The sequence below is a fragment of the Pelodiscus sinensis genome, chromosome 2, assembly GCF_049634645.1.
Source record: "Pelodiscus sinensis isolate JC-2024 chromosome 2, ASM4963464v1, whole genome shotgun sequence".
Classification (NCBI taxonomy): Eukaryota; Metazoa; Chordata; order Testudines; family Trionychidae; genus Pelodiscus; species Pelodiscus sinensis.
The window spans coordinates 25,320,067-25,608,424 of NC_134712.1; the positions used below are offsets into that span (position 1 = coordinate 25,320,067).

Here is a 288,358-nt window from a genome sequence, read left to right on the forward strand (position 1 = left end):
CTCATTGTCATTTGGTCACAGGGGTTAGTGATGATGCAGTGTACAGCTTCTGATGTTTGGCCAGGTTTTGTTGAAAACATGTCCTGGTTTTAGAGGATCATTTAGGTGTCTTCCTTTTTCTGGGATGGTGTTAGCTTAGGAGCTAACTTTACTTATATTGTGGAGTTTGGTTGAGGGGACTGGATCCCTCTGGGCATCCACACAAGCCTTCCACTCCTGCCAGAGCTTTAGAAGGTTCACGTGGTATATTTGTTCAGGTTTCCAGCACCCCGGTTGTAGTATCCTATAATTTACCTCTTCTGGTAAAGGATGGTGGACTCATGTCCCAACTCCACCTACTCAGGCAGTCAACCCAAGTTGTGCCAGGGATGGAGCTGGCTCCTGCATTAGGAAGGAGTGATAAGGGATGCCCAGGAGGTGGGATGGGTTCTGGGTGGCTTCAATTACTTCATAGGGGCCCTGCCATTGGGCCAACACTTTACACTAAGCAGTGGGTACGAGTACCATGACTCGATTCTCTGGCTGAATTGCTGAAATTTGGCCTGTTGATTGTAACATGCATGTTGGGCCTCCTGAGCTTCTTTCACATGATTCCTCATTTTTGGGGTGACTTATGCTATCTAGTCCCTCATCTGCAGTATGTACTCTACTATGTTTCTCCTGCCATTTGATTCTTCTCCCCAGCCCTCCTTGGTGATGTTCAAGATGACTTGAGGGTGGTGCCCATACAACAGTTCAAAAGGGGAAAACCCTGTGGATGCCTGGGGTATCTCATGAATGGCAAACATGAGATAAGGCAGAAGCATGTCCCAGTCTTTTCCATCCTTGCTTACTAGCTTTTTAATCATGTCCTTGAGAGTCCTATTAAATCTATCCATCAGACCATAGGTCTGGAGATGGTTGGCAGAGGTCCACAAATCCTTAATATGAAGCAAGGAACACATGTTCTTCATTAACTTGGACAGAAAGGGCATCCCCTGGTCTGTAAGGATTTCTTTTGGGAGTTCCACCAGGGAGAATAACACCACCAACTCTTTGGCGATGCTCTGGAAGGGAGTGTTTCAGAGCAGAACAGATTCCAGATATCTGGTGGCATAGTCAAGGACAATGAGTACATATTGGTGGCCTCGAGTCATCCTCTCTAGTGATCCCACTAAGTCCATGGTGATCCATTCAAAGGGGACGTTGATGATAGGTAGCATCACCAGGGGGGCCCTCATGTGGTGGCAAGGGCTATGTAATTGACACTCTGGGTAGGAGGTACAGTATCACCAGATGTCCTCATGTATCCCTGGCCAGAAGAACCAGTGCAGGATTTGTGTCTGGGTCTTCTCCACCTGCAAATGAGGAAAAAACAGTTCCTCCTAAAATTACATCTACAACAACCTTGCTCTAATAGCTTCCTCTTCTTCTGAAATAAAAAAAATTGCCTCCAATATATTCCAAGAGCTTTTTGGATAATCTGTGCCCTGCTGTGTTATTTTCCCAACAGATGCCTGGATAGTTAAAATTTCCCATCACCACCAAGTCCTTGCTTTTGATGATTTTGTTAGTTGTTTAGAAAAAGGCCTCATCCAACACATTTTCCTGGTGAGCTAGTCTATCGTAGACTCCTCTATTATGACATCACCCTCTCATTTTACTTTCTTTAACTTTAACTCAGACATCTTCTCAAATTGGTGTCCTATTTCTGTGGCTATATCTAGACTGTAGCTCTTTTCTGGGATACCTCTGGTATCCTGGATAAGCTATGCTGCGTCCAAGGAATGCATCTGCTTTTCTGAAAAAAAATTCTTTTACCAGCCCTGTAAACCTCATTTCATGAAGAAGAAAGGGTGGCTTGAAAGAGAATGTTTTTCCAAATTTTGGTGCCCTGTAGATGTGCCAAATTGTGGAAAAGCCTTTTTAAAAAGAAAAGCAGAAGGAGATACACAAATTGCGAACTGCAATTTGTGTATCTTTTCTCGACTTTTCTTTGTAGTGTAGATCTAGCCTATCTCAACTTCAGTCCATGTATATACATTTTAATATACAAGACAACAGAAGCTTGATTCTTCCCTCCCTGTTCTTCCCGGGCCCTTCTATACCAATAGTCTAGTTATGTATATTATCCCACCAAGTCTCTGAGATGCCAGCTGTGTCATAATTGTGTTTATTTACACTATTTTGATTTCTTCCTGCTTATTGTCCATAATTCTTGCTTTAGCATAAAGACAACTAAGATACGTATTTGATTTTGCTCCTCCTCCCAGTTCAGTCTTGTCTCTCCTTTATCCCTGCTATTACAGCCATTCTCCCTCTCCAATCTGTGATCCCTCTTCCATGTCCCCATGTTTTTGACCTGCCTCTGGGCTTTGGTCACCTGCTCCATTTGAACCTAGTTTAAAGCTGTCCTTACTAGGTTAACCAATCTGTAGTCAAATTCTCTCTTACCCTTCTTTGATAGGTAGACCCCCCATCTCTGCTTATCAATTCTTCTTCCTGTAACAGCATTACTGTCGTCAAGGAAGCCAAAGCTCTCCTGGCAACATCATCTTCTCAACCAGGTACTCACCTCCAGGACACATCTCTTTCTGGGCCCCTACATATGACCAGAAGGATAGAAGAGAACACTACCTGTGCTCCAAACTCCTTCATCCTTATTCCCAAGGCCCTGTAGTCACTTCTGATCTTCTTATGGTCATGTCTCACAGTATCATTTCTGCCCAGATGGATGAGTAGCTTCAGCTGAAACTAGCTTCTGCTGAAAAGTTGCTGCCATTCCCTTTTTGCCAACCAGAGCATGCTTCAGCACTAGAATTCAGTAGCCATTCCTGGTCAGCCCTAGCTACAACACAGAGAAGAAAGAATGTTCAGTGTCTTTTTCACAGCACTTCTTGGGCCAAGTCAGGAGAAAGGATCTATGGGGAGACAGACAGGGTGGGGTTGCTCAGTGTGCAGGGGAGTCACGGACAGGCTTATAAGGGCTAAAGGGGTAGACAGATTGGGGCTTGGGCTGAATGGGACTGTAGGCACAGGACCATGGTGGGGGAGGGAGGTCCAGGGCCACTTGGGCATAAGAGGAGGGGGTAGAAAGCTACAGGAGGATAGGGTATGGCTGACTGGAGGCTTGGAGACATGAGAGACAAGGGATGCATGGATATATGGGAATGGGGAACTGAATGAGGACATAAATACACGTGGGACAAGGACACATAGGGACAGGAGATAGCTAAATGGGGGGAGGGGCATAGGGCCACATGTGGAAAGGAGCAGATGTGTCTTTCTGAATGGGAGAGGCTAAAAAACAGCCCAAATCTTCATGGGGGATGCTTCCTAACAATTTCCCTCCACACTTCAAAACAACCTGTTCTATACTTTTCTTACTCATAATCAACAATACTTTAAGTTCATACCTCAGTCTCTTCCCAGAAATTAGTTATCTCTTCCTCAGCTACTCAGTTGCCCCTGATTCTCCCAAGTCTTGGCCATTCTGAGGGATGTGGGAAATACAGTTGTAACCATTCTGCCAGGTAGCGTTGGCAGCAGACAGGGCTGGGTTCAATAACTAGGGGCTCCTTTTCATCCATCTCACACGGAACCAGCTCAAGCCTCCACCCAGTAGCTTGGGAAATTCACACACCCCTGGGCACCTCTGAGAGGCAATGCTTCCACACTTGCAAGCACAGTGTCAGAGCATAGAAAAAAAACTTTTAATGAAAGATAGAGAGAGAAGTCACATGGCATTAACTTGGAAAAATACCACAACCAGAATTCATAACCAACCTTTGAGTAACCGTCCCAGCCGAAATGGATTGAGCAATGTCATTTGCCTCTCAGGCTCACTAGTCCAACAAGGTAAGGATCCCATTCACCTACCCAAACTTTCTCCATACCCCATTTCAAATGCCCCACTTACAGCTCTGTCCAGTCAGTGCGGGACTCCACTCATTGAGCCTGAGGCCATGCAACCTTTGTGCTGATCCTGTGGTCCACTTGCTCCTGCCAGCCACCCTGCTGGCCACCTGCTCTCGCCAGCCACCCTGCTGGCTGGCTGCTGCTGCTCCTACCAGCTGCCCACCAGTCAGTCCTGACAGCCACCCTATTGATTACTGGCTGCTGCTCCTACCAGCCATCTTGCTGGCTGCCTGCCACTGCTCCTACCAGCCATCCTGCTCCTGTCAGCCACCCGCTAGTCTCTCCTGCTAGCTGCCCTGCTGGATGCCTGCCCACTGCTCCTACCAGCTACCCACCAGTCTCTGTGGGTATGTCTACACTGCCACTCTAGTTCGAACTAGGGTGGCTAATGTAGGCTTTTCGAACTTGCAAATGAAGCCCAGGATTTAAATATCCTGGGTTTCATTTGCATGTTCCCACACACCACCATTTTTAAATGCCACGTAGTTCGAACTACCTGCCCATGGCTAAATGCGGCACGGACTAGGTATCTCGAATTAAAGCTCCTAATTCAAACTACCGTTAAACCTCCTTGCAGGAGGAATAAGGGCATTGTAGTTGCCCTTTTTTGAACCCTTTCCAAGGCCAAAATATCTTTTTTGAGGTGAGGAGACCACATCTGTACACAGTACTGAAGATATGGCATACCATAGTTTGATACTTCCTCTCCTCCTTCTTCCCCTAGCTTCCCCTTTCCAGCTCCCTCCTCCCAGGTTTCCCCCTCCCCTCTCCCACCTTCTCTCTTCCCCTCTCCCACCTCCTTTTCCCAGTCTCCCCAGAGGTTAATCCTCCCCCCCGCCCTGTTTTGTTAAATAAAGAGAGTTTCTATTTTTGAACACACGTGTCCTTTATTTTTAACATCAGGAAGGGGGACTAGGGAGGGGTAAGTGGAAGGAGGTGAGGGAGGAATGGGGTACAAGCCCCCGATGGGGAGGACTGGGGTGGCTTTGTGGGCTCCTCGGGGAGGAAGCTCTCCTGCAGGGCCTCCTGGATCCTAACAGCCCTCTGATTGACCCCCCCGGATGGCAGCCTGTGGCAAATGCAGCCGGGCTGATGGCCGATTGCTGTGATGTGCCGAGTGAGGGCACTCAGGGCACTCCAAGACAGGACTGCTTTGCTGTCCCTCATCGAGGTAGACAAGCAAGCGAGGAATCCTGAGAACTGTCTGTCCAGGGTGGGGGTCGGGTCCTTTTAAGCACAGCCCTCAGCTAGCCTGAGACAGCAGCTCCACGCTCTAAGCCCTAACCTGATGCCCTGCCGGCACTGCTTCCAGCCAGGCTTAACTTTGGTTCAGGGTCCACTCAAAGTGGACATGCTATTTCGAATTAGCAAAATGCTAATTCAAATTAGTTTTTAGGTCTAGATGCACTAATTCGAATTAGCTTAGTTCAAATTAACTAATTCGAATGAAGTTAGTTCGAATTAGTGCTGTAGTGTAGACATACCCACAGAGACTCCTTATGGAGTCTGCTTTTAGGTTTATCCTTAGAAAAGGGGGGAAAGGAGGCAGGTTGAACCAGTCTTATAGCTCATAGCTGGCAGGCATGGTGCAGGCTCAGGGCCCTGCCCCAGCCCCAACTTGTCCACTCCAATCTGGAAGGGGGAGGCTTGTTTATCTGAGACCCTGTACAATTGTGGGGTGTCTCCTATAAACAGTGTCATATTTTACAGTTCCTATATTTGGGGGTAGCATTATTTGTGACCCCACAACAGCCAAATTAGTTACAATACACCACATTCCATTCCAACAATTCACCCTCCATCAGCCCTGGCTGAATTGGATTTACATAACCACACCCCAGATTCCTTCCTCATTCCAGCATGAGCTGTATTTACATATCAAAGGTTGATTATCTTGCAGGGTTAAACAATTTGAGTGAGCATACCCACTCCCAGGGCTGCTCTCTCCTTTCAGCTGGCTGCATTGCAAGCAGTTATTCAGGCACTGCTTACACAGTTCTGTACAAGAATTTAAATGAATGATTACTCCAATTTCTATATTAATAGGCCTAGTAAATAATCAATTTGTCAAAAACATTTCTTGAATCATTTGTATTTTCTGTATCGTTACAGACATACTTGCTGATAGGTATATTGAAATAAATTACCAAAATAATTGAAACTAGTGTTATTATGTTGTGTTATTTTGACAAAATATGAAGAATTTTGCAAAATTTTAAAACATTGTGAGCAGAATTTTTAATTTTGAGTACAGAATTCCCCAATGCCTATCCTGGCAGAAATTCAGTTAATTCAGCTAAGGAATCAAGGTAGTAGTGGTGCAGTATATACAGAGGAAACAATTTCCTGTATGGCTTATGAAGTATTTGCATCATTAGAAAAGCCTGTAGAAAGTTTAAATTCTCACTTGGTAGCCCATTTGCCATTTAGATACATCATTTTGTTGCATTATACGTTGTGATGGTGAATTGGTTTTGTTACGAAGATCATTTCCTATTAGACAAATAATGAAAAATAGTTGAAACAACAGAACTGCATACTTGTTCTCTCTCTGGCTCTTAGGTGAGTATGGAGAGGTGCTGGTGACTGAAATTGGTAAAAATTAGTTTTCTATTGGTTGGTATATTTAAAAGCAAGGAGAGTACAACCTTCTTTGCTAATCTTTCTTACTTAAGGACAACTTTTGCTGGATGATCTTGCTGTAGTAGAATTTTGATTGGAGTGCTGATTTTTCCTGCAAAACGTATACTGTACAAATTCTTAGAACTGTGTAACCCACCAAACTGTCATTAGAAAAGTATCCATCACTCAGGAGTGGCCCGAGGCAGGCTGCTGGCAGCTGGTGCCCCAAGCTGAATGTGCAATCAGCACCCCTGCCTCCACAGCCCTTAATGGCGGGATGTCATCATTGGGTGCCCTGTTTAATGCGGCACCCTACGCGACGGCCGAGTCGGCCTATACGTATAGGCCGCCCCTACCATCACTGGAATCAGAGAAAGAGAGGGTTAAATTTGACCATGTGGGGAAGACTTAAGTATTGCCTATGCCTTGTGCTGGCCTTCTGCACAGGGGTGAAATCCACTGAAAGGATAATCTGTCAGGGATTGAAAAGAAATTGGATAAATGTACTTGAAAGGGATGACATAAAAGCTGTTAGCACAAGATAATCCTACAGTGGGTGTTTCTCAAACAGGTTATCAGTTTCACAAAGTCTTTTTGATTAGGCAACGTGCAAAAGAGATGAAAGGAGCCATGTGGGCCGTCCTCCTACGCACATCTGGAATGTGCAGGATTGTCTTTTAATGACACATACTGCAATTTACCCCAGAACATGGGAATTGCAATGTTTGCTCTCTGTGGTGGAAGTTTGAAACCCTTACTCCATTTATCAGCAAAAAATCAAAACCATTAAGTGTTTTGCATTTTAACTGGATTCCAGCTCATTCTGTGAGGTGCTTCTTCATAGAAATCTAATGTTGCAAACAAGGGATACTACAAGTGACCATCAATGTAAATAATAGACTATTGGTTCTGCCATCCTTTCTCACAATGTGGTTGAAATACAGGTACACATTATTTTCTCTATTTTCACAGATATGAAATACATTTTGATCCCATGCACTTTCTTTAACTTCAGTGGCCTTTCAACTAGACCCTTAGATTTCTCATGTCAACCTTAACATTAGGCTAGATTCTAAGTTGTACCAAACACCTGTGTAAGGGAATCACACACACACACACACCTTGAAAGCTGTTCAGACCCAGGGTCTGGATGCAGAGACATAAAGAAGGCTACTCACCCATTTAGTCTGTCCCTGGGGTTAGTAAGCAGGGAGTACATAGAGCCATGCCACATTATCTCAGTTACCTGGAGATGAATATAGTGCTGCTATAAGCCATCATTAATATGCTATGACTTGGGAATGAAGAGAAAGTCAGAGAGAAACAGTGAATAAAAACAGTACCTCTCGATGTATAAGACTCAGCTGCAGCTGTAGTGCTTCAGTGTAGATGTTCTCCCATTAGCATCGGTAATGTACCTCCCTAAGAGTTGGTAGTTAGGTTGATGGAAGAAGTTTTCCACTGACCTAGCACCCATCTATTCCAGGGGTTATGTCAGCATAGCTACATCTCTCAGGGGTGTGTTTTTTTCACACCTCTGAGAGATGTAGCTATGATGATGTAAATTCCCAGGGTGGACCAGCCATAAAACATAATGCCTCTCTTGTGCAGTATGTCTTGCTCAGAGCTGTATGTGAAGCCAAGGTTTAACCTCCAGTAATGTGCTGATGTTGTTGTTGTGATGCAGCGTCAACGCTAAAGATGTGCAGTATGACTAATGCTCATTTAACAAAATGACACAGGGTCTGACCTATGTGAAAAGCTTAATCAAGACTAACTTTGAATAAAAAGGAGCTAGAATTTAAGTCCCAAGCAAAGTAATGGAAAGACTCCCAACTTATTTCAACAATCTTTTGATCAAACCTTAAAAACAAGAAAGTGGAAGAAAAAAGAGAGTAAAAATAAAGGGAAAGCTGATACCTAAGGTGAAGGTAAGGAACAGGGGTGGAGGGGAAAAATTAATGACAGCAAAAAAACTGAATAGTAAACAGAGAAGTATCCACTGTGGGGAAATCAAGCTGCATTGCATATCTGGCAGACAGACAAAAATATTACATCAATGACATCTTTGTGTAGCTGTACTTTTTCCAAAGACCTTTTCAGTAGATGCATGAAAGACTATACATTTGCTCTGCTAAAAAGAAAATCAGCAGGGACACACACAAAAATGTTTGGGGAAAGCAAAAGCAATATTGAGAGAGCTGTCATCCTGCAGAATAGCAGCTGATCAGAAAAAGATTGCAAACAGCACTAGTAGTTGGCACTCGTTTATAGACATTGGCAACTCTTAGTGTTAAAGTGGCAGTATTATTATACTACCCTTGTCAGAAAAGATAACTTTATCCCACAGAGTGAACTGGATTTCAAAGTACTCCCCACCCTTTTTGCAATATTCACATTTTTCTAAAAGAAATGATAGACATATTGGCATTCCCCCATTGGCCTAATGGAAAAAAATAAGTTGTATTTCAAAATAGTAATACATATGACTTCAAGGGAAAATTCGACCATTTGCACAAGGCCTATGCACGACTCTAGTGAATGAAAATTTCACTATTAGTGAATGTCAGACACATGTGAACCCAAAAGAGACATTAGTATGTTACAAATCTTAAACATGCCTTGTCCAATTCATCTCAGTGTAACTGTTGATATCACTGGAATTAACACTAAGATGAAATGGATCCATTGCTGACAGTGCTGAGAATTGCTGTTTTCAGAAGACATGCTGGCTACGTCTAGACTGGCATGATTTTCCGAAAATGCTTTTAACGGAAAAGTTTTCCATTAAAAGCATTTTCGGAAAAGCTCATCTATATTGGCAGGATGCTTTTCCGCAAAAGCACTTTTTGCGGAAAAGTGTCTGTGGCCAATCTAGATGCAGTTTTCCGCAAAAAAGCCCCGATCGCCATTTTCGCAATCGGGGCTTTTTTGCGGAAAACAGTACTATGCTGTCTACACTGGCCCTTTCGCGCAAAAGTCTTTCGGAAAAAGACTTTTGCCCAAACGGGAGCAGCATTGTATTTCTGGAAAAGCACTGATGATTTTACAGGAGATCGTCAGTGCTTTTCTGGAAATTCAAGCGGCCAGTGTAGACAGCTGGCAAGTTTTTCCGCAAAATCAGATGATTTTGCAGAAAAACTTGCCAGTCTAGACACTGCCTATGTATCTAAGTCCTTGTCTATGCTACAGACATCAGTGATCCCTGACTAACATAGTATGCTGGCAGAAGCTCCTAGTATAGTCCTAGTTTTATGGACAAAATTGTGGATTTTGCTGGAGAGGGGAAAGGGCAGTACTGGAATAAGCTATACCAGCAAAAGCGGATTATTGCCAATAAAAATTGCTTCCACACTAGGAGCACTTTGCTGGTATAGAATATCAGTAAATCTAGTCAAACATTCCTAATGTAGATCTAGTATGGATCTGGCCTTATTCTAAGGGTAGTATATATTTGTAACAGGGAGTGTCCAAAATCTGGCAGACTGACACATGTTAGTTCTCAAGATAGAGGGCTGAAAATAGAAGTGTAGCCAGGGTAACGTGTAACCTTTCTGCTGGGTAGGGCAGGCAGCAGCCAGGGCCGGGTTCAATATTTGGGGGTCCCTTTTCATCCATCTCACACAGAACCAGCTCCAACCACCACTCAGTAGCCTGGGAAATTCACACACCCCTGGGCGCCACTGAGAGACAATGCTTCCACACTTGCAAGCAGAGTCTGAGTGTAGAAAAGAAACTTTTAATGAAAGAGAGAGAGAAGTTATATGGCATTAACTTGGGAAAATATCACAGAGTTCATAGCCCACCACAAGTAACTGACCCAGCTCAAATGGATTGAGCAATGTCCTTTGTCTCTTAGGCTCACTAGTCCAACAATGTAAGGGTTCCATTCATTTACCCATACTCTCTCTGTACCCCACTTCAAATGCCCCACTTACAGCTCTGTCCACTTACAGCGAACCCCAACTCATCACCCTGATGACTCTACTCATTGAGCCTGAGGCCATGTCACCTTTGTACTGCTTCTGTGGTCCGCTTGCTCCGCCAGCCGCTTCTCCTACCGGCCGCCCGCCGGTCACTCCCACCTGCCACTGCTCCTACCAGGTGCTCACCAGTCTCAATAGGTCTGACTCCAGGCCAAACCAGTGACTTCAGTTCTTAGGCTATGTCTATAATGGCAGGTTCTTGAGCAAGGGTTCTTGTACAAGAACTCTTGTGCAAGAACACGTTGACACGGCCATGTGCTTTTGCGCAAGAGCATCCATGGCAGTGTGGATGTTCTCTTGCTCTGATGGCCATTTTATCCCTAGGGCTTTCTTGCGCAAGAAACCCATGCTGCGCGTCCACATTGTCTTGTCGTGCAAGAGCTTGTGCAAAAGAGTTTACACTTGTTAGAAAAGAGCTTAACTCTTGCACAAGAAGCCCTGTCTTCCCACACTTTGCTATAAATCTTCTTGTGCAAGAGCTAGCGGGCCGTGTGGATGCTCTGCGGGTTCTTGCACAAGAACAGCCTTTCTTGAGCAAGAACCTGCCAGTGTAGACATAGCCTTAGCAATTTCAACTCTTAGCCACCACCTAGGCTGGCCAAAAGATTCCAGCTTCCAAGGAAATAACAAAAAGACTCCTGATAGAGTCTGCTTTAGGTCTATACTTAGAATGAGGGTGGGGTTGAACCAGTCTTACCACTTACACCCTGCACGCATAAAGCACACTGGCTCAAGCGCTTTCCCCCATCTCAGTTCACTCAACTCTAGAAGGGAGAGGCTTGTTTATCTGAGACCCCTTACAATGAATTGGATTTATATAACCACACCCCGGCTTCCTTCCCCATCCTAGCATGAGCTGTATTTACATATCAACAGTTAATTATATTTCAGGGCTAAACAACTTCAGCTAGCTGCATTGCAACAGTCCTTCAGTCCCTCCTTATGCATGGGCAGTGGCTATGACTGACTATCTGAGAATGAACCCAGGGGATCGGTGCAGGTTTATAGGAAGTTGAGCATCTGCCCAAACTATCCCTGGTTACAAGGATAGTTTTAGGTAAAACACCCCCTTTGCAGAAGACAAGTACAAGGCCTGTGCACCACTCAAATGTTCAAAATGGGCCTTAAGACATACATTTCATCCTAGTAGGGTAGCTGTAATGGTTTATTGGCCTTATATTTTAAATCCTTCAGGCTGTTTTGCCACTAAAATATTCCTTTATTAATAAGATTGAAATCTTTTTGCAGCTATTGGAATAACACAAGGATGTAGCATGAAAGGGATACAGAGATGGAAAATTTAAGATTTTTATACATATGTTACACTTAGAGCAACAATTCATCATATCATGAAATGTTTTTTAACATCTAAGTGCTACAAATGTATGGTCTTATTGATCATAAAATAGATAAATGTGCTAATATTTTAGAGCAGAAAGCTAATGTATCTTGCAAATGACACTTGGACAAGCTGTCAGCTACAGCTTTCCTGGCTGCAATAGAACATTTGGGTTCTCCTTTGGATCCTGCAGTTTGGATGATAAAGTGTTTCACAGGCATGCTCTGTAGCTGCTTTCAGAATATTATAGCTCATACTTAAGGCAATAATCTGGATAGAAATGCTCCTGGATGAAACCCACAATTTATATTTGATTGTTGTTGCCAATAGTTGAATGTTTTTGGAAAAATCTTTGTTCAAATATTTGTAAAGTTATCAAGTAAAAATTAAAAAAAATCCAAAAGATTTCACTCGCCAAGAGTACTGATCAGAATTTATAAAATGCACACATGACCATAATTTATAATGACATACAAAATCCCACTATAGAGAAAACTATAGATATCCTATATTTTACTATTTATTTTATAGTAAACATACAACAGAATGATATATACAGAGATTCATAATCCCTGGCTAAAAAAGTTCCATACTTTGGAAGGAAAATAAATTGGTAATTTATAAGGTCTCTGGGCTTTTGGAACCAGTGCCAGAGATGAAGACAGTGGCTGTGTTATAGTTGGGACTGAAAGTGCTGTAGGCCAAATTCTTCTCTGAGTTAAAAATCCCATAGACGTCCCATATAACTCAGGAATCTGATAATTGGAAATAAATGTATAGAATACTCAAAAATCTAAATAAAAGTCACAATGAAAATTGTTGTTTACAGTGTTGTTATGACTGCTTCAATACCAAGATATAAAAGCGACAAGATAGGTGAAGTAATATTTTGGGGGAAGCGATAGCTCAGTGGTTTGAGCATTAGCTTGTGAAACCCAGGGTTGTGAGTTCAATCTTTGTGGAGGCCATTTGGGGCAAAAATTTGTTTGGGATGGTACTTGGTCTTGCTATGAATGCAGAAAACTGGATTTGATCACCTTTCAAGGTCCTGTCTGGTTCTAGGAGCTAGGCAATCTCCATTAATTTTACTGGACTAATTTCTGTTGGAGAAAGAGACCTTCATGATGCTCTTTCGAAGACCAGAACAAGAGCTTTGTGTTGCTCAAATACTTGTCTATTTCACCAATGGAAAATAATCCAATAAAAGATGCTACCTCACTCATCTTGTCAATGTACACTGTGTAAGTGCAGGTCTGGGGCAAAATGAGAAAACAAATATCAAGCAAATAATTGATATTAACAATTTTTTATCAAAGCAGATGAACTAAATAGCTCATTGTTCTGAGTAAAATATTCAATCTTTTAGACATAATTCACTGGCAGGTGACAATTTCTTTTTAAAGCAAATGTATGTGTTTATCTGATTTACGTATCTTCCTGTCCAAGGAACTGTGAGACCACATTAGGAGAAGGGATCTATATGACTGTGGAGGAATGCGTTTTCCACTGAATGCAATTTCATCACTGATCAAATGATAGCAAGAGTTATCTGTGTCACACTTCAGGGTAACTGCACCTGCATTCCTCCTCTCTGGTATAGCAAGAGTCTTCTCTTTGGACTGCTATCTTTCTTGTGAGGACCTGTAAGTTCTCTGCTTCTGTGGAAGCAGATGAGGACTGCAGCAGGATGCAGGATGGAGACCTCCAGTTGTCTTGGACTTCTTTGATACTAGTCTAGGACTCCTTCCTGTCAGGTTTCATGATGTCGACATCTGCACACTGTCTCTCCCATTATAAAGATATGATGCACAGGTCTCCTGCCAGCCATCACACACTAACCGAGACCTGTGGCAATGAATGAGTGGTGGTGGGGACAGTACCAGAAGTCTTTACACACAAATCTGCTTGCAGGTGGTGGCTTTCTGTTGGTCATCTTGCGCTTGCACTTGTGAGACAGAAGCACAATTCAATAGCAGCCACAAATAAGCAGTTCTTTTCTGGATTCCCTTTGTTTATTCTGAATGAGGAAGGGTACAGAAAAGGCACCATAAACAAATTCTTTCAACTTCCGTCCCCATCCCATGCCTAGCAGGATCACTCTACTGATGAGAACAAATGAAGCAAAGTAATGAAATTCACTACTTGGAATGTTCATACTTTCATGGATTCCCTGAGCAGTGACTATCCTGAAATACCAAAATAGCTTCAGAATTTGAAAGGTATGAGATTGACGCTGCTGCCCTAAATGAGATCCCTCACGCAGATGAATGCCAACTGAAAGAAGATGGAGGTGGTCAGATCGCCTTCCTTCTGGAACTGTGATTCAATATATCAGCCAGCTCTTCAACATGGAATGTCTTTATTCTAAAACTAAGGTACACAAGAATGTTATTATTAACCTTTACTATTCTGATGACTGAGCTATCCTCACACACATTGAGACTGACTTGCCATACACCCTAGATCTTTTCTCAGTCACCTATTATAGTCCAGGACTTTCCTTCAACATTGGGAAGGCATCTCCCATCTCCTTAGGAAGTCTGATATCGGTAGCATAGGACCGATGTTAACACAAGGACCAAGAACAGGCAGCATTATTCCTCTGGGGGAGAAGAGGTCCTGGACCCTTCTCCCCACTTTCCTGCCCTCAGTCATTCTCCTTCTCCTAGTTCAGCACAGATGGACTCTTCCCCCAGCCTGGTGTCAGCCCCGCTTATCCTTTGTCTCCATTCTCTGGCAGGAGTTGTTATCTCCTATGTCTAGCCCTTAGATATCTGGGCCCAATATACTTATGCAGTGAGTCATCCTCCAGACAGGGTTGCAGTTCCCGAGACAGCAGGAACCACACACAACACACAAAGCAACACAGCAATACAATCCCCACTACATCACAGATGGAAACTAGGAGCTTGGTATACAATGAAGTAGTTGTTCCCACTCTTTATGCATGTGTGACATAGGTAACATGCTGAAGCCATTAGAAGCATCTGGAATAATATTATCATCACTGCTTTAGGAAGATTCTCCATATCAGATGGGATGATCAATGTACCAATGCCAACATTCTCTCTGCAACTAACATCCTCAATGTTGAACCACTGATTATGAAACATCAACTTTTCTGGACTGGCCATTCTGTGCACATAGCTGATACTCATCTTCCAAAACAAGTCTTCTTTTCACAACTTAATAGGCAAGAGGACTCAGGGAGAACAGAGGAAATACTGGCAGGACACTCTGAATAGTTTATATTAGGAAGGGAGGCATAGACCCCCACAAATGCAAATGATCCCATAGACTCAATGGTATCACATCATGCCTCAGCCATTTTGAAGAGACTTTCCTCAAAAGAATTTGCTGACAAGGCTTAAAAAGTGGCAAAGAAAGAAAGAAAGAGTAGTGCATCCAAGCTAGCAGTTGTGCTCTCTCCAAGCAACCACCTGTCATACATGTTCAAAAACTTGCAGAGCATGGATTGGACTCCTCACTCAGCCATCTTAACTCTCATTTAGGACATTTTCCCCTTTGGCAATCATCTCTGTATCGAGGGATAGCTATTTCCAACAATTAGCAAGGACACGGAGGCTCTAGCCCTTACCCCTCTTATGTGGAGACATGCATCTCAGTTCCTCTTGACTACAGTATCCTCAGGCTGCATAGTTACCTGTCTATATTATGATTATCTCAGGAAAAGACTGTCTAAACAGACAGGTTTCCTTCTCCCCTCAGAGTTGTTACTCAGTGTAGTTGCCAGCCGTTATAAGTTATTACATAGCTCTTTGTAAGAAAACCTATTTTATTCTTAAGTACAATGAACTACAGATAAAACATATTGAAAATAATGTACACACATTAATAAACTTCCTAGAGATCATCCCAACTGTTTCCAACACATGCTGTGGCAGTCAAGTCCTTCAGTCCCTGCACAGGGTTCTCTTCTGCGGTTATCATATATATAGTAGCCCAGTGTCTGAGAATCTGTAACGCTGAAATGCTGGCTGTTCCCTCTGGGCAGTGCTGTTGCCTGAAATGCTGGCTATTACTGCTGGGCGGCCTGTGCTGCATGGGGAGCGCGGGGCTCAAACGACCGCTTACACCGCTTGCTCCCCCACAGCGGCCCAGCTGAGCGGTGTAGAAGTCAGTCGAGCGCAATGGCGGGAGGGGAAGAGGGGCGGGGTGGTGATGTACATACCCAGGGGGTGGGGCCTGGCCTTGTACGTCACTGCCCCGCCCCCCTTTGCCTCCTACCATGGTGCTCAGCTGACTTCTGCGCCGCTCAGCTGGGCTGCTGCAGGGGAGCCCAACGGCCGCTTGCTCCGCTTGCTCCCCCACAGTGGCAGAAGTCAGACGAGCGCCACAGTGGGAGGGGAAGGGGGATGGAGCAGTGATGTGCAGCATGACAGCGGTTTCACGCCTCGCCCCCTGGCGGTGAATGTCACCGCCCCACCTCCTTTTCGCCTCCTGCCGTGGCGCTTGGCAGACTTCTTTGCCGCTCAGCCGGGCTGCTGCGTGGAAGCAAGTGGCGCAAGTGACCGTTTGGGCTCCGTGCTTCCCAGGCAGCACAGGGAGTGAAGAGCCCAAAAAGCCATTTGGGCTCCATGGTCCCCCGAGTGAGAGGCAGGAGGGGGAAGAGAAGAGATAGAAAGAGACAGAGAGAGAAGCAGGAGGCAGAGGAGAGAGAGAGAGAGAGAGAGACGGAGCGAGAGACAGGAGGCTCAGGAAAGAAGACCGACGTGGAGGAGAGACCTGAAAATCCTGTCTTACGACGGGCTAATTGTCTAGTAAGTTCATAATAGCCTCAGCAAAGAACAAACACACTCATGAAAGTTACTCCATCTTTTATACAGTTTGAGTATCCTTAATCAGGAGTTTCCAGGAGCAGGTAATTAGCAGACAATATAGCTCTCTTCCTAGGTTATAGCTTCAAAAGGCTGTCTTCAGAGGGAAGAATTTGCATTTCCCTACTCCCAAATATTTTCCAGAAAATCCACTTCACACATTTTGTCCCCCAAAGCCCTTTGAAGTTCCTGATTATTCCCAGAGATTGCATTAATCTGTCTGCTAGAGGAGGTACACACAATTCCACAATAACACAAGCACAATTGAATTTTTAATGCAATGGACCCCAAAGGTATTAAATTTAATTAAATAAACCAGAGACACAAGGTGACTGAGGTAATATCTTTTATTGGACAAACTTCTGTAAGTGAAAGAGATAAACTTTGAACTTCACTGAGGTAATAATGATAGCACAATACAGACATGCCAATGGGGAGATAAGTGGGTAAAAGGAAAATCTGCCCTGGGGCCCAATTATTCAAAAGGGTCCAGGGCTCCCAGCTACTGCCACTGCTACTGTTGTAGCAGCCGGATTCCTAGGCCCTTTAAATTGCCACCAGAGCCGTGGATGGTACTGAAGGGCTGGCTGGAGGAGCCTAGCTCTCTGGCCCACTGCTTCTGTCCCAATCCTTCTAGGAGCATGGATCTGGGACACCCCCCCCCCCTTCCTATCTTGCCTAAGGACCTGGCATTTCTGTTACCCCCCTTCCTGACACAATGTCATTCTTTATGTGAAGTATTTTCTATATTATATTTTCTATATTCTGGTTGCTTCTTCTAATTAGGAAAATAACACACACATGAAGGAGTATAGGAGATAATATTTCCAAGGTCACATTTTTGTGCTCATTTTGTATTGCTTCTTTGTTCAAAAAGGAGTGGGGGTAGGGGTAGAAAGCTGTCTCAAACCAATTTATGTGACCGCAGAATTCATGGAAATGATATTAAATTATATAATTGCTTCAGGCTTGAAAGAAGTAACTACACTCAATTCAAAACCAGTCTTTTGAAGTCAGTTTTGTTCAACTTTACATATTTGATTCAACTCCACATGATGTAGGGGTCCCAACTTTGACTTCTGAGAAAGGCAAAGGTGCCTTTGCATAATTGTTGGGGATTTTTTTTCTATTTTGATATATTAGATGAGTTGTCAAGAAATTGGCACACGTGTTGTGTAGAATTTCCTCTGAAGAAAGCAATTTTCAACAAAGATGTCTGCAAAATTTAGCAAATGGTATACATTTAAAGTTAGGTGTTAAATATAATTCTTCAAAGGAAGACACAAAAATAACCTTAAGAATTTAAATATTAAAAACAGAACAATTTTTTCTGTCTTTTTTTCCTATAGCCTACTTGTATCCTACTTTTGGCAATATATTGTTAAAACAGTTAAAGCCTTTTTATTCTTTTTTTAACGAGAACTGAATTTCATGTTTGTGAGAAGTCCCTGGTGGACAGCCATGCAGTCTCCATATCTTTAGCTACCTAACAAGAAGAGCACAGGTAGTAGCAGTGGAAGGTTCAGCAGAACTGTGTTAGCTTATATATGAGCTTCCATGATCTTCTGAATATACCATTTGAGGGGAGGCAACTTCAGACTGTGAAGGTTTCCCAGAGTTCAAGGAAATGCAAAGCTGCGTCCTTTGAGTTTCAGCTGTCTAGCACCACACAAAGAATATGTCTACACTGCACGCTTATTTCAAAATAAGCTATTCTGGAAGAAATACTCCAAAATAGCTTATTTCGAAATAGTACATTTACATTACAGGGAAACCTCAAAGTTAGTTTGAGGCAGGCTTCCCTAATGTGGATGCACTATCCATGTAGTTTCCTTTCATGGTTTCATTCAGAGCTTTGCTTCCTTCATCTATAATGAGGTTATCATTAGTAATTACTTTAATGCTGAGCAGTCCTTCCAGGGCTGTAATTTTGAGTATATGTCTATTGGCATGCACAGCCACCTGTAGCCACTAAATGATGTTGCAAATGTTGTCTGTTTGACGGACTTTGTCCATGCTTATGTATCATAATCCATTCCTCATGTTGTAGACCATAAAGACCCTGACTTTGGAGAGTTCTGCTAAGTTGCCAACAAGTGTGGATTGTGGCATCTTTTCAGCGTCTGAATCAGATCCTTAATATGCCAGATGGTTTATTTACTGCCCCCATGCTACTGTCTTGTACTGTACTGGTCATGATACCCCTGCTCTGCAGACTTTTAACTTCCTTGTATACTGGATTATGTAATGCCCCTGGAATTTTCCTTTGTGGGAAACAAATAGGTTCCAGTGAGGGGTATACATTTAATCACAGCTTTCCTTTGAGTCACTTGTCACCTTTGCTAGTCCTTTGAAACACCTTTGTTCCCATATAGTTTTTCAGTTGTCTGCAATGTCTACGAGGCTCTTCCTTTTGTTTCTTGCACTACAGCTATAAATCCTGATGCTTCAGCCTGAAAGGAACCATGGCTGTTATGGCTTCATTCTCCAGAAGGCTCTTTAGTGCTTACTATCAATTACCACAAATTTGAGTTTGGTAGCATCTGTCATTTTCAGGTAGCTCCTATGAGACCATGTCTTCCTATGGTCTGCATTATATTTTCATAATACATTATTAAGTTGGAACTGCTCTTTGTTATAGATGTGTGTGACCCCGATTCATTCCAAGGAATCATATTGGCGGAGGACCCACTATCCAGCTGACACTGAATAGAACATTTCCTCATTACTATTGTTGCATGCAGAGAGGATGGCATTGCTTTTTGTTGATGTCCTGTTATGAGTCTGAAACTGAGATGCTTTCAGACTGAAGGAGAACTCATGATACCATCATTCCTGTGTAGTGGGCCATCTCCCCTTTGTACAAGTCTGACAATCTTTTTGAGGGCTTCTTCTGTTCGTCCTAAAACGGTTCAATTAGTCACAAAATCATTGCAATAATGCCCTGGTATGGGGCCGATCACCTATATCAACTCATGCTGTTTCCCACACTATATGTACCTTACTGTGGGCATGAAACCATGGCCTCTTGCTCTCCATTGCTGTTTTTGTCCTGCTTGTACCCTGGGGCTACGTCTAGACTGGCATGATTTTCCGCAAATGTTTTCCATTAAAAGCATTTGCGGAAAAGAGCATCTAGATTGGCATGGACGCTTTTCCGCAAAAGCACTTTTTGCAGAAAAGCGTCCGTGCCAATCTAGATGCGCTTTTGCGCAAAAAAGCCCCGATCGCCATTTTCACAATCGGGGCTTTTTTGCACAAAACAAATCTGAGCTGTCTACACTGGCCCTTTTGCACAAAAGCTTTGCGCAAAAGGGACTTTTGCCCGAACGGGAGCAGCATAGTATTTCTGCGAGAAGCACTGATTTCTTACAGTAGGAAGACAGTGTTCTTGCAGAAATTCAAGCAGTGAGTGTAGACATCTGGCAAGCTTTTCCGCAAAAGCAGCTGCTTTTGTGGAAAAACTTGCCAGTCTAGACACAGCCTGGGTGTGTTTGACCTTCTAGGGCTTTCATCTTTTCTCTTGTGGCTTCCACTGAACAACCTATGACTAAGCTCTGTCTAATTTGGTGGTCCCACCATTGGTCCTGCAGACTACCCAGCCCTGAATCAGGAAGCCTATCAGGTCCCCAAAATTCCATGTAGTATCTAATCATGGGTGTAAAGCACCAGTGCAGGGGTTTATCCCTTCCCCTTATGATTTGTCTCTTCTGAAATCCAGTTTTGTTCTGCTTTGAGGGGTAACAAGTCCCTAGGACTAAAATGAGGCTTGAGGCAGTGTTGACCTCCAGAGTAGTTCCTGTAGTGCCTTGCTCCCCAATAAGGTACTGTTGCTTTTGTCCTTCTTCATGGCCAGGTCTACATACAGATTAAACTTTCCCTTTCACTGGGTTAATTAATGATCTGAGTTTGATTTGCAAAATCCAGGACTCTGGGAAGCTCCTGATCATGTTCAATGGCTCATGCTGCATACTGTGCAACTTCAGAGAATCAAGATACTGCCACCCAGTTTCATTTGCAAGGTGTCAGTGAATGCAAATTCACCTCAAAATGTAGAACTTTTGTAACCCCTGTAAGCTGTTGTTGTTTCCAGCCCAACTCTTTAATTTCCTAGAATTCTTATGAATCACTTTAGAGGGCTGGGAATGAGAACCTGGACCTGCAGAACCTGAGACAGCTAATGATGCTACAAACACTGTGGTGAGTACTGTGCAGAAAGCACCACCTAAAGGAGCCAACGTGACAGTACTCTGCAGTCCTCTTATTGGCCAAGTGCCCTATTTAAACTTGGTGGGATGTCTCAAGAAGCTGTTGTGGCAACCACATGGACTTTGACCTGCTTGCTACGGACTTTGCCTTGTTTCTTGATCTCCAGACTCAGCTGGATCTTGATACTTGCCTCCTAAATCATACTATCTCTGATCTTTGGTTTCTGACTCTGATTCCTGTCTCTTGATTACAGTCTCTGATCTCAGCCAGATACTAACCTTGTCTCTTTCTTACTGAACCTGGCTCTTGTGACTTCTCTGACTCTTGCTCAGTGACTACTGTCCCTGATGTGCAGACCCCAGCTCAGCTATAACCACTAGGCAGGACTGTCTAAAACCTGATCCTTCACATTAACTATCCCTCCAGGGAACATGGGCCCTCTAATTCCAGTGCCACTGAAAATAATATTGCTCCAGGGATTGTTACAGATGCAGGTCCTAATGCAGCCTCAGAGCTGAAGCTATGGTAGTGGGGCAACTGAAGAGTCACCAGAAAGCTTGGAGGGAAAGATTCCTTTCTCCTTCTGAATTTCCTGAGTCCTAGAGCCCACTCCAACTTAAGAGACTGGCTGCTCAGCTGAGGATTTACCCCAAAGAGATTTACTGCTATTGACCATTCTCCAAATGTTAAATATGAACATAACTTTTTACTACTTCAGGCCTGCACTACTTCTTGTTACATTAAATTATATTCTAGTTCTTTTTCTTCTTTATTCACTGTACTCATGCTGTGCTGGCATGCATCAGATATTGTTCCTAAGTCTTTTATTTACCCTTCTTCCAAGGGGTTAGTTCTAACCTTTGTAAGAAGACTTGAAGAAATTATTTATTATGGGGCGGTAGGCAAGTCATTTTTCACTCACAATTTAAAAGAAAAAGTGAGTGTTAGTGCCTAGTGACCTTCTACTCCAATTGTTTGAAGTTTCTGTTAAAACAAGACTTGATTTTATTCATCTTATCTTGTGATGATTTTAAGTGTTGCCCTTGACCCATTGTCCGAGTGTGAACAGTAAGAGTGGAAGAGGGTGTGATCACACCAGACTTCAGAACAATGAAAGTGGCAGGTCATACAAATTTAGCATTGTCAGAACATATTCTTGTATTTCTCCATAATTTTAATGCCATTATATAAATTGAAGGTATATCCTCTGCATGAGTGATGTGTACAGTCCTGGTAATTCAGCCTCCTAGAAAATATACAAGAAATAGACTAGATTTGGAGATGGGGTGGCAATTAAAAATTATTAGAGACAAGGGATAATTGTGAAATTTAGAGGTGATATGGTTAACAAGGGATATGCTAGAGGTATATAAAATGAGAAATAAGACATAGAAAAGTTAGTCTGTATTTTGTTTACCCTTTTGCATAATATAAACCTCAGAGATACCCAATAGAATTAAAAGGCAGTACATTAAAATTGATAGAAAGAAATATATTTTACACCCTATATAATAAACTTGTGGAATTCACTGCCATAAAGTATTATTGAGGCCAAGAGCTGTAAGAAAGTATTAGATAGCTATATAGATTAGATGGAATAAAAAAATTAGGGATATAGACTCTCCAAATATAAGTTTTATGCATTGATGGTTCTTCCAAGTTGTGGATCTTATTGTCTAAATGTTGCTATGAATTTTATATATCTATTATCTATATTCATTTCTGCATTAAAAGAATATACCTTGCATTAGACATTTTTATTGCTTTGCAATGTTGCCTATTACATTCTGACTGCCATAAACTTCATAAGCATTTATAACTTTGGATAGTTTCCATCACTGGAACACCATTCCTTTATTTCTTAATATAAGTTGTTTCAAATTTGTCCATATAATAAGAAATGCTGTATGGAACTAATCATACACTATTGAAGTCTCTGGAAAATTTGCCACTGACTAGTGTAAGCAGGACTATGTTCTACTTATACAATGATAGCACATGTAAGGATTTAGAAGCATTCTAAAAATGTATTGTGGTAAAATAAATGGCTATATCTTTGTTTTCCTGACATGAAAGGTGATCTGCAAACACTGTCAAAAGCCTGTAGCTTTTATAAACTCATTTTCAGGCTAGCATTGTTGAAATAGAAACACTACAGTTTATTTTATGAATTAAAGGATATGAGTAAAAATTAAATACAACAATCTTTAGGCTAATTAAAAATGAGTTGCTTTCAAAGAAGTGATTAAACATTTTTATTGTGAGCCACAAATATATACCAAGCAACTAAATTTCTTTGGACTATCAAATGTATGAATTGAACAATATGCAATGATAACATAAAATATCTTTTTAAAAATAGTTATCCAGAGAAATTGCATTTCAGATCTTATGCTTTTTAATTCCGATTAAAAATAAGATATACCAGCTTATTTTCATCTTGTTTCACATGCATTAAATAAAATGAATGTTAGTTACACCCGTATGATTTGTTCTTTAACAAAAAGACAAGCTGTAACATGTAATTTAAAAATTACTTGTTCCTAACACACTGATTAACTTTAAAAATAATGTTATTAAAAAGAAGTTTGTAGTTCTTTAGCAAAGTACCACAGATTACCAAAAAACTTCACTTTCTCTAGAGTTGACAGTTTTTAAGCAGATCTCCCCACTGAGTTATTACATTTGTGAGTTCTGTTAAATATTATGTCCCTATATACAGCTCTGAAGTGAGTTAATATAAGTGATAGCTAGCATCCATTTCAATTTGCAGAGAATTCATTTGAATTTTTAATAAATCAAATTAAATCACTGCTTCCTCTATAATATCAAAATATAGTTCTGTTATAATTAAAGTTGCAAGCTGCGCTGTAAACAGTTTAGCTACAGTTCTTTACTATTAGCTGTTTTTTAAAAACTAAATTGACTACTCTGCAGATCGATCAGCTATTTTATTTTTCAGAGCTAATGATCGACTACCTTTCAGGAGCTCCTTCTCCAAATCCAGAGCCTTCCTATGAATTTGTTTTTCTTCAATGTTTTCTTTCACCGTCTCATTAACAGATTCCGAGTCTTTATCATGCTTTCCCCTCTTGACTGTTCTCTGATCCACCACAGTGGAGTGATCTTAGGAAGTCATTTGACTGTCTTTCTTCTTTCCTTTATCTGTAAAACAGAGATAAAAGCACTTCTCTTACTTCTCTACTGATGAGGTGTGGTGGATGATAAGTACATTAAAGATTTTGAAGTGCTTTAAGATCTACTAATTAAATATACCATGTAAGAGTTAGGTATTATTATTAATTCCTCTTCTACACAAATCCCACTTTCATAGATGGAGAATATGCTGCAGCTGAAATATTTTTCTCCAGGAAGCAAGATTATCTCACTTCCATATCCTGTAATTTTCCTGATAGTCTAATTTCCATTTCTGGAGCTGCATCCTTGATAGACTAAGGTGTTGCTGGTGCAGAAAAGAGAACACTTGGATGAATTTGCAACTCTGTATCATCACTGTTCATCAACAAGGCATTTACTCTCAGATTATTAAATGACTCTGCAACATCAACATCCGTATGGATGCCTCATTGCTTCTGGATACCAAAATAATTTCTACTGCAAAAATCCATTGTTTATCTGTGTTGGGCAACATAACTGAATTCCCATCAGCTGGAAGCAGAGTTAGTTTTGAACAATCTATACATCTGTTATGTCCAGCCTTGTCTCTGAGATTCTACTAGATTGAACTAGCTAGGGACAAATAGGATCACAACACAATATTTTACAAATACCTGAGCCCTGGTCAGCACTAGGGCATTATTTAAATATAACCCCCCTGTCAAGGCTGGCATGACAAATGCAAGAGCACTCCAAAACCTTGCCTCTACAGGTTCTTGTATAAAAACTCCCCCCCCCCCCATCCTAATACCCAGATTTTGGGGAATCCGCTGCCACCACCCAAGTAATTCCAAGAAAAAACAGGAAAGAGATCACTTGGGAAAATCTCCTCCCTAAGGTAAAACTCTCCCCCTGCCCCAACCTCTGTTTTAGTTGGAGTTGGGAAAAAACAGAGGGAATTCACAGACAACAATGGACTCTGCCCTTGTAACTAGGCGCTGAGTCCTAAGGACGCAACAATCAACCAATCTCAGTTAATTAGAAAACAATTCTTTATTATTAAAACAAACCTACAGTTTCAAGCAAAGTGAAGTGGCTAGATGGAAAGACCCATCAATTGATATAGATACTCAGGGAAACCGCCTAGTCTAAAACTTAGTTACAAAGAAAAAAAAAACACAATTAACAGCTCAGGCATTATTTCCAAAATCCCAAACAGGGAAAACAATAAATCCTAATGGATTAGCTAAACTTTTCCCTACTTACACATAGTAAGAAATCTATTCTTGGAGAGAGAAGTGTCTCCCATCTCCCTTAATACTTGGAAGAAACTGTTCTGCCTCTCAAACACAGAAGAAGAGAAAAAAGCCCTCTTTTCCAGTTTGAAATTCCTATCTGAATTGTTATTGGCTGACCACCTGATACCTGCTAGGTACAGTCACCGACTGCTGGTCAGCACTCCTGATTATGACACCTCCTTAGGTCAAATTTATAAGTGGAGTGGCCACACTACTAAGCTTGTTATTTTGAAATAATGGGCTGCTTATTTCAAAATCTATACTCCTTCTTTCCATGAGGAATAATGATAATTTTGAAATAGTTATTTTGAAATAGGATTAGTGTGGACACTCTGGTACCGCTATTTCAAAATAATTATTCCCCAGAGTAATTCAGACTAATTACTCCCTACTGCTTCCTGGGGGTCTAAGTTAAGGTAGTGTATCCACATTAATGGAGCCTGCCTTGGACTAATTTCAAGGCTTCCCCATAGTGGGGACATTCTATTTCGATTTTGTAAAATTGGGAATTAATAAGTTGAATTTAGTTATTTAAAAATAATTTCCTAGTGTAGACATGCCCTTACAAACAAGATCAAGAACAAGAATAGGGTGAGACTATTACTGATTAATGAGGGGGAAACAATAATAGAAAATGCAACAATTGGTAAAGTGTTAAATCCTTTTTTAATTTGTTTTCATAAAAAAAATTAGCAGGAATCATTTGGCTGTCCTAATGAACATAAGGAGAAGAAGGATAGGATATGAAGCTAAATAGGGAAATAACATGTTAAGAATGACTTAGACAAGTGAGATGTCTTCATGTTTGCAGGGCCTGATGAGATACATTCTAGAATACTCTTCAGTTGGCTGAAGAGGTGAAGTCAGCAGCAGGGGAAACAGGGAAATCTGTGCCCATGTACTACACTGGCTCTAGCCCAAGGGCCTAACAGTGGTGGTGGGTTATCCTGTTGGGTGAGCAGATATCCCACTGTGACATGCTGACTAATGCCCTGACCACATGACCAGACTAATGTCTGGTTTCCCTGAGCTACTACTTACCCCTATCTGTCCATAGGGCTCCATTGCTCACTGATCCTTGGTCTCTTTGTGGTACTCAGAAAATGGCTATACTTGTCTGGCAGCAGTCCTAGGAGTGTTATGGGTGCTTATCTGGCAGCAATCTTAGCAGCTCCCCTTCCTCACCTCCAATGGCAGGGTTGGCCTACCTCAGTTTCTGATTTGGGAACCAGCAGTGAGGCAGAAACATCTGACTTCTTTCCTGGGTCTCTTCTAACCGAGCTAGAGGCCCTGCTTCTAATACTTTCTTTTCTACCTCTCTGCTTCTGGCATGAGGGGCAGGGCTTGCTTCAGTCCACTCACCATCATGACATGGCTTGGAGGGAAGCCACTCTGCCTCACTAAATACATTTATAAATTGTTCAGACAATGCTAAGTTGGGAGGGATGGCAAGTGCTTTGGGGGAAAGGGCTAGAATTCAAAATGATCTTGGCAAACTGGAGAAATAGTCTGAAATAAATAGGATGAAATTTTAACAAGAACAAATGAATGGTGCCACACCAAGGAAAGATGCACGAATACAAAGTGGGAAATGACTACCTAAGAGCTGGTACTGAAGAAAGGATTTAGTGATTGTAGTGAATCACAGACTAAATTAGAATCAACTATAAAACACCATTGTTGCTGATGCTAGCCCATTGGGGGCCCTAAGCAAAAATACTAATAATTAATAGGGGGCCCCTTTCGCTGCTTGGGGCCCTAAACAAATGTTTAGTCTGCTCATGCAAGGAAGAAATGAGAAACAACATGGGTGAGGTAATATCTTTTATTGGACCAACTGCCGTTCGTGAGAAAGCTTTAGATTAGGGTTCCTCAACAAGTGGCCCTTGGATTGCATGCAGCCCATGGACAGTTTGTTTGCAGACCATGGCCTGGTTGGGGTAGTGGGTCTCAAAGTGCGGGGGCCACAGCAGGAGCTCACCCTCCCTCTTCCATGCAGCGGGGGGTTTGGGGTTTGGACTACTGCGTCTATATGCGGCGACTTAATTCGGGCTACTGGCTTTTTTAAATGGTGACTGGCCGCGAATATGATAATCATGCACGGGATATTTAAATCTTGCACTTCATTAGCAACTTCAGTATGCTTCATTTGCCTCCCTAGTTCAAACTAAGGGGTAAGTGTAGACATACCCTAACTGAAAAAACAGTGAAAAGTCCCACAGCACCTTAGAACTAATTTGCAAGCTCTTTGAAACATGCCAATGTCTATAAATCCTGAAGCCATGTGTTAATTTGTTTTGGGGCTTCTACTTTCCTCCAGTGGAAGAAAGCTAATGCACTACCTTTTTACAGCACCTTTGTAGTCAGGAAGGATTCCTCACAGCAACTAGTCACAGGTGTCTTGTTTTAATATATTTTATTTCCCACATATGGACTGCTTAAAATATATGTATATATTGTATGAGGGTTTTTTTTTTGTATTCATAGTGTATATTGACACATTACCTCAATATTGGTGATGCACATAAGACAATTCAATCCACTCAAAAGAAAATTCAGCCCGCTCAAGGATAGAAAATGTTAGAGGGAACACTACTTTACACCCATGGGAACTCTGTCTGGTGGGAGGAGCTGAGCAGAAGCTCAGCCCCCAAGGGTGCCATGGACTGGACCCCGTGGTATCGTATCCCCTGAAGAGTTGGACACCCTGGGGTCACCTACCTGCCCACCCCTGCCTTGCCGCACCAAGCCTCCATGCCCTCTACCCCTCCATTTCCCTGAATCCCCCTGCGCCACCTTGACCCCAGCCCTGTTTCAAGGTGCACCCTTTCCCCCATCTTCCTGAACCCCCTCAGCCACTCTGCCCCCTAGCTTTAGCCCCAGGCACTCCTTGTCCCCATCTCCCTGCCGGTGGCCAGACACACTACCACCAGTCTGCTCCTGCTTCCAATGTTGCTCCTTGAACCCTCCCTTGCTCCTGCTCATTACCCCTGGCCAGACACCCTACTCCCAGCCTGCTTCTGCACCTTACCTCCCACCCAGTCCTTAGAATCATAGGACTGCAGGAGACCTCAGGGGGGTTGAGTCCAGCCCCCTATCTAAAGCAGGACCAATCCCAACTAAGTCATCCCAGCCAGGGCTTTGTCAAATTGAGACTTAAGAACATCTAAGGATGGAGATTCCACCACCTCCCTAGGTAACCCATTCCAGTACTTCACCACCCTCCTGGTGAAATAGATTTTCCTAATATCCAACCTAGACCTCCCCCACTGTAATTTGAGACCATTGCTCCTTGATCTGCCATCCGTCACTACTGAAACCTTGCACCCTCATCTCCTTCTGCATCCCACCTCCCTCCCAGATCCTGAACCCCATTCCTATCCCAATCACTGGCAGCCCTGTCCTGCACACTGAACCCCTCATTTTGTCCCCACCGCAGAGCCAAAGGGGGTCCATAAAATCCACTAACTCCAGAACCCCAGAAAAGTAAATGTGGCCTATGTGAAGCCCTTCAGTCCTCCCTGTTTCTTCCTCTTCTGAATCTCCTTACAATGTCTAAGTAAATTCTAGGTTTCAGTCCTCATCTTCAATTTCCTCCAAGGAACTGACTCAAAGTTACATTAAGGGACTTCCCCCCTCACCCCAAATGATCATCACCCCTCCATGACAACAATTGCAACAAAACAGTTAAACTGTCAGTCTCAAGCATGAGATGGAGCTTTCTAGGGAACTGGCCCATGAACTTGGAGCTCACTCTTGATTGGGTTCAAGATGATTGTAATCTTCAGCGTGACAAGCACAAAATGCAAAACTCCATTCCCCAGCATTCCCACAATAATGGCACATTAAAAATACAGTACAAACTAAACAACATACAGTCCCTGCATACTAGAGGGAAATGAGACTATGAAAGAAGTTCCATATTATTGTATTTTGGGAGGCATTGAACACCAAGAGGATGTAAGCCACAAAGGAAATAGATTCTCTCCATCCCACTTGCTCTGTTATGTCATAACACTTTATTTACCTATTCTCTTCCACTTATCTTCCCCGTCCTCATTGCCCTCCATACCTGGGGAATTGTGTTTGCCCTAATGAAACTCGCACTTCCCTTTGAGTCACTGGTTCATTTATCTTATTTAAGCCTCACCGTAAAAACTTCCCTTTCTCTTTTGCTGATGATGGACTTCCTCCTTAAAATATTTGGCAAAATAGTGTAAAGGACACTGTATAAAAATAAATTGTATTATACCATGGAAATGTAATTTAGATGAGGTCTAGGTGATAATTACATTCTTTCTCTTTTAAGACTGGTTTTATTTGTTGTAAATAAGTCACTTACAACATAAAAGAAAATTAGTTTTAGCCAGAAAAAATACTGGTGATGAAAGAAATATAAAATATCTGAGGAATTACGTTACATTTCAAAAGTATTCCAGTAAAAAGGGATGACCAGAATCTTTATATTACAGAACTATACAAAAGTAAAGCCATCTACAAAATCTCATAATAGATTTAGACAGACTTTGCTGACCAGAAACATTTATTTTGAAGTTCCAAAAAGTGAATCTTTTTTACAATCCCCATATCCAAACAAAAGGAAGTGACTGATGTAAACAGATTAAACTCCACTTATTTAACACCTTTCATCTGAGGCTATCACAGCTCTTTACTAGCACCATGTAGGTATCAGCAGGTGGCATTGTTACATATAACCTGTGTCTAGACTACACCTCTCTGTCGACAGAGAGATGTAGATTAGGCACGTTGAAATTGCTAATGAAGCAGGGATTTAAATATCCCATGCTTCATTAGCATAAACATGGCCTCAGCTTTTTTTCGACACGGAGCTTTTTCGAAAAAAATGGCAGTCTAGATGGGGATCTGTCGAAAAATAAACCCTTTTTCGACAGATCCTATAAACCTCATTTTTTGACGTGCCTAATCTACATTTTGACATGCCTAATCTACATCTCTCTGTCGACAGAGAAGTGTAGTCTAGACGTACCCATAGATTACTTAGCATGAGAGGAAATGCTCAGAGTTTGGAAGATGCTGCAGAGTGTTTATTCTTCTGAAACAAAGTTCTGCTAGAGGTAATGATCTCTGAAGATGAAGATACGTAAACAGCAGAAAAGTTTGATCTTTGCCAGCATCTCAGATTACACTTAAATCCTGAGGCAGATTTGCTCTCTGAGCCAAGATTCCTGACAGAAGGGATTATTTGCTTGCTATTTAGCTACATGTGGATGAAACAAGATATACAGATTTTGTGTCACTGCTTGTCCACTCTGTAGCTATCCTTCAGGACATCTACTAGCACTCAGCAGATGATGGTGTCAGATTGGGACAATGATGATGAAAGAAGGGGCAGAACTAGATTTCATTAATTAAGGCTCACCTTTTCACAGTGGGTATCATTAGACCGATTTTACAGACTAAGTGAATTGTCCAAAGTCACAGAGAAACTCTGTGTGACAGAGGGGAATATTTATTATAGCTATTACTTAAAAAGTGTAACAGGTGGTAAAACAAACAAACATGAAAACAGAAGAGACAGATTTTGATCTCACTTATGGTGTAAATCTTCAGAACCCCGTATTGAGTGCTGTTCTTACACTGCAGCTCCACCTTTAGGTTTGTATGGAGCTAAATATCTTCAAAGATGTGGGTGTCCTGGTGTACCCTGTGACACAAAAGACCTGAGTCTCAGCACCTCTCAAAGGGTCAAGGGCTCTGGAAAGAACTTGATAAGAATTTAAACTCTGCTGTTATCCCTCCATCCCAAATGATGTTAGCCATTTTTGCAACTATACTGCATTGTTGACTCATATTCAATTTATCAGAGAGGTAGGCGTGTTAGTCTGAATCTGCAAAAGCAGCGAGGAGTCCTGTGGCACCTTATAGACTAACTGACGAAGTGGGTCTTTGCCCACAAAAGCTTATGCTCCAACACTTCAGTTAGTCTATAAGGTGCCACAGGACTCCTCACCGCTTTTGCAGATTCAATTTGTGATCCACTATAACCCCAAGTATTCAGCAATACCACCACTTACCTAATACCTAACCAGTTATTCCTCAAGTTGTAGATGTCCTTTTAGATTTACCTTTCTAGGGCTGCATCTAGATTGCAGAGTTAAATTGGAAAATGATACCCAATTTGTGGTATGCAAATTGCGTATCTTTTTCTGATTTACTTTCAAAAGAGGCTTTTTCAAAATCTGGCACATCTAAACAGTGTCAAATTTTGGAAAAAAAAGTGCTCTTTCAACACATCCCTTATTCTTCATAGAACAAGGTTTACAGGGATGATAAAAAAGCATGTCCGCTTTTTCAAAAAAAATTTCTGAGGTACCCCAGAGAAGCAATGCAGTCTAGACATAGCCTAAGTGTAGAACTTAGACTTATATTTGCTAAATTTAATCTTGTTGATTATTGAATAGTTCTCTAATTTTTCAAGATAATTTTGAACACTAATCCTGTCCTCCATTCGCAAATTTTAAGAGTGTATTCTCCAAGTCATGAATGTAAATATTGAATGGTACCAGACCCATGACTGCTCCCTGTGAGACCTTACTTGAGCCATGCTCCAGACTATCAGGAATCTATTGATAACTAGACTTTGAGCATGGTCTTTCAATCAGTTGTTCACACTGTAATATTAATGCCATGTAGACCACATTTCCCTTGTTTGCTTATGAGAATGTCACATAGGACTATGTCAGAAGTCTTACTAAAATAAAGATATACCACATCTACTGCTTTTCCCTATTCACTACACTAGTAAGCCTATGAAAGAAGGATGTTAGGTTAATTTGACATGATTTGTTTTAAACCAATCCATGCTGGCTATTCCTTGTAACGTATTATCACCTCAGTGCTCATAGACTGATGGTTTAATAATTTGTGCCAATATCATGCAAAATATGAAAGTTAAGCTAACTGTTCTATAAGTAGCTGCAGAGTCGGAGACTTCAAATGTTACATGATTATTATTAATGAAGAAAGCCATTTGTTCAGTGGCCTGCCTAAATAAATAGTATCTCAGAGCTTGAGAAAAGGATAAGTATGTAAAGCCAAATGTAAAACTGAATGAGATTTGAACATTAAAATGAATCTCAAAGCAAGCTAAAGAATGTCTCTCTACTACCAACTATAAACGGGGACAGTGATACAAGGTGCCAAACTGAATCAATTTCAAACCAAATGAAGTCATTTTCTTTGCTTCCTAGCTTTCTCATCATGAATTCTCTCATCCTGCTGCAGCCACTTAGTCTTAAGCAATGAAAGCTGACTAAAGTACCCTTAAGCTGCTGTTCTAATCATGTTTTCCAAGTCATTTCCTGTTTTCCTGCTGATATCATAAACAGCCTTGCCAAAAACCGTTTTCATCTAGAGGAGGAGAGATTCAACCTGTAGTTAATTAAGTTCTTATAGCTGATACTCAATCTGATAGCTGCTGCAGGTATTAGCAGGTTGAATATTTACAAGATTAATTAAAATACACAAAATTACAACCTTTCTCTCTTCATTTAAATAATGTTAAGGTTAACTTGTGACACCATGGAATACATTTTCATAAAGATTCACACTTTAAACTGGCAATTGCATGCCTAATTGGGCACAAAGTAATAATTGCATATGCTTAGGCACATTCAACAGGTGCCACTTCAGAGAATTAGAAACTAGCAAATGCCACAATGAGAGTTTACAAACTACTACATGCATAAAGAGAGAAAGACTATTCCGATGATCTGCAGTACTGTTTATGTCATTTTGATATATTTATTAGTGGTCCTAAGAGTGAATAATTTGGTGGCAAAATTTGCAGATGATATAGAAGTTGAGTCAGTCAAGAAAAGAAGTATGTGTGGCATTCCTGAAAGACCCAGCAAAACAGGACAATTGGCAGCATGATAGCAAATTGAATTAATGGTTGACAAATTCAAGGTATGCAATAAATTGGACTGTTTATACACATTGCTGGGTTTTATATTTATTCATGAAAGAGCCCTAGGATAGACATTTCAAAAGTGTATGCATTATGTAGGACCTAATTCTCAATGATATTCACTATGATTTAGATTTCTAACAATAGATGTTTTAGAAAATATTACCGATAGGCATCACTGTGGACAGCTCAAGTAAAAACACAATAGGGGTACAGAAAGAAACAAAAAATGTGTGATGGTGGAAAATACTGAAAATACTACATTGCCATCAAAACTGATGGTTAGTGTTCATCAAGATCATTGGGGAAAATTCCAAAGTGACACAGCATTCTGATAGATCAAGTACCATCCAAATTAATGTCTAAATAAGTTCTTAAAATGGTCTCTCAGGTTGTTCAGTGTCTATCATTGATGATCTTATTGTGCCACCAAAGATTTTGGTGACAATGTGATCACTGACCATGTAACAACATTCCTTAGTAAATATGCTTCATAATATTTTGGTCTTCAATCCTTATAATATGGACATACTGTATCATGACCAGTGGAATTGGAAGGAGAAAGCAAGTGTTCCCTGGGGTGGACTGATATTCATGGTACAGCAATAGAACAGAGAATGTAATACATTCCATTGGAAGCAACTCATCCACATGAGCAGAGTCACCCTCACATTTTAATAAATTGCCACTTGTTCAACATTTACTTGCATTCTTTCTGAATGAAACATTGACCTAGAAAGCTGCAGGAAATTTAATTTTGGTCACCTCTAAGATTTAAAAAAAGATACTGTGCAAATGGAAGGATTCTAAAGATATGTGCCAAAATAATTAGCAACTTGAATGCAAAGGTTTCCACATGACAAAACAGTAAAATCTTAGGAGTGTTGCTTTGTTTGGACAGGGGCAAATAAAATGGATCAGAGTACTGGATATATAAAAGGCTAAATTATATGGTACAGGTTAAATTGGACAGTTTCCATTTCTTCTATCTTTATGCAACAGAAGGTGATACTCAATTAATTTGAAAGGCAACAATTTTTAAGATGATACAAAAATAATTTTATAGGACACATTTAATTTGTGGAACTCGTTGCTGCAAGCCATCTTTGAAGTTAAGAGCTGAGTAAGATTGTAGTAAGAACTGGACATTTATATGGCTAATGAGGTCTTTCACCATTACCTGACCAGAAAAACAGTTTACAAAATATTGAAGCTCTTGAATCAGGGCACAAAACAGTCATTAGTTGCCCAGCATTCGGAAGACAATTCCCTTGGGCAAGCTTTTATGAGATTATACATTCTTGGATTTCTTGCCCTCTTCTCTGAATGACCAAATGCTGGTCAATGTCCAAAACAAGATACTGGAATAAATGTATAACTAGTTTTTTCTAGGCAGGCAGACAAATTTTAAAAACTCTCTAAATTGTTCTAAATTGTTCAGTGTGAATTCGTCACAGCACAGTCATCAAATATACTATTATCTGGTACCATTCCCTTCTTGAATGTGGGGAGATACAATGGTAGTATTGTTGTTAGCTTCATGCAATCCTCAGATATCTTTTCTTGGCTCTAGCAGTTTTCCATACATAGAAGCTGGGGGAACCTTGCCCTGCATCAGTTCACAATATTTCCACAGCTACTATTCCTTCCTGCCCAGAGAGATGGACTAAATGTGAGGAAGTCAGGGTGGGTAAAGGGTTGTTGCTTACATCCAAGTGTGCTAGAGACAGTGGGGAAGCCACCAGGAAGACATGGGTTGGATTTGGTGGGCATTTGGGGCCAGATTTTTGGAAGTTAGTTTCCAGATTTAGACTTACAGGAGTGAGGCATGTTTACAAAAGGGTCCAATTTGTGTTTCTCACATAGTTTCCCTGATTATTGCCTGGCTCAGTTAACACCCCTTGCATAACTAAGCACTTGACTGGGATCACAGATCAGAGATGTAGATATACAAACAACTAGAGATGTAAAAGTGATTGCAATCATTGGTGGGTGCAAAAATGGAGGAGGCCTGGTTAAATCTGCACTAAACTATCCAGCTTCCAATCCCTCTCACATGTATCTTGCTGTAGTTTTTTTCTTAGGGAGAGACAGCAACAAAACCTGTATTTTTAATTTGGGATTCAGCCAAGGGATTTTCTGTTTCCAGTGGGTTTTTGTCTTATACATACAGGCATTCTAATAAACTGTAAACATGCATTATTGGTAACTCAGGCTACGTCTAGACTGCAAGCCTCTTTCGAAAGAGGCTTTTTCGAAAGATACTTTCAAAAAAGCCTCTTTCAAAAAAGAGCATCTAGACTGCAAGCAGTTCTTTCGAAAAAGCAAGCCACTTTTTCGAAAGAAAGCACCCAGGCAGTCTGGATGCTCTCTTTCGAAAAAGCCCTGTTTGCATTCAAGAATGCCTTTTTTCGAAAGAGCACTTTCGAAAAAAGGCGTTCTTCCTCGTGAAATGAGGTTTTCCGCCGTCGAAAGAAAAGCCGCGTTCTTTCGATTTAATTTCGAAAGAACGCGGCTGTAGTCTAGACGCAGGAGAAGTTTTTTCGAAAAAAGGCTACTTTTTTCGAAAAAACCCTTGAGTCTGGACACAGCCTCAGAGTCTTTCTGACTGTTAATGTCTGTAACAAGTTTACAGCCATGTTTTTGCTACTCTAAAATCATATTGGTTTTTACTAATGGTTAAAAACATTTATGTAACTAAAAGGAACAGAACAATAAAATAACTTGAAAAACAGTATGGAAAACGTGACCCTGAATATATACATATGTGGTAGTATTGTTGTTTGCTATCACCACTTTGTTGACCTTATATTGGGTATGTACTGAAATGTAATCAGACATGACTGGATTGAAATTTGTAAAATCTTTTGTTTAATGGTTATCAAAGTTTAACAGAATACTTCTTATAACACTCTTTATGAGTGTCAAACCCTGAAGGTAGGGATTACAGATAAGCTTCTGTCTGCTATACTGTATTTGGTACATTAAGGAGCATGGATATGAATCCAAGAAAAATGTGATGGGAAATTCAGGCTTTGGGATTAGTTATGCATTTGTTAAATGCTTGTTATTTGAATGCTAAATTATATTTGCACAACAGACTGCATGTTTTATTTATTAGCTCATGAAACAGAGTTGACCCATCGGTTTATTTCAGAGGCTGGTTTAATGTGCAATGATTACAGAATTATGGATATAAAATGTATGTGTTATACTCTGAAAGTGAAGTCTTTGGATTTGCTTGTCTCTTATGAATGTATGCCAGAGCTTAATTGTGGAGGAAAAGAAGGGTTATTAAACAATAGAACTCTTTATAAAAGGTTAAGATTTTTCCCTGGGTTTGCAAAAGAGCTAGGCAGTGAAACTAGTCAAGTATATTAAATCTCCTTAAAGACAGAGTGTAGGATTTCCTCATGTAAATATTTTAGGAAACATTGGAAAACTGGAACATAGCACATACTTATTGTTATTAACATACGTTGTTTGCTAGAGTCAAATTATAGTTGTTTTTAATTTTAAGAAGAAAACTGGACTATAATTCCAGTTAATGACACTAGGATAAGCTAAACAAAAGAGACACAATAGAACTGGGCATGTTAGCAAAGCTAAGAGTATTGAAATTTGAGTATAACTCTTTACTAAAAGGAGATGTGGCACTACAGGCAATGAATTTGTGCATGCCATTAGTTTGCAGCATATTGTTTAGGTGATTTCACAGCTCACAAGTCAAATGAAGTCTCACAAATGAATTGCCATAACAGCTTGCTATTCCTGCTGTTGCCACCACCCTCAGATAAGACAGCTCCTAAATCAATTCATGACTGTTCAGCCATTTCACACAGACTGTCTCAAATACTTAAAAACCACATCGCCCAAAGGGGAGTTTCTGGAATTAAATAGCTCTGAGCCTTCTTTTGTATTTCAATGTAACCAAATTACAAAAATGTGTCTCATTCTTCTGGAAAGTAGCATAATACTGATCTCCTCTAAGGATTTTTACCCTCACAAAAAGATCAATTTCCTAAAGTGTAAAATGTATAACCCTTTTGCAAGCTGCCAATGACAGCAACAAAGTCCAAGTTTCATCTGTCAAGGGACCCTCTTCTTACTGTAATAAAGTATCGGCTCAAGGCCCACTGAAAGCCATGCTAGCATCTCTGTCTGGGAAAATAAAATAAATGTTCTGGTCACCTTTGCAGGCTGTTTAATTTCAATGGTTCTTGGAAACCAAGATGTAAAGGGGGGAGGGGGAATTAACAGAATTGACAGGTCCTGGGCAAGGTGTGGGGGAGGGGTAAGGCTGGGGGCAGCTAGCCCTCAGTGACACTTGGACCACACTGGGCCCCACCAGCCAGCTCTTCAGTGGCCCTTTTAAGTCTCCAGGCCCTGGGTCAGTTGTTAATTTTGCCTCCTTCATCGCTTTTGAAAATTCCACTACATAGCTAAATACATTTGAAAATCTGCCCTACACTCCTTTGGGACCATAGAACCTTATTTATCCTCTTTTTAGGAAGGGATGAAGGGAAACGCAGTCAAAAGTATATTAAAAAAAAGAATTAAGGACAAGAAACTGAAGAGAGAAAATGAATGCATCAAGAGCTGAGTCCACTCAAATAGTTATTATCCATCTCAATTAGTTGGATAGGTTTTAAAACTCTTATTCCCACCACACCAATTTAATAGTCCATTCCTGTGTCCTCTTAAAATCAGGGGTAATCAAGTTGTAGCAAGGGGTTGATTTCCTTTGTCTCTTTGCTCTAGTCCAGAAAAAAAATTGCCAAGTCCTGCACCAGGGAGTTCAGTTTTGTAATATTAAGCTCTGTTTCTTCCTGCCTGGTGGGCTAGGGCATATGAGTGGTCGATGAACCATGGGCTTAGGAAAGAGTGCACCTTCATGTCTTTCCTCTTTCTGCTTGGGGCTGTACCCTTCCCGCCCTTGCCAGAGCCCAGAGGCCCTGCCATTCCTGCCGTTCTTTGAGCCCGGAGCCCCCACTCCAACCCCTCCAGTTCTGGGTAGACAATCCCAGCTTCCTATAGCTGCTCAGTCTCCATGGCTGAGTGCCACACAGGGCTGACTGCAGTGGGTCTTTGGGGAGAGAAGTAGAAGGGCAGAGTTGGGAGGGCCATCATTCTCTGGCAACCCTGGCTCTTGCGCCTGTGGTTCAGAGCCCCAGGCATAAGGGTAGGAAAATCCGCAGCAAACGACAGCATGAGCCTAGGGTTGGAGTGTGGGTGGAGCCATGCAGGCAGTTTGGGGAGGCACAGCCTTCCTCTGCCTTTCATACCCACCACCCATGCTGGGGCAGCATGAAGTCATCTCCATTCTGCTGCTGGCTGGTCAGGCTTCAAAGTAAGATCAGTTCTCTACCCCACTGCCTCTGTAGTTCTGGTCATAACCAGATCTACACAGTTTCTGCTGCTGGCTTAATCAGAGTCTACTCCACGCTTCTCTAAAACTCGACTGCTGCTGTTACAGTGCCGGAGATTCACCCTGCACAGGGCACAGAATCTTCAAGTAGGGAATTGACTCTCTAATGTTCTTATGCTCTTTCACATACACCACAATAGTAATAATCACTTAGCATTTACAAAATCAAAATGTAAAAAATACTAATCAAAGCAAGCAAAATTAAGTGCAGGTTGGACCTCCCTGATCCAGCACCTTTGGAACCTGAGCTTTCCCGGACCAGGGAGTTTGCTGGATGAGGAGAGGTCAGTGCTCCTTTGCTGCCTTACTTCCAGGCTCCTTTCCTTCGGGCTCCCGGCCCTGTCACTGGCCCCCTTAACACTGGCCTGGCACAGGTCCCCACCCTGCTGCCTGCCTGCTCCCTCAGGGTCTGCTGGGCTTCCTGGTGGGGACTGCTTGGCCACTGACGTCCCCGCTGCTGCAGGGTCTTCCCCAGGATTCCAAGTTGGGCCACCCAGCACTGCTTGCCCAGCTGCTGCCCAGGGGTCTCTAGCCAGGGTACCCAGCTGCCCCACCCCACTGCTAGGGCTGGCCCCTCTGCTGCTGGGGATTCTGGCCTCCCACCTCCACCAGCTCTGCTTCATCCAGGGGGTTCCCCAGCAGAAGCTGCCTCGTCACCCTGACCCTGCTGCCACTGGGAGTTTGCCATGATTCCTGGCTGAGGCTGCCCGGCTGCAGGTGACTCCACTGCAGCGAGGGGTTCCCCAGCTGGGGCCGGGATTCCCTGGTTACCTGGCCCCACTAACACCGGTGGTTCCTCAGCTGGGGTGGGACAGGGGCTTCCCAAATGCTGCCTCTCCCGCTGATGCTGGGGTTCCCTGTAGGACCACAGATGTTGCTGGAGCAGAGAGTCTTGGATTTGGGAGGTTCAGCTTATTAGAAAGAATCATAAGTAAGTCATTATTGTTCATGGAAATGAAGCTGACAGTCCTAGCTTTTCCCCATCTCCCCAAAAGAGTGAGCAGAATGTTTTGTTAAAAACAGATGGGCCTTTTAGACACAGATCAAAGTAGTGGCAATGTGAGCAGGGGGAAAGAATCAACCACAGTCCGTGGGTAAATGCCAGACAGAGTCTGGAGCCCTTAGATGGGAGTTTGACTGCAGCAGAGGAAAAAGGGTCAAACTGAATTCCTGCATCAAGGAACTATTGATAGCAATTGTTATTGCTTCTGGTAAGCACAGAAGAATCTTCCAGATTGAACCTTCTGAGCTTCAGAATGGATGCCAGTACTCTAACCCTAAATGCTCACTCAGCAAAATAGAACTTACATCATAATGTCACAATTCTCAAGAATATTGATCATTCTACACGCTGATAACAGAAATAATAGGACTATTCAGATTTTGTGTTACATTCTGGGAGCAATGTTACTAGAAAGATAAACTCATTAGAGAGATTCCAGACATGAGGTACCAAAATGTTACACAGCTAAGAGAGCGCAGTAAAGAAAAATTAAAAGTGAATAAAGTGGTCAGCATCAAAATGCTCACATATACTGCTTGCAAACAATATTATTTTCAGTAGCAGAGCACTTAAATAGTGACCTCTGTAGCATGGCTAAATTGCAGCTTCAAGGGATGTGATAATAATATATATGTATTTGAAGGGCATAATAAAAGTAATGAAGGGGAACAATTATTTAGCATAATAAAAAGGAATGTAACTAGGAATGATCGAGTTGAATTAAGAAGCAGGAAATTGAGGCCGAATAGCAGAAAAGAATTCCTGACAGACATATATCAGCCTGTACTCATTAGTAGAAACTTCAGAGCTTAGCTCAGTTAAAACCATGCAGAAGAGCGCTCTAGTAAGTGTACAATGAGGACAAGTCTAATTTGGCAGAATGTCCTTACAGTTTTATGTTGATGTGTTACACCTTTTCTTCCTTACAATGCAAGTGATTTCAGGCAATGCAATTGGGAAATCACCAAAGCTGGGACACATGATTCACTGCCCACAGGATGTATGCAACCCCCTGCTTATTCAGTCCTGTCTCCATATAGTGGTGGTTAGGCCACCTAGAGATTGATGTGCTTGTGAAACCCCAGTTTGGAATTCTGGCTATAATACATTTGGGGTTGTTTTAACCTAGATGCCAGCAACCATGAATTCTGATTAGATGACAAGACTACTTCACCTTTTCTCAGACAACCCCTTAAAGTCTCTTTGCTGTCCTCCTTCTGTTGCAAGCACTTTCCCACATAAAGGTGATGACTACGAATGGGGCCTTCACTGCAGGCCCATTTCAATCAGCTTTGAGCAGAGCATTGGGACTTGGCCCAGGATCCAGTGAAGGTCTGAGGCTCCATGCATTATCAAAGCTCCCCACCAGACTCTCAGCAGAAACTTCTGGCTTTCTAGCAGCAATCTAGTACAAGTGCCTAATCTGGACAGAACGCCATAAAACAATCTCAGCTTCTTTCCTAAGGCTACATTTAGACTACAGGCTTCTTTTGGAAAAAGCTTTTTTCAAAAGAGATCTTCTGAAAAAACTTCTTCCGAAAATGAGTGTCCACACTGCCAAAGTGCATCAAAAAAGTGATCTGCATTTTTTAAAGTGAGCATCCAGATTGAATGGATGCTCTCTCACATGTAAGAACTCTCTCGCAAAAAGGCTTCTACCTTGTAGAATGAGGATTACCAATGCTGGAAAAAACCCTCTATTTTTTCAATTTTCTTGCGGAAGAATACAATTGCAGTGTGGACGTTCCTCAAGTTTTGCTGGAAAAATGGCCGTTTTTCCAACAAAACTCTATAGTGTAGACATGCCCCAAATGAAACTTGTCCCATGCTTTCGTTGTATTCCATGCTAGTGGAAGTCTCTCTCCCTTCCTCAAGGCATGATGGGAGTTATGGTTTCTCAAAGCCTGAATTGCAGCACTCAGAAACTTCCCAACTGCAACATTCCCAATAAGTTCAGAGGCCACTCTAGTGAAGGGTACCTTCATATGTTTCTATGATGTGCCAAGAGGTATTGATAACCTCCTGTGTCACTCAAAGTTATGAGAGAAGGACTCTGGACCCTGTCTTTTCAGGAGAATCCCTTTATTACAGAAATAAGAATAATACTTACTTGAGACTATGGAGAAAATGATCGCTCAGATTAAGTGATCTAAGAAATCGAAAGGTGACTTCAACATTGTCTCATTAATGCTTTACTCAAGATCGCACATGACTCTTTATGCTCCAAAATCCTTAGTTAAACACCTGTTTGATTTTCAAAATTTACCTTACTGAAAGACATTGGGCAGTGACCACTTTTGAAATATATGCCTAAATGGAGATTAACAACCTTATTTTAGCCTCTGATATTATTTTAAGAGGGGAAGAAAAGTAATGCTTTTGTATTTGATACTTAAAATTTATTTTGCCTACTGGATAACTGCATTTATTTTTAATGTTTTCCTCTGAAAATATTAATAGTATTATACATGTGGAAACATGGAATTTGTTAGTTGGCTCAAAAACAGGAGGAAAAGGTAAAACTTGATAAGTAAATGTGCGATAAGCAGTGATTCCTTACAGGAGATCACCTTAAAAACTAATAAGAACACCTCAAAAGTAGGAAAGATTAATTTTAAATAAATTTGAATCAGTTATAATTTACATGTATGTGCATGTATACATATATTAGCAGACTTATCCTACCCAGATCTTTCAGGGCAGGAGTCTGGCATTATGGGGGGATGCAGGAGTCAGAGTAGGGCCTTGGGGAATTGGGGAGGGGTCCAAGGAGAAAGGTCTCAAGGCAGGGGACTGGGGATGTCTGTGGAGGGGTGCGAATGAGAGTTGGGGATGAGGAGGGGTTTAGGGTGGGAGATTCCATCTGATGGGGCTTTCTCTTTCCTCTAGCTGACAGGGCATTTTCTTCTCTCCCAGCCCTAGCAAAGGTCTTTTCTTCCACTCCAGCCCCCACCCTCAGCCAGGAGGGGCCTTCTCTGCACTCCTAGATTTCTGTGGCTGGCAGGGGTCTTCTCTTTCCCCCCAGTCCTCCCAGCTAGCAGGATCCTTCTCTTTCCCTGTGATGGGTAGGATGAGTGCTGGCCTTTTGTGAACATCCCAGCATTCAGTGACAAAAGGGTTAAACTCAGATAGCTAAGGAGTGTTGGCAGGGAGCCAGAAGATCCAATGGAAGAGGTGTTTAAATTTGAATTGGAAGATATATCTACCGGCTGTTTTTTTCTTGGGTGTTTCAACCTAGGAGCTTGGGGAACAAGATGAACTAAACCAGGCAGAACAACCATGCCTACAAAGAATACTGGGCATGGTAATAGACTAGACCTTGAAGCACAATTGCGTGAGTAGATAGAAATGTCTATTTAAGTTATTTTCTTTGTTGTGTTGTTAGGTTAAACTCTCTGGCTGTGTCTACACTGGGCCACTTATTCTGGAAAAGCAGCCGCTTTTCCGGAATAAGCTGTGAGCTGTCTACACTGGCTGCTTGCTTTTCCGGAAAAGCAATGATGATCTAATGTAAAATCGTCATTGTTTTTCCGGAAAAACTATGCTGCTCCCGTTCGGGCAAAAGTCCTTTTCCGGAAAAACTGTTCTGGAAAAGGGCCAGTGTAGACAGCACAGTAATCTTTTCCGCAAAAAAGCCCTGATCGCAAAAATGACGATCGGGGCTTTTTTTGCGGAAAAGCGCATCTACATTGGCACAGACGCTTTTCCGGAAAAAGTGCTTTTCCGGAAAAGCATCCTGCCAATGTAGACGCGCTTTTCTGGAAATACTTATAATGGAAAAACTGTTCCGTTTTAAGCATTTCCGGAAAAGGGTGCCCGTGTAGACGTAGCTTCTGTGCTGAGTCCATGTGTTCCCCCCCATCCCATACACTGTAATTAAGCTGAATTCCAGAAAAACAATTTTCTTTGTTTTAATCTGTTTTATTCTCAGTTGTTATATAACATTTAGCAACTTAGTATGCTTTACCAAGTATATCTTTTTGTTTTATTAATAAAATCACTTTTTTAAGGCTATGATTTGATTCTTGTCCTGGAAAGCGATAGGAGGTCTATGTATGAATTCCTAAGACTGAAAGTTTAGCTATCAGAGATTGCAGGGTCTTTTTTTCTTTTTTATTCAAGCTCTCTTGTGTTAGAAGAGGTTAAGATACCCCTCTGGAAGAGGTTCCAAGTGCTTTTTCCTGGGTTCAAGAAGAAAGGGGTTTTCACTTGGTAGAGGCAGTTACCTCCCAAAGCCAAGGAATCTCTGACCTTGGGGAGCTTTTAAGCATAAGTCTATAGAAGCAAGGTATTTTTAAGGTCTCTTGTTGGCCCCCACCTTTAGCACTTGGAGTGCCAGATGGGGGCACAGCCTTGACACCCCCCAGTTCTCCTCAGCCAGCAGAAGCCTTTTATATAGACACACATGCACGGACACACACATTGCACATATTTATATAATGAATGATTTCAAGGGAAAAGAATTTGTGGATAGGGGAACAAAAATCTTTTTTAATGTTTAAAGAGTATAATCAGGGCTCTATGTACTCTGTGAACATGGAGTTTGCTACAGAATTCTCCCAGCTACAGAATTCTGCTCCAGAATCTCACCTTTCATTGTTTTAAAGTTTAGTTTCTGTCCTCAAAACTGTGAACTGAGTGTGAACCGATGCCTGAGTCTGTAAAGAACTTAAAATAATGTCTTTGAGAGACACGGACTATCTACAGGGCCTTATGGATTCCATGAATGTGCAGCTGAAGAATCTGGCATTTTTCCAAGTTGCCACAAAATTCAGCATTTTGCTGAAGAAGTCCATATTTTGTTGTAACCAGAGATACCCACCATTTTTTTTCTCTCTCCTGTTGGGATTTACCTATAGCGACTTCTTATCTAGCAACTTTTCCCACAAGGGGGAATTATCTGGATTACAGTGCATGTCCCTTGGATTGCTCTATAGAACCAGGCATTTATGGGATCTGGGAACCAGAAGAACTAGATTTCACCTCACAACCAGGGTGAAATGGATTCAGAAGTGCAGTCTGGGCAGCTAGCCTGCATAGGGAATACAGCAACATGAAGGCCTTGGGAGCTGAAAAATTGAAACGACCAAGGTTGACTACATACTATTGTCCTGGTACACTGAGGTACCTTCAGACAACACTGTAACTGCTGAAGCCTGTAGCGCCAAGACATCTGGAAAACACTATGAAAAAATACATCAAAATAGTCATTGCTAGAAATAATCACTGATGAACTGTTTATCATTAAGTATTTTCAATGATCCATAGTCATGTGTATTTGGGTGAGTGGGATGAGAATAAGGATACTTCATGGAGGTAGATTTGATGGAGACTGCAACACCTTGACCAGAACCCTGGTGAGGCTGTTGGCTCCATTGTAGTACAATGAGTATTGCACCATTAGAGGAATGAAGATTTGAGATATGACCTATTAGAATCCTTATTTTCCACTAGCCACATATAGGATAAAATGAACTGGAGGGGGGCAGTGAGCTGAATTTTAGCACTCCAAGGTTAGTCCTAGGACTGAATTTTGGCACAGGCCTTTGAAGATTGTTGTAACCGTCACATGGAAAGTTTCCATCTTATCACAGTATGTAAATCCAAATTATTGGCTGTATTTTGAGTAAAATGATGTTCTTTGAACATTGTGGTCTGTCTATATTTCGTACGCTTTGATTGCCTACCAATACCGGGGCCACAACAACATGTTGATAGTTGCAAAATATTGTTGCTAGGAGAAAAGGATTGCCCCACTCTAAGGAATCACTAAAGAGTACAAGACCCACCAAAGGCTGCATCAGCTGAAGACTTGGTAACTTCCTTATAAAATGCTGTAGATGTATACAAGGTTGACCAAATTGCAGCTTTATAGACTTCATTATAAGAGGGCTGCTTTTTCTCCTCCTATGATGCTATCACCACTAGTACCGAACAAGCTCTGGTGCCTACTGAAGAAGTGTGTCCATTTGCTTTATATGCTTCAGCAATGCACCAGTATATCCACCAGGCACAACTCAGATATTATATAAAAAATATAAGAATCTCATAAAACCAGCAGTGGTTTTAAGAATTAAGGGCTCATGACCATCAAAGGCTTTTTTTGCTTTACGAAATAGTGTGTTAAATTACCTCACAAAATGTCTGCTTTATCCAGTCAATTTTTACGATTTCCATGCAATGCAGATTTTACCACTTTCACTGGGAGACTGTTTCTCAGTCTAAAAACCTGATAGGAATATCTTCTTGACCATTTGCCTGCCAAAATCTGGCTTTTCTTTTCCTATGTAATAACTACTTCCACAGCCGAAATCTATCTGCAAGAACACTGGCTACTTTGCCAAATATAAGTTGATCCATTTATTTATTTAAAATATTTGAGGTGGCTTACAATTTTTTAAAAAACACATTATATATATATATATATATAATCTTCATTTTCATATTGTCAGGTAACAGATTCTTTGCTTAGGCTCTGATCCCATATCTGGACCCTACATGGATCTAATTGCAGGATTTAGGCCTTAGTTTGAATTGGACCTTAGTCTAAATTAGTTTGAATTTGAATTTTTACCAGCAGCCCTCCTATCACAGTACAATGTATAAAATTAAAGTTGATGGCACTGGTTATATTCACATGCGCATGCTTCACACCCTAATTATCCTTTCTCATTAATAAATTCCCATTATTTTCTTCAGCTGTAACTAATTATAGTTAGTCTGAAAACTATAATATATTAGCCTATTAGTGGGTGGCACCCTACTTAAGCCTTTCAAGGTATAAATAACTGAAAAGATGTACTCACCAACACAGAGATCCAGAACATACCACTGTCAATCTCCTCCTCTCTTTCAATTAAGAAACATTGACACACAATATTTTTGCATTATGATTGTCATCAGTTCAAAGTGTCCCCAAACAATTTAAAAACACAGAATTGCATGCATGCGCAAAATGGATGTTCTTTAAGCGATCTGTGACATTTCAATGACTTCCCCAGAAAAAAACTTAAAAAACAACAAATAGTCTAGAAGCATTTTAAAGACTAACAAAACATGTAGATGGTATCATGAGCTTTCGTGGACAAACCTGCCAGAAAAGCCACTTTTCCTGCCATAGCATCTCTTTGACTTGTGTTTTGATATGGGTAGAGAAAGCATGTCTTCTGCAGGTGAGCAGAACTAACTACTGACTTATCAAATCTGATACAATCCCAAGCAGTCAATATTCTGCATTGTGTTTTCTCATACAAACCAATATTACTTAGCTCATTCATTTCTTGCCTCTTTGTGCCACTATGGGAGAATACCTAGGAGGAAGCAAATGAGACCATTGTATCTCAACTCCACAGCCTCTCACTCAGCTGTTTTCCAGTGAGTTTGCTAAGAAAATGAAATGAGGGAGGTAAGCAAACAGATGAGAACTCATCAGTCAGATATTTTCATGGCTTGATAGATAATGAAGGGTTCCATTTGGCTCTGAAGACACAGCCCATAGTAAAGGGATGGGGTGGAGGCCCGCTGCTTCAGAGTAAACTTTGGGAAGCAGAATATCTGTGGTGGCCTTAGATGCATAGATGTGACTACCTGCCTTTTGTGGTTACTCTTTGTGGCCAGCTCACAGTCATGTCCAATAAAATATAGGTAATTTAAAATATAATAAATAATAATCCAAATTGCTAAGTATTTATTAAATAAGTTAAAACATCATATATAAAAGGACAGGTGAAAATACAACCATGGATATAGAGGTACTGACAACCAATCCATTTAAAAAAAATATGGAGAAATATGTATAATATCAATATATTAGGAAACACAGAATGGAGCACTGGAATCGTTATTTGTCACTGAACATAGCCATCATGTTGGTAGAGGCATACAACACAAGTCTGCATACATTTTCCTTAAAATTCTGTCCTCTCTCAATTCAATGGAGCCTCAATAATTTTTCATCATTACCTTGGTTCCATTTGCCTCAAGCCCCAGTTGCAAGGCCAAACAAATGGACATCTCTATTCCCAGTTAGTTCTTTTATATCTTCCTCCAAATTTGGAGTAATAGGTTGCCTTTTCCTTGTGGGCCTTCTCAAAAAATCAGAATTGTCTTCCCATCTAATGTCAACATCTACCACCACTGCAGTTTCTCCACTGAAAAAACCAACAATATCAGGCATAGGCAAATACCCATCTTTATTCCTTAAATTTGGTTCTAATATTGCTTTCCATCCTAACTTACCTATTTTACTAATAGCCACAGCTACTACCTATTAAGTCTTTTTATCTGAGTATCTTCATTTTAAAGCATTGCCAGGATACATGCAGGATTGTTTCCCAAACCTTCCCACACCATTTACACATAGCCTGAATTTCATTTCTCCCTCTAGCTAGTGTCTCTCTGGTAAGTAAAACATTAGCTTTTAATTGTAATGCAGCAACAAAGGAAAAGGATATAGCCATATTCCGTCTTTAAAAAAAATACTAATCAGGTCATTTACAAATACTTAGTCCCAACTCCCTGGCATCTTAAAGTATACCATCTTTCAAATTCCACCTCCATCCACTTCTTTGAGTTTGAGGTAACTGCTTTGCACGTTATAATCTTATTAACTAAAAAGATCAAGAAACAATATGTCTTCTTCACTTCTGAATTAGCATATTTGGGATTTGAATACTAAATTTAGTGAGGGCAAGTCCCACATATCTTCTTCTAGCATAAAATAGCCTGTCAGGTATGCCCTGAGAGAGATGTAAACTCTTTTTAACAACATTCCTCACTAAAACACCCAAATTATCTAAAACATAAAAAGGAGGCTCAGCTAAAAGCAAAGTATAAAACAGCCTGGGTAAAATATACATCCATTAAACTATCAGTTTTGGGGCATGTTTCAAAGGTGCTTCACATAATTTATTATACCATTGAGTCAATTTCTTCTTAAGCAATGGACTATCTGTTCAAAGGTTTATATTTCCACACAAATATTTTTAGACTGTCTTGTTTGCACATAGTCTTCTCTTTACCTAATTTCCATTTATCATGAGGATTAATCATAAAAGTCTTAAATTTAGCTAATATATGAAGTTCCTTTTTTTCCCTAACATTTATCTTCCAACTAATACTTTTGTAGAAACCATTTAAAATCTCAAGTTTCCTAATCATCCCTTGGTATCTCCCACTTAAAATGGCCACCTCATTGACAAAAGCTAAGGCCGTAATACTTTTCCCTTGAACAGTGAACTCCAACTTAGCCAGAAAAGAATCAATAGCTATATTAAATAATATTTGAGATAAGGGGTCTCCTTTCTAGACCCAACTGCTTATGTTGTTAAACTCAGCACACTTATCATACATCCATACCCTAGTGATTCAAGTAATATAAAGATCCCTAACAAAATCTATAAATCCCTCATTAATCCTAATCCTTTTAAGGCCACCATAATAAATCTGTGCCCAATTGAGTTAAATGCTTTGGCCAAATCTATAAAAACAATAGCTAACTCCTGTCCATTTCATTTAGCCCCTTTAGTTAAATTGTCTAAAATCACTATATTTTCCTCACAACCCAGAGCAGAAATAAAACCTTTTGTCTCCTACAAATCTTAATTGTAGACATCAATTTTTTCACTACATTTTTTGGCTATAACCTCACCTAACAGAACCAATTGGCAATGGCCTCAAGAAAGATAATATAGCTAATTCCTCCTCCTCCTGTACCTTTGGGATTAAAATAGTCTTATTCTATTTGTAACTGTCTGGAATCTGTTCAGTTTAAAACCATATATTAAAAATTATAATAAGTATACGAGAGTCCAAATTAAAAATTTCCTATCGATCCTTAACAGTAACCTTATTATGGCCTTGGCACTATCTTTCTTAATCTCTCTCAATATATATCTCACCTTCCACACTGAGATCAGACTCAGTAATATATCATTATCCACCACTTTAGTGTCCTGAGGCCACCCTATCATATTTCCATGTCAAACCTTCCCTAATATTTCCACATAATATCCTCAATCTAATTCAGAGACATATGACACCTAACTCTGTCTGATTCTCCATAATAATATGTGCTAACCATCTTTTCTCATTTCCAAAGAGTTGCTGATAAAATGTTTACCAAGCTTTCATAGTGGCATAATGTCAAACTGAAGATTGTTTCTTGCTACCCACCTTTCCTACCATTCTACACCCATTCTTAATCTCCTGATCTTCACCCTCCTTACCTACCTCAGCTTCTACCAATGTACAATGGACTTTCTCCATCATTGCTCATCCAACTGAAGCCATATTCATATGTTACATCATTACTTCAGTCTTACCCACCCTATTTAAAATTAGTCCAGCTCTTTTCTTCCACTTACTTTTCTATATAACACTCTCACCTCAACAAAAAATTGTGCTTTTTTAATGGTTTAATATTCTTCCTAAGAGAGAGAATCTCTAAAATATAGTCTATACCTATTGCTTCATCCCCCAATTCATCAACCACATCCTCTTTCCTAATCCTCTTCCTAGTCAATTTGTGTCTCTTATCCACAGTTTGTTTATTGGTCTTCATCCTTAGCTCACTTTCAATATACTTATTTATATTCCTTTTCCCTGCATGTATATCTTCTAACTGAATGAGCAAATCAGCTTCCTGCTCTGTTCAAATCCAGGTCCTCTTAGAGTCTTTATTCCCTACTCTAACCCTCTGACCTTCGTTTCTCTGTTCATTGGGTATCTGTGTTTGATATAGTAACTCTATTCTGATTTTGAATGGAAAGGTCAAACAAGCCCATCCCTTTGCCGACCGATCCCTTATGCCTCGTGAAACGAGGTTTACAGGATCGGTTAGCAAACGCTTCCCCAGCCAACAGATCTGTGTCTAGACTGCCACGCTGTGCTGGATCAGCTGATTGTCGGCACAGCTGGGCAGCCATATTTATTTTAATGAAGCGGGAATTATTTAAATCCCCGCTTCTTTGCTTATGCCGGGTAAACTAGTTTATATGGCTCCGTTGATGGAGCCATGTAGTCTAGATATACCCTGTCAGGAAACATAGAACAGGATTCCAGTCCAGAAGCCTCCTCTCTCCTTGCCTCATGCTCTGAAATTCAGTCAGTGCTGAAACTTCCTGCTGGGAGGGGCAGAGGGAATTTCCAGGCAGAAAACAGCATCTTCTCCCAACATGCAACAGTTTGTAATGAACAATTTATAGCTCCTACTGCTGCTGCTGAAGCATAAGGGATCTTGGGATATACATGGATAAAACTATACTATCACTTTGCTAAGTGAGAAGTCACATTGATTTGACTTAAGAATGACAGAATAAGAGTGAGCAGGGATGAGAAGAATGCTGGTATCACAGCATACTTGTGCTTCTTTCTAATCTGGGGCATAGAAGGGTATGAACTGCTATGTGAACCTATAAGTCATGTTTATGGGTGCAAGTATAATGGAATTAATCTGCTCCTGCAGAAAGGATAGCTGGTCCTTCTGAAAATCTAGCCCTTGTGAAAGATGGAAAATGATTGACCAGAAATAGTGTTGGCCAAATCCTCAGACTATTGCAAGCGCATTTGGGGATGGACTTTAGCACCAGTCCTACCTCCATGTGTCAAATCCCACACCTTGAAGTTTCAGAGGACCCCAAATTCACATATACCTTTGCAATATCACTGTGACAGTGAGAGGGAGTAGAATTCAGGGAGCCTGAAGAGCAGTGTTGCATCCCTTGATGCTGAAAATCCCAACTCAGCCATAGCTTTGTGTGTGTATGTACAGTGAAATTTCAAGGTGGTTTAGGGAGGAGAGGGGCAGAAGGAGTGGATCCACTTTTCTATTGATCATCAGAGACTAATGCAGATTCAGGACCACGCAACAATGCATAAATCCACATTCCTTCCGATCTTCTCTCTTAGAATTCCATGACCAGTTATTTAAGCTTATTTAGCTCTTAGAAACATCACACAACAGGTAATTCAAGGATTAAAAAAAGACATCATGAATAAATTCACTGCTATATTCTTCTGTCTCCCTTCTTCATTGTTCTTCTCTTTCCCCAGCCTCTGTGGGTTCATATCATATGCATATATATTTCCTTCTCTGTCTCACGATGTTTTGTTACTTACAACTCTGCATGACTTCACTAAATTCTTCATGATGGATAATTCAGGCTGTGTGCATTTATTCCAATTAGACAATAGCTGCACAATTTCATTACAGCAGTGCATGGTTTGTTGGCCTTAAAATAAAATTATCATCCAAGGCATCACGGATAGCATTCTTAGTACCATTGAATCTTGTGGTTTTCCTTCCATGAAATTGTATTTCATGGACTTGTTCTTGATGTCTAAGAGTCACTGTGTATAAAACTTTGTTTTATGTAATCCTGAGCACTGACCCAACATTAATTTCTATAGCACAGAGTGCATGAATATGTCAGAAAAGTTAAACAAGAACACAAGCCTGTCATCATTGCTACTCATAGTCACAACAAATCCTTTGTGCAGCATCAGGAACTACAGATTAGACCTTTCAAAATGTGGTGGCTGAAATCGTGACCTGTAAAGAGAAGTTTTCAACAAAAAAACAAGAAACCCTTTAAACTGAAAGGCTGAATCTCTCTTTCATTTCTAGATGGGATTAGGAATGGAAACTTTCAGTCCATCCAGCTGCAAGCGGATATGTGCTGAGGCCTAAGGGCTATCTCTAGTCTCCCAACTGGATGCAGTCTGTATTGTAGTTAGCAGCATGGAACGTGTCACAAGCTCATGCAGTTGGGTAGTTCAACAAGTAGCATCTCCAAACTCAATGCTACTGGGTGGAATCCTGTCATTCCGTTACATGGTTGGTCTTATGCCATATGCTAGCTGGCTCTACCCTGAACCACCTCCTCATCACTGTCCCAAAGTGCCGTCTCCTAATGTTAGTATTTTGTTCATATTACTACATGTAAAATAAATGAAAATGTGCCAGAAATATACTCTGTGTTGACTTTGGAATAGTATTTGGCTATTTCCTTACACTCTGGTGGGGTGAAGACAGAATATGACAGTTTTATTCTAAATACATTTTCCATAGTGCTTATTTGGTTCTATTCCAGGAAACTAGTGGAGACAACAAATCTCATTTCTGAATCACATTTGAAATAGTAGATCTATAGCTAGCCTAAAATTGTTTCTGAAGATACATAGGAAACAAAAAACATAGTCTGATTTCTAAGTTGGTGTTTTCAGATGCAATTATGCATTGTGTGTGCTATATTTACAATGCTGCAAAAATTTGCTTTTATTGTAGGGCTGTAGATGCAGCCACCACACTCACAATTAGCTCTGAAACTGCCAGCTATAAAAGTGTTTTTTCTTCTTGTAAATGCATTCTGAATTCAAGACCTTCACCGTCAGCCTTATCTTGACAAATATCTGTGTGAAGGCATGTTCAGTCTATAAAGGGTCCAAACTTATAACTGGGAGATCAAAAGGCCTTCGTTTGGTAGTCCCTGTGGCATGGACTCACTATTTCTTGGCATTTGTATCAATTCTCTGCCACTTTCAAATGAAATCTCAAAACTTACATGCTCACAACTCTGTTTCATGACCAGAATTGACTCCTTGTTTATTTCCTTTTTTCTGACTGAAAACTTCCTCAGGTCTCAGTTACACAAGAAAGTTGTAATAAATAGCAAACCTGCCCCTTTCTGAGCCAGCCTGCTAGAATTATTTCTAATGCAGGGGTGAGTAATAATTTCTGATGGGAGGCCACTCCAAGATTTTGGTATGTGGTCAAGGGCCACACTTTTCTATATGGGAGGTGTGGGTTCTGCGATCGGGGTTGGTTTCAGAAGGGAGTTCAGGGTAAAGGACTGGAGTGCAGGAGAGGATGTTGGATCTGAAAAACAGTTTGGGTGAAGAAGGGGGTTGTGATCTGGTGTACAGGATCCATAAAGGGGTATGGGTTCAGGAGAGGATTCTGGCCTGGGGGAGGGTGTAGGAGCTGGTGCAAGGTCTAAGTGGATGTTATGATCTAGAGGCAGGTGGTAAACAGGATTTGAACAGGTGGGAGTGGTGTCCTGTAGCAAGGAGTTGGGGAGAGGAGGGCTGGGGTGCCAGATGCAGGCTCTGGCCAAGAGGTGCTTACCTAGGAGGCTTCTGGCCAGCAGTCTCCTTGCCTGCCAGAGTCCCAGGCTGCTCAAAATGGCTGGCTGCTGCATGCAGCTCTGCTCCATGTGTGGGGGAGTGGGAGAGGCTTCATACACTGCCCTCATCTCTGAGCAAAATCTCTCAGCTCCCATTGTCCAATAGGAGCTGAGAGATTTTGCTGGGGGAAGGGGGCACATGGGCAGCACATGAAGCTTCCCCTTCCCCCTGATTTCTGGAGCAAGGAGCCACAGGGAGCAGCCAGCCATTTAGAGTGGTGTAGGGCTGCCTTAAAGCAACATGCTGCTCAGTTTCTAAGGATGTGCCTGTTATTCTGAAATAACTATGCGAGCGTCTACACAGCAATTCTGTTATTTAGAAATAATTTCGAAATAATGGACGGCTTATTCTGACTTCTGTAAACCTTATTCTATTCTGAAATAATTATTTCAGAATAGGGGCTGCGTAGATGCTCCACCTCTACTATTTCAAAATAGCCCCTCACCAGGGCCATTCCAAGTTATTCCTCCTGGGGCTCTAAATTGACCCTATATTAGGGAAACCTGCCTCGGGCTAATTTTGAGGCTTCCCTGCAGCATAGATGTGCTATTTCAAAATAAACTATTTGGCTGTGTCTAGACTGCACCCCTTTTGCAGAAAAGGGATGCAGATTAGACACAGCGCAATTGCAAATGAAGCAGGGATTTAAATCTCCCCCGCTTCATTCGCATGAACATGGCTGTCGCTTTTTTCCGGCTCGGGGCTTTGCCGGCAAAAAGCGCCAGTCTAGACGGGGATCTTTCGGAAAATAAAGCCTTTTCCAAAATATCCCTTATTCCTGATTTTAAGAGGAATAAGGGATCTTTCGGAAAAGGCTTTATTTTCCGAAAGATCCCCGTCTAGACTGGCGCTTTTTGCCGGCAAAGCCCCGAGCTGGAAAAAAGCGGCAGCCATGTTCATGCGAATGAAGCGGGGGAGATTTAAATCCCTGCTTCATTTGCAATTGCGCTGTGTCTAATCTGCATCCCTTTTCCGCAAAAGGGGTGCAGTCTAGACACAGCCTTTCGGAATAACTATTCCGGAATAGCTTATTCCAAAATAACTGCAGTGTAGACATAGCCTAAGGGTCCTGGCTGGGCAGCTCGCAGGCTGGATCCAGCAGCTTGCCCGCTCCTGCTCTAAAGTCTAGTGCACTTGAGTAAAAAATCAGATATGTTATCCTCTAGAAATGCTAGTGTAGACAGGGCTCAAGAGTTTCACAGTGTCATCTCACCCTGGTTTATGATTAAAAAATATGAAGGCAGGATGTCAACACTGCTATTTCCACCACTGCTAGCATAGGAGGAAAACACGCATCTGAATTCTGCTAGAGTAGGTGGACACCTTTCTTGTTATTTGAAATCAGTTCATTTACCAAAGTCAATTTCCTTCTTTTCCTTTGCAAGTTGTATTGACATAATTGTGTTGCATTTCCCATGATATTTTCCCCCAATCTATACCATTATCTTGATCATTTCAAATGGATTTTTCAGTTGTGCTCTCTTCATCTGGACACTGAAACTCCGTGGGTACATTTCAATTACCAATACTTTCTTCTTTATAGTACCTTTAATACAACTTCATCAATATGTAAATTAACACACTACACTTACAACATAATTGCTATGAATTAAAGAAGGCCTATTCCTTATGTTAAATAAAAGACAACTGTAATTATAATGCAAAAACAAATTATCCAGACAGAAAAAGTTAGTTGTTACAACTCTACAGTTACTAAAGGATCTATTTCCTTTTCTCTCTATGTGAGTGAATCACTCATTATGTTAATGTGTGGCAGGCACAGTACTGATGGAAAATTCCAGTCAAACAGTAGTGTGGGAGCAGCTTTGCCAATTTTAAATAGAGTTCATAAAGAAGTAATAAATGAATCAGTTTGGAATAAAGTTCATAAAGTGATTGCTAAGATGAACTATTTTTATTATAGAAGGTTTTGAATGAAGTATAAACAATTTCCAGTAGGTATTTTGTCTATAAGCAGTATACAGGATCTGTATATGTAGAATATTCAGTGTATACATGTGGGGAAGCCACATGTTCAGCCATTAATAAATACATAATTGAATTAATTTCCAGAGATGTGCATTGTGGATTCTGTTTCTAATATATTGAGTTAAATATTCCATAATAGCTATTTGTTCATTGTAATTATAATATGATTTCTACATTTTCTTTTTTGATCTCCTTCTGTAAGGGGAAAGTAAACCAAATAAAATAGAGATAACATAATTCTTCTCCACTAAATATGTATAGGTCATATCAGGTTGAATTTAATTCTTATCTAGGAAGCCAGTTTCTTTCCTTTATAAAATTAACAAATATATATTTTCCTCTTATTTCTTATTTCCTTATTTAGCAACAAGCATTGCCATTCTTTAGATGGCAATCCTTTAATAGAAGGAAATTACACAGGAATCAGAATATAAATTAAACTTTTCTACTCAATATTTCCGTTTGTCGTAGCAAAAGGAAATTGCAAGACATCAAGGGGGAAAAAAAGAAATAAAAAGTCTTTGCTTGTGCTTCCTGACAAATTTTTCAATTTGGAGTTAAGATATGATTGCCATATTTGGAATCAAGTAAAGAGTAAGGAATGAAATAGACAATTAGTTTAATAAATACACCTTTAAAAGACACAAGCAAAGGGGGCCATCTTGCTTGTCTTCCTCCTTCTTTGGGTATGTCTAAACTACATTCCTCTTTCGAAAGAGGGATGTATATTAGACATATCAAAATTGCAAATGAAGCCAGGATTTGAATTTCCCATCCTCCATTTGCATAATGGCATCACAGCTATTTCAAAAATGAAAATGCAGTCTAGAAATGGTTCTTTCGAAAAGAAAAGCCTTTTTCGAAAGATCCTGTACTCAAAATATGAGGTTATAAGATCTTTCAAAAAAGGTTTTTCTTTTCAAAAGAACCATGTCTGGACTGCGGTTTCACTTTCTCAACAGTGTTTTTCGAAAAAATGCCGTGACAGGATTATGCAAATGAAGCACAGGAAATTCAAATCCTGGCTTCATTTGCAATTTAGATATATCTAATTTACATCCCTCTTTCGAAAGAGGGATGTAGTTTAGACATAGCCCTTATTTGTTTCCTCTCTAACTCCCTCTAGTGTAACCATTGACATTTTCTAAACACTTCAGTTACCTTCAGCATATTCTTAGAAAAGATCATTTAAATTTAAATGTAGAGACCTATTTTTCAGTTCCTAATGATGCAATCTTGTATTTAATATAGCATTTCTAATAATAGAATCATAGAGCTGGAAAAGACCTCACAAGATCAACCAGTCCAGCCCCCTGCCCAAGGCAGGACCAATCCCAACTAAATCAATCCAGCCAGGGCTTTGTCAAGCTGATACTTAAAAACCTCTATGGATGGAGATTCCACCACATCCCTAGGTAACTCCTTTCAGTACTTCACCACCCTCCTAGTGAAATAGTATTTCCTAATATCCAACCTAGACCTCCCTCGCTATACCTTGAGACCATTGTTCCTTGTTCTGCCATCCATCACTACCGTGAGCAGCCTCTCTCCATCATCTTTGGAACCTCCCTTCAGGAAATTGAAGGCTGCTAATCAAATATAACCTTCCAATAATATGAAATATTTATTGGTATTTTGCAGTACTTGAGCAAAATCTCTAAATTATTTAGACCATGGGTATATTTCCAATGAAGCCAACAGGAGGTATGCCATTGATTTTAATGGGGCTAGTATTTCACCCATGATTTCTATGTGATTCCTGTATGTATTTTTTTATAAACTGATATGAATTGCATTTATCCAATGTCCTTCAGAGTTTTGTTTAGAAGATATAAGACTAAAATTTGGTCTTTCATCAAATCTAATAATTTAGTTATTACTCTCAAAGGGTTGATAATTTTTATTTCCAAATTTTAGATGTTATTTTTGTCAAGTATAGCACAGTTTCATCTATTATTTATTTCAACATCTAAAATAAAACACGTGATTCCATAAAATTGTAACATCTTAAAAGACAGTAGATCTGAGCTATTTTGCACCAAGTTCTAATAAGATGTTAACCTTGGAATACTGCAAATTGCAAATATCTATTGCCATTAGACTTCAGTTTGACTTTATTGATTAAAATACTTTTAATCTATATCGGGTGTCCATTATATGCACAACTCAAAATGGGTTTCATTTTTATGTCATACGTCATTTAAGATCATCTTGAGAGAGAATACTAGGGAACTGTGATTCAGAGAAACAGCGGATGGCACTGTTGGTTTGCTGCTATGAGGCGGTAAGGAATGTAAGTTTTGAGTTACAATATTTTCTAAAAATACATTAAAACTAGCCTTTTCTTAAAAAGCAAGCATAGAATCTGTTTGTTTATTGTTGAAGAGGTTATAATCTGATGGAGAGATTAATTCATATGCTTGGGATGTTTCATGCATAGTTTTCAGACTAGGAAGAAAAAGGGGCTTAAATGTAATATGTCACTTTTTACTGATTTTAAATAATGCTTCTGGTTAGACTCAGAAAAACAGCACAAAACAAATACTTTTTCAAGTTTCTTTTTACTTTGTTTGCACAATATTAATGTTCACTATCAACTAAGCTTACTGTGAGAAACGTTAACAAAAATGATGATGTTAAGGAAATATGACGGAAAACTGAGTTCAGAGTGATAATCGTAAATATTTACCTTAGTAGTTCCATAATGAATAATCAAGCAATCAGGGAAAAGAAGAAAATTTTGTTTCCAATCAAATTAGCTCAAATTTTAAATATTGAGAACTTACAGAAAACTGATCATAAACTAAAAGATCAATATTTATTTGCTCATATTATTTAACTTATTTGCTTTATGATAATACTTTGGGGCCCTGTTAAGCTATAGTCTGTAAAAACACATTGTAGGTGAAATGCCCTGATCCTCAGAGCTCAAAATCTAAATAAAATACGAAAAGTGTGAGTAATATACATAGCTGAGAAAAATCACTAACGATTCTCAAATAGAAAATGTGATAAATTAATCAAATACATGAATAGTTACAAGTTATGAGTCCAGAGCTATGTACTGATAATGGGAAATTGGTTACAAAAAACTTGGTTGATAACTGATTTAATGACAATCAATGAACACATTTTATGCCACTAGAAGATATAGTTACATAAGGCCTGATTCAAAGATGCTTGGACTCAGTAGGAGGACTCCTATTCATTTCAATTGTCTTTGGATCAGATCCTCTTTACAAGTGAATTATTTACAGTATATATGGAAAGTTCAGACAATGCATCTGAGGCTGTCTCTAGACTACACCTCTCTGTTGACACCTCTGTTTTAAATATGGCTGCCATTTTTTTTGTAAACTGAGCTTTTTAAAAAACTATGGCAGTCTAGATGCAGATCTTTTGAAATATAAACCCTTTTTCAAAAGATTCTGTAAACCTCTTTTTTTGAGGAATACAGGATCTTTCAAAAAAGGGTTTATTTTTCAAAAGATCCACGTCTAGACTACCGTTTTGTTTTTGTTTCTTTCAAAAAAGCTCAGTTTCGAAAAGAAAGTGGTGGCCATGTTCATGCTAATGAAGTACGGGATATTTAAATCCCTGCCTCATTAGCAATTTTGACATGCCTAATCTACATCTCTCTGTTGACAGAGAGGTGTAGTCTAGACGTACCCAGAGGAATTAAGGAATTGCCAGTACCAGAAGCTTCAGAGCAATACATCTTACTCCTCCCTTCCCCCCTCCCTCATCCCATTTTGCAGATCTACACTTCAATGGATGTAGGATTTTGGCTCTGTTCTCAGTTTCTCACCTCATTCTCATACTGAAGATTTAAGTTTAAAATGACAAATACTTTACTGATATTTAGGGGGAATTGTTAGCATTTCCCTGCGTTAAATAAAACAGAAGGGTTATGAATACAATGGGATAACATTTTTTTATTAAACTTTGAAAAAAATGCAGATTTAGGTTGACTGATATTTGTATCAATATTTGTATCAAAGTGTTTTGGTTGAACATCTATTTTTTCCACTTTTTTGAAATGAAACTTTTTTATTTTTCTATATTAGCTCAAATTTTACATTTTTGTTAAAGATTAACTAAAAATGTAAATTAAAATCTTTCATTTTGGGTAAAATAAAATGTTTCATCCAACCTAAAATGATGTATTGAGATTTTTTTCAGTTCACCAAAAATTCACTAATTTTCATTTTTTTCCCCACGCCAACCAGTGAAATAAAGCTATTTTCACAGCTTTGTTTTAAACCATTCTCAGGAATATAAGGGGAATAGATACATTTCTTAAGCAGAGACCATTTGTTTTTATTTCTAGACTTACAATAAATCCTTTTGTTTTGAAACTCTATTGATATTTTTCAGGCAATAATAAAATGGTGAGGAGGAACTACTGCACAGATCTAACATTTTTCTTGCAAAATCACACCGGTGTCAGAAGAAACCCTCTGGTTATAAAACAGGTGTGCAGTTGGGTCAATAAAATTAATAATTGCTGAAAACTGTGGCACCATTTTTTTCTTTTCATTGTTCCATTCAATTACGTCTAGTTCAAAGGCCTGTCTCTGTCTGTGGAATGTGCATATTGTCACAGGGAATGTCTACACTACAGAGAAGATTGAGGCTGCAGCTGTCAATCTTCCAGGGTTCAGAATAGCGGATCTAGTGAAGACATGATAATTTGAACTGAGAGGGGTACTTGGTGGTCCTGCTTCCATGAGGAGTAAGGGAAGTCAAAGGGAGAGTGTTTTCCCTTTGACTACCTGCAGTGTGGACAGTGCCATAAGTTGAGTTAAGGTACTTCAACTTCAGCTATGCAATTAATGTAGCTGAAGTTGCATATCTTAATTAGACCTTATCCTGTAATATAAGACATACCCTCAGAAAGCCATTTTCTTGCACTGTTCAAAAGAATGATCATTTGTGGGAGAGCTTCCACATACTTGTACAGAGAGGGTTTTCCACTGGCTGCTTCTGCCTCAATTCAGGCAGACCAGACAATGAAGAACTCCAAAAGAAGGTGAACTCAGCAAGCTGACTCACTGGTGTGGCCGGTGGTAGGTCATCTGGAGTTAGAAGTAAAATGCAGGACTATGTAGCACCTTAAAGACTAACAAGATGGTTTATTAGATGATGAGCTACACCAGACTAACACGGCTACATTTCTATTACTGGAGTTAGAAGGGATCCATCAAGGTCATCTCTACCAGACAAGAGACACTTAACACCATTCTCTTCTCCAAGATTTGAACATCTCCATCCAAGCTACCAACCCATCAATTCCTCCAAGCCCTTCATTCACATCACCAAGTACTTTACAACATCAAAACTAAACTTTGGTGAAAAAAGGGAGATATTTTTCAGAATTTTGTGTAGACGGAAATGTATGAAGTATTAAAGAATTCCTTATCTTAAAGATTTCCCTGTTTTGGGAACATGTTTTGAGCTGTGTTGTGGTGGCATTAAGGGGTCTTAGGATTCCTTCAATTAAGGGAATCTCCCACTAGCGTAAAGCTAGCAAAGCCAGCTGAATATGTGCATAACCTTCCAGTACCATCAGCATAACAAGTGTGTCAAGGCATGACACATGCTGCACTCCAGCAATGCTCTCTTGTTTATGAGATACTAGTGGGGTTTTTACCAGCAGAAAGAAATTAAGCAGTCAAACCTTAATCTAGTTATACTAGAAGCTGTGGGAGTAAGAGAGTAAGCCACCTTTTTTTGTCCTGCCCTCTTATTAGGAATTCTGAGTGGAGATGCAGCATGCGTGAGCATCTGGGCCCATGCATTGCACAGCTCCATTACACTTCCTTAGAAACAAAACTGCAATGCAAAGGATTCTACTTTATTTGGAAACTAGAATCATAAGAATGAGATGATGATTAAATATGGCAATGCTCAGAAAATAAGCTGTGTCTGATAATAAAATACAAGTCCCCTCATGGGTGCCTAGGAGCCCCCTTCACATTGTTAACCTTGCAATGTTAATTATGTTGGTGAGCAGGTTTAGGCCAGCTATACCTTGCAGCTACTTAGCAGGATCTTTGATCCTTGTCTGGCATCAATCACTTGGGGCCACTAGGGAAAAAAAGTTAGTGTACTTCCCTACCTGATAATGCAAAAGTCAATAAAGAACTGCAAAGGATAAAGTAAACATATCAGAGTATCAATTTAAACTGGCAAATAAATGGTCAAAAACAATGAGATGTGGTTTTGACAATCTGGGTTTGAAACCCAGGTTCCACTAAAATATGTACCCTGGTAATAAAGAAATAACAAAACCAATACAAAGTACCCCATATCCTACATCGTCTCTAGATGTTTGTTAAGTGGTAGATGGAATAACACGGTGATTGTAGGCAACTGGTGGGCCCTATCTCTGAAATTGTTCTTTACCGAGAGATCAACAGGATCTACTGATGCTAGGGAGAAGCCTGGCTCTGAGATCACCTGAGGGTGAGGGATCATTCCAAGCGATCAATATGACCTCTGTACCTTTCCCAGGAAATGGTGTTAAGTTGACATGCTTAGTGTTGATGTTTTCTTTTCCTTTGCAAGTATTGATAGTCAACATCACTGCAAATACAATAGTACCAGGGCAGCCTTCACGATGGACAACAGCTGAGCAGCAAGCATTCAGCATTTTTACAGACAAAAGCTGTCATGGCTCCTTCCCCACTTTGGCATGATAAATGCAGAAGTGGGGGCCAGAAAAAGAACCCCACAACCTTATCTATCAGGCTTTGGTATAAAACTTCCCCCAAAATCTTAAAAACCTACATTTTGGGGATAAAATCTCCACTGCCACCACCCAAATATTAATAAAGCAACCAGAGAGATCTCACCCCTAAAGTTCAAACCAGGACACAAAAATTAACCAATATCAGGTTAATGTAAAAGAAAAGAGTAAGAGCTTTTATTATCGCCACAATATTCCTGTTGCAAGCATAATGACTAGATGGAACAGTAACAAAATAATATACTCATGGAGGAGAAATTTACCACGAGCCAGGAACTTAGTTACAAAGGAAAGCCAAAACATCAGATCCCATTTCCCAAACCATAAAATAATTAAACCTAACGGATTTCTCTAAACTTTACCCTACTTACAAAAAGTGAAGAATTGTTTCTTGGAGAGAGAGACATGTCTGTCTCCTTCAGTAGCTGGAGGGAACTCCCAGAAAAAAGGGACAAACCAAAAATTCCTTTGTCCCAGTTTGAAATTCCTACCTACATTCCCATTGGCCACTCCACCTGGCTAGGTGTAGTAAACCCCTTAGTCTCCAGGCTGCCAGCCATCTCTCATGATCATGACACAAGAGCACCACAATTCTGAGGTATGTTGGCAGTTGCCCTGCTGGAGTCCATTCAGATCTGTTATTTTTTGTCTATAAGCTGCCCTTCTTGCCAAAGTTCTAAAAGGTGCGAATAAACTTCGCCAAGATACTGACCAAAGATGGTGTTGAGCTGTTGTCTGGCAAGAAGGTCTATTTGGACAATCAGACTCCATGTTTGATACACAGCCAAATATTTTAAACAATTGCAAAGGCATAAGGTATAACAATAAGCCATTCTACAGTACAAAGCTAATAGTATCTATGTAACATACAAAACCATGTTACAACCAGTGTTCCCTCTAAGATGGGTGGCAGCACAGCTTCACAGGTGATTAATCAGTGCCACCCAGTCAGTCAGTCAGCCAACTCCATGCATGGAGCCCTAAGCCTTTTTCTGGTATGGGCTGATTAATCACCTGTGAAGCTGTGCTGTCCTGGAGCTTAGAGGGAACGCTGGTTACAACCCCATTTTAGGGGTTAGCTATAGTCACAATGCAGGCACTGTGGCTCTGTCTGGATAGGCATATTAGCTAACTGTGTAATAGCCAAGGCTGTATCATGACTAGTTAATACACTTTCATATGTGTTAGTCTGCATCTTAACAAGCACTAAGAAGGCTTTTAAATCTTGTTTGGTGGCGCTAACATGATACCAAACCACATTTTTGCATCAAGATAGTTCCTGAGATCTAGGGTTATAACTTTGCCTCGTCAAACTCACCAGCATAGTTATCTAGGCAGTGCACTGCCTCCTACTCTATTTGAAAGGATAGTGGACTCTGAATCCAGCATGTACTTCCCTACCAAGAGGAATCCTGATTGGCTCTAAAAAAATTACTCTGGAATATCAGGTGGCTTTGCAGCCCTTCATAATGGGTACGTCTAGACTACAAAACTTCTGTCGACAAAGAGCGTCTAGACTACATTGAGTTCTGTCAACAAAGCAAGCTGCTTTGTCGACATGGTAGTGTCGACGCAAAGGACAGTTTACATGCAATAACAGAAACTCTGTCGACAGAAGGCGTTATGCCTCGTAAAATGAGGTTTACCACCGTCGACAAAACTGCTGAGTTCTGTCGACATTATGTCGACAGAACTCAGCGGTAGTGTGGACACAGGTATAGTCTTGTCGACAAAAGTCCACTTTTGTCAACAAAACCCTGTAGTCTAGACACACCCAACGTGACTAGTGGCTTACAGACACAATCTGGATCTGTATTGCTTTGTGACAGTATTTCATCACTACACTCCCAGTTAAGAATAGTTTAATCTTCAATGTTTCTGGCATATTATATTTTTAAAGAATCTCTGCTAAGGCATATGGGAGATGTACATTGATTTAACGCTTGTGTTTTTTCAGTAACTTAGATTCTTGGAATTTTGTTCCTTTTTGTAAAATAAATGAAGCCAGGGGGCTCAGTTGTGCTGTCCCTCCATAGACACTCTCATCCCTGTCAGACGGAAGGGTGAGTGGATTGAATGTGTATTTGGAGATCTGAGGAGGGCATTAGATGTCTTTTTAGCAGCCATTTTCCTCGAAACCTTATGGAGAGTTTTTTATGGGTCTACGAATCCACAAGCAAAGACAGTTGCCCAAAAGGAAGCATATCATTCCTTTTTAGTCCGCACAGAGGATGAAAATGAAAATTAATGTAGCCAGATGCTGTCTTATTTTTCTGGGCCACCACGGTCATATGCTGGGAATTCCCCATCAGGAGAAAATTCTGAGAAAAGTGCCTGGCTAGAAGACACAGGGCTGGTGACATACTTCACTGGGCTCTGGGAAATGGGGATGGGGCTTGGCCTTAAGGGGAAAGGGGCGGGGCCATCGGCAAGCAGTCCTCAGTGCCATCTGGATTGCCTCATGTCTCTCGCAGCCAGTGCTTAGTGCCACCTGAACCGTGTTGTGTGGGACTCGAATGCCCATGTAAAAGATCCAGGGGCTCCAGAAGTTGCTGCAGCCATGGTAACAACAGTGGTAGCCTGTAGCTCCAGGCCCTTTTAAATCACTGGGGCCAGGAGTGATGGCTCCTTTTGTTCTTGGTGACCACAGGGAGACATCTAGAGAGCTGGATGAAACTAGATCCAACTTCAGTTGGGTGCTAAGGTCTTCAGTTCAGATGTTCCTGTCCAGGTTTCCAAAATCCATGAAAATATTTTTATTCCAACACTTCTTTTGGCATTACACAATGATGTATAGATCAGAAAATATGCTAATGAGCATAAGTCGTGACATCATTAGCATATTTTCTACCATTTCTTTTTGCACATAGGGTTTTTGCGCAAAAAGAAGCAGTGTGGATGTTTCCTTTTTGTGCAAAAACCCCGTTTTGTGCAAGATCCTTATGCCTGTCCTGGAAAGGCATAAGGACCTTGTGCAAAATGAGATTTTTGCACAAAAAGAAAATGTCCACACCGATTCTTTTTGCACAAAAACCCCTTGCACAAAAAGAAAGGGCAGAAAATATACTAATGATGTCACAACTTATGCTAATGAGGGACTCATTAGCATATTTTCTGCCACAAAAATATGTAGTGTATACGTAGACTAAGGTGGGATATGATAGAGATCTATAAAATCATGGACTATATGTAGAAAAAATGAATGTTACCACTCTCCATTCTGAAAAATGACCATTTATTCCTACCCTTTGTCTCCTGTCTTTTAACCATAACATATGAAGAAGGGGTCATCAAATGAAATGAATAGGTAGCAGGTTTAAAACAAAACAAAGCTTTTTCTTCATGCAGTGCATAAGGAGACTGTGGAACTCCTTGTCAGAGGATGTTGTGAAGACCAGGACTTTAATTGGGTTAAAAAAAGAACTAGATAAATTCATAGAGGTTAATTACATCAATACTTATTAGCCAAAATGGGTAGATATTGTGTCCTTAGCCTCTCTCGGGGGCTGTAAATGGATGACAGGAGAGGGATCACTTGATGATTACTTGTTCTGTTCACTTTCTCTGGGGCATCTGACATTGGCCACTGTCGGAAGACAAGATATTGGGCTAAATGGACCTTTGGTCTGACCTGGCATGGCTGTTCTTATGTTCCTGCTGTGTATCACAAAGAAATCAGAAGTAAATTTATGTCACTGTATGATGATACATGCTAACCCAGTCCATTAGTTTTATCGTAGGCAACAGAGCATAAGTTGTAAGCTTTTTGGGATGAGGACTGTGAGTTATATGTTTCTCCAGTGATCTGACTTTGTTGACATTTATGTGTTAACTAATAAGAATTTGGATGTTCTTCTTTTGGTTAATGCTGTAGAGTATCACTAGACTCTATGATGCAAAATGACAGGAAATACACATTTCCCTTGATAGACAAGAAGTTCTGTGCTGTAGAGATTCTGAAAGTCCCAAATTCCAGGGGATATAATCTTCTGAGGGCATGTTCCTTGGGTTTTATTGTCTGCCTTAGCATCCTATAATGACAAAATCTACTATGTGAAGCTTTGGCCTGCAAATTAGATATGATTATTATTAATAATCTGCACATTTAAAAGAACATTTTAAGAACTTTGAACTGCTGGTATTTAAATAAGCTCAGATACACGTTGTAAAGCTTCATAAAATTTGCAGCACTATGAGAATAGCTTTGAAGAGTTGAATAGCACTGACAGCTCTTCGGAGCTTGAAAGTCTAGAAATGTGCAAGGGGAAAAAAATCTTTTTTTCTTTCTCTCCCATCTTACTCACTTTCTTATTAAAATGATATTTGAAAAGGTAAAATTCCTTTTGCATAGTTTTATTCACGTTGGTATTAAAGTGGCTTAAAGAATAAATGTAGGAGCAGCTGATTGAAAGCAAATAATTGAAATAAGGAAAGAGAATGGGTAGGTGGAAGTATGTGAGAGACAAGGGAAACTGAAATAGGATTTAGAGCAGTGGCTCCGAACCTATGAATAGATCTAACTGTTTCCCCCACAGGCCTTGTCAATACTGTCAACCTGAAACATTTAAAAATCTTGAGCCAGACTCTGATTATTATATTTTTTCCAATGATCCCATTTTTATTTCTTGTCTGGATTTTGAGTCTTCAGCGTGTGTTCGGGTCACATATGCAAGCTTTTCAAGCAGGATAGCTAGACGTTTATGTACTTCGTTTATTTTTTAATAAGGACTAAGACTCTCATGGATCCCCATGTATGCAGGAGCTTGGATTTTATTCAAAACATAAAGAATCATGATAAAAGTGAAAGAGTTCTTAAAACTGAATTGTTATTATTTCTATATTAATACCTAGGCGGTTCTGATATTGGGAAGATGGGAGCACAGAAGGATTACAATAAAAACAGTTCACCTTACTAGCCTATGAGGCTAAGCAGTGCTTCCCCACCTCTCCTCTTCTTTCCTTGGCTGAGGGACTGGAAGCACCCACTTCTGTTTCACTCTGCTTTACCTAGGAGTATGAATGGCTACATTGGAGAAAGTCACTCATTCCCAAACCTCTGACATTGCATCCAACAACAGCATAAAGATTTCTTACATGATTATGCACCCCCACTAGGGCTCTTCAGAATCATATATTTGTTAATGAATCCAGAAGATGAATTCACCCCATATTCCAGCTCACAGGATTTTACCATGAGGTTTCTTATATAGTTCCTGGAGACAGGTCAATACAACTCAACGTCTACTAACTAAAAATAAGTTCCTTTCCTTCATGGTTGGAAATGTAAACTTTAAAAGATCAAATATCCATCTGCTGTGTTATCATGCTGCAGTATCCATAGTGGATACTGGAAACATATTCCAGAATCTTTTTGCATTTGGCAGAGACTAGGGTATGAGCTAAACCGTGAACTTTCTTAAAAGGCATGACAAGGCATAAGTTTATTATGAAAACAACATGCACGTTTATGTTTGTGTGTGTGCTTATGTGTCAATCTGCAATAATGGCACCAGAAATGAATAAAAATGTTTGGCCCATTCGCGTGATTTTCATGAAATTCTTTGCTAAGGTGGTTTGTGAGGATAGTTGTCGTAACTTATGATGACATGAGCAGCTGTGGGGCAACAGTAATTTTTTTGCAATCATAAATCAATGCATCGATATAATCTGATGTCAATATAATAAAATAAAGGCATTAATCATACTAGCTAATGCTATTTAAGGTTGCACAATATGTATTCCTGACGCTGTCACATGACCCCGCCGAGATGTAGCTGGTTTGCTAGATTTTTTTTTTCCTTTTTAAAAATAACGTGTGGACTGGATAACAGATGATAAGCAAATGCTCTTGAACATTTTTGCGTGAATACATAAACAGATGAAGCACAAATGTATCTACTATGGATCACCCAATCACTGTAGAGAATAGGTACCTAAGGATTCAGTTACCCTATCTGTTTTGTGTTGGGAAAAAAGCTACACTATCAGAGAGACTTCAGACTGACTGATATAAGATGGAGTTCTCATTCTGTGAATTCTAAAATGTCCTCAGTGTTTCTAAAAATTATAGATATGGTTTCCTATTGCCAAATGTTGCATTCAACATTTGATTACATTGTTATGGTCATATACATTCCAAACCACTATTGTATATATGTGTTTTTTAAAAGGGGTAATTTCATAAAGCCACATTAGATTGGAGAAAGAATTTAAATAGAAAAATATGATTGATAATTTGAAATTGTTTAAGAATATTTTACTAGATGCACCAAAGACACAATACCAGGAGTGGGAAATAAGTTTTGCAGGGGGGCCACTTCACAAATTTTGGAAGTGGTTGCAGGCTAAGCCCGAAGAGGCAGAGCCATGAACAGATGGGGTAGGGCCTTGCACAGAAGGGGGATGTTCCTTCTAGATACAGCCTGCTCCAGCAGGGGAGGAGATTTTGTGTGCTTCCCGACCCCCAAATTAACCCTCCAACCTGCCAGGGGCATGCAGTGCCTAGAGAGAACCACCAGCCTAGGGTGCAAGAGTGTGGAAAGTTTCCCACCCTATTCCCCGCAAGCAGCACACAGTGCCTAGAGGGAACTGCTAGCCATTTTGAACAACTGGCATTTCCCTTTGGTGCTCCCGGTGGGGGAAGGAGACATTGCACTCTCCCCCATCCCCACGTCTTGATTGATCTGGGGGCAGGGAAGCATCAGGGCAGCTGCAGGTCTGATCAAACAATTTGTCAGGACGGATCTGGCTCACAGACCCTATATTGCTCACCCTTGCACTATACCATAAACTGCTTAAAATTAATATTGGTTAGAAGAGAATTAAAAGCAGCTCTAAAATGTATATAAATAACTCCTCCTGCTCCCCAATGAGAAAATAGAAGTTGATATTACTGAATATAAATAAGAAGAAAGGAATTCTGAATATACATTGGAAGCTTGGAAAATTGACAGGAGAATCAAAAGATGCAAGGATAACTCAATGGCCAGAGATGTTAAGAAAAAGGAAAAGTAAGTTTAAAGTATATTAAGAACAAAAAAGAATACTAAGTGTGGCACTGGTCCATTACCAAAGGGAAATGACACAAATGTAAATAATAATGAAGAAAAGAAAAGACATACGTGTTCAATAAATATGTATTTTCCATATGTGACAAGAGCCCCATAATACATATATTGCAAAGAAGAAGAAGAAGAAGAAGAAGAAGAAGAAGAAGAAGAAGAAGAAGAAAATAGTTTCTGCTCCAGCAGTAACTCAGGATAATGTTAAATGGCAGCTACCAAAGCAAGACATTTTAAAATCAATAGGCATAGATAACTTGCATCTGAAAGTTTAAAAAATGCTGGTTGAGAAGCTCTCTGGACTGTTGATGATTTCAATATAACTTGAAACACTGGGGAAGTTCCAGAGAACTGGGGGGAAAAAAACTCTAATGTGCAATGTCTAGAAAGATAAGTATGATGACACAGGTAATTATAGGCATGTCAGGCTGATATTGATCATAGGGAAAATAATGGAATAACTGCTAAGAGATTTGATTAATAAAGAATTAAAGGACGGCAATATAATTAATGCCAATGAGAATGAGTTTATGGAAAATAGATCCTGTCAAGCTAACTTGATTTCTTTTTTTTATGAGATTACATGTTTGGCTGTTAAAGGTAATACTATTGATGCAATATACTTAGACTTCAATAAGTCATTTGATTTTGGTATGACATGACATTTTGATGAAGATACAAGAGCAGTACAAAATCACCCTGACACACATTAAATTGATTAAAACTAGCTAACTCAGGGACAGGCAAGATATGGCCCACGGGCTGCCATACCAGGTACCTCAGGCAGAGAGCAGCCAGCAAACCACCCAGTGGGAACTAAGGGTATGCCTACACTAGCCACCCTAGTTCGAACTAGGGTGGCTAATGTAGTCATTTGAACTTGAAAATGAAGCCCGGGATTTAAATATCCCGGGCTTCATTTGCATGTTCCCGGGCGCCACCATTTTTAAATGCCTAGTAATTCAAACCACCTACCTGTGGCTACACGCAGCACAGGCTAGGTAGTGCGAATTAAAGCTCCTATTTCGAACTACCATTACTCCTCCTGCAATATGTCTAGCTTCAACTTTAAACCCTTTACAAAGGAAAGAGTGGATTCTCTATTCATGACGACTTTTAAATCAAGATTGGATGGTTTTCTAAAAAGATATGCTCTAATTCAAACTGGAATGAATAAAGGAAGTCAAACTGAATGATCACAATATACCTTCTTATTTTTTAATAAATAAAAACAGTCAGAGAACCAAAACAAAAACGCTGTCAAAGTAAGTGTAAAAATATAATAAGAAAAGCCAAAAAGGAACAACAGCTAGCCAAAAATTTAAAAATAGCAAAATGTTATTTAAGTACATCAGAAGCAGGAAGACTGCTGAACAACCAGAGGGACATCTGGACGATTGAGATGCCAAAGGTGCATTCAAAGATGATAAAGTCATTGTGGAGAAACTGAATTCTTTGGTTCAGTCTTCATGGCTGAGGACTTTAGGGAGATTCCCTGACTTGGGCCATTCTTTTTAGGTGACAAGTCTGAGGAATTATCCCAGATTGAGGTGTCATTAGAGGAGATTTTGGAACAAATTGATAATCTTAACAGTAGCAAATCACTGGGACCAGATGGCATTAACCCAAGAGTTCTGAAAAGCTCAAATGTGAAATTGCGGAACTACTAACTGTGGTTTGTTACCTATCTTTTAAATCAGCTTCTGTACCTATAGCTAATGTGACTCTAATATTTAAAAAGGGCTCCTTGCAATTAGAGACTAGTAAATCTAACCTCAATACCTGGCTAATTAGTTGAAACTATAGTAAAGAATAAAATTGTCAGACACACAGGGGTAGCCCAAGGCAGGCTGCGGCAGCTGGCACCCCAGGCGGAATGCGCGATCGGCGCCCCCATCTACATTGCCCTCAACTGCATGACGTCGGCGTGACATCCTCATTGGGCGCCCTGGGTGCCCCGTTGAAGGTGGCGCCCTAGGCGATGCGGGCCGCCCCTGCAGACACATAGATTAAAATAATTTCTTTGGGAAAAGTCAACATGGTTTCTATATAGGAAATCGTGCCTTATTAATCTACTTGAGTTCTTTGAGGGGGTCAACAAACATGTGGACAAGGGGATCCAGTGGATACAGTGTACTTAGTTTTCTAGAAAACCTTTGACTAAGCCTGCCTGCCCACCTGGCTTCTAATACAGTTTAAATTAGTCCCCATCCTATTGTACATATACTTGGGATTGTTTTTTCCAATGTGCATTACTTTACGTTTTCCAACATTAAATTTCATTTGCCATTTTGTTACTTAATCACTTAATTTTGTGAGATCTTTTGGAAGCTCTTCACAGTCTGCTTTGGTCTTAAAATATTTTGAGCTGTTTAGTATCATCTGCAAATTTTGCCACCTTGCTGCTTCTTCAGATCGTTTATAAATATGTTGAATAGCATTGGTTCCAGGACAGACCCTTGAGGGATACCGTTGGTTACCTCTCTCACCAAAGGCTCTTAAGTAAAGTAAAAAGGTGTCATATGATAAGAAAGAAGATCCTCTCGTGTATTGATAACTGGTTAAAAAGCAGGAAGCAGGTGGTAGGAAATAAATGGTAAGTTTTCAGAATGGAGAGAGGTAAAAAATAATCCCAAGTATATGTACAATATGATGGGGACTAATTTATCTATAACTACTCAAAAGAGAGCTGTTGGAGTCATTGTGTATAGTTCTCTGAAAACATCCACTCAATGTTCAGTAGCAGTCAAAAAATCAAACAGAATGTTAGGAATAATTAAAAAAGGGATAGAGAATAAGACAGAGTCTTATTGACTGTATATAAATCCATGGTATGTCCACATCTTGAATACTGAATTCTAGGGATGTAATAGTATAGTCGATTAATCAATTAACTGATAAGCAAAAGCTTACATGTTAATGCTATAGACAACACGCATTTCTCCCCCCCTCCTCCACCAGTAAATTTTTTAGCAGGCTGACCAGCAGCATGGATCAGTCCCAACTTGTGCTGAGTCTGGCACCAACCCCTGCTGCGGCTCTGAATTTTGGCTGAATTTTAAACAGCCATACTGAGTCAGGACAAAGGTACATCCAGCCCAGTATCCTGTCTTCTGACAGTGGCCAATGCCAGATGCCCGAGAGCTAGTGAACTCAAGAGGTAATCGTCATGTGATCTTTCTCTTGTCATTCATTTTCAGACAAACAGAAGCTAAGGACACCATTCCTACCCAACCTGGCTAATAGCCATTGCTGGACCTAATCTCCATGAACTTATCTAGCACTTTTTTGAAGCATGCTAACTTCCTGGTCTTCACAAAATCCTCTGTCAAGGAGTTCTACAGACTGACTGTGAGCTGCATGAAGAAAATCTTCCTTTTGTTTGTTTTAAACTGGCTACCTATTAATTTCATTTGGTGACCCCTAATTCCTATATTATGGGAACAAATAAATAACTTTTCCTTATTCACTTTTTTCCACACCAGTCAAGAGTTTATAGACCTCTATCATATCCCTCCTTAGTCTCCTCATTTCTAAACTGAAAAGTCCAAGTCTTTAATTTCTGACTGGGACCCATTCCAAACCCCTAATCATTTTTGTTGTCTTCCTCTGAACCTTTTCCAATGCCAATATCTCTTTTTTGAGATGAGGCGACCATATCTGTATGCAGTATTCAAGATGTGTACATATCAGAGGCAGCAGCATGGGGTGGCAAGCAGTCGTCCATGAGGGGAGCTGGTTTTTAAACTGGCTCCCCTCATAGACCAGCTCCTGCCTGGTACCCCTCACTGCTGCTTCTGATAGAGATATAGCAGTGCAGAGTGGCAGGGGGCTCCCTGGGAGTGGGCCTGGAGTGCACTGGATGCCAGCCCCACCCATGGGAACTATACAATAGTCTACTAACCAATAAGAATTCATGAGGTTAATTGACTATTCAAATAACCAATATTTAATATCCCTACTGCATACAGATGTGGTCGCCTCATCTCAAAAAAGGTATATTGGCATTCAAAAAGGTTCAGAAAAGTGCAACAAAATTAGAGATTAGAGGTTCGGAATGGGTCCCAGACAGAAATTAAAAAGACTTGCACTTTTCAGCTAAGAAATGAAGAGACTAAGAAGGGATATGATAGAGGTCTATAAAATCATGACTGGTGTGGAAAAAGTGAGTAAGGAAAAGTTATTTACTTGTTCCCATAGCATAAGAACTTTGGTCACCACATGAAATTAACAGGTAGCTGTTTTAAAACAAACAAAAGGAAGTTTTTCTTCACACAGTGCAAGGTTGAAGAGGTTGTGAGGACCAGGAGTTTTTTCAAGAAAGAACTAAATAAATTAATGGAGGTTAGTTCTATCAATGGCTATTAGCCAGGATGGGTAGGAATGGTGTTCCTAGCCTCTGTCAGAGGCTGGGAATAGGTGATGGGAGAGGGATTGCTTGAATATTCCCTGTTCTGTTCACTCTGTCTGGTGAATCTGGCATTGGCCACTGTCAGAAGACAGGATACTGGGCTAGATGGACCATTGCTCTGACCTAGTATGGCTGTTTTTATGTTCTTACGTTCTAAATATTTATAATCATTGAAAGTAGAAGGATTAATACGAATACTAGTATGAGGCTGATATAAGGCTAAAATGTAGCATCAGATCACATGGGATGCAACTTAGAAAACAAGATGGAATTCTGTGATATTTTATTTGTGCTAAAGAGCCTTTCTTACTCTTGATTTGAACTCAGTTAGCCCTATGGAAACTTGTTTACAGAAAATGGATCCTGCAGGTTGAGATTATAGTGACAGGTAATGGACAACTGCTGCTGAAATTGGACGTGCAGGCTTTGTAGAAATACTACCTTCCAAAGCTGGCAGTTTTGGATTGGGGCTGATATTCATGGGTTTGCCAAGGGATGGATTCTAATTAAACATTTTACAGAATCATGCCCCAGATGCTTTCAAATTCTAAGAATGGCTTTACATCACATGTGGACTTCATCCAGGCAATCATAAATGAGTATAATTTGGCCCCAAAGATCAATTTATTTAATCCATCTCTGCACAAATTTATATTCTGCCCTTCAAAAAAGGCTAATTTAATACAGCCATGCCTTTCTGTGGAATAACTGAACCTTTCTGAGATGTGGAGCCATCTGCTATAAATGGTTGCTAAAACTGTGCACTGTAGGGATTGATCCCACAAGCCCTTGCATGGAGCCCATCAGGAAGTGTGAAGCTATTGCCTGAACAGAAACTATAGAGAGATGCAAGGATGAGTATGTGGAATTGACCTCCTAATTGAGCTGAAGTCTCCAAACTCAAGAGCTCACCTGTGCCATTACTATTGAGATATGTAATATATACTTATTATTGTCATAGTAACTGCTTTAGGATGAACTCCCCTCCTGTGTGTCTCACCAGTACCACTAAGAACATCTAATAGTACATCTACCTCTTTCAGCCAACTACTCCGCTAGCACATGGGAAGGACAAGAGGAAATTAGGTCTAACAACTATGGCACTGAATACAATTCCTTGCATCCACCTCAGCCTGATTTGCTCTAGTGATCTTGCTGGCCCAGCCCCTGTTTGAGACAATGCAATTATTACTGAGGAGTCTGGAGACCCACCCTTTCCTTACCAACTACCCAGGACTACCCTGAAGAGAATTGTTCCTTCTTGACAACCTCAGACTTAACTCAACAACCAAAGGAGAACTGTTCCCCTTGATTCCCAGCACAAGGCATAAAAGACTCATCTTCTACTGACTCCCAACCAGAACCAGTGGGAAACTCCCTCTTCTGCTCCTATGAGGCATCCAGTATCAACAGGAGACTTGGTCTGTCATCTGAGCTCCTGCATAAACTGGTTGGTGGGTGGAGGGGAGAAGAATAGGAGTTAAAGAATATAGAACTGATGGACTATTTTTATTTCACAACTGAGAGGAGGCTATGGCATTTTAGAAAAAGCTTTTTGTCGGGGTGGTTAAACACTGGAATAAATTGCCCAGGGAAATTGTGGAATCTGTATCTCTGGAGATATTTAAGAGCAGGTTAGATAGACATCTATCAGGGATGATCTAGATGGTGCTTGGTCCTGCCATGAGGGCAGGGACTAGACTTAATGACCTCTCAAGGTCCCTTCCAGTTCTAGTTTTCTATGATTCTATGGCATGTGAGTTGCTGATTAAAACCTACTTTAAGATAGCATGTGAAAGTCAGCTGACCTGAACCAGCTATCAGTGTTTAATTGTTGTGTAGACATAAGATAAGTGGCTTGGGAGGAGTGAAGCACACAGTATTTGCACATGAAGTAAGTCAGAATTCATTATCCACACACAAGTCACATCATACCTAGTCTTTCAGGAAAGAGATTTATTGAGTACAACATGAATTTAGACATTTTGTTCCAAGAGAAATTAGTTACCATATACCTTTCTGCTTTTTACTTACAGCTGTGGCAGCATGGGCTGTACAAATTTCATCCCATGTGATAGAATTCAGCACCTAAAGTGGAAATCCATGTAGTTAACTAGCTCAACCTCACATTGATAAACACATCAGGAAGGGATAATTTCTTTCCTTTAAGATAACATAGTGATGTGATTTCAAATGTCAGACTTCAAGAATACAATCAGCAACCACACTATTGTTTATAATGAACTATATAATACTTCAGGTACCGAGATGATCTTTTTGGTAGATATGGTAGGATGAAAGCTATAAATGTAGCATTATAAACATACCTGAAATGTTGGAAGATTTAGCTATATGCTTCTTACTTATCATATAGTCACTGTTGATTGTTTTCTCCTGAGTGAGATTTACTTTATAAGATACATCAGTGAACTAAGTTTACATAATAAAATGCCACACAAAATTATTTATTATCTCTCTCGATGTATGAATGACAAGCAACATGTAAGAAATGAATAACTCAAAGTTGAGGGTAAATTGTCTGAAACTGCTTTTTAAAATCCTTTGAACATCCCCATTGAAACTGGATGCAAGGGAATGCTTGCTTGCAGTCAAAGGGAGATACAGTTGTGTGTAGATACTGTTATTTATATGGCCCTAAAGCTGAAACATCCTTCTTAAACATACTGAATGGTACATCCAGTACACATGTTAGTCAACTGATTGCCTGCAATTTCCTTATATATTCCAAAAGCAGTTTTTAGGAAAAACAAACAAACATGCTAATGAAAACAAATAAATGGCAGGCTCTTAAACCTATGCTAAATAGTTGTCCTGTTGTCACTACAAATCAATGATCTCTGTATAATCTCAGTAAGGGAGTGCTCTTCACAAGAATGCTGTCATGATACTGACAAGTCATTGGCGGGTGACAGGAATTTTCTTTTCTTTTGCATCTTAATATCCCCTTGTGCAGAATAAAATATGGAATAATTTGCATGCAAATGTCCATCTTGCATACTCCTTGGTAAAGAAAGCTCTGTCAGGTTCCTATCATTAGTTTTCCTCTATATCATTCCATAAGGATATGAGTCTTTTCAGTTGCAGGGCTTGGTTGCCAAATCCCTGGATCTTGCAGATTTACTGGGGGACGTGGACATCTCAAGAAAGGTCCTCTGCATTCTCTGGTGCCCTTTTAGGGTATGTCTACACAGTCTGTGTCTACCCCACAGGCAGTTATTTCAAAATAATGTTGAAATACTATCAAGCTGGAGGACTTCTTACTCTGACTTCTGTAACCCTCAGACTGTGTCTAGACTGGCAAGTTTTTCTGCACAATCATCTGCTTTTGTGCAAAAGCTTGCCAGCTGTCTACACTGGCCGCTTGAATTTCTGCAAAAGCACTGACGATCTCATGTAAGATTGTCAGTGCTTTTGTGGAAATACTATGCTGCTCTTGTTCAGGCAAAAGTATTTTTCCAAAAAACTTTTGTGTAAAAGGGCCAGTGTAGACAGCAGAGATTTGTTTTCCGCAAAAAAGCCCTGATTGCGAAAATGGCGACCGGGGCTTTTTTGCGGAAAACCACGTCTAGATTGGCCACAGACGCTTTTCCGCAAAAAGTGCTTTTGCGGAAAAGCGTCCTGCCAATCTAGATGCGCTTTTCCAAAAATGCTTTTAACAGAAAACTTTTCCGTTAAAAGCATTTCTGAAAAATCATGCCAGTCTAGACATAGCCTCATTGTATGAGAAGTAAGGGAAGTCAGAGGAAGAGTGTTCTATTTCAAAATAAGTGCTATGTAGATATTCCCAATTTCCAAATAAGCTACGCAACTGATATTTGCAACTGATATTTGCTCAATTTGCATAGCTTATTTCGAGTTAAGCCCTGCTGTACAGATGCACCCTTACAGTAAAAGCTCTGTTAGCTCCTCTAAAACCAGAAAGCTCTATAAACTGGTATTTCTAATCTTCATTTCAAGTCCACTTGGCACGGTGTCAGCAGGCTTCCTACCTGTCTCTGTGTGACCCCCTGGAGGTGGCAACATGTCCCTAGTGCTCCTAGGCAGAGGTACAGCCATAGGGGCTCCATGAGCTACACCCAGCCCTCCCCATGCCAAGTGCTGGCTCTGCAGCTTCAACTGTCTGGAAACTGAAGCCAATTGGAGCTGTGGAGGAGCACTGGCTGGCTGAGGCAGCTAGCAGAGAAGTCTAACCATGCCTCCTCCTAGGAGCAGCAAGAACATGTTATCACTTGCTAGGAGCTGCCTGAAGTGAGCACTGCCCAGGTCTAGCACCTCAAAAGCCCTACTTTGTCTCAGCTCAGAGGCCTGAGCCCCCTCCTGCACCCAGACTACTTCCCCAAGCACAAATCCCACACCCATTCCTGAACTTTGAACCCCTCAGTCCCATCCTGGAGACCCCCTCCTGATCCCTAACTCCATATCCCTGGCCCCAGAGCCCTCACTCCTCCCACACTGAACCCTCTTCTCCATCCTGGATTCCCTTCCTGCAGCTTGAATCCCTCATTTTTGGCCCCACTCTAGAGTCTGGACCCCACTCTAGAGTCTGTATCCCTTCACACACACCAACCTTCTGCCTCAGCTCAGAGCTCCCTTCCACTCTTCAGACACTTAGCTAACCAGTATATTTGACTAACCAGCACTCCATTTCTTCAACATGTTGGATAACAAAGCTTTTACTGTATTTATGAGGAGAGAGAATGAGGGTATGTCTACACTACCCCGCTAGTTTGAACTAGCGGGGTAATGTATGCATACCGAACTTGCTAATGCAGCCCGGGATTTGAATTTCCTGGGCTTCATTAGCATAAAGCCGGCTCCGCCATTTTTAAAAGCCGCACTAGCTGGCTTTTAAAAATGGCGGAGCCGGCTTTATGCTAATGAAGCCCGGGAAATTCAAATCCCGGGCTTCATTAGCAAGTTCGGTATGCATACATTACCCCGCTAATTCGAACTAGCGGGGTAGTGTAGACATACCCTGAGTTACTTGCCAATGGTCACACAGGATGGGACCTTTTCACGAGGCATAAAGGATCTGATGACAATGGGTTCTGGGGTCAGCTGATCCCCATCTAGACTACCGCGCTGTGTTGACAATCAGCTGATTGGCACAGCTTGATGGCCATTTTGATGTAAATGAAGCAGCAATTATTTAAATCGCCTCTTCATTTTGCTATGTCTAATAAACTCATCTACATGGCTCCGTCGATGGAGCCATGTAGTCTAGACATACCCCTAATGTCTCAGAAATGGTATTTGAAGAGGGGAGGAAGGATGTTGTCTTCCACATTCCCTGCATTATTCTTTCTGGCCCACATCAGTGGAGCCACTGTTTTGTGAGGGAACAGGAAGTGTTGGGGTGGGATTTGCACTAAAGAAGATGGCCCAAGCTTTCTTATCTTTTTTACAGAACTGTGCTGTGTTAACCTTCCTCCCCTCTTCAAATACCTCTGCTGAGACATTAGATGTGGAAAATGGGGATTCCCATCAGATTCCTAAAACTTGACACTGTGATAGAACACTGGAGGGGAAGATCTACCGTATAGAAAAGAGTGTTAGATTCTCAAAAATTTGTAGCTGGGTCTGGCTGCTGAATGAACATTGAAATGGATTATTTGTTTGTACAAATAGCCCTAGTCACCAACAAGTAGAGCTGAACTAATACTGCGATGTTTAAAACATTTGTTTTTTAATCAAAATTATTAAATATGCTTTGAAGGTATTCCTAACTCTTTACAATATTTTATGTGAGCATTTGAGATAATTTGCTTTAGTAATTGGCATTGCTAATTTTTAATTACTTAGGATGTGAGCAAATACTGCAGCCTATGTTGACAGACAAAAATTTGCATATGTTTTATTTTCATGTTTAAAATTTTCAGTTATCTAATCAGGAACAGAAATAATATCATGTCACTAAGGTGACCTATCATACAATACAAACAATAAACAATGAAAAGAAATTGTTGAGGACATAGTCCAAAAGAATAGGTCAGAAACAATCCATACACTTATATGCATATGCATACACTCTTCAAACAACTTTTAATAATGAAAAATCTGAAAAATTTTGTCCATGAATAATTCCCAAATGAAGGGGGAAAGAATCTAAATCTGAATAAATTATTCATTAAAAATATGTCTAGTTAATTTCCCTGCTGTTCTCATTGCTACAATACTGAGATGCACCTTGGAGGTCTTCCATTCAAGTACTTTATTGTGATGAGTTTAGAAATTGGTTAATGACAGACATTATACAGTATCTTATAATTTGCAGAGTACTATTCACTCATATCATTATTAAATTCAGACTTTTAAATAAAATGGTCAGCTTTTCTTTTTCTTAAAGCAGTGTTGGGAAACCTGCAGCCTGTGGTCTACACATGGCTCATTAAGGTGAGCCGCTTGCAGGCCACCAAATAGGTTGTTTACCTTCTCAAGATTATGGGTACGGATGCCCACAATTCACATCAACCATGGTTTACTATCCCCAGCTGATGGGAGCTGTGGGAAGTGGTAGCCAGCAAATCCTTACGGCCAGCACCACTTTCCATAGCATCTATTGGCTAGGGAGAGCAAACCACAGCCAATGGGAGATGTGGACAGCTGTACCTGCAGATGTAAGGTAAGAAAACCTCTCTGGCCACCAGTGGCTTACCCTGAGAAGCTGCATGCAGCCCAGATGCCTCAGGTTACCCACCACTGTTTTAAAGCATAGCACTATCCACAGAACCAGAAACAAACGATGTAGCGTAGAGATTTTAAGCATACTCAAAACATAATGACTTATGGAATCAAACAAAACTTTATTTGATTTATTTTATCACCCTTATGGAGGACCAAAATTAATATAAATAGAATATTACTCCTGGGGAATTTTGCACTACTGTGCTCACTCAGAATTCATTCCCCTGTCAAATTTCTTTGCTTCTGTGCAGAAAAATAACTTCTCATCAGAAAACAAAGGGAAGCCATAAGGATGGACATGTGCCCTCCCCAGCACCGAGGGTGAATCATTTCAGGTGTCTGGAGCAGCTGGGAGTGAAGTAAATCAGCATGGAGAGGGCTGATCATTACAGGACTCAGCTGCTAGTTTCAGCTGGATGTGAGGAGTGGGGGTGAGGACAGGATTTTTTTCTTTCCCTGGAATGGGCTAGGCTTGGTCCAATCCCCAAACCTCCCATCAAGATTGCCCTCCTCCCCCCGACCCTCTCACTCCACACCAAGGCCCCCCAAACTTTAATCTATCAGTGTTGAGCTTGCCTGCTCCACACCTTGATTGGAAGACAGAGCTGGGTGTGAGACATTCTGTCCCTCCAGTTTGAGATCTTGGTGCACCTGGATTTCAGACATCGATTTCAGTGAATGGAGAGGCAGGACCCCAGAATTTTTCTGGGGCAGTCCAATGCCTTGCTCCATGTCGAGGTCAGGTGCAGCCAACATCTAATCCGTGTCATGGGTGGGAGATCCTCCACCTCTTCTCAAGCAGCAAGGAGTCCTGTGGCACCTTAGAGACTAACCTAAGTGTTGGAGCATAAGCTTTCGTGGAAAAGACCCACTTTGTCAGATGCATGGCTACCCCTCTGATACTTGACACCTCTTCTCAGTGTCCTGCTTTCTACTGCCATGCTGAAGACTTCACATTTTATTTATTGACAAATAAAATATGCAGAACAATGCAAACATTTAAAATATTGTGTACATATTCCGTTTGTGATCCATTTTTCCCTAGATATTTTTCTCTAGTATTCCTTCCTAGACAGTCATTTTCCATTTTGTTTGTGTGCAGCTGATCTTTCCTTCCTAAGTGGAGTGCTTTGCATTTGTCCTTATTGAATTTCATCCTACTTACTTCAGCCCATATCTCCAGTTTGTCCAGATCATTTTCAATGTTAATATTATCCCCCAAAGTGTTTGCAGCCCCTCACAGCTTGGTATTGTGTACTGACTTTTTAAGTGTACTCTCTATGACATTATTTAAGTGACTGATCAAGTGAGCCCCCTCTTGACATGCCCTTTCAGCTTGAGTATGAATCTCATGATTATTCCAATCAGTCTTTCCAATCGGTTATGCACCCATTTGATAGTAGCACCATCTAGGTTGTATTTCCTTTGTTTGTTATGAGACGGTCAAGTGGGACAGTATCAAACACCTCACTAAAGGTGAGGAGATATATCATATCTTTGGCTTCTCCCCATTTAAAAGGTTTCTCTCAAAGATTAGTCTGACACAATTTGCTGTTGATAATTCCATGCTGACTGCTTATCATCTTCTATGCATTTGCAAATGGATTGCTTAATCATTTACTCCCATTATATGTCTGAGTACTGAAGTTAAGCTGACTGGTTTACAATTCTCTGGGTTGTCCTTATTCCCCTTTTTATAGATTGTCACTATATTTGCCCTTTGCAGTCCTCTGGAATCTGTCCTGTCTTCCATAACTTTTCAAAGATAATTGCTAATGGCTCAGATATCTTCTCAGTCAGCTCCTTGAGTTTTCTAGGATGTATTTCATCAGGCCCTAGTGACTTGAAAATGTCTAACTTGTCTAAGTAATTTTCAACTTGTCCTTTCCCTATTTTAGTCTCTAATCCTACCTCATTTTCACTACCATCAACTATGTTAGACATCCACTCACTATTAAGCTTTTTGGTGAAAAAGGAACAAAAAAAAAGCCATTTAGAACATCTGCATTTTCTGTTATTGTTTCTACACACACACATACACGCACACGTGCACACACATAAATCTCAATAGATCAGTGAGAAGGTCAGGTAGAGAAGCATTTGCTGAAGAAAGGAACGAGAAATCACACGAATCAAATTATGTGAAAGAAAAAAAGAAAGAAGCTGACTGTTGTGTTAACAAGAACCACCTTCTCTCTCTCCTTTTCCAGAGATTTAAAAGAAAAAAAATCCTTAGAACACACTGGGTCATATTAATTAATCTCAATAGTGAATCCTCTCTAGTACATAAGTGAAGGGAATACAATTTGGTCTTTTATATCCCTTTCAAAATGAACCAGAGGGATGGTTTTCCTGCTGCCTTCTTAAAGAGAATTGGCAATATATACGTTTTACTACCAAGATGGCTTAACTGGGTAGCATTTTTGGCGTATCTGTTAATCTGATGCTTTTATCAATGAGAGTTTTTATGATGTGACATAATTCACCACTATCTGTCGTTCAACTTAAAATATATATATATATATATAAAAGTATTGAGATGGTAAAGGTTAGTCATAATGAAAAAAAGAATAAAGGGCGAAGTGTGAAGGAGGCTTGCAACTTTAATGCCAGAAGAGCTATGCCACTCCTGAATGCAATGTCTGTATTTCCAAATTCTATACCATTGGCTTTCACCTCACTTATCAAGCACTGTCACCTTTTTCTACATACTTGTTCAGAATTCCTACTGAAAGTAGCAACTATTTATCATATATATAACCCAACATTGCTTGGGTCCTTAAGGAAGGGATCAGGGCAGGAAGCTGTGGGTATGAGGGGTACAGTATTCAGGGTTGGGGGATGAGGAGAGGCTCTGGATGGGGACTCTTTGTGTGTGTGTATACAGGGGGGCAGGGAGGCAGAAAATTCCCCCCAACATTTGTATCTTCCTCTTCCTGTCCCAGTCAGGGAACTAGAGCAAAGTGCACAGACCATCCTCCTTCTGCACTCCCCAGCCAGAGTGAGGAATGCAGCAAATTATGCAATTTCCCCTCACTCTCTGCCAAATGGGAACAGCCAGCAATGTCCCTGTATGAATCTTGGAAGGTGGGAGCTTCAGCATCCCAGCCCCCCCTAAAGGATGCCTGTGGCGGTAGGAGGCTCAGGGCTGGGGCAGTCCTGGATGAGAGGTAGGGGAGGCGATCTCAGCGAGCCCCTTTCACCTGCCAGGTGATTCTGTCTCTTTTCTGTATGGTTTTATGAGAAGCAATCCCATTCCAGGAACATCCCATTCTCCTGGCAGAACCAAACCTTTGTGTTGCTTTACGTTATGAAAAGAGGAATCTGTATACTAAATTGAGTGGTCCGAGCTCTTACCATTTAGAAGTTCTTGAACAAACAAACAAAGACAGATAGACAAACTCTTTCAAATATATAGTTGAAGAGTATATCTATATACCCTTAATTAATAGCACCAAACCCACACAATTCAATGTTAATATAGATATTCTATTTAAAGTCACAGTAGTTTGAATTAATTAGGGTGGAAATGAGCTGTCACGACCTTGACATTATTTTAACATGTTTCTTTTTTCAGGATGAAAAAAAAACCCCAAGAGTTAAATCTTATTTAAAGTAGATTCTTCACCAAGCAAATCATTTATTCTCAGTGTATTTTAGATGAATGTGACACGCATGAAAATGTAGCTCAATTTTGAAAAATAATTAGGACTTGATTTAAAGCCCATAGAAAGATTAGGAAGATTTCTATCTGCTTCAATCAGCTTTTCATCAGGCCCTTAAAGTTGTATGCACATGTGGGTCCCTAATCAGTCATGTTTATACATTCCTGCTCCTAGGGATGAGTGAACCAATTCAATAAAAACAGAATTAAGGATTGGGGGATGCCGAGAGGCTCTGGACAGGGGACTGTGTTTGTGTGTGTGTGCGCACGTGCATGTGCGTGTGCATACAGTATGGGATACTTGTATCAGATCTGCTTGCTCTTCCCCTTCACTTAAATCTTTTTGATGTTTTATAATAGTGCCCATGCATACTTCTCTCACAATGAATCACACGACTCAAAATATCATCTCAAGAAAACCTACTGAATCACAAAAACCAAATCCATAACAAATACTATATTTATATACTGATATATATAATGAACATGTCAACTGGATAGATCTGAAAATACAAGTTATATGGTCAATATAAAGTAGTCATTGCCCAGCATGATGAGCAGTATTATCTCGTTGTTTTCTTGTACTTCCTCTTTGGGCAAGCAAACATCTGTTGCCTCCTGTCTTATACTTAGATTGTAAGCACCTTATAGCAGGGATTGTCTTTTTACTCCATGCTTATAAAATGGAAAACTAGTAGCACTTATAGTATTTTTGGTAAAAGTTATGTTTTGTGGGGGGAAAGATTCTTGACTGTTTTGAACAATTCTAGATGTAATTTTCTTGTCATTGTACTAACTCTACCACTTGAGAAACTTAAAAGGAATACAATAGTAAATTTACATTTCACAAAAGTTGGGTCACAAGAAGGTAGAGATTAGTGTATGTAGTGGAAAGCTGAATTCCTAGCCCGAATGGTTCATTGGATAGCCATTCTGAATGAGGTCTGTGATTCTTCTGGACTAACAATAATAGCCCAGACAATAATAGCCCATTTACCAGATAGGCCCAGATAGGCCCAGATAGTTTCAGGGTGCCAGTCACCTTGGGTCACTTTGCTCATTACACTACCATGCCAGCTTCCACTGCTGTCAGTCCAATTCCTTCTACAGGTACTTTTAAAAATGATATAAAATAAAGGAAAAAAAAAGCTGCAACTCTTTCTCTGCAGAGGCTATTCCTGCCTCTTACATGCTGGAGCAGTATCACAGCTCCTCTTCGTGACTTGCACAATGTGTTGTCACCATTGGATCTGCATCCATATAGTTTCCATAGACCCCACCCTAACCTGCCACTAGCCTTTGTGGAAACATCCTGATGTACCCCAGAGACACTGAAACCATTAAGAAAGAGATGGTGATGTCTGCTCTATAATCTTAGGTAAGTGCCAGTTGGCTTTTAGCTCATGCTATAGAGGCACACGGCTTTAGCTCCTAAGATTGCAGGCCCAATCCCACCTGCCATCTTTACACTGAGGCTATGTCTAGACTACGCTAAAGTTTCAAAAGAGGATATGCAAATTCCACGGCAATTTGCACATCTTCTGATCTCACTTTCTAAAGTGAAAGTCGGGATGCAGTTTTTTCAGCAACCTCCCTCCCCTTTTTTGAAAAGTTGCTCTTCCTCAAAAAATGTGGTTTACACGGCTTTTCGAAAAAGGGGAGAGGAGAATGTGGCTGACCCAGAGGCGCACCGGGGTTACTTGGAGCAGAGACAGGCTGGCTGGAACCAGCTGGCATGCCAGCAAGATGCCATATTCTCCACCCTTACCTCAATGATGGCATAATGCATGGAGCTGGCCACCAGCCATCACCTTGCCCGCCCCCTGGCTTCCTCTCCAAGGCTCCCCTGTTGTATGTTCCCCAAATAAGGAGTTCTGTTTTTTCAACAACACTATCTTTATTCTTTGCTGTGCAGGGGCGGGGGGGGGGGGGGGGGGTAGTGTAAGAAAGGGGTGGGGTATAAAAAAGTGCTGGAATGCATCTTTCAGAAGAGGCAGGACTTCTGGAAGATCCAGATGGCGTGTACCTTTCTCGACCATCCAATGTTGATGTCAGTGAAGTGTCCCTTGTGATCCATGAGAAGTGCCCCTTTTTGTTGATAAACTCAGTGGCTATGTCTACACAGCTTCCCTCTTCCGCAAAAGCCTATGCAAATGAAGCGCAGACAAGCATATTGCTGCGCTTCATTGGCATAATTAATTAGGAAACGTTTTTGCGCAAAAGGTTTTTATGCAAAAAGGCGCCATCTACACAGTGCCTTTTTGAGCAGAAAAACTCTTTTGCGCAAGAGCTGTTCTTCCTGAAAGAATGAAGAAGAATGGCTCTTGTGCAAGAGGGGGTTTTTGTGCAAAAAGGCGCTGTATAAATGGCTCCTAATTAATGCAAATGAAGCAAGGCAATATGCTAATCCACACTTCATTTGCATAGGCTTTTGTGGAAGAGGGGCGCTGTGTAGACATAGCCTGAGGCAATGTGGTCTGGGACCAAGATAAAGATGTGCATGCCAGTTATGCTCTCCGCCCTGCAGTTGGGGAAGCCCATGTTGGCAAAATCACTGATGATATCCACATTGCCCAGAGTGATGATCCTTTGTAGCAGCATGTGGTTGATGGCCTTGGCTACCTGTATGAGCACAGTGGATTTCCCCACACCTGTGGATTTCCCCATGCCAAACTGGTTCCTGACTGAGCAGTCGCTGTCTGGTGTGGCAAGCTTCCACAGCACTCCATGGTGTCCAAGGGATTGAGGGGAATGCATAGCTGTAAGAACTCCAGGACCTGGGTGAGGAGGGCTTGAGGACCACACTGGGGTTCATCCTCCTCATCCTCGTCCTGCTGGAGCAACATGCAGGCAGTTTGGATATACTATGCCATGAGGCACAACATGAGGCCCATGAGCCTGGTACTGCTTTGCAGCAGCTCTGTCTCCATGGTGTGAGTGCTATGGCCTCTGTGAAGACAGCCAGAGCACAGGAAGGTACGTGTCCACTTTGTCCTTTTACTGTTCTGCGATGTGGGAGGCAATGGAGGAGTGGCTTGTGAGACACTGCTGTAGAAAGGAGCCCCTGTAAGCACGCATCACAGCTTGCCGGACTAAGCACCCACAGAAAGTATGTGTCCTCCTGGTGCCCTCCCCTATGTGCTTCCAGGAACAATAAGTCCGAGGCAGGTTCTGTTCATTGTAGAAGTGCTATTTTGGACCAATTTGAACTAATTTAGAGGCTTTCCCATAGTGAGGACACGCTAATTCGAATTTGTTAAATTGGGAGTTATTAAGTCGAATTTAGTAATTTTGAAATATTTTCTTAGTGTAGAAATGGGCTGAAGGTTATGTTCTATGTTGGAAAATAACAAGAAAGACTTAAAAATGTAAATAAACGTTATAATTTTAAACATGTAAATGTCTTCTATGGAGAAAATAAAAAAAGTCAAGTGCCTGGTCTTACAAAAGGATTTATGTGCTTAACTGTAAACACATAAGAAATCTCATTGATTCAATAGAACTAGTCACATAAAATAAGGATAAGCACATGCATAAGTCTTTGCAGGATCAGAGCATAGGATTCCAGTGAGGCATTCTAGTAATGAAATCATGGAATCTATATGTGGAAAATCACATTGATTTCACTAAAAGTTGGTTTTGGAGATAAAACAAGGGGAAAATGTTCTGAAAATGTTGAAATGTCCCATCATGAGAATTTTGGAACAAACATGACAATTTTTTTCTTTAGAAACAACTTTGTGTTTTAGTTATATTTTATATTGAATGATATTATAAAATTAAGTATAAGAGGGGTAGCCGTGTTATTCTGGATCTGCAAAAGTGACAAGTAGTCCTGTAGCACCTTATAGACTAATAGATGTATTGGAGCATAAGCTTTTGTGGGCAAAAACCTACTTCATCAGATGCATGTAGTGGAAATATCCAGAGGCAGGTATACACCATGGCTGTGTCTACACTGGGCCACTTATTCCGGAAAAGCAGCCGCTTTTCCGGAATAACTTGCCAGCTGTCTACACTGGCTGCTTGCTTTTCCAGAAAAGCAATGACGACCTACTGTAAAATTGTCAGTGTTTTTCCAGAAAAACTATGCTGCTCCCATTCGGGCAAAAGTCCTTTTCCTGAAAAGGGCCAGTGTAGACAGCACAGTAGTCTTTTATGCAAAAAAGCCCTGATCGCGAAAATGACGATCGGGGCTTTTTTCCGGAAAAGCGCGTCTACATTGGCCATGGACGCTTTTCCAGAAAAAGTGCTTTTCCGGAAAAGCATCCTGCCAATGTAGACGCGCTTTTTCCGGAAATACTTATAACGGAAAACTGTTCCGTTTTAAGCATTTCCGGAAAAGGGTGCCAGTGTAGACACAGGCTACCAGCTCAGGATTAAACAAAGACTGTGAATGGCTAGCTAACTACAGAAGCAGCTTCTCCTCTCTTAGTATTCACACCTCCAGATCAGCTGCTAGAAGTGGACCTCATCCTCCCTGATTGAATTAACCTCATTATCTCTAGCCTTTAAACTGAACACTCTTTATTCACTTTGTAGATTTTATTGCAAGACTCATGGGATCTTTCATTTTTTTAAATAGCTGGAGGGTAAAAAAATATTTTTTCATCTTCTCTGTATCTTCCACTCTTAATGTGTGGGGTACACTTTGTATCCAAGCAAACTCATGGGGGTAGAACTAGAGCAAGCCTTTTCCAGCTTGGAGCTAAGACCTCTCTGTTTGTCTCTGTTCCAAGCCAGTTTTTCCTTTTTTCAAAGCAGCAGGGCAGCTCCAGACTTCCCACAATTCAGAGCATATAGTAGTTACAGAAAAATATCTCAGTAACACTGGCAGTTCATTTAGTTACATTTTTAAATTGTCTTTTTCAGGATTTTACTAATATCCTCTATTTAGATGGTCCTTTTTTCTATCCTCTGAGGCACTTGAGCAGAACCTCCTCTCTAAACACCCAGGCTCTCCAAATGGCTGACAGGAGAGAAAGTAAAGAGACAAGAGGCCCATATAACATCTTGGGGAACATCCAGCTTCCATAACCTTCTACGGCCACATTTAATAGGACATCTATTTTTTCAGGAAGTAGGACACCTTTTCTTCAGTTCTAGATTCTCCCTCCAATACTAAACCAAGAAGATCTCCTGTCCAACTGTCATGTAATTCAGGTGCTCATTTAGTCAAAAGGTTTCTCTATGCTTGTTTTTCTCATATTTAGCAATTACACTGTGTCCCTGATGAATCTCAAGCCTGAAAACTTCACAAGGCCTATAAATACTGGATAGTTTAGCATTCCCCATTCCCAGCTTCTTTAGCTTGAAGAAGAGCAACCATATAGATGACATCAAGGTGGGAGGGATTGCAAGTGCATTGGAAGATAGGATTACAATTCAAAATGATCTAGACAAACTGGATAAATGATCTGAGGTAAATAGGATGAAATTCAATAAGGACAAATGCAAAGTCCTACACTTAGGAAAGAATAAGTAGTTTCACACATACAAAAAGGGAATGAAGGAGTACTGCAAAAAGGAATGTAGTGAGTCATATTAGACTACAAGCTAAATATGAGTCAACAATCTGACACCATTGCAAGACATGAGAATTAATTCTGCTCGTCTCTGCAATGCAAAGTAATGCTTATTGGAAATATAATCCCAATTATACATATAAAATGATGGGTCTAAATTATCTATTGCTACTCAAGAAAGAGATTTTGGAGTCATTGTGATAGTTCTCTGCCAATATCCACTCAATGCACAGCAGCAGACAAAAAAAAAAAACAAAAAGAATGTTAGGAATAACTGCAAAAAGGGATCGAGAATAAGACAGAAAATACATCTATATAACTCCATAGTACTCCAAGATCTTGAATCCTGTGTGTAGATGTGGCCAATTTATCGCAAAAAAGATATCTTGGTATTGGAAAAAGTTAAAAAAAAAGGGTAACAAAAATTGTTAGGGTTTTGGAACAGTTGTTATATGAAGAGAGATTAATAAAACTGGGAATTTTCACTTTAGAAAAGAGGAGACTATGGGGGATATGATAGAGGTCTATAAAATTATGACTGGTGTGGAGAATATAGATAAGGAAAAAATATTTACTTGCTCCAATAATATAAGAACTATGGGTCACCAAATAAAATTGATAGGTAGCAGATTTAAAACAAACAAAAGCAAATATTTCCTCACACAACACACAGTAAACCTGTGGAACTCCTTGCCAGAGGATGTTGCAACAGGAGTTTAACAAGGTTCAGAAAAGATATAATAGATTCATGTAGGATAGGTTCATCAATGGCTAGGTAAGAATGGTGTCCTCAGCCTCTATTTGTCAGAAGGTGGTATTGGGTGATGGGACAGGAGAAATTACTTGCTGATTACCTGTTCTATTTATTATCTCTGGCATTCTATTCTGTTTATTCACCTGGCATTGGCCACTGTTGGAAGACAGGATACTGGGCTAGATAGACCTTTGTTCTGTCCAAGTATGGCCATTCTTATGTTATAAAGTATTATGCCCAGTTTTGGATGCCACATTTCAAGAAAGGTAGGTACAAATTGGAGAAAGTCCAAAGAAGAGCAATAAAAATGGTTACAGGTATAGAAAACATGGAATATGTGGGAAGATTGAAAGAACTGGGCTTGTTTAGAAAAGAGAAGACTGAAAGGGGATATGAAACCAGGTTTCAAGTATCTAAAAGGCTGTGACAAAGAAGAAAAAACTGTGTAGTGCAGACATAGCCTGACAATTCATCTTTGACTTTTTCTAGGGAAGTATTGGGTATTTCTAAGATAGAGACTCTCATGTCTACCAAGGTGAAGGATTTTCATATTTTAGTTAGAAACATTAGTGGACATGTTACTATTCTTGAAGAGACTGGCATGTGATGCAGATAGATGGATGAATCAATAGACATTTTAAAAAACTATTTGATATTCAACATCACAAATTAACTTCAGACTCTTGCTCATATATGAGTTAAACACAGTAGATACTATGATGAGGGAACAAATATTAAAACAAACAAACAAATAGAAATGATCACATATAATATTTAATAATCCTGCATTTTCAGCCTGGCATTTGGTCATCAAGTAACCTTTAATAGGTGTCTGGATAATATATAAGGTTTTAAAGATGAACACTTATTAAGGGTTTGTTTTCTCCAGAGAAGCAAAGGATAAAGACACTGCAAAAAGGAAAACTCCTAATGTCAGCATGGTACTGAGCATTTGCCGGTGGTGGGTTCAAGTCCCATCTCCCCCAGGTTGGGTCGGGATGAGACAGCCAACAGCCAGGTGGCCCTGGGAAAAGAGGCATAAGGGATTCCCTGAAGGTAAAATGGTGGTCTGGGTTCTGGCATGGCCTAGGGGTTAGGGCGTTTTCCTGGGGAGAGCAGGGTGGTGGGTTTCATCATTCATAGTTCTGCACTTTGTTAGTATTTAGTGATCCCAAATGACCTGAATTGGTTTTGAAACAATTTTTGAGAATCAGAACATTTCTGAGGCTCAGAGAATTTTAATTTTGTGAATATGCCTCATCAGATGCACCAGCCTTTTCACTTTACAAACAAACTTAAAGCTACAATGAGAATTTGGTAAAAGTTTTATCCCAAGACCATTGAAGTTACCAGCAAGACTCATAGGATATGTCTAGACTGGCAAGTTTTTCTGCAAAAGCAGCTGCTTTTGTGGAAAAACTTGCCAGCTGTCTTCACTGGCCGCTTGAATTTCTGCAAGAACACTGACGATCTCATGTAAGAAATCAGTGCTTCTTGTGGAAATACTATGCTGCTCCCATTTGGGCAAAAATCCTTTTGCGCAAACCTTTTGCGCAAAAGGGCCAGTGTAGACAGCTCAGATTTGTTTTGCGCAAAAAAGCCCCGATGGCGAAAATGGCGATCGGGGCTTTTTTGCACAAAAGCGCGTCTAGATTGGCACGGACGCTTTTCCACAAAAAGTGCTTTTGCGGAAAAGCGTCCGTGCCAATCTAAATGCTCTTTTCCGCAAATGCTTTTAACAGAAAACTTTTCCGTTAAAAGCATTTGCAGAAAATCATGCCAGTCTAGACGTAGCCATAGTGATTTCAATGGGTCTTAGATCTTGCCCTAAATAAAGAACATATTTCAGAGCATCTTCTGTATGATTTTATAATTCAGGCCAGCTTTCTGTTTCTACCAGATGGAAAGCTGATTAGGTATGACTATAATTGGCATTTACTTCCACTAAAATTAATCTGGTCTCAGAACAACATAAATCCAAGCATGAATGCTATTTGACTTTAAAATACATAAACTTTCTTCTTGGAATAGTTATCAAGAGAATGCTAATATTGTTGTTACTATCATTTCATATTCCTGGGTAATTTTTTTTTCATTCACAGATGGACTGAAAGCATTCAGGACAGGTGGATACTGAAAAATGCCCAGAAAGGCTACAAAGTTATAACTCAATTATTTAATATAGTCCCCAAAATTAAAATTAATGCAGACAACTATGATGGTGGCCATCTGCTAACTATTGAACATAAATTATAGAATTAATACCTTAGAAAAATAGATTTTATTACGTATTACTTAAAATTCTTTTTGGTTCTGAAAGAACTGATGGTTCTTTTGCCTTACTAGATGTCAAAACCTTCAATAAGCATAACTAAAAATCTCCCAGTGGAACTTCTTTTCTTCTAGAAATCCCAAGGAAGTTTTGAGCTGTCTGCCACTTTAACTGGCATACAGTTGAAAGAGACCTCATAAAGTCATTGAGTACAACCTCCAGACCAAAGCAGGACCAACTCCAACTAAATTATCCCAGCCAGGGTTTTGTCAAGCTGGGACTTAAAAACCTAGGGTTGGAGATTCCGCCACCTCCCTAGGCAACCCATTCCAGTGCTTCACCACCCTTCCAGTAACATAGTTTTTCCTAATATTCAACCTCGACCTCCCCCACTGCAACTTGAAACCATTGCTCCTTGTTCTACCATCTGTCACTACTGAGAACAACCTCTCTCCATCCCCTTTGGAACCATCTTTTAGATAGTTGAAGGCTGTTATTAAATCCCCCCCCCCCTCACTATTCTGTAGACTAAACAAACCCAAACCCCTTAGCCCAGGGGTGGGCAAAGGCCTCTCAGGATCTGGCCTGCCTTGGGCTTTGATCTGGCCCATGAGGCAAGTCCAGGCCCCTCTCCCAAACTGGCATGTGTCACGGGGGAAGCAGCTCAGCCCCGCTTCTTCTCCCCCCATGCAGCCTCTGGAGAGGCACCAGCCTCAGAGTCACCGCTACTGCAGCCACATGGTCAGGGCTGGCCCAGGAGTCTGAAGGCACTTCTGCTACAGTACCTCCAGACCGACCCCAGGCTGCATGGTTGTGGTAGTGGTGCCTCTGGGGTCAGCCCCAGTCTCATGGGCACAGTAGTGGTGACTCCAGGACTGGCCCCAGGTGATGGTAGCATGCCTCTGGGGACCGCCCCAGGCCACCTGGCCACAGTAGCGGTTGCTCTGGGGCTGGCCCCGGTCTGCCTGACTGTGGTAGTGGTGCCTCTGGGGCAGGCCCTGGGCTGTGGTAGCATGCCTCTGGGTCAACCCCGGGCTGCATGGGCACAGTAATGGTACCTCTGGGACTGGGCCCAGGCCATGCACCTCCGGCTTCTGGGACAGCCTGGGGATGCATGGCTGAGGTGCCTCCGATGCTGGCCCCAAGATGCATGGCTGTGGCAGCAGTGCCTCAAGAGTGGCCTGTGGCCGTGGTGCCTCCAGGGTGACCTGTGGCCAGGGTGCCCCTGGAGCAGCTTGTGGCACCTTTGGGATGGCCTGTGGTGTCTCTAGCCTCAGAGGTTGGCTCCAGGCTGTGTGATTGCAGAAGTAGCACCTGCAGCCTCCGGAGTGGCCTGTGGCTGCGGTGCCTTGGGGCCAGTCCCCGGACTGCAAGGCCACAGCAGCAGTATCTCCGGCTTCCAGGACGGCATAGCCGTACAGCAGGGCCTCCCTCCAGGGCAGTCGGTACAGTGAGGCTGCAGCTGTAGCTGCAAGGGGGCACAAAGCCAGATCAAATTCCCCCTCATGCCCAGACCTCCTCCATCCCAATCCCGTCACTTCCCTCCCTCCCAAGACCCAGCACCCTCAGCTTGATCCGATATCCTCTCTTGTTTCTGATCCTTCTACCTGGACAGATACCCTACTCCCAGATTGCTTCTGCACCCCAGATCCCTCCCAGATCCTGCACTCCCTCCCTAACCTACTTGCTGGCAGCCCTGTTTCGTGCACTATACCCTTCATTTTTGTCCCTTCCCCAGAGCCTAAGGGAGACCATAAAATCCACTAACTCCAGAACCCTAGAAAAGTAAATCTGGTCTCTGGGAAGCCCTGAACCTCAGTTCCCTCCTTCCCTTCTCCTCAATCCATGAGGCTGGGGCTCCAGAGGAGTGAGGTGTCTCAGTTGGGACCACATCAGTGAGCGCTGGTGGTTTTGGAAGATATTTTTTCCTTCTCACTTGTGTGGCCTCCAACTGATTCTTTTGTGGGTCAGTGACCCCTGACCCACCCCAGACAAAAATGAAGAAAACATTGAAACCTTTTGTGTTGGACAAGGTTTTGCCGTTAAAAGTATTTTCGCAAACGCGCGTCTAGATTGGCACGGATGCTTTTGCGCAAAAAGTGCTTTTGCACAAAAGCATCTGTGGCCAGTCTAGACGTGATTTTGTGCACGAAAGCCCCGATCGCCATTTTTTCCATCGGGGCTTTTTTGCACAAAACAGTTCTTCCCTGTCTACATTGGCCCTCTTGCGCAAGTATTCTTGCGCAAGAGGGCTTTTTCCCGAGCGGGAGCGTGAAAGCATTTGCGCAAGAAGCACTGATTTTGTACATTACAAAGTCAGTGCTCTTGCACAAATTCAAGCAGCCAGTGTAGACAGCTGGCAAGTTTTTGCACAAAAGCAGCCGCTTTTGCGCAAAATCTTGCTGGTCTAGACGCAGCCAGAGAGTTAGGCATGTAGGTCCTTCGGAATTTCCAGTAAGGTACTAGCTGAAGGTACTTCAAGACTTTAACAAATGTGGGTCTTAAGCCTATCAATGCTAAATGAAGCAATGCCAACACACCTGAAAAAGCATAAGACAGTGATATCTGGGGATGCATGCATGTCTCTTTTGCTAGTGGTCCACACCTTATGTCTAATTATATAAGGACAATTTATTTGTGTATACAGTACACCTATTATAATTCTCTAGGTACATATATAAGAAAATAGCTTATTTGAAAACATACATCACAGTAAAGTGACACTAAAAGCACTCCCAGTCCATTAAAGCCATCCTTCTCAGCAAATGGTTCTGTGAACAGATAAGGCATGAAACATTTTTGGAAGGTTAACAAATTCAGGTGTTGATTCAAGGGGGAAGTGAATTCCAAAGTCAAAAAGCAGACAATCAACCCATCTCCCGCTTGGCTGCTTTGAGCTGCTCTAGCATTGCAAATCAACTGGAAGGCTGTCATAACCTACCACCTAGGGGGATCCTTAATATAAGTTTTCAAGGAAATGGCACTGAGCCCTGAGTGAAGGAATGATTAAGCAGATTCTGACCCCTCTAACATACCCATTCTGATGAGGCAGCTCTTTCTTCTTTTACTGTCTGATATTTCCCCCCATAATTTAGACTTTCTAGCAATAAGTAGTCTTTAAGGAAATCTCCACAGAAACTGGAATAAATCATTGACTTGGCATGAAGGGGGCTGATAGATAGATTTGTTGCAGCTTATCTCTGTAGAGCCATCTCTCTCTCCTTCATGCCCAGCTGTGCTCTATGGAACCGTACAATGAGATTTTGCTGATGTATCTTCTGGGGCTTCTTTTGTTTCATCAGTGACAATTGCCACCAGAAAAATATCCAGTGATAAAAGGAAACAACAACAGTAAACATGACTAGAAACCAGCAGGTAAGGAACATGTTCCAAAATGTTCTGATGAAACCATCAGACTAGCTCATATGATTTTCATCTCACCTCATTCACCATGGTTTGTAAATTTTCCTTAGTATATAAAAAAGTTCTGTTTTGATTAAAGATTCTAGTCTCAGGGAATATGCCACATACCAAAAAAAAAAAAAAATCACCAAATTTCTTGGACTACTCAGACCAGATCTTTTATTTGTATGATCATGACCCAAAGACAAATAGCAATTTGGATAGGCTCAGAAAATTGTGTCATGAATTTCCCACAGAGTGACATTTGTGCTACATAAGTTTTGAGTCCTCTTTCTTGTAGCTCTTAGGGTTCCCCAATATGCTAGCTGCTGCACAGTATGTTTTGCTAACAATCACAGACAAAATATAATCCTAAATAGTTAAAGATAAGGAGAAAGCGTATTTGATAGTTGATAATTCACTACTACTAAGGTAAGGGGTGCTCTATAAGCAAAAGTGAGAGACCAAATGGTGAACCAACAACCTGACACGTAGGACAGTTTCCCTCAGTACATGACACTTGAGGGCTAGGAGGTTTGTGGAAAAGAATAAGCAGGCATATAAGTGTAAGACACGGGAATATGCAAATTGCAGGCTTACTTGTTTTATTCCAAATTAGAACCAAACCTGCAAAAATGGTCCCTCTTTCTGATTGGAAACTTGATGCTGAAATTCTTAATTATGTGTTCACAGATGCAAATTTCCTCCAAAATGTGAAAATATCAGCACATTATGAGATGCAATTTCTGTAGCAATTTAGTAAAAAAAAGGAATAATTTTGTATAGTAAATATATCTTGTGAGATTTCCAAAAATATATCACACTTGATGTATATTTTTAGGGCCAAATCCTTAGGGTGTGTCTAGATTAAAGGGTTTTTTAAAAAAATGCCTTTAAAAAAAAAACCTTCCCCTGCATCTAGACTGCCACTGCCTTCTTTCAAAATTAAATTGAAAGAATGCAGCAGTTTTTTCGACTCATTTTACGAGGTGAACCTCATTTTACGAGGAAAATGCCTTTTTTTGAAAGTGCTCTTTCAAAAAAAGGAGTTCTTGAATGTAAACAGGGCTTTTTCAAAAGAGAGCATCCAGACTGCTTGGGTGATCTCTTTCGAAATAGCGGCTTGTTTTTTCAATAGAAGTGGTTGCAGTCTAGACGCTCTCTTTCGAAAGTGACTTGTAGTCTAGACGTACCCTTAGTTCCTTTAGTGGAATTACAGCAAAAGATCAGGTCTAGAAAACAGACAAGAGATCTATCCATATAGACATAGTTATTCACTCTTTAAAATAAATGGAGTTTTGCCAATGATTTTAAACAGAGACTGAAATGCGTCCCATACTTGTGCATGGTGCCCTTTCCAGTATCCTCTGGGTTCTATTAACTACTCCTAGGCTGTGCTTTTCTTGAAAAAGGGATATAAATTAGACACTTTGAAATTGCAAATGAAGCCAGGATTTAAATTTCCCATGCTTCATTTGCATAATGGCAGCTACGGTTTTTTTCGAAATGGGGCTTTTCAAAAGAAAAATGGCAGTGTAGATCGGGATCGATTGAAAATAAAACCCTTTTCTGAAAGCTCCTGTACTCCTTTTTGAGGTTTTATTTTCGATCGATCCCTGTCTACACTCCCTTTTTCTTTCAAAAAGCCCCGTTTTGAAAAAAACTGCGGCTGCCATTATGCAAATGAAGCACAGGAAATGTAAATCCTGGCTTCATTTGCAATTTCATAGTGTCTAATTTACATCCCTTTTTTGAGAAAAGGGATGTAATCTAGACAAAGTCCTACAGTCCTGGCTTACATGGTTCCAAGAGTACAGTCTCAGGGTATGTCTACACTACAAAGTTAGTTCGAACTAACGGACGTTGGTTCTAACTAACTTTAATAGGCGCTACACTAGCGCTCCGTTAGTTTGAATTTAATTCGAACTAACGGAGCGCTTAGTTCGAACTAAGAAAACCTCATTTTACGAGGATTAAGCCTAGTTCGAACTAGCTAGTTCGAATTAAGGGGTGTGTAGCCCCTTAATTCGAACTAGTGGGAGGCTAGCCGTCCCCAGCTTTCCCTGGTGGCCACTCTGGCCAACACCAGGGAAACTCTATTGCCCCCCTCCCGGCCCCGGACCCCTTAAAGGGGCACGGGCTGGCTACGGTGCCCGTGCCAGGTGCAAGCCTGCCAGCACCCAGCCAGCAGACCCTGCACCTGGCACGGATCGAGCCAGCCACCCGATGCCCCCCAGCCCTCCCCCTCTTCCCGGGACCAAGAGGCGGGCACCCGCCTGGGCTAGTGCAGACATTGTGTACCTCGTCCACGATCTCCGCACTAGGCACAGGAAAGTGGTCATCTAGAGCAGGAGAGCTGCCAGCCTGGCCACCCAGGAGCAGGTGTGCAAGAGAATCAAGGGGGTCCACTGAGACCCCCGACCCTGAGCCCTGAGCTTACAATGGCCGTCCTGGGTCAGACCAAAGGTCCATCTAGCCCAGTAGCCTGTCTGACGACAGCGGCCAACCCTAGGGACTCTGGAGGGGATGGACCGAAGATAGTGACCAAGCCATTTGTCTCATGCCATCCCTCTCCAGCCTTCCACAAACTTTGGGCAGGGACACCACTCCTACCCCCTGGCTAATACCACTCCATGGACCCAGCCTCCATGACTTGATCTCACTTCCCTTTAAACTCTATTCTAGTTCTAGCCTTCACAGCCTCCTGCAGCAAGGAGTTCCACACGTTGACTCTTTGCTTTGTGAAGAACAACTTTCTGTTATTAGTTTGAAGCCTGCTACCCATTCCTTTCCTTTGGTGTCCTCTATTCCTTCTTTATGGGAACTAATGAAGAACTTTTCTGTATGCACCCTCTCCACCCCACTCATGCTTTTAGAGACCTCTATCCTGTTCCCCCTCCGTCTCCTCTTTTCTACGCTGAAAAGTCCCAGTCTCTTTAGCCTCTCTTCATATGGGACCTGTTCCCAACCCCTGATCATGTTAGTTGCCCTCCCCTCTCCCAGCCTCTCTCTTCCCCTCTCCCACCTCCTTTTCCCAGTCTCCCCCAGTTTTGTTCAATAAAGACAGATTCCATTTTGGAAGCCACGTTATCTTTATTTAGTACATCAAGAAGAGGGGCTAGGGAAGGGTAAGTGGAAGGAGGTGAGGGAGGAATGGGGCACGAGCCCCCGATGGGGAGGACTGGGCTGGCTCTGCGGGCTTCTCGGGGTGGAACCTCTCCTGCAGCTCCCCAATTGCCACCTCTCCCCGGATGGCAGCCTGCAGCAAGTGCAGCCGGTCTGATGGCCGAGTGCTGTGATGTGCCCAGTCTGGGCACTCAGGGCACTCCAAGCCAGGACTGCTTTGCAAGCAGGACACCCCTAAGAACTGTCTGTCCGGGGTGGGGGTCGGGTCCCTTTAAGCACAGCCCTTGGATAGCCTGAGAAAGCATCTCCACACTCTAAGTCCTCATCTGATGCCCTGCCGGCACTGCTTCCGGCCATCCTTAACCCCGGTTCAGGGTCCACTTAATGTGGACATGCTAGTTCGAATTAGCAAAACGCTAATTCAAACTAGTTTTTTAGTCTGGATCCGTTAGTTCGAATTAGCTTAGTTTGAATTAACTAATTCGAACTAACACGGCTACCCCTCTGATAATTCGAACTAAGTTAGCTCGAATTAACGTTGTAGTGTAGACATACCCTCATATCACAATCCTCTAAGACGCCCCAGTGAAATGAGAAAGAGGAGGATAGAAAGATCAGTGATTCCTTGAATGGTCTTTTTTGGGCTATTGGCTACCAGTGGGACTATCCCAGGAGTGAGTCTGACCCATCACCTTTCTTGAGAGGGTCCCACACTTTTTGGCATTCACCATTTACATTTATTTGGATCAACACACTGTAAACACGCGTTAAGGTTGATGTGAGGCTCCACATTTAACCCTGATGTCTTTAGAAATATCTTTAGAAACATTATCAAGAGATTGGCAACTTAAAGAACATTTGATGAACTCTGAGACAAGTGGCACAGGATATATGATGAATAATTACAGTGACTATGCAAGAGAACGTCATACAAAGACTGCAAAGAAGAGGAAAGAAGGAGATATAGTAGGGAAGGGGAAGTAAATGAAAGTGTCAGAGTAAAGGTGAAATGAAGAAAATATATACAGAGGGAAAGGGAATCATATAAACTTATGCTAAAATGAGAAGACAAGGGAAAGATAGAGAATAGTAAAAAAGAAAATGAGTAAGATGGAGGAAAAAATGAAGAAAAAAGGAAATGAGGCAATTGGGAAGAGATTAAAATGAATGAGGCATAAACCACTGGTTGGAAGGAAATAGAAAAAAAAAGAAGATACGAGATGTCACTAGGGTGAAAGATGTCATGGGTTGAAACAATTTTAATATATTCCATTCTTGCATGCAATCGCCCTTGCTCGAGCTGTAACCTCAGGATAGTGGTTAATCACAACTGCAGATTTTTCATGATGGCTCCTGAAGACAGCTTGCTCTGGTGAGGGCCTAGGCATTCCAGCCTTGCCAGGGAATAGCTAGTGGTTCTATGGAGACTACTTATCTACCCTTGTTTGGGCTCTGTGAATAAAGATGTGGCCCTTTTTTGTGTCCATGATGAGCCTTCAGCAAATGGTATGTTTATATTTTTTTCAAAGTGCTCGTACACAATTATATAATTCAGCCATAGAAAATCAATACAGAACTTCTTGACAGAATTGTTTTATATCTTCTTACCCCCTTTTATGCAGACCTTCTGGGTGAGGAAGGCAGGTACTTGTAAATATTATTTGAAACTTAATGTGGCCTAATATTAAAAAAGGATACAGTTTAATACCCTTCTTCTTTACTCTCATCTACCTCAAACATTAGACCAGTCTTCCTGAATATATTTTCTTAAATCTATTTCAAATGATTTATGAATGTCACTGTAATAAAAAAAAATCTTCCCTGGATTTTAAAATATACTGATTGTAACTATATTTTATGTGAAGCATTCCTTTTTCTTGGCAAAGAAAACACTATTTTATTGCTTATTCTTAAAGTATATTTTGTTTTACTTCTGAGTTTTCCTTGAATTTTACTCAAGCTGCTGTGGAATTAAAATAGCACAAATCTTTTAAATGTACATGGAATGGCTAGAGATGGCATCTGGATTTATATGTTTTTGGACAGTGAGTTGTTTTCACAAATCATCTTCAGGTTTCTTCAGAGACAAACATTCCTCTTTCTCTTACAACAGGAATGGCCCAGTACCAACATGATATTATCCATCTTAAATTAAGCTTTATGGTTTGTGAAGTTTCTTGGAACTACTTTCACAGAGAAGGAAGTCCATAACCACTGTGGGGATGCTGTGTGAAACATCCATTTGATGACAAAAGTTGGAAGACTTTTTGAATGCAGATGAAAGGAATTGTATTCTTTAATGAAATTTCTTAATAAGTAAATATTGGACAGCTTGAATATATATTAGCACAATCTTTTTTTTTTATTTTTGGCAGTAGGTTTACAAAGAATGGGAAAGGGGAATACAAGAACACTCCCCTCTTTCTAACATTTTTAAATGTGGTTTTAGTGAAACATTAGGAAATTGAATCTTTCAGAAATCAAATACATCAAAGAGTTCTAACAATTCACAGTATACAATCCTGTGGTCCATTTTGAGCTTCTGAGGGGATTTTAGCTAGCTAGAAAATGAATTTACTATAAAAATCCATTTGGATGCATTTTGTGCCCAAGGGAATAATTTCTGTTGGCTGGAAGGTAAGTGGAGTGTTACTTTGATATCCATAAAGCCACACTTTTCATTTACTTTTAAATGTAAGTGATTGTGGCTGTAAGTCTGAAAGAATCCTATTGAACTCTGTGGGACTCTACTTACGGGTTTAAAGTTATATACATACTAAAGTACATCAGTGAATAGGGGCTTGTGTGGCTAATTAAAAGTGCTGGAAATCAAGGGGCAGATAATCAGCTAGTATAAATTGTTATAGCTCCACAGAGGATTGATTTTTATAGAAGATTCATTTCCAATCTAGGTAAAAACTCTTAGAAACCCACATTGGATCACAGGTTCATACAATGAAAATTACTAGAACCTTTGATGCATTTTATTTCTGATTCTGTTTCTGTTTCATAATGTTCATTGAAACCAAATTTACAAATGCAAAAAAAAAATTGGCTGGTTTCATTGTTTTTTCTTCTGGTAGTTGTCTCACACAAAAAAAAGTGTGCATATATTGGCAGACCTTAAAACATTCAAGCTGTTTTGTGTTTTCTCCTTCTGTCTTGAGAACAGGTACTGTCTAGGAAATGTCAGTTCAGGCTTCACTAGATTACACCTAATTAAAGATACTAACAATAGCTTTGGGAAAAAATGAGAGTGGAGGCTCCATAATCCATCTGTTCCATCTCCAGGCTGGTGCCACAGCTGGGAGTGATGGTGGTGGCTGGGACAGGCAGTGGAGGAGCCCCAGGGCCGATGGCTGAGACCCCAAGCATGGGAAGCAGGACTGGCATCTGGGATCTCGTAGCAGCAGCAGGGCAGCAGCTGGAATCCTGGGGCTGACAATGGACCCCCTGGGTAGGGGCTAATGACTGGGAGGGACCCCAACATAGCACCAGCACACCAGCAATGAACATACCAGGACCAAAACATGGGGATTCTGATGTATTGCCTTCACCTTTACTTTCTGCTCTTATGGGTACTAATGATCTTTCTGTACACATAAGAACGGCCATACAGGGTCAGACCAAAGGTCCATGTTGCCAAGTATCCTGTCTTTCGACTGTGGCCAATGCTAAATGCCCCAGTGGAAGTGAAAAAAACATAGAATCTTCAAATAATCCCTCTCTCGTCACCCATTCCCAACCTCTGACAGAGACTAGGGATACCATTGTTACCCATCCTGGCAAATAGCCATTGACAGACCTAACTTCCATTAATTTATTTAGTTCTTTCTTGAACCCTGTTAAAGTCCTGGTCTTCACAACCTCCTCTGGCAATGAGTTCCATAGGCCGACCATGCATTGTATGAAGAAAAACTTCCTTTTGTTTGTTTTAAACCTGCTACCTGTTCATTTAATTCGGCAACCCCTAGTTCTTATGTTATGGGAACAAATACTTAACTTTTCCTTATTTACTTTTTCCACACCAGTCATGATTTTATCGACCTCTATCATAGGCCCCCTTAGTCTCCTCTATCCTAAGATGAAAAATCCACATCTTTTCTCTTCATATGGGACCCATTCCAAACCCCTAGTCATTTTTGTTGCCCTTCTCTGAACCTTTTCAAATGCCAATATGCACATAGTAACTACATCTTGGAGAAAGCCCAAGCAGTTTTCAGTATGCTACTCACCTGACATGCTTCAACTTTGATATGGAAGGACCACAGCTAGTGGTGAGATGCTGGGTCAGATTTCATGCTTTTATAGTACTAGTTCTTTAGCCTTGTCTGCACTAGGAATATATTGCTGCAAATTGCATGGTTGTGCTATGAACAGCCTTCATAGATTCCAAGGTCAGAAGGGACTATTGTGTTCATCTAGTCTGACCTCTTGTATAAAACAGACCATAGAACTTACCTAAAAAAATTCCTTGAACACCACTTTTAGAAAAACATCTGATCTTGATTTTAAAATTGCTAGTAATAGAAAATCCACCACAATGTTTGGTAAATTGCTCCTAGGATTAATTATTCTCACTGTTAAACATTTGCACCAATCTGAGTTTATCTAGCTTCAACGTCTAGCCACTGGATGGTGTTATGCTTTTCTTTGCAAGACTGAAAAGTCCTGTTCCCTAAATACTGGTTCCCTAGGTGGATGCTTACACATAGTCATTAAGTCGGCTCCTACCCTTCCCTTTGTTAAGCAAAGTAGATTGAGCTCCTTGAGTTTATCATTATAAGTTTTTTCTAATCTCTTATTCATTCTCTTAGCTCTTCTCTGAACCATCTCCAATATGTCAATACCCCACTTGAGTCACGGACACCACAACTGGCCACAATATTCTCACAGCAGTCACACCAGAAAAAAGTACAGAAGTAAATAAAATAACCTCTCTACACATACTTGAGATTTTCTTCTTTATGCATCTAGGTATCACATTAACTCTTTTGGTCATGGTATCACAGTGAAAGCTTAGGTTCAGCACAACCCCAAAATCCTTTTCAGAGTCACTAGGTTCCAGGACATTGTTTCATAGGCCAGAAAGCATAGCCTATGTTCTTTATGAACCAGTCCCCTTACCCACCCAGATTAAGTCAGATTGCTGAACATGCATATGATGTATTACTGCAAGTACTACACAGGCCAAAATCCTATGGAATCCATGTAGAACTTTAATTGATTAAAGGCTGCAGGATTAGATCAATGATTATATCATGTTTCATGTTCTGTCCTGATCGTCTGCTAGTCAATAGTAAGATACTAGCTCACAGTGACTGCAGAGTAGCTCCTCTGCGTATATTATGAAATAATCAAGGTTTTAGTGACTTACCTGAAATGCAATACTGTACAAAGCGGATATCTATCAAACAAGAACCTGCAACATCCTGATAGCTAAGATATTGTCCAGATATCATCCAGCAGATGATATCAATGAGGTTGGGATGGTTCGTATTCAAATTTCCATTCATAAATATAGGCTGCGTCTTGACTTGCAGGATTTTGCGCAAAAGCAGTCACTTTTGAGCAAAATCTTGCCACCAGTCTACACTGGCCGCGAGTATTTGCGCAAGAACACTGACTTTGTACTGTGTATTCTTGCGCAAGTATTCTTGCGCAAGCGGGCCAGTGTAGACAGCCACGTTAATTTCTTGCGCAAGAAAGTCCGATGGCTAAAATGGCCATCAGAGCTTTCTTGCGCAAGAGAGAGTCTATACTGGCATGGATGCTTTTGCACAAAAGCAAATCTTTTGAGCAAAGGCACATGGCAGTATAGACGCTCTCTTGCGCAAATACTTTTAATGGAAAAACTTTTCCATTAAAAGCATTTGTGCAAAATCATTCCAATCTAGACTCAGCCATATATATATGTAAGCAGGGTCAGGATAAGCTCTACCCTGACATCTGGTGGTGAATTGTGGCGAGTGGTGAAAAAAGACTTCAGGGACTGATCTAATTTGCATAGGCACACCCACCCCGCCTTGTATGTGCTCACAGCAGCCTAAATGGTCACTTTGGCCACTGTGGGACCCCCAGTCTCTCCGTTATTGAGGCAGGGGGATAAAGTATTGTTACCCTGATTATGTGAATCAAGGACAATGGAATAGTGGAACTGTTTATGACAGAGGGATTCGCCATAAACTAAGTAGCACTTGCTAGACAAGGGGCATGGGTTCCAAACTCAGTCAATTTGAGAGGGTGGAGACAGGTCTTTGTATGGGGGTGTCTAAGTGCTTAAACAACACTGAGTGTACTCTCCCCACTGTGGAATATCAGAGCTAATTTGGATTCCATTAGGAGTCTAGTTGTGAGCTACTGTGGCCCAATGGAGCACGAGCACTGAGACTCCTCTATTATGAGCTGAAGTCACTGTGTACTAAGAGGAGCCTGATGCTATACTGCTGAGCTACTAGCAGAGCAGCTTGCAGGGACAACCAGCAAGCACAGGCAGCCAGCCAAGTGACTGGCGTGTGCAGGTGGCCAACAGACTGGCTGGCGGGGATGACCTGTGGCAGGTTGGAGCAGCAGCAGGCAGCCAGTGGAGCAGCTGCAGGAGCAACCAACTGGGAGCCAGGGGCATGGCCTGAGATGGCTGGCGGAGCACAACAGTTTGTGGGACAGCCAAGGTGGCTCATGGGACAGCAGGTAGAGTTTGGCAGAGTGACTCAGGTTGATGGCAGCTGCAGAACCCTACAGAGAGGCGGAGCCATCGGCGGACCACGTAAGGTGTATCGATCCCCGTCCCCCTCCAAGTTGGGATGGTAAAACCCTGCTGGGTGAACTTTTGAACCCCGGGGTGGCACTGACCCAGGGCAGAGATTTTTGGGATGTTGGACTTTGGGTGATTTTTGGGTTGCTGGACTCAAAAGACTCTTGGGGTGTTGGACTTTTGGGACTTTGGGTGATTCATGGCTGGGGGGTGGGTCTTTGCTCATGTTTGGTCTATGAATCCGTGTTGTGGTGTTTTCCCAATTTAATGCTGAGGTCGGTTACCTCATGTTAATAAAGATTTGCTGCTATACCGAGGCTCTGTGCTTGCAAGAGGAGAAGAATTGCCTCTTTGAGGTGCCCAGGGGTGTATGTAAGATTTCCCAGGGCAATGGGTGGGGGCTCAAGCTGGTGTTGTATTACCTTGTTGGGAGGGGACCCCTAGATACTGAACTCGGCCCTTGCTGCTATTAACTCAGCCTGGCAGAAGGTTTATATATATATATATATATATATATATATATATATATATATATATACAATTAAATGTTTGTGTGATGTGTCCTGTCACATGTTAGCAACTTACTTAGAAGTCCTTGGGGAAAAAATTATTTACCATTTTCAAAAGTGTAAATGAAGAAAAATGCTTAAATCAGGAATAATCAAACTGTAGCTGTCAAGCCACACTTCTTAATGCAATCTTCTGTCAGTAATTGTTGCATGTATAAATCCTAATTTCAGTCAAATCCACAAAGGTATGTACATATATATTCACAAACACATACACACTAGTACACACGCTGAGGGCACAGACTATGATAAAACAAGATTTCTACAATTTACATAAGGATTCTTAAGTAATATAGCTTAGACCCTTATTTACCACCTTTGTGATGCATGTTAACTGTTATTTTACAATAAAATTATCATACAGTTCAATATCCAGAATATATTTGATGGCAATTCTCTGTTAAATGATAAATTGTTCTTTAGTTGTTCAAGGCTCAGAATCATAGCCCTAGATAAAGAGGCAAGAGAGGACAATATATGAAAAATACGTTTGCAATAGTCTGCCAGCTACTATCAATAGTATCAACATCCTTTAGATCCAGAGGGCTTTAAAACTTCCCCTTTAGAAAATAACAATAAAGAAGAACAATAGATAAAAAATATTGTACTAACTAGAAGAGCTTTTTGCTGATTTATAGTGAAATCTCCCCTCAGAGTGTTGTGTGATAGTGTGCCTGCAAATTAAGCTGCAGTATTTGTGCACATTGATTCCAAAATTCAAAGGTTTTTAATATTATCACCAACTTTGTCATTCTGCATTTCTTCATGTCTGCCATGCTTTTATTTTTATTGCCAATCTATTGCAAGTGAGAGTTTATTGTTAATGTATGCTGGCAAATTTAAATCTAAAAATCCTAAACATAAAAGGCTGGGCACCCCCACTTTAGCATGGTGCAGGATGCTTCTGCAATCTGGAGGTGGCAAAGACATGAATCACTGTGATCCAAGGTCTATAGCTAAGAGAATTAGTCACAATCTACTTGCTAAGCATACAGGGTTGCAGATGTTTCTGAGGGAAGTCAGGCATCAAGTAGCATACATGAAGGGTGAGATCAGCAGCAAAACATCCATTGGCTTCAATGATGGCTGAATTTCACCCTGAGATTGAAAACATAATTGAAAAGAGTTGGTAACCACATGCCTTTTCATAGGGCAGGCTACTTCTCCATCAAATTCCAAGTTATCATAATCTGTACATTTCATGACTATGGCTAATGTCAGATCTTTGGTGCACACTGCTATTCATGCTCCCATAATCCAATTTTTGGGACAATATAGAGAAATGCTGTGTTATTTAGCTCACTGATGAACATATGAAATAAAGAGGGACCTAATAACAATTATTCCATTGGAAACTTCTCTATAACTTAAAACTCCGTGATAATCCTTATTTTTATGACCTTCTAACCATTTTTCAGTCTACATGGAAGTAATTTTTATCCAAATCAATTGGAATTAATGTTATTAGGATTTCATAATGACAGTATCAAATGCTTCACTAAAATCTAAATATATTAGATCTGCTGAGTTCTCTGCATCCACCAATCTTGTAATCCTATCAAAAGAAGAAAACTGTTTCAGAACGTTTATGTTGTTTAAACCCAGGATGCTGTTTGTTCTTTATTTTTTTTGCCATTGCTATAATCAGCTGATGTTGTGCAGATACATTTTTATATAGCCAATTATAAATATTTTCATGGGTTTAAGTTATATGTAACAACAGAAGGGTCATTGCTTATCATCTTGGGTAATTTTTGAAACAAATGACTGAATGACTACTTTATGTTTGCGTAATCACATTACTTTGTTCTGGCTATTTGGTTTTTATTTATTTTCACATGGGGTCTCTTTCTTGCCATTTTAACAGTCATCTTACTATAACACTTTTAATTTTCAACCCTAACATTTATGCTGATTCATCAAGGAAAAATATTTTTCAGTCAGGTAATTAAATCCTGTATTACTATTTTCAAAGGGTGTAAGGCTGAAGTTATCATGTACATCTCTCACTGTAGTCACTGATTTCAATGAAACTTTGCATGGGTGCACTAGTGAATTCTAATACAAAGTTAAGACCCTTACCTATAATATAAGATAGAGGTGAATTGAATCACATACTTTGTAATTGAACCATATACTTGTTTTTAAGCAAGACATGAAATAACACGGGAATAAGATTTAATTTACATCATTTTTTTCAGTTCTCAACTGAATAGTAAAAATATTTTTGTTAGAAATTTGCATTGTCAGACAATTTAAAAATTTGAAAGATTGTTCTTCCTCTTAAATATCGGAAAATGCAAATCCAAGAAAAAACACTTTGAACTCTGTGTAGTTGAGACCTGGTATTAGATGCATGATTAATACACGCAGGGAGTCCTCATTTGTTAAAAGGCAGAATTTGAAAGGTAAACAGACTATCAGGTTAAAAAGATAAAATGTCTGGATCAGCTAAGATAACAGGGAGAACACCCAGAGAACCATTTACTGCAAACAAGATAATAATGAGTAAAATAATGTAGGAATGTATAGAGGTAGTAAAGAGGAGATCAAACATGGACAATGCACAGACAGCACCTGCTGCAGTGATTTGCTTTTAGGGTATGTCTACACTGCAACATTATTTCGAAATAACTTAGTCCGTGTCCAAGAAGGTAGTTATTTTGAAATAATGTCAACATACTGTTAAGCTGGAGGACTTCTTACTCCAATTCCTGTTACCCTCAGGCTGCGTCTAGACTGTCATGATTTTGTGCAAAAGAAGACGCTTTTGTGCAAAATCTTGCCACCTGTCTACACTGGCCGCGAGTATTTGCACAGGAACACTGACTTTGTAATGTACAAAATCAGTGGTTCTTGCACAAATACTCTGATGCTTCTGCTCAGGGATAAGCCCTCTTGTGCAAGTATTCTTGCGCAAGAGGGCCAGTGTAGACAGCCATGTTAATTTTTTGCGCAAGAAAACCTGATGGCTAAAATGGCCATCGGAGCTTTCTTGCTCAAGAGAGTGTCTATACTGGCACGAATGCTTTTACGCTAAAGCATATCTTTTGTGCAAAGGCACATGCCAGTATAGACGCTCTCTTGCGCAAATACTTTTAACGGAAAAACTTTTCCGTTAAAAGTATTTGCGCAAAATCATGCCAGTCAAGACTCAGCCTCATTGTACGAGGAGTAAGGGAAGTTGCCAGAAGAGTGCTCTATTTCAAAATAAGCTACACAATTGACATAGCTTACTTTGCATAGCTTATTTTGAGGTAAGCTCTGCTGTGTAGACAAACCCAATAACTAAGAAAAGCCAAAAATGTGTGATACAATGTATAGCAAATTATATGTAAGGTATATAAAGGGAGAGAGTTTTTGTGTAAGTTTGGAACTCTGATGCATCCATCATTTCACCCATGCCCCTCTGTTTAAGTCTGATCAACTCAGTATAGTGTTGCTGTATGCCACATAAATATAGCTGAGTGACAAAGACTGGAGTCAAACCAAATTTTGGGGAAGTAGAGTGGAAAAAGTTCTCAGAGGGAATACCCAACACTTGATTCTTTTTTTTTTTAATTTCTGGTGGAATCCAGTGCTGATTTGCAACACAGTGACAAACAAGCCTGGAGAGTTTATAAATAATGCACTATATATACAACAAATATCAATGGGGAGATTGTTTGCAAAACTTCACTAATTACATGAATAATTTTTTATTTTATAATATAAATAGACAAGATTAACATCACTGCTGAAAGGCAGGTTTCATTTGTGAACATGCAGAGCAATGCATTAAATGGATCAAGCTTTATCCATATTTAATGTTCTATGTCATTTTTGCAGGAGGACAAATTTCAAAAGATGTGGAGACTTGTGATCCAATTCATTGAAACACTTAACACTTATGATTAAATCTAATTGAAAATATCAAACTTGTGCTTAAGAACTTTGCTAAATTGGGGCTTTAGTTTGGTCTGGATCAGACTCCAAAATTTTCCAAATTTACTCACCTAAACCTGCAAACATTTTGATATTTTTAGCTATGTCATGTGAATGTCTCTCACAACAATCTTTCTGCTTACCATCTCCATTTTCTTCTAAACAGTAATAAAACCAGGAGGAATAATATTAACTCATTTTCCCCTTTACATTTCTCTTAAAAAATTACCTCCCATCTCTTTTCTCTTCCTCTTAGGCAGCAGCTGTCACTAATGTTGACAGGAATGGTATCTCTTCTGGTCTGCTGATACTTGCCCTTTCCTCATCAACAATGCCTGGCAGTTCTCCATGACTGCAAAGCTTTTTCATACATAAGAGTATCAGATTATGTGAAGCTTATGGGCACAAAGGTGTAAAATGATTCTGCCCTGAGTTCTACTGGGAAAGGATTGCTAAAATTCCAGCTAGGACTGTTTGGAACTTTGTAAACTCAGCAAAATTAATTTAAATTAAGCAAGAGAGCCTTTTCCCCAATGTCCCATAGCAGTCACGTTCCTTTCATCACGTTAGGACTCTAAGTCATCTCCCAATAAGTTACAGATGGCAATGACAGTAACCAGGCATCTCTGGTTACATTTCCAGAGATATGGAAGTTTCCCAGATCCAATCCAGAATGCAAGAATTAAGCTCTGTAGCAAACCAAAGGTCCATAACAGAGAAAATAATAACACACAAAACTTGAAGGAAAGAATAAGGGAAGAACTGATTCAAGCCTTTGCATGGCTCAAAATCCCTCATATTTTAAACGGAAGTTATTTTCTCCATATATATAGTAACATCACACTAGTGTCTGAGCCTTTAAGATCTCTTGGAGCATAAGCTTTCGTGGGCAAAGACCCACTTTGTCAGATGCCATGCATCTGACAAAGTGGGTCTTTGCCCACGAAAGCTTATGCTCCAACACTTCAGTTAGTCTATAAGGACTCCTCACCGCTTTTGCAGATTCAGACTAACACGGCTACCCCGCTGATACTTTAAGATCTCTGTAGCCTTCTCTCCCCCAACCCCAGTTTATGAGTATTTTTGTTGTGAGTTCTGCTGGTGATGTAGTTGGAAATCCAGACCAGTGAAATGGGGTTTGCATTGTGCACTTAGAATAAAATTCACTCCTGAACAGAGTAACAAAGAGGTTTGCACTGCTAAAGTCCCCATAGGACCTCAGAACATGGCTTAAAAAGTTTACTGGAACAATGTTGGTCCTCTGTGCCAGGGCAAATTTCACTCTGAAGGCAATGAGGTTTGCATTTCTGATACACTTCCAGAAATGAGTTCCACATTGCCTTCAGGGTGCATTTCATTCCAGCAGGCTAGTTGCCAATAAACCTCCATCTTCTGCAGTCTCTCCTCAGATTATTTTGACCTGAACTGATTTCTGCATCCCTAATTACAAGATTCAAATTTTGCTGTGACAGAAAAATCTAATCAGAGATTACTCAAGGTCTGTATTGTATTAAATATTTAACTAATGTATTCCTCTTGGTTAATTAATAACTATTTTATATTGGATAGTAATAGAGAGGTAGCCGTGTTAGTCTGATCTTGGTAAAACAAAAGGAAAAAGCATGTAGTACTTTAAAGACTAACAAATAGTTTATTAGGTGATGAGCTTTTGTGGGCCAGACCCACTTCTTCAGATCATATTCTGAAAGAGAGTTGGCATGACCATATGTAACAAAGGAATTCAATGAAGAAAGTGAACACATTATAGACAAACAAATCAGATTTTAGAACAGAAGGCGGGGTGAGGGAGAGGAAAGGAGGAAATATCTTATTGTAAGTCAGTGAGTGGCTAAATGGATTTACTAGGACTATCACAAGGTGGGGAACCTTACACTTTACAAAGACAGCTTCCCCGCCTATTGATAGTCCTAGTAACTCCAGATTAGCCACTCATTGACTTACAATAAACTATTTCCTCCTTCCCATTCCCTCGTCCCACCTTCTGTTCTAAAATCTGATTTGTTAGTTTATAATGTGTTCACTTTCTTCATTGTATTCCTTTGTTATATATGGTCATGCCAGTTCTCTTTCAGAATATGATCTGAGGAAGTGGGTCTGGCCCACAAAAGCTCATCACCTAATAAACCATCTTGTTAGTCTTTAAAGTATTACATATTTTTCCTTTCATTTTATATTGGGATATATTCACTACTTTAGTTTTATAATTATTTAACAACAATGAAACTGGCATAATGAAATGATGAATCAAGCCCTATGTTCGTTGGCACATTTTCTTGCCAAAAAAGTAGAAATATAATTAAACTAGAAATCAAAGGTAGAAGAAAAGTTGGATAAAGAGAACAGTGTATGATAACAGTTTTCAAGTATGTGTAAGGTTATTATAAAGAGGAAGGGTGATAAATTGTTCTCTTAACCACTGAAGGCAGGACAAAAAGTAATGGGCTTAAATTGCAGCAAGGGAGATTTAGGTTAGACATTAGGAAAAATTTCCTAACGGAAGGGTAGTTAAACACTGGAACAAATTATGCAGGGAATCTCTGTCATTGGAGATTTTTAAGAACAGGTTAGACAAACACCTGTCAGGGATGGTCTAGAGAACAATTAGTCATGCCTCACTGCAGAGGACTGGACTAAATGACTTATCAAGGTCTCTTTCCAGTCCTCCTTTTCTATGACTTTTATGAGAGTGTATGAAATATAATATGCTACACCAGACAATGAAAAGAAAAATCAAAAAAGACATCAGAAAAAATAACATCCTGTATAAAGATAGTTTTAAGGTAACAAGGTGCTTTAATACAACTAGTGAGGGGAAAATAGAAATAGTTTCTCACAAATAAATGGTGGAAAATTGCAGAGAAAGGCAGCAACCTAGAGCAACCTGGAAAAAAATTATCAGCAGCTTGGTGATGGGAACGCAAGCGTGACAAATATAATCCCCTCCTTCATTTTATGTAGTGACATTTTTGCTAAGGTAGTGAAAGATACACTCACTGTAACTGTATTGCAACAGTGATGACAAGCCAACATTCATTTATTTCTCTGTACAACAGACCACCTCCATGTGATAATACATTACCTTTTGGAGCAGATGAACTACAAGATTAGAATAGACTAGAACATAAAAGTCTGAGGAAAAAAGTGTATGGGAAAGTATTAAGAAGATAGCAAGTTGCTCATCCAAAGAGAATATCTGGTGAATAAGGCCTTGTGCACTGACATGAAAAATATGGGTTTGTCCTTCTACATATACATGAAGCTCACATGGCAGAAAGGCAGAAAACATTCACCAGTAAAAGGCCTCCTCAGATATTGCTCTGAACAGTCAGTTAAAATCAGAGGTTTAAAGTCAGTTAAAATCAGTACATTTGAAGGGAGCACCGGGAAGGGTTGGCATTTACTCTGATATAACCCTGTACATTAGCGAGGATGAGAATTTTAGCTAGAGAGATGAGCAGGAAAAAAACCACTCATAATTTTGAATAAAAATGGATATTGGAGGATGTGATAGGTTTGGTCACAGAGATCTCCTTTATACTGTCACTTGATGTGCTGAAATACTACTAAAACCACCTACCTGACCTCTTGCTGATAAACAAAATGAATTGGATAAATTAATAGCATATGTAATAAACACCAGTAGGATCTCAAGAAAAAATATATGAGGGCGAGTACGTGGTTACTAGGAGGAATAGCGAAAGTGAACGAGATGTAAATAAAATGCACAGGGGGCTAGATTACATAATACATTTTAAAAAACCAGACAGCATGAATGAAGCCATGCAAGGAGTGGAATCTGGATAATAAGAATTCCAATTTTTCCCCCCACATTGAATTGTCATATTCTGAAAATGATAAAGATAATGGAACAAATTTAGATACATTTATACAGTTGATAAATGTGGTTGGTCTCTTAAATTTACTGCAAGATAAAACTTATGAATTTTCAGAAGTTCTTTGTTGTTGCTACCATCCTGAATGCATTTTTGATTTGTCACACCACTGCAGAGCCCATGAACATTTTTTGGTTAATTTAAAAATATGCCAATACAGAACAGTTCTCATTTGGTCTAAAAATATGACTTAGCTTTAACAATAATTAGAGCACATTAAATTTTATCATACCCGGATCAAAGCTATATATTATTGCAAAACCTCCTAAGTAATAAATGTAACAAAACCGTATATTTTATAAGGTATTTCAATATAACTGTGTGTAGGAAATAATTACAGATCCTTAGGTATTTTCCTTCATTTGAAGACTGATTACTTTGGCAAAAGTTTAAAATCTTTACAACACTTTCCTAACATTTGCAGTAGTAATACAAATAAACTTGGAAATCTGAGATCCTTTTAGAAAACTCATTTCAGGATACTATACCAGCAATTCTGTCTTTGGTCATGCCCTCTAGCTTTTAGTTTGAGGCCCATGAAATTATGCAAAACAATTATTGCTATGTACAGAAATTATATACAGAGCTAATAAATGGTGAAAACCTAAAATGTCTAATGTCTAAAATGTCTAAAACAAAATAGTTTAGGGTCTGAGATTAATGTTCCTACTTGATCTTTCAAAAATTTTTCAAATATAAAGCAGAACTGATGGAATGCTCTGAAGCTCCTGTGAAATTCTTACATGTGTATTGGTCAGTGGATCTAAGCTATCTTAGAACCAGTGTCCACAGTCTGCCCAACTCACATCCTAAGTCTTCCTCTATGCACTTCTCAATGAAGCTTCACAGAGCACTATGCCAGGCTATGGCACTAAGAGGGATGGGATCCCTTATATCGGATATTTAAAATGCCTTCTCTCCACAGAGAAAAAATGTACTGTGGCATTTCACCATGACCAAGATTTTTTATATTAGAGGTAATTACTGAATCTACTCTCATCAACATGTCACATATTCATTCAAGCAGAAGTAAACAAAGACGATTTAACAACACTACATCAAACGGGAACAACTCATACACAGGAAGTGCACCATCAGGTCACTGTTCAGATGGAACTACAGTTATTAGAGACATTAATAATGATATTTGTCTGTTAAGTGTGCTGGCTTAGGGGTTTCACCTTCACCATGTTGCCATTAGTATTTGAAAACTGCTGAGCATACTTAGAGCTCTCCTGTGGAAGAGCTGTAGAATCTGCATTGTAAGATAGAGTAAAACCTTGGTGGAGCATGTGTGGGACTTGCTTGGGCTGACTAATGAATCGAAAGTTGCTTTCAGAGTTTAATCTGACTTACTTTGACAGTGATGAAAAGAAATTGAGCCAGTATATTTCCTTGCAACACCCCACTAGTCACATTGCATTATTCTGATTGGTCTCCATCAATGAGCATAGTGCTTTTAGAGGTACTATAATGGAATTTGATAACCTTATCTACCTTTGGAGAAATTCCTCTCAGTGGAGGATGGCAACATAATTTCCCTGTTAAATTTGTCAAATGCTTTCTTGAAGTCAACTAAACACAGAAAGGCATATTCATTGTTTCTATTAAACATCTGTTTATTAACAGACAAGGTAGGTTTGACTAATGTTTTAAGATTCACAAATAATAATTTACAATTATAAAGATAATACTAATGTATGAACTTATGAGATCCCTTTGTAAAACTGAGCAGCGCTGTAGACAAATAATGCCTACAGGTATTTATATGAGGCACTTATTGCTTTCTTTTTTCAGATGGATATTTAATTAAACACTGATTAGAAGAATAAGAATTATGGATGATGGTCTGGCACTTTTGAATATTGAAATATCTAGTATATTTCCATATGCCTTCCTAAGGACCTAAAATAATTTTTATTGTTACTTCAATATCACCAGCATTCAGGCCAGATTTTCAGAACTAACATATTTTGGACATTGTGATTTAAGGTGGTGGAGAGAATTAGTATTGATACAAAATAAACCCCAGCCCTGAAAATGAGATCCATGCAGACAGATCCTTACAGTTGTGCCCTGGTCCAGTCATATGGACTTTTTGGCAGGAGCACAGACTAAATCATGGTCTGCTGGCCATACATGGACTCTAGAGCATTTTGTAAGGCTGACAGCCTGCTTCAACACAGAATACTAGTGTTCAATTCTTTAGCATTTTCTCATCATGTTTAATTTAAATTAACACAATTGGGTAAGCAGACAATACTGTGCATAGAAACACATTGCCTACATACATATGAAACAAGCTGAACTTAAAATATAAATAAATGGTGGTGACTCTAAATCTTATTCAATTCTGTAGAATCTGTTTGGTCCACACAAGATTGTGCTTAGATTTATATGGTCCACTGTGTAATAAGGTTAGACACTGGAACACTCTGTACTTCAGAGTGGCATCCTGGAACCCCCAAACCCACAACTGATACATAGATATAACATACATAATTATGATATAGTTTGTACAAAATATTCCTTTTAAGATGTCATTTTAAAAGTCTTGATCTGTTGAACACTATGTTCTATTGTTGTATGTGAAGTTTACAAAATTTTGGTATGTGTACATTACTGATATATGTCGTAAGGTTGGAAACACCTCTTCCACGTATAACAGTGCAGCAACCAAACAAATTGATGAGATATTAAAGAGAATCCACTTTCCCAACAGCCATCCCAAAAGACTTCTCAGAGTAAGCACTTTGGGGTGACAAGCATAGTTCTTTCCAGAAAGGAAAAAGAAACTAAAGACATGAAGAGACATCCTCACTTTGCCTCACTGCCCCCACAACTCAACACCTGGAAACACATCTGGAGGACAAAGACTTTGAATTGGAGGAGGAGGTTTTGAGGATCTGTAACCTGTTTATACCGTCTGTAGGGAGAAACACTTCTTGATTCAAATTCTATTTAGTTTGTAGAATTTGGACTGCAAATTTATTTTTGTTCCTGAAGTAATCAACTCTGATTTCTTTGCCTGCTACTTATAATCACTTAAATCTATATTTCTGTTGTTAATAAATCTGTTTTAAATAGGGCTGTCAAGCTATTACAAATTAATCATGATTTATCGAGCGACTAATCACACATGCTGCCCCTTTGAAATTCTGTGATGGTGTTTCAAAGGGACAGGGCTGTGGAAGTCCAGGATCAGCTGTAGTCCTCAGATGACCCCAGGCTCAGTGCAGCTGCCCCTTCAAAATGCAGCAGTGGCATTTCAAAGGGGCAGCGCCGAGGGAGCCCGGGATCAGCTGTGCTCCAAAGGGGCAGCACAAGGCAGAGCCCGGTATCAGCTGGGCACTCCAGCTGATCCCAGACTCCTAATGCACTGCCCCTTTGAAGCGCCAGAGCAGCATTAAAGCATTAAAGCATTAAAGCGGCAGTGCAGCATTAAAGTGTTCAGCATCCACCACTTGTTGAATCAAGGAAGATTTTGTTACCACCCTTACACATCAAGCTGGGTCTGATGAAGAACTTTGTCAAGGCCATGGACAAAACACAAGCAGCTTTCAAGTACCTCCGTGGAAAATTTCCAAGGTTAAGTGAAGCTAAGATAAAGGAAGGTGTCTTTGTTGGTCCTCAGATTCGTGAACTTCTTCGAGATGATGCATTTGACCATGCACTGCGTGGCAAGGAAAAGATGGCATGGAAAGCCTTCCAGTTAATGGCAATAAATTTTCTTGGAAACAACAACGCAGACAACTACAGGTTGTTGGTGGAAAACCTCCTCAAGGCATACAAAAGCCTTGGTTGCAACATGTCACTAAAGATACATTTTTTGCTCTCTCATCTAGATTTTTTTCCACTGAACTACGGAGCAGTTAGCAATGAGCACAACGAGCGATTTCACCAGGACATTGCAACAATGGAGAAACGCTATCAGGGCAAATGGAACCCAGACTATTGCTGGACAGTGACAAGAGATGCACCATTTAATGAATACAAGAGACAAGCCAAGAAGCGCTGAGTAGACACTGAATAGGACTAAACTATGTACATAATAGTTTTTTGCCTTTTGTTTCATAATAAATTGTATTTATATAACCCTTTTGCTGATTTTTAAAGTGTTACATAAACAGGACAGGTGAAATATTATCATGTAAAGCAACCATAAACACATGAAAAGACCTAGGTTTACAATTTATGATTAAAACTCTACTATCTATACAATATACATAGATGTAAAATGTAAAAACTTAAATATCTTGGAAACAGTAGCCAATCAGTTGTTTTAATTGCCATATTTGAATTCAGCACATCAAAATACATAATAAATAGCACATTTTATCTCTGAAGCAGACGACTTCTAAAAAATCGTAGACCAGTGTTGCCTAGACTGATTGCCAACTAGACCCCACTAACTGTTAGTGACTCCTCCCTGATTCCCCACGACTGAGAGACTCCAGGATGGGGTGGAGCAAGGAGCTGTGGTCTCCCACCAAGACATACAGGGAGACCTCTTAAACATACACACACATACACAAACACAACCCCCCCACACACACGGTTTAAAATTGTGATATAGCAGTGTTCATTCAGAATGTTCTTTTTTTAAAAAAAATAAAACACTTATTTACTGATATCTTATGGATGAATTACCAAGCATTTATCAAAAGACAGATGCAATTCAAATCTTCCTAAAAGCAAACACAGCTATTAATATATATAAAAATATCAAATGTGAATTCAACAGAATCAGACTACTTTATGGTTATAATTATAGAATAATAACCTGGAAGGGACCTTCAGAGGTCATCTAGTCCAGTCTCCTGCCCCTATCTCAGAATGAATCATCATCTAGATCTCCCATGATAGATGTATATCCAATCTGCTCTTAAATATCTCCAGTAATGGAGCTTCCACAACTCTCAGGGCAATTTATTTCAGTGTTTAACCACTTTGATAGGAAGCTTTTCCAATGTCCAGACTAAACCTCCCTTGCTTCAATTTAAGCCGATTGCTTCTTATCTTGTCATCAGAGGTCAAGGAGAACAATTTTTCTCTTTCCTCCTTATAATACCCTTTTAAATACTTGAAAACGGCTATGTTCCCCTCAGTCTTCTCTTTTCCTAACTAAACCCAGTTATTTCAGTCTTCCCTCATAGGTCAAGATTTCTAGACCTTTAATCATTTTTGTTGCTCTTCTCTGGACCTTTTCCAATTTCTCCACATCTTTCCTGACATATAGTGCACAGAACTGGATACAATACTCCTACTGAGGCCTTATAAGCTCAGAGTAGAGCGGAAGAATGACTTCTTGTGTCTTGTTCACAACACTCCTGTTAATGCATCACAGAATCATGTTTCCTTTTTTTGCAACACTGCCACATTGATTACTCATATTTAGCTTTTGGACCAATATGGCACCTAGATACTTTTCTGCAGTATTCCTTCCTATACAGTCATTTCCCATTCTCTATGTTTGTTCCTTCCTGAGTGGAGTACTTTGCATTTGTTCTTATTAAACTTCATCCTATTTACCTCAGATCATTTCTCCAGTTTGTCCAGATCATTTTGAATTATGACCCTATCCTCCAATGCAGTTGCAGCCCCTCCCAGGTTCATATAATCTGCAAAATTAATAAGTTTACTATGACAATATCTACAATGTTGAAGATATTGAACAGAACCAGTCCCAAAACAAACCCCTGTGGAACACTGCTTGCTATGCCCTTCCAGCATGACTATGAACCATTGAGAGCTACTCTATGAGAATGGTTATCTAGCAAGTTATGCATTCACCTTATAATAGCCCCAACTACATTGATAAAAAGGTCATTTGAGATCATATCAAATGCTTTACTAAAGTCTAGGTATAGCACGTCCTCCACTTCTCCCTTATCCACAAGACTTTTTATCCTGTCAAAGAAAGTTATCAGATTGGTTTGACATGATTTGTTCTTTACAAATCCATGCTGGCTGTTACCTATCACCTCATTATCTTCCATGTTTGCAGATGAATTCCTTAATTATTTGCTCCATTAACTTCCCTGGCATGGAAGTTAAACTGACTGCTCTGTAGGTTCCTAGGTTTTTCTTATTTCCCTTTTAATAGATGGACACTATATTTGCCCTTTTCCAGTCTTCTGGAATCTCTTCCAACTTCTATGACTTTGCAAAGATGATAGCTAAAGCGTCAGCTACCTCATCTATCAGCTCCTTGAGTAAATTCTAGGATGCATTTCATCAGGCCTTGGAGACTTGAAGACATTTAACATTTCTAAGTAATTTTTAATATGTTCTTTTTTTATTTTAACTTCTAAACCTACCCCATTTTCACTAGCATTCAATATGTTAGGCAACCTGTCACCATCAACCTTCTTGGTGAAAACCAAAACAAAGAAGTCATTAAGCACCTCTGCCATTTCCAAGTTTTTTGTTACTGTTTTTCCCTCTTCACTGATCAATGGGTCTACCCTGTCCTTGGTCTATATGGGTATGTCTACACTACCCCGCTAGTTCGAACTAGCGGGGTAATGTATGCATACTGCACTTGCTAATGAAGCCCGGGATTTGAATTTCCTGGGCTTCATTAGCATAAGCGGGGAGCCGCCATTTTTAAATCCCCGCTGCTTCGAACCCCGTGCAGCGCGGCTACACGGGGCTCGAACTAGGTAGTTCGGACTAGGTGCCTATTCCGAACTACCGTTACTCCTCGTGAAACGAGGTGTACCGGTAGTTCGGAATAGGGACCCTAGTCCGAACTACCTAGTTCGAGCCCCGTGTAGCCGCACTGCACGGGGTTCGAAGCAGCGGGGATTTAAAAATGGCGGCTCCCCGCTTATGCTAATGAAGCCCGGGAAATTCAAATCCCGGGCTTCATTAGCAAGTGCGGTATGCATACATTACCCTCCTAGTTCGAACTAGGAGGGTAGTGTAGACATACCCTATTTGAGGAATGTTCTCTTGTTATCCTTTGTGTCTCTAGCTAGATTGAGCTTGTTTTGTGCCTTTGCCTTCCTAATCTTGCCCCTGAATACTTGTGTTATTTGCTTGTCTTCATCCTTTGTAATTTGGTCTAATTTCCACTTTTTATGTGACTCCTTTTTGATTTTTAGATAAGAACATAATAACAGCCATACTGGGGCAGATCAAAGGTCCATCCAGCCCACTACCCTGTCTGCCAACAGTGAGCAATGCCAGGTGTCCCAGATCCAGGATCCAGGACCCCCGAGGCACCTCACAGAGCACATCAGCTGTGTCATCTGAGGCCGGAGAGGGCTCCACATGTGAGTGCCATCATGCTCCCCTTATGTGTATGGGAGAGGATGGGGGGAGAGGGAGCCCAGGGACCATGCGCCTGGGCCTTGCCCACCATGGAGCAGCAGCTGGGTATCATGCAGGGGCCCTGGCCAGTTCCCCACACACCGACCTCGCCCTGCAGAGCGGGGCTGGGTTTCACCCACAGTGTTCCCAGGGAGAACTGACCACTGCTCTTGTTTCACCACAGCCGCAGCACCTGGGACTGCAGGGCACACCATCTCACCTGCATCAGCCACCCGCACCCGGGCCAGCAGGTGCACCAGGAACCTGGAGGACTACCAGCGGCGGTACCTGTGGCTTCTGGAGCACCAGCTCTGCTCCCAGAACCACTGGGTCTGGGAGGACCTGCAGCTGCGGCAGTGGAGTTTGGAGGTGCTGGAGGAGCAAGCCTATGCCCTCAGAGGTCACCTCTGTCCGAGACAGAACATCAGGAATGACTGCCCGTCGCAGGGAGCCATAGCCTGTAATACCTCTGAGGCTGGTATAGGGGGCTCTGTCTGTGAGGTGGAGTGTTTTCCATATAAGGGCATGTAAATTAATAATCTTCCCCTGCTCGCTCCACCCATTGCAGTAACAGATCAGCCAGTGGGCTGACTGGTGCTCAGGCCTGCTACTCCACCCACTGCAGCAAAAACCAACCTATGGGGTGATAAGTTCACAGGCAATAAAACAGGCAGGCAGCCCCTCTCTCACTGGGGATTCGCATTGAGTGAACGCCTGGCCTGATCACCCAGACGCCTTGCACCCCCCGCTCTTGAGTCTTACTGAGCGTACTCCGAGTTGGTCGACCCGAGTGGAGACAGTTTATGAGCGTGTGACCGGTACTTGTGTTCCTGCTGTCTCCAGAACTGGTATAACACCCCTTCCCCCCCACCATCATCCCTATCCTAATTGATTTTTTAGTTGTCCTTATTGCTTGCCAAGTGACAGTGGCTAAAAAGTTACTAAGTTAGTTTATAAATAGTTGTGGTTTAGGTTTTTTACTGTTTCCTTGTATAAAGTTGTGTAAATAGTCAGCCCTATGGATAATACCAGTGTTAATTCAACTGTTCCTAACCCCTGGGCAGTTATTGGGAATTATTGTGATTTAGAAAAGCCTCAGGGAATTGTTTTGTGTTGTCTGGCAATCTGTTTAATTTTTATTCTGATGATTGTCTGGCGCCATCAAAATAAAATCAGTTTGTACTTTTTGAAACCCCCAGTTGTGGTCTCATCCTTTCCGGCATCCCTTCGAACCTCGTGTATTACGGGGACTGACATGGCGTCACGAACAGGATGCCGGAACTCTGGAGACCATGACAACTCTGATAGTTGCCCCTGGGCTAAAACTGAGACCCCAGGTTCTGAGGAGGATCAGTTTAATCATTTGCAATACCACCTCCTCTGTACTCGACTGCGCAAAGGGGCCCCTAACACTTTTGACTGGGTCTGTGTCATAGGACACGGCCATGATTGTAGGACCTACACCATTCCTTTGGGGTTGAGTGATGTGGGCTGCTTGCTAACTTGCCATCCCACCTTCAGGGCCACCCCGGCCGATAATAGCCTTCAACCGCGTCTCACTCAAGTGGGTGAGACAGCCCCTAATTCAAACCCTCTTAGCCTCTGGAAAGAGGTGAACAGAGTAATTAAACTCTGTGGGGTAGCCCCCTCCATCTTGGCCCCCGAGCCAAGAGCCCCACATGGATCACCTGCACACCACCTGTTAATAGGATTGGTCCAAAGGTTAGATGGGATAAAAAAGGTTAAAAAACTACGCCCCGATTCTTATAAATCAGAGGATGTTCTGGCTGCCATCTGCAATACCCTAGCAGCAGCCCTTGATAAAGTTACTGTCTACCATGGGGCCGTTACAAATTGTGCACGTGGGGTGGCGCACTCACAGTCAGAGGGAGAACCGGAGTTTTCCCCTCAGGCGCCAAAGACGCCTCCTTTAGAGACACAACTTCCTCCCCCATACCAAGGCTCTCATGACCCACCAAACATTTACCCTGGCTTGACTACCCTGAGTTCAACCATACCCACAGCTCCCGACCTGATTGTACCGGAGGCCCTCCCTGTGACTGTAACCCGATTAAAAATGGATGGTCAGGGGAATACCTCTCAGGTAACTGAGACCCGCCCCCGAACCAAGGCGGAAATGAAGGAGTTCATCACAGATACTGCCCGACGTCCAGATGAGCCTCCTATAATCTGGGTAGGGAGATTAGCCTTGGAACAGGGGAGTGACTGGGTTGACCGGGAGGAAGCCTTAACGTTAACCCGTACCGGGAGTTGGTCGCGGGGCCTTATGGGGGGAGTATTGGCAGCGAATAATCATTGGCCTGTAACGGCCGCAGCTGCCGCGCACCTCCAAATACAAGGGGGATTTCGCGCAGTACAGATGCCACCTGATTGTGTGAATAACTCCACTACCCTTATGTACGCAATCGCTGGGAGTTCTATTCTGCTCTGGGATCCCACCGCACACCCCCTCAACTTAACTAACGTTCAGACGGTAGCACAAAACCCATTTCGTTTTGTTGATGATCCCACTCAGATTCCCATAGAAGATGCGGCTGTTACCCTAGCCGTGGACAACAGCCCTAATCTAGACACAGGGGCTCTTCTGTGGCTAAGGGGATACACAGGACAACCTATTGGCCGACTATATGATGCTGTAGAGAGGGTGAAGTGGGCAACACTAAAGGCCGCCCTACTTGCAACCCCCTCTACTCTGGTGAAAGGGTCCAAAATGGCGCCCAAACCCAAATACCCCGAGCGTTCGTTCATCGAGCGTAAGATTTTTGGATTTTTATTGGGTAAGGGACTCACCAAGGAAGCTATTAGGAAAATGAATAGTGATCAACAGAAAGACTTGGCTGTGAAATTGGGGTGGGAAGATCGCCCTATTCCCCCGCAGCCAAAAAACGGGGAGAGGCCGAGTGCCTAGCGGTCACTCGGCCTGATTTAAATGACCCTCGACCCTATCAAAACCTGACTACCGAAAACGAGACAATTATCCCCTTTTTGTTAGACACGGGGGCACAGGTATCCATCATCCCCCCCGATATGCCCCACACCCCCACTGGAAAGATAGTCTTTGTACAGGGATTAAATAGCGTTGAAGCTCGTCCGGAAGTTAAAGTCCGGGCCCATCTTAACGGGAAGGCTGTTACCTTTACTGGTCTCCTGGGAAACACCCCCCTTTTGGGAGTGGGGGAGATACGCCGCTTCCGATTGGCACAGCGGGTGGTCGAGGCGTTGCCTGTTGTGATTGCAAAGGGCAATCGACCCCACCAACCTGTGCTGCTAAATGCTACCCCATGGCGATTCTCTCCCATCCCCACACCTGAAAGAGGTCAATTGAGTATTAGGACACTATTGAACCACCTTTTAAGCCAGGGCAAAGTCCAGCAAATCCCTATCAGTAAATATTTGTCACCTGCCTGGGGAGTCCCAAAACCCCATAAACCCAATGAGTATCGAATGGTCATTGATTATCGGGCCGCCAATCGTCATATCCAGCCTTTAGCCTTTGCGGCTCAGTGGGACATCCCCTCTATAGAGCAGATTTTGGTAAATAACAACTACCAATGGGGCTGCACTTTAGATTTGAAAGACATGTTCTTTCAAATTCCCCTGCATGACCCAGAGGGAATTTTAAATTTTGCTTTTGAAGGAGGCCTGTACCAGTGGAACGTTTGCCCACAAGGGTACCGTAATTCCCCAGCATGTGCTACTACGGCCCTAGCAAAAACTTTAGAGACCATTTTAACTCTCCCTAAAGTTCGTACAGTTCATTATGTTGATGATGTTTTGATATGTGGGTCCGATCCCCTTGATGTCCAACGGGTCACAAACAGTGTCTTAGAAGCCCTTAGCTTTGATGGATGGGACATTAATCACCAGAAAAGTGCTACCACACCCTCTCAAACATTTCAGTTTTTAGGATTTAAAATTGAAAGTGGTTGCCTCCAACATCTCATGTATCACCCACTAACTAGTCCAACAGAAGTAGGATCTGTTCCCATTAAAAAGAAGGTACAGCAGCTATTAGGTATTGTAAATTACCATCGCCAATTTCTCCCCACAGACCTTCTAGGCTCTCTGGCTGTAGTTCAGGCTTATGCGAAAAACACTCGCAGGCCATGGACTACAGAGGCAGATGAGGCAGTAGCTACATTATCCCGTTGGTTAGGGTCAGCCCCCACCCTATATCGATGGAATCCTTCAATTCCAGTCGTAATAACTTTTGCAGTTACGGCCACACATGTAGCCATTTCTGTGTCCCAAAATGAACGGCCCGTATACCACCAAGCAAAGAAGCTGTCTGGACCAGAGCACCGATATGGTGCAGTGGGTAAAGCTTTGCTAGCAGCTCAGTTAGCTTTACCCTGGGGCGAAATGGCTCAGCCTAGCCTCCTCAAAGGCCCCCATGCAGAGTTAATCCCATGGCTTACACTTACTCCAGCTCCTGATTTTCAAGGCAACGCCAGTACCTGGCAACGCCTCGTGTACGGTGTCCAACAAAGCCTAGGTCTCTGGCGATTTCAAACTCAGGGATCTGAAAGAACTGGTAGCGAAGCTTTAGCTGAAGTAGCTGGCTATCAGCCATGGATTGTGGCTGATGGGGGAAGCTCCCCTACCCCACGAGCTGGAATGTTATGTTCTGTATGTGATTTCTTTTATCCCGAGTCTCTACCCCTGAACGATTCCGCTCAGAAGGCCGAGGCTCAAGGAGTTTTGCTAGCTGCCACCCATCTCGCAGTCATCCACCCGACTCGTCGAGTAGTTTTGGGCCTAGACTCCAGTTACTGCATCTCAATTTTAACTGGAGAAGGGACTCCTATAGCCCATGAAGAGATCTGGGAAAAGGTATTTGAGTTAGCTACCCGAACCAAACAGCCATGGTTCGTAGTTCATTGCCCCTCCCATCGTGTAGATAGTAATCCCCTCCATTCCCACCTGGATACTTTACTTAGAAGCCATAGTTTTGAGGGTTCAAGTAAGGACCATTGTGATGTTTTTTATGCAGAACCTAGTGATGTTGATCCCTTTACTCAGTGGTTACATGAACAGTGGGGTCACTTACCTGGTCGCGCCTTACATTCTGTAGTGTCAATGCAGTCCAATCAGAAAGCTGAGGTTACCCGACAGCAATGCACTGAAGCAGTTCGCCGATGCTTCAATTGCCAACAAGCGCGAGCCCTTAATCGAAATAAAATAACTACGGGGGCATATGATCCTCAGTATTTCTCTCCAGGGGAAGTATGGCAAGTCGATCTTATTGGTCCCCTCCCAGGAGCCAAACAGTTCCCAAAAGGTCTTGTAATAGTGGACCTAGGAACTCGGCAGCTTTTGTGCTACCCCCTACGTAAAACTACTGCCCCTGCGGTTATCACAGCACTCATGCAAGCCATAGCTGCCTGGGGTCCACCCACGGAAATTCAGTCTGATGGGGGACCACCTTTTACCAGCCAACATCTAGCCCAAGCTGTGTCTCAGTGGGGGATATGTCTTCATGTCCATCTCCCATATCACCCACAAAGCAATGGGGTTGTGGAACGACGTATCGGCATGTTAAAAAACCAGCTACGGGCTGCATTGGGAACTCCTGACTTTAAAGGATGGAGTAGAGTCCTATCCCAAGTCCTCATTTCCTTGAACGAGGCATATTCTAGATGGCCGGAAGTTAAAGCTAAGCCCCGGCCACCATGGAAGCCACAGTTCACAAACTCTCAACTTGTCTGGGTAACCATTCCCAATGCCAAAGGATCTCGTAACCCAGTCCCAGGTGCCATTCTTAATTCCGGTCAGTTTCCTAACACCTATCATGTCCAAATCGAAAACAACAAACAACCTACGTTAGTCCATCACAATTGGCTTTCTCTTCGATCTTAATTAGCCCGCCTTGAGGGCGTTGTTTGTCCCCTTTTTGTTTTTCAGGTACCAACCCATTCGAGCCCCCCACCGGCTGTTTGACTTCCGGAGCCGACGAGAACCATCAAGATGGAAAAAATTTAAGTCTGCCACTGAATCTTTCGTTTGGGGATATGTTACCAAATGTCCCGCAATCTCGAAGCCCTCACTAATTTGACCGCTGAAGGGTTTCGACAAGTCGATTTGGCTCTTACTGTACTAGCTCATTATGCCGAAAAGAATCGTATAATGATACAGGTTATATTGCAGAAGGACTTTTGTATGGCACTCGAGGACCTTGACCACAGGTTTAAGGACCAATACCGTTTGCGTTTCAAGCACGGGTGGAACAACGTTTCAGCCATCACCCAACAGCTGACCTCACTTGCAGTTCAGATTCGCGAACAGCCGGAAGAATGGGACTGGTGGCAAACAAAACTTTCCTCTTGAGGACTGAGTACTTGGGCATCCACCATTAAGCAGTGGTTGATTGTATGTGCTCTTGTGTTACTAGCCTTTTTAGTGGGCACTGCTGTTGCAAAAGCTCTTATCCACAGAGTTGTTTCCGCTTTCCCTGTTACTGTTGCTTACTTTTCCCTTTCTCCCCTTTCTGAAGACAGCAGCTCACCAGAACCTCAATTTACCCAATTGGCTTCTTGCTGATTACCCTTACGTGCGCTCTCACCTTAGGCAACCCCCTTACCGCTTGCTCCGGACAGCCACGGGGGCATGTCCGAGACAGAACATCAGGAATGACTGCCCGTCGCAGGGAGCCATAGCCTGTAATACCTCTGAGGCTGGTATAGGGGGCTCTGTCTGTGAGGTGGAGTGTTTTCCATATAAGGGCATGTAAATTAATAATCTTCCCCTGCTCGCTCCACCCATTGCAGTAACAGATCAGCCAGTGGGCTGACTGGTGCTCAGGCCTGCTACTCCACCCACTGCAGCAAAAACCAACCTATGGGGTGATAAGTTCACAGGCAATAAAACAGGCAGGCAGCCCCTCTCTCACTGGGGATTCGCATTGAGTGAACGCCTGGCCTGATCACCCAGACGCCTTGCACCCCCCGCTCTTGAGTCTTACTGAGCGTACTCCGAGTTGGTCGACCCGAGTGGAGACAGTTTATGAGCGTGTGACCGGTACTTGTGTTCCTGCTGTCTCCAGAACTGGTATAACACCCCTTCCCCCCCACCATCATCCCTATCCTAATTGATTTTTTAGTTGTCCTTATTGCTTGCCAAGTGACAGTGGCTAAAAAGTTACTAAGTTAGTTTATAAATAGTTGTGGTTTAGGTTTTTTACTGTTTCCTTGTATAAAGTTGTGTAAATAGTCAGCCCTATGGATAATACCAGTGTTAATTCAACTGTTCCTAACCCCTGGGCAGTTATTGGGAATTATTGTGATTTAGAAAAGCCTCAGGGAATTGTTTTGTGTTGTCTGGCAATCTGTTTAATTTTTATTCTGATGATTGTCTGGCGCCATCAAAATAAAATCAGTTTGTACTTTTTGAAACCCCCAGTTGTGGTCTCATCCTTTCCGGCATCCCTTCGAACCTCGTGTATTACGGGGACTGACAACCTCCAGACCTTGGTGAACAGGTTCCTGCCTTCCTCCTGCTCCAGCCCCTGTGGTCACCCCTGCACCTCCTCCCACTTCCTCCGCACCCCCTTTCCTCCTGTTCTACCCTCCACACCCACTCCCCCCTGACGCCCCCACACCTGCAGTGCTGTGAGGCAGGAGAGCCAGCAGGACCCCCAACCCTGAGCTTTCCCTTCCCTTCCTCTCTTTCCTCCCCCTTCCAGCTCCCTCCTCCCAGGTTTTTCCCTCCCCTCTCCCACACTCATTCCTCCCTCCCCCCACCCCAGTTATGTACAATGAAGAGAGGGTTTTTTTTTGGCAAAACAGGTGTTTTTATTTTACATTAGGAAGGGGGGTTAGGGAGGGGAAAGAGGAAGGAGGGGAGGGTGGAAGAAGGCCCCAGTCAGGCATGCAGGGAGAGTTCAGTCCTCCTCCACATGGAAGCTCTTCCACAGGGCTTCCTGGATCTGGATGGCCCCCGCTGGGCTTCCTGGACGGTGACAGTGAAGGGCTGCATGTACTGGCCAGCCATGTGGTCAGCCTCAGACATACAGGCTGGCAGGAAAGCCTCCCCCTCTGCTCACATAAATTGTGCAGCACACAACATGCTGCCACCACGGGAGGGATATTGTGCTCAGCGAGGTTGCTGAGGGTTAGGAGGCATTTAAAGCATGCTTTCAGTCGGCCGAAGGTCCCCTCGACCACAATGCGGGCCCTGGTGAAACTGGCATTGAAGGCCTGCCAGGAGGGGTTGAGGTGTCCCATGTAGGGCTTCATGAGCCAGGGCTGTAGGGGGTAGGCCACATCCCCCATCAGGCACATGGGCATGTCCATGTCCCCGACCCTGATGTGGCGGTTGAGAAAGAAGGTCCCGGAGTGCAGCCTCTGGCACGCGGAGGAGTTGCGCAACACCCTGGTGTCGTGTGCCTTGCTGGACCAGCCCACATTTATGTCCGTGAACTGGACCCGGTGGTCAGACACGGCCTGCAGGATCATGGAGAAGTAACCTTTGCGGTTGATATACAGGGAGGCCTGGTGTTCCGGGACATGGATGGGGATATGCGTCCCGTAGATGGCCCCCCCCGCAGTTGGGGAAGCCAAGGGTGCCGAACCCCTGGATGACCGCTTCTGGGTCAGGACCTCCCTGCAGAGCAGCACCCAGTTGATGGCCTTGACCACCTGCAGAGAGACACACCAAACCATGAATCACTGGGGTGCCTGGGTGGCTGGGAGTGTTTGTTCCCTGGCACTGCCCTGCGCCCCACTCCCGGAAGCAACCCCTGCTGTGATCCTGGTCACTGTGGGCGGCGTGTAGTATGGCCGGGACAGACTGAACCCTCCCGTGCGGGACACTTTTGCCTCCTCCCCCCCCCCGTTTTCCCTGGGGTGACCCATTCCTTCCTTGCAGCCCCTTCCTATCCAGCCCAGTGGCCGATGAGTGCCGTACCTGCACGAGCACTGCTCCGATGGTGGATTTCCCCACGCCGAACTGGTTCCCGATGGATCGGTAGCTGTCCGGCGTGGAACGCTTTCACAGGGTGATGGCCACACTCTTCTGGAGGGGGATGGCAGCTTCATGCAAATGTCCTGTCACCACAGAGCACGGGCGAGCCACTCGCAGAGCTCAAGGAAGGTGTCCTTCATCCTGAAATTCTGGGTCCACTGTTGTTCTCCCCAGCACTCCAGGACAATGCGGTCCCACCAGTCACGGCTGGTGTCCAGACGCCAGATGCGGCGGGGCACGCTGGTGTCTGGGTGCTGCTGCAGCTCCTCCACGACCCCCAGGGAGGTCAGGAGGAGAGGCAGGGGATGACGTGCACCAGATGGTGCCAGGCAACCTCCAGCCATTGCTGGCAGGCTTGCAGCAGCATGTCCGAAAACTGGATCAGCATGCCCAGGGCAAGCTCTGGCTCCATGGTGCCAACTGCAGCTGCGTCCCCAATGGGAACCACCAACACAGGCAGACGGAGAGGAAAATGCTTTGCTGTACCTCGGCGAGATAGGCAAGCAAGCAGAAAAGCTGAGAACCGGCTGTCCAGGGGAAGGTCCCTTTAAGCACGAGCCTCAGACAGCAGCCACACAAAGCAACTACTGATCTGATGCCCTGCCGGAACCGGTTTCAGCTGCCTTTAAATGCGACCCAGTGTCCAATCAGTGTGGACGCGCTATTTCGAATTAGCAAAACGCTAATTTGAATTAGTTTTTGGGTCTAGATGCGTTATTTTGAATTAGCTTATTTTGAATTAACTAATTTGAAATAATTTAGTTCGAATTAGCGCTGTAGTGTAGACATATCCAGAGAGATAAAAGGAAAAAAACCTTTCAATTGTAGATCTGTTGCAAATGAGACTGAGTGGGCTGGAAATGTCCCACATTTAGCTACAAGGTTCCACAGGACTACTTGGGGTTTTTTTCCAAGTTTTTTTTTAAAGTTACAGACTAACACTGCTCCTCCCTTAGACTTTTCCATTCATGTGTGTAGTTTTTCATCCATGTGCACAATACATATTTTTATGTGTACTGAGGCATGTGTGACTATGCACTACTAGTAGAAACAAAAAATCCTAGCTGTGGGCACTCTGCTAATCAGCTGGGCAGCTTCTGAGTCTCTACTGAGTGGCTACATAAGTGTCCAGGTAGAAAGTTTACAAGGAACACTGCCTATAACCCAAACAAGGAAATCTTAAAGCATTCATCTGCTTACATTTCTGCTCTCTTTCATCATTCATATGTAGCCCAAGGTATCCAGTGTGCTTCAGCAGCAGCCCTGGGAACTACAAGTTGTGGGACTACAAACTGCGGCATCAGTTCCATATGCAGGAGTTTCTGGGGGTGCGGCAGCGTGATGAGCTGTGGGAGGGGCTGGTGGCTGCCTCCCACTCCCTATGACTCAGTCCCCCTCATCCCACTTCTCAGCCCCATCTCTGGCCTCACTCCTGGGTGAAGAAGGGGAAAATCAGCCCCAGACATCCCTGGCTGGCTGGAACATGGGAGTAGGGGAGCTGGGGCAGCACGCTTTTCTGTGTGCCTCCCTGCCTTTCCCTGGCCCACCAGAGAACAGGGAAGGGAGGCTGGAGCAATGCAGCTCCCTGCTTTCCCCTGGCCGGCCAGAGCACAGGGAGGGAAGCTGGAGCAATGCACCACTCCTTCCTTCCTTAGGTCAGATGGAATTGGCCCCATGTCAGGGGGGGGGGGGGGGCTGCCTGAGCCTGGCATGGCATGTTAGGAGAACTTGCTGGTTCCTGCCAGGATATACCCTCTTTCCCCAGCAGGGTCTCAGCAGGGACTGAGCTGGAAGCACATAGGTTGAAGACAGAGGAGGGGCTGCTGAACTGTGATCCTGTTTTGTTTTTTTATAGGTAAGACCAAAAAGGGCTTATAGGTCACCTTGAGAGGAGTTCAAATAACACAAAGGGAGAACCCGGACTTGGTTGTTTTGGGGCTTAGTTAATATGGGAGATACAACACAATCCCTCTTATAAATATGTTCTATGATATACCCTCTGCTCTTTCAGCAGGGTCTCAGCGGGGACTGAGCTGGAAGCACATAGGCTGCAGACAGAGGAGGGGCTGCTGAACTGTGATCCTGTTTTGTGTTTTTTACAGAATAAAGCCTGTTCCTGATGGGTCTGGTCTAAGGTGCACACACTCTAAGGCTATGTCTACGCTGCAACACTATTTTGGGATACATGAGTACCTCAAAATAGCTATCTAACGTCTTCACAGCAAGTCTGTTGTTTCGAAATATAACTGGGTCACTATTCTGATGTCCCTGTAAACTTTGTTACACAAGGAATAAAGGACATATTGGAATAGCGGCTTATTCTGAAATTTGGCTCCATATAGTCAGCGCCAAATTATGAAACAAGCTATTCCAAAATAAGATTGAAATAAGACACACAATTTGCGTAGCTCAAATTGCGTATCTTATTTCGAACTATGGTGCAGTGTAGATGCACCCTACTATACAACACAGAGCACACAAAGGAGCCTCAGGTCTAGTCTCCCAGAGTTGTGTAAAAAGTCACAAGGCTTCCCCCATGTTGAACAACCTCATACTAGGCTAGTGAACAGGAGGTGTTACACATGCAATCAAGAAATAAATAGACATACTGATCACAAAAAATGCTGACATTTTGAAAAGGTTTGACATATTCATCTTGGCTGAATTACTGAAATTCAGGGGGCCACATTCTTTGTTGGTGTAACTTCATTGTAGTTATTGCTGCGATACCGTTAAGGAATTTGGCCCAGTGTGGCCACATTTACCAATTCATTTGCCTAAGATACTCTGAGGCAAATCAGATAAGTTCACCACTATTTATTTGTTCCAGGTAGAAATCCAAACCCACAGTCACAGAAAAGAAGGATGGGCTTATGCCTAAGGCACCAAACTGTTACTCTGGAGTTTGAAATGTTATTGTTGGCTTTGTCACAGACTTCCGGTGTGACTTAGCACAGAAAATCCTCAATTTTTGTTAAGGCTTCTAGACATTCCTGGAGCACAAACAAATAATAGTAGTTTGTGTCTTCCTTTTCTTCCCAACATATTTCCATCTCTTCTCTTTATGCTGCAGCAGGGATGTATGTTTAAACAGTGATTCAAATGGTTGGTTATGTAACAATTGCATTTTAGTTTCTGTGGCATTCTAAGTAATAAACCTTATTGCCAGATAAAAAACAATGAACCAAACAGCTACAATTCACTACATATTTTTATGCATAATTGATGGATAGGTTTTTCTCACAGGTACAAGTATTTTTGGATATCCATCAAATGAAGTGAATAGGAAGTAGTTTCAGTTGTGTTCATCTCTATTTTAAAACACATTAAGCATTCCTTGGAATAATTTCACAGGCTATGTATCCAAGTTCAAAAGCTGACACTAAAATAATGAGATTCTGGGTTTGGGTTCTCAAACTCCAAGACATTTAAATTAAAATAATTCCTAGGAATAGCTTTGGAGCAACTCTGTAAGTAGGTGTTGTACATTATTCATAAGTACTCCTTAATGCTGTTTAAGAACCTCAATTCAAAATATGCTCTTTATAAACCTACATATTTTATCCTCAGCAGGCACAGAAAAAAAGTATGTGAAGGAGCTGATTTAACACCCACTGAAGTGAAAGACATCCATGGACTTCATGGCATTGGATTAGCCATAAAGTTTTGTCCTATAATAAGGCTTATCTTCTACTACTTTGACGTGGCATAGCAACCAGAGGTCTCACTGGCTGCCTTGACTAAAGTTTTAGTCACCCAGAAGTTGATGCAACTATAAATCAGTGGCTATTTTTGGAAATATTGGCTTTAGAGCTTAGCCACTGTACTCCTCAACTTGTCAATAAGCAGTAAGAATTTTAGTCATCTGCAGATCAGACACAACAAATCTTAATATACACACATCAATTCAGCCATAAGAAACAGTTCAGCATCCTGTAAAATCTTGCAGCCAATATATTCTTGAATAGCAATTAAAACTTAGTCTTGAGTGTCCAAACCACTAAGCACCTTCACATCTATAATAATGTAATTGACAACAATGACTTCAGAGTGGCCCATGCAACAAGAACCAGTTTCAACATTTTCAAACTTTCAACCTCTACAGAGTCAATAAGAGCTACAGGTTCTCAGCAATGCTGAAAATTAAGCCATATGGTTAGGTATTTAGGAAGCTACCTTTAGGCACTAAATTTTGAAAATTTTGATTTAGATATATTTTCCGTTGATACTTTTAGAATCCTGCAAAATGAAGGAGTATCAGTTAGTGTTTGTAGTGTTGTGGTGCCCAAAGTTTCCAACCCAAATTAGGGTCAAATTTATGCCAATTACTATACAAATATAAATATACACATGACAACAGTGAACCTGGAGTGGGGTGAAAGGCCCTGAGATTTAAGTTTCCTAGGATAAAATCCTAATTGGAGTTTTGTCACTGAGTTCAGTGGGACCAGGACTTCTTTTTTAAGCCCAGAAAGGTTCATAACAACCATCTAGTAGTCTGCAGACCTGTACAACACAGGCCATAACATTTCACTCTGTAATAATTGCTTTGTGCTCTGTAACTTGTGTTTGAGGCATACTGGAAGCATTTCCTGCTATGGAGTAAATTACATGCTTTCTCACAAGAAAGTAAATTCCATCTCAACAGTGAAGATGCAAGGTAAAAGAAAAGAAGAGAAAGGATAGAATAGTAATTTTGAAAATGTTCCTATAATGCTAGTGTCAAATTCTCCCATTAGCCAATGAAGATAAAAAGGTATAACAGAGGGCAGATTTTCAGTTCTTATTTTTCAATCTGCTGGTGTTCTATTCTTCCTCCCACACAACTGCATCTGGATGTCATTGGACTTCAGCCTATAGTTTCAGAAACCAACATCAGAAATTCTCCTCCTGTCAGTATTTAAAGGTCTTGTTGGCATTTCATGGGCACAAGTCCCAGTCTGTGTATACCATGTGTTCTTTCATTCACTATCTCAGTTTTCCTTAACAGCAAGCACTGCGGTCAAAAGCATAAACAAATTACATCTTTTTAGGCTACGTTTCATGCTAGACATAAGTAGTCCAAAAAACAAACAAAAAAAATCACAGCACATTTGATTTCTACTGCAGATTATTTTAGTACCATTCTGGTCTCCAAATAAGTGTCATTTCTTAAAAGCAATATGAACTGCTTTTACTGCTGTAAATTTTACTGTATATTTCTGAGGGCAAGATCTGCTTTAAAATTTTGTGCCTACTCCTTTAAATGTTGTATGAATTTTGTCTTTTTGTTTTTCAGATTAATAATTATTTATTTGGAGTTAACTAGCATCCACAGGCCCTGCTCAAGCATCAAGGTCCCATTGTGCTAAATGTTGAGTAAATAGACAGTCTTGTTCATCATATACATTATAGCTTTCCCTACATTAGAACAGCATCTATTTGGAATAACACTAATATTAATATGCATGTATAACTAAGTGTGATCTTGCAGCCATTGCATCCCAAATTCCCATTAATTCCATTGGGAGCTTTAAATGGGCAAAGGACATAAAATGGAGCACTCTGTTCTATACAGCAGTAACTCAGATCTGTACTGAGTGAAAAAACACAATGGGCCACATAGTCCCCATGAGATCAATGTGCAAAGGTCCCCTTCTACTTTGATTTCATCTTGCCCACATGTAGAGTTTCTGCCTCAGTTTCCCCTACAATCTAGATACATGCATGGGAGGAGCTAGAAGTCACTCCATGGAGAAACATATGCTCCCACTACCCCTGCTGTGAATCTGCAGAAAAGTAAATGTAGCTTGAGGCTGGTGGCTGTGTGGCCAGAGTCAGAGCACAGGCTGTCTGATCTTACACATGTGTCTTGAAAGGCCAATTCCCTCCCTGTGAGTTTTCTTTGAAAGGACAATTTGCCCTCCTAGTGTCCTAGATGGAAAACTGGAAAACAGTGTAATTTCTTTCTTTCTTGAGTTTTTTGAGAGAACCAAACGTGCCCTAGTGCTACTGTATAAAATATTGTACATTCACTAAAGCGTAATTATTTGAAATGAGCCTATTCATAGATTAGCTCTTCCCGGTACTTTCGTAATACAGAGACACTGAAATGCCTCTGATCACATAAACCAATTTAGTTTCAGACACTTTTTCTTAAAATACAATGGAAAATGTTAGTATAAGTGTCTCTCTTCTTAAATGTCTTGCAGATGCTGGATATCTTGATTTGATCTTAAAAGGTTAAATCATTCCCCTTAAAGTATTCTAATTTTCATATAAATTACATTACTGTGGGCATTAACCCTATCTTCTTAGATCTTGGAGACACCATTAGTTGAATTAGTTGATAATCTACTAGTGTCTCAAAGTAGCCCAAGAAATAAATGTCAGTGTTTCTTGAGATAAGTGTTGGCTGAATTTCTATGTTAGCAGAGAACCACAAATGACAGTGTCATTAGGAATAAGGTATATCAACATATCTTTCTAAGGTTAATTAGTACAAAGTCTGTGTCTTATAATGCTGAACTGCTGCTTTCAAGATGTGCTATAAATGAACGAATACCCTTTACAGTGGTGGATACTTCATCAGAGTGGCTCAGTCTGAAACTAATGAATTCCAGATATGCTCACATTTTGATGATCAAATACCTCAAAATATTTGTTGATGAATAATAAATACAGTTCTTGGGATATATTGCTGCATGCTGCATGATAAGACATATACATCCTTGAGCTTTAAATATCACTATTCTTTGTTTTGAGATATTGCTTACATGCCACAAGCAGGGTTTTGAGCCTCATTATACTAGACACTGCACAATTGGTACCCCCAAAGAATTTACAGTTTTAACTAGTTGTCAAGATTCAACAAAATGGAGATGGAAGAAATCTGCATTGGAAGGAAAATTGCAAAAGTATTATTTGTATAAACAGATCTGTGAGGCTAGGAGACAATATATTCTGAGAACCTGAACACAGTGTACTCTGAAAATGTTTACTGATCCCAATTGCTAACCCAGAGGAAATGTATGACAGCCATTCACTCACACTGTGATGGGTTATTAACCCTTTTCTCTGCAACCTTGTTCACTGCACAGAAGGGAGCCCAGCTTTTTTGGAGATATGAAAGGAGGCAACTGATAAGTACATTGAAGGTTAAGCATGGGTCGTAGTCTGCCACATAGTGTAAAATAATTCAAATGGTTTTTGGGTATCCAAATCTTTACTGGCAAAGTTGGGATGTATAAAGAGTCAAATAGTAGTTGGCCAGTCTGAACAGTGAAGGTCTTAAGTATGATTCCTCAGCCTGAAAAGGAATACTGAGGCAATATTATATGCCATTCTATTACACTCCTCTGCTGCCTGCGCCTCAATATAACTCTTAGCTAAAGCACAGACTACATTTTTGTCTGCAGGATTTTTTGGAAAGCCTTACAGAATGTAAATGTCAGGGCTATTGTATGTGAACACCCTGATAAGAATTTGCAAATAGTTCCCTGTCAGCTTTAAAGACAGGATAACATTTCATTTCTTAGCAAGCAAACAAGTGATGCGAAGACAATATTGTAAAATGTATTTAGAGTACCATGTACAGGTTTTGAACAAAACCTATTGGATAGTAAATTTATTGGTGGTCCTCGTACACACTTCCCTTTCTTCCTTAGAAATAAACATTTCTTCTTCATCACCTCTAGCGTTCATATTTTTAAGTACCCCCTTCTGAATTGTGTGCTATGTTAGATTTAGAAACTGAGAACAAGGTATATAAGGCAATTTCTTTTAATGGACCAGTTTCTCTTGGGGTATGGTTCAAGCTTTAGAGCTTCAGAGATCTCTTCTTCAGGTGTGGTTTCTCAAGCAAAAGAAAAATTCTGTACCTGTCATCTTGTATTGGCCACAGTCAGTAACACAGCACTAGGATTCAGGGCAGCACAGCTTAATGACAGTGTGGATGCAGTTATATCAGTATGAGACTGCTTATAGCTTATAAAGTGTTGTTTTAGTTATAAAAGCAAAATAAAGATTGAACCTCTCTTGTCCAGCATTCTCTGGTCTGGCAGTCTCATGATCAGGTATGATTTTAGTTGGACAGGTGTCCACTCAGCATTGGTGTGGCCATGTTTCCCACAGTCCCATAAAGCTTGTTACAGTCACCAGTCCTCACTCTGTGCTATTATTTAGCTTTAATTTACTCCTAAATGTCTTCTAAGAGCTCAGTAAGCAGTGGGAGTGTTTGTAATGCAGCTAGACTATATCAACCTCCCGGGGTTCGGCTAATTCTCTGGTTTGGCACCAGTCAGATCCCAAGAGTGCTGTACTAGAGAGGTTCAACGTGTACACTGTGGTTATATTAAGAAATCACCTTAGTGGAGATGCAGCTTCAACCAGCTTACCCATGTTGACATATCAGACATCCAAAAGATATAAACTATATTTGCAAATGCAATTTTATTTTAGTATATGATCATTTATACTAAGGCTTATGCTGACACAGCTGTATCATAAGGAAAATGATACCCCAAATCAATATAGGTACTGAACTGCAAGTTTTAAGTGTAGACAAAGCCAGGGCCATAGGGTATATGGCACCGACATAGTAGTATAGCATCATTCACAGTAGAGATTCTAGCAATAAAACTACACCGTTCCTTTTTAACAATCTCCTACCTGACAGTTATACTGGTCTAGCTTTTCTAGTTTAGACATAACAATTTATTAATATTTTCATTGAAAAGCAAACAAATATTTTGGGAAGTTAGTTCAACACAACTACTTGGGATATTTTATTAGTTGAAAAATTTGGGACAAATTAGTAGATGATCTCTTTTATCTGTATTATTTAAATGTCATTGGACAGCTAACTAATACAGCTAGATTCAGCAAGTTAAACCATCTTCTTACTAAAAAGCTTTTACAAAGCAAAGTATTGGCTGAAATGTTTAAGTTAATGGAGAACTACAGCTGCCTCCTCATACTCACATGATTTATCCGAGTGCTGTGGAAGATTATATACATTTTTCTTTTTGATTTAGGACTCAGAGAGTGGTTGAATTCTCACTGCAAGGCATTTCAAATATTCTGCAGTATGAATATTTAACCCACAGCTCTGAAGCCGCACACAACTCTTCATAGCCCTGCATTTGACGCAGGGGTAATGTGAAGACCTGATGTCACTGCTGTGATTGCCATAGGAAAAACTGGCAAACAAAACAAACAGACACATTTCAGACACACGTGGGCAATCATAACACTGATGGACCCAGACTTTTTGGAACTGTATATTCAACAGCTGGCTGAATGGGCCTGCAAAACATTTTCACCTTCCCCTCCTAAAGCATATGAACCATTCTGTCCAAACTCTGATCATATATGCCTACAGTAACAGTGTTTACTAGCTATTTTAACATGGCCCAATTGAATACCGTTTCTGACATAACCACCCAGAACTGCAGGAATAAGTATTCACCTTCTTATCCCATAGTCAATGAATAGTTTGTGTAGTCCATCAAGACTCATAGGCTACGTCTAGACTGGCACGATTTTCTGCAAATGCTTTTAACGGAAATTTTTTTCTGTTTAAAGCATTTGTGGAAAAGAGTGTTTAGATTGGCACGGACACTTTTCCGCAAAAGCACTTTTTGTGGAAAGGCGTCTGTGCCAATCTAGATGTGGTTTTGTGCAAGAAAGGCCCGTTAGCCATTTTCGCCATAGGGGCTTTTTTGCGCAAAACAGTTTTCAGCTGTCTACACTGGCCCTTTTGCGCAAAAGCATTTCCGGAAAAGGGCTTTTGCCCGAACGGGAGCAGCATAGCATTTCCGCAAGAACACTGACAATCTTACATGAGATCGTCAGTGTTCTTGCAGAAATTCAAGTGGCCAGTGTAGAGAGCTGGCAAGTTTTGTGGAAAAACTTGCCAGTCTAGACGCAGCCATAGAGGGGTTCTTCCCCTCCAGGTCACTGGATGACCACTCTGCCTGGGTCAATGAGAGTCCCCGCATTCCCGGGTCTCAAGTCAGTACTCAGAATGGGATGGCAGTTGGTACATCAGTTGCCTTCTTCCGGGTTGGCAGTCTTTAATCCTAGGCTCAAGCCAACAGTTCATCTCTACAAGGCTCCTGCTTGGGGTCAGAGGGAAACAGAAAAACAATCAGTCAATTAGAAAGGCCCAGGCTCTGGTGTAGGATGGGGCCACAACTAAATAATCCCCAAAGCCCAGGTCCTGGTGCATGGCAGGGCAGTAACCCAAACAATTACACAGAGTTGGATGGTCCAAGCATTGGTTCATGGTGGGGCACCAAAGCAAACAGCTGGGTCTCATTGCTTGGGCACAGATCCAGGATACCCAGGTGGTTAGCCTGAAGCAGTGGAGTGGGGAAACTGCCACACCACAGTTGGGTGGCAGAGGGATGTAAGCCTGCCCCCGCCAGGGTCTTAACAGCAGCAAAGTGGTTTGCTGCTGGGTCAACAGGGATCCAGACCACAAAACACTGACCTCAGCTCTGGCTCAACCAAAATGTGGTCAGCTATCCCTGGGCTATTTCTGTTGTCCCCCGCCATGCATACCTAGTCTCCTAACAGATCTGCTCTGGGGTTGGGGTTAGACAGCACCAGCAGGGGTCTAGATGGTCCAGGCCAGTCCTCAGGCCCCTGTATGCATGACAGTCTCAGCCAGTGGTCCAGCTCCTGCAGCTACAGAGTTTCTGGCCAGTCCTCAGGCTTCTGCAGGCATGGTGGGCCAGGCCAGTCCTCAGTCTTCCAGCTCAGGTTCCTTTGCTGGCTGGGCCCTGACTGAGCACTGGGGCTAGCCTTTTATAGTCCTGGCCACACCTCCTGACTTCCAGTCAGGTGAGAAGGCAGGGTCAGCGTTGGGAAGAAGGATCAAGGTATTTGAGGTACAAGTGGTGCTCTCGTCCATCCTCTCTATTGAAGGAAAGGATCCAGGTAGGGATTGTTGAATTGTGGAAGTAAATGTGTGGTTGCACAGGTGGTGTCAGAGAGAGGGCTTTGGTTGCTTTGACTATGGGACTCTGTTCTGGGCACAAGGATTGCTAGGAAGAGATGGGATCCACATAATCAAGAGAGGAAAGAGTATCTTTGTGGGCAGGCTTGCAAATCTAGTGAGGAGGGCTTTAAACTAGGTTCATTTGGGGACTGTGACCAAAACCCTGAGATAAGTGGGGAAGTGGGATACTGGGAAGAAACACAAGAAGAATGAGCAACAAAGGAGGACCCCTGATTTGAATGGAGAAGGTAGGGCAATCAGTTGGTTATCTACGGTGTTTGTACATGAATGCAAGAAGCCTGGGAAACAAACAAGAAGAATTAGAAGCTTTGGTCCAGTCAAAAAACTATGATTTGATTGGAGTAATGGAGACTTAGTGGGATGATTCACATAACTGGAGCACTGTCATGGAAGGGTATAAGTTATTCAGGAAGAACAGGCAGGGGAGAAAAGGAGGAGGAGTTGCACTGTATGTAAGAGAGCAGTGTGACTGTTCAGATCTCCAGTATATAAAGGGAGAAAAGCCTGTTTAGAGTCTTTGGGTTAAGTTTAGAGGTGGAGGCAACAGGGGTGATGTTGTTGTGGTTGGTGTCTGCTATAGACCACCGGATCAGGTAGATGAGATAGACGAGGCTTTCTTCAGACAACTGAGAGAAGCTTCCAGATCGAAGGCCCTGGTTCTCATGGAGGATTTTAATCACCCTGACATATGTTGGGAGACAAATACAGCAGTACACAGACAATCCAGGAAGTTTTTGGAAAATATTGGGGATAACTTCTTGGTACAAGTGCTGAAAGAACTGACCAGGGGTTCATGCACAGCTTGACCTGCTGCTCACAAACAGGGAGGAAATAGAAGGGGAAATTGTAGGTGAGTGACAACCTGGGAAGCAGTGATCATGAGATGGTAGATTTCAGGATCCTGACCAAAGGAAGAAAGGATAGTAGCAAAGTACACAACCTAGACTTCAGAAAAGTAGACTTTGTCTCAGAGAACTGATGGGCAGGATTCCCTAAGATGCTAATATGAAGGGGAAAGGAGTCCAGAAGAGCTGGCAGTATTTTAAAGAAGTCTTATTAAAGGCACAGGAAGAAACCATCCTGATGCACAGTAAGAAAAACAAATACAGTAGGCAACCAGTTTGGCTTACCAGGGAATTCCTTGGTGAGCTTAAACACAAAAAGGAAGCTTACAAGAAGTGGAAACTTGGACAAATGACTAGAGTGAAGTATAAATATATTGCTTGAGAAGGCAGCGGAGTTATCAGCAAGGCAAAAGCACAATTGGAATTGCTGCTAGAAATGAATGTAAAGAGTATCAATAAAGGTTTCTACAGGCATGTTAGCAATAAGAGGGTGATCAGAGAGGGTGTGGGGCCCTTACTGGATGAGGGAGGTAACCTAGTGAAAGATGATGTGGGAAAAGCTGAAGTACTCAATGCTTTCTTTGCCTCTGTCTTCACAGACAAGGTTAGCTCCCAGACTACTGCACTGGGCAATGCAGTATAGGAAGGAGGTGGGCAGACCTTGGTGGAGAAAGAACAGGTTAAGAACTATTTAGAAAAGTAGACATACACAAATCCATGGATCCGGATTTAATAGATCTGAGGGTACTGAGGGAGTTGGAAAATGTCATTGCAGAGCCTTTGGCCATTATCTTTGAAAACTCATGGAGATCAGGAGAGACCCTGGATGACTGGAAAAAGGCAAATGTAGTGTCCATCCTTAAAAAAGGGAAGGAGGACAATCCAGGGAACTATAGACAAGTCAGCCTTACCTGAGTCCCCAGAAAAATCATGGAGGGGATCCTCAAAGAATCCATTTTAAAGCACTTGGAAGAGGGGAAAGTGATCAGGAATAGTCAACATGGATTCACCAAGGGCAAGGCAGGCCTGACCAATCTGATTAGCTTCTATGGTGAGGTAACTGGCTCTGTGGATATGGGAAAGTCAGTGGATGTCATATACCTTGACTTTAGTAAAGCTTTTGATATGGTCTCCCACAATATTCTTGCCAGCAAATTAAGGAAGTATGGATTGGATACATAGACAGTAAAATTGATAGAAAGCTGGCTAGACTGTTGGACTCAACAGGTAGTGATTAACTGCTCGATGTCAGGTTAGCAGCCAGTTTCTAGTGGAGTGCCCCAAGGATCAGTTCTAGAACCGGTTTTGTTCAACATCTTATTAAGGACCTGGATGAGAGGATGGATTGCACCCTCAGCAAGTTTATGGATGACACGCAGTTAGGGGGAGAGGTAGATATATTGGAGGGCAGCGATAAGGTCCAGAGTGACCTAGAAAAATTAGTGGATTGGGCCAAAAGAAATCTGATGAGGTTCAACAAGGACAAGTATAGAGTCCTGCACTTGGGACGGAAGAATCCTAAGCATTGTTATTGGCTGGGGACCAAATGGCTAAGTAAAGGACCTGGAGATTACAGTGGATGAGAAGCTGGATATGAGTCAACAGTGTGCCCTTGTAGCCAAGAATGCTAATAGAATATTAGGGTGTATGAGGAGGAGCATTGCCAGCAGATCTAGAGAAATGATTATTCCCCTTTATTCAGCTCTGGTAAGGCCACATCTGGAGTATTGCATCCAGTTCTGGGGCCCCCACTATAGAAAGGATGTGGATGCATTGGAGGGGATCCAGAGGAGGGCAACCAAAATGATTAGGGAGCTGGAGTACATGACCTATGAGGAGAGGCTGAAGGATTTGGGCTTATTTAGTCTGCAGAAGAGAAGAGTGAGGGGGGATTTGACAGCAGCCTTCAACTTCCTGAAAGGAGGTTCCAAAGAGGATGGAGAGAGGTCATTCTCTGTAGTGACAGATGGCAGAACAAGGAGCAATGGTCTCAAATTATAGTGGGGGAAGTCTAGGTTGGATATTAGGGAAAACTATTTCACTAGGAGGGTGGTGAAGCACTGGAATGGGTTACCTAGGGAGGTGGTGGAATCTCCATCTCTAGAGATTTTTAAGTCTCTCCTTGACAAAATCCTGGCTGAATTAATTTAGTTGGGATTGGCCCTGCTTTGGGCAGGGGGATGGACTTGATGATCTCCTGATGTCTCTTCCAGCCCTATGAGTCTAACAGGGCTCACGCAGGGGCTCTTCCCCCTCTGGGTCAGTGGACAGCCACTCCACTCTATTACAGTTGCTAATATTTAGAGGGAGGAAATAAAAGATAATCTCTATAAATTCTTAATTAGGAAGGCAGATTGATATTTCCCAACCCTTTGAGGGATATTGGGATTCTGCCTCCTGTTGCAGTAGTGGGTAGTGGCTGTCAATGTCCCTTCATCCTCCTCATAGTAGGAATTTTCCCACAGCTTTAGAGAGTTGGAGTTGTTCTCAGAAGCCCATTAGCTGAAGAATGTGAGTTAGGCTGAATGATAATAGTTCTGAGCAGGCCATTGTGAATAGGTGGTTAGTAAGGAGCCACTGTAAATTAGATTACCAAATTTACACTATTTTCTTTTTGCACGGCAGCTAGAATCAGAATATTTCAAAGGTCATTTAAACCCATTTTTCCCTTTCTTTTCTGGGGCTGCAAGTTTTGTGTGATGCCTCCTCCTTTTATGAATCTTCAGATGAAATTGAGCATTTATAGTAATTTATAAAAACTAAGAAAATCATCCAAAGCACAGGACTTGGTGGTGATGAGGATTTCAGCTACCCAGACTTCTGTTGGGATAACAACACAGCAGGGCACAGATTATACAAGTTTGTAGAATGTATTGAGGATAATTTATTTATTTTATAGTGGGGGGGGGGAAGCTACTAGGGCAGAGGCTGTTCTAGATTTGATTTTGACAGAGAGGAACTGATTGAGAATGAGAAAAATGGAAGACCAATTGGTTGAAAGTGTTCAGTGTTAGAGTTCATGATTCTAAGGAATGGTAGGAGGGAGAACAGCAAAATAAAGACCATGGATTTCAAGAGGGCAAATTTTAGCAAACTCAGGGAGTTTGTAGATAAGATTCCATGGGAAGTAAATCTATATGGAAAAAGCAGTTTTCAAAGAGACATTATTAAGGGCTCAAGAGCAAACTAGATCACAGTATAAGAAAAGAGGAAGAATGGCATGAGACCACCCTGGCTTAAGCAGGACATCTTGAATGATCTAAAAATCAAAAAGAAATCCCACAAAAAGTGGAAATTAGGTCAAGTTACAAATGATGAATATAAACAAATAACAAAACTATGTAGGGGAAGAGTTGGAAAGGTCAAGCACAAAACAAGATCAAGCTAACCAGAGATATAAAGGGTAACAAGAGAACATTCTATAAATACAATTGAAGCAAGAGGAAGAACAAGGACAGGGTACAGCCATTACAGACTTCAGACCTGCTACTTAAGTTGTAAAACAGAACAAAATATCCTTTTTGTTATTTAAGTAAGTAATTTTAGAGTTAGAATCATTATTTATGTTGGGCCCTAGTCATGGGCTAGGACAGCGCTGAGCAACCCAAGGGGGTCGCAGCTGTTTTCCTGGGGGGTCGCGGTACAGGGCTGGCCACCATTTTGTTTTCCTAGCTCAGCTCCTGACGTATGCATGGTGGAGGCAGGGTGAGTGGACCAGTGCTTTAAATTAAAGGGGCCACACTTTTTGTTTTTTGCTTAACCAAAATTTTCCCGGCCCCGAGGGTCGCAAATAATAAAAAGGTTGCGCACCACTGGGCTAGTATACTATTGTTTTTATACATATAGGCTACGTCTAGACTGGCCCCTAATTCCGGAAAAGTCATGCAAAGCAGGTAAGTCAGAATAGGGAAATCCGCGGGGGATTTAAATATCCCTCGCGGGATTTAAATAAACATGTCCGCAGCTTTTTTTCCGGCTTGGGGAAAAGCCGGAAAAAAGCGTCTAGACTGGCGCGATCCTCCGGAATAAAGCCCTTTTCTGGAGGATCTCTTATTCCTACTTGAAAGTAGAAATAAGAGATCCTCCGGAAAAGGGCTTTATTCCGGAGGATCGCGCCAGTCTAGACGCTTTTTTCCGGTTTTTCCCCAAGCCGGAAAAAAAGCTGCGGACATGTTTATTTAAATCCCGCGGGGGATATTTAAATCCCCCGCGGATTTCCCTATTCTGACTTACCTGCTTTGCATGACTTTTCCGGAATTAGGGGCCAGTCTAGACGTAGCCACAGAACAAGAAGCCAGTTCCTGCCCCCCAAAGAGTTACAAGTGTTTATTGTCCCTGAAAGTATTCAAGATAAGGTATGTGCTTTACAAAGAGAAATAAAGTCAACCTTTACACCAAGGAGGCTGCAATATAAAGCAGCAGCTCTTGAACTGTTAAAATGTGAATTACATCTCTATTCTATATTCACTAGAATAAACTTTGAATTGAGATGTTATTTCAGTGGGATTGCTTATAAGCTATTTGATAACCATGTTTCTTCTAGAAATAGCAAAGCTGAGTTGTTTTATTTCACATCTGCTTCTTTGTTTTCCATTTAATATTATTTTGGGTATCTCTGTTCTATCATAAGCTTTGACAATATGAGCCTCTGAAGCTTTTACCATAATGCTAGTTAGTAACTAGAAGACTGGCAATTATTTATTTTATTACTGTACTTTTCTCAGTTACTTCTTAAATAAGCTATAGCACCTGGCTTATGATCTCCTCCTGGGCACCATTTTTTTAGTTTTAGGACATAGTGCAGTACTTGGAAACATGCAGAGCTTCATAGTTCATCATTTACTTATTTTTATTTATTGTAATCTGGGTTGGACCAGCATCTGCCATCTCTCACGTTCTTTTACAGAGCAACTAATAGACTATACCTAATAAACTTTCTCACCACAGTGTTGAAGAATCACAGAGGAATAAGCCACACGTTAAACCTATTTGTCTTCTATTGTATCTACTCGCAGCTACATGTCTCTTCATAGGTTGCATGATAAATAATGTCACATAAATATTACATTTATAAAACTCGGCATTATGAAGCTTTCTGCAGCTCTTTGGTATCTCTTCTCTTACTGAAACTGCTGCATTAGCTGTTAGGGCAGAGAAATGTTGAAACATTAGCAGTGGGTGAGAAAGTGGAAAGGAACAGAATATTCACTGAAGGCCTCATTCAAAGCTCACTGAAGCCACACAGGGTATGGCCACACCACAATGAAACCTCTGTTGCTGTCTCATGTCAACTTACATGGAGTTATGGGGCTGTAAAGCTGTGGGTAGATATTCAGGCTCAGCTTGAAGCCCAAGCTTGGGAACCTCATAGGTGGGAAGCGCCTCAGAACCTAAATTCCAACCCAAGCCCTATTTGATAGCTCCATGGCTTGAGCGCCATAAAGCTGAGGCATCATGTAATTCCAATGTAGACATATGCTTGGACCCTTTACATTTCAGAGAGTCTTGGACCAGGCTTCAAATTAGGTGTTACTGTGGACAGTACACAAGTCATCAACTGGTGATAACTGCATTACAGGACATGTCTAGACCATACCTGTGATTATAGGTTGAGTTATACAATACTTGGGATCCAAGCCTGCTAGATTAAATCTGGCTCAGGTATGTCAGCATGAGCTGTGATCAGACCCCCATCCCCTGAGTAAAGGCAGAGTTAAATGCCAGGAGGGACCACTGTATCTTCTAGTCTGGCCTCCTGTATGATACAGGCCACCAACACCACCCAGCACCTACACACAACACTAGGCTGACCATATTTCTCTATACAAGACATGGGACACTGGTAAAATTACTCATATTCAAGTGAGTTTCAATGGCAATCAATCAGAACTATGCAGTTTAAACATTCAAATTAATATCACGTTGACTGATCTCCTGTTAAAAGGCAGATAATATCTCCAAGTTGCTGCTGGCCATGGACATAACCCAGCTGCCTCTAATCTCCTGGCTACAACATGGAAAGGAAGGAGTTAAGAAGTACAGATGCACTGAGCAGTGCGTAGATGGAGTCTTTATTTTTCTTCTGCTCTGTAAGGTTAGCATAGGGAGAGGTGACATACATATTCCTACACATCTCTCACACATGGCATAGGAGTGACTGACCAGCCTGACCCAACCCTCCCTACCCAGTGCTCTCCACACTCCCTGCCTGGCTGGGCCCTCAGGTTGGACCTGCCTCTCCTGTTACCTAGTGCCATGTCTTCTTAAGACAGCATAGTGGTGGGATGCACGGTCACAGGCCCCGCCCGAGATTTTTGACAGGGTTCACACCAGAAAGTGGCATATAGCAGCCTTTTGATACCATGCAGGAGAGAAAGGATGGGAGCTGCTTACAGCTGAAGGGGGAGTGGAAGTGGCAGTAGAGATGATCTGTCCCATACTTCTCCAAAGGTCCTTTCTTCCTTCCCAGCTCTCGCTCTCCTGTGGCTAAAAGTAGCTTGCTCCTTACTGCCTGTACATTGTAGAAAGGCAGATAATGTCTCCAAGTTGCTGCTGGCCACGGACATAACCCAGCTGCCTCCAATCTCCTGGCTACAACATGGAAAGGAAGGAGTTAAGTAGTAAGGCTGCATTGAGTACTAAGGACCAAGGAGCCTGACTGCAGGGGCTTCAGCCAACCTGGCCAAAGAGATGGCTCAGCAGCAGAGGATGCCTAGGGGACAGAGCAGCCCACGTTCCCTGGGGGCGAGTTCTAGAGTAGGGGACACCAGGTGCTAAGTGCACCTGCCTGGGCACTTACAGGGTTGGGCATAAACTGTCTGGAAATAACTTCTCAGCACTCCAGAGCCTAGCTGAGGGGTAGAGAAGCTTCCCCATGCCAGCTCTGTGTGGGGCTTTGACATGTTCAGGGCTTGGCTCCTCCTGGCCAGCACCCTAGGCCAGGGCATCTTGAGCTTCCCCTTTGTGTCAGCTCAGGCAGAGGCAGTGGGAGAAGGAAGGAGTTTGCCAGACAGGCTGTTAGTGAGCTGAATGATCCGACCAGGGGCTGGTTCTCCAAATACTGCCAGGAGTGGGATACACCCTGCTGGGGGAATATGGAGTAACAGCAGTGTGTATGTGTGCCTCTATGTGGTGGGAAGGTGTGAATGAGCACAGCAGGGAGAGGACGGTAAGGACATGACTACACTAGGGAATTATTTTGAAATAACTACATTTGAAATAGCTCCCAAAATAACTATTTCAAAATAAACTTATTTCCCAAGGAAAGCAGGAGTTATTATTTTGAAATAACCAGCCCCTCATTTCAAAATAACAAGTAGTGTGGACTTGATTATTTCAAAATAGGGAGAATTACTTTGGAGTAACTGCCCAGGGTAGACCAGGGCTAAAGGCTGAAGCATTTAAAGGGAAATGGGTGGGCAGCAGAAATGACACATAACTGGCCACTGCCTGCCTACATTCACCAACCTCTGCAGCAAGAAGACAGTGCATGCTGGAAGTACAGTGGGAGGAGGTGCTGCCAGTCAAGAGCTGTTGGATCATTAGGGGAAGAGGCTGGCACAGCACTCTGCAGCTTTGCATAACCACTTGTCTTGCACACTCACTCCCAAAGTCATCCACTGACCTGCACACTCACTTCTGGTGGTTGAGTGGTGGGCAAGCAAGAATCCAGCAGTAAGGTCCAGCAGTAAGGTCCACCAGTACTGATAGGAGGGGAGTGACAGGAAATATGGGACAATTTGCCCATTTTTTTTAAAAAGTGGGGACACCTGAAGGAGGGCTTAAATATGGGATTGTCCCTTTAAAAATAGGACCTCTGATCACCCTAGTCAGTAGTTTTTATAGGAGAGAAACCTATGGGAGAAAGCTGTAGCACAAGGGATAAATCATACAAGGCTGAATCATACAAGAGAGATACTAATTCAGAATATCTTTAAAAAATGGAGGCTTCAATCCGGGGACCCAGGAGTGTCTTGAATACAGCATAGGAAGGAACATACATTACAAGTAGATATTTGTGTTTCAAGAAAGAAAACTTCAAATAAGTTAAGAAATCTAGGACCGTTAGTCATCTTTAGCCTTAGCTCCAAGTTTGCACAGCTTGACAACAGGCGATTTCCTGAATAAAGGCTGACTAGAAACTGATGAAGGAAAATCAGATTTGTAACCAACCCTGTGTCTAGACTACAGAGTTTTGTCGACAAAAGTGGACTTTTGTCGACAAAACTATACCTGCGTCTACACTACCACTGAGTTCTGTCGACATAACTTTGACAGAACTCAGCAGTTTTGTCGACGTTGGTAAACCTCATTTTACGAGGCATAATGCCTTCTGTTGACAGAGTTCTGTCGACAGAAGGTGTTATTGCATGTAAACTGTCCTTGCGTCTACACTGCCATGTCGACAAAGCAGCTTGCTTTGTCGACAGAACTGAATGTAGTGTAGACGCTCTTTGTCGACAGAAGCTTTGTCGACAGTATCTGTCGACAAAACTTCTGTCGACAAAACTCTGTAGTCTAGACGTACCCCAAGTGAGAGAGACTATGGGGAGCAACTATGGAAATCAAACAGTACTTGCGGTTCCAGAAAAAGAAGGTGAAGGAGTAACTTGATCACAGTGTAGAAATGTCTAAATAAAAAACAGAAGTTTGATAGAGGTCTGTTCAATCTAGCAGTCAATTGTAATACAACTTCCAGTGGCTAGAGATTAAAGCTAGACAAATTCAAACTAAAAATAAAGTGTAATTTTTTTAGTACTGAGTGTAATTAACCATTTATTTCAGAAGAGCGGACAAGTTCCTCTCAGCATTGCTTTTCCCGGAAAAGAGCTGCAGTCTAGATGTAGCCTTATTCTCAAGCATTTAGGTGAACATAAGAATGTTTAGAGACAGGAAAAGCATCTTGCTTTCTAGCACCAATATTACAAAAAAGTAATCTTTTATCCATGTTGAAACCCTCTTATTTTTGCACTTATTAAATTTCACTAAACTTGCATTGGTTAAAACAATCATGAGCAATAAACCAGCATTTTATAAATAATAAATTGTTCTTCCCAGATAAATTGATTGCTTTTTATCTTTCAGACTTATGCAATGAATGGGTAAAGAGGATACCTGATTTTTCAGGGCTAAATTTCAGAGCAGAAGCTAATGTGAAGCTGAAAGTAGCAGAGGAATTCATAGTCAGGTTCCAGGCCCTAGCTAGTACCAAGGATCAGAGAGTCTAAGTATGTGGTAAAGTCTAAATCAAGCCAAGGTGAAAACCAGGAATTCAGGAGCAGGAACAGGAAATATACACTGTTGTCTAGACTTGTTGTGGAATTCCACTCAGGTTATACAGGTCAGGGAGGGAATCAGAAGCCGTGAGTCTGAAGCCTGAGGCACAATGTCCATGGTCTGTGTCCATAATCAGTCATCAGTTGTGGAGAATAAGATGTTCATAGCTGCTGCTAGATGGACCCCAGGAGAAATGAGTTGTTTGGGAATGCTACAAGCCTAAGTTTTAGACCCCTGAAGCCTTACAATATTGACCTACTGCAACCTCAAAGGGAATGGGAAGCACTTCAGCTCCCTGTCCCCAACTTGTTAACCAGAGCAGTGTAGAACAGTAGTAACATAACATGCTTTGGGAACAAAGGGGAAATCAGGGGAGGTATTGTAACTCAGAGACTCACAATACTTCATGGCAGGGGGCAGCTTTTTCCACACCTTGTTAGCACTGTGCCGAAAATGTTTTAGCCACTGTGATTTCATGATGGCTATTCATGCCCCACACATTATTGTGAGAATCTTTGTCAAAAACATCTCAGCATGAACCATTCTTTTTCCACAAGACTCCACATCTCCCTACTCATCTTTCTTTTCACCTAAGAAGACAAGAGAAACAGCTGCTGTATTTTGGGAACATATTCTGATCTTATAGTTTGGTCAGTAATGTACTGAAAACTTGTGTTCAGAATTTCACCTTGAACTACGTCTAAGTTTTGTTTAAATATTAATACTAGGAAGTATTTTATCTTTATTTTTTCTTGCAACCGTTTCTGACATTACTACCTTAATAACTGCATTTAGTTATATTCTTTAATCAGAACCAACCCAATGTTGAGAAGTCTGTGGGTAACTGCATTTTGAAATGGCAATCTGTTGTATTTTGATCTCCTTAGACAGACAATGGACCTAAGATATCTGGATTACCTGGGAGAGGCGTTGTCAGTGAGGAACACTTTTTGGGGGACAGGTGATATGTTGGGGTAACTCTGCATGTAGTATTCAAAGCTGATAGAATCCAGAGAGTATCTGGAATTTGCTGTCTGCTGCGTTCACTCTGTGACTGTACATGGACATGCTGAGTGTAATCTACATGTTGACATCCTAATTAGGAGCAACCCAAAGCATTATACAACAGCAAAGCATTATAAGGCACCCAGAATTGTAGGCAAGAGTGACACTGCTCATCACTTGTCTGGATTGCACCCTGGAATGTCATAGGCTTCCCTGTTTTTTTATTTGTTACAGTTTATATATGATCACATGATTTTACCTCCTTCCCTTTAAACCTCTAGTATATTTCTATATACCATACCTCTATAACTTTATCTATTGAAGGCCTTTCTCAATAACCAGAGCAGTAGAAAATCATTTGCAACCCTTAAGTAGAGGGGCTCGGAGTCACTTATAGCTCTTAAGCTTTGGTTTTAGTGGCATCAAAGAAGCTTAGCCTGCAGTAATAAGATTAATTGAGATTATGTCTGATACAATAATAATAAGTTATGTGGGCTCAGTTGTCATTGACCCGTGTTAAAATTACTTTTTCACCCATAAAGTTAGTGAGCAGTTAATATACAGTCACTTAATTAAAAGAAAAAAGAAAAAAAAGTAAATTGATTTGGTGGGACCATTAAGTGAATGACACTAGACACTTGTCTCATTTGATTAACACTTAACAATACCACTAAGGAGACATTGTACACATGGCTCAATTATTAGGACTCCCACACTGTTGATATGTTTATTAAAGTTAGTCAAATTAATATTATCCATCTTATATTGACCACCAAAAAGAAGACTGACGAAGTGGGTATTTGCCCACGAAAACTTATGCTCCAACACTTCAGTTAGTCTATAAGGTGCCACAGGACTCCTCGCTGCTTTTGCAGATTCAGACTAACACGGCTACCCCTCTGATAGAAAAAGAAGACTGAATCATGTTAATCTTGGTCCTAAATCAGGATAATAACACAATGGCAGCTCACCAGGGTTAGCTCCTGGTGGGCTGTTGCTGCTATATTTACCTGCATGGCCATAGGTACTGGCTATCTCAGCTCCTGTTGGCCGCAGATCACCATTCCTTGCCAACAGGAGTGGCAGGAAGCAGTTTGGACCTAGACACTGCTTCTGACATCTCTCATTGGCTGGGAATAATGATCCACAGCCAACAGGAGCTACAGTCACTGGTACCTGCAGTCATACAGGTAAATATGGTGCTGGGGGCTTACCAGGAGCTAACCCTGGCAGACTGGATTTGCTCACCCCTGTTCTAAAATAAATATCTCCCAGCATTGGCTGTTAGAGGAAGAAAAAAATAGTGTTCTGTTAGTCTTGTCATAATTACATACAACAAACTTCTTTAAAGACTAGGAAATGCCAGACCTGAGGCTCTCTCTGCAACTGCAATTTGCCCCCTTCTGTGAGTTTATTGTGAAAGACCAGCATCACATAGAAAGACTGTGACAGAGCCAAGAATAAAACCCAACTCACCTGGCCTCTAAGTCAGTGTTTTAATAACAAGAAAACAACTTTGACTTATAAGTCTCTGCCCCATTCAGTGTGTATACTGTGAAATAAATGAAGCAAAGGATAAGTAAAGAAAATGATTAGATAAGTAAATATTTTCCCATACTGCAGAGATTAAGGTCAGACTGAAGTTGCACATGTTGTGCAAAGCAGATAAAAGGTCAGTGAATCTGGTAGCTTGCTCAGCATAACGATATATACAGAAAATTTAGAAACAATTCTGTTTAAAAGGAGCATGTACACATGGTGATATTCAGAAGCTTATTATTTGGGTCCTATCTAAATAGATTTTCATGGCAACTCAAACCCCCAGGACTATTCTCTCCCCACATTTCCAGTACACTTTCAAAACCATTGCTTTGCTCCGACATCATCTTAAAATCCTTGACACAGTTAGGCATTGTTAAAAGGTCAACAAAACTACTTAAATTAATTTTCCTTAACCTCATTCTTGAACACAGCTGAACCGTTTATGCTGAAACGTGAACATAAAAGTCAACCTGGGACAAAGTATGGAAAAATTCAACTCAAAAGCTTACATAGCAGCTGTAAACAATGGCTTAATATGGAAAATGTTAAGCAAACTTAATTATAACTGCAGATGGTAATGATATATGTAATGTAACATTTGGTCACAGTTTTAAGATTATTTACTATAGACTAGTGTTTTGTTTAAACTATAGTTTAACAATGATACGACTTTAGTTATCTCAGCCTGCTTAAGAGTTTTTATAACTTAAGTGTAAATGAACCAGAGAGCATTTTCTGTACACTTGGATGGTGAAAGCAACATTGAAAAATGAGGAAGAGAACTAGAAAAAAAATTGATCTGTTTGGCAGACATTCAGGACCAACATATGAATGTTCTCTCATTTGCAGTATTCTCAGAAATGGATGTTCAGGAATTATGGAATTAAAGGATTCTAGACAGAGACAGATGGCTTCAACTGTGAAGATATTTGCAAAAATTCTTAAGTAGAGCACTGGAACAACAGGAACTCTGTCCTGAGTTTCAAAGTAAATAGAACAGGTCCTTTTCTAAGCTTCAGTGAAATGAAATTGTGGGCACATTGCCTGCTATCACATTTTAAACTGAAGAGATTGTTTAATCTATACAAAAAATGGTGCACAAAATAGCCAACTCTCCTAAAGTATGTTAGTCTTTATGAAGATGGCATCTGTATTACATAAGATATTAATGTTTCCAGTACTTTTATCTTCAGAAACATTTCCCAATCAGAAGCACAGCTCCAGCCTAGGTCTTTAACCAAACAGAATAGCAATGGTTCCAGAATCAGTCCTGAAGGAATCAAAGCACTGATTCTCCAAATTGTTATCCAGGACACTTACAATGACTTTTTGCTTATGGTGACGTACACAATTTTATGTAGGTACCTGCATTCCACACATCATTCTGAATGTTCTTAACCATCTTCTTTCGATCCACAAAGATAACCTTCTACAAACCTCTTGTGTCTTCATGGACCTCTTGAGTCTTTCAGACTTTCAGCCGAAATCACCTTAATTGCTTCCTCTGGGAAGACCTACTTTGCTACAGAAATAGAAATATTGATTCTAAAGGAATATATTCCATGTTCCTGGCTCTTTTACTTGATCAGATTGGAAGAGTGACTGTATAATCTAATTTCCAATCCTTATTAAAAGCATTAGCACCTCTGGTCAAATCTACTTTTAATTTCACGATGGCTAGAATATGTTGTAGGAACATGATTCATTTAATCTTGCCACCTTTGACTTCAGTGGGAGTAGGCACATTCCCACTGTGAATAGTGTATATTAACAGTGTGAGATGTCTATTGGTAGAGGGGTTTTTTGGGGTGGGGGGAAGTGCATTTATATGTGCAGTTTTCTGTATCCTACTTTCTTGATAGTCATCTGAGGATATATATTCTTATCCCTTTGATGGGAACTAGTTTGAAATAGATGAACACCGTCAGAGGTTGGAAATCTTGCACAATGTCCTAATTGGGGAGGAAAGAAGTAGAGGTCAATGTGAAATCTGTGTCATATGGCCATATATTTAGAACCTTTTTTATCCTAAAGTTTTTGGCTTGAATAAAAACTGAATAAGGACCTCATGATATGACACACGTAAAGGAAGGGTTGACAAAGTTGTAAGAGTACCCATGACTTGGATTGTAAAGACTATTGGCACCCAGAAAGCTCAACTGGCTCTACAGAAGGAAACTTTGGATTTCTTTGGTTATGGATTGCTTAATGCTAGGACAATACTGCACTAATGCGCTCAAGACATCCATTTACAAAGACAGTTTTTTAAAATTTATTATAGAGGCCTGGCTGGCCGCTGCTACATGGACAATGGGTCACATTTTTCTCAGAAGGAGGCTACACAGTGCATACCATTGTAACAGGCAGAGTGTTCCCTTCCTGAGGCTTTCCTTTAAATGTATGCAAAGGCCACACTAATTACAGAATAAGGCCACATCTACACTAGACCCAGCAGCTTGGCTTATGGTGTGCAACTCCAGTTACAAGAAATACATAGCTCATGTCAGCTTACCTTAAGCTGAGCTTGGCACTGCCCCCACTGTGCAAGCCAATAGGAGCAAACATTCCTGTTAGCTTCCCTTACCCTTAGCGATTGTGATTACTGCAGATGCCAGGTGGTGGTATCCTCAGTATTCAAAGTACAGGTCTATACTAGAACATCTATACTAGAATGTTGATTTCTGGCATGGCGAATGAAGACATATCTTAAGTCTGCCCACTTCCTTCTTTGGATAGGAACAAGGGGCTGGATATGTCCAGCTTCCAAGTCTGTTGTACACAGTACATTGTATATTTTAAATGACGTATATAAGAGCTTTGGGGTGTTGACCATGGGTAGATATATTTGTGTTGGGGAACACAAAGAAAGCACATGGATGCAACTGGAGAATAGTGCACATGTATTTATTTCTGACAGTAAAGAGTTATCATTTAATATTATTTCACATTTAAATATGTGTTAATCACTCTAATTTCTTTAGTATTCCCTGAGCTCTGGTGACTGCAGCACATGTACAGATAGCAGCTCCCAACTACTTCATAATAGGACAAATCCCATGAGAAGCACTCTTGTGGTAATAGTGTTGATTCTGTTATCTGTGTGTTGCACTTTTACATGTAAGAAGTATGCTTTCCCATCTGCTGCAGAACAGAGCTGTAAGGGGATCCCAAGCAGAGGCTCTTACAAAGTGAGCAATAAGCTCATCTTCCTACAATTGTCTCCTCTCTCCCCTCCCTTTTTTCCTTTACTCTTAACAAAAATACATCAGCATAAAATCATGTTTCCAAAAATACAATATCAACCAAATTGCATCAATTCAAAGGTGACAAATATGTTCACCCTTCCTATTTTAATGTAAATTTTGCAAAAGTAGAACTAACAGTTCCATTCTTATGGTCCATGTTTTCTGATTATTCATTATTTCTGAGCATTTTAAAAAAATGAATGAGGCACTAAACAAGGAGATAAGAAAATGTCCCTGCGAGGATAAATTTCTAAATATAAGGCAAGATGCAGCAACCTGATAGGGAAAAATGAGAACGAGCAGGACAGAAATAGGCTTAATCATTTAGGGCACATCTCTACAACAGGGCTAAACTTGAAAAAAGCTACACAACTCGAGCTAAGCTAATTGTGTAGCTTAAGTCAAAATAGCTTATTTCGACTTTTGGCTCTGTCTACACAGTAGTTATATCGAGATAGAGCACTCTTTCCCTAACTTCCTTTACTCCTCGTTCAATGTGGGTTACAGGACTCAGAGTAAGCAGTCCTCTAGCTCAACATTATTTCGACATTATGTCAAAATAACTGCTTGTGTGTAGACATGGACTATATTATTTTGGAATAACATCAGTTATTACAAAGTAACACTATTGTGTAGACATAGCCATATGGACCATCCAATGTCCATTGTTGTCAATAGAAAGACTCCCATTGGTATCACTAGGTATTGGATTGGGTCTTTAGTTAGGTATGTTGTGTGGGGATCTTAACATTACAGTGCTATGATCTATATGTATACATATTTTATGTTAGAGGGGATAGAAATGGTATGAGAGAAGGAAAGAAGGAGGGGCATGAGAAAGAAAAGATAATGGAGGCAGGGAAACAAGCAAGTGTTTTACACATACACAGCACCCCAAAAAGAGAAACACAGAGAGAGACTTTAAAATAAATGTCATGCCTCCAGTGTCAGTAACCTGAAATTAGATAACTGGATATGTGACAGAAATCAGCAATTTTAACAGAGAACTTTTGGAAAAGATCTGCCCTTATGGAATATATTAAATATCTATCAGCATCATTGCATCGTCTTAGAAATGGCTTCAGATTCACTATCTCCTTAGTAACAGCCTGAACTGTTCCCAAATTGTCAGACCAAAAATATAACCTTTAGCAGAGCACGTCTGTTGACCCAAATTAAAAATCTCACTCCTATCTGCAAAAACTGAAGGTAAAAAAAAAAAGACGTGGGTATTTTTTTGATCATAATTCCTCCTCTCATGCAGTTTAATAATATCTTATCACTGGAGCTGCATGAAACTTTCAAACCAAAATCTAAGTCACAGGAACTGGGTACAATGAGACTGTGCAGCATGTGTTTATTCTGTTCAGAGCAGGTTGAAAAATCCATCTGCTTAAAGAGACTTTAATCTCAAGCAGGAGATATGCCATGGTTGTTTGTACCCAAAATCAAACTCACATATTTGCCTCCAAAACAGATTGTTACACATTTCAGCATTTTGGGGGTCTCATTTACCAAAGAATCATTGAGATGAGGTTGTAATTTTATACTCAATTTTTCAAGATCACCTACTATAAAATATCACAAAAATCAAGCAAGAACACAGTCGGAGGATACACACATGGCTAAATAAATTCCATTTGCTTATTCAAAATTAAGTAGATGAAAACAAACCTAGGTAAATTTGTAATATGTTATAAGCACACAATATCTACTTTTGCTATTAAATAGCCTAACTGACAGTTCCTGTGATCATCTGATTTATAAACCATGGCACTGTGACAGTTTGGGAAAATCTGTACATCTGATTCTGTCTGAGACAGAGTTCTTTGTATACATCTTTACCAAGCTGCAAACTCCATTTTAATGTTCTGCACTTTGACTTCTCTATTGTCTACTTTCCTCTATGCTAGACTGGTTAGAATTCCAAAGGTAATGTCAAAGAACTAACAAAAGAGGGTTGTCGGCGTATGTGTTTGTAGAGTGATGCATCATCAATCTACAGAAAAGGCCACCCCCTTTCTAGAAGAACTAGGGGTATGTCTACACTACCACCCTAGTTCGAACTAGGGTGGTAATGTAGGCAACCGGAGTTGCAAATGAAGCCCGGGATTTGAATTTCCCGGGCTTCATTTGCATAAAGCCGGGCGCCACCATTTTAAAATGTCCACTAGTGCGGACTCCGTGCCACGCGGCTACACGCGGCACGGAGTCCGCACTAGCGGACATTTAAAAATGGCGGCACCCGGCGACATGCAAATGAAGCCCGGGAAATTCAAATCCCGGGCTTCATTTGCAACTCCAGTTGCCTACATTCCCACCCTAGTTCGAATTAGGGTGGTAGTGTAGACATACCCTAGTTTAGCTAGAGAAAGGATACCTAGTCAGGAAGGATGCTAAGGTCCTCCTGTTCAGACTGATCAGGGAGTCACCTGACTGGAAGACAACAGAAGGGCAAAAGCTGCTTTATTTTCTCTCTCTTTGGCTATTTTTCACCAATTTAAGATCATTTCTAACGTCAAGATATACCTATCTGGTGCTTCTCCCCATCCACAAGGCTTATTACCCAGTCAGGCTATGTCTATACTACAGGGTTTTTGTGCAAAAATCCGCAGTGTCCACACCTCGAGTGCGTTTTTGCACAAGAAAATTTACAGTAAAATGGCAGAACAGAGAGTTTTTGCAGTGTAAGTACAGCTCTTTCTACAACTCCTTTTTTCACGAGAGTTGTTTCCCAAAAAAAGGTGTGTATGGATGCTAAACAGGAGTTTCTTGCGCAAAAAGAACCTGTCAGAAAAAGCACAGATGCTCTGATAGCCATTCTGTGAATAGGAATCAGAACTTTCTTGTGCAAGAGTGTCCATCCAGTGTGGATGCTCTCTTGCATAATAGCACATTGCTTTTGTGATGTTCTTTTTCAGGTGTGGACGCGCTTTTGTGCAAGACGTTTTTGCAGAAGATCTCTTCTGCAAAATGCTTCTTGTGCAAAAACCGTACAGTGTAGACAAAGCCTCAGATGAAGTTATTAGGTTGGTTTGTTCTTGCCAAATCCATGCTGACTGTTACTTATCTCCTTACTGTCTTTTAAATGTTCCATAAATTGATTTCTTAATTATTTGTTCCCTTGTATTTCCGGGTACAGAAGCTAAGATGACTGTAATTCTGTAATGCCGTGGGTTGTCCTTATTTCCCCTTTTTATGAAGTGGTGATATATTTGCCCCTCTCCAGTCCTCTAGAATCTCACCAGTCTTTAATGACTTATTCAGAATAATCCTTAAAGCCTGAGATATCTCCTCAGTCAGAATAATTCCCTAAACAACCGCAGTACGGCAGGCTACAATATAGCCCTTCAACCGTATCTCTTAGCAAGTCTTCCCTCTTTTGGGTATGGGGACAAAGTGTGTCGGAGTAAAAACTGTCCAAAACAAACAAAGAAAATAGTTCCATAGACCAAAAGAGCTCAGGTCCCCTACTTCAGTTCCATAGGAGCCTCAGCTCCTATCTTCTTGTGTAATTTTAGGCCAAGAGTTAGTCCTAGAGATTACAACAGAAGAGACAAACCAGCTGACCTTAAGGGCTTGGTCCGGCAATGTCATCAGGCTCCTTCTCATCAAGAAGCATTTGATTCAACTTGATACTCGAGTGACCTGAAAGCCTTACTTGTGAGTGGCTACCCCCGTCTTCCCATCCCTAAAAAGCCAGCTGGGTATACTGGATTGAGGCTGACTTGGACCAGAGAAGGTTTTTTAATCTTTCATGACAGAGGTCATCTTTCCCACCACTCTGTATCTATGACAGAAATCACTTAATCACAAGGGGGATACTTTTACATTTCATTTTGTTATTGTGTAAGTGCATTTTCTTTTTAGTTTTCTTCTTTTGATGACTGAAACTGTTTTGCATTGTACAACATCCTCTAGAGGGCCATTTATGACAAAGGAAGAGTACTTTAATAAATGAAAGGACTCTGAACTTACTCATTGTTTATGAACTCTGCAGCTAGCTTTTTCTTTTTAAATAAAGTCCCTTTTAAGTAATCCCTTTTAACATTTTATTGAAGCAGCCCTGAGCTAGGACACTTTGTTTATTGTTTAAATTTTGTTTTCATTCAATTATCAACCAAACATACTTACATAGATAGGATTTGATAAATCCAATAATCCCATTTCTCTGCACTTCACAGCTGCTGGTGCCAGTATTACTAAATAATTCATATTTCCACAAACAATCTCAGCATGTTAATAGCAAACAAACAAAACAAAAGCTTATGGTCAAGTAAAACCTTTTACTCCAATGATAATAAATTGTCATCTGGAATAATGGCTATTTAAAATGCTTATTAAACTACAAATGAATGACCATAAGAAATGTGTCACGTAGAGACATTTTAAGCCAATATAGGAAATTCAGGACCACGCGCTCTACCTTGTACAGATTCTTTGCACCATAAATGAAAGGCGAGATCCATGAATGGACTTAAGCACGTTGAGTGTCATAGTACCTGGAAAATCAGAGGAACAGCCTTGTTGTCTACATAACTGAGGCAGGTGACTAAGATTCTATACAATGAATGGGGAGAAACAGATGACTTGAGTGTGACCCACAAACGTTGCATGCCATGTAGAGAGCCATTTATGGTTGCCAGGAGGAGATGCTGGGTGTTTTCTAAGCCATTCCCCTTTCTGTATCCTTGCTTCAGGGAGAAAACTATGTGTGATCCAAAAACTGGGTGAAAATTGGCATTTGGCTGCCTAAGTCACATGTAGAGCCTGAAGAAAAATGACAAGGAAATAGTGCCTTCCTTATAACCTGTGCCCTAGTGGATGAGGACTCACCCTGGATGTTGAAAGCCCCTTGCTCAAGTTCCCCCTCCTCTTGTGGATTTGACTAAGGATTTTCTACCTCAGGGGTGAGTACCTTAATTATTAGTCTATCAAGACACTCAAACCTAGTCTCTGGCCTAAATAACATTTTCTTATTCAATTAGAGTGGAACAAATATAATAGGAGAGGCTGAAGGAGCCCCTTATCAGGGTTTCCATAGTTCAGTAGTTAGTGCACTCACCTGAGTGGAGGCTGATTCCTATTCAAATCTCTTCCCCTCCATTATGCGTGAAATCACAAGAGAAGCCCAACAGAGCAGGTGGCCTTTGATAACGTATATGAGACTGAGCCCTCACACATGACTTAGCTGGACAAAAAAAATCCTTTCCTACTTTGTGACTTGCTCTTGGGCTTAGGCAGGAGAAAGGCATCTGGCACCTCAGAGTGCAGAACCAGAGTGCATGTCAAGGGGCAAAAATGTAGGGTCTGGGTGAGTTTAGACTCCAATAGGGTTTTCTTCACAGTCTATAAAATATATCCCACAAATATAAGAACATAAGTGTATCACACTCAAAGTGGTTGCACACAGATGGCTTCCCTAAAGTATATAAACAAATTTGTTGTTAAACGAGGAGAATAGAGGCGAATGGTCATGTCACATATGGATTTGCAGAAGTCCTTAACACATGACTACGTAATATAGCACTAGGATTCTGAATTGGATACACATATTTAGAGTCTTTTAAAAACACAGACCTTATTCATAAATATGTATTTTATACTTTCTTAGTATTTATAAGTGATGATGTACAGCCGTATAGTGTAGCTGCTTAGAGACAACCATTGCCTTTCAGAAAATTCAATGATGAGATTAATAATAGCCTTAAGTATTGTGATGGGTTTGAAGGGCTACTTTCATATTATATGAGTTTGTATTTTAAACTTTTTAAACTGACTGACAGTCAGACTCTTGTATTGCAGTACTGGCAGAACCAGAGCTTAGAGTTGACATAGTCTGCCAAGCTGCTCTAAATTAATGTGGGGGACTAGACTAGCACAGGGCTGAAGAAGAGTAAAGGCCACTATTGAATTTCCCAAGCCACGGCCAAGGTTATGGAACAAGACAAAGGATGGGAGTACTGATAAATTCATGCAGGAGGGCCAACAGATTTGGTGTTGGGTGCGGGGGGGGGGGGGAGAAGGGAGACACTGTAACAATTCTGAAAGGGGCGGGGTCTTGGGTGGAAGAGGCAAGGGTGGATTCTGTGCATGCCTCTCAATCCTGGCTGGTGAAGGGAGGGGACAGAGGTGTAAATCACGGAATCCAAATATTTCTCCTTGCTCCCTTACCATCAGGGGAGCAGGAAGAAAAGTGAGCCTCATCCTGGTGCACAGGGCTGCTGCCCCCCCACCTCAAATGTCTCAAAACTCTTCCCTTGGGAAGGGGTGGAGCTGGGGTAGCCAGACTTGAGAGCCACCCAGAACACAGGTGCTCTGGTGTCAGTTGGAAGGGCCCTGGGCTTCAGCTGCTGCTGCTCCAGTGGTAGAGCAGCAGACAGGAGGAGCCCCAGGCCCTTTTGAATTGCCAGGCTCCAGGGCAACTGCCCCATTTAATCCTTCTGTTGGCAGGCCTGTCCCCACTGTACATATTGGGGACTGATGCACCAAAATGTTGTTATCTTCACTTTCAAAGCCCTTCGGAATTGATCAGCACCCTGCCTGTCATTTCTAATTTAGTATTGAGAGGTCAGTTTCTGGATCTCATGGGTATATGATTTCAGCCTCCATTGTCTATTCATTGATTTTTCAAACAAGCACCTTCATGTTTTCTGTCTCCACCCCTCCTTCATGGGAAGTACTCCCCATAAACCTCCACAAAATTAAGTCATGATGTGCCTTTAAACCCTCCTCAAAACTTTCCTTCACCATGAGACCTCTAAAAAGCTTGACAACAGCTAGGCAGCTGGAGCACCAAAACCACAGCCTGTGATATTGACTGATATGAACTTATTGTCTCCTTATAATCCTCCATTGGTTGTTTGTATTCATCAGATGTCTCTTGTCTTATACTTCCTTTGCATGTAGTATGAGGCAGGGATTGTCTTGAGTTTGTGTACAGTACTTAGCACAATGGGTCCTGTTCTATGACTCCTTCTGAGCACTACAATATAATAATAATAATGTTCAATAACAGCAGCACATTAAGGGTATGTCTACACTACCACCGTAGTTCGAACTAGGGTGGTAATGTAGGCAACCGGAGTTGCAAATGAAGCCCGGTATTTGAATTTCCCGGGCTTCATTTGCATCTTGCTGGGCGCCACCATTTTTAAATGTCCGCTAGTGCGGACTCTGTGCCGCATGGCTACACTAACTAGGTACACGGACTAGGTAGTTCGGACTAGGTTTCCTAGTCCGAACTACCATTACTCCAGGCGCCAGGCGAGATGCAAATGAAGCCTGGGAAATTCAAATCCCGGGCTTCATTTGCAACTCCGGTTGCCTACATTACCACCCTAGTTCGAACTCGGGTGGTAGTGTAGACATACCCTAAGTCTGCGGCAGACCTGAGAATTAACTACAGTGCCTTAACACTGAGTACCTGAACTATAAGATCAGTTTTCATCCCAAATCCCATTTTACAAGTTAGGAAATGAAGCAGAGAGGTGAAGGCCATAGATGAAATAAGTGTGAGGGCTGGGATTACATATCAAGACTTCCAAATTCCTAGTTTTGTATTGAAATTACTTGAATCTCACCTCTCTCCAATCTCTTTATAACATTTAAAAGGCCATTTTTAAGAAAACATATGTATGCCATGTTATCCAAACTCTACTCTCCATAGAAAAAGGAAGAAGGAAGTAGGGCAATTACTCACCTGGCATGAATGTTATATGAGGAACAGGAGGAAGGTGTCAGGATCCTATGTGTATGTGTACCATGGCAAGCCACACCATGCCTGGGAAGAGGAGATGGTGTTCCACAGTGTTGGTGGTGCAAGCATACCTTAAGAGAAATAGAAGGACATCAAACATAGAGTTGTCAGGCACAGAGGTAGTTAGAGCACCCAATTGACTTCACTATTTTTGAGGATCAAAGCTCCTTGACCCCATTGGAAGTGAATGGAGAGACCACACATGCTCAGAAGTTCTAACAAACAGCATCTTAGAAGGTACAGTCAGTCAGCAGAGTTCAGAATCAAATCCATTTAGAGTCCTGCTGCAGCAAAGCACCCTGCATACAGCACAATACAAGCAAAATCTAGTCCTAAATAAGAGAACCTCTGAACTTAACCAGGATCACTCTGACATCAGAAATCTAGCTGGCAATTTGTTCTGTGACCGCAAGGTGCCAGTTGTAGAGCAACGCTAAGAGTAGATTTAAGCGGACCATTTAAACTCTGACCTTCATAATAGCTCTTGCCTCACTGATATCTGTGTTGGCAATAATGAGGGCTTTATGCAGTTATTAATTCATGAAGCAAAGCCACAAACTCTTTCAGAGGAGCACCTTTGTCCTATGGAAGCTATATCAGCCAAGTGATAGCATTCCATCCACCAACATGTCATTTCAGCCCTGACTTTTCACTGAAAGTTCAACACATTTTTATTTCTGTTGACAGAAATGTATCTGTCAGCATATTCTGGAAGAATCATTTATCCACAAAACCACATGACCACAAATAAGAACAATAGCCAAAAGATTCCCTTCTAAAATTCTTTTGGTGCACTCTCCTGTTCATTCATTGCTACAAGAGAATAACTTTACAAGTGATGTGAAGGACAGGACATGTTGTGAAGCCGGGTCTGTAACCTTAGAGATTGTTATAATGAAAATTAAGAGTCAGCAGGGGCAAATACCTTCCACTGCTCCTTCTCTGCTGCAATAGACACTTACTTACTCCTGCTGAAATGAGCAGTTGCCACACAGGCACACAAAGAAATGCATGAGGCCAATATCTGTGGCTATATCCACTGGATATTTTGGCACCATTCCCAGAATCTGTTTTGAAAGCTACTTCAGCTCAGCAGGACATTTGGCCAATAACAAGAAGAGAACAAGAATAAATCCTGAAAATGAATGAGCTAAAGGAATAGAATGAAGAAAGTCACTTTTTTTTGTGAGGCAAATTGCAAAATCTGTGTGACAAGAGTGGCCCAAAGGGTGAAAGATGCTGGTTGCTCTGTGTGTTTGGGTGTAGTAGCAAGCAGAGTCGTCCTGCTCATAATGAAAGTCAAGGAGGCATTCTGAGATATATCTCCTCAGTGCTTCCTTTCAAACAGTGTGGCTCTGCATTGTCCCAAACCAGGTGCCAAAGAGGCACCATTTGGCCCTGTTTAGAGTCATATTTATACGCCATGAAGCAGCAAGAAGTGGCAGCAGTGGAAGGTTTTGGTTTTGGTTTTGTTTGGCAATTCATCTTTATATTGAGCTTGTGGAGAGAAAAATGATTAATATCTAACCATAACAGAACCATTCCTGACAGTCTTTGTAATACCTGTTAAATATAGAAACAAACAACAAAAAAGACTTTACCATTGTTTACGCCTCTTAGCAATGCAGACCAGACAAAACTATGGAATGTTGGATTTAGGTTAAATTCTGTTGTTAAGATGTCAAGCAATCAGACTCCACTGGAATTTATTAATCAAAGGGTATTAATCAAAGCAGCACAAACAGAATGGAAGGTCATACATACCAAACCAGTCTGAGGAACAGTAGGCAGTGTTGGACAGTATCAGCTAGCTCCCAGAACTTGCATACAATATGCATGTTTGCAAAATACAGTAAAAAACCTATTCACTAACAGAGCTCTTTTTTTGGTATATGATTTGCATAATGAATAAACTGAAGACAAATGTTTGATAATTCATTATTATATCAATCACAAAAGATATCTGTAACCAAATCCATTTGACAGAAAACATATTAGAGTAGTTCCTGATAAGCTAGAAGCATCTTCAGAAAGATCAATATTTAATCAATTACAGCCATCTCTCATCAATCATAAGTTGTCTCTTTTTGGCCACCTAAATATATTTTCTACGTCAGAGTAAAAGAACATACAATCCATCATTAGAAACATGCTAATACTTAGCAAAAATTTACCATATTGATAACACACTAGAATTAGCAAAAGTTAAGATTAAAGAATTATAAATGTAATGTGACTTTGGATCTCGTATAAAGAATCAGTAAATTATTGTAGTTTGATTCATTTAGGGTATGTTTACACTGCAGAGTTTTTTGGGGGAAAACATCTGTTTTCCCAAAAAAAGTCACTTATGTCAACACTGCAATCACGTTCTGTCACCAAAAAGTTGAAAGAAGGGAGAGGTTTTTCTGACAGAGGTAAACCTCTTTATATGAGGAAGAAACCTTTTTCTGAAAGAACTCTTTCGGGAAAAGGTGTGTATGGATGGGGAAGACGGTTTTCTTTCAAAAAGAAGAGGCCTCCAGGAAATAATTGAATTGTTCCCTGCTGGGGTCTGGGTGCCAATTTAGAGCTTCATGAGCTAAGGCATTAGTAGATAAGCCACATCCCCAACAATGAACAGTGGCACCTTCAGGTCTCCCATGCGAAAGTCCCCCTGGGGGAAGAATTTCTCAGCCGCCAGCTTGTGGTGGAGGCTGGAGTTTCTGAATATGTGGGCATCCTGCGCTCTGCCCAACCACCTGACAAAAATGTTTGTGAACTGTCCATGGTGATCGACCAGGGCCTGCAGCATCATGGAGAAATAGCCCTTGCAGTTTATGTATTCGGCTGCTTGATGATGTGGTGTGTGGACTGGGATGTGGGTTCCTTCAGTGGCTTCACCACAGTTGGGGAACCCCAGGGTATCAAATCCTGTGACTATGGGGTCCAGGTCTCCCAGGCAGATGACCCAGCACAGCAGGATGGAGTTGATTGCCCTCACAACCTGCATAAGGGGACAAACAAACACACAAAACAGAGAATGAGAGAGGGGGCTCCTGAGCCCTTGAGAGGTGTCTGCCCCCCTCACCCTCCAAACACCCCAGGAGCCACCCCCTATGAGACCATCCCCCCCAGCAGCAGAGCTGAGTGAGGACAGGACGGCAGAACTCCCTGGGGAGTTCAATGTGCTTATGCTGTGTAGATGCTCTCTTTTGAAATGAGTTTTTCTGGCATATCTCTTCCGGAAAAGCTTCTTTCAAAAGAAGCTTGCAGTCTAGGCGTAGCCTTACTAAGAGGAGAAAAGATCTGGATGCTCATTCATCATTAACATAAATATTAACAAAGAGATCTAATAGATTTTTCAGGTAGAGCCACATATTGAAAGTGGCATTATCCCATGGAAAGCATTAATTGGCATTCTCTCAGCCTCTGGGTGGAGAGGGGAACATTAGAACGGCCGTACTGTGTCAGACCAAAGGTCCATCTAGTCCTGTATCCTGTTGTCCAAGAGTGACCAATGCCAGATACTCCAGAGGAATTGAACAGAACAGGGAATCATCAAGCAATCCTTCTCTCGTCATCCATTCCCAGCCTCTGACAGAGACTAAGGGCACTTGGCCAATAGCCATTGATAGAACTAACCTCCATGAATTTATTTAGTTCTTTCTTGAACCCTGTAAAAGTACTGGTCTTCACAACCTCCTCTGGCAAGGAGTTCCACTGGACAACCATGTGCTCTGTGAAGAAAACCTTCCTTTTGTTTGTTTTAAACCTACTACCTGCTGATTTCATTTGGTGACCCCTAGGTCTTGTGTTATGGGAACAAGTAAAGCATTACTTTTAGGGAGCACAACTTCTCTGATCCCCAGTCCTGGCCTGTAGCAGGTACAAAAGTGTTGGAGGCAAATGTGCAGGGCTGATAAGAACTTTTAAAATAATGGAGCTGATATGCAAACCCACAAGAATCAAAACCATGAAAGCCCTTGTGATTATTGCAAACTTACGCAGCTCTTTTCAACAGATGATTCAAGGTCACTCGATAGATTACATTGCTCAGTCCTAAAAGAACTAGATATATGGTGCATTATGTGCACACATTACGGTAACAGAAGAGAGTCATGTGGAAAGAACAGCAGTGCTTTAGAGTCACATGAAAACCATTTCTTCTCCCCTGTGTATTGCAATATTTTTTCTTAAAAAAATATTAGAAGGATCTGTACTTCCAGATTGCTGCACATCTGAACTTTGTGGAATCTCCATCACCTGTACAAAGTGAGTATAAGTGGCTGCCAGATCAGAATGAGAGCACTTGCAACTCAATTTTCACAGGTGTGAAGCACTATCCAACAGGCACAGCAGAAAAAACATCAGACCCAATGTGCCTGGGTATAAAAAGAAACTGAACTTTTATTTGAGTAAATTTTAGAAAATTAATGTATATTTGGCCCTTGAATGCAACGGAGTCATTTATAATGAAAACCATTTACAAAGCCTGCGACTTAGCCTGTGCTAACAAAATGTAAACAGTTGTTATCCAAAGTGGTAGTAAGAGGAAAATAAGCCATATGTATCTCTGATCCCTGCTGTTTTATTATTTTTATAGCTTCACTAGTGCATAAAGATTTCAGTGAATTGCTTTAATTGTGTGACTAGTAACCAATGAGCAGTCCCTTTTGATAAAATATCCTCATTGCATTCTAGTCAGTATTTAACAACAAAAAAGACATTTCCAGTAATGACTGCACAATTGTAAGTCCCTTTGTTTTAAAATGGTTTGTCTTGACTACAAACAACCTTTTATTTTCACTTTCTAGTTAAAATTCAAAAATCTCTCCCCCCCTCCACATGTTTTTTTGCTTCAATCCTCATGATGCTCCTCAAATCGCACCTTTTGGCTTATGGTTTTAAAGTTTTCCATCCACCTTTCTCAAGTTTACACAAGACACCTAATGCCGTAGGTACCTATGGCCATGTGTACACTGGGGAACTATTTTGAAATTAGCAAATTCAACTTAATAACTCCTAATTTAACAAAATCAAGCTAGCATGTCAAAATAAGCACTATGGGGAAGCCTCAAAATTAGTCCAAGTCAGTCTCCGTTAATGTGGATGCACTACCTCTGATTTACCTCCCCAGGAAACTCTGGGGAGTAATTAGTTCAAATTACTATGGGGAGTAGTTATTCCAAATAGTGGCACTGGAACATCTACTTTATAGTTATTTCAAAATAACTATTTCAGAATTAGCATTGCTCCTGATGAAAAACAGGACTACAGGTTTCAAATTAAGCGGCCTGCTCTTCTGAAATAATGGGCTTTGCAGTGTGGACGCTCCATTTATAAATTTGACTTAAGAGGGTTATTTCAAAATAAAGTCCTAGTGTGGACCAGGGCTATGAGGGCAAAACAACCTTTGCAGCTAGAGAAATCATGGGGGTTTATCCACCTTCACAGACTAAGCAGCTACAAAAGTTGCTCTGTCATTTGAGAGTAATAATAATTATATAATTACTAGCCAGTTAGCCCGTCATAAGACGGGATTTTCAGGTATCTCCTCCAGGTCAGTCTTCTTTTCTGAGCCTCTGGTCTCTCGCTCCGTGTCTCTCTCTCTCTCTCCTCCTCCTACTGCCTTCCCCCCATCTCTCCTCCACTTCCTGCCTCCACCTCTCAGCTCTCCTCCACCTCCTGCCTCTCTCTCTGTCTCTCTCTTTCTCTTCTCCTCCCCTCCTGCTGCTCACTCGGGGGACCGCTGCATGGAAAGCGCGGGGCCCAAACGGCCGCTTGCGCCGCTTGCTCCCCCACAGCGGCCCAGCTGAGCGGTGCAGAAGTCAGCCGAGTGCCACGGCGGGAGGGGAAGGGGGCATGGTGGTGACGTATACGGCCAGGGGAGGGGGGCCTGTCTGTGTACATCACCGCCCTGCCCCCCTTCACGCTCCCCTTCATCTCCCGCTGTGGCGCTCGGCTGACTTCTGCGCCACTCAGCCGTGCCACCACGGAGGAGCAAGCGGCACAAGCTTCTGTTTGGGCCCCATGCTCCCCATGCAGCACGGGCCACCCAGAGGGAACAGCTAGCATTTCAGGCAACAGTGCCGCCCAGAGGAAACAACCAGCATTTCAGTGTTACAGACTCTCAGACACTGGGCTACTATATATATTATTATTATTATAATTCCTACTCAGAGCTACAGTGTAGCAACCACGGTGGAAGAGACTGAGATTCCTTGCCACATGTTAACAACTGGGGTAAGCACCTCTGTCTTCCACAAACTACTGATGGACAGCTTCTTCCCAGCTGCCTGATAAATGGTGGGGAAGGGTTTTAGAGGCTGATGCAGACCAAATGACTAAAGAGCAGTTTCAGAGGTCCTGACAATGTTTTGCATATCTTTTCACTCAAACTACCTTGCACCTATTTGCATTCACTTATCAATATGAAAGACAGACTAAAGTGGTTTATTAGATGATGAGCTTTCGTGGGCCAGACCCACTTCCTCAGATCAAAACCTGAGGAAGTGGGTCTGGCCCACGAAAGCTCATCATCTAATAAACCATCTTGTTAGTCTTTAAAGTGCTACATAGTCCTGTATTTTGTTTCAGCTACACCAGACTAACACGGCTACATCTCTATCACTAGACTAAAGTGGTCTAACTCACATGCCAAGAAGATAGAATTAGGTGTAAAATGTTAGATGAAGTTGTGGATGATCCTCCTTAATGTACATCTTCTTACAACTTTCCTCTTAGCTGTTTTTTTTTAGTTCTTCTCTTTTCCTTCTGTGGGGTTAACAATTTAGTCGCCCCCCCTCCCCCCTACCTCCTCCCCCCCCCCCCCCCCGTGCTCTGTGCAAATATACAAGTCAAATTAAGCATGTTCACAGAAGATTGTATGACTGGACCCTTAAGCTCAGAAACAAAGCAAAAAGTAAAAATGTGAAAATTATAAATCTATAAATAGGGAGTTAGGATACAAATGAATACCAGTTTTTGCAACTAATGTTTTAAACAGATTTATTCGTATGGAACCTTTAAGATTGCTAAAGGAACAACAATCATAATATTCCTATTTAGTGTTTCACAGTTTGTTCTGTTTCATTAGTTCCTATACAGCAAGTTAAACTTCGGAAGGAAGCCTGAGTGAAGTTCCTAGGAGATGTAGCACAGGAAAGGCACAGAGAATTTGATGGGTTCCCTGCATGTAATCTGACACATATGGGAGAACAGCTTGAATCCTAAAGTAACATCAGCTCTTATGTTCAACTTTTAGGAAATTGGATGAATAGGCTATCTATAATTTTTGAACTCCATACGCACTTTTCCGATACTCCTGTACCATGTTCAATCAGATTGCAATTGGAAATGATTATGCTGGCAGTACAGACTGAAAACTCTGAGCACCATGTGTCAAGAGCCCGTGAACAAAACTAAAAGCAGCAGTTAACAGCAGCCCCTTGTGTTTCTGTTCCTGGATGCACTCCAAAGGTCATGCTGGGGAGGGCATCATCAATGTAATATTCAGTATTCTTAACAATAGACTTGACTCCAGACTGAGAAGAAAGTTTAATATTTAACTTCCTTGAAATTGAAAACCATTTATTAGCTTTAAAATCTTCCCCTGCTGCCTTTTAAATCAGGGGTTCTCAAACATCTTCTTTCTGACCCTCCACCCCACTAAAAAACACTTCATGGCCCACCTGTGCCATAACAGCTGGTTTTCTGCATATTAAAGCTGGGGGGTAGCAAGCAGGGCAAGGGGGCCTCATGCTACAGGGGGGGCCTTGCAAAACTAATTTGCTCAGGCTTCACAGCTTCAGCGCCGGGTGGCAGGGCTCACAGGCTTCAGCAGCGCATGGCACAGCTTTCTTTGCTGTCTGTCCTGGACCCTGGGGAATCCAATGCTAGCCCTGTTTGGCAGACCCCCTCAAAAGTGCTCAAGCCCTTTCCCAGAAAGCCCCAGATCAGTGTTCCCTCTGAGCTGTGTGACAGTTCAGTCTGGCAGCTGCTTAAAGAGCCCTGCCCCACAAGGGATTCAGGACTCATGCACAGAGCTGCTTGGTGAGAATAGAGGCACTTCTCCCTTAGCAACAGCAGCAGCTCCTTTCAGAGGACGGTCGCCAAGGGAGAAGTGCCTCTCCCCCCCGGCAAGCAGCACTGGGCCCGAGTCCTGAGCCCCTGGCTGGGCCTAGCTCATTAAGCAGCTGTGGGGCTGTGCTGCCACACAACTTAGCAGGAACACTACCCCGATCCTGGGTGAGAATCTCTGTTGAAAAGATGAGAATTCAGTTCTTCACAGTCCTCATACTGCTATGAAGTCATCAGACTGACATGTTGACAACTGACATATTTCCAAGCCCTAGACTAGGAGTCATAAACACGACATTATGATGAGTTCATTATGATGAGAGGTTCTTATTCAAATCTACATGTCAACAATAGTAGTAAGAGAAAAATAGAAGATTTCTGGCAAAATTAATTGCTTTCAGTGCAAGTATCTTCTCTTTTTCTATCTTTTCATCTTTTATTTAGTAATAAACAGAAGGTACTTCAGCTTTTCTCCACGTGCAATTGCTTCCTCCCTATCTGATATCATTTCACTGATAATGAGTCACATTGATAGGAGAGGTGTGCATGGGGGGCATAAGGAAGTACAGTTCTGTCTTGTGCAGCTGGTTTGCATGGAAATAATTCTCATGATGGCCCCACTTGTCCATAGGCTAGCATCATTCTTACTGATATCTCACTCCAGAAGGTAAGCAGGGAAATCCACACTCTACTTCTGGATGGGTGTGTCTACACTACAGCGTTATTTTGAAATATCTAATTTTGAAATAGTTATTTTGAAATATCTTATTTCGAAATAACGCATCTACACACAAAATAGCGCATCCACACTGATTGGATGCTGAATCACATTTAAGGCCAGCTGGAACTGGTTCCAACAGGGCATCAGGTCAGAAGTTACCTTGTGGCCAGGGTGGCCAGCAGGGCACCCTGGGAAGGGCTGGAGGCCCCCTATTTTGAAATAAGCGTTTATACAGAGCATATTTTGAAATAGCAATTTCGAAATTGGTAAACTTTATTCTATGAGGAATAGCATTGAAATTGGCACTATTCCTCGTGGAAAGAGGTTTACCAATTTTGAAATAAGCCCTCCACTATTTCAAATTAATTTTGAAATAGCAGTTGGCTTGTGTAGATGCTAGGAAAGTTATTTCAAAATAACGGCTGATATTTTGAAATAACTTTGCTGTGTAGACATACCTTATGCTAGTAAGGGTCATCCCACTCATGCAGCCCAGCTTTGTGCCACCTTTGTTCCTGCAACACTGACTTTATAACAGTATTGGAAACACACCCCAGGGAGGGGGGTAGATGAAAAGGAGACAGTGGTAATGCATGAATTTTCATGAGAAAATTAATAAGTATCACAGGCAAAGTTACTGGAGCATGTCTCTGCAGGATTCAATGGACATCTCAGTGCACATCAGCACCCTGTTTGGTCATAAGTTCTAGCTATGCAGGGCTAAGCCAGCTCACAGAAACACAGCTACACTCCTTCATTTCTGTGACATTCTCCTCCTCCCTGCATTGCACTCCTCATGGCAGAGACACTTGCCCTATGTCCCTTCCCTGGCTTCCTGCTCCATGTCAAACTGCTGCTGGGACTCATCATAAGCCTCTGGCCTTGAGAATAGTTCCTGGCTGTCTGCCACACTGAGCAACCCTGCTGCGTGCCTCACATCCTCAACTAGCACTAATGGTGAAGGTGTTGTCCCAGACTGGGTGGAGGCCAGCAGATTATGAGGTTCTGGCCCAGGCCTGTACTAGTGCCTCTGATTGGGCAGTGATACGCAGTGCTGAGGGGAAACTAGGTGGAAATGGTGTTGCTGGTACTGGATGGGATTGGGTGAAGGAAGTCATGAAGGTAGTGATGTCAGCCAGACAACTGGAGAAATTGTTCCATGTAACAGAACAGGGCCCTGGTGACTCTTCAAATTGTGTGGTTAAGAAGGAGAGTTTGGCCATGGCCTCTGGGGTTGTGCCAGTGGTTCGAGGAACTGCCCTGATTTTGATACATTGGCTTTAAGACTGCATTGCATGATGGTTTGAATTCAACAATGAAAGTGGTTTTAGGACCCCATATCCAGGAAGGGGATTCCCAGAGTTAAAGCAGGATATTTTTTGAGCAGCAACAATTTTTCAAGACACACATGGACAGGCCGGAAAAGGAAAGAAGTACAGGAGAATGAAGCCTGTATAGGCAGTAACTTTTGCCAACAACAGGCCCCCAGATCTCTGTAGGGAGTCAGGGGGAAAGGGCCTGGTGTACAGTGGTATGGGAAAAGAAAAGGACAGAGAGGTGCAATGAGCAGCAGCCATTAGTTGTAAGGCCTGGAGTCACATACTCACTTTCCATCTAAATTGTATTAAAAAAGTGTCACACCCATCTGTGAGAAGGGGACTTTGTCCTTATAGTTCCCCCACTGTCACCAGATAAAGAAACAGAACTCAAGATGGGTAAAGAAAATTTCAGTAACACCTTTCTGTCTGGCAAGAAACTGCAAATCAATAGAGAATGTTGTGGAATCCTCATTCATAGAATCATAAAATCATAGAATAATAGGACTGGAAGGGACCTCGAGAGGTCATCGAGTCCAGCCCCCCGCCCTCAAGGCAGGACCAAGCTCCGTCTACACCATCCCTGACAGATGTCTATCTAACCTGTTCTTAAATATCTCCAGAGAGGGAGATTCCACCACCTCCCTTGGCAATTTATTCCAATATTTGACCACCCTGACAGTTAGGAATTTTTTCCTAATGTCCAATCTAAACCTCCCCTGCTGCACTTTAAGCCCATTACTCCTTGTCCTGTCCTCAGAAACCAAGAGGAACAAATTTTCTCCTTCCTCCTTGTGAGACCCTTTTAGATATTTGAAAACCGCTATCATGTCCCCCCTTAATCTTCTTGTTTCCAAACTAAACAAGACCGGTTCATGAAGCCTGGCTTCATAGGTCATGTTCTCTAGACCTTTAATCATTCTTGTCGCTCTTCTCTGTACCCTTTCCAATTTCTCCACATCTTTCTTGAAATGCAGCGCCCAGAACTAGACACAGTACTCCAGCTGAGGCCTAACTAGTGCAGAGTACAGCGGCAGAATGACTTCACGAGTTTTGCTTACAACACACCTGTTGATACAACCTAGAATCATATTTGCTTTTTTTGCAAATTGTGGTCCACTATGACCCCTAGATCCCTTTCCGCCATGCTCTTTCCTAGACAGTCGCTTCCCATCTTGTATGTATGGAACTGATTGTTCCTTCCTAAGTGGAGCACTTTGCATTTCTCTTTATTAAACCTCATCCTGTTTACCTCTGACCATTTCTCTAACTTGCTAAGGTCATTTTGAATTATGTCCCTATCCTCCAAAGAAGTTGCAACCCCACCCAGTTTGGTATCATCTGCAAACTTAATAAGCATCCTCTCTATCCCAATATCTACATCATTGATGAAGATATTGAACAGTACAGGTCCCAAAACAGACCCTTGCGGAACTCCACTTGTTATCCCTTTCCAGCAGGATTTAGCACCGTTAACAACAACTCTCTGACTACGGTTATCCAGCCAATTATGCACCCACCTTATCGTGGCCCTATCTAAGTTATATTTGCCTAGTTTATCAATAAGAATATCATGCGAGACCGTATCAAATGCCTTACTAAAGTCTAGGTATATGACATCCACCGCTTCTCCCTTATCCACAAGGCTCGTTATCCTATCAAAGAAAGCTATCAGATTAGTTTGGCATGACTTGTTCTTCACAAGCCTATGCTGGCTATTCCCTATCACTTTATTACCTTCCAAGTGTTTGCATATGATTTCCTTAATTACCTGCTCCATTATCTTCCCCGGGACAGACGTTAAACTGACCGGTCTGTAATTTCCTGGGTTGTTCTTATTCCCCTTTTTATAGATGGGCACAATATTTGCCCTTTTCCAGTCTTCTGGAATCTCCCCTGTCTGCCATGATTTTTCAAAAGTCATAGCTAAAGGCTCAGATACCTCCTCTATCAGCTCCTTGAGTATCCTGGGATGCATTTCATCAGGACCTGGTGACTTGCTGACATCTAACTTTCCTAAGTGATTTTTAACTTGTTCTTTGTGTATCCTATCTTCTAAACTTACCCTCTCTCTGCTTGTATTCACTACGTTAGGCACACCTCCAGACTTCTCGGTGAAGACCGAAACAAAGAAGTCATTGAGCATCTCTGCTATTTCCAAGTTTCCTGTTACTGCTTCTCCCTCCTCACTAAGTAGTGGGCCTACCCTGTCCTTGGTCTTCCTCTTGCTTTTAATGTATTTATAAAAGGTCTTCTTGTTTCCCTTTATGCCTGTAGCTAATTTGATCTCATTTTGTGCCTTTGCCTTTCTAATCTTGCCCCTGCATTCCCGTGTTGCTTGCCTATATTCATCCTTTGTTATTTGTCCTAGTTTCCATTTTTTATATGACTCCTTTTTTCTATGATCATTGTGATAACACTTTCCTATTGTTTGATTGTGTGATCTCTGTCTGGGTTGTAACTGTTTCTGTCTGCTGTATAATTAATTTTTCTAGGTGTAAATCAAATAAGGTGGTGGGGTATGACTGGTTAGGTAATTTTGTTATGATTAGTTAGTAGAATTATACTAAAAGAATTGATTAAGGTATAGCTAAGCAGGACTCAGGTTTCATTATATAAACTGGGGTCCAAGAAGACCAGGAGGAAGCAGATTAGAAGTAACAGAAGCAGAAGGAAAGAAGAAAAAGCTGGAAGAAGACCAGGAACACCAAGAGAAGGGGGAAGACCTGGAAAAGAAGAACTCACCTCCGAGACACAGCCTAAGATCAGAGAGACTGATATTGCCTGGCCAACAGGGGAAGTCTGCCTGCACCCAGATTGGTGAGCAAGACACTGTGTGCTTAGCATGTGCATTCTGCTTGTTTGGGAATTGTCAATAAATAGAGGATAAGTATTAAGGTGATGGGATATGATTCTTTAGGTAATTTTATTATGATTGGTTAGTAAAATTGTGTGAGGCTCTTTCAGTGGCTAAAGAGCCTAAAGATTCAGTGGCAAAACCGGCAGCAAGATGCGCCCTAAGCCCTAGGAATTGGGTAAGGGTGAGTGTGTAAATTAACAGGGTTGCACCTTCAGCCCTAGGAACTGGGTAAAGGTGTGTTTCCCTATAGTGTGGAAGGGATAGAGACATTTGTGCAGGTAACACTAACTTTTCATCTATAATTTCATCCTTCAGGTTAAATCCTCTTTCTGTTGACTCAGTACCTTCAGAAGTATCCACAGGGTTCTTGGAGTGGAGTTCGGGTGACCTTCAAGGTTTACATTCAGTGCTTATAAAAACGGCATGTTTTGGGAGCAAAATGAGGGTGACAATTTGTGTTGCTCACCTTATGGTAGTACTGTCTCAGCTCCTTTATCTTTGCTCTGCAGTGCAGTGTGTCCCAATCATACTGGTTCTCACACAAGGAATGAGAAATATGTCCTGGTTCCTTCTATGGGTCACTCACAGCTGTGATTGCACTCCTCTCCCCACACACGGATAAGATCCTAACGCTTGATGGTAGTCCAAGAAGAAGAGCATCTGAAGTGATAGCCAGCCACGGTTCTCTGGGAAAATGCCATTAGACTCAGCACACTCCACGCTGAGCTATCCAGCAAGAAACGGAATTTAAATTTCCCAGAGCTTGCAAAGAGGAGGGGCAGATTGCTGTTTATCTGGTTGCAGAGCAGCAACAAGTGCTTCCCCAATTGGTTACTTAGCCACATCCTGAAGTTCAAACATTCTGGAGTTCAAAATAGGAAACAACCAAACAAACCCCCCAAAACCAACCAACCAAAGAAGCTCTTTGCGCGGTACACACTGCAGAGTTGTTGATAGCAAAGGGTGGCGGGCGGGGGGGGGGGGGGGGGAGTTCCTTATGTAGGTAGAAGGTTTGTGTCACTGAAACTGGGCATTTTTTCTACTTTTATCATGTTGCAATGTGAACACTGTTAGATTTGTATTACCAAAAAGGGGGTTTTGGCAGCAAAACTTGCCAGTGTAGACCTTCTGTAACTATATTAAATTTCCTTTACTGCTAGTGCAAGTAAATTCACTCTGACCCTGAACCAAAAGTCAATGGGAATCTGTCAATTGACTTGTATAGACTTTGAATGAACCCCTGGATAATGTGTGAATAATATGCAGTTTGTCATCTGTGTAATTGATTCTCTAATTTTAAACCAATCTCCTTGAACATCTGTGCTTTTCCACCAAAAAATGAAGAGACACCTTTCTCCACACCTGCTTTCCAACAGGTATCAGTGGGGGTATTAATATTCAAACATTTTCCCCCAAATACTACAACAAATAACATTTGCTGTGACCTATGTAAATATTTGCTGTCATTTCTTAAGGGACAGCTCTTTCTTTCCATTGTATTTCCATAAACATACATTTTCATGCAGCTTCTAAAGCTGTATATATATTCATAGAATCATAGAATACTAGGACTGGAAGGGACCATGAGAGGTCATCAAGTCCAGTCCCCTGCCCTCATGGCCGGACCAAATACTGTCTAGACCATCCCTGATAGACTTTTATCTAACCTACTCTTAAATATCTCCAGAGATGGGGATTCTTCAACCTCCCTGGGCAATTTATTCCAGTGTTTGACAACCCTGACAGTTAGGAACTTTTTCTAAACCTCCCTTGCTGCAGTTTAAGCCCATTGCTTCTTGTTCTATCCTCAGAGGCCAAGATGAACAAGTTTTCTCCCTCTCCTTATGACACCCTTTTAGATATCTGAAAGCTGCTATCATGTCCCCCCTCAATCTTCTCTTTTCTAAACTAAACAAACCCAGTTCCTTCAGCCTTCCCTCATAGGTTATGTTCTCTAGACCTTTAATCATTCTTGTTGCTCTACCCTGGACCCTCTTCAATTTTTCCACATCTTTCTTGAAATGTGGTGCCCAGAACTGGACACAATACTCCAATTGAGGCCTAACCAGCACAGAGTAGAGCAGAAGAATGACTTCTCGTGTCTTGCTCACAACACACTTGTTAATACAGCCCAGAATCAGGTTTGCTTTCTTTGCAACAGCATCACACTGCTGACTCATATTTAACTTGTGGTCCACTATAACCCCTAGATCCCTTTCTGCCGTACTCCTTCCCAGACACACCCACCACAGAAGCAATCACTCAGGAGCCTCTTCCTGCAACAAACCATATTAACAACTCTGTCTATATATCTATACAAATAACACTATCACAGGACTTAATCACATCAGCCACACCATCCAGGTGCTCATTCACCTGCATATCTATTAATGTAATATATGCCACCCCCAGCAATATCCCTCTGCCATGTATATTGGCCAGACTGGACGGTCTCTGTAACAAAGGATAAATGGTCACAAATCAGACATCAAGAAAAGTAACATGAAAAAACCAGTAAGAGAACACATTCATTTCCCTTGACTCTCTGAGACAGATTTTAATGTAGACATCCTTTTACAAAAGAACTTCAAAAGCAGACTACAAAAAGATTTAGTAGAGATGCAATCAAATTAGAACTAAGTAAGGACTTAGAATAGTTATCTCACCACAAAGGCAAATTTCTCCCTTCTTTTGATATGCTAGTACATATATCTAGATCCTTACCTCTGTGATATCCACTCCATGAACCTGACAAAGTGGTTTTTACTCACAAAAACTTGTGCCCAAATTGATGTTTGTCTTCAAGGTGCTGCAGGACTCCTTGTTATCCCTACTTTTATATTTCAGCAGCCACATCAGGCTGTTTGAGAAAGCTGACTGATTCCCCTGAGAGTGTAAATGTTGCCCTTTTCTAGGCCACCCAGGACTTGCTTGAGAATGACTGATAACCTTCACTGCATGGGAAAAGTATTATCACATAACATGGAATCTCATGGACAGCATCGGTCTGTGCCACCAATTGAAATAGCAGTCTGGTCAAGGAAAAAGTACTTTTGTTTGAATAAAGATCTTAATGAAAAATTACAGATAAGATGATTGGTGAGGTATTAGTTTGTAGGGGGGCTATCTGTGTCTAGCTTAACACCATTATCATGTCTATAACGTGAATATGTAACAATACATATAGGCTCTAGACTTCAAAATGGGATGAAGCTGGATGAGAAATAATCCCCCCTCCCCAATTTAAAAGTTTGCCTTTGTTACCTAGAGTGTCTGAATAAGAATCAAAATGGGTTTTATTTCTATCTCCTAGCTTCAAATCCTCCCTTAATGTTTTTTGGATTGAATCCCAGAATGGTTCTACCTTATAGCACTTAAAACATTCTATAAGACACCATCTCTCAACTGAATTTCTATTTTACTATACAGCTCAGTATAAAATCGCCAGTCTTTTCTGCAAAGTTTCTTTTTTATTAGTTGAATCTACATTTAATGTATACAACTGAAATCCAGCTAGCTTCATTTCATACCCTGAATATTCTATCAATGTTTAGGAGAAGGCCTTTGAAAAACTGCACATCTCTCTTTTATAGTGTCTAGCTGATGACTACAATTCCACTAAGTGAGGTGCCAACAAACATGGATAGTTGTTGAAGCTTTTACAAAGTGAATATAAAATCTGTCACTTAGATTGGCATGCAACATCAACAGCTTTTGAATGAAAGTTTAGAACTTAAAGCCCTTTTTTGTCTGAAATAAATTTGAAGCAAAAACAGCCCATGCTACTTATGAAGCTTTGATAAGGCCAACCAGTGATCTTGCAAAGAATACAATTTTTTTGAGTATATTAGAATGTTATACATCACAGGTTATAACTTAGATAAGAAGGCTTCTCTGGCAACAATACATCAGTACTTGTTTAGAGGAATGGGACTAGTAGTTGCAGGTTGCTTAGTGAGCAGTGATCATAACTTGATTACATTCATCATTGTTAGAAGACAATCTCAATCAGTACTTAAGTAATTAATATACTTAATTATTCAAAAAGGCCAACATCTCAAAGATGAGGAAAATTATGAGCAAGATTAAATGGGAAGAAATAGACAGAAAAATGTGAATGGAAAATTGGGAGTTCTTTAAGAAAAGTATGTTAGCCAGCCAAAAACATATGAATCCACAATCAACAAAGAAGAAAATGTTGGCATAAAGCCCACCCTGACTCAGTGGCAAAGTGAAGATTACAACTAAAAGTATATCAATGTATAACAAAAGGACAAATTGGAAACAGATAGAGATCAATATAAATTAGAAGTATAGAAAATTGATAAGGGATGCTGAAGACAAGAAATTCCATGTTTATGAAGGCTAACGACAGAAAGAACGAGTTGTTAAATATATTATGAGTGAAAGAAATATTGGTAATGGTCTCAGCCTATTACTAGATGGAGATAGTAAAGGTGTTAATAATGATGCAGAAAAAGCAGAAATTTGGAGTAAATATTTCTCTTCTGTTTGGAAAGAAATGGAATGATGGAATATATCATATGAGAATAATTAAGTACTTTCCAGTTCCTGTGGTAACTAAGGTGCATATGAAAGAACATCTTCTAATGATAAAAAATTTAAAACCAATATACCCTTATATCTTGTACCCAAGAGTCCTAAAAGAGTTGTCTGAAAAGATCTCTGTCCAATGATATTCATTTTAATACATCTTGGAATACCAGGGGAAATTCTAGAGGACAGAAAGAGATCTAATGTGCCATTATTAGAAAAAAATCATGCAGAAAGACCCAGGCAAAACTAGGTCCATTAGTCTGACATAATTTCAAGGCAAAATAATAAAAAAGATAATAAAAATAAACAATTAAATGATGGGAATATAATCAATGCCAGTCAACATGATTTTATGAAAAATAGGTCTTCCTCTCTTTGCATTATTTGATGAGATTACCAATTTAGTTGATAGAAGTAATTATATAGATTTAATACACTTAGATTTTTATAAGGCACTTGACTTACCGTAGTACCACATGATATTTTCTTTAAAAATCACACTGTTCAATATCAATATAGCATGTGATAAATGAATTAAGAGCTGGCTAGCTGACAGATTTTATAAAGTATATATTACTGTGTCATCATAAAATGGGGAGAGGGGAGTCTGTCTAAAGGGGTTACACATGATTCAGTACTAGACCTAAAGTTATTCAACATTTTCATCAATGAATTAGAAGTAGTTATATAATCTCTGTTGTTAACAATTGTGGATGACAATGTGGCACTGACAGAAAAGGTGTCAACTAATGTCTGGGCCTCATTGAACACAGACAAATGAATAGCTGAAAACTTGTCTAGTTCACCTGTATATTAGCATTGTTAAAACAGATGTTAAGTTGATAAGAAGGTGTTTATTGTTCAACCCTGTGACTAGCTTGCAGGATGCTGCATGCATTAGTCACACCAAGCTGTACTCCACCTTACAGAACCACAGGAAGTGTTTGCATTGTAAACTCTGTAATTCACTAAATGGGAAAGGAACATTCATTTGTCTGAAGTGCTGAGCCTGCACATAAAAGGGTCCGTTAAAACAAAATCAGCTTCTGTGTAACATAAAAAGTACAAAGGCTATGTTCATTGTCCTTCCCATTCACATGAAGAAGAAACAGTGCCAACACTTCTGTCATTTTGAATTCTGGGGAAAGGATAACAGTCCCTGAGACAAGAAGAAACTTATTTCTTTATGCTGCTTAGACATTTTAGGGGGAAGAATCACTTAGCATAAGCAAAGGACCCCAAGCTGCTTTACCCAGGTGAGCTCTAAAGGACTCAGAGAATGTTTATTATAAAAGTCTCTATTATCTTTAGAACCCAAGACTATATCTCATATACTTCCTGTTTTTAAACTTATAAATGACCCCTATTTCTTTTTCATAGTATAAATGTTTATCTAGTTCATTACAAGATTGGCTACAGAGGTTGTCTTTGGCTTCAGACCTTAGCACAATTGACCTTGTATGAAGTGACTGGAACCTTAGGACTGGGAAATAACCTGAATATGGTTGTGATTTTTGGTGTAAAGCAATCATCACATTTTTTTAAAGTAGGTTTCTAGTTCTCAGGGTTGCAAATAGAAGTTTAGAAACAGGATCTGAATGTACCGTGAAGGTGACAAAAAGAAAGAATGTGTATTTTTTTATTAATTTAATGGTTTTTAAGCCTGTCTCATAATACTCAGAGATTTATTTATAGGCTACATCTGCACTTGGAGCTGGGGTTGCAATTCTCAGCTTGCACAGATGTATCTGTGCTAATTCTGCTCAAGCTAATGACTAAAAATAGCAGCATAGCTGGGGTTGAATGGGTGGCAGTTTAGACTAGACACCCCTAATACATCCAATGCCAACCTCCTGGGTATGTATGAACTTGAGCAGCTGGCCTGAGCAGCTATCCTGGCTATGCTGCTAGTATAGGAATGTGTATGCACACTGGGAATCACACCCCTCAGCTCCAAGTGCAGATGTAGCCACAGATTTGATTTAGAGGCCTCAGGCATGATTTTTGAACACTTTACAAGACTAGCAAAATGTCTCTAATAGCTCTGAGGGAAGAAAACTATTACATCATCTTTGGAGACAGTAGAGCATGGGGTGACTTCAATTGGAATTGCATTGCAATCCGCTCCTCCACCCTCCCTCTTGGCCAGACACCCTACCCCAGCCTGCTCCAGCACTCTCTTTCCTGTCCAGAATCCGTACCCTTCCTGCCATACACTCTACCCCCAGCCTACTCCTGCACCCTCCCTCCTGACCAAACACCCTATCCCCAGTCCATTCCTGCACCCTCCCCCTTGGCTAGATACCCTACCCCCATCCTTCTCCTGCATCTACTGTTGCTCCTGCAACCTCCCTCCTGACCACACACTGTATCCTCCCTTGCTCCTTCTCACTCCCCCTGGCCAGCAACCGTACTCCCAGGCTGCTTCTGCACCCCATCTCCTTCCCAGACCTCACAATCTCCCTTCCCATTCTGTCCCTGACCTCCCTCCCAGATCCTGCACCTCATTCCTATCCTACTCACTGGCAGCTCTGTCCCACACACTGAACCCAGCATTTTTGTTCCCACTCCAGAACCTAAGGGGGTCCATAAATTCCACCAGAAAAATAAATCTGACCTATGGGGACCTGAACCTCAGTCCTCCGTGTTGCTTCCCCTCACTTCTTGGGGTTGGAGCACCAGGAGTGAGGTGTCTCAGTTGGGGGCCACTTTAGTGAGATTTGAGGGCTTGGAAAGGAGTTTTTTGCCTCTCACTTGTGGTCCCCAACTGATTTTTCTGACACACAAAAGGTTGTCCACCCGTCATAAATAAAGAAAACATTGAAACCTTTTGTGTTGGACATGAATTAATATTTTTCTTTATTTAAAATGTAATTTGATAAATTAGCGTGAGAAGGTTAAAACACTTAAGCTGTTTAATAATTTAAATTAAACTGTTCTCCCCAGCTGCAACATCAGTGAAATGGCTTGAGCATAATTATATAATTCATGGAGAATTTTCATTACTAACTGATGGTCTGCAGTAAGGTTTACATTGAGCCAGGTGATCTACAGGCAAAAAAAGGCTGAGAACCACTGAAACAGAGGCACCCCTGGCCTCCCTCTGCCCCAGAGAGACCTTCCCTGGCTCCCTGCTGCTCCACAAGAGTCCACAGAGAAATGGGGTCTGTTACAAAGGCAGTGAAATCACCATGTCACTCCAGTGTGGATGATGGACAGACTCTTTGTGAGTCTTCCTCATCCAAGCAGTTGATTTAAACAGCATGTTAAGATGCCACTTGAAAACACTTGGTGTGTCCACAGAGTGTCAGGATGTATCATCTCTCTCCAGAGAAGATTGCTATGACTTGTGTGTCTGGGTAAACAAGTCCTTTGTGAGCTCTGTGAAGAAGTGAGATGTTTTGACTTCCAGTTTCAAGGGATTTATTCTTCTGTCTTTGGCCTGCACATTGCCTAGGCCTGAATGGGGTTAGCTGTGACAACGTATTTCTGAGTTATTCTGACACACAAAGTGAAACCTGTGCTCAAGATCCCATGTCCAGTGGGAGAAAGCGCTGCTGTCAGAAGAAGTAAATTCAAAGTCTCTCCAATTTTCTTCAAAGATTGCCTCTACCAGGCAGTGGGGCTTTTGCTGATTGGCTCCTTATATTTTTGAAGGGTGACTAAATGTTAACTGGATCTTCTTGGGTAATGTCAGCAGATTGCTTTGGGCCCAATCCTAGCTTGAAGTTTAAATTAGATCAAGCCCCTTTGCAAGCAGGCTGGGAAGTGGTCTCATTTGGCAATTATTATTAGGTATTATTTATATTATAATATACTATAATATAATATAATATGGGAGGGATAGCTCAGTGGTTTGAGCATTGGCCTGCTAAACCCAGGGTTGTGAGTTCAATTCTTGTGGAGGCTGTTTAGGGATTTGAGGCAAAAAATTGTCAAGGATGGTACTTGGTCCTGCTGTGAAGGCAGTGGACTGGACTCAATGACCTTCAAGGTCCCTTCCAGTTCTAGGAGATAGGCAATCTCCATTTTATAATAATATAGGCATTGCTATCATGATATTGACATATACATTTCTGAGTAGCTTTAAATATAAAATAGCCCAGACCCATCGATCTCTATGGGAAATATACCTTTAAAGCAGTGGTGGTGAAATTGTCTTCTCTACCCTGCAATAGTAATGGTTAGCTCAGTATTGTCATGATGTCTTGTGGAAATGGGGGACACTTAATAGTTTTGCAGTAGCTTCAAAAAATGCAGTTGCAGTACATCGCATTAGGTATGTAAATTCCCATTAATCAGTTAACCGGTTAATGTTAGGACACTCTGGGGCTGCCACCGGCTCCCAGCCCCCTCCAGAGCAGTCCCAGAGTGACCTAACATTAACCAGTAGACTGGACTCCCCACAGAGAGAGGATTCTCTAGACACTGGCTCAGTCCCTGCCTGCTGGGCCCCTTGGTTCCCCACAGAGAGGGGCTGCTACGGACAACAGCAACCTTGGTCAGCAGCAGGGCTGAAGCAGTCCCTGCCTACAGCAGGTGGGAAGCTGCTCCAGCGTCTCTGATTACCAGTTAATTGGTACTAGTAAGTGAAAGCCACTCGCCAGCCCCACACTGAGCATGCGCAAGACCCGCATTGTGCATGCAAGCGCCACAAATGAACGGGGCGCCTGGCTGAAATCTACTTGCCATGGGTGAGTTGATTCAGTACTTTGTCGAGCCCTGCTAGTAAGCATCATCTGTTAAGAGGACTAAAGAAGTTGTCCCATGAAATGATGGGATAGTTCTGAATTATTCCCAGCTGTGAGTCAAAAGGGGCTCCATTTACACTGCAAAGTAATAGGATGTGGATCTTGAAATCTTATCTTGGACCCCTAGTACTGCAGTGTCATGGGACCCTAGGTCTGGGGACTGGGTTAATACAATTGCATTATAGTTGCTAGGGGAGGTGTGTCCTATAGTGCCCAAAGCCATCCTTATTTGTAAAGGATGGTTCTTAGAGGGGTCATATGACACACTTTACTTCTGGTCAAGTGTCTATCTTGACCCCGGAAGTACTACCCCTGGGGTGGGACTTCTTGTGGCAGAGAGGGGGGCCTAAGGGGTCAGGAACATAGCTAGCAGAGTCAGGGGTGTGGCTAATGTGTTCCTATTTTGGTTCAGAAATTATGGTCTCTTATTGCTAGGGAGCATCAGACCTAATGTTGCAGTAGTTACACAGGACCAGGCAAATATAATTTTCCTTCCTCATTCCTCTGATTGCCCTTTTCCAACTGCATCTTCACAGCCCATCCCACACTACATATCAGAATTCATACACTATTGAGAAGTTGCTTCTACTGCCAATCAACCCATGTTGCAAATTATCATTGTCCACTTATATTTTCAAACAAGCACCTTTGTGCTTTCTCCAATGCTTCACTTTCCCCTTGGGAGGAGTTTCACAAACATCTGCAGAGCCATCTGATTTTAGTCATTTAAATCCCTCTTTAAAACTCTTCAAGGAGTCCTTGTATACTTTAAAGACTAACAGATTTATTTGGGCATAAAGTTTCATTGGTCAGGTTGCATTTGATGAAGTGGGATTTTACCCACAAAAGCCTGTGCCCGAATAAAACTGTTAAGGTATGTCTACACAGCAAAATTATTTCAAAATAACTTTACCAATGTCTACACAGCCAAAATGCTATTTCGAAATTAAATCGAAACAGTGGAGGGATTATTTGAAATTGGTAAACCTCATTCCATGAGGAATAGCGCCATTTTCAAAATTGCTATTTTGAAATAAGCTCTGTGTAGATGCTTATTTCGAAATAGGGGTCCTCCAGATCTTCCCAGGGTGCCCTGCTGTCCACTCTGGCCCCAACCAGGAAAACTCCTCTCATCCCCAGCCCCCCTCCCCCCCCGGAGCCCTTAAAGTGGCAGACTCTGGCCACAGTGCCTGTGCCAGCTCCAACCCTGCCAGCCCAGAGCCAGCAATCGCTGCACCTGACCCAGTGGCCCCAGCGTGAGCCAGGCAGCCAGTGCCAGTCAGCCCTCCACCACTATCCAGGACCAATCTGTCAGTTCCCAGGAGCCTGCCCGGGCTGTGGTGTCCTGAGTGAGGGCAACCAGACCATAGAGAGAAAAAAAATGCTTTGCTGTCCCTCAGCAAAGTAGGCAAACAAGCAGGGAAACCTGAGAACCAGCTGTCCAGGGAAGTTCCTTTAAGCACAGGCCTCAGATAGCCTCAAGCAGCAGCCACACAAAGTAACTCCTGACCTGATATCCTGCCAGAAGTGGTTTCAGACACCCTTAAATGAGATTCAGCATCCAATCACTGTGGATGTGCTATTTTGAAGTAGCAAAACGCTATTTTGAAATGCACTGTGCGTAGATGTGTTATTTTGAAATATCTTATTTTGAATTAATTATGTCAAAATTAGATATTTTGAAATAATGCTGTAGTGTAAACGTACCCTAAGTCTTTAAGGTGCCATAGGTCTCATTGTTTTTGTGGACACAGACTAACATGGCTACCTCTCTGATGCCTTAAAACTTGGCAATCATGAGTCTTCTTATGCACTGAGAACTAACCTATATTGTCCTATATTATATACTCTTTGGGGTGAACCATGTTCCACTACATGTTTATCTTGCCCAATTCACCCCATTACAACCCAGCCTTGGTTCCAAATAATCCGTTTACAACTAGAGAATCCATTTTGACTCATTTGCTTCTGAACAAATAAAGTAAAATATTTTATATATATATATAACACATTTAAATTCTAAAGCTTACTCTGAATTTACCTTGTTTGGTCATGAACTTTTAATTTTTTTCCCCCATGACATGTTGAGCATCATTAGCACCAATGCCCATTTATAGCAAATATAAGGCTGTATGGTTGAATATTTCCCAAAAGTGAAATTTACATACTTTTAATTGGTTGATTACCTCATCATCCAATCAGGGCACAGAACCAGTACAATAATTTATACTTATTTAACTACTAAAGACTGGGTGAATGTCTGTGTTGGAATATCAAATATTCACAAGTCATTCTCGAGCTATGTTACCAAATTACATTTCAGGAAGAAATGCACAAATACTTTTGAATAATGAATACATCTGAAAATTGTGTGTTCTGCTCACAGTTTCTGAACAGAAAAATTCAATGAATAAATTATTTGTTGAGAAATTTTTGCTCACCTCCACTAAAACATTACACATGCCATTTATCTTAGTCTTTCACGTGGACATCTGGGCTCAGCATCCCCCCTGCCTTAGGAAATTCACAAATAAATCACTGGAGAGATCAGAGGAGACCATCAAATGTAAGAGGAGCTAGAGAAAATATTTGCATTGTTTCAAAAAAATCTTTAGGAAAATAAAGCCACTGCCTTGTCTCATTCCAAGGAAACCTGAGAGAGATAATTTTTATCCTTCATTTTTAATTTAAGGAGTTTATATGAAAGTTTTTACAGCTCACAGTTAAGCCATTCATACCAAATGTAAGAGCTGAAAGCAGTAATAAACTTCAGTGCAAACCATTCCTTCAGCATAAAATAAGATTTTTTTTAAATGATATGTTTCCTGACTGAAGTGGTCTGTGACTTCAATGGTCTGTGACTTTCCTGAAGTGGTCTGTGACAGTTCCTTCCCATCAGTCTAGGAGGCAGGTCATGCTCCCCTCACTATGTTGTGTCTAGAAGTACAATGCTCCACTGGGGAATTCACAGTTTAAATGCTCTGACCCTCAGGGCAGGGAAGAACAACAAGTACTCTCAGGGTTCTGACCTTGGGAGCAGTAAGTAGTTTAAATTCGTGACTCTCAAGGATGGAGAGTGGCTCTATCAGACTTGGAGAGAGGGCATGTTGTCTAACTACACAGACATACATATATATTTCTCCTTTCCATATATTTAAGAGTTTGTACATCCATCTGTGAGGCAGTTTGTTAAAGAGCTCCCAAACCAGAAGTGCTAGGACCACAAAATTTGATATACAGCTTCCTCTTATCCTAACTTAAAGCAAGGTCAGTGTTTGATTGTGCCAGGAAAATGGGATTATTTTCCATAATATGGAAAAGGGAGGGGGCTGATAGGAGAGACAGTTATACCAAGGAGTGGCTACTGGAGGTAGTGAGTGCAGGGGACAGCTATAGTGCTGAGCGACCATGGGGGCAGCCATACCAGGAAGAGAGTGGCCAGCTCTCCACATTAATGGCCATTGACCCAAGTAACTGGCACTCTGCCCCAAACCTTTTCCTCCATTCCTCAGCTAAAGAAATGGATGGGGGAGGGCACCAGCCAGCAATCTCTCCCTCCTGAAGGACCATAGTCAGGTGTTGGGGCTTCTCCCCCTGGAGGAGTGGGCACTGCAGTCCTGCCTCCCCCAGAAGGAGCCAGGGATCTGGCAGCTGCAGCACCATCCTGACCATCACAGGCAGCTCAATGATCCTCCCAGACCTCCTAGCTCCCTGCCCTGAGCTCCATACATCTTCCATTTCCCTTCCCAGACTTCTGCACCACCCACTACCTGCCATGAGCTCCCTACTTCTTCTGCCCTGAATCCTGCACCTCCCACCACAATACCAGTGCCCTGCCTTGAGGGACCAGAGCAATGTCTTCTACTGTGTGTATGTCTCCTAGTGTGTGTGTTTGCTTGTGAACTAACTGAAACAAAGGATTTTCAATTCACAAGAAATGTCATAATTTTGAAATTTCTCACAAGCCAGAAATTTTGAAAAAAAAATAATATAGGAAACACAATGTACTCTGAAACTTGCAGCTATGATTCTATCCACAAGCACTTGAAAATATCATTCAAAAATGTAGTTTGTGTGTTTTAGGGGCATTGTTTTTGTAGGCATTGCCACTAGCTAGGCAATCAGTGCTCTCTTTCCAACCAAAATCTGTCAGGTGCAATTGCACTATCACTAGTAAATTTCCACTACATTGGGTGATAAAATAAGGCATTTTATAACATCTTTCATAAAAAAAAGTGCTTCAAATGGCTCCATGGTAGTATTGGTGAAATAGGAAGTAAAAAGTATGAGAGCAATATCTCAGGTAGTGATAACAAGATTATCAGATACGGCAGAGATTGGGGTAAAGAAACAAAATACATTAAAATAGATTTTAACTAAATGTGAAACATCAAAACACAGTTCATACTGTAAAAGCCTGTCAATCTTCTGGAAAAAGCTGAACTGAGTTTCTGGTGAACCTGAAATTGGTTGTTGTTTTTTTTGAATAGTGTCCTTATTATTATTCCATTAAGGTGCCCATACGCCTCTCAAAACTGTGATCAGATATTTTTGGTTATCAGTGCCCATTCAACCTTCAAATGTGTCCTATGTAGTCCTGTGTCAGGAACCAATGGTATATAAGGCTGCACGTGTGAATTGACCTAAATTCTCTCTCAATTCCCTGGGCCTAAGAAGGATCCAAAAATTCACTTGTACAGTTTAGCACCTCCCTACATTTGGAGACCACTGGTTAGCAGCTCAGAGTGGACAAGCCTGTCATAGGAGTCATGACATCAGGCTACACCATCCAATCTACTTCCCTCCTTTCCTACGATCATCCTTCCCTTTCCCTCTGCAGTGATCCCTCTCATGAGCTTTTACTGAGGAAAGAAATAAGACTCCCTCATAAGATTAAGAGCAGCAGAGTCAATCATGGGTTTTCATAAGGATAAGGGGTTCTATTCAAGTTATTTCTGTGTGTCCCTCCACCCCCAAAAAAGATGGAGACCAATTTTGCATTTAAGCCTACCGTACAAATTTGAAAAGTCTCAGAAGTTCAGTATAGTGACTGACAGCTATAATGCCTCCTCTGAAGAAAGAGGAACCACAGTCACTGCACAAGATAGGTTACCTCTTCTTCCTTCCCATGGAAGTTGTGGAGAGGTTTCTCCTTGCTTTGCATATTTTGTCTGCAACCAACAAATTCAGAGGAATCAAAGGAGTTTTCTTTGATTTTTCTGATATTTCCAAACAGTATTCTCTCTCTGTTTGTTCAAAGAGGTTCACCATATTTCCTTGTAAAACTTAGACATTTCTTTCACATATTATCAGTCTAGAGGACCTTTCCTATCAAAACATACTGTTTGAGAGCCCTCTGGAGAATACGAAGTACTAAACCCACATTTGGTTGCTTCTGAATCTGAAATGGAATAATGGTAATGCCAACATAAGAAATTTAACAAGGGACAGATTCTTAGCTAATGGAAAAGTGATATACACTCTAATGTATGCAATGGAACTACCCCAATTAACAAAATCTGAGAATCTGGCTCAGTTCGGGTTTTTTTTGAACAAATCGAAAGACAATATGCATCTAAGCATATCCATTTCAATTAGAATAGTACACATTTCTTCCCATGTAAACATGAGGTGATCTAAAGGTCTGTTCAGAAATATTAAAGTATCATAATGCTTTGTATATAAAATTCCCAGACCCTTGTTTAAATGAACCAAACTGTGAATGCTCTATACCAGTGGTGGGCAACCTGCATCCCATGGCCCACATGCAGTTTGGCAGCATAAGCAGCTGGCTGGCCTCTATCGGTGTGGCTGCCCACAACATCCCTTGGCCATGGTTCACTATTCCCAGTCATTCCCTAACCCTATACTTATATAGCAACCACAACTGCTAAATTTGTCTGTCAACTGAAGCTCTTACACAATACATTTTAATATTATGGGAATGTTTACTGTTCTGATCGGGGGATCCTCATCTAGTTTTACACTGAGCATTCCTGACAGGTATCTCCCTTCACTTTCAGAGTAAACTTTACCTGATCTCAGTCCACTTCTGCTACCAACACACTAGTCATAGGCCAAACTGCTTAAAACTCCCAATTCACTGTCCTGGGTAATGTGCCAACATTGTATCCATACTTCAATTACCAAACTTTTAAACTATAAACAAGTACCTTATTTTTATTATATACTTATTTGTTAAGTTATGCATCATAATGTTACAGTTTTCTGTTTCAACCTCATTTCTTACCAATTTAGTTAATTTTATTTCAGTTCTTTCCTTGTTTTCAGTTAATGGTGACAAAAGCAATATTTTCAGTTCTGTGCTTAAGAACCAAAATAGACCAGCTCAAAATCATTTTGTATCAAACCCTGATAGGAAGCTAATGAGCTCATATGGGCCCAGCCAGTACTAACAATTGAAGTCTTGCAAGCTGGAAGGGGGAAAGCCTTCCATAGAAAGGGGTGGCAACAAGTCCCTGAGGGTATGTCTATACTACCCCGCTAGTTTGAACTAGCGGGGTAATGTAGGCATACCACACTTGCAAATGAAGCCCGGGATTTGAATTTCCCGGGCTTCATTTGCATAAGCTGGGCGCCACCATTTTAAAATCCCGGCTAGTTCGTACCCTGTGCCGCGAACTCCAATTCCACGAGGAGTACAGCTAGTTCGGATTAGGAAGCCTAATCCGAACTAGCTACTCCGTGCCGCATGTAGCCGCGCGGCACGGGGTTCGAACTAGCCGGGATTTAAAAATGGCAGCGCCCGGCTTATGCAAATGAAGCCCAGGAAATTCAAATCCCGGGCTTCATTTGCAAGTGCGGTATGCCTACATTACCCTCCTAGTTCGAATTAGTAGGGTCGTGTAGACATACCCTGAGATAGCTAGTTACAGGAATAGGTCAGAAAAGAGGTAGACAGTTGTGGAGCCTGCTACCCTTGCCATTGAAAGGACCAGGTACAGAGCGGTGGTACCAAAGAAACTGAACTCTCTTTTATTTGCTTCTCCCTGTCCCAGGAGACAAAGAGGGGAACAACATTCTTTCTTTTACTAATTTGGAACAAAAATTATATGCCACGTGCAAGGAAGGATGAGTGCCAGAAAAGAGAAAGAACCACAAACTGGTCTAGTTAAGGGGAGAATGCAATCACTACTCCACCTAATACAGAAAGTACTTGTTATTGCGGATGTGTTCTGTGATTAATGAGCTATGAACCACTGAGAAATATTTTAACACATCAGAAATTACTTTTTGTCACAATTTTTCCTGTAAAAATGAGTTGGTTAGAAAGTTAATCAGTCATGTAAACTGAGCTACCATAAAAGAAATTCCACAAATAATTAGGCTGGGGGAAAAGGGAATTCCTTTGTCTCCTTTTATAGAACAGCTATAGTATACAAGAAACTTTTTAGAGTTACATAGGAATGAGAAACCAACTACAGAGACACTTCTCCGGAATCAGTCTGGTAATATACAACCTTTCTGGCTTTGTATTAATCTTTGATTATTAATCTATGATTAATAAGTGCCAATTGGCCTTTTATGACAAATAAAAAAGTATATGTATTATTATTATTATTTATTCTGTGCCTAGAAGCCAATTCTTTTGAAACCACTTTAGGTTTCCACAGCTAGAGGATTCTCTGCATCTTGGGGTCTTCAAAGTATTTGAAGGCTTCAATATCTGAGATATAGGTGAGAAGATTATTCTAGGAGGGGTGGGTGAGATTTTGTGGCCTGCACTGTGCAGGGGGTCAGACTAGATGATCATAATGGTCCCTTCTGACCTTGGAGTCTATGAGTCTATGAGGTAATGTGTATACCAGGGGTGTCCAAACTTTTTTCAAAGAGGGCCAGATTTGATGAAGTGAACATGCGTGAGGGCCGACCATTTTGCCTGACATTCTTTGAACCATTAAAATTAAATGCAAATTAACTATTTTATGCAAAGTTTGTTGCAAACGGCAAACGACATAACACCAACTATACATGTTGTGTCCAAATATATTTATAACTGATTTAGACCAACTGACATTAACTGAGATTTTACAATGTATTCATCTCAATTGAAAAAAAAACTTGCCTACACTAATGTGAAGGGTGAAACTGAGATCTGGACTGCAGTACATAGGCTAGGTCTGGTTCAAAGGCAGTCCCTGATCTCAGCAGCTGCGGAGTCCGTCCCTGCACTCTCAGCCCCAAGGTAGAGGGCTTGCAGGGTCAGAGGCGGGTGGAGAGCGCAGGGCACGCTGGCCTCACGGCAGCCCGGGGGCAGGGCGAACCCGTAGCCAAGCGGGGGAGCGGGGCTGCGGACGTGCCCTACACGGAGGACTTTAGGACCGCAGCGGCCGCCATGGACGGCGGCGGCACGGCCAGAAGCGGCGCCAGTCAGAGGAGCGCCGGGGAGCCAGGAGAGGGGGAGGAAGCGGGGGCTGTCCCTGCACTCTCAGCCCCAAAGCGGAGTGCAGGGGCAGGGTTTGGGACCGCCGCGGCGGCGGCGGCCCGAAGTGGCGCGCTGAGTGCGCCAGTTAAAAAAAGCACCGGGGAGCCGGGAGAAGTGGGGGGCCGTATTAAATCCGACCGCGGGCCGCATTTGGCCCGCGGGCCGGACTTTGGACATGCCTGGTGTATACTATCATTAGAAAATGACAGTATCTGACCCAATGGAGTCTGCAGATTCAGGCATATAAAAAATGTTTTTTTTTTTTAAGTAGGTGACCATTGATTCAGTAAAATACAAAAACAAACCATATATACTCAAAGGGCTGAAATAACTTGAAACATAGCTGCATAAAAGAGAAAAGCTTCCACTGATTTTAGCAAATGAGCTGTTGCCACCATCCTTTGCCACAGGAACCCTATGCCAGTTAATTGACATTTCAATTTCTGAGACAACTCATTAACCACAACTTCAGTCTTTCCATGTGTGCACAGGCAATGGGTGGAACACTGGCTTGGAGAGACTCAACCCTTCTGTCTAATGCCCCACCCCTTCCACCTGTGCCTCCCCCATTGTGGCTGGAGCACACCTGGCACTTTGGGGAGGCTTTGTCTCCCCCTGCCAGTGATACCTGCCACCCATGAATGTGTGAAAATTTGGAAAACTAGGCCTTTATTTTGTATAATCCTGATTTAATTATTTTCAATGGGTCAATTATTTGGAAGCTATTGACAGAGTATATTTTATTTTTATAGTTGTACAGCTTTTAGGCACTAAGTACTTTTGATGGAGCTTTCATGCAGCCTGGACAGTCTAATTGCAAACATGCTCTGTACAAATCTGAGAGGCATCAAGCAACACTGTATTAGCATGAAGCAGTTGATATTTCCAAGGCTAGATCTACACTGGAGGTATTTGTCGGCATAGAGTATGCTAATGAAGCGCTCATTAGCATTTGTTACACTGTCATTTGCATATCTCTGCTGATACTTTTTGTTTAAGAGGTTTTTGCGCAAAAACAAGCAATGTAGACGGGTCCATTTTGAGCAAAAAAAGACTTTTGCACAAGATCCTGTATATCTCTTTTTTTGAGGCATAAGGGATCTTGTGCAAAAGGGAGTTTTTGCACAAAATGGACTGTCTATATTGCTTGTTTTTGCATAAAAATCTCTTGCACAAAAAGCATCGGCAGAGATATGCAAATGACAGCACAACAAATGCTAATGAGTGCTTCATTAGCATACTCTCTGCCGACAAATACCTGAAGTGTAGATGTAGCCCAAGAGACTACACCTAATGTGGGTGAAATGCTAAGTTATCAATATTCTCAGAAGAAAGAATGAACTAGGAAGCTAATCTTTGTTAGTGTACAAAATAGTGTACATTATCTTAACTCACAAGGACTTACACAGTTAGGTCATTATACTAAATAAAAAGCTGAAAATTCATTCTTAAATAGAGAGAATAACTAAAACTTTATTCACTTGTTTCATTTTCAGGCAGAACAGTGTCCTAGTATTTCAAAATGAGTGAAAATAAATACATGTATCCATTTATTCAAAGTGAATTAATGGAAATTTTGGTTCTTAAAATTGTAATAGATGTTTCTGAAAAAAATTCTGGAGAACAGTGTGCATGATAGATGAAACAATAGACTTCCCCAACAAAAAGCAACTAGTTTTATATCTGTGATATGTGTTTGGTGACATGGATATTCATGAAGAGTTCACAGGATTGTGCAAGATATAATTATCTCTGTACAGACTATTTATAATTCAAGATGTATTATGTCTAAATTGGAGATTCAGTAATCGTGGTGGACAATTCTGTGCTGGTGCCATTAATACAGTAGATTTAATATAAAGTGTAGAAACAAGACTGTGATAAAAGGAACCAAAAACTACATATACTCATTGCTTTGGCATGCTTTGAATTTGGCATGCCAGGACACTGTTCAAAACAATACAATCTTAAGAAAAACACTTGAAACTATTTACAGTATTACAACATTGATTTAAAAATTTCCCTGAGATGTTGTATTTCAGGATAGAAACTATGAAATGTTAAGTACATTACTATGCATTTATGTCCTCCATTCAACAAGGACACTAAGCAGAAGCTTTTATGTCAGCTTCAAGAACTGAACTTCATTGCACTTGTGTGCAGCTTGGGAAGTTGTGTAGATTGCATTAAAATACTCGGCAATGAGAGTTGAACTGGTGGTACAGCAGCTCAAATGGAAAAAGCAGATTTCCTCTTTGGTTCTGGAATAGCTCAAAAGTTCTAAACCTGGTGGACAATCTGTCCAACTTTCTGCAAGGGTCAGATGTTTTGGCAACAGCAGGCTTATGAAAATGAGACAATTCACTTTAGTCCATTCCATTTGATGAAAGCTATAACATATGCTGGAAACAAAATCCATCAAAAAACTTTAAGGTTCAAAGTAGTCACAATGCCTGAACTTTCAAGGAAGAGAAAAGATCTCAAGAAAATGAAAATAGTAACAGGTGAACTATTCAATGATCAAAATTTTAAAGTATCCACCCTGAGGTAACTGATTTTTCTGTTCCAGTATTAAACAGAGAAGCTACAAAATTATTCAAAATCATGAAAGTCTCATAACTCCAAACCTAAGAAACACAAGTTCAAGACATGTTTCAGGTGCATGGTTCCAATTTCAACCATGACTGACAGATCACTCAACTTCAAGCCAACTGTCATCTTACAGAAACATCAATGACGTCAATTAAAAAAAAATCTTAGTTTGCTCACTCAAATAGAAGATATCTCTCTCCCAGAGAAATAAAAAGTGGAGAGCATTGTTGTAAGCTATCATTGTTTCAGTGTTCTACATTGTATTAAAATATGGCTTTGATTCACAATGGAATAATCACAGCTCAAGTGGTATATGATTTTACACACACACACACACACACACACACACACACACACACACACACACACAAAACTAAAGACTCACCATTAAAGATTTTGCTGCAGAACTGATTTCAAGAAACTCAGGATAAAGATAATTGTTTTTAACTTTTTTCAGATTTGTAGGTCATTTTTTTACTGTTTTTTTTAAAGTCATGCTTTAAGAAGTAGCATTAGTGAGTAGTTAAATAGGTCTACTCAGTTTTTTCTTTATTAATAAATTCATATTTCTGGTGCTCGGGTTTAAAACCCCCACATTCCCATAGCCCAGTTGTCTCCATTCATGTGTCTAAAAAACTAGGCAGGTTTGACAAACAAGTGGGCCTACTGGAAGATAAAAGGACACATGGCAACAAATATAAGAACATAAATACATGGCAAGAAATATAAGAACTTTTTAACTAATAACTCAGCTAATTATTCATCTTTAATAACAGTTTTACAAAGATACACCTTTATCATGTTATAAGTCAACAGACATAATTTCAACCTGAACACCATCATGCAGTAGCATATCAAAGACAATAATTTTAGAGCAAGCATTCGAGTTGCATTTATTGAAAGTAAACTATTGGTGGAAAGAAGAAAGGGGTATGCAAATCACAGAAAAATCTGCAATGCAATTGTTAGCATTGGTATATGGGTACGTCTAGACTACAGGCTTCTGTCGACAGATACTGTTGACAAAACTTCTGTCGACAAAGAGCGTCTAGATTACATTGAGTTCTGTTGACAAAGCAAGTTGCTTTGTCGACATGGTAGTGTAGATGCAAAGGACAGTTTACATGCAATAACACCTTCTGTCGACAGAAACTCTGTCGACAGAAGGCGTTATGCCTCGTAAAATGAGGTTTACCAGCGTCGACAAAACTGCTGAGTTCTGTCTCCGTTATGTCGACAGAACTCAGTGGTAGTGTGGACGCAGGTATAGTTTTTTCGACAAAAGTCCACTTTTGTCGACAAAACCCTGTAGCCTAGACACACCCTATGTGATGGAATTGTAAGATGATTTCCATATTCAGAGTCATATGAAAAATTATTTCACGTGAATTCTTGTTTTGCCTACCAATTTACAATCTTGTTTAAACAACTGAGCAAAAACTTCTTCATTTTTTTACCATCTCTTAGAAAAATCACTATGATCACAGTATAGATTATAATGACTAAAATGGCATACATTAATAAGGTATGTGTTACACATAGGTTGTGGTGAGTCTTCTGTTTCATGAACAGCATTGAAAATGTATTAGTTACAGAAACTCTTTTATTTGGGATTGTTTTCTATCCTGTTTTTGTCCTCCTATCTCTGTTCTCCTGACTATAGTTCCAGACTGTTAAATTTTGGGTGCTGACATTTTAGAGATCGAGGAACAATTGGTCAGACACATATGTGCAACCATGTGAAATTCAGCAGGGTTATACACATGTAATGAAGCAAAATTTGGCTGGAGGACTTCAATGTTCTTTCAATTCATTGCCAGTACACTATGAACAAAGTGGTAGAACAGTGAGATCCATCAGGCACACCACAAACTAAGAGACCAAGGATAGGATAAGGCAATTATTCAATGAAGAGGGGGAAATATTACCGAAAATATGGAAATGTAAGAGGGGCTTAATGTCTTCTTTATTTTAGTTTTCACCATGAAGTTTTGAGGCAATTGGATGTCTAGCATAGTGAATACCAGGGAAAATGGGGTAGAATCAGAAGCTAAAATATGGAAAGAACAAGCTAAAATTACTTATAAAATTTAGATGTCCTCAAGTCACCCAGGGCCTGATTAAATGAATCCTAGAATACTCAAGGAGCTGACTGGGGAGATATCTGAGCCATTAGTTATTATCTTTGAAAAGCCAGGGAATAGAGGAGAAATTCCTAAAGACTGGAAAAGGGAAAATATATTGTCCATTTATAAAAAGGAAATAAAGAAACCCTCAGCATTAAAAACCAGTCAGTTTAACTTCTGTAGCTATAAAGATAATGGAGCAAATAATTAAGGAATCAATTTCCAAACATCTAAAACACTATGTCTACACAACAGCATTATTGTGGAGTAACTAACGTTATTCCGAAATAACATAGTCTGCGTCTACACAGCTTTCTTTACTGATCCCTCCCATTTTCCACTCCTTATATGCTTTCTGCTTTTTCTTAATCACCTCCCTGAGATTCTTGCTCATCCAACTTAGTTCAAAATACCTACCTATACATTTTTTCCTCTTTCTTGGGATACAGGCTTCTGATAACTTCTGAAACTTTAACTTAAAATAATCCCAGGCCTCCTCCACTTTTAGATCCAGAAATTCTTTAGTCCAATCCACTTCCCTAACTAATTTCCTAATTTATTAAAATTTGCCCTTTTGAAATCAAAAACCCTAGTCTCAGATTTATTTTTGTTTTTCCTTCCATTTAATTTGAACTGAATTAGCTCATGATCACTCGAGCCAAGGTTGTCCCCTACAACCATTTCATCTATGAGGTCCTCGCTACTCACCAAAACCAAATCTAAAATAGCATCCCCCCTTGTTGGTTCAGCAACTACTTGATGAAGGAATTAATCAGCTATCACATCTAGGAAAATCTGAGCCCTATTATTATTATTACTAGCACTTGTTCTCCAGTCTATATATGGAAAGTTGAAATCTCCCATGATTACGCAGTTTCCATGAGTATTTACTTCATTAAAAACATTAAAGAGGTCTCTATCCATATCCAAATTGGATCCTGGTGGTCTATAACACACCCCAAGCACTATCCCAGGGGAGGATCTGATAGTTTTCTTTCCCAATGTGATTTTTGCCCAAACAGACTCTGTCTTCTCCATTCCATCACTTTTTATTTCTTTACAATCTACCTCATCTTTGATATACAATGCGACTCCACCACCTTTGCCCTTATTTCTGTCTTTCCTAAACAGCACATACCCTTCAATACCTGTACTCCAGTCATACCTAGTATTCCACCATGTTTTTTATTCCTATAATATCTGGTTTCACTTCCTGGACCAATAGCTCTAGTTCCTCCTTTTTGTTACCTAGGCTCCTCGCATTGGTGTACAAACATCTTAATTTTTGCTGTTTGGCCTCATTCACATTCTTTACCCAATTTGGCACGGACATTGTACCTCCAATATGACCTATTAGACAAGTATCCACCCTACCCTTCCTCATGTACATTCTCCTACCCCCAGCTATATCCTTTCTTACTTCGTTTTCCTCCTTCTCAGTGTTAAAATCCGGTGTAGAGGTTACCTGGACATCTCCCAACTGTCTCCCCCAAATTCCTAGTTTAAAGCTCTCTTAATCAGTTGAGCCAGCCTCCATCCTAGAAGTCTATTTCCCTCCTCACTTGGGTGAAGTCCATCCTGAGAGAACAGTCCTCAGTCCATAAGTGCCTCCCAGTGACCATACATCCCAAAGCCCTCCTTATAGCACCACTGCCTAAGCCATCTATTGATCATCATAATCCTATCACATCTTAGTTGCCCTTCTCTAGGAACAGGCAGAATCCCACTAAAGATCACCTGAGCATCAATTTCCTTGAGCGTCCTCCCCAGCCTAGCATAGTCTCCCTTAATTCATTCCAGTGAGAATCTAGCCGTATCATTTGTTCCTACATGAAGGATGATCAATGGATTCCTTCCTACTCCCTTAATAATCCTCTTCAACCTCAGTTCCAGTCCTATGATTCCATAGCATTTCAGGAGGAGAGAAGACAGAAATTACCCAAAATAGGAAATGAAAGAAGAAAAGAGACTGACTTCTCTGAGCCAATGGGAAAAGGCCGAGATAAATCAGAGGACTGTTATGGAAGTAACACATGCATAACATATGAAATGGAAGAAATGATTAACAGAAAGGTAAGATAAAGAGAGAATGAGGGGACCAGTGGCCCAGTCTGCTTTGCTTTCCACAGTTCCTACTGGCCAGGAATGGTAACCCGTGGCCAATGGGAGCTATGAGTGGCCTTGCCTGTGGATGTGCAGGTAAACAAAACCTTTGGCAGCTCACTAAGGGCTAATTTCCATTGAATCACAGCTGACTGGTGAGCTGGGGGTTCCCCACCTCTGATCTAGACCATACTTATATCTCATAGCTTCTTCAGAGTCCAGCAAAACCATTTAGCTGGAAAGACATGGTTTTGATGTAAAGGACATTCATTCCTAAGAGATTTTTTTCCATCCTCACAAACCTTGATTTACTTCTCCCAAGTAACCTCCAACCTCCTTTTTGTAAGTAAGGTGAGTGTTGTAAAACTTTGGTGGACCCCGCCCAAGCCAAAGATAGCATCCCAGAAGCTTGGGGACTCATTGCCCGAGGTAGAGAGCTGAATCAGCAACCCAGATGTCCTGGATGAGGGAACTTTGGCTCATTACTCTAAAAGCCCGATGTTTGAAAGGGAAGAAGTACCCTCTTACTCTGGGGTATTTTTGCTAAAGCAGACTAACACTGCTACCTCTCTATTACTATTTAAAAGAGAAGAGAGTGAAAGCAGTGGAGACAGAGAGGAAAGGAACATTTAGCTCACCTCATGGATTGATTCCCCCCCTCCAATTTTCTGAACCTTCAGTTGTGAAATGCCATCAAGTTAGGTTTCCCCAGGGCAACCACACCTTGGTGATGGGTGAGACTTCCTGAGAGACAGTTCTTCTGGCACTCTCAGCTGCCACAGCCTGATCACCTCAGCCAGCAGGAAAAACAGAATGCTCATATCTGAGCTTGATGCCCCAGTGTAAGGATGACACATTTCTGAGATCCAGACTATTCTGCAGATAATTGAACACCCTCAGAAAAAAAATAGTCACTAGACTACAATGTCTGCAACAAGCACAAGTGCACCACCAACAGATGTCTGGACTTGAGACTGACATGTTGAAAGACTGATCAAACAATTGCAGTCAGAGAAACTTTGTGAATGATTGTTTAAAGCAAATAAAATGTTTTTTTAAATAAAAATAACTTTATGGCATCCACTCTGGATAGTTCTATGTTTAAACAAAAAAGCAAATTGAAAGAGCCAGACGAATACCTAGAAACCATCTACTTCAAGACAGACCCAAGAAAACCAACAATAGAACACCACTTGTCATCACCTACAACCCCCAACTTAAACCTGTCCAACACATTATCAATAAACTACAGCCTATATTGGAACAGGATACCATACTCAAAGAGGCTCTGGGAGACAGACCCATAGTCTCCTATAGACAACCACCTAACCTCAAGATGATTCTTACCAACCACCACAGGACATACCACACTAATACCAACCCTGGTACCTTCCCTTGCAACAAACCCCGTTGCCAGCTTTGTCCACATATTCATTCTGCTGATACCATTATTGGACCTAAGCAAGTGAGTTATAAGATCAAGAACACATATTCCTGCGCATCCAGAAATATAATCTATGCTATCATGTGCCGAAAGTGTCCGTCTGCTATGTACATTGGACAAACATCTCAGACACTTCGCCAAAGGATTAATGCCCACAAAACAGATATCAGACAAGATCACAAAGAGAAAACAGTTTCTTGCCACTTTAACCAGAAAGGACACTCTCTAAATGACTTAGCCACCTGCATTCTGCTACAAAGACCTTTTACATCTGCACTTGAAAGGGAATCCTCTGAACTGTCATTCATGTTAAAATTCGACACTTACCAACAAGGACTTAACAAGTCTTTGAACTTTCTCACCCATTACCAAGACAGTTTCCCCAATTATCACCTGTAATACCATTAACTCACAAACATCCCACTCTCCCTACCTTTAATATCAGCAATTCACAGACACTTACCTTCCTTCCTCCCCCTTTCCACCCCCCCGCATCCCCATTCTGTTCTGCAATGTGATTTGTCCTTTTCATATTTGTTCATTTTTTTAAATTGTATCCTTTGGTATATATGGTTGTGACTACTTTCTTCCACTATTGGATCTGAGGAAGTGGGTCTGGCCCACGAAAGCTCATCATCTAATAAACCATCTTGTTAGTCTTTAAAGTGCTACATTGTCCTGCATTTTAGATGAAATGGTGCTTACAACTTTCTTACTGCCCCTAGGTTTCCATCATCATCACTATCATACCACTATCACAAAATAGGAATAGTGAATTTCCAAAGCAATAGTCAAAGCAAATAGTTGGCAAATAATCTATATTTACATAAACCATTCACTGAGTAATTTAAAATAATAAATGTTTGTAAAATAGAATAGGGATGATTTGCAAAGAGCAAAAAGAGCTACATTCCTTGAATGAATTCATTGATGTGAATAGTTTTCCTCCTTCTATTCATTATTAAAACTCAGAGGTAAATACTTTTGCTTTAAATCTAAAAAAATAGGGAGTGCTGTCTAACGGGAAGAGTACTGGTTATCGGCTCAGGAGATCTGAATTCTATTTCTGATTCTGTCACTGACTTACTGAGCATGTTGGCTAAGTTTCTTTACTTCCCAGTACCTCAGATTTACCATTTGTAAAATGGGGATAATGATACTTACCTCCTTGGTAAAGTGTTTTGAGATCTACTGATAAAAAATGCTCACTAAGAGCCAGGCATTATTATATTGTTATCATTATATGGCATTTTAATATGATCCAATTCATCCCTTGGAACTGGGTTGAATTAAATCCATACAGAACAGCAGAACTGTATGTTGAGAATAAAAAAATATATATAAATGATGTAACTGAAATTTTCTGTACCATGGCACACAATCCATTGTGCAGGAGGATTATATTCATACGGATAGTGAATGATTCTTTGTGTACAAGTAGGAGTAATCTTCCAAAACATACTCCCAAGTTTAGTAATTGAATATAACAGGGAGCAACTTTCTGCCAGACAGAGCTGTATATCTGCCATTTGATGCATCTGTGGATCATCACACATTTTTTTCCTCTTATGCTGGTGTGAAATTAATCCACTCAATACAAAGTTAATAAAATAATTAATAAATAACATTGTATTTCTCTCATGACTCTTTTCCTTCCATTTCTGTTTATTAATTTTTGGGGTGTTCTACTTATTCTGTTTGTTGCTTCCACTGCATTGATGATCATTAGGCACTCACTAGGCAGAGTTTTCCCCAAGCCGCAGCTTAATGATAGTAATTATTTTCTTGCCAGTTTAGATCTGCTCAAAAGCTATGATATGTGCATCTCCTCTCATACTGTGCTTTATTGTGAAGTAAGAAAAATATGAACAAATCTTCACTGGCAATACGAATACATACTTCTCTATGTGATGTATAAACAAAGCCTATCTTGAAAAAATTGTATGGATTAAATCAAGCATAAATTGATTTGCTTGAAAATGCCCTCTAGGTAAAAAACAGAGAATAAAACACAACATTTTTGTGTATCAGGTGTTTTGCCATTCCATTGTAATTGAAATAAAAATGCACTTTTCATTGCCCAGACAGTTGAAAAATCTATTGTGAACTCCAAGGAACTAGAGTTATGAAAGTTGACATTTACATTTGCAGCATCTTAGTTAATAAATTTCAATCTCCAACTTTCCTGATATTTTCCACCTAAAGTTACTTCCATTACTCTGGAGCTTAGAATATGTGCAGTCAAGTCAAATTAATTGTATATGCCTATCTTGGAAGAAAAAACCCAGAGAGGCTTATTTCATAAGCCTAAAATAATAAGGTGTAAAAGTCAGCATGTTTACCTGTGAGTAACTCTATTTATCTTATTACAAAGTGAAAAAAAAATACTAACAATGTTACAAAGCTAAAAAACTATGCAGTGATTTCATGTACTCTTCCTAAAAGCTATAAAATATTCTTGCTGTGATTATTGCATTTTGCTTAGACTGATGCAAATTGAAAGCAGGCTAAGTCCAATGACATGCAATGCAGATGAACAATAAATGTTCAAAGACATTTTTTGAAGTTTCTGCTAGTACAGTGTCTAACTTGGGTTGTCATATTGATTATGGATGTACTATGACATATACCCACAAGCAATAGTATGTGTTTTAGCTGATGATTCACTTTTAAAGCATGTGTTTTATTGCATAAATATTCACTTTACTACTTTGATCTCACTCGATTAATTTTTCATCTTGTTGAAACTGGCAGGCATTTTGAGCTATGTAAAGCCTCCATTTTAAGGCACCTACAGCAACAAAAAACTGTGTGACCACATTCAGTTGGCCAATTTGCATTATAAGCATTATAAACTGAAAAAACTGCAAGCAGAAAATGTATTGAAATTCTTGGTTTAAATTAATATACACTAAAGCTTTCATTTTCACTCAAGAGTTCTACTTTTCATTTACATCCAGAAGCTTAATCTGTTCAAGTTATATTTTCATAATTATTTTGCATGTGCACTTAAAAAATTGGACCTTATTCTGATCATATTTCCAACTATGTGACTCCACTGAGTCACACAGAGATAACTCATGATTTACACTGATATTAACAGGCACAGAATAAAGCTTACTATATGCAGAATTATTTTCTGCCTTTCATTCATGAAAAGTTATTAAGAAATTAACTCACTGTTTCAGTTTTAGGAGATTAGTTGGTGTGCTTGAAACTATTGCCCAGGACATAATTCTGCAATTCTCATTCATGTTGATTAATACCTAAAATCCCACTGGCATCAATTTGACTATTCATGTGTGTGTTACACAACATGAGGTTTGCATCATTGGAACACCCTAAATGTTCCATAAAACATGTTAGAAGTAAGAAATATCTGAGGGAGACACAAAGCCTTTCAATACTACAGCCTGGTCTCCCCTTATTCTCCCCTCCAGTTACTTTATTCTGTCTGAACAGTTTGACATTTCTATTGCAGCTTAAGATCAATATTCAAGGCCATGTGGCATTCTAATGGAATATTAATAATGTGAGAGTAGGCTTGCCAGCAGGAGGTGTGTCAGGGCAATTTGACAAACACTGCTTTGAAGGACCATGACCTTGAAGGCCTCTAGCAGGGCAATCTATGAATTTGGAGAAGCTGTCAGATTGAATTTTAAAGAAGTATATATTAATATGCATGTTTATGATTTAAGATTATCTCTTAAATACAGTTTTCCTGCCAAAGAACTGGATCACAAGTATATAAAGACCATCCCTCTCTTGTTACTCAAGAATGTACAGAAAAAAAGGACACATACAGTTTGTGTAGTCTTCTTGGCACCCACAATATGTGACCTTCATTCCAATTAGAGTTACACACGACCGTGCTGTTCGTAAGCGCAGATCGCGTTCGTAACTCGGGATCCGCCATTTATGACAGCTTCGGTTGTAACTGAGAATGGTCGTAAGTGGACCGTTCGCAACTCGGGGACTAGCTATATTACAAAAGTTACCTGCACTTAAAGCAAGGGAATGTGAAAAGAGGTGCATACTAATTACACACAACATTGTGAGAGCCATGTGCTTCCTTTGCATCTAATCAAAGCACTGCTACGGTTCAGTTTGCACACTCCACAAATTCTAGGTATGCAACCACAGTCATCAAAACTACCCTATCCCAGAGGCTGTCTTGGTTAGAATAATTTTGTGACCCACTGAGATGAAGGAGGGCCACTTATGCAGCCCACTCACTAGCCTAGGTTTCCCCTCACTGTCTAAGATGGTAAAGTTAGGACATTTGAGTTAAAACTGGGAACCTGCTCCCTATTTTTCAGGTCAGCATTTCCAAAGCTGGATACCTAAAGTCCTCACTTAAATACTATGTTTCTAACTTTCAAAAATTCTGAGCACCCACCAATTCCTATGAATCCAATGGAAGCTACATGTGCTCATCATCTGAGAATCATTTTTTGTAGCTGTCTCAGTATGGGGTTTGAACTCCTCATCCTTAACTCCAGCCCACAAATTTGGAAATGTTGGCTGTAGGGTATTCCCAGTGCTTTCTGGGAATGTACAGACAATTATGTAGTAAAGATAATACTTTGACTATGGCATATTGAGAGACAATAAAACTCAGGGTTCAGCTTAAAATATTGTAAAATTATTTATAACCACTGAGCAAATGCTTTTTTTAAAAAACCTTCCATAAGAATTGAATGTATAGAAATAAAATATAAATGATAATTACACAGCCTAAGTATACATTTGTGAGAAACTATTGTCAATAATTTTACGTTTATGATCATCAGTTAAAAAGCAGATGCACACAGTAGCACATTCTCAATTACAAAAAAAAAAATCCTTCCCCTTTATATAAATGCACTATACTGGTGTACCAACATATTTAAGTTCTCTATGACCATAACTAAGGTCTGTTTTATTAAATATACAGATTAATATTTGCAAATTGTAATATCATGGGCTGGCTGAGTTACACAGCAGAACACAAAATGAACTTGCTTAAGCATTCTTTACAGAAAAAAATAGCAATCCAGAGCAATATTAAATAGTTTTATTGAAGTTCTCAAATCAGTACAAAGACCCCTTGGACTTTATAGATATGGAACCTATATAAAATTCTAACGTTCAATTGATATCCACATAACATAGCAATGAGGCATTTTGTGCCTGATGCAAAACCAGCTGAAGTCAATGGATAGTGTCCCGTTGACTTCAAGGCATTGAACATGTCCTTTATGATACTTTTGCTCTTCTCCCCATCTCCAACATAATTTGTATAGAATGCTTGGCAGTTAGCCAGGGATAGGTACTAAACAGTCAATAGATCTTATTTTTGAAGAAAAAGACAATGAATTATATGCTCTAACTTGTCAGGTCTTTGCATTTTAAAACAAAAAGAAATTCATTCTTTTGGTAGCTGAGTCCTTGAGCCCATCCATACTTGCAAGATTTGTAATCTTTTTCCAGAACTAACTTTCTGGTCTGTTACATTAATTATCTTAGTATAAGGAGGTAAATGTGGGGCAGAGTCCTTAGAAAAGCCACAGAACAAAACCCAGTGGGCTGCAAGATCATTCCACATCCACAACTTTGTTCTAGCAACATAAAATAACTTATTTCCTTTTACTAAGCTTTTGCGATTCAATCTCTCTATATATCTTAAAATTCATAGGGTATAAAACTGAACAGTTATAATTTATGATGAACTTGTCTGTGGAATCACTGTTCTACTTACCAGCAGGAAAGCTCTGCAATTACCCTTGGCTTCTCAGTGCAATAATGATGAGATATGTAGACAGTTTTCAGCTAGCTTTAGAGCATTGTTGCACATAACTTATAAGAAAAAAGCCAAGACACCTTTTCCTGCAAACCTACTAGTCTATATTCGTATCAAATAAGTATGGTTTGGATATTCATTATTTGGATGTGATTTGATTGGTAGTATTCTATTCTGAGTCAGTGATGAACCTCTGCTTAACATTATACAGGCACAAATGTAATTTTTCAGATGAAATATTAAATTAGCCTGCTTAATTGTAGGTGAATTTTGTGAGAAAGGGAATATACTTGTATAGATTCTCCACTAAAATCCAGATTTAAAATCTGAACAAGCATTATTATTATTTGTTTTATTAATTTCCTCTTCTGGATGACTACAATCTTGCCTGGGCTTTCTCCCTTCAACATTGCAACACTGTCCAAATGAAGCTCAAACTTGCACTGCCAGCTTTCAGTCAGCAGATTTAAAAATAGGCTCCATAAAGTCATGAACTTCAGGAGCAATGGCTGGCCACAGGTAATTTCATTCTACTTAATTCTCCTGTAACAATAGTTGCATTAAGTACTCCTTTTATGTCCTTAGCAGCATGGCCGTATAGTGTGCCCCATTTGGAGAAGTCACTATATTGCTAGCATAGGAAGGTAGCATTCTCTGGTGGATTTTATATACCACTAATTAAAACACATACTTTGGGCAAGAAACCTGATTCCCATAAAACCAGTAGGAAAATTTCCATTGATTTAAGATAAGGATTTCAGCATTACGCACTATATATATGATGGTGATCACTTGTTGCTGAGTATGATCATCTTCCATGGGAGTTGTGAACCCTTAGGTGGTTGATAAGACAGATCCTTGAACCACAAGTATAAATTCTGTTACATTGAGGACAGATGTTTCCTGGTACAGCAGGAGGCTGTTGACGATAACTAGAAGCCAGTCTCCCCTTCCTCCTGTACCTCTTTCTCCTCAGCTTGTTGGGGGGCAAATTCAGAACACAGGGAGACATTGTGCAGGATTTCTCTCCATTTTGAGCGATCCTGGGCAAGTGTCTCCCAAAGTTAATTTTAATGTTGCCCTTCTTTGAGTTATCCTTTAGCAAGTCTTTATAACATTTCCATTGCCCTCCCATGTTATGGTATCGTTCTTTCAGCTGAGAAAACAGGACCTATTTTGGGAGGTGATGGTCTGGCATCCAAACAACGTGACCAGTCCAGCAAAGTTGCTGATGGATGATCATTGCCTCTTCCAGAACACTGATGTTGGTGCACCTGTCTTCCCATGTGATCTTCATGTCAGTTTTGGTAATACCTCCCAAGGACTTTCAAGTGATGTCTATAGATTGTCCAGGTTTCAGACTCATATAATATTGGGAGAATAACTGCTTGCTAGACAAGAAGTTTGGTGTTTGTTTGAATGTCGTGATCTTCAAAAACTGCAAATGAGCAAAAGCTGCACAGGCAAAGCTCAGATTATGTGGATTTCTACATCAATATCTGCCTTGGATGAAAAATAACTTCCAAGGTAGCGAAAATGATCAAAATATTGCAGTACCTCTCCAAGTGAGGTATGTTACTTCATTTGGAGAGGGCTGATGGAGCACTTTGGTCTTCTTGATGTTCTCAGAGAGCAGTTAATGCCTTTCCAGCAGTTCTCAGAGAGCAGCAATCCTGCTGGAAAGGCATAACAAGTGGGGATCTGCAGGGGTCTGTTTTGGGACTGGTTCTGTTCAATATCTTCATCGATGATTTAGATATTGGAGTAGAGAGTATGCTATTAAGTTTGCAGATGATATGAAGCTCAGAGGGGTTACAACTGCTTTGGAGAATAGGGTCATAATTCAAAATTATCTGGAAAAACTGGAGAAATGGTCGGAGGTAAATAGAATGAAGTTTAATAAGGACAAATGGAAAGTATTACACTTAGGAAGGAACAATCAGTTTATTGATTGATTGAGATTGATTATATATATATATATATATATATAAAATCAATCAGGACATCCAATCTTTAAAAGTACAATCCAAAGGGCACAGTGATTCACTGAGTCAAAAGGCTTTAGTTAGATCAATAAAAGCCATGTACAGTATTTGGTTTTGCTTCTGACACTTTTCTTGCAGCTGATGTGCCATGAAGATCGTATCCACAGTTCCACAACATGGTTGCAAAGCACTCCGGGACTCGTGTAAAATTTCTTCTGACGGGGCAGAAGATGGTTTGCAAGGACCTGTCCCAGAACTTTGCCGGCAACAGCAATGAGAGAGATAGTGTGACAGTTTCAACAGTAAGCTTTATCCCTCTTCTTAAAGAGGGTTACGATCAAGGCATCGCTCATTTCATTAGGTATCTCCTCCTTTATCCAGATTTTAAGGGTAAGCAAGGTAAGCAGCCAAATTAACGCTGGTCCACCATCTTTAAAGATTTCAGTGTGGATCCCATTTGGACCTGCTGCCTTGTTCTTCTTCATCTGTTCGATGGCATTGTATATCTCATTTAAATTGGGAGAGTCTCCAAGCTTCATCTGCAACCACGAAGTTATGATTAAGATCTTCAAAATGTTCTTTCTAGCAGAAATTAAGGACTTCATTGTTCTTCAAAAGTGTGATTCCATCCTTGGAGTGAGGGGGTTCTATGGCATGACAAGCTAGCCCATAAACAGTCTTAATGGCACTAAAGAAACCACATGTACTATGGGCATCCATTAAATGTTGGAATTCTTTCACTCTCAGTCCACCATTTGTTCTTGAGTGCTTTGGTTTTATGTTGGACTTCTGCCCTTGCCTTAGCATGGGCTTCTCTCTTTGTATTGCAATTCATATCATTCTGCAAAGCACGAAATGCCATTCTTTTCTCATTGATGAGTTGCTTGATTTCAACATCATTCTCATCAAACCAGTCCTGATGATTTCTAGTGTGGTAGCTTATGGTTTCTTCACAGGTACTGATGATTGCAGCTTTTAGCTGGCTTCAGTTTTCCTCAATTTCTTCTGGAAACTGATGAAAGTTTTTCTTCTAGGCCTGCTTAGAAGTGGTCACACTTAATGGGGTACTTCAGATCTTGAACCTTCAGCTTGCACCTGATCTGCTTCCTTTGCAGCCTCCATTTGGGGGCAATCTTGATTTTCATTGTGGATTGAATGTGCTGATGATCAGTCCAGCAGTCATCAGGACTTGTCATTGCTCTTGTGAGAAGTATGTCACTACAATCTCGAGCACAAACTATGACATAGACAAGAAGATGCCAGTGATTTGCACGTTGGTGTCTCCAAGATGTTTTGAACTTATTCTTTGGTTGGAAAAGGGTGTTCATGTTCTGCACACTTGGTAAGGAGCAGGATTCCATTTGCGTTGCTTTTGCCAACTTTTTCTTTCCCTGTTGTTCCTTTCCACAGGTCTGAGTCTCAGCCAACACATGTATTGAAATTCCCCAGAAGAATGATCTTATCTTCTTTAGGGGTCTCAGATAAAATGGTTTCCAGATGAGAGAAGAAATTGCGTTTACATTGTCATTGGCATCCATTGTTGGTACCTAGGCACTCAATAGGTACCTGTTGATTTTTGGCGAGCCCCAGAGTGTCATAAGCCACTCATTGATGCTTACTGGCAGCTCAGAGTGGGACCTTATAAGCTTTTTCTTTACAGCAAAGCCTACTCCATGCAATTGTGGTTCATCTAAAGATTTTCCTTTCCAGAAGTGGGTGTATCTTCCTTTCTCCTTCCTCACCTGTCCTTCATCAGTTCTAGTTTTGGACAAGGAAGCAATATTGACATTAAACAAATTCAGTTCACAAGCAATGATAGCTGTGTGTTGCTCTGGTCAGTCACTGACTGAGTTGTCCATCAGGGTACATACGTTGCATGTTCCAAAGCTGTACAATTTCTTACATTTTCGACCACTGGGTTGGTGATACTGCTGTATGTAGCTATCCAGCCAAGAGGAAAAGAGGCAAGACTGTTTTTAGGGCATTTTTTTCCAGCTCCCTCTTCATGTTGGGTGAGCAGAGTGGGTCCTAAAGAGGACTGCTCAGTCATGGGTGCAGCTACTGAGATGCTCAGCCTTCCTCAGTCCTCAAGCAAGATGACTGAATTACACACCCACCAACTGTATGTTGATCTGTGACTAGGAACTTCCAGATATCACTGTCCTTTTCCCGTTGCCACTCACCAATCACTAATCACCACTAGACTTTTGACTTGTGCATATGTTGTTTCCTCAAAATAAAATAAGTCCTGTACAGGCATCTTCTGAAAGCGGGGAGACTGGTGCACAACAGTTACCACACTGTCTTTGTCAGATAGAGGGCTTGAAACCAATGGCATGAACACTACCACGATTGTAGATCTTCTATCTGCTGCAGCCTTCATCTGTCTTCACAGCTGCTATAACATTACACAACAGTTTCACCTCCATTGTGCAGTTATCCTCTGTCTACTCTGCCATTGAGGACTTCTTGTATCACACTTTGTCTGGAAACTCGCCCTTGACTATTCTTCCCGTGGATAAATCTCTGTAACCTTTCCATATAACCATGTATCATTCTCATATAACTTTGTATTGACAAATTTTGTAAGTCCATATATATATATTATATATATAGTCCTTTTAGAGATACTATATCTTTATGTTAAGCTTTCTTATAGAATCCCTTGTATTAAGAGAAGTCTTGTATCTAGTCTTTTCCATAGAAACTTTGTATCAAGCCCTTTATGTTATAGGTCTTAGGAACAGTTAAGGTAAAGAAAAATGTCTTTTTCTAGGAGCAGAATAGATTGCTCACCTTTCATGGATTGTCCTATTGAAATGAATGAGGGTGTGAATGGAGAAACTTTGAAAGGTGAGCACCTCCAGCAGCAGTTGCAAGGGTGGAGAGGAGCTGGGAGACAGATCCAAAGACAATAAGACTTTTGAAGTGAGCTCATTGAAAAGAAGATTGGACATAGACGGCCTTGGGAGTCAAGCAGCAAGTGCCTGAAGGACCCTTTTCGAAGCAGCATTAAAAAGGTGTCATAAGTATCTCACTGCATATGTAAATGATGACTAATTGGGTGCATGAAAGGGATAAATATGAAGCATCTTGAAGAGGGACCCTAGGTTTTCATCTTGTCAACATCGGTGCATCGATCCAGATCAGCAGAAGTCCAGCTCCACCCCTCCCCCATCTAACTCACTTGGCCAGTGTAGTCAGGGGGAGCGACTATTGGTAACAAGAAGACGGAGTGTGCTTGTGTGTGTATGAGTGCATGAATGTAATGTAACATATGCATATGATAAAGTATTGATTGATCTATGTATGTTCAATAAATGTGGCATGTTGCCTTATCCCCCTGAAAAAGATCCCAGGTGCTTCTTTTAAGCACAACATGCCACGGGTGACTCTAAGAGAGTACATAACTCCAAGGATGGTCACTCTCGGGGGGTGATTGGAATACACAAGCCTCTCTGCAACTACAAAGTGATGATCCACGGATATATATATCCAAGACAGTATTTGCTATAATTTCTCAGACTTCTCTTCTTTCATGATGCTTATTACTTACTAGAGACTGTCTTCGCCAAACCCCCTAGCTGGCAGAGACCTTCTGTCTCCCAACAGCCTCACAAACTGGCAGTAGACTTCTGTCTCCTCCCGAGGCCTCTTGACTGGCAGAGGTTTTCTCCTTCCCTGGTGCTGCAGACAAGGGCGGGGGACAGGGAGAGGGGTAAGTGTTTGGAGAAAGCAAGATTGCAAGCGCCAGCTCTGTTGGACACTTTTGGTAGTGTAACTGCTCCAAGTGATCAGTCTGCAGTATTGCTCTTCCCTGCGATCACTGCCCCCAGTGGCCTTTCTCAATATTGCACCCCTCTTCTCTGTGTCCCCTCCCTTTCCATTTGAAGAAAAAGAGTCTCATTCCTGGCTCTTCCCATTTTCCTGGTGCAACCAGCCATGGACCTTACTTTAAGTTAGGATAATTGGAAGCTGCATACCAGATTTGGTGGTTCTAGTGCTTACCATTTAGGAGTTATTGAACAAACAGACTCACAGTCAGCATGACAGATGCACATTTCTAAAATATATACTTAGACTGGAAACTTGAGAGTGAACTCCACATTATAAATCAACATGTACTGTTTTCTGCCACATATACAGCCATACTTCTATGGGATTTCTACGTTACTTACAGTTGCTGAACTTTAGGCTCTGATACAATTGCATTGAAAAATTAATGCTATATTAGAAAAACAAGCTTATTTGGATTTCACTAGTGAATAAGAAAAAATTCAGTAAAAATTCAGTCAACTGTTATGCCTATAAACCTTAATTAACAAAGCTTTTTCAATAATGTTAAATTTATTCTGACCTTTGGTTAATTTTTTTTTATTTTCATCAGATTCTTTTATCCTCTTACTCTCACAATTTTTTTTTTTTGAGAAAAAATCTTTTTAGTAAGTTGGACTTTACCCATACCCAGGCAACACAGCATTAAGCTCACCAAGTCCCTTGCTACTCTAATATTTAACAAATTTTTAGTTAGCGTGGCTCCTCTAGGTCATATAGCTTAACTTTCTAATGAATACAAACCCTTGGAGAATATGTTGCAGTAATGCTTTAGGAGCCCAGACAATGGAAAAACTCACTAAAGCAGAGTCATACAACCCCCTCCCCACCCGCACACCACTACATTTCACTTAAACACTTATCACATAGCTTAACTGGTTTGTACTCTCTTTCGTGGTTTCTTTGCACAGACTAGAACTACAGAAATCAAACCCAGTTTTGAACATAGATCTGCCTATGCACAGTCCTGACTGGAAGCAATATATAGGAGACAGAATTACACACAGCAGAGCCATAAGTGTGAAGGATTCTGCTGATTGCCTGCTTCTGGGACCCTGGTGATGATTACATCACAATTTCCAGTTAGTTTTTCAACCCAAGGAACAGTTTCCTCTACTGCACTCGGTATATATTGCAATGTCAGAAAGAGATTAAATATTCAAAGATGGTATTTTCAAAGGAGTTTTAAGGAGCTCGGTGCTCGATTTTGCTTGACATTTAATGTAAATTGAGAAACTAATTCCATTAGGCTCCTCTAAAAATTCTGGCCCAATATATCATTATTTCCCCAAACTGTCTCAACATCTAAACTATAGGCCAGATTATGAATTTCTTATTCCCACTGGTGAGTAATTATACACACAAAAAGTCTCTCTGAAGTCAACAAGCTTTTTCCAAGTGAAAATAAGGAGTTTGCAATTTTCCCCATGTGAATAACACAATCATCACTTGGCTAATAGTAACTTATATGGCCTGTACATGGTGACTGCAATGCAAATTGCACCCAAATAATTGCTTCCAAGACATACATAATGTAGGCTTTGTCTACACATGGCCATGTTGCTAAAGGTTGAGCCATGTACATACTGTTTGTGAGCAACTTTGCTGACAAAATACTTCCACCCCCTATGAACAGGCATTTGTGTTGTTAACAGGAGAGCAATCCTGCTGACAGTGAGCCATTTAAACTGCCACCTGTCATGTCTTTTGGAAGCAAGGGGGAGAGAGGGTAGACAGAGAAGCACTTGTGAACAAAAAAGTTTTGTCACTCAGTTGACACTGTAGACAAAGCCTAAGTTACGGCTCAGGTACACTAGTACATTTAATCACATAGGATGAGCAACCACCAATTAATTTGCCGATTGTATGTTCCTCACTTAGATCTGGATGATGAAAGGAGTTAGACATTGTGATCTTGAGAATCATAATACCAGGGATTCAGGCAACTAGAAGATGACTGTGATTCACAAAGCCTGAGTTAGGGACTCAAGCTTTTCTATAAAGAATGGAGAGAGATGAGTATCTTATTCTATAATTCACAAAAGCCAGCAAAGAACTGCCTAAGCTAAACAATGAGAGGGGTATATGCTAAGTCCAAGAGGACCAACAGCCTCAGTGGACCCCTGGGCAAGGTGGGGGTGGGCCAAGCTCCGCACTCCTGCAGTCCAAGGGATGGCACTCCAGCTGCAATTTAAATGGTTAGGGACTCTGGCCACTTCCACAGGGGTAACGGCAGTGGCCAGGAGCCCTGTGCCCCTTTGTATCACTGGGTTCCCTTTACCATCCCCATCAGTAGGCCTGGCTAAGCCCCACCCCCCTCTGGGTGAGAGGTGCCCATTTCTATTACTTAAAAAATATTCTCACTGGAGACCACTCAGGGCTACACTAGTATGCATTTATTTCCACTAGGTAAAACTAAAGAGGAGAGAGCAGCCATCAAAGGTTTAAATTAAAGAAAACACAGAACTCTCTCTCTCAGACACACACAAACAAGCAAGCACACACACACCTCCAGTCATTCACTCATTCACACACATTCATTCCTGCCCTCAAGCACTCACACACTTACACAGACATATGGGTTGCAGAAGGAGCCAAGACATGTGGATCCTGGAGGGTCTATCTGCTCATCATGGCTGTGGAAGCTGATCAGAAGGAGAGATACTGGCTGTAGAGAGGGGTTTCTCAGGAGCAGGGGAGAGCATGTGCTCCCTCTCCTTAAATAGTGTCTGAATGACTCCTGTGACTCATTCACCTCATCATCAGGGAACATGCCCAGACTTCCCTTTATCCAGAAAAAACAGCAGTTTGTGATGACTCATCACCATGTGCTCCAGTCTTAGCAACTCCAAAAAACACATTCACACTCTCTCTCTCTTTCTCTCCATTCACTCAGGAGAGAATGCAGTTTAGAGTAAGTTACAAGCAAGGTGACTGAGAGTTACAAAGATTACAAAGTTGCACCTTACAGTAAGTTTCTGAGAGTTACAAACATTGCAAAGTTTGACAAAGATTACAATGAGTTGCAGTTTAAAATCTTAGACCTTACAGTTTAGTGTAGTTTCAGAAAATGCATGTTTGTAAATCAAGTAAGCTCAGGCAGAGGCTTTTTTTTAAGCTACAATTTCTACTACTGATTTACAGCTGGGAATTTTCTTTGGTGTCAGGTGCCTCTGCTCTTTTTGGAAAGAAGTCCAGAAATAGGAGAAAGACAACCCGTCTCATAATTTTTATCCCTTAAAATTAAGGTATTCACATAGAATATAGGAGACCTCCAGTTCAATTCCCTAATGTGGACAAGGGGAAGGAGGAATCTGAACAGAGATCTGCCATCTCAGCTGAGTGGTCTAATTTTGGGGCTGTGGGATATTCTTATGTATGAGGAGATAGGGCAAGGGTTCCCTCAGTCTCTCCAGATGAAGCTGTTTCACTCTGAATAAATAATTAAAAGATCCTGGAACTCCCATAACCTGATTTTGTGTGCTAGCCATCAGATTATAATACCTTGCTTTGTGTGTGTTCTCTCTCTCTCTCATTCTCTATGGCTATACTTGCATGGAGAGTTAGAATGACCAGTTCTGGTTGGACATATTCTTGGAAGTTTCACCGCATGGCATAATATTTAATTAAAAATGAATTCTTAACTCCTGGAGACTCCAGGACAATAATGGAGGATTGATAACTCTATATGGCATACACACATTGCACGTCCAACAACCACTGGTATAAATAGTAGAGTGGACTGTGAAATAGAAGTACAGAAATCAGAAAGTAGAATATAGACATGCCAGAACCTTTGGGTATATACGCTACATAATAGGATTGCCAGATGGTTTCAAAAAAAATATCGGACACACTTGACATTACATCACAATCTACATTACATCTTATTTAGAAAATACTGGACATTTATATTTTTTCAATTTGTTTCCCAGACAGAAAGCTCACATACTGGACTGTATCGTTCAAAACCAGACACCTGGCAACCCTATACATAACTCTTTATTCACACCAGCAACATCTCACATGTTTACATTGTTATTTTTAGCAGAGTAAGGTCCTGCTTCTTTCCACTGACAGTGCCTTTCCCTCTGCAGGGAAATTCTCCAGCAATGGGGACACCAGGGCTGTGTCTAGACTGCATCCCTTTTTTGTAAAAGGGATGCAACTTAGACATATCACAATTGCAAATGAAGCAGGGATTTAAATCCCCCCTGCTTCATTAGCATAAAAATGGCTGCCGCTTTTTTCCAGCTCAGAGCTTTGCCGGAAAAAAGCACCAGTCTAGACGCTGATCTTTCGGAAAATAAAGCCTTTTCCAAAAGATCCCTTATCCCTCATTTTAAGAGGGATAAGGAATCTTTTGGAAAAGGCTTTATTTTCCGAAAGATCCGCATCTAGACTGGCGCTTTTTTCCAGAAAAGCTCCGAGCTGGAAAAAAGCGACAGCCATTTTTATGCTAATGAAGCAGGGGGGACTTAAATCCCCACTTCATTTGCAATTGCGATATGTCTAAGTTGCATCCCTTTTACGAAAAAGGGATGCAGTCTAGACACAGCCCAGCAGAGAGAAAGACACACACATGAAAGTGAAGACAAAATCTTAAAGAGTAATTTGGGTCAAAGAGAGAGCACAAGTATGAGCATATATCTATATCCTACTGGTTAGAGCATAGCCAAGGAGAAATTCTATGCATTGCAGTGGAGCCTAAAATTGGGGCTTAGGTGCCTGACTCATTTTAATTTAGGTTTATTGCACTCACCTATAGCCAGTCTCTGTCTGGGCACAAACCTTGACCCCAATAGGTAAACCAAGTTGTGGTGCCTTTTTAATATATACTTTGGGGAAAGGGTGGAAGAAATTTCTCCTACACCAGAACATGCAGTCAGTAATTACACCTCAGTGCGGCAGGAGATGCTAGGATGAATGCATCATTCCCTGTCTTCAGGGGAAAGTGCCTAGTGAGTAGTTGCAATTCTACTAACCTTGCCACCTGAATATCCCTGTTCCTGGCAGAGTGTTTCTCGCACACTGAGGTGCAGGCCCATACTGGGTGCGAGCACCCATTCTGCAATGGAACAGTGCTGATTTCATGGGTCCAGGCCATCAATGGCTATTGAAGGAAGACAGGGCTCTCTGTGTTGTTACCCGTCTGGCACTAAGCTGTATATACAATTGATGATTATATGCAAAACTGGGAAAATCAAACTATTATATGAAGAAGCAGGCACCGTAGCTATTTAAAACCATGCAATGCGTATAGCCTAATCCTTGAGGTAATTCACTGCAACAATTTCCAACTCTCATCCAGGGCTGTCTCATGGTAGCTCTCACTGATACGTTGCATCAGGTAGCAAGGTCATGCTGACACCATGCTTTGTCACTGTGTCATAACTTGTCTGCCAAAAGAAATGTGTACAATGCACCAGGGGTTTTAAAAGCTCAAACAGAACCTGCACAATTTTCTGTGTCCTGCAAGACTAATTTTCAGCAAAGGCTAAAGATTTTGGATGAGAATCAGTACAATGATTTACATATGAATGAGGAAACAATCTTTCCTTGAGTAATAGTGCAAGACTCTGAAACAAAGCACAGCAAGTAGACAGACCCTTGACACATATTGAAAAATATCATATGTCCGTTTTAAAAAGCATTTGATATATTATCAAGAGATATCATGTCTATTTAAAAAAAAAACTTGCAACACATTCTTTTAATGATCACAATTAATATGACAGACTAATTGCTGCAGTGGAAATCATAAATCTCCTGAGGCCAAAATAGTTAAACAATTTTTCAGTGGTTATAAAGACATACATTAGCACTAGGATATTTATAAAATGACAGTGTTCATATTTTAAAATAATAATATTTTATTAACATCTCCAATGAATTGTCAACATATGTGCAAGGTTGGTAAATGTTTAACTGGTCAAATTTAACCCTGGGATAACTCATCGATAGCCAGCAACATAGTTAGATTAAGCAGGAATCTGGTGTATTACTTCCATTGTAGAGATGGAAATTTTATGGCAACAGAGCTTAAGACATTTGACCAAGACCACAGGAAGATTAAGTGTCAGAGTTTGAATTATACCCCAGGAAATGACTCCCACTCCTATGGTCAGACTTCTCTCTCACTTTTATTAGGCACATTTCTAGTGCAGAAAGGTATCCTTCTTATTTTATGAAGGTTATTAGAAATATCAGATTAAAAGATCTGTAATTTGGCCAAGAATTTTATTTTACGGTGGACCAAATAATCCCATAAAAATGCGCATGCGATGCTCAAAAAACTTAAAAAGGGGCCCTTATTTTATTCCCAAACAACATTTGGCCACATATCTGCATTGAAAAAATAGTATTTCCCTCTCTGAATTTAGGGATGAATTCTGAAGCCATTTGAAAGATTTTACAACCCCATCGGCAAACATTCTCAAATTTCCTTGGTCCCCCAGTGTACGTTCACCCTACATTTTTTTCTGCTTAAGCTAACAGTGTGGGATTTAGTGTGCAGATGCTTAGTGGAGTTGGCAGCCTGTGAAAAACAGAAGGGCAGACTAGAAGATCTGATGGTCCTTTCTCTCCTTAAAATCTAACTTCTTGACTGTGCATGTATGGTATTGTGCTTTGTGTACTATAAGCTTGGAGGCAAGCTCTGTAGGCTTCAGCCTTTCATGGGTGCTAATAAAAGCACGTACCTTCTGAGTAACAAATAACCACTTTACTAAAAGCTTTTAAAGTAGCAGAAAACATCAGCACGAGTGAAGTCAAACCTTGCTGCAGTAAATGAGAGTTTTGCCATTGATTTCAATGCAGCCAGAATTTTGTTCAATGACTGTAAGTTGCAATAAAAGATCAATCCAACACTTCCCATCCAAGCTTCCCGGTGGAAGTCCAGTACAGAAGCAATAAAGGTAATAGTGTCTTATTGCAATGTCTTTTCATCAGTTATGTTGCACAGATGCAGTTGCCTGACACTTTTCTGGAGGACACTGTGGGTACATTTAGACTACAGGCTTCTGTCGACAGAAGTTTTGTCGACAGATACTGTCGACAAAACTTCTGTCAACAAAGAGTGTCTAGACTACATTGAGTTCTGTCGACAAAGCAAGCTGCTTTGTCGACATGGTAGTGTAGACGCAAAGGACAGTTTACATGCAATAACACCTTCTGTCGACAGAAACTTTGTCGACAGAAGGCGTTATGCCTCGTAAAATGAGGTTTACCAGCGTCAACAAAACTGCTGAGTTCTGTCGACGTTATGTCGACAGAACTCAGCGGTAGTGTGGACGCAGGTATAGTTTTGTCGACAAAAGTCCACTTTTGTCGACAAAACCCTGTAGTCTAGACACACCCTATGTGGTAACCTCCTTCTGCGACAGCTGCAGCTCCTGGCCTTATGCCAGTGACAATCTGATTTTTTATTCATCTTTCAGAACCAGCTCTCTGGACATCTTCCACCAAATCTTCCCTCCACAGTCGGGTCCCAACTATTGCCTTCTCTACTGCTCTTGCTCACACACAACCTGAGACTCTCTCCTAAGATCAGGCCCCTTTGAAATAAGGTTATTACATCCCTTTCCTGCACTCTAGTAAAATTTGAGAGAGTACAGAACCACATCAAACAGTGAATATGAAATTCCATAGAACATCACAAAAAATAAACTTTGTCCTTCTCTAGGGGCCAATATTGTCTTCAGATTCATCCATGCAATTCTTGTTCACATCACTGGAAGGCTAGTGTACATATCTGAGAACAGGGCTTCTGCTTTTGAAGTTTGTCTTTCTTCACTCCCTCCCTCTTTTCATACGTGTATGGTAATTCTCCAGACACAGCCAGGGGCAGAAAGCTGTGAACATTCTCTCAATCACCTGCTGACTGCCAGCAGGTTTCTGATCCCATTTCTGTGAAAATGGAAATTGGATAGGTGAATAAAAGGTGAGGAACATTTTGTTAAGAGACAATATTTTAAAACTTCAACTTTATTTTCAGTGGTCATTTCTTTAGAATCCTAATAAGCAGCCTGAATTTGAAAGTGAACCTCAGCTGGTTTAAAGCAACATAGTTTACTTTCTGCCTTCTGAATGATTGGGCCTTATCATGCAAACCTGGTGAAGGCAAAAATTCCTTGTTCTGTGGTGATAGTTTCTAGATGCTGTATAAGACCGTAGGGCTGACCAGTTGAACCTTCCTAAACTCAGGTGTCAAAATCCTGAATAAAGATAGAAGGTGATTAATGCTGCATCATAATAGCAAGAGGATTATGTGGCACAAACTTGGATGAAGAAAAATTAGAGCATCTAAATGGATAAATGGACTGTAAGGTAGATAGAAAGCTGGCTAGATAATCGGGCCAAACGGATAGTGATCAATGGCTCAATGTCTGATTGGCAATTGTTTTCAAGTGGAGTGCTCCAAGGATCGGTTCTAGGGCTGGTTTTGTTTAAAATCTTTATTAATGACTTGGATGAGGGGATGGATGGCACCTTCAGCAAGTCTGCAGATTACACTAAGCTAGGAAGAGAGGTAGATATGTTGGTGGGCAGGGATAGGATCCAGAGTGACCTAAACAAATTGAAGGGTTGGGCCAAAAGAAATCTGATGAGGTTCAACAAGGACAAGGGCAAAGTCCTGCACTTGGGATGGAAGAATCCCAAGCCCTGCTACAAGCTGGGGACCAAGTATCTAAGCAGCAGCTCAGCAGAAAAGTACCTGGAGATTACAGTGGATGAGAAGCTGGATATGAGTCAACAGTGTGCCCCTGTAGCCTAGAAGGCTAATGGAATATTATGTTGCATTAGGAGGAGCATTTCCAGCAGATTTAGATAAGTTATTATTCCTCTTTATTCGGCGCTGGTGAGGCCACATCTGGAGTTCTGCATCCAGTTCTGGGTCACCCTCTATAGAAAGGATGTGGACGCATTGGAGAGGGTCCTGTGCAGGACAACCAAAATGATTAGGGGGCTGGAACACATAATGTATGATGAGAGGCTGAGGGATTTGGGTTTATTTAATCTGCAGAAGAGAAAGTGAGGAGGGATTTGATAGCAGCCTTCAACTTCCTGACGGGAGGTTCCAAAGAGGATGGAGAGAGGTCATTCTCTGTAGTGACAGATGGCAGAACAAGGAGCAATGGTCTTGAGTTACGGTGGGGGAGTTCTAGGTTGGATATTAGGAAAAAAATATTTCACTAGTAGGATGGTGAAGCACTGGAATGGGTTATCTAGTGAGATGGTGGAATCTCCATCCCTACAGGTTTTTAAATCCTACCTTGACAAAGCCCTGGCTGGCATGATTTAGTTGGGGTTGGCCCTGCTTTGGGCAGGGGGTGGACTCAATGAGCTCCTGAGTTCTCTTCCAACCCTAGGATTCTATGATTCTCTATTTGAGCAGAGGGAGCTAAATACTGTGGCACAGAGCCCTGGTCTACATTAAGACTTTATTTTGAAATAACCCCTCTAAGGTCAAATTGATGAGTGAAGCGTCCACATCTCCAAGCCGGTTATTTCAAAATAATAGGCTATGTAATTACAAATCTGTATTCCTGCCTTTCGTTGGGAATAATGCTAATTCTGAAATGGTTATTTTTGAAATAATGGTAGCGTGGATGCTCTGGTGCTGCTACTTGAAAATAACTATTCCCTAGAGTAATTTGAACTAATTACTCCCCAGTGCTTCCTAGGGCTCTAAGTCCAGGGTAGCATGTCCACATTAATGGAGCCTGCCTTGGACTAATTTCAAGGCTTCCCCATAGTGTGGACACGCTGTTTGACTTTGTTAAATCAGGATTTAAGTTGAATTTACTAATTTTGAAATACTTTCCTAGTGTAGACATGACCACATTGTCCTACAGGGAAACTCTAGGAACAATCACATTTGCAATGATATCTGTGACAGTCTACGCTATGGTGGTTGCCACCTATACAAAACTATGATAAATCTTGTACAAAGCATGCCTTGTGAAGTATCACTGGAAAAGTATTATTGGTTGACCAGTGCTGTCCTGTTGTCATGTATATTTTTTCATCACTGCATATGAAGTTATGACATTTTACATATGTTCATTAGTGAAACATGTGAGTAAGAAAACTCACAGACTAGTCTTTCAGTGGCAGAGGAGTAGTGACCAACAGTCAGGTGTTAAGGGACCATTACTAGCCATTCTCAAGCAGAATAGTTGTAAACAAGTGATTTACAATTATTTGAGCACATACATACTAGGGCAGCCTAACCCACATAATGAACCAAGTAAGTAATAAGATCAAGAACACATATTCCTGCGCATCCAGAAATATAATCTATGCTATCATGTGCCGAAAGTGTCCGTCTGCTATGTACATTGGACAAACATCTCAGACACTTCGCCAAAGGATTAATGCCCACAAAACAGATATCAGACAAGATCACAAAGAGAAAACAGTTTCTTGCCACTTTAACCAGAAAGGACACTCTCTAAATGACTTAGCCACCTGCATTCTGCTACAAAGACCTTTTACATCTGCACTTGAAAGGGAATCCTCTGAACTGTCATTCATGTTAAAATTCGACACTTATCACCAAGGACTTAACAAGACTTTGAACTTTCTCACCCATTACCAAGACAGTTTCCCCAATTATCACCTGTAATACCATTAACTCACAAACATCCCACTCTCCCTACCTTTAATATCAGCAATTCACAGACACTTACCTTCCTTCCTCCCCCTTCCCACCCCCCCCGCATCCCCCTTCTGTTCTGCAATGTGATTTGTCCTTTTCATATTTGTTCATTTTTTTTAATTGTATCCTTTGGTATATATGGTTGTGACTACTTTCTTCCACTATTTGATCTGAGGAAGTGGGTCTGGCCCACGAAAGCTCATCATCTAATAAACCATCTTGTTAGTCTTTAAAGTGCTACATTGTCCTGCATTTTGCTTCATAATGCAGCAAGGATCTCTACATTACCCAGAGAATGGTGTAAGTAAGTGACAATGACATCACCACATCACCTCTGTTCCAATGTGCAAATATTCTCACTGTATAAATATATTTCTAATTTCCTGTTTGAATTTGTGAAGGTTTGAATTCTAGCCACCTAATCATACTGTTTGATTACAGAATCTGTTATTACATATTTGTTCCCCATGTAGATACTTATAGTTTATAGACTGTAATCAAATATCTTCTTTTGTTAAGCTAAATAGATCAAATGCCTTGAATTTATCATTATAAGGCATGTTTTCTAATCCTGTAATCATGGCTGTGCCTGTTCTCTGAATCCTCTGCAATTTATCTTGAATTATGGACACCAGTGCTGGACACAGTATTCCAGCAGTGGTCACATGTCATTGCCAAATCTAGAGGGAAAATGACCTCTCCACTCTTACTCAAGAATCCCCATTTTTGTACATAAATTACTTGAAAAATAGGATTAAAATTCTCTTTAGTTAAAATTTTACTCTAAGTACTTCTGTGTTGTCTGTGATCTCACTGCTCCAGAAAATAGGAAATAGATGTGTCTACTCCTAAAAATGAAAAAGCAGCTCATCACACTTTCCATTAAGCCTCCCATCTCTATGTCTTGACTCCATGAACTCAAATAAAATTTACTAATGATATGTCTTTGTGCCACTCCTTTTAAAAGCTGGGTACAATTTCCATTAAAATCTGTTTTTCGTGTTCTAAATTGCCTTGCAATGAAACATGATCTTCAGGTCACCAACCTAAAATCTTATAGAAAACAAAACAAAAAGCACTGGAATGTTGTTAAGATCTTCATCAGAGAACAGCAATAAAACCAATAGTTCTTCTGGGGCAGATGGTAGTTGAGGGAGGGATTTTTTTTCTCTTTGCATTTTCTGGTTCTTTGTATTCTCTAAAATTAGCTTTAAAACAAATTGGTGGTGTGACAAAAGTAAATAGAATGACCAAAATACAGTATTTATATTTAAAATTGACACAACCTCTCTCATACCCTCTCTTCACAATGTACGCAGTAGATATTGACACTGAAAACTGTGAGGCTACACTGGCATGATTTTGTGCAAATACTTTTAATGGAAGTTTTTCTGTTAAAAGTATTTGCGCAAGAGAGCATCTATACTGGCATGTGTCTTTGCGCAAAAGCATCCGTGTCAGTGTAGACGCTCTCTTGCCATTTTAGCCATTGGGCTTTCTTGCGCAAGAAATTGATGTTACCTGTCTACACTGGCCTCTTGTGCAAGAACACTTGTGCAAAAGGACTTATCCCTGAGCAGGAGTGTTCTGACATTACAAAATCAGTGTTCTTGCGCAAATACTCGAGGTCAGTGTAGACAGATGGCAAGATTTTGCGCAAAAGCGATTGCTTTTGTGCAAAATCTTGCCAATATAGACACAGCCTCAGTGTTACACAATGTGAATTTTCTAGTAATCAAAATCCCATGGATTTCCAAGGGAAATTTGCACAGTGAGATATTCAGTGACAGTATTTAGATTCAGAAGGAAGCATAGACTGATGATGTTAGGATTCTGTACCTTAATTGCATACACTATATACATTATTGGAAGCATAACTGCTGCCAAGGTGCTGTTATGATGTCAGTGCAATTAAACTGAGATGGTGTTGGCTCAGCATTGTTAATGTGAAAAGTTTTCTTCCTGGGAAAAATCCTGTCAAGAAGGAAATTGGCCATTTACATTATACTTTTTGAATCAGAGCAGTGAATGTAACATAAAATAAAGTCCTTTACACAATGGAAAAAAAGATTGCTAAAAACTGTGGTTAACATGTAGTATTGTACTCAAAGCAGCCAGTGTAGGCAGGATACACCAAGAAAAACTTTATCCTGATCTCTGTATTTTGCATTTTTGTTTTTGCAAAAGTTTCACTTGCACTCACATTGACAGTACAGTACTATGAAATATAAAAGCAGCCAAGGCCATTTACAATGGAAAGTACTTAAATAAACAAATATTGCTTGTTTTATTTTGATATTTTATGTAAAGCATTTAGAACACAGGATATTGTAATGCAACATTGTTTTAAAATATCATTATACTTATTCTATCATTCTTTCATATATAAAATGAGTAGATACAATTCTTATGTATATTATGGTGTTTGATATGTCACGCTAATGATGAATTTGCCAAGGCAAGGACATATGAGTTGACTCTATTACTCTTATATACTAGCCAATTAGCCCGACACAAGATGGGATTTTCAGGTCTTCTCTCCTGAGCTCTCTCACTCCGTCTCTCTTTCTCTCCTCCTACTGCCTCCCACCCCCTCAGCTCTCCTCCACCTCCTGTCTCTCTCTCTGTCTCTTTCTTTCTCTTCTCCCTCTCCTGTCTCTCATTCTCCCTTTCTCTTCTCCTTCTCCTCCTGCCTCTCTCTCCCCTCCATCTCTCCCTGCCCCCCTTCTCCTTCCCTCCCACCGTGGCACTCGGCTGAGTCCTGCCTGCTCAGCTGGGCTTCCGCGAGGGAGGGGGACAGGGTGGTGATGTACACAGCCAGGGGGCGGGGCTGTGTATGTCACCGCCCTACCCCCTTTCCCTTCCCACTGCGGGAGAGCCCAAATGGCCCCTTGTGCTGCTGGCTCCCCCGGCGACCCGGTGGAGGGACACAGCACTCAGTTGAGCGCAGCACTCAGTTGAGCGCCACAGCGGGAGGGGAAGGCAGGGGGGTGATGTACACAGCCCCCCCCCGGCCGTGTATGTCACCGCATTCCCCCCTCCCCTCCCACCGTGGTGGCTGGGCTGAGTGCTGCGCCCCTCTGCCGGGCCATGATGGGGGAGGAGAAGGGGAGGCAATGACTTACATGGCCCTGCCCCCTGGCCATGTATGTCAGCGCCCCGACCCCCTTCCCCTTCTGCCGTGGCACTCCGCACTGCTCAGCTGGGCCTCAGCGGGGCAGCAAGCGGCGGCAAACGGCCGTTTGGAGTCTGAGTTCCCCATGGGGAGTGCGGACCTCAAACGGCCGCTTGCCACCGCCTGCTTCCCCGCCGGGGCCCAGCTGAGCGGTGCAGAGCACCATGGCAAAAGGGGAAGGGTGGCAGGGTGCTGACATACATGGCCAGTTGGTGTGGCCATGTACGTCAGCGTTGCAGATGCACAGACACTGGGCTACTATATATATATATGATAGTTATGCCTATTGGTATACAACTCCAGCAAATAAGGTTTATCAGTTCTTTAATCAATTATTGTTCAGAGATCAAAGTAAACATAAGCCTTTATTCCTAAGAGTTCTAGTAACTTATCCACTATTCCACATGTAGATTTTGTTTGTTTTCCAGGACCTACATGCCTACTTGTGGAAGTTTTTAAGCTCTCTAGCATCCCACCTTGCTTCTGGATTTTGTTCCTAGCACGTTTCCACAGAGAGCAAATTTGGACCACCTCTTTCAGTCACTTGAGGACAACTTTATCCTTTTTTCATCTTTGGTTCAATAAATAGTCACAAACTGTTCAAATAAGCTAAAGGTTAAGTGATGGACTTCACTGAGCGTTTCCATTAAACACTAAAGGACATATTGTGTCTACCCCTTCACATCTGCATAAGAGGAAGGAATATGGGAATAAGGTATAAGAACATAAGAAGGGCCATTCTCAGTTAGACCAATATCCATTAACCCAGTATCTGATCTTCTGATAATGGCTAATGTCAGATGCTTCAAAGAGAATGAACAGAAAGAGGAAATTTTCACTGTTGTCCAGTGCCAACATCCAGCAATCTGAGGGACACCTGGTGCATGATGATGCATCATCTTGGCTAACAGCCATTGAATACTCAATGAATTTATCTAATTCTTTTCTTTTCTGAAATCAGTTATAATTTTGACCTTCACAACATCCTCTGGCAAAGAATTTCACAGGTTGACTATGCATTATGTGGTGTACTTCCTTTTTTTTTGTTTTAAACTAATGCCTATTAATTGCATCAGGTGATCCCTGGTTCATGTGTTATGTGAAGGAGTGAATAACACTTCCATATTCACTTTCTCTACACCATTTATGATTTTTTAGGTCTCTATCACGCTCCCCCTTCGTCATATCTTCTCTAAAATGAACAGTCCCAGTCTTCATAATCTCACTAAATATATAAGATGTTCTGTATCCTCAATTATTTTTGTTGCTCTTCTCTGTACTTTTTTCTTTTCTAATATATATTTTTGAGATGAGGTGAGAAAAACTTTGCTCAATATTCAAGATGTGTGCGCACCATAGGTGTGCTAGGCATTATGATATTGTCTGTGTTAATACTGATACCTTTCCTAATGATTCCCAACATTTTTTTCAAATTACTGCTGCACATTGAGCGGTTTTTTTTAGAGAACTATCCATGGTGTCTCTAGTTCTCTTTCCTGAGTGGTAACAGTTAATGTAGACCCCGTCATTTTGCATATATAACAGAGTAAGTGTTACTTTGCATTTATCAACACTGAATTTCATTTGTCATTTTGTTGACATCCCTTTGTAACTTTTAACAGTCTGCTTTGGACTTAACTATCAGGTAGTAATTTTTTATTATCTGCAAACTTTTCCATCTGACTGTACATCCCTGTTTCTTGGTAATGTATGAATATATTGGACAGCACTGGTCTCAGTGCTGAACTCTGGGGGACACTACTCCACTCTTTGGGGAGTTGTCTTAAGGAGAGATTTCTGCCTTCCCTCAACTCTCCTCTGCTAGAGTTTCAGGTTGTAGGCCTGCTCTTTTATCTGGTCTGCCCCCCAATCAACTATTCCCCCTGCTTTTCAATCCATTTCCATTAGGAATAGTTCCTACATGTGATGCCAAAGTAGTGCCATTTGTTGCCCATGGTGGGGTTTGTATACCTGATCAAACAGGTAGTTTAGAAATTATCTACTTTAGGGCCAGTCATATTGCCTATGCTGAAACTATTTATGGAGTCACTATTAAGTTTGAGTAAAGGGTGGCAGTATCTTTTGGAATGTTTTTTTCTATTACATGAAGCATGCACTCTTTAAAATTGATTGGAAATATTCAGCCAGTCCAGCCATTAGACTGGCTGTACATCTATTAATGCCTTATACAAATAGATGACTGCTATTATTTGGACAGGCACTGAGCTCTGATTTTAGCCCTTGTTCTTGTTTCTGAATTTTCAAAGTATCCATTTCAGCAGGATCCTCAGTATCTTTCTGATAACTACACAAGGAGAGATTACTTTTACAAATTACTGTGTCAACATTATAAATAGTCCCATATCTTACCAATTTCCCATGGGTATCCACACTATTGAGGAAATTGACCTTACCCAGAGCATAAGTCATTCGTGACTAGGAACCTTAAAATGCACATAGTGGATTAAAGTTTGAAATTATTCAGCCTGCAACTAGCTGCTCTCCTTAGCTTCCCCATCATCATAAATATTTCTGGTAGTTCATCTAGCAGTGCTCTCAGTCCATTCAGACTGTTCTTGGTCTCTGAGTTGAATCTGAGCCTCACATATTGTGGCAAGATATGCTTCCCTTTTCTGTACATAGCAATTAATAGCAGAAGATATGTCTCATAGTGTAGCCTTTGCTATCTCGATCATACAGTTTGCTTTGTCAAAGCATCTCCGGTAGTTCATGAACTTAGCACTTATGAAAAATCCTAGCTTTGACTTCATTTACAGATACTGACAGAATGGGCAGCAGCAATTCAAATTGTCTCATCAGTGGGCTTCAGCTGTGGACCTCTTTAAAAATAATAAGCCAGTTCAGTCTTCAGTCATTGCCCTCTCTAATAAGGCCATCAACAGGGACATGAATCAGGTTAAAGATTTTACGATGTGTCCTAAATTTGAAACTTATTTAGCATCGCTTTTAAATGTCATGCAGATGGAACCAGCTTTGGGTAATCAGGCTTTAAAAGCCAGAGGCATAGAGTGACCAGGGAGCGAAGCGGACAGGAGCTGCAGACAGGGGAGTTTGAGAGGGACCGCAACAGATCCCACCACTGAACAGGCTACTTGGTGAGAGTACTCGCTTTTGGTGTGAGTGAGTTTGCTAGACTGTTTGAATTGTGTTTGTTTGTTGAGTTCTGAATTTGATTTCAGGTGACTGCAATTTCATTTTCAGCTGCTGTGGCAGTTGGGACTGAGTGCCTGACCTTTTATTCCCTTGATTGCTCTCTTGATTGCATCTGGTCAGCCTTCCCCTGTGTGACTCATCGGGGGCAGGCCTGGCCTGGGCAAGCAGGATTTCAAAGCGAGAGGCAGAGAGCAACCAGGGAGCGAAGCAGACAGGAGCTGCAGACAGGGGAGTTTGAGAGGGAGTTTGGCAGAGGAAGGCCTACGATGGTCAGGAAGACCCACAACACCTGTGCCAGCACTGCTTCTGTCTCCTCCACCGGCACCTGTAGCCAGACAGAGCACCTGAGCATGGATGACTCTACCCAGATCCTGGTGTGGTTTTGCAGGTACTGTGGATTGCAATTCCCACTTATTGATATCCAGGCTGGGGAGATCATCCAAAGCAAAACGTGCCTGCTGGTGGATCTCTCAGGCAGCAGGTGGCAGAGCTGCAGGAGGAAGTGGCTAGGTTGAGGAGCACCCACATCCATGAGAAATTCCTGGACCATGTTCATGAGACAGCTGAGGTAGCTGTCATGGTACACAGGACTGTGGATACACTGCTGGTGGAGGAGGAGACTGCTCACGGTGGACAGTGGGAGCTGGTTACTTCTGGCAGCAGGCACTGCTCCACCCCTTCTCCAAACCCTCCCACCGTGGTACCAGGAAACCGTTATTCTCTTCTTTATACAGGAGATCGGCAATCACCCCCTACACTGGAGAAGGAGAAGCCCCGTACCGCCACGGCTGGGAGGTCTGCTGCCACCACTGCGAATAGGAAACGTAGGGTAGTGGTGGTCGGAGACTCTCTTCTGAGGGGGACGGAGGCACCCATCTGTCGCCCTGACATTTCATCTCAGGAGGTATGCTGTCTGCTGGGAGCCCATATCCGAGAAGTTACGGAGGCATTGTCGAGGATTATCCAGCCCTCTGACTACTACTCCATGCTACTCATCCATGTGGGCACAAATGATACTGCGAGGTGTGACACTGAGCGGATCAAGAGTGACTACAGGGCTCTGGGAGTATGGGTGAAGGAGTTTGGAATGCAGGTGGTATTCTCTTCGATCCTTCCTGTCGCAGGTAGGGGCCCAAGCAGAGACAGGTGCATCCTGGAGGTGAATGCCTGGCTGCAAGGATAGTGTCGCCAGGAGGGCTTTGGCTTCCTCGACCATGGGGTGCTATTCCAGGAAGGACTGCTAAGCAGGGATGGCGTCCACCTTTTGAGGAGGGAAAGACCCTATTTGGACACAGAATGGCTAACCTAGTGAGGAGGGCTTTAAACTAGGTTCGACGGGGACAGGTGAGCCCACAGGTAAGTGGAGAACATGGAGACCTGAGAGATGGGTCGGAAATGGGAGGGAGCGTGGGCTACAATGGCAGAGAGAAAGGAGGGTCAGGGCAAAACTGGGAGGCAAGGTCAAATCAGGATCTTAGTTGCCTATATACAAATGCGAGAAGTATGGGAAATAAGCAGGAAGAACTGGAAGTGCTAATAAATAAGTACAATTATGACATTGTTGGCATCACAGAAACTTGGTGGGATAATACACAATTGGAATGTTTGTATAGAAGGGTACAGCTTACTCAGGAAGGATAGACAGGGAAAAAAAGGAGGAGGTGTTGCTTTATACATTAAAAATGTACACACTTGGAGTGAGGTGGAGGTGGGCATAGGAGATGGAAATGTTGAGAGACTCTGGGTTAGGCTAAAAGGGATTAAAAACAAAGGTGATGTCATGCTAGGAGTCTACTACAGGCCACCTACCCAGGTGGAAGAAGTAGACGAGGCTTTTTTTAAACAACTAACAATCATCCAAAGCTCAAGATTTGGTGGTGATGGGGGACTTCAACTATCCAGATATATGTTGGGAAAATAACACTATAGGGCACAGACTATCCAATAAGTTCTTGGACTGCATTGGAGACAACTTTTTATTTCAGAAGGTTGAAAAACTACCAGGGAGAAAGCTGTTCTAGATTTGGTCCTAACAAATAGGGAGGGACTGGTTGAGAATTTGAAAGTGGACGGCAGGTTGGGTGAAAGTGATCATGAAATCATAGAGGTCACAATTCTAAGAAAGGGTAGAAGGGAGAACAGCAAAATAGAGACAATGGATTTTGGGAAGGCGGATTTTGGTAAGTTCAGAGAGCGGATAGGTAAGGTCCCATGGGAATCAAGTTTGAGGGGAAAAACAACTGAGGAGAGTTGGCAGTTTTTCAAAGGGACATTATTAAGGGCCCAAAAGCAAGCTATGTCGGAAAAGATAGAAAATATGGCAGAAGACCGCCTTGGCTTAACCACGAGATCTTGAACGATCTAAAAATAAAAAATGAGTCTCATAAAAAATGGAAAGGAGGACAACTTACAAAAGATGTATATAGGCAAACAGCACAGGAATGCAGGGGCAAGATTAGAAAGGCAAAGGCACAGAATGAGCTCAAACTAGTTACGGGAATAAAGGGAAACAAGACGATGTTTTATAAATACATTAGAAGCAAGAGGAAGACCAAGGAGAGGGTAGGCCCACTGGTCAGCGAAGAGGGAGAAACAGTAACAGGAAACTTGGAAATGGCAGAGATACACAATGACTTCTTTGTTTTGGTCTTTACCGAGAAGTCTGTAGGAATGCCTAACATAGTGAATGCTAGTGGAAAGGGGGTAATTTTAGAAGGTAAAATAAAAAAGAACAAGTTAAAAATCACCTAGAAAAGTTAGATGCCTGCAAGTCACCAGGGCCTGATGAAATGTATCCTAGAATACTCAAGGAGCTCATAGAGGAGGTATCTGAGCCTCTAGCTATCATCTTTGGAAAATCATGGAAGACATGAGAGATTCCAGAGGACTGGAAAAGGGCAAATATAGTGCCCATCTATAAAAAGGGAAATAAGAACAACCCAGGAAACTACAGACCAATTAATTTAACTTCTGTGCCTGGGAAGATAATGGAGCAAGTAATTAAGGAAATCATCTCTAAACACTTGGAAAGTGGCAAGGTGATAGGGAACAGCCAGCACGGATTTGTAAAGATCAAATCGTGTCAAACCAATCTGATAGCTTTCTTTAATAGGATAACGAGTCTTGTGGATAAGGGAGAAGTGATGGATGTGGTATACCTAGACATTAGTAAGGTGTTTGATATGGTCTTGCATGATATTCTTATCAATAAACTAGGTAAATATAACTTAGATGGGGCTACTATAAGGTGGGTGCATAACTGGCTGGATAACTGTACTCAGAGAGTAGTTATGAATGGTTCCCAATCCTGCTGGAAAGGCATAACAAGTGGGGTTCCTCAAGGTTCTATTTTGAGACCAGCTCTGTTCAATATCTTAGTCAACGATTTAGATATTGGTATAGAAAGTACGCTTATTAAGTTTACAGTTGATACCAAGTTGGGAGGAACTGCAACTAATCTGGAGGATAGGGTCAAAATGACCTGGACAAATTGGAGAAATGGTCTGAGATAAACAGGATGAAATTTAATAAAGACAAATGCAACGTGCTCCATTTAGGAAGGAACAATCAGTTTCACACGTATAGAATGGGAAGCGACGGTCTGGGAAGGAGTACGGCAGAAAGGGATTTAGGAGTTACAGTGGACCACAAGTTAAATATGAGTCAGCAGTATTATGCTGTTGCAAAGAAAGCAAACATGATTCTGGGATATATTAACAGGTGTGTTGTGAGCAAGACACGAGAAGTCATTCTTCTGCTCTACTCTGCGCCGGTTAGGCCTCATTTGGAGTATTGTGTCCAGTTCTGGGAACCTCATTTCAAGAAAGATGTGGAAAAATTGGAGAGGGTCCAGAGAATAGCAAAGAGAATGATTAAAGGTCTAGAGAACATGACCTATGAGGGAAGGCTGAAGGAATTGGGTTTATTTAGTTTAGAAAAGAGAAGTTTGAGGGGGGACATGATAGCAGTTTTCAGATATCTAAAAAGGTGTCATAAGGAGGAGGGAGAAAACTTGTTCATCTTGGCTTCTAAGGATAGAACAAGAAGCAATGGGCTTAAACTGCAGCAAGGGAGGTTTAGGTTGGGCATTAGGAAAAAGTTCCTAACTGTCAGGGTGGTCAAACACTGGAATAAATTGCCCAGGGAGGTTGTGGAATCTCCATCTCTGGAGATATTTAAGAGTAGGTTAGATAAATGTCTATCAGGGATGGTCTAGATAGTATGTAGTCCTGCCATGAGGGCAGGGGACTGGACTCAATGACCTCTCCAGGTCCCTTCCAGTCCTAGTATTCTATGATTATCAATCTCAGTTACATTCCCACTGGAAAGGGTCCATTATGAAATCTTCAGCCCTCTGTGTCATTCATTGCACTTCTGCAGCTTGCAAGTGACTGCATAGCAGTTTAGACTTACAGTTGGAACTGCCAAATTAAAGAATGAGACAAGGTGGCTGTCGCACCTCGGTATTTTCGTACCTCGGTACCTTCGGTGGTCTGGACTGTCAGTGTCAGCGTCATCTGGTCAGGGTCATCCTGGCGCGCTCCTGACAGGACCTCTACTCCGTTGGTGATGATAAACTTTCGGCTGCGTGCGTAACAATCGGTACTCCCTTTATCTACAGTGTTAGACCCCGGGCACTTGGGTCAACACAAGAGATCTCTGAGAGGCCCCGGAAATGACAGATGCAGGCAAAGTTTGAAATCAATCGAGCAGGTTTATTGTCAAATGCGAAGCTCTACCCGTTGGTAACAGTACAATGTTACTCCACTGGGCACTAAGGCCTGCGTTGACAAGGTACCAACACCGGGCAGGCCTATTGCCATATAACAGATATTAACAGCAGTTAGTCAAAGTTAAGCTACTGTGCGTTCTGTAAGTTCAGGCAATGACAGCTGCCGTTCAGGCGCCTAGTGCGCCTCCCTTCCCCCAAGGTCAGCCAGAGAGCACCCTCTGCGGTGTCCTTTTATAGGCAGGTACAAACAACTTACATCATTTCTTTACGTACCAGGTTACCACCCTCTGTTGCCTAGTTACCACCCCTCACCTTATTGAAGGCGGGCTTACTTACTATCCTTCATGCTGTCAATTTCAACCTGGTCCTGATCCTAGGTTGGTATGTGCATTAGTTTTTAGGGAGTCTTTGTACCAAGACATTTCTTATTAAGATGTTCCACTACTCCCCTTTGGTTTACAGTCTGTACCCAGTGCCTCCCTGTGTCCTTCCATGCTCGACCTAACTTACACAATCACAGAATTATCAATAGGGCTTCTTTCTTGGCTCCTGTGTTACTGAACCAAAGTCTTGCTCATTAGATTGCAGGCCTGTTGCTGTTTCCATATTGCAGGCCTTAGGCGTGCTGACTCCATATTACTGACCCCCAACTTACTACAGTGGCTGTGGTAATAACTTTTATTGGTTCAAATTTAAAGTGGAACAGATTATTTAGCATAAGTAGTTAACATATATTTCAAGGTACCATTGAAGATGAAGTGGCCTGTTAATACCTCTCCAGATAGTGTGCGTGTGTGTGGGGAGAGTGTATACAGCAAGAAAAAAAGCAGAGGGAAGAAGGAAATCCTGGGTTAATTTATAATAAGCCATAACTCCAGTATCTCTATTTATTTCATGATTTTTCCACAATCTTGCAAAGATATGAGAATGAGTAATGAGAGTTCAGCTATTGCTTTCTGAAGAGGGTTCCTCCATAGGCTCCCCCATAGTTTTTGTCTATAATTTGTGTGTGTAAATTCATTCAGGAATTCAGTGATACTCAGGTTTTACTCATGTAGTTGTTCCTGGGAGCATTTAGGGTGTGTCTAGACTACAGGGTTTTGTCGACAAAACTGGACTTTTGTGGACAAAACTAAACCTGCGTCTACACTACCGCTGAGTTCTGTCGACATAATGTCGACAGAACTCAGCAGTTTTGGTCGACGCTGGTAAACCTCATTTTACGAGGAATAACGCCTTTTGTCGACAGAGTTCTGTCGACAGAAGGTGTTAGTGCATCTAAACTGTTCTTTGCGTCTACACTGCCATGTTGACAAAGCACCTTGCTTTGTCGACAGAACTGAATGTAGTCTAGATGCTCTTTGTCGACAGAAGCTTTGTCGACAGTATCTGTCAACAAAACTTCTGTTGACAAAAGCCTGTAGTCTAGACGTACCCTTAGTGAACTGGATGAGGCACAGTACAGGTTGTGATAGCCATGAGTAATAGGCAGGATTAAGGAGAAGTCTGAAGCTAACAAGAAGTTTGTTATCTACAATCAGGTACTAATATAACACAGAATGTGCTTTGAGAGAAAGCCCTGCATTTATACCTTAATATATTCAAAACATACAGATTAAACTGGGATGAATATTAGAGAAACTGTTGAAAAAGAAGATTTTGTGCATATTTGGTGGACATTTCCAGACATTAAAGAGTAGTGGCATGCATTTCATAACCAAATAAAATGCATTATCCTTGGATATTTATTACCAAATGATCTTTTGATAATCCTCCTAGATCTTCTTAGTGGAAATGGTCCCACAAAAGAAAATGAAATGCTAATGTCTCATTGGCTAGTAGTTGTTCAGCTATGGTAAAAGGAAAATAGCCCATCCAGAGAGACATGGTTAAAATATGGGAAGTTCTGGTATGGAAAAACTGATTCACTAATTATGTTCCCAACAAATTAGACAGATATCTAGGTCTTTGGGTATCTTTTATTCAATACTTAAAGTACATTAATCTTCAAACAAAAAAAATAGTATGTCTGTCCATGTTTTTAAATATTAGCATTTGATAGATGTGCCTAGTCTCTTAAATGTGTGTCTATAGAAATGCTCCCCAACAAAAGAAAATCACTAGAAGTAACATATGATGGGTATTGTAATGCTGCCCACTCTGTAATATGGCAACATCTTGTTAAACAGAAAGATGTAATTACTATATTTCTTTATGTAACATAGGGTATGTCTGCACAGCAGGGCTAAAGTCAAATTAAGTTATACAACTTCAGCTACATCAATTGGGTAGCTTAAGTAGAAATAGCTTATTTTGGCTTCTGGTGCTGTCTACAAAGCAGGAAGTTGAAGGAAGAACTCTCTTCCTTCAACTTCCCTTACTCCTCATAAAATGAGTGTTACAGGAGTTGGAGTAAGAAATCCTCCAGCTTGCTATTATTTCAAAATAAAATCTTGTAGTGTAAACACGCTGGTTGTTTTTTTGCAATAACGTTAGTTGTTCCAAAATAATGCTGCTGTTTGATGTACCCTTAGAGAACAGATTCAATGGGGCTGCTATTCCTTCCATGTTCAGTGGGTGCACAGAGATGGGAAATGAGTGGCCCTGTGACTTTTAGCTGAACAAAAGTACACATTTTTCATGCTTTAAGCCATTTCAACAACTGAATTTAAATGTCTCAGACTGCTGTGTGAAACTTCACCCACCAATCTACTTTTTACTTTACTAATGCACTACTAAACCGAACTAAGTACTACATCAATACACAGTTTTAATTAGAATACTGTGGCCTGAGAAATATTGGGTGTTGGATGGGAAAGCGAGACTATCAAGACTTGCAATGAAAAATAAAGAGCTAGAGGAAAATCAGTGTCTGGGGAATAACATGAAAGTTAACAAAATCATCAGGGCTTGAACAAAGTAATAGAAAAGAGTAGAGGTGAAGATCATCAATGTCTGGAAGCTAATACCAGAGGGACAGTAAAATGGTGTTACTGCCAGCAATAAGCCCTGCGGCTCCAGTCATTTGTAATCTTTGCGTAAGTATTATAAGAAAAATGCAAATATAGATTTTAAAAATATACTAAAGCAGCAAAATAGAGTTTCTCCTCAGCTGCCTACTGATTTTGTTTCAATGAATTTTACCTTAATATATATCTTGATTTAGCGAGTTTCCTCCTACAAATGAAGGGAGAGAACCCCAACACAAGAATGTTACAGAAGTTGGTGATAGAGATGCAGCCGTGTTAGTTTGGTCTAGCTGAAACAAAAGACAGGACTATGCAGCACTTTAAGACTAACAAGATGGTTTGTTAGGTGATGAGCTTTCGTGGTCCAGACCCACTTCCTAAGATCAATATGTAGAAGAAAATTAGCACAACCATATATACCAAAGTGATATATACCAAAGACAGAAGTTGGTGTAATACAAGTTGGTTATCAGCTTAACTTCACAGTTTCTGTATTCCATTTATTTATATTAAAATGATCAAAGTTTCTTGTTTCTGGCCATAAGAATTTTGTTTTGGAATCAGTATTGCTACTGAATACCATTACTATTGATATGCTCTTATATGCAATGGGATTCCACAAGAAATTAGTAAATTCTATTTTTCTTATGAAATAAATAGAGGAAGAAGTTTGTGACTCAGCATATTCAGTAAACAATACATATAAAATGCTTCTGTAGCTCTTCTGCTTTCTTTTCATTAAGTACCTGACAGGTCACTTAATAGGAATCATTCAAACTTTTATATTAATATAAGTTAATGTTACACAAAATGTTTTCTTTTTTTATCAAATAAGGGAACTGCTGAAAAGACAAATTAAATGGTTGAACCTAACTTTAAAACACTGAAATAGAAACAGGAAGGTTTGGTTCACAACACTAAAATTGATATAGATCCAGTTCACTTCTGAATTGTGTCAGGGAAGAAAAGAATTGGACTCAGAATTGGACTGTTTCCTGAAATTCCCTATAAATTCACAAGTTTCAAAGCTATTCAGTGTTTGAAGCTTAGAAAGGTTTCCCAGAGCTAAGAAAATAAACCTAGTTTACCATTTCCTTATGACTAAGCATCCAAGCATGATACCTTATTGTTCTCCATCAGTTGTCTTGCTTGGGACTTTCCAGGTCTTGACAATTTTTTATGCAATATGATAGACTTCAAAATATATTAAGATATGGTTTTATATTCATCTAACATATTTCATGAATGGTTTAGAGTAATTTACATTTTATCCACCTTCATTTACTGGAAGTTAAAAGGAGGGGAATAACTTGTTTAATTCATTTGCTATAATGATAATGTGGTGATAGGATTATTTTTAAACAGGCTCACTGGGCCTTACTCTGTATCAGAAGCTCCCATTGACTTTGATAAGAGTAGAATTAGATCATTGAAGAGTATTTGTAAAAATTCCATTCAGGGTCTTTAGTAAGAACATGGGACTAGCCTTATTGGGACAGACCAAAGGTCCATCTAACTCAGTATCTTGTCTTCCATAGTGGTCAATGCCAGGTGACCCAGAGACAATGAACAGAACAGATAATCAAGTGATCCATTCCCTGTCACCCATTCCCAGCTTCTGGCTAGGGAACACCATTCCTTCCCATCATGGTTAATAGCCATTGATTAACCTTTCCTCTATGAACTTATCCAGTTCTTCTCTGAACTCAATTATGCTTTGGGCCTTAACAATATTACATAGTAATGAGTTCCACAGGTTGTGTATTGCATAAAAAAGTAAGTTTTTTTCCTTTGCTTTAAACTTACCGCTTAGTAATTCCATTGGGTGTCCTCTAGTCACTTTATTATGTGACAGGGTAAATAACACTTTCCTATTCACTTTCTCCATGCTATTCATGATTTTATAGATCTCTATCATATCTCCCTTTAGTCATCTCTCTTTTTTTAAACTGAACACTCAAGTCTTTTTAATATCGTCTCACATAGAAGCTATTTCATACCCCCTAATAATTTTATTACCCTTTTCCAATTTGAATATATATTTTCTGATATACACAGCATTCAAGGTGTAGATGTACTATGGATCTTGAGCAATTCTTTAATCTCATTATTTCAGTTTCTCTACTGGAAAAATGTGTTTGATAAGTACCTCAGAGAGTTGTATGGAATTATTGTTGAAATGGATCTTTAATGAACCACCGCTGGACAGGTTGTTACTGATACCATTGAAAATCTGAATTCAGTTTGTTCAATGAAGAGCAATTTATCTGAGAAAGAATCACACAAGCAGTAATAGGTCTAATAAAACTCAGTTCTCCAAAAATAGACCCACAGGGTATGTCTACACTATGGGATAAGGTTGAAGGTGAAGTATCTTAATTCGACTTTTGTCACTGTCTACGCTACAGGAAGTTGAAGGGAGAATACTCTCCCTTTGACTTCCCTTACTCCTCATGGAAGCAGGACTACTTGCATCAACCGACATTCCCTTCTCAGTTCGAATTAGCATGTCTTCAGTAGACTCTCTAATTCAAACCCTGGAAGATCCATAGCAGCAGCTTCAATCTTCTCTATACTATACACATACCCTCAGTTATTATGTTGGCCTTACTGATTGGCAAATAAAGCAGATATAACAAATAGTACTAGATGGAGAATTCTTTTCTTCTTTTCTCTTCCCCTGTCTTACAGCATCACAATCTCTTCAAATATTTATTAGGAAACTAACTAATCCAAGTAATCACATGTCCCAGAAATATGCCCTGTAGGTGTTCCATTATTGGTTTTTCTGATAACTATTTTAGAAGGGGGTGGTAAAATGGGCAAAGACCAAAGATCAGTTTGTTTACCATCTCATTAATCATTCACTTAAGCTCTTAATGTGGTGCCATCCTAAAGGCTCATTTTAACCCTGAAACAAAATACAGGACTATGTAGCACTTTAAAGACTAACAAGATGGTTTATTAGATGATGAGCTTTCATGGGCCAGACCCACTTCCTCAGATCAAATAATGGAAGAAAATAGTCACAGCCATATATACCAAAGGATACAATTTTAAAAAAATGAACACATATGAAAAGGACAAATCACATTTCAGAACAGAAGGGGGATGCCGGGGGGGGGGGGGGGGAGGAAGGTGAATGCCAGTGAGTTAATGATATTAGAGGTGGGGAAGGGTAGATGTCTGTGAGTTAATAGTATTAGAGGTGATAATTGGGGAAGCTATCTTTGTAATGGGTAAGATAGCTGGAGTCTTTGTTAAGTCCCCTGCGGAGAGTGTCGAATTTTAGCATGAATGAACTGGCATTCATGCTAAAATTCGACACTCTCCGCAGGGGACTTAAAGACTCCAGCTATCTTACCCATTACAAAGATAGCTTCCCCAATTATCACCTCTAATACTATTAACTCACAGACATCTACCCTTCCCCACCTCTAATATCATTAACTCACTGGCATTCACCTTCCTTCCCCCCCCCCCCGGCATCCCCCTTCTGTTCTGAAATGTGATTTGTCCTTTTCATATGTGTTCATTTTTTTAAAATTGTATCCTTTGGTATATATGGCTGTGACTATTTTCTTCCACTATTTGATTTGAGGAAGTGGGTCTGGCCCACGAAAGCTCATCATCTAATAAACCATCTTGTTAGACTTTAAAGTGCTACATAGTCCTGTATTTTGTTTCAGCAACACCAGACTAACACGGCTACATTTCTATCACTATTTTAACCCTGGTCCTTCTGTATCAAGTTCACTATTCAAATGTCTTCAGAATCGTCTTTACTTTTGTGAACTGGCTATTGACCTACCAAAGTTTTAACTATGATATACACACATATGGACAGAGCCTTTCATTAACCATTCAAGTGCAATTTCAGCACATTCAGTAAATTTACATACCAGCTGTCTGATGCTAACAGGTCCCAAAATCTTCTAGTAATTTCGGATAAGTCAAGCCATACCAAACTCACATTCACTGTATTCATTCATAGCAATCACAGCCATTCTCAATAATATTTTGGCACTATCCTAACAATTATAATATGCTTAGATACTACTGCAATGTTGACTGTATAAGTACATGAAACAAACCACAGTCTTCAACCTCATTGGACAAACTTGAAGACTACCTCTTGATTTTACACATATAACTTTATATAGGGCTGCCAGTTGCAGGTCCAGTGAACTATTGGTCTGACAACTAATTCCTCTCAGGCACACCCACAATTAACTGCACCAGCAATTGATTACAGGAACAAAAATAGTGCCTTATTAAGATCTCTTTAAACAGTTGGTTCAATAAAGGTTATAGATTCAGAATTACAGTTGCATACGATATAAAGCTGTTTTAAATTGCCATTAATGGTTCCGCTACTGTAGATCTCCACCTACAGATGGCCTATGATGAATATTTGATGAGAACCGAAAGGAAAAATTATGGCTATATTTCCCCCCAAAACTGAAAGTATTGCTTTGCAATTTGATTTGTTTTCATTTATCTTAGTCACTACCTAAATGCCTCTTTGGAGAGTCTCTTACAATGCATTTCTAGGCAGCCTTGTCTTACGGGAGTATTTTTCTCATCTCAGATATAAGTCTGAAGTATGAAAGAAAGTGACATTCCATTCCTCTTCTTGTTTATTTCATTTTTTAGTGATTTGTTTTTCTTATTCAGTTTTCTTCTTCAGATATTTGCTTTGCAAATGAGCCTGCATTCTGTATTGTTATTAAGCTTCAGGCTGCAGACAAGGTAGAACATTCTTACTGGACAGGGAAGAGAAAGGTGTCAGAGAAGTTACAAAAAGGCAAATAGCATCAAAGTGTTTTGTCAAGAAGAAAATGGTAATAATTTATATGTACATAATTCCAAAACACATGATTTGGCCCGGAAAATTATGACTGGAAATGTTAAAAGTCAATGTCTTAGCAAGAGCAACAACAGAATGGCAACACAATAAATAATACCATCTCCTTCAGCTTTATTCCTCTCTAGCTAAGCAATATACAGCACAAAAATAAAATACAATAGGTTATGTCTATCTGGAATTAACTGATACCACCTCAGAAATTTTCTCTTCATCACAGTACAAAGACTTAGGAACTGATCAAAAGTACATGGACTGCCATTGACTTCAATGGGCTTTGGGTAAGGTTTTAGTGCAGCATGTTGTGTTCTTCTTACAATGTGATGGATGCAATTTATGGAATGTACAAACAGAAAAAAGGAGGAAATTTTTGAACAGAACTTGTCTCTAAGAATTTCTAAAAAACGACTTTGATAGAAAAATCAGAAACTATATTGCATTAGGGAGGATTTCATCTTCCCTTTATTTTACTGCTCTCTTCTCTTGTTTTAATATCTCTTTTTATAAGCCTTCCTTTTGTTTTTTTTCTTCACCTTCCACATATTCAGAAAGTCATAATGGCAAACAGCTGACTGCTCCAGTAAAAAACAACAATAGAAATCTTAGGGTATGTCTACACGACCCTCCTAATTCGAACTAGGAGGGTAATGTAGGCATACCACACTTGCAAATGAAGCCCGGGATTTGAATTTCCCGGGCTTCATTTGCATAAGCCGGGCGCCGCCATTTTTAAATCCCGGCTAGTTCAAACCCCGTGCCGTGCGGCTACACGCGGCATGGAGTAGCTAGTTCGGATTAGGCTTCCCAATCCGAAATAGCTGTACTCCTCATTCCAAAGAAAGTCTCCTTTTCATCACATTCTCATTTCATTTCATATCATTGCCCAGATGGTCACGTGATAGACAGAAACTGGATAATCCACACAGCAGAGCATCCATGCACCTTGTTCAAGAACCAACCAATCACATTTATTATTTAATATTGCATTTTTCTTAACATATCCATTATTTTGGAACAATTATCAGTGATAGATAAGGATGGATCGTGTATCTGGGTTTCTAACATGACTATAAAAGAAATGCAGGTGGAACATCTCTAGTCCTGCAATCCTGGGAGCTGACCAGTGCCGAACAAAAGAACTTGCCAAATCACAGGAGGTCAATACGGTCTAGAAGCATTATCAACACTTCCACTGCTTATTAGGCTCTTAGAAGATATTAAGGGGTAAATTAGTGCTAAATAACAACACAGAACACTGAACCAAGTCTGGTGACTGTAAACAAACTTTAAGGACCATGGGAAATTGGCCACACCCGTGTTAAGTGGATAAAAGAGGAGACCTGCGGGTCCCCTAGATGATCAAGATATAAAAGGAGCAATCAAGGATGATAAAGCCATTGAGGATAAACTAAATGATTTCTTCGCTGAGGACATTAAGGAGATTCCCAAATCTGCACCATCCTTTGTGGGTGATGAATCTGAGGAACTGTCCCGGATTGAAGTGTCATTAGAGAAGGTTTTGGAACAAATAGAAAAACTTAATGTTAACAAATCTCTGGGACCGGATGGCATTCATCCAAAGGTTCTAAAAGAACTCAAATAAGAAATTGCTGAACTATTATCTGCGGTTTGTAACCTATCCTTTAAGTTGTCTTCTGTACCTAATGACTGGAAGGTAGCCAACGTGACACCAATATTTAAAAAGCGCTCTATAGGCGATCCTGGCAATTACAGACCAATAACTCTAACTTCAGTACAGGGCAAATTAGTCGAAACAATAGTAAAGAATAAAATTGTGAGGCATGTAGAAGAACATAATTTGTTGGACTAATGTCAGCATGGTTTCTGTAAAGGGAAATCATGTCTTACTAGAGTTCTTTGAAGGGGTTAACAAACATGCAGATAAGGGGGATCCAGTAGATATAGTATACTTAGATTTTCAGAAAGCTTTTGACAAGGTCCCTCACCAAAGGCTCTTGTGTAAATTACATGGTCATGGGATAAGAGGGAAGGTCCTTTCTTGGATTGAGGACTAGTTAAAAGACAGGAAACAAAGGCTAGGAATAAATGGTAAATTTTCAGAATGGAGAGGGGTAACTAGTGGTGTCCCCCAAGGGTCAGCCCTGGGACCAATCCTGTTCAACTTATTCATAAATGATCTGGAGAAAGGGGTAAGCAGTGAGGTAGTAAAGTTTGCAGATGATACCAAACTGTTTAGGATAGTCAAGACAGAAGCAGACTGTGAGGGACTCCAAAAAGATCTCTCCAAACTGAGTGAGTGGGCAACAAAATGGCAAATGAAATTTAATGTGGATAAGTGTAAAGTAATGCACATCGGGAAAAATAACCCCAACTATACGTACAGTATGATGGGGGCTAATTTGACTATGACAAATCAGGAAAGTTATCATGGATAGTTCTCTGAAAACTTCCACACAGTGTGCAGCGATGGTCAAAAAGGCAAATAGGATTCTAGGAATTATTAAGAAAGGGATAGGAAATAAGACACAGAATATCTTACTGCCCCTGTGTAAAACTATGGCACACCTACATCTTGAATACTGTGTACAGATGTGGTCTCCTCACCTCAAAAAAGATATTTTGGCTTTGGAAAGGGTTCAGAAAAGGGCAACTAAAATGATTAGGGGCTTGGAAGGGGTCCCATATGAAGAGAGGTTAAGCGACTGGGACCCCTTTTCAATTTAGAAAAGAGGAGACTGAAGGGGGATATGATAGAGGTATATAAAATCATGAGTGGTGTGGAGAGGGCGGATAAAGAAATGTTATTTATTAGTTCCCATAATAGAAGAACTAGAGGACACCAAATGAAATTAATGGGTAGCAGGTTTAAAACTAATAAAAGAAAGTTCTTCTTCACGCAGCGTGTAGTCAACCTGTGGAACTCCTTGCCAGAGGGGGCTGTGAAGGCTAGGACTATAACAGAGTTTAAAGAGAAGCTAGCTAATTTCATGGAGGTTAGGTCCATAAAAGGCTATTAGCCAGGGGATAGAAATGGTGTCCCTGGCCTCTGTTTGTCAGAGGCTGGAGAAGGATGGCAGGAGACAAATTGCTTGATCATTGTCTTTAGTGCACCCTCTCTGGGACACCTGGTGGTGGTCACTGTTGGCGGACCCAGTACGACCGTTCTTATGTTCGTATATCTACTAACTAAAATAATGCTGGTCCACGGATGATGCCAGACCTAGGAGCGCCGTATTAGAGAGCTTTAACCTGTATAGCTGAATTAAGTTATTTAGCCAATAACTGTTCTTAAATATTTTATATGTGAACAGGGCAGATTCCTTTATACAGAAGAAGGAATCAGTTTAATTTAGAAATGATAGGTATTGTAAGTATGTTATGAGGGGAAAATTCCTCTATACTTTAAAAGAACAGTCTAACAATTTGAATTCTGCCTTTGCTTCTAAACTGTTGAAAAAACTGAAAATTGTACTATAAATTATATTTCTTTGTTGAGTAGTGAGCATAAGGGGCTCCACTGTCAATGTGCATGCATTGCTGATTGGAGAACTCTGGTATCAATGTCCATTAGCCTCCCACATGTGCTGTCTCTCATTGTGCAGTACCACAAGGCTAGACAGCACATAGGCCACCCTACCTCCGTTTGCCTCCAGCTCCTTCACAACTGCTCTAGTTGGAGATGGAGCTATTTGCGGCCCTTTAGTACTATTACTTTATCTGCATTTCCATAGTAATTTATCATCCTAGTTGGCAGCTGTAGTATAAAGTCAGAATTCCATCTTATTTTTTATATGACCCTTTTAAAATTAAAAAAAGAAGATTTTAGTTTCATTCTCACCTTTTCCCTTATTTGGGATCCCTCTGTCAACAGTGTGTGTCCAGCTCACCAGGCTTCAAGAAGTGCCTCTTTTGGCAAGAGGCAATCCCAGTCTCAGTCAAGCACTCCAAGTCTATCTGCTGCCTCAGGGAAGGACACTTTCCACAAAAGTGTGGACTTAGCCATCAATTCAGGCCCCAGTCTTGTAATAATAGGGAGCTCAAGCAAAAGACTATTTTTATGGAGGCTACTGTCCAGAGGTGTGTCACAAATCACCTGGCAGGTAGGAGTCTTCCCCATAGCCTTCAAGATTTAAAGAAACAAACCTAGGACCCCCTCACAAATAAGTGAAAAATGGAGTGGGCATTCCCTACAATGAACCCCAAGAGAGCCATAAATGTCCACTGGCACACTTAGGCTATGTCTAGACTGGCCCCTAATTCCGGAAAAGTCATGCAAAGCAGGTAAGTCAGAATAGGGAAATCCGTGGGGGATTTAAATATCCCCCGCGGGATTTAAATAAACATGTCCGCCGCTTTTTTTCCGGCTTGGGGAAAAGCTGGAAAAAAGCGTCTAGACTGGCGCGATCCTCCGGAATAAAGCTCTTGAAAGTAGGAATAAGAGACCCTCCGGAAAAGGGCTTTATTCCGGAGGATCGCGCCAGTCTAGACGCTTTTTTCCGGCTTGGGGAAAAGCCGGAAAAAAAGCGGAGGATATGTTTATTTAAATCCCGCGGGGGATATTTAAATCCCCCGCGGATTTCCCTATTCTGACTTACCTGCTTTGCATGACTTTTCCGGAATTAGGGGCCAGTCTAGACGTAGCCTTAATATCCTCAGTACCATGGCACCAAGATCTTCTCAGTCTAGTACCCTCAGTTCATGACAATTCTCAGCAGGAGATACTTTATAGACCTGAAAAAACGATGGGCCTGATAGGCATGAGCACTGAGTCAATGGCATTGAGAGACAAAGGCAACAGAGACAAGTACTTCTCTAAGAGGACACTGGTATGTGTTCTTACAGCAGTACCACCCTTGATGCCTCACCTAGCAGCATAGTGGCCAGTGTCGACAAGGTTCCTCATTCCCTTCACAGCACCACTATTACCACTCGAATGATTATTAACATTAGAATCCCATCACTCCAAATACTTCTGCATGTCAGATGCATTAGAATCTCCACTCAGTACCAGGAGGACCTCTGTACTGAGTCTCCATCACACATGAGAAGTATCCCCACTGCCATGCCATGCCCATATACTCTCATGAGCATTCAGACAGTGAGTCAGAGGAGGTAGTATCACAGTGCTCGTTTCAAGCTCCATATTACCAACAAAGCCCACAGGTGGTCCCATCACCATCATCTTGGTATGCCTGTGAATGGGCACGATCACTGGGGTCTATGGGCACCACCACTTCAATGGTCATATTTAGAACCTTGGGCAGCACACAGCTAACAAGCCTCTTGGGCTTTGAGCCTTTCTTAGGAGCCTTGGAGGAACATTCCCTTGGCTGCAGTAGCATCCGTGTTTGCAGTTGCATCAATAAATAGTGGAACAGGAACCTAGAACTAAGGAGGAAGTGACACCAAGGACTGGATCCTTTTCCTGTCTAGGTGAAGTCATCATACCTCTTCCACCATTTTTGGCATATGACTTCCATCTCTTCCATGAGCTGACAAAGACAATGCCAGACACCCTCTAGATACTACTGGAGGATGTCAAGGATACCCACCATTCCTTAACATTCTCCACTCTTTGTCCCCATCAAAGATTGCCCTCCTGAGTAATAAGGCCATTTTAGAACTGGCAAAGATAGTGTGGCATACCTGGACATCAGTGGTGGCAACCTGAAAATGGGAGGACAAAAAATACTCTGTTCCTTCCAAGGAAACTTAATTGCTATTTTCCTGCTTACCACCAAACTCCATTGTGGTGGACACTTGATTTCACTTTTGGCAGAAAGGCATAGTCTTCAGCAACTCTGCAATTCTGTATCACCTATTAACAAGTCCTCATGGGAAAATATAATTATATAAATTACTCAATATTGAATGATTTTATTGTAAAAATGCCAGAAGCAAATTGCAACTCACTTAAGGCAAATTATCACAGAGGGTCAATTACAGGCAAAGACATCTCTGCAGTGGGCCCTTGACATGGCCAACACAGTGGATAAGTCCAGCTCCCTGGCTGTTGTGATACAACGAGGATCATGACTCCATTTGTCAGGCTTTCTGAAAGCAGTATATTCCACAGTTGATGACCTTACATGTGAGGGATAGAAGCTCTTCACCAAGAAGTTTGATGCTTTCCTTCAAACACTGAAGGATTCCAGGACTACTCTCCAATCATTAATGATTTAGCCCCAATTCCAGCACACACCATTTGTGCCTCAATACTAAACTCAGCTCCACTATAAGTCACAAAGAAAAAAAAAGAAATTCCCTAAACACAAATCATCTGACCCTCAATCTTTGTCCCAGTCCTCTCCATCTGATCACCCCCTTTTGATTGGCATGTCAAGATTCCATCAGACCACTGCCCCCGATAGGCACAGTCAATCATGGTTCTTCACCAATAGGCACAGCTGACCATGGTTCCTTCTGATTTCTGGTATACTGTGATGAAGAGCAAATTTCTGATGTGGTATCAGTCACTTCCAGATAGACATAACCTATTTTATTTTTCTGTTGTATATTGCTTAGCTAGGGTGGAATTAAGCTGAAGGAGATAGTATTATTTATTTTGATGCTATTTTGTTGTTGCTCTAGCTAAGACATTGACTTTTAATGTTTCCAGTCATAATTTTCCAGGCCAAATCATATGTGTTGGAATTATGTACATATAAATTATTACCATTTTCTTCTTGACAAAACACTTTGATGCTATTTGCCTTTTTGTAACTTCTCTGACACCTCTCTTCCCTGTCCAGTAAGAAAGTTATACCTTGTCTGCAACCTGAAGCTTAATAACAATACAGAATGAAGCCTCTGATTTGTGGTGTTCTGAAGTGCCCAAGAGCACATAACATCAGGCCAATGGGACTTACAGATAATTTGAACTGAATACTCACTCTCATTTAATTCCTTACATCCTCAACAACACCTTTCTTCTTTGCTCTTCAGGCATCCTTCTTACGAGAGTTTACTACAACTAGAGATAGATCACCTCCTTCAGTTAGGGGCTCTAAAACCTGTACTTCAGTTACACTAATGACTCTACTCTCATTCCCCAAAGGAAGAGAGATTGGAGACCTACACTAGACCTCTGAGTTTTCAACAAAGTTTGTTAAGGTTCAAAAATTCAAGGTGGTCACTTTACTCAATCATCCATCCAATGTTAGATCGGGGAGACTGGTTTTCATCCCTTGACCTTCAGGGGACCTATTTTCATATCTCAATCCAACCAGCTCACAGATGATTCCTCAGATTCACTCTGGGACATGATCACTAGTAGTGCAGAGTGCTTTCCTGCATGCTCTGATCACTCCTGAGAGTATTTTCCAGGGTTCTCTGAGTGGTGGCCTAGCTTACATTCTCCAGGGATAAGATATAACCTTGCCTGAGTAATTGTTGTCTGAGAGCCCAATCTCTGAAACATTCATCAAGGCACCAAAGCTATGATATACTTGGGGTATGTCTCTTGGGGTATGTCTAGACTACAGGGTTTTGTTGACAAAACTATTCCTGTATCTACACTATCGCTGAGTTCTGTCGACATAATGTTAACAGAACTCGGCAGTTTTGTCAACGGCAGTAAACCTCATTCTACAAGGAATCATGCCTTTTGTCGACAGAGTTCTGTCGACAGAAGGCATTATTGCATCTACACTGTCCTTTGCGTCTACACTCTCATGTCGACAAAGCACTTTGCTTTGTCGACAGAACTGGATGTAGTCTAGATGCTCTCTATTGACAGAAGCTTTGTTGACAGTATCTGTCGAAAAAGCTTTTGTCGACAAAAGCCTGTAGTCTAGACGTACCCTTGTTTACAGAAATGGTCTACAGATCAATACCCACAAGTGAATTTGCACTCGAGTGAGATGCCTGAAATGTATAGGAACTGACTTCATTATGTTACAGGACATACAGTGACAGTATTCGTAAGGACTTCATTTAAAGAAGAAGAAAACGTTACTCACTTGTACAGTATTGGAGAGTTCTCACCTCTACTTTGGAGTTATTGTTTATTACTCCTCAGTCGAGAAGGAACGAAGAGGTGGTAGTTTAATCAGTACCACAAGTAAGATATTATGTTCTGGTATGCTGAACCAACAAGCTATTTTTAGCCAGTACAGTGTACCAGAATAAAACAGGAGGAGCTAGTTCAAGGATGGGCAAAATATGATCCACAGGCCAGATGCGGCCTGCCAAGTTGCTGGATCTGGCCCACAAAAGCCTCAGCTGGCTCCCTGCCTGATCCACCCCCTCTCAGCACTTAGGAAAACTAGCTGCAGAGACACATGCCTCAGTAGCTCCCATTGGCCGCTTTCGGCCAATAGCGGCTGACTGTTTGCAGGACAGGCAACATGTGAAGTGCCCCTCTCCCTCATCCACTGAGCTCATAGCATTCAAGTTCAGAGCAGTAAAGAATGGCTCCTGCAGCTCCCCTGAGCATGTATAGGAGCTAGAAGGCAGGGACCCTGGCTAAGGAACCTTTTGGGCTGCTGGCTAGGAGCCAGGACAAGGTTTCTCAGCCAGAACCTGCCTCTGGCAACTGAGCTTCCACTTCCCCAACCCTCTGCCCCTCTACCCCATGTAGCCCAAACCGTTTGTACCCCTTTTCCAACCCCCATACACCTTTCCAGACACTGTATTCTGTCCTATGCCCCCCCCCCCCCTCAGGTCACAATCACCTCTCAGAACTTGCACCCTAATCTGCTATCCCTGGTCACAGCCAGTTGGGATATCTGAAAATTAATTGGGGTCTGGGATGACTATACATCAGTGTGTACCCAGAATAGGCATTGTCATTGCCCTTTAAACATGTTTCTCCCCTTTGTCCTGGTAGCCTTAGAAGATGGTTGCACTGAACAGTGTCTTGTTTTGTCTTTGCACTTGTCTGTAAAAACATTTTTAGGGTTGAAGCGCTTCCTCCGCCCCTCCCCATAAGCTGCTGATTAAGACAGTAGGTAATGATGATTCAACTAAAAAACAGTAAACAACAAATAGGTGGGTAGAATTGTATTCATCACCTGAATATTAATATCCATTGTGTAGGAGTTAACTAAAAAACTAAAACTAAATAAGGTTTTAAGAAAAGTAGTGATGGAAGTGTGAATTAGAATACTAAAATAGATAGAAGGGTGTGACTGGCACCAGGTTTTTGCCACTCAGACATTGTGTTGAATGTCCGGTGTAAACATGCGTGGGCAATAAAGCAGTCCCTTTTATCCTATCCACTCCTGGGTCGACTGTTCCTTCTCTACCACAGCCCAGATCCCTGTACTCCCTCCTGCACTCTTGCCCCAGGTCCCAAACACTGCATTCCTTCCTCCTACATCTCTTCCTTGGGCCAGAATCCTGTCCTGCACCCACATCCCTCTCAGACCCTGCACTCCAATCCCCTGTCCGAGGTCACAACCCAAACCCCTGCACTCCTACCCCAGGTCACATTCCCCTCCCAGACACTGCTACCTCTCCTCACCCTGCGCTGTTTCCCCAGGTCACTATCCTCTCCTTCACCCAAATGCCCACCCAGATCCCACACCCCAATCCCTTACCCCAAGCTCCCTTCTATACCCAACCTCCTCCTTTAATATGATGGAGGAATGCGGCCCTTGACCACTTACCAAATTCTTGGACTGCCCCCCCATCAAAAATTATTGCCCACCCCTGAGCTAGTTGCTGCCCTCACATATTCTCTCATGCTCTCTGGCATGACTGCAAGCCTCCTGACTTTCTATAGAGCTGATGCATCTACATATAAGTCTGGGGGCGAGGGCTGGGAGTTTTGCTCCTTTCCTCACTGGGAGGGACCAGGAAAGAAAGAAGCAGAACTCCCCCAGCCCTGCCCCCCAACCTTGTCAGACAAGAGGCATTGCAGCTCTGTAGAAGTGGGACCAGGCTATAATTCTACTCCTTTTCCCACTGTTCCTCCTCCTCCAGCCCTCCATATATATACAGCAGCTCCATGCAGGGGCTGAGTTCTACCCCACTCCCCACTGATTCTTCTCCCCCCCCCCCCCCCCCCGACATAGTCCTCCCTCTCCCCAGGTATTGTGGGATGAGAAGAAAAGGGGTAAGGAAGGGAGAGAGTATGGGTGTCCTAGGTTAAGGGCGGGATGAGGACTTTTGTTTACTTGTACCTGCTGGCTAGCCTGCACATGGGACATGAGGAGAGACAGTGCATGGACAGGCCTAACAGACACTGCTACTGAAAGTTCTCCTATCAGCAGGACAGGGATACAAGCACACCCAGAGGGACCCATCTCAAAGACTCAATAGTGAGTAATGCACAAGTAATTTCTTCTTTACTGTATGTATGCATCTGAAAATGGGTGAAATGTACTTCAGTTAAACACTGTACATAATTGGCCCCAAAACCACTTTCAATACATTGATAAATGCCATAAGTTATTAGAAATTGATTATTTTAACACTGCACAGTATGAGTGAACTTGGGTCTTCATTTTGCAATGTGATGCATATGCATAGTCCCCTATGCCATTTGGAATCTCAATAAAATGAACTGAGGTTCTTCCAGGAGCATCACATTACAGAATCAGGGCCTTTGATAATTTCAACTACAAATACAATATGAAGGCAGATTATAAATGGAATGTGTTGTTTCCACAAAACCACACAGCCTTTCACTGAAACACCATAAAAGAACCACAAACAGATGTTTAAAATTAGCACACATTGGCCATACATTGTGTTCTCAATTCCCTTGCTATTTAATGGATTTGTAGCCAATTAAAAATAAACTGTCAACACAAAAGCCAAAGAGCAGAACAGCTTTTCAATTTTCAATGAACTCTTTCAAAATACTGTAATAAAAATGTTCTAAGATAATTTCTTTCTTTAAATAAATTAGGAAGGAAATTTCACAGTGCAGTGGCTTACTGTTTCTCTCTGAAACGGCACAGCCTCTATCAGTTACAATATTACTGCATTAAAATCTAAAAGGCTAACTCTAATTTGCTTTATAGACATGTGAGGGCCAATTTTTGGACTTGAGTATTAAGATTCTGCTTACTGCATGTAATTGAATCATACCTAAAATAGTTATGAAGGTGACTGAAGAAGAACTTTTGTCCAAAACCTTCCAACTTGACAGCTTAATATTAGAAATGTTAAATAAATTCACACTTAAACCAATAGTAATCGAAGCAAAAGTGGCTTGATTTTCGGAGCTGGCAAGGACCCACCAATGCCACTAAGATGATTTGGTCTCCATACATAAATGCTGAAATGGCTGTGTCTGCAATAAGACAGAGAAAAGGCAAGCTCAGTTTGACCCAGAGTCATATTTGAAATTTGATGGAGTTACTTATAATTCCCTGTGGTGTGAGAGGATTAACTGCAATAGGTAGTCTGCACAGTGTAATACTGACTGAATTACTTTTGATGACTTTAAACTCTGCCAAAATAAAGTTCTTAAAACACTCTCTTTATGTAATCAAATTGTTTTTTCAATTGCACTCCCAACAAACACGGACCACATTTGATTTTTAGGTAGAACATGGATAAATCAATATTGATTTGTTCAGATGTTTTTCTTTCCTGTAACTGTGTTGTGATGTGGTCAGCATACCATTTTGTAAATGTTTTCAATTAATCTTTGAACACTTCTTTGGTTGTTAGATTTAATGATGGCAGAAATTCAAGCTGTAGGCCTATAAATTGGTATCAATCCTCCTTCTTCCTCTCAGATCCAGCACTGTAGTAGCAGAACACTTTTTGTTGCACAGCAGTTATAGTTTATGCCAGTAGGAAGGGCAATGGACAAATTAGCTGTCATTTTTGCCTCAGTACATGATATGCAGAGAGATGAGAACAGATAATCTCTAGACAGCATTCCTGCTTAAATAGCTGTCTGGCATTTGTTTTCAAGTTAAGTAACTTCAGCCTGTTTAAATCGAGTCTTCTGTGGCCAGAGGATTCAATTCACTTGTGTTATCAGTCCTGACTAGCAGTTGTTTTGCACAAGTTCCTACAGTGCTGCATTGATCATTTGTTTTAGAAAATTGGATATCATGGCTTGTCTTTTCTCCAGCTCACAAGATGGATCAGGCAGGCACATTCTCAATCTTTAACTCCTATGATAGGTAAACATCTTCTTCCTTTTTTTTTACTGGCTACCAGTGCAGCTGTTGATTGTACCTGAACTTGCAGCCTTTTATGCTGTAGCAAGTAAAGTGTGGGTGATTGTGCTTCATATAAGATTTTATTGTCCAGTAGCTGCTTGAGCTTTCCAAGGGCAAGAAGGCAGCTCACATCAGGAGAGCTTTTGGTGAAGGTTTCTGAACTGGAGTCATCCTGGTGTGCATCTGTTGTGATTGTCCATCTACAGTGAATGTTATGCTGTGCTGATATCAGCTGCAGCAGGGAACTGTATTGTCAGTCAATGGACTTCTCAGACTCATGGCAGTCAAGTAGGTGGCTACATTGCAGTGCATGACTTTTTTTTGCTAGGCAAAGCCTTCCCTTCCTGCAGTACCTTCCCATGTCAGCATACAGTCAGCTACAGAGACATAAGAAGGCTGACTGCTGAACAAAATATTACTGTGACAGAGGTAGGGTATAGCACGTGAAACCTGAGGAGTGTGAATCAGGGCAAACAATGCCACAATAAAAGGGTGTGTGGATGATTTCTGCTTTGCTTTCTGTGTTTAGGGGGCAAATGGCACCAATCCCCAAATCCAGCACCTCCCTTTTAGGTACCTAGAAAATTATAGGAACAATGTAATCCCCAAACCTGACTTAGGCATCTAGGCTCCCAAACAATGAATGGGGAAGAGACGGGCACCTCAGAATACAATCCATATAATCCAGCATGGTAGGTGGGAAGCAGCCTAAACTAGCCAATGGGAGATGCCAACCAGAGGAGTATGTTGTAAACATTTCTGATGGAATTAGATACCTAAATTCAAGCTGCAGAAGGCACTTATGTCTACACAGCAATTCTTGAATAAGAACAAGCTGCTTGAGGCCCTAAGGCATTTGAGTGGCACTGAGTTAGTCACCTGTCTAGCTCCGCACAAAATGAACAAAGAGGTCCTGGTGCCCTTCTCTACAACTTCAAGCACCATGGTTAAAGTATTCACCTGGGATGTGAGCTACTCACGTTCAATTCCCCTTCACTGCCAGAAGAAGTAAAGGATTTCAACGGCATCTCCCATATCCCAGGAGAGTGTACTACTGAGCTCTGGGATACTTTTATGTGTGACTCCCCAGCTCTCTCCTACAGAAGCTGTTCTACTTGAAAAAATAATGAAAGTATGATTGGAGCAAGAGGAAAAGACCCTGCAAAAGGCTCTTTTAAGGGCTATGGTTTCAAGTGCTCACCACCCACAATTAGGGCCCAAGTTAAAACAAAAAAAGAGCTTAGCCCTCATCTAGATATTTAAATATGCAACCAACATTTCAAACTTGCTGAGCTTTCAGCAGCATTTTTAAGAATCCAGCCACTTGGGTAGGTACCCGAATCAGAATTGCAGAGAGGGAGTGAAACTCCTTGTGGCCAACAATCTTTTTCTAAGAATATCTTCAATACATGACAAAAAGAAAAGCGATGAATTTAAGGAAAAATAGAGGCAAAAAAGAACTTGTTCTATACACTAATTTTCAAATAGCTTGTATAAATGGTACCAATGGTTTTATGTCCAAATGGAAACATACTGTTCTTGTGAATATTTGAAAATATCAAATTTCAGCATTGAAACAAACAAGGTTTTTTTCTGATTCTATATTAACCATACATTATGTTCTATCCCAATTTTTTATTTTTTGAAATTGTTATGGGACCAGGGGTAATATCTACGCTGGATACTACCTTTAAATGTACGGTATTTTTTAATCAAAAATCAAACTTGTTTTTAAAGTTCACATCCCAAGGGAAACATGACACTTCCTTAAATTTCAAAATCCCGACACTATTAGTGATTAGTGATGTTTAGATAGTTTCAATTATTCTACTTCTTTAGGGTTATGCACTAAGTATTGCAGTGTAAGTGTTATTGGAAAAAAGCTCTTAGAATTTAATAAGATTTAATTCAGTGATTCATATCCACTGTTGTTTTGTGCTGATGATGAACAGAGGAACTTATCTTGGTTGAACTGCATGTCCTGAAAGGAAATTATTTGATCCTACAGTGCTTTTCAGTGTAAAGAAAAAAAAGTAATTTTAATGGCACCAGTTAAAGTTTTTATGAAGGAATACTGATGTTTTCAAGTTTGTATATTCCGAGTGGAATATCTGATGTCTGTTTTTGCCTTGTTTCATAAGATCACCCCCAAAGTCACATAATTCTACTGTGAAAAGGGAAACTACCCTGAGGTGTTGAAATAAGGATGTCTCTCTCAGATGTCAATCAGACCAGCAGTACATTGAATTATCTCCTAGAGATCCATTCAATGCAAACCTCACGCTCCTAAATCTTTCCCAACCCATACAGCTTTGGTTCTGTATATAAATCCATGCCTAGATGAACCCCCAGGAAAGATTAGACCTAGAAAGCTCTTCATACAATGTATGTATAACTTATCAAAACAGCAAACAAACGACCATGAAATAGAAACTTAAAGCAGAAACAAGGAAGCAGATGGAAACATCTATATCACTGTGCACTGGTTTGTCAATAAGGGAAAAGTCTTAAAAATAATGCACTCTCTGAATCTAGAGTCTATGCTGCTAAGACTGTGAAAGAAATGGAATAAAAACCAATCCTTTAACAAAGCTATGTAGAGCTCTCTGGAGGCTTTGAAAGTTGAAAGCACTTCTATGAGCAATTTTTCACTCTCTTTTCTGCTCTATGTGCTATAAAGTCTAACTCCATGGTGGCAATGAATTGAGTTTGTGCCATGCCTTTAATTCAGAGCTGTAAGAACATTGGTTAATACTCTGCTACAGAACTGACACTAAATTTTACACTATAATTAGCTTTATTTTTTTCCCAACTTTTGGAGCCACAGTCTAGATTTGACATCACTTTAAAACCGAAGCACAATTCTGAAGGCAGAATATGACCTATAACTCGAAAGGGGAAGAGTGTTATGTGATCAGCTGCAATGCATTTTTATGATTGTTTCATATAAAAACTACCATACAAATATAGGGCAAAAAATCTGGTCTAAACTAAGGGTCTCAGTGTAAATTTATACCACTTCATTGACTTTCAGGGGGCTACACAAATCTATACCTGTTGAGGGTCTGATTTGCCAGCATTCTCCAGTCCACAGAATGAGAGTCAGTTTTTCAGCTGGTGAGACTTGTAACACCTCTATTATAGTCCATGCGGTAATGACAAATTAGACCAGCCAACTGATGATTTAGTTCTGGATTTTAATAATATATTTTGAGATGGAAGTTGCATGCAGTATCTTCTGGTGATCTCTACTGCAGACAACGCATCCATGGAGTGTATTCTAGAACAGAATTTTATCTATGAATTGAATACAATAGTTTGATATCATTTGTCCCTAATTTTCCAGGCTATGGATAGGGTTTGTTGATTTTGCTACTATTTAGGGAAGAACTTAATATTTGTAATATTTATTTAAGAGATTCATGGGCCCATTTCTTCATATATTATTTAAGATTAACATAAGATTTGCTAATAGCTACTTGAATGCTTTAGTGAAATATTATAATAATTTGTAATTCAGTCCAGCCAGGGAAATGATGATGTCTTCTTTCACAAATATTAAGGTCCTGATTATCTTCCCAGTTAAATCAGATTTATCAGGAATAATTCCACTAAACATATAAATGAGTCCCTAACAGTTCCTAAATATTACAGCCTATAACAATCTTTCAAAACTATACTTGCTGACACATTAGAGGAAAGTAATTTACATGTGATTTAAGATGTCTTTGGTTCTTTTTCAATATTTTCATTGTAAAGTATGGTTGAGTGGATTATCTGTGTGCATTGGTACATGTTAAATGATAACTTTGTAATGTACGATATCCAAATGTGTATTTTGTATAGAGGCAGGAACGTGTATTCATTTATCAGCCAAACAGTTGCTAGCACACATTATCATAGCATGGACGAAGGAACTGTGATTTTTTTAAAGAAAAATCCCACCTTTCTGGTGAAATTCAAAATTTAGAAATTTGAAATTTAATTTACTACATAATGGAGCTTGTCCAAAAATTTGCAAGCAGCCTAGGAAAGGGAGTATCTGTTTCAGAGACGAGATGGGATGCTATATCTCTAAAGCAGATAAAAATGATACACAGGATGTGAATAGGTAATGAAGGTCTCCTAGCATGTCCATTTCCATGCCAATATCAACAAACCTTCACACAACTGTTCTGGCATGCATGGGTTCAGTCAAGGATTCCTGTAGTGCCTCCATGGAAACCTCTAGCTTTGTTCCCAGCTGCTCCAGAGAATTACAGTTCTATACAGATGAGAGGATGTAATATCTGAAAGATACCCCATTTTGCATTGCCTTTGGGATGAGTTTTTCTTCTGAAGTCCTGCTTACTAGGAAGGGGCCTTACCTTCAGTTTTTTCCTTGTACAACCATCATGTGATAATTATAGGCTATAAATGAGGAACTAAATTCTGCTCTGGTTCATGTAGCAGAGAAGAATTTTCCCCATGCTCAAATCTAAATTTGTTTTCGAGTGTATTGAATTAGACATAGTTCATAATTATACCAACATTTAGGTACATATAGAAGATAGATTCTAAGGTCTACAGTGCTGGGACCATGCCTTCTAATGTATTTTATTCAACAGTTAGTTCAATATGGGGCACTGGTGCCTTTGAGCACCATCAGTATGTAAATAATAATATAGCGCTTGAGGCAAAGCCCATTGAAGTAAATAGAGATACTCCCATGGACTTTAAGGACTTTGAGTCAAGCCCTTAATTTTCACTGAAGATTAATTTTACATTTGTTTGTTCGTTTGCATCTTTATAAAGTACAGTTCTTCAGTTTTTCTCCTTCCATACCCTGTACTTGGCTGCAAATTACATTGTGTATTGATGTTGATTAAATGTTAACAAATACTGCTTTATAATTCTGGCCTCCCTTTTTGCTATTGTTTAATTTTATTTTATAGTTTTAGAGACAATGTCAAGTGAAGTAATAGATCTGCGTGATAATCCTTCTATAAACATCATCATTTAACTAAAACTAGATTTCCTGAATATGGCTGTTCCAAATCAAATATCATGGAGGTTGGCTCCAACCTTCCATTTAACTGACACTCTGAAAAGGATGTCCATGTTATAAAGTGTGCTTGATTTTCTTTTAATAGTTGCAGGTTTTTAAATATGACTATTAAATCAGAACATAAATAAAGGTTTAAACCTACTGACATAAAACAGACAACCTTTAAAAGAAAAATTTATACACAAAATGAAACCAGATCAAATTTCAGCTCAGGATTTTGAGTTTGACAACAATATAACTGGCAGTGACACAGACTGCAATCAGCCAAAGAGCTGTGTATGTATCAAATTTTGGATCAATAGATTAAAAAGAGGGTAGAGAAACTGAAAGCATAATAAATGGAACTTATGTCCATCCCTATACAGAACTAAAACCAAACACATTTCCTCTGAATTATTTGGAAATTTGGATTTAAGGACCCAGATTGGATCTGGTCTTAATGGGTTTATTATAAAAACAAACACCTGGGACTTGTTTTTGGTCCTAGCAAAGGCGGAAAGGAGCTATTAGAAGAAAAATGTTCTCCACCTCTGTCACACGTCCTCTGACCATTCACAGTTTGACTCCTCATTCCCACACAGAACAAGATCCCCAGTTCTTTCCCACTATTGATGGCAAAGCAGGTCATCTGGTGTTCAACTCCCTCCTTCTTCATTTGAGCAATCTGTGCCTACCCTCCCAACGCAGGATTATTGTGAGAGGGTATTGCCAGATAAGGGGCGAAGCCCCTTCTCATCAATAGTTCATCCTGGACAACAAAGATTAGATATTTCACTTCCTACTTTAGCCACACATAGGACCTATAAGTGTCTGCAATTGTGTAATGGCTTACACTCTCTGCAAATCCACAGTGCTTGAAGTAGGGAGCTAGCTGGTTCACTTGTGGGTGTGTGTGAAACCTATTCTGCATGAAAACGTTGACTGTTATCTGGTAGCCTTACATTCCTCTTCTCACTTCAGCTTGAATATGCAGTCATGGGGAGTGGTCAATGGTGTCTCTTGTCAAGGGCGCTATTTTGAGAGGGGGAGGCAGCAGCAATGTGCTCTAGGATGCAGCTTGCTTTTCATCCCATTCCCTGGATGCTAAAGTGCTTGCAATCTGTGCATGCCTCTCACACCTGGCTGGTGAGCTCCTTTCACCAGCCAGGTGTGAGGGGCATGCACAGGTTGCAAGCAGTTTCCCCTCACTCCCTTAGCTTCTGGGGAATGTAATGAAAAACAAGCCATGTTTCAGAGCACATGACTGCTAGCCCCCCTATCCTCCCACAATGGTGCCCTTTTCTCCTGTCAGTGTAAAAGGAGGAGAATGGAGAGAGAGGCCATTAGGTGCCAAGGCCATCCAAAATTAGAAGATACCAAAGTGTAGGTAGACACCAGGCCTTGCACTAAAAGACAACCAAGTAGGAACTAATGTGTGATGTCTGGGGAAAGAACATATGTTGAGAAGGGGGTATAGAACTGGGTAGAATTTAACAGTAGGAATAACTCCCATAAGATTCTGAACTTTGGATCAAATTCAAATTGAGATTTGAACCCCTTCTTATCAGTAGAATAAGGGAGTTTTGATTTTGGCAACCAAAATATGGCTACCTGAATCTACTTCTACTTCATACAATGTTTTTCAAACAACTTTTGCAAATATTAACTCATTAATCCTTACTTGATCTCATACAGAGTTAATGTTGTTAGGTTAATTAATTTATTCAAGGCCACAGAAGGAGTCCATGCCATAGCCAGCATTAGAACTGAAGCATTCCCAGCCCCATATCCTGTGTAAAAAACATTATCTAGTGCAGCTCTCATTACAAAACTCAATGAAAAAAACCCATCCTATGTATACATACAGAAACAGATACAACATTTTCCTAGAGTTCACACTGTAGCACTGGTGTGAATGATCAGGAACCCTTTTATGGACAGCTTTGGCACTATTTTGATTCATAGCAATTGAGGATGCGGTCCTTCAAATAGCAATCTTGAAAAGTATCCAGAGGCACACCAGCACTAGAAACCCATTTGCAAAAGTTATGGTTGTGAATAAATAAATGTGCACATGTGAATGCAATGCCTAAGGTCTTGTGTGCATCAGTTTGAACAAGCCCAATTTTAGAATATGCAAAAATATGTATATGCTTTGCACGCACGCATGCACACACACACACCCCTCTCAGTACTTAGCCAGATAATTTTACTTAGCTCTTTCAATTTTCAATGCTCATTAATATCCACATCTAACATTGACTGGGTATGAACTCTTTGGGGATACTATTAGGAAGTAAAAGTGGCCTCACTATAAAGGTAACTATTATTGCAAAGGTATCTCATAAGGCTGGATGACTTGACAACATTGAGGAATGCAGAATAGTACAGACTGGAAAACATAATTCCAACACTACATAAAAATTATGGTCTCTAAATTCGTTGCTACCATTCAAGAGTCTTTGGAGTCATTATGGCAAGTTTTCTGAAAATATCCACTTAATATGCAGTGTCAGTCAAAAAGCTAAGAGAATGTTGGAAATCATTAAAAAAAGGATAGATAATAAAGCAGAAAATATCATATTGCTTCAATATAAATCTGTGGTATGCCCACATTTTGAATACTGCATGTGGACATGGTCACCCCCTCTCAAAAAAGATATCTTAGAAAGGGAAAAGGTACAGAAAAAGGAAAGAAAAAATGATTGGCAATATGGAATAGCTTCCACTTGAAGAGAAATTAAGAGGTCTATAAGATCATGACTGAGCTGGAGAAAATATATAAGGAAGCATTATTTATTCCATCTCATAACTCAAGAATTAAGGATCACCAAATGAAATGAATATGTAGCAGGTTTGAAACCAACAAGAAGTAGTATTTCTTCACACAGTGTAATCAACCTGTTAAATTCTATGCTGGAGGATGTTGTAAAGGTCAAGACTATAACAGGGTTCAGAAAAGAACCAGATAAGTTCACGGAATATAGGTCCATCAATGGCTCTTAGCTAGGACAGAGAGGGATGGTGTCTCTAGCCTTTGTGCGCCAGAAGCTGGGAATGCATACTAGGGGATGGATCACTTGATGATCGCCTGGCATTAGCCACTGTTGGAAGAGAGGACACTGGGCTACAAGGACATTTCATCTACCCCACAATAGCTTTTCATATGTTCTTATCTTCTTATGAAGAAAGATGCTAGATTTAATTTGCAGCCTCAATGTCAGTGTAACTGGGCATTTCTCACAAACATATGCACTCATTTGAAAAAGTATTTATATTATTTCTTTATAATATTAAATTGTGCATCAGTCAATTACAGTGTTTTACAATTTAAAATATACCAAACAGATCTTTTAAAGCCACACTCTCATAGTGATTTCTATTTAATGGTTAACAAAGAGTGGCAGCAGGGAGGTGAAAATATTTGCACTTACTACAGTGGTTACAAAATAGCAGGCTACTTGGGGATGTTGGGAAATTATTCACACTTTCTTGTTTATTGGATCACACTGTGCCAATTCAGACAACCTCAGAAAGTACTTTTGTCTCGCCATTAATGCAGCCCTAGATTTCCTATGTCAATGTGTCCTTGAAGCATGAAGACTTAGCATTTCAATAAAACTTTCAAAGCAGGAAGCCTCGGTATAAAGTTGACACAGCCTGAAAGCAGAGGGGCTGGTGCACATAGTGAGATCTTACTATTGGAAGGGGAGTAACTTTCACAGTATATAAATATTCGCAGAATAGCTATTTATATAAAACCTTGGAAATAGGTTGACCATAAAAATGTGCTGCTTTTTTTAAAGGCACATTGTTAGATTAATGGCTCTATTCTCTCTTCTTTCCTCCCTTCTTTTGGTTGGCAATAACATTTCTTCCAACTTCAGCATCTGGCTTCTTGGCAAATTTTCCTCAGCCGTTCATTTTGCATTTTCCACAGGTTGTTCATCTAGTTCTAACAAGACTGCTGAGGCACGGTCACACTTTCCATTTTCATTTGAGCTCATTGGGCCAGATCTGCACCCCTCAGTGAGGCCCTGAAGCTCACTGGTAACCTATTGTTATTTGTGATGATCTTTGTAGTAGGCCCTAACTACCTTTCACTACCCCTGAGGCAGCAGATAAGTGTAGAAGAGTAGGGGAAACCTCAGATGGTGTAAAGCTAGTGTAGTTCACTTTACAATGCCCTTTCCACCACTCCTACCACAGTATAGAGGGCAGAGAGGGCACAGTTTCATCATACGGGTGGGTGAGGTGGGCGCTCTATGTAGTGCATCCCTGATCTTCAGTTCATGTAGTACTCCATGAAGCTGTTTTCAATTTTGGTGGGGGCTGCTGAAGATCAAGGTAGACAGAGGTAGCTTTTTAAGCAGCTTTGCCTTCCCTCGGGTGCTGCTAAGCAACTCTAGAGAAGACTGGGCTTCATCTATTTCAGAACATGGTTCATGGCTTGAAAGACATGGATTTTGTAGCTTGCAATGAAGTAAATGGTCCAATACTGTTTTTGAGATTCAAAATTCTAGGCTTGTACTGACTGCTGCTACACCATGACTGTTACCTCAGAATCCGAGTAATCTACATGGATATTGCAGGGAAAATGCATCCCATTCCCTGTCCAGTGTCCTATCATACTTTTCCTTCCCTTCCTTTTCCAGATCTCATCACTACAGCCCATTCCTTAAGAATTGTGAATTGATGGGACAAAATACTTTTAAAAAGCATTTACTTTGGTTTTGTTGCTGCAAGACTTCCTCTTCCTGTTTTAGTTCTGTGTGGGGCTGCCAAACAAGGAGAGACTAAGAAAGAGATTTGACTCAGCAAAGCACCATAGCTAAACCTGTGAGCTAAACTTAATGGCTGTGTTTAGACTGCATCCCTTTTCTGTAAAAGGGATGCAAATTAGACACATCGCAATTACAAATGAAGCGGGGATTTAAATCCCCCCTCTTCATTAGCATAGAAATGGCTGCTGCTTTTTTCCACCTCGGAGTTTTGCCAGAAAAAAGCATCAGTCTAGACACGGATCTTTCGGAAAATAAAGCCTTTTCCGAAAGATCCCTTATCCCTCATTTTAAGATAAGGCACTTTTTGCGCAAAAGCATCCTTGCCAATCTAGATGCTATTTTGCGGAAATACTTTTAACAGAAAAATTTTTCTGTTAAAAGTATTTCCGCAAAATCATGCCAGTCTAGACATAGCCCTCTAGTCTGGCACCCTCAGGACCTGATTGGTGTTGAACCTGAGAACTTGCTGAATCACAGGAGATCAATATTGATTAGCTGCATTACAAAACACTTCCACTGCTAAGAGCCCAGTTAGAAGATATTAAGGGGTAAATTAGAGCTCAATAACAGCACAGAACACTGACACACAGAACTGGGGCTGTAAACAAACTTTCTGGGAATGCAGGAAACTTGGCCACACCCATGACGAGTGGACATCCAGCAAACTAAAATCATGCCAGACTTTGGATGTTGCTGGATCAGAGAATGCTGGACAAGAGAGGCTCAACCTGTAATTTCACTTTGAGGAGAGAACTTGTAGGAAGCAGATTTTGTGAGAAAGAAAGGGTACGGCTACACTATGGGGGGGGGGAGGAATTCCGAAGAAGGTATGGAAATTGCACTCACATTTGCATACCTTCTTCCGATTCTTTTTCCAGAAGAGGCTTTACCGATATTTGGCCCATCTACATGGGGCCAAAAGTTGGAAAAAAAACCCTCTTTCGGAAGCCCTTGTACACTTTGTTTTACAAGGAATAAGGGGGCTTCTAAAAGAGGGTTTTTTCCCAACATTTGGCATATCTTCTTCGGAAAAAACCCTACAGGGAGGGAGGGAAGGTGGGAAGGTGGGCGGGCGGAAAGAAAGAAAAAAAAATTTTAATAAGCATTTTTGTACAATTGACTATGATAACTAAGGAGGGAAAAACTGAATAGATTGTAATGGTTATTTCCTTAACTATCCCATGAAATAATTTAATGGATAATTATACATATGTAAGTAATGCTTATTCCGAAAATTTAGCAATTGCCTCGGAAATTACTTTGTTGTATATAGAGTTTTATCTATTTCTTATCGTATTCTGTAGTAGCATTCCTATTTTATGTATAATGACATCCATTTAATCCAGTCATTGGTAATTTGATTTTCTGTCAAAACCTCTGGAACCAGATGATTGGAATGAAAAAGAATTCTTTATTTTATTTAAATTGTGATTGCTTTAAGCAAGTATTATAGGGGAATTCAATCACTGACTACCGAAAGTTGACATTTAATTAATAAGAGAATTGAAAATTGTGAATGAGATAGAAATAAAAAACAGAGTCCATGATAAATAACCAGTAAAAAAATGAGTTATCTATATATGGTTATTAAGAATATAATACTGTGCTCTAGACACTGATGGACATTTGGATAACAAGATCGGCTACTTATTTTAATCTAAGTGACAGGAACAGTTTTCATTTAAGTAAAAGGGAGGGCACTCTATTGACATCTTACAGGTGTTCTAACTCAGTAGGTACTTGTCTTGGCAAAACCTAGGTAGAAATACATTTCCATATATAAATCTTGTTCTTCATCACAGCCCATAGATAGTCATGAATACCAGCAGATCTTGCAGAGAAATTTGGTGTCCAGATATGGTCTTAGGTCTGGGGATCAGGAAAAGAACAGTGGAAGGATGAAGCCCCCAAAAAAGAATGGCAAAAAATGGTAGGTTTATTTGACAGATAAGAAAATGTTAGAGATTTATTCTGATCTCCTCTGCACCCATCTTGGTCACTCAGGCAACAAATTTGAATCCAGCATTTCCACTAGACCAAAATCCAAATCTGACTTGTTCATCGAAGGGCCTGATTACCTGTGGAAATGTGCATGTGTTCAATTCACATTGTCATCTATCCCTGAAGTTGTGTGCATACAGCATGGAAGACAATGTGAATTTGCATGAGCATCTCCCAGGAATATCAGTCATTTATTTGTTGTGCTAATTAAGCCTTCCAACCCTATAATGTGTTCACACTCTAACATTTCATCTGCTAGGCTGAAGCCTCTCTGTGAGAACAATTTGCAGTTTATTCTATCAACATTATCTTCAAAACCTGAACACATTATGGTGCGACTGAAATGTACAACATAAGATAAAGCCAGAAGGTACTATCAGCTCATCTAGTCTGACCTCCTTACCACCCATCACCTATGCACCAAACCCAACAACTAAAATTAGACCAAAATATTACGGCCCTCAGAGTCTAGACCATTATGAGTTAGAGGCAGAGAATAGGAGTGACTGAGTGGCACAAGAATCATTACTCATTATTCCACTCTTCTAGCAGGGTAAAATGGGGAAGAACAAAAGCTAAATCCCCCACCCCAGTCCCTTACTTCCAGCCACTTGTCCCCTTCTTCTCACTCTTCTCTTCTCTTCCTCCTTCATTATAGAAAAGGAATAAATAAATGGACCAACAAACAACAGCAAATAATTTTTTTTAGCTAACCTGCCTTTACTGGTGTGACTCTGCCTAATCCTCTGCTGATGAAAACTACAATCAGGAGTAGAAAACTGAAAGTAAACATGATTTTCAGTGGAAGTGAATTTAATTTGAGTGATTTCAATGACTTAGCTATAGCCTATTGTTAAATTATCTTTATCAGCAACCATTATTATAGGAAAAAAGGCTGCCAATTTCACTTAGACCCAGGTGAAAACTGTGCATTTAGTTATCAGTGGATTCAGCATTTTTTACAGTTTCCATCCAGTTTCTCCTTGTATCAATTATATCCTTTGAGTTCAGGTTCAAATGAACAACCATCTTAAAAGTACAGCCTTGTGGAAACCTCTGCGCTTTTTCTGGTTTGGATTGGAAAACACATAAAACCGTGGTTTCTACCTAAACTATAGAAGCAAACCATTTTCACTTGGGACTTAGCCCATCCTCCCAGAAAGATTTGAGACTCTCTCCATTGGTTCTCAAGAAGGCAAGTTTCATTCCTACAGTTTTGTGATCCTCCATTGGCAACTTATTTTTCAGCAGAAATAAAAAGATATATATTTTTAGCAGAACCATCTAAGTATTGTATTCAAAAGGCTCTCAAGGAGCATGACACAGATGAGAGTTAAAATACAGTATAAAAATGCATGTGGTTTTGCCTTATTTTTCTTGAAATAATGGCTATTTCTAAAGAACTAGCTGTTTCTTTCCTTATTTTCTAAGGGTAGTTAGTTAGACAGCTATTTTCCTCTGAGCAGTTTGGTACTTTGGGGGAAGATGTGTTAGGAGTAGAGAAGGCCTGTGGTTACTGGAGTGAAAGTCAATCTGGAGCTGAGCTCCTTGCTATTAATAACACTCCTGTCACCCCTAGCTGGCACCCTCACTGTGCTATGTAGCCTTGTGCAGTGCTGGTGGCAATAAAAGTAGCCAATGAAATATAAAGTTGTCTGGGATGCACAGCGGCTTTGTTGTGAAATAACATGCAGAAAGAAATAAGAACAGTTGGAAGTGACCTGGCAATGTGAGGCTATTGTCCCACTGGGCTTTGATCAGGAGGGAAGTTAGTAAAGTGGAAGGGCTTGTCTACACTACAGAGAAGATCGCAGCTGCCGCAGTCAATCTTCCAGGGCTCAGATGAGCAGGTCTGGTAAAGACTGGCTAATTCAAACTGAGAGGGCACTCCTGTTGATGCTGGTAGTCCTGCTCCTATGAAGAGGAAGGGAAGTTCAAGGGAGAGTGTGACAATGCGAAAATGCAATTTAAGATACTTTGACACCAGCTTTACGTAATTAACTTTGGGTATGTCTACACTACCACCCTAGTTCGAACTAGGGTGGTTAATGTAGGCAACCGAAGTTGCAAATGATGCCCAGGATTTAAATATCCTGGGCTTCAATTGCATCTTGCCGGGCGCCGCCATTTTTAAAGCCCCGGTAGTTCGGACTCCGTGCCCCCGGCTACATGCGGCAAGTAGTAGGTAGTAGCCTCTCAGTGACATCCTGAATGTGAGCTCCCGGTAAGCAGCACACCTCTCGAGATTCCAGGTCCAGACAGCAGAGGTATGGCTCAGTCCCTCTTAGGAGGGAGTCCCCAACCACCACCACCCGTCGTTTCCTTTTGGGGGTGGTGGCCGTGGAACCCCCATCTGCAGGACTACGCATCCCATGCCTTCCAGTAGATGGTGTTCCCTTCTGGTTTCTTCCTTGTGAGGTCCCTTCCAGAGCTTTCAGCACTGCAGAGCCTGTGGAGAGAGCTTGAAAGCGATTGCTTACCTCTATAGCATCGGGGGATTTCCGTGCTGGCCTTTTTCCCCTTCTAGAAGTTACATTCTGTCAGTTCTCTTCTTGGTCACGTACTGCCCTCTCTGGCTCTTCTGCCTGCTGTGCTTGAAGGATCAAATGCTGCCTTCTATCGAGGAAGTCTTCATCCTCTCTGATCAATCATAGGGTCGACACTTGGGCCTCCAGTCCTCTAATTTTTTCTTCCAAAATGTCGACCAGCTTGCACTTGGTACAGATGAAATCCATTCTTTCTTCCGGGAGGAAGACAAACATGGCACACGCTGTGCAGGTAACAACAGCAGACCCATCACCAACCATCACTGCTGTCCTGGAAAAGGGATTTAAAAAGAACCTCCCGCCCTTCCCAACTCCCTCTCAAAACTCCCTGTTAGCACTCACCTGTTCGCAAGCTCCTCAATGTCAGGATGGCGGTCGGTTTCTAGCGGAGTGCCCCAAGGTTCGGTTCTAGGACCAGTTTTGTTTAATATCTTTATTAATGATCTGGATGAGGGGATGGATTGCACCCTCAGCAAGTTTGCAGATGACACTAAGCTGGGGGGAGAGGTAGATAGGCTTAAGGGCAGAGATAGGGTACAGAATGACTTAGACAAATTGGAGGATTGGGCCACAAGAAATCTGATGAGGTTCAACAAGGACAAGTGTAGAGTCCTGCACTTGGGACTGAAGAATCCCAAGCATAGTTACAAGCTGGGGACCAACTGGTTAAGTAGTAGTTCTGCAGAAAAGGACCTGGGGGTTACAGTGGATGAGAAGCTAGATATGAGTCAACAGTGTGCCCTTGTAGCCAAGAAGGCTAATGGCATATTAGGTTGCATTAAGAGGAACATTGCCAGCAGATCCAGCGATGTCATCATTCCCCTTTATTCGGCTTTGGTGAGGCCGCATCTGGAGTATTGTGTCCAGTTCTGGGCCCCCCACTACAAAAGGGATGTGGACGCATTGGAGAGGGTCCAGCGGAGGGCAACCAAAATGATTAGGGGGCTAGAGCATATGACTTATGAGGAGAGGCTGAGGGACTTGGGTCTGTTTAGTCTGCAGAAGCGAAGAGTGAGGGGGGATTTGATAGCAGCCTTCAACTTCCTGAAGGGAGGTTCCAAAGAGGATGGAGAGAGGCTGTTCTCAGTAGTGACAGATGGCAGAACAAGGAGCAATTGTCTCAAGTAGCGGTGGGAGAGGTCCAGGTTGGATATTAGGAAAAACTATTTCACTAGGAGGGTGGTGAAGCACTGGAATGGGTTATCTAGAGAAGTAGTGGAGTCTCCATCCCTAGAGGTGTTTAAGTCTCGGCTTGACAAAGCCCTGGCCGGGTTGATTTAGTTGGAATTGGTCCTGCCTAGAGCAGGGGGCTGGACTTGATGACCTTCTGAGGTCTCTTCCAGTTCTATGATTCTATGAGTTCGAATTAGGCTAATTCCACAAGGAGTAATGGTAGTTTGAATTAGAAAGCCTAATTTGAACTACTTACTCTGTGCCGCGTGTAGCCGCGGGCACGGAGTCCGAACTACTGGGGCTTTAAAAATGGCGGCACCCGGCAAGATGCAAATGAAGCCCGGGATATTTAAATCCCGGGCTTCATTTGCAACTTCAGTTGCCTACATTAACCACCCTAGTTCGAACTAGGGTGGTAGTGTAGACATACCCTATGTAATTAAGAGGTCTTACAGAAGATAAAAGAAGAGCTGAGGAGAAACAGGCTGTTTCACTGGTTTATGAGGAATAGAGAAACAAGAGTTGAGGGCATGCATCCCGTCTGCCTCCCTTTGAATACCTGTACTTTTCCCTGGATTTCTAAAGTCAGTATAAAGCAGCAGAAATACTAAGATTATGAACAGTTGCATGAAAAGTTTGCAAGTTGTCCTCTGCAGGTGACAATAATTCATAGCCGACAATGACACTATACTAGCTCGTAACTTTCCCTCCTTCCCTTTTCTTTTCCACCTCACAGTTTTCTCCTCCTGTGTGAACCTGCAGCTATCATATAGCACTGGATTTTAATTTATTTTAATTTATTTCCTGGAGAAAAGATAATGATATTCATCTTCAGGGTAAGGGTTATATTTTCTCTTATGTTCCATATAGCACTGAACACAAGGCAGGTGTTTCACAAGTAACCAATAATCAAGAATAATTTGCTATACATTTAAGTAAAAGTAACAGCTGAGTTTTGAGAGGGACAGCACTTACTCAGACACATGAATCGATCACATGTAACTAAGGCACACAAAAGGTTTCAAAAGTCAAATTATGTTAGTACAAATCTTCATTTGTCCAAGTTTGCTTAAGCATGAAAATCCTCCTTTAGCTCCATAATAGGATCTGCAATGGCTTTTTAAAGTTTCATAAATATCTCTAATTGTTTGCTTTCCCTTGAGTTTGGTTTGTGGTAACTAGTGCTATGTGGCTCCAAGGGGGCATGGATAGCTAAGAGAACTGATAAATGTATCTTTTAAGTAAAGATTAGATCGTTATTTTAAAAATCCTCAGCACTTCGGAGAATTCTGATGTTTGGTTGAATATCACCGTTAAAAAGGACTGGCGGGTGTTAAAATAAATTATCTTTGTAGTGAGCCTACAAGATATATGAAATATGTCCAAAACTCATTTTGAAAGCTTGTACTTGTTCAGATTCATTTTCTCTGCCTCCAGACCACACATTGTTACTGAAATTACATGAAACAAGGCATTGCCGACAGATTTAGATCCTTTTGAAATATGGGGGGGGGGGGGAGCTCTTTGAGGACAAATGGGTTTAAAGTTAGTCTATCTAGAAGTGGAATTGTGTCAGTATAATGCAGCAGAAATACTAAGATTATGAACAGTTGCATGAAAGTTTGCAAGTTGTCCTCTGCAGGTGACAATAAGTCATAGCTCACAATGACACCATACTAGCTCATAGCTTTCCCTCCTCTTTTCTTTTCCCCTTTACTTCCTTCTCTTTGTCTGTTGATGTTCTATGAACATCTCATTAACTAATACTAACCAAAAAAAAGTAAGGCTGGCTGATTGCTTTTGCCCATTAGTAGCAACTAGCGGCCTCTTTCTTCCACCCGTAGAGAATGTCTACTGGGGGACCTCTTCACCCAGGCCCTGGCATTCAGTGCACCAAATTCTACTACATTTTCTGCACGCTGTGGAACATTGCTTCTGATGGAGGGAGACCAGTTCCAACTGGTGGGACTGCATCATCCTGCAATACTGAGATGACCAGCAGTGGCTCCAGAACTTCTGCATGCAGAAGGTTACCATCTTGGAGCTCTGCGAGTTTCTTGACCCTGCCCTCAGGAGACAGGACATCCATCTGTGACCTGCTAGTCCCCTACAGAAGCATGTCACCATCACCCTCTGGAAGCTCGTCATGCCAGACAGCTACCACTCTGTGGAGAACCAGTTTGGCATGGGAAATTCATCATAGTTGGGACTGTACACATGCAGGTTTGACTATCTTACTAGGGAGGTGGTGGAATCTCCATCTCTAGGGCTGTGTCTACATTGGCACCCCTTTCCGGAAAAGGGATGCTAATGTAGACACAGCCTAGAGGTTTTTCAGTCCCTACTTGAAAAGGCCCTAGCTGGGATGGTTAGTTGGCATTGGTTCTCCTTTGGGAGGGAGGTTGGACTTGGTGACCTTCTCAGGTCTCTGCCAATCCTTTGATTCTGTAGGTGGTCAAGGATATCAACACCTTGCTGTGGCAGAGGGTCATCAACCTGGGAATGTGGACCCCATTATCTCTGGCTGTGCTGCCATGGGCATCCCCACCCGGGAGGGGAGTGGACATCGATGGCACCAATATTCCCATTCTGGCCCCCAACCACTGTGCCTCTGAATTCAATGGGGGGGGGGTACTTTTCAATGGTACTGCAGACCCTCATGGGCCAGAAGGGATGGTTCAGGGACATTTACATTGGGTGGTCGGGGAAGGCGCACAATGCCCATGTATTCTGAAACTTGAGCCTCTTCCACAGGATGCATGCTGGAACTTTTTTCCCCGACTGCACCATCAGGGTCGGGGATGTAGACAAATCCACATTCATCCTGGGTGACACAGCCTACCCCTAGCTGATGAAGCCCTACATGGGCAACCTGTACTCCACCAAAGAGACCTACAATGCCAGGATCAGCACTTGTTGCACGGTGGTCGAGTGTGCTTTCGGCTGCCTCAAAGAGAGGTTCAGGACCTCACCCATCTGGACCTCAGAGAGCACACAATCCCGCAGGTGGTGGCAACCTGCTGTGTACTCAACAACATCTATGAGAACAAGGGGGAGACTTTCCTGCCAGGGTGGAGGGCAGAAACTGAGTGACTGTTCAGGGTTTCTTAGCAGCTGGGCACCGCTGCCTTTCGGTGAGCACATCAGGGGACTGTGCACATAGGGGAGGCCTTGAGGCAGAATTATCAGCCAAGGCCACCTGAGAGACTCCCCCTCGGCCTCCCCTCAAGAGGCCTCTGCATTGCTCCTGCGCGCCTTTCCTCCCCCACCTCTCCCTTCCTCTGCACTGTTACCTGGGGAACTGAGGTAAGCAATTGTTGTGGGAGTTAAAGCTAATGGCAATGACTAAGCCCACAGCCTAAAGCCGGGTGTCCCCCTCCCAGAAGCCAGATTCGGCCTGGTGTTACGTATCTGATCACCGTTGGATTGGGTAACCACAAATCAGGCTAGACCAATGTTTAGGGCCAAACCATATATTTTTTAACAATGTAACCATACATCAACAACAACAGCGTGAACCCACCCTATCCCAGAAGAAAAGAAGATAGATAAGTCCCGGATACAACAAAGAGGAATATACTTTACAAATCAGAGGCAGATGGCGATTGATGCCTGCGACCTTCTACCCTGTGGCTAGTGCAAAGCCTTAGGGGAGGACAGCAAGGAGTCCCTCGCTGACAGGGAAAGGTAGTCCAGTCGAACAGCCCTCCTGCAGGTGGATCTCTGCCTCCAGTGAGTCGGGTAGATTCCCTCTGGGATCGGTGCTTGGTAGCCCTTCGACTTCCAGTCCAATCCAGCGGGTAAGGATGATGGTACATGAGTTCAAGTCCATGTGGCAGAAGCCAATAATCCTTAAGTGCGGGCGTTCCCACACTCGAACAAATCCTTATACCAGAACCCACAAACTAAAATGGATCACCACGGGAGACGAACAGACACTAACAGCAGACAGTGACTGACAGGCTACGATACGGACGGACGGAGGCGAACCCGAACCCTTCCTTGGTCAGGGCTTATAAGCCCTTCAAGGCAGGAAAAGGGTGACAAGGGTGGTGTGCAGCAAATGGTGCCGTGTGCAGCACTCCAGTAGGGAGGGGTGCACAGTTTCTGAGCGGTGTGCAGCTCATTTTAGTGCCTAGTGCACAGTTTTGGACTGAGTGCAAACGATAGTGCGGGGTGCACCGAGCAGGTGACCGTGTGCACTTAGGTTTTGGCGGGAAAAGGGTAACACAGGGAGAAGAAGGAAAACAAGATGGAATCTAAAGAGGCTCCATTTTGAACATAATAGCTTTAAATGTCTTTTCCCTGGCAACAGCACTCCCTTCCCACCTTCCCCTGCAGACCAAATAAAAAAGCATTTTTGTTTGAATACAAAACTCTGATTATTTATTTGAGGGATATACAACAGGGGAGGACCTGAGGACAGAACCTGACATGGGGAGAAGGGATGAGGGGAGAGAAGGGGGTAGAATGGATCAGGAATGGGGCTGGGACTGGTGTCTGCCTTGGGTACCATAGATACAAATTAGCTCCTTTATTGCTGCAAAAGCAGGGACTACAATTGTGGGGCATCTCTGACAGATTTAGATCCTTTGGAAATATGGGCAGCCTTTGTCTTTGATGACAAATCAGGAAATACTTGCTGCGCATTTCACATCCAGTAAGGAGCTCACAGAATCTGGCCTGTGACCTTTACAGGAAAATATCAAATGAGGATTATTCCACCTGTTTGGAAGGAGGAAAGGAAATCGCATTTTAAAGAAACAGAAAGGGTATAACTTGGGGGAAATTCTGCCCTCATGTATTTATGTAGCTCTCACCAAAGTGAACAGAAGACATGAGTGTATGTCCAACAGCAGAAGATAGCCTTGAAAATGTCCAGATTCTAAATGCAGGCAGAAGATTGGAGTGGGTTTAAGGTAGGTACATTCCCCCTTCATACCTCCCCGCCCTTACAGAGGTTCTCAAAAAGACCATGTTTGAACGATGTTCGCAAGGATCATGTGAGCCATACCTGAAGTCCTTACTGAGGCAAAGGTCCCTTTGAATACAATGGGGATGCTGACTGACAAAGGGCTACAGGAGTTGAACTACTTAGAACAATTACAGGTATTTGCTGTTGTTGTACATATAGTAAAAAAAGATGGATATATTAAGGAAGAAGTCATCTTTGTAAATAATAAACAGGTCAAATAAATGAAGATTTTGTGAGCAGTCAAACTGTAGCATAATTTCACCTTTAATAGACTTGAAACTTCAATCATAAAAAAGGGCCTCCATTAGCAATTCTAACAAAGCACAAATACCAGAGCTGTACTGCTGGTTATGAGATAGAAGCACTTGACTATATAGTGCATCATTTGTTTATTCTAATTGGATCTTATTAAATAGTGAATGTGTTTTAAAGGATTATTTCTGACTCTTGTAATTGAAGCCTGTCTTGATTCATTATAGATTTTCATATTTTTGGAACAAATTTAATATAGTTAATGATATGAGTGTAGAAAAATCACAAAAGAGAAAGAAATAAATGTCCTCATTTGTATTAGTTAATGATTCTCTAAATTGCATTTTTGGTTTTGCTTTTTCCCTTCTTGCAGAAAATAGTATCAAAACAATCAGAGTCGTCTCATTATAATGGGAATGTTTAATGTAGTTGTAAATGGCAGAACTGTAAAAGGGAGGGTGGGTTGGAGGTGACTGAATGCTTTAATGGCAAAGCAGAAAAACAATCTGGCCAGAGGCAATCTTTTGCTTTACTTATTTATGTGATCAAAATAAGATTTCAAAAATGGAAACAGCTAGTGCCTGTTTTGTATTAGTATGACAGGTTTAAGATGTAGGGAGTGCAAGGCTCTGGCTCAAAACTGACTGGATGATTAAATTTGATAGCCTTGTAATAGAATTTTATAAGACTTTGCAGAGGTGTATAGTATAAAAATGTGACTGCATGCTGAATAAGCCCTTATCCATAGGTTTATTACACTAATTCTGTGCAAACTAGATGCTGTAGCTTACTTCTTGACTAGAAGATTTGCTAAATTTAATTTATATAGAGAGACAAGCAAATGGGAAATATCAAAACTGTTTAGTTATTTGAACTGCACAAACTGCTCAAATGTGCATTTTATAGACTGGTCAGATTCTTGAATATTATCAACTGAAAAGTACTAACGAGAGATTTAACTGCAACACTTCCTTCTGTATCCTTTTTATTGGCACTATCCTATTACCGCAGTGTTGCTGAAATGTATATCAAATACACGTACTTAAATCAAAGGAAGTTAATTTAAATTATAAATTCCATTTTAAAGAGACAAACAAAAAATCACTAGCATTTTTGAGACTACAATATACCTCATGCAAAATCATTTTCTCTAGATGAGTCTTTCCTATGTATTCTTTCTAACCAATGTGGTATTTGTTAGATTAGAAATAGACTTTGCTATGTAGAAGAGTGTTCAAATAAAAAAAATATTTTTTATAGAAAATGGTTTCTATGGCAATGCACTAATGTGACAAACGTGAGGGATTTAGTGGCAACAAGTAATTGTGAAGATGCTTAGGATGACTTTGGAGTGTGTTCAAAAACAAAATAAAAATATAGAAAAATGTTTAATTCATACATAATCTTGGATTTAATTTTTATCTGCAAATGTCAGTAAACATCAATGCAATCCCACACACACAACCTGATGAATAATATTCCCATAGATAATAATCAAAATTTACATATAGATAAAGTAAGAAAAATGCTGCTTGAGAACTTACTAGAGTTAGATATTTAAGAACATATACCTTGTATATTTTGATATAATGTTGAAAATGTGTTTGAACAATTATAAAGCTTTAACTTTTTGAATTTCATCATCTTGGCATTAAGTAATTATTGTCTCATCACTTTATTGTCTGACCTTCCCCCCTTAATTGCTTGAAACTATGAAAATGCCAAAAGATAAAAATAGGAAATTGTTTTTAAAGAAATAGTTTTGAGCATGTATGAACATTATATTGATACAAATGCAATAAAATGCTTAAAATAAACATTAATATTATCTGTTGAAACTGTTAAACCCAATAACTGAATTCTGCCAATCCTATTGATATAATTTCTCTTCCTACACACTTTGTATTATAGTGAATTTACAGTAGTAAAAAGTCTGTGATATTCCATAAAAACAATCACATTAAAAAGACAAAATAACATTAAGTATCTAAAATAGGTATCTAATAAGTTTTAGAAAATGATCTTAGAGAGATTAATTCTATCAAAGTATTAATCTGACTTCTATGCTCTAGAGAAGACTGGAGAAATACATGCATTATGACAGAATTAAGAGACATAAATCTAAGCAACTGATAGTAGGTTTTAGACTGTTGTTCAATAAAAGCCAAGAGGTTGTCCTCTATTTAACTCCAACGCCTAGGATAAATTTGGGAGACAATTTCTCTTTGAGAAAAACGACTTCAAGAGAGCCAGAATTCAACTTTAAAAGAACTCAGATCCATGTTTCTACAAGTCCATTAGTGAAGGCAGACTTGATATATCTATGATTGCTATGGTAAAAGTTACTAAGGAATAAAGCCTAATCTGAACTAGCTACTCCGTGCCGCATGTAGCAGCGCGGCACGGGGTTCGAACTAGCCGGAATTTAAAAATGGCGCCAGCCAGCTTCATGCAAATGAAGCCCGGGAAATTCAAATCCCGGGCTTCATTTGCAATTGTGGATTACTACATTACCCCCGCTAGTTCAAACTAGTGGGGTAGTGTAGACATACCCCCAGAGATAAAAAGTAGTACTGAGTCACAGTGGAATAACTGAGAAACTTCCCTGTCTTGTAGTGATATAAAATGATTTATGTATAATTCTTATGTGTTGTAAATCATCAGATGTTAAATACAGTGCTAGTACATATCCTGAGCCACAGTTCAAGTTGACTTCAGGATGATATTCCATATTCAGTTATTACAAACAGTGGGAATGAAGAGGAAAGAAAATCTTTATCTAAGAAGGTTTTGTGGGGAGGTAGCTGTTTTGTAATGTTTTGTTTTTTAGAGCTCTCATCAACATTATTGGGAAAAAGTATTTTCCCTGAAGTATACTGTTGCATGAAAGCCAAAGGTTTCTCAGATGTGTATTTAGACAGATTTTCTTCACAGGTTTTCTGAGATCCAGGTCTATTTGCTCATGCCTGAACAGAAAGAATAAAAAACCTGACCTTTTCAAGAGGAAAACTGACATTTCAAACTCTATTCTATTTTGCAAAAATATTCAAAGGATTTTTGGTTTGGTCTAGTAAGAAAAGAAAAAAATTAAATCTCAAAAATTGTCACAAGATGTAATTATCATTCATCACTCAGCAATATTAATTATATTTTATTTTTAAAATGTTTGCTCTTTGAAGATAAAGTACAGGTGAGTTGATCACAAATGCACAATAATTCTCAATATAGCATAGCTCTGCAATTTATAGCATGGTTCCATATAGCTCCAGTTTCTCAATTAGCTATCACTCCCAAAGTATGTTATAACCATTTAACAAAGAATGCTTTAGCGGACACAAGGGAAGTTATGTCATGGATTCCAGTTCTGTAAACTGGTATCCCAGAAAAATCAAATTATTCCAGATCAAATTTATTTCACTTCTAAATAAAGTTAAAAAGAAATTATCTAAGCTCCAGTCCAGCAAATTAATCTGGGATTCTAAAGGCACATTGGGTTCTCAAAAATCTCCTGTAGCTCATAGACAGAGGTCAAAATATTTGTCAGATCATTTATGTGAAGAAATTTTTTGGTGTCTGTGACAAAGTATTTGACACAATATTATCTGAGGAGCTAGCAAGATATTTCAATACTTTAGGGGAAAAATATTCACATGTTCCATGGGAAATGATTAATCTTATGGAATAAAATTTGCTTGGAGAGAGATCATTGGAACATATTTTAGTTGGAGCAACTGTGAGTATGGACCTATTGCCTTCCATTCAGTTCTTCTGATGCATTTTGCTTTCCTTATTTCATATTCCCTCTGTTGGGAAGCTCTGTTTTCTTGCATGTTTTTATTGTGTTTTACCATGGACCCATGAGGAATATTTTCAGTCAGTTCCTGTATTTTTAATGCTTGAGTTCCAGACAGTGTTTGCATTTACAAGCAAATCTATATTACTAACAAAATAACAAAGACTTCAGTGCTGTATGTACCACATTAACCTCCTGCCCTTTTCCCACTGCTCTTGAAATTCTCTTTTTTAAAGCATAAAACTATCTTAGCATCCTGATAAAAATGTGCCCTGCTAGCCCCTAGTTTCCTGCTCTAGTGACTTGATTCTACTCTTATTTTCAGCAGTTTAACACTGAAGTAAGACAACACACCAGATTTACATTGCTGTAAGTGAGAGGAGGATCACTGCTGAGAAGGGAATCCATTGACCAATGTGCTTATTAACAGAGATGATTTTGTAATGAGACTACATGCAATGCACTACAAGATTGTTTTAATACAGGTGTGACTTTTGGAAAATTGCTTAATGTATTTGTGATTCAATTTGTTTATCTGTAAAATGGGTAGTTTTATCGAAGGGGATTAACGTTATAAATGATATTCTCTTCTACAAGTCGTCCCAACAGGCACATTTTCAAAATACAGGAGGCAGAAACACCCTTAATCTTGTGGTGATATGTTAGAAAATGCCAAATTGCAACAAAATTGGTGAATAATGAGATTGAATAGAGCAATTTTGATTGAATGGAGCAGGCCAGGATGAGACGTTGCATTCAGACATAAGTGGCTGTCAGTACTATGGAAGCTCAGGGTCAAAGTTAAGTGAATTCTGGGGGAGTACTCAGAAGGAACTTGTGATACCTTTAAAAAGTGTGATATAACTAGTGTGTATGAGAGCAGTGTCCTGGGAACTCTCCTAACCTTCCCATCTTGATCCTTTTGGGGGATCTGATACCATCAGAGCTGTCGTTGAACATCCAATACTCTCAGACACCCTTTTGCTTCCTCCTCTCTAGAAAAGGGGGAGAGGGGAGGGGCAGGGGAGAGAGAGAGAGAGAAAAAATGTTCTTAAATTCAGCATATTAAGTTAAGGTAGAATATGGCAACAGAAATCCTGTATCTTGTTCCTGAAGAAATGCTCTGTGACCTCAAATTAGAAGAGCATCAGGTCCTGATAGACTTCTATAACTAAAGAGTTCAAGTGACAGTGTAAGAGTGGTAGGATGTTTGATTGCTAGAGACTGGATGCCTCTTAAGATAAGGTCTGGGAACATCATGAAACACAGAAACTGTTATAAATAAGGATTAGGTACATTAACATTATATTATTCAGCTCTGAGAAGTCTTATCACAAATGCCATTGAAAACACTGACTATGATCAGTTACAAAATATTTTGGCACTAACTGAATAGTTTCCTAGCTCCGGGTTTCATATAACTTTTATGTAGATTGACAAAATTAAAATAAGGGTATTAATAGGACACATTCAACTTTATTATTAACTATTATTATTTTATTTAGCATTAGCAACTACATTTACACATGCAAGAAAGACAGTTTGAAATTCTGATTTCGATGATGTCAGTAAGAGTTTTGCTTCAATGGGAGATAATTGAACACAGAATTTTTGCCATTAATAGTTTACCATCTGCCCTGGTCTACACTAGGAATTTACATTTGTATTACTACATCTCTCAGGGTGAAAGGTAGCTTTCCTAACCTATAGTGTAGAGAACTACTCTCTCACAGACCTATGTCAATGGGAAAATACAATCTATAGACCTACATAATATCTACACTAAAGCACTGCAGAAGCATAGCTGTGTCACTGCAGTATTTTAAGTGTTTGTCTACATCAGGCCTGGGCAAAATATAGCCCATGGGCTGCATCTGGCCTAAGTCAAGCCACCGGATCCAGCCTGCAGAGGCAGTGGAAAGCCCCAGGCAGACTCCCCTGCTTGACCTGCAGTCCCCCATGCTGCTCAGAAACATAGCTGCAGGGTGCTTTCTCTGAGTCCAAAGGGGAGGAGGGAAGATTCAGACTCTCCTCCCACCCCCAGCACAATTTTATTGGCTCGTATTTTGATAGAAACTGGCCAATGGAAGCTGCCTGTTTGAATAATAGGCAGCCAACCTCCTGCTCACTCACTCATGCACATGGCCGAGTAGGCAGAAACATTTTAAGCTCTGCAAGCAGGCTGGTTTGGCTGCTAACTGGTAAGTCTCCTGGCCAGAACCTATCTCTGGTATCCCAGTCTTTCCCCTTCCCCTAACAGAATCTACCTCTAGCACCTCAGTCCCTCTCTTCCCCACCTCTCTGCCCCCCACTCATGCCCTGCTACTCCATAAGCACCCATACCCCCTCCAAATCTCCTGCCCGAGATCACAGTCCCCTTTTTCCCTAGGTCACATCCCAAACCTCTGCACTCCAGTCCCCTGCCGTAGGTCACAACTGCCTCCTTCACAAAATTCCCTCCCAGACTCCATTCTCTCTCCTGCACCCCAACCCTCCTATCAAAAATTATTGCCCACCCCGGTCTACCCATAAATGGCAGTAGCAGCTCAGCTGTACCTGTACTGCTTTAGCACTTTATTGTAGATATTACCTTAACCAGTGGGTTGGATTCTCCCAACAGCATAGGTCATGAACCTCTCCAAGAGATGGTAGCAAGGTTGAAAGAGAATTCTCCTGTTGAGCAAGTGCTGTCTACAGTGGGGGTTAGGTAAGCTTAACTGAGTCACTCAGGGGTGTGAAAAATCTACACCAATACCATTATACCAACCTAATTTCCCACTATAGACCAAGCCTTAGTGTAGACAAGACCTATCATACTGTTATTCTGGAAGGTGCTGATGACTGCCCTCAATCCAGAGCCCATTAAAAGCTGATGAATGTGATAAACATTGTTTACTGAGGAACAATTAAATGACCCTTTATGCTTGTGTGAACCAGGTAGTATATACACAAAGACCCCATTTGACCTGACTTTGAAACTTTCACCCACATTTCTCTACTTCCAATTCTTTATATACACTTTCCTAGATAGTTTCAGGCTGGCATAACTGATCAACTGCAGATGAATCAGAAGGAAGGCTTGACATTTATCACTTGCATGCACACCATGAAGAATGTTTAAAGAGATACAGCACAGATTTTGTCTATTGTAAACATACTGCTGTGCTCTTCCATCCCACTAGAATCCATCTGGTTTTCATCGACCACCATGCTTTGCCCAGCTATTTCTTTAAGCAGAAACCACTAATATATGTCTCTGATATATGTAACTACAACAGGTCTAGTGAGTATAAAAGATTCACACATGAAGATAAATATGAGTAACACTGGCCAAGTCTACACTTAAAACACTCCATTGCCATGGCTGTACTTATGCAGCTATGCTGTAGCACTTCATAGGGACACTTTAAGCTGACAGAAGAGCGCTCTTCCATGGGTATCATTAATCGACCTCCCTGAGACTTGGTAGCTCTATCAGCAGGAGAAGTTGTTCTGCTGACACAGCACTGTCTATGCGGAGGGTTAGGTAGATGAATTTTTTACACCCTTGAGCCACATATGTATTGCTATATAGGTTTGCAGTATAAACTAGACCACTGACTCTCTTAAACAGAATTATATTCAATTTCAGAAAACTGTGCATGCTTATTCCTCTGCCCCAAATATGAATTTTAGGTACCCACTCTTGAAAATGTTCCTCTTAAATTCAGATTTGTGGAGCTCCTATAATTCTAACCCTGCCTCTCTCCCAAGCAAAGACTGTTAATCATGTGAAGCTGTAGTACCATGAGTATGACAGGTTTTTACCATTCATAGAGAATGCCCCATTCCAGCTACTCACAAGGATTACTACAAGTTTCTGCTGCTTTGGGGCTCCTGCCCCTCATATCTGAATAAAGTCTAACTTTCACCTCAAACCTGGAACTCCCTATGTGCATGTCAGGACACGGACCTTCTATCTGGAATCTCTTTCTGACAGCTTGAATCTGCTGCCCAGCAGCCTAACCCATCTGGTGCAAAAATGGCTTTTCAGCCATCAGCATCGTATGTCTTGCAATCTCCTTGCCAGATTCACCACCTGTAAGCAAACTCCTATAAAATGATTTTTCTCCCCATGAGATCTTGCCCCTAATAAACCAGTCTCTCTGTGTAGGGACCAATTTTTTTTGTTCAGAATTAATAGATTTCCAGTGACTGGGTACTTAAATCAACTATACTTTATTGTTCACCGCTAGCCTTTGGAACCTTAACCCTAACTGGATACCAATATACTACAAAGAACATAGCATGTTATATTTTTGCAGCCTGACACAAGGTTCATAATTGCACACAAAATCCATATATTGTACCAATAGATTCTCAAATCATCTCACAGATCCATTAGAAGCTAGTCAAAGATAAATTTTAATTCTTGCCAAAAATGAAAATTCACAGTGCATTGGCTTACTGAAATGTACTGTAAGATACTGACTATTTCATAGACATAAAAATATATGGCAAAGCAATATAGTGGTTCCTGTCTTGGTGGAATACAATAGGAAGCTTTTAAATATTTATTCAGGCATCACAGTGTATTTTAAGTGACAACTTCATACTTCAAACTGAGTAAAATTTGACAATAAAAAAGTCCTTTGTGTAAAGCAAAAGGCTTGATCAGCCTACTTTACCTCAATGCACTTTATAGTTATCCCACATTCAACTCCTGAAATTTAGCCTAGAGACCCACTTGAGAAGAAAAGAATAGACAAACTTGAGGAAAATATGGTGTATTGTCAAGAGAAAGAATAAGAGGAGAAAAATTAGAGAAAAGGGGAATAGAAGGAGTGGACATCCAGAATTCAGTTCCAAAAATGAGCCTATTCTTGGACTACAAAGAAACATATGCGGATACTGAATTTGGATATATTGCCATACATGATAACATATGTAGGGTTAACTTAGATTCTGCAGCTTTTGAAACCACATTGTATCATACTGTACCTTTGTAAGCATATTTTTCAAACATTAGCAAGCCACAGATCTAAAACACATTGCTTGTAAAATTGATCCCATTTTATTGTTTGCAGTAGGAGGGATAGTGCACTATTTCAACTGACATTTGAACAAGCTGTTAACCAGAAAAATCTTTATGTTAGTAGCAATGTACTGGGTTGTTCTTTATTATCTGTAATAAGTAATACCACCTGGAATATGCTACTATATTTCTTGACCAAATGGACTTCAGGCTACAGCCTAGGAGAGAGGGACAAAAGTTATTCATTCATATCATGGCAGTTTGTATACAATTTTGTAGTTGCTAGCAGTAGTGTACGCTTAAGTAGTGGGGTGGGAGTGGGAGGCATATCAATAACTTTAACCTGTTCAGACTTGCTTGAAGAAATGGGGAGTCTCTTCCTCCCCCGCCTGAGAACATTATATCACTCTCCATTTACCACCAAAGTGTATGGAAATACTCAGAGACAAATAAAAGGGAAACACAACTTGCAATACCAGTCACTTGTAGGAGTGCAATGCACATGTAGGGAGGACAGACATAAATGTGTTAGTGTCTTAGACCATTTCTTATACTCCAGAACTTCAGACCATATTTTATTAAAACAAAAACCCTAATCTCAACCTGAAAAAAAAAAGAGAATGATCCTTTTATCTATCACCAGGTATACATTGTGGGAATGTTGCCTTAAGGTACGAAACTCCAGCTATGAAAAATAATGTAGCTGGAGTCAACATACCTTAAGTCGAGCATGGTGCCATCTCTACAGCAGATCAATGGGAGCAAATGCACTCATCAGCTTCCTCATGAATCAAGGAGTACTGATGCTAATTGGGGATGCTCTCAGCATTTGATTTAGTGAGTTCTTACTATAC

General features: G+C 41.0%; 1 long non-coding RNA gene across 2 annotated transcripts; it reads right to left on the bottom strand.

Moving 5' to 3' along the window:
• Positions 1 to 23,176: 23,176 nt before the first annotated feature.
• On the bottom strand, positions 23,177 to 218,965 carry LOC142826697 (uncharacterized). Of its 2 annotated transcripts, none has more exons than XR_012900900.1 (3): positions 218,817 to 218,965; positions 165,613 to 165,740; positions 23,177 to 24,056 (listed from the first exon to the last, which is right to left on the bottom strand). It is a non-coding gene; the product is annotated as an uncharacterized LOC142826697 (long non-coding RNA). The 2 variants fall into 2 exon arrangements; XR_012900901.1 differs by lacking the exon at positions 23,177 to 24,056 and adding an exon at positions 106,914 to 107,953.
• Between the last annotated feature and the right edge of the window lie 69,393 nt (positions 218,966 to 288,358).